The 288358-nt window shown below is 41.8% G+C and overlaps 3 protein-coding genes and 1 pseudogene across 6 annotated transcripts; 1 reads left to right on the forward strand and 3 right to left on the reverse strand.

The window, feature by feature from the left end:
• Window positions 1-24642: 24642 nt before the first annotated feature.
• On the reverse strand, window positions 24643-200029 carry PARN (poly(A)-specific ribonuclease). Of its 4 annotated transcripts, none has more exons than XM_049903178.1 (24): window positions 199943-200029; window positions 188863-188940; window positions 186522-186601; window positions 185957-186024; window positions 185788-185869; window positions 174996-175056; window positions 171758-171923; window positions 170916-170981; window positions 169734-169772; window positions 168141-168183; window positions 167043-167123; window positions 163705-163761; window positions 159613-159690; window positions 154936-154979; window positions 153780-153822; window positions 153066-153141; window positions 150265-150375; window positions 149603-149672; window positions 132196-132251; window positions 128313-128399; window positions 124621-124695; window positions 55577-55766; window positions 34520-34713; window positions 24643-25726 (listed from the first exon to the last, which is right to left on the reverse strand). In XM_049903178.1, exons 4-24 carry the CDS (start codon window positions 186016-186018, stop codon window positions 25674-25676), a joined length of 1734 nt encoding a protein of 577 aa, XP_049759135.1. In that variant the 5' UTR covers window positions 186019-186024; window positions 186522-186601; window positions 188863-188940; window positions 199943-200029; the 3' UTR covers window positions 24643-25673. The 4 variants fall into 4 exon arrangements, with proteins under 4 accessions (XP_049759135.1, XP_049759131.1, XP_049759134.1 ...); XM_049903174.1 differs by lacking the exon at window positions 199943-200029 and adding an exon at window positions 189323-189474; XM_049903177.1 differs by lacking the exons at window positions 24643-25726; window positions 34520-34713; window positions 199943-200029 and adding exons at window positions 43582-43874; window positions 189323-189474.
• On the reverse strand, window positions 25736-34513 carry LOC126086669 (60S ribosomal protein L30-like; annotated as a pseudogene).
• Window positions 200030-200337: 308 nt separating the features above from the next.
• BFAR (bifunctional apoptosis regulator) lies at window positions 200338-224827 on the forward strand. Its single transcript, XM_049903179.1, has 8 exons — window positions 200338-200551; window positions 209892-210228; window positions 212355-212559; window positions 213524-213693; window positions 216252-216396; window positions 218898-219071; window positions 221494-221696; window positions 223491-224827. Exons 2-8 carry the CDS (start codon window positions 209966-209968, stop codon window positions 223681-223683), a joined length of 1353 nt encoding a protein of 450 aa, XP_049759136.1. The 5' UTR covers window positions 200338-200551; window positions 209892-209965; the 3' UTR covers window positions 223684-224827.
• A 2285-nt stretch (window positions 224828-227112) lies between these two features.
• PLA2G10 (phospholipase A2 group X) lies at window positions 227113-249163 on the reverse strand. The gene is made up of 5 exons (XM_049905029.1): window positions 249082-249163; window positions 245542-245692; window positions 243563-243669; window positions 242053-242181; window positions 227113-227258 (listed from the first exon to the last, which is right to left on the reverse strand). The coding sequence occupies exons 1-5, from the start codon at window positions 249161-249163 to the stop codon at window positions 227113-227115; spliced, it is 615 nt and encodes a 204-aa protein (XP_049760986.1).
• Window positions 249164-288358: the final 39195 nt, after the last annotated feature.

The raw sequence follows: 288358 nt of genomic DNA on the forward strand, positions 1-288358 counted from the left end.
TATATATATATTTGGTCCTATCTGCAGCCAAGCATGGGGATGGCGCAGGGCTGGGCAGCACTGTGTTGTTCCAATGTGCACGTGGTCACCATGAGCTGGGGGCCGACCTGACAGCAGCGAACAACAACCTGATACAAATGAGAAAATCAGCTTGGAAGAATTAAATTTCTTTCCAGGGTCATAAAGCCAACCATTATCAGATGTGGGCTTTGAATCCAGATTTATAGATGCCACTTCCACACCCCTTTTCTGCCTCCCCCAGAGCCCAGGTATCTGGAATCTTTTATGGTAGCGCCCGCACTCGATTGCTTGACACGATGCCTGTCTTACTCCTGAAACACCTGTGGGATGTGAGATAAAAGGCTGCCTGTTTGCTGGAGAAGCAAGTGCGGTGGTGGTGTGGGTGGCCAGGCACTGTGTCACTGATTCACAAAGGGCGAGGGCCAGGGTCAAGGGAGGCAGGGTCTGAGCCCTGCTCTGCACTTGTAGGCTATGACCTCAAACAGGCCCCTCAATGTCCAAGTCCCTGTTAACATATCTCACCCGTCTGAAAGGCGAGAGGCAATGAGACAGCTTACCTGGCATTTTAGAGGCTTGGCTGACATAGTGATTCGCTGGAGCCTCTGAGCAACCTCTAGGAGAAGCATGGGCCTGACCTACCCATATCACAGATGAGGGAGCTGAGGCTAGGGGTTGGGGTTCCGGGTATGTGGCCCTTTCCACGGCCCCTCATCCTCTCTCCTATGGGACTCTTTCTGTGTGGACAAGGGGTGGGGATGGTCACTGGGGGGCCCAGACATCCTGGGAAGCAAGGAGGAAGACCAGAGGGGGCCCTGATTTGTCACAAACTGCACTTTTCTTTTTTGCCGGATTCTAACTAAGGTGAGGAACCCCGATGGCACAGTGGCTAAGTGATCGGCTGCTAACTGAAACGTTGGTGGTTCGAACCCATCCAGAGGCTCGACAGGAGAAAGTCCTGGAGATCTGCTCCCATGAAGATTTAAAAAAAACCCACTGTCTTCGAGTCGATTCCAACTCATAGTGACCCTAAAGCACAGAGTAGAACTGCCCCATATGGTTTCCAAGGCACTCCTAGTGGATTCAAACTGCCAACCTTGTGGTCAGCAGCTGTAGCTCTTAACCACTATGCCACCAGGGTTTCACCATGAAGATTTCAGCCTAGAAAACCCTGTGGGGCAGTTCTACTCTGTCATATGAGGTCACCATGAGTGGAAATTGGCTCAGTGGCACCCAGCAACAACAATACCAACAAATTACGGAGAAGAGGAGAGAGAGGGCTGGGCACAGCTCTGGGGCATCCATTCTGCAAATACTTGTCCATCACCTACTACATCCCTAGCACTGGGCTGGACCCCTACAGAGTGATGCATGGAAGCTGCCCCCAGAGGCCCCAGTGCAACATGGCCCATAAAAACCTGCGCAGAAGGGGCTAGTGAGACAGACGGGAACATTTCTTCATTGAAAAGACAGAATTATAGCAGTTTTCCCTTCCAAACTAGCAAGCCACCTTGGAGGAAACTGAATTTAAGGGAGGTTGTATCAGGGGGTTCTTTTTTTTTTTTTTAATTGTGTTTTAAGTGAAAGTTTACAGTTCAAGTTAGTTTCTCATACATAAATTTATACATACATTGTTATGTGACCCTAGTTACTCTCCCTATAATGTGACAGCACACTCCTCCTTTCCGCCCTGTATTTCCCATGTCCATTCAACCAGCTCTTGTCCCTTTTTGCCTTCTCATCTCACCTCCAGACAGGAGCTGCCCATTTAGTCTCATGTATCTACTTGAGCTAAGAAGCACACTCTTCATGAGTATCAGTTTATGTCTCATAGTCCAGTCTAATCTTTGTCTGAAGAGTTGGCTTCAGGAATGGTTTTAGTTTGGGGCTAACAGAGAATCTGGAGGCCATGTCTTCTTGGGCCCCTCCAGTCCCAGTCAGACCATTAAGTCTGGTCTTTTTACTAGAATTTGAGTTCTGCACCCCACTTTTCTCCTGCTCCATCAGGGGCCCTCTGTTGTGCTCCCTGTCAGGACAGTCATTGGTGGTAGCCAGGCACCATCTCGTTCTTCTGGTTTCGGGCTGATGGAGTCTCTGGTTTATGTGGCCCTTTTTGTCTCTTAGGCTCATATTTTCCTTGTGGACTCATATTTTCCTTGTGTCTTTGGTGTTCTTCATTCTCCTTTGCTCTAGGTGGGTTGAAACCAATTGATGCATCTTAGATGGCCGCCTGCTAGCTTTTATGACCCCAGATGCCACTCACCAAAGTGAGAGGCAGAACATTTTCTTAATAAACTTTGTTATGCCAATTGACCTAGATGTCCCCTGAAACCATCAGGGGGGTTCTTGAGCCACACAATGGAGAGCAAACTAGTGGAGCCGGGCTGTGGTGAAGGCATCTTCTAGAACAGAGGTAGGCAAACCATGGCCCATGAGTCCCGCTGCCTGTTTTTGTAAATAAAGTTTTATGGGCACAGAACCATGCCCACTTCTTTACATATTGTCTCCGGTTCCCTTAAAATACAACAGCAGAGTTGTCATTGCTACAGAGACCGCGTGGCCTGCAAAGCTCAAAATATTAACCACCTCGCCCTTTACAAAGAAAGTGTGTGACCCTGTTAGAAAAGATAAGTTATGCAAAATAAGCTTTGTCAGTTTTGTTCTCTGCCATCTGGTTCAGTTGTTGCTGTTGTTAGCTGCCATTAAGTTGGTCCCCAACTCATGGCGACCCCATGCACAACGGAACAAAATGCTGCCCAGTCCTGTGCCATCCCTATGATCAGTTGCTGTTTGGAATGCTGTGATCCATAAGGCTTTCATTGGCTGATTTTCAGAATTAGATCTCCAGGCCTTTCTTCCTAGTCCATCTTAGTCTGGAAACTGCTGAGACCTGTTCTGCATCATAGCAAGATGCAACCCATGAGGTGCATTGGCTGGTAATCGAACCCGGGTCTCCTGCATGAAAGGCGAGAATTCTACCACTGAACCACCACTGCCCTAACCTACCTGGCCCAGCAGAGGTGCTTTATAAAGTCATTTGAGGCTGCTTATAATACCATTTTCTAACTCTGTTAACTTGAGCTATTTTCAAGCGCAATTTTCAAGATAAGTCATGGGGTCAATAAAGTGTCCTGTCTCAGCTCCTCTTGACAAAACCATGGAGAATAGGGAGGGGGCCACAGGGACACTTCTCAGTTTGTGTCCCTGGTGTGGCTGGGCTCTGGCCCTGCCCTTTGTGGCCTGGGGCTGCCCGGCAAGCCCAGCCAGGCCCATGAGTCACCAAAGACTGACTCACCCTCAGTCTAAAAATACATATCGTCTCATGTAGGCGGGGGCTGCTTTGATCGGTCTGTGCTCAATCTGGTCTTTTTCTGCTGGACTTTGGGCTCTTCGAGGGCAAGGTCTGGGTTCCGGGGTAGAGCCCTGCCTGCAGCCTGGAGCTGGAAAGGCACCTGGGAGGTAGGGCTGGGTGCTGGGACTAGTAGACTGGGTGCAGAGTTCACCCTGACACTCCTTTGCTGTGTGACTCTGGGCAAGTCACCAGCTTCTCTGAGCTAGCGCCCTCACCTGTGGGGCAGGGCCACACCCGGCCTGCACAGTTGTGGCAAGGATGAGGAGAAGAGGAGGCTGAGCTCGCAGCCCATGGCAGGTCATGTCCCCATGCCTCATGCCATGGCTGTACTCCATGCTCCTTCCTTGCCTAACTGTGCTTCTCAGGGGTGCAGGGAGTGATCTGCCTGCTGACTCCCGGTCTGGGCTTTTCTCCACTAACAAAATCATCTGAAATCATCTCCACATCCGAGGAAATCAGGAACCAGAGCCGCCGCGGTGTCATGCATCCCAGTGCCAAGCACTTGGGAAGCTCCGGTTATGGAAAACAAGTGGAAACCACAGGCCCTGGGCTGGCAATGAGGAACAGCAGAACACAACGGCAGAGCTCGGAGAGCAGGCCCGGCCCAGCCAGGCCACTGTCTAGAGTCGGGGGCCCTTGGAATTCATTCCCTAGCTTCTGTTTCTAAGAGGGCAGGAGAGAGAGCAAGGGCCAGGGTGGGGACCTGGGCGGGAGTGAGAGCATGGGCAACTTCAGTGGGAATCCCTGGCTTCACTACCCAATGCTGTGTGACCTGAGTTGGTTGCCTCACGTCTGTGAGCAGTAGCTGCCACATCTGTGAAATGCAGGTAGTAGGGGTACCTCCCTCGTAGGTTATTTGAGGGTTAAATGAGATGATCCAGGTGGAAGGTTTAACACAGTGCCTGGCTCATAGGAAGCCCTCAATGAATCAGAAGTTTTGAAACTTGATCTGGGGGTAGGGGTGGGGAATGGGGCAGTAGAGCAAAAGCTGGTACCGTCCTCCTCATTCATTTATTCATTCAACATTTACTGAGCCCAACCCTGGTGGTGCAGTGGTTAAGAGCTATGGCTGCTAACCAAAATGTCAGCAGTTTAAATCCACCAAGCGCTCCTTGGAAACCTAATGGGGCAGTTCTTCTCTGTCCTATAGGGTCGCTATGAGTCAGAATTGACTCAGTGGCATTGGGTTTGGTTTTGGTTTTTTTATTCTGTGCCAGGACCACTGGTGGCGCAGTGGTTAAGAGCTCAGCTGCTACCCAAAAGGTTGGCAGTTCGTATCCACCAGCTGTTCCTTGGACACCCTATGGGGCAGTTCTACTCTGTCCTATATGAGCGGGAATCGATTCCATGGCAATGGGTTTTCATGGGTAACTCTATGCCAGGCACCGGGAAACAGGAAGGAGCAAAAGTGTGGAGTTTGAAATGTCCTATGAGGACCAAGACAAAAAAAACCAGAAGTAAATGAATAAACGTTGTCGTTGTGTGCCATTGAGTTAAGACCCATAGTGACCCTATAGGACAGAGTAGAACTGTCCCATGGGGTTTTCTAGGCTATAATCTTTATGAGAGCACATCACTGGGTCTTTTCTCCCACAGAGCAGCTGGGTGGGTTCAAACCACTGACCTTTTGGTTAGCAGCTAAGTGCTTAACCATTGTGCAACCAGGGCTCCTTAAATGAATAATAAATTAATAAGATATATAATTGCAAAAATCCTATGAATAAAAAGGACAGGGTGCTTGGGTGGAGATTAACTGGGGTGGGCTGCCTACTGCGTGGCAGGGTCAGGGAGTTGGTCTGGAAAGTCAGTATTTGAACTGAGGCCTCAACTGAGGCCTCAACTATGAAATGGAGACAGTGAAAGGAAGACTGGAGGAGGAGGGAATTCCAGTGGAGGGAACAGCACCATCGATGCCATGAGACAGGAGGGAACTGAGTGGTACTGGAGAGGAGGACATGGCAGCACTGGAGGGGGCCTGGGAAGAAAGGCCTGGCTACTTCTGAAAATTCAGCCATTGAAAACTCTATGGAGCACAGTTCTACTTTGATACACACAGGGTCACCATGCGTCAGAGTGCACTTGATGGCAACTGATTTAAACTGATGTTTGGTATACCAAAAAAACCAAACCCGTGGCCATCAAGTCGATTCTGACTCATAGTGACCCTATCAGACAGAGTGGAACTGCCCCATACTGCTTCCAAGGCTGTAATCTTTACGGAAGCAGACTGCCACATCTTTCTCCCTCAGAACGGCTGGTGGGTTTGAACCACCAACCTTGCGGTTAGCAGCTTAACCACTTTGGTTAGTGCTTAACCACTGAGCCACCAGGGCTCCTTTACCACAAACGGTGGCTTAAAACAACACAACTCAATTCTCTTACAGTTCCGGAGGTCAGAAGTCTAAAATCAAGGTGTTGGCAAGGCTGTGTTCCTCCTGGGGGCTCTGGGGAGAATCTGTTTACTTGCCTTTTCTGCTTCCACAGGCAGCCTACACTCCTCCATCTTCCTCTGCTTCCATCATCATACCTCCGTTTTCTTCTGTGATCCTCCTGCCTCTTTATAAGGATCTTTATGATGACGTTGGGCCCACGTGGATAATCCAAGATCACCTATCTCCCCATCTTGAGATGCTTAACTTCATCACATCTGCAAAGTCCCTTCTGCCTGTAAGGTAACAGATTCACAGGTTCTGGGGATCAGGATGTGGATGTCTTTGGGGGACCGTTGTTCAGCCTGCCACAGGAGCTAATATTTACTGAGCTCTAACTAAATGCCAGGCCCTCTGTTGAGCATTCTGTATGCATAATTTTAGGGCCGCACTTCTCATACCCTACATGCACTCAGATCCCCTGGGGATCTCGTTAAAATGCAGATATTGGCTCAGGAGGTCTGGGGTGAACCCTGAGGTTGCACTTCTAGCAAGCATCCAGGTGATGCTGGTGCTGCTGGGCCACAGGCCACACCTGGAGCAGCGAAGATCTAGAACAGGGGTTGGCACACATTTTCTGTAAAGGACCAGAGAGTGAATGGTTTTGGCTTCGGAAGCTCAGGGACCCCAGTGTAAGATTGACGAGCCACTCCCCACAGGCTTCTGGACCGCCTGGCTGTTCTCAGGCAGGGAGTCAGCTGTTCAGGGGCTCGTCTTAACACGTGGAGAACACTTGGAACAATACCTGGCACACAGAAAGGCTACGCAAGGGCCTGCTCTTATTGCTGTTAGGATTCTGCCTAGCACTTTACAAGCTCGGGTAAGAGAACACCAGCGTTTCCCCCTAGCACGAAAAATCTCAAGTGCTGAGCTTATGTCAAAAAAAAAAAAAAAAGAAGAAGAAAAGAAAAGCCCAACAAGTTGTTTTCCAAATATTTAAGGAGAAAATGTAAAAGCAAGCTTTGTTACAAGGCACTGGTGAGTCCCAGACCCTTCAGGCACCAACCTCTCTCTTGGGCCACTGACTCGATGCGGACAAGCCGGCTCTTGTAATTATTCACTTCCTGCGGGTCATTGCTTTTAGTAACTACGTCCACAAACTCCACTATGAACTTGACTGTGGGAGGAGAAACCCACCCCAAAAGATTCTTGGGTGCTTTGGGTCCCCACGCTTTGTGCGTGCAGGTTTGGCTTCCGAGTTAGAAGGCCACCCCTGAAGGCGAGCGTCGGGGAGTTGCTACCAGCTCATACTGACTCCAGGGCTGCAAGAACCCTGATAATGTTTCCTGTGGAGGACACGCTCTGAAAGAGGCCCACTGTTAGCGAACTGGAGACTCACTATTTCTTTTGATCCTATCAACTTCCTAATAAGGAATATAATGGCAGGGGGTGGTGTAAAGAAAACAATCACCTAAGTACTGGTGTTGCAACTTTGTCCTTAAACTAAACCGCTATCAGTTACTCATCAGGAAGACTCAAGCTGGACACGTACCCAGCTCCTAAAAACCAGATGTCATTGATTTGAGTCACCTCTGACTCATGATGACCCTGTGTATGGCAGAGTAGAGCTGTGTGTGCTCCATAGAGTTTTCTTTCTTCCTTTTAAAAAAAGTAATATTTTACTGAGTTTTTAGTGAAAGTTTACACAGAAAGTTAGGTTTCCATTTGACAATTTCCGTACAAATTGTTGAGTGACGTTGGTTACATTTATCACAGTCTGTCAAGTTTTTTTTTTTCTTGAAAAGTTTCCACGTATACAATTTAGTGATTACATTCTTCGAGTTGCACAACCATTCTCACCCTCCTTTTCTGAGTTGTTCCTCCCCAATCAATATAAACTTACTGCCCCCTAAGCTTTCTATCTAATCTTCCATATTGCTATTGTCAATTTGATCCCATATAGATAGTTTTTTCATTTTTTGTCTGCGTTTTCCTTCATCTCTTGGAAAGCCCTGAATATTAGAGTTTTGAATTCCCTATCAGGTAGTTTCAGTACCTTTTCTTCTACTGGCAGGTCGCCTGGTGTTTTATTTTCGGTGTTTTCTGGAGCCATCCTATCCTGTTTTTTTTTTAAATATGTTTTGATGTTTTCTGCTGTCTTTGGGACATTCAGGAATTATTTTGTTTATTGATTGCAGATCTGTTTATTTCATCCTGCTTTTTCATTTTATTTGGTTATGTCTGGGCAGGTAGGCTGGGTGTTATTTGCTGTTTGCTCGTCTGTGGACATGATACTTCTCACTACCTTGTCTAGGTGGGCAAGGCCGGTCGCTCAATGGGTGCTCTGTCCTGCTGGAGCTCCGTGAAGTTGCCTTCCCATACTCCCTGTCCACTGCTCTTGGTGGCTGAAGTGTCCAAGATGACCATGTGGCATCAGCTGGCAGGGGACCTCCTCTCTGCACTTCTCCTCATTCTCTGTTTTCTGTCAGCCCCCTATTCCATTCGGTGCTTAGTTGAGTTCTTTATTCCCTGATTTGCCAATTACTGTTCTAAGATTGACGATTGTAACTGTTTTACTTAGTTTTTAGGGTCTTTGCTGTAGAGGGACGGTGTGGTGCTTCTGTCTATAGTGCCATGTTGGCTCTGCTAGTCTTAAAAGAGCATAAGCTTTCAATGGCTATGTTTTTGTTTTCGTTTTCAGAAATAGAGCACCAAGCCTTTCTTCTCAGGTGCCTCTGGGTAGACTTGAATCGCCAACCTTTCAGTCAGCAGACAAACACATTAACTGTTTCTGTCACAGGGACTCCCATCCATCTCCTGGTGCTTAATAAGTGCTCCTGGTCTTTATCAGAATAAAAGTATTAATTCCTCTTTAACACTCTTTTCCCACCCAAACCCCCATACATGCTCACACACAAACACAGTGTTTTTTGCTCAGACTGCCCTCCCTTCCGAGAACAGACAGTCTTCAAATTCTCTGTGCATCATTTTGTTGCAACAACTTTCTAAACTCAGTGTATGCAGCTGCTCCGTCTTTATCTCTCCAGTTCATGGTGAACTCTTAAAGTTAGGCACACACTCTCTGTAGACATAGGTTTGGTGGTAGATATTTCTATATACATAACTATAGGTGCTGCTTATATATTAACATAGACAATAAAGCACACAAGGGCCACAGTCAGGGCAACTTCTTAGACATAACCAAATACCTCGTGAGATGAAGTTCCTAGGCTTGAAGGCGAAGGACCATAGACTTGGATGTCATCTATGTCAATTGGCACAACATAGTTCATAAAGATAAAGCTTCGCATCCTACTTTGGTGAGTACCATCTGGGGTCTTAAAAGCTTTCGAGCAGCCATCTAAGATACATCTATCAGTCTCTTAATGTCTGGAGCAAAGGAGAGTGAAGAAAACCAAAGACTCAAGGGAGCAATTTGTCTAAAGGACTAATGGATCCCATTAACCATAGCCTATATGACCCTGAGACCAGAAGAACTAGATGGTGCCTGGCTACCACTACCAGCTGCTCTGAGTGGGATCACGACAGAGGGTCCAGAACAGTGTGGGAGAAAAAACTGTAGAACAAAAACTCAAATTCACAAAAAAGATCAGGCTTACTGGTCTAACGGAGAATGGAGGAACCCCCAAGACTATGGCCCCAAGACACCCTTCTGACCTGGAACTGAAGTCATTCCCAGAGCCCACCTTTTGGCCAAACCACTGAGAGGCCCATAAAATAAACAATAACACCCGAGAGGAATGTGCTCCTTAGAACAACCAATTATGTGAGATCAAAAGGGCAACATTTGCCCAAAGGCAAAGATGAGAAGGCAGGAAAGGATAGAAAATCAGGACAAAAGGAAATGAGGAAACTAGAGTGGAAATGGGGCGAGTGCTGATACATTGTGGGGAGTGAAACGAATGTCACAGGACACTTTATATACAAATTATCAAATGTGAAACGAATTTGCCCTATAAATTTTCACCTAATGCACAGCAAAAAAATTTAAAAGTAGTAGTAAAGTTAGGCATGAAAAGGGACATTAGCCATGAGTCTTTGCTCACACAGGTCCCTAGGTGGTGCAAACAGTTTGCACTCTACTGCTAATCTAAAGGCTGGTGGTTCTAACCCACCCAGTGGTACCATGGAAGAAAGTCCTGGCAATCAGCTTCCATTAAGATTACAGTCAAGAAAACCCTGTGGAGCAGTTCTACTCTATAACGCATGGTGCTGCCATGAGTCGGACCTCACATTTGTAGGGTTCCTCAGCATTTTACGATCAGGTCCCTGGTAAGCTTCTGCAACTTTATACTAAAAACTTGTTAAAGTCAACTTTTTAAATTTATAAACCAGCATTAATAAGATGCACTAGGACCCCATGCATGCCCCCATTTCTCCGCATACACACTGATTTTTTTTTAATAATTTTTATTGTGCTTTAAGTGAAAGTTTACAAATCAAGTCAGTCTGTCACATATAAGCTTATATACACCTTACTACCTACTCCCATTTACTCTCCCCCTAATGAGTCAGCCCGCTCCCTTCTTCCAGTCTTTCCTTTTGTGACCGTTTTGCCAGTTTCTAACCCTCTGTACCCTCCCATCTCCCCTCCAGACAGGAGATGCCAATACAGTCTCAAGTGTCCACCTGATACAAGTAGCTCACTCTTCATCAGCATCTCTCTCCAACCCATTGTCCAGTCCCTTCCATGTCTGATGAGTAGTCTTCGGGGATGGTTCCTGTCCTGGGCCAACAGAAGGTTTGGGGGCCATGACCACCGGGATTCTAGTCTCAGTGAGACCATTAAGTCTGGTCTTTTTATGAGAATTTAGGGTCTGCATCCCACTGATCTCCTGCTCCCTCAGGGGTTCTCTGTTGTGCTCCCTGTCAGGGCAGTCATTGGTTGCGACAGGGCACCATCTAGTTCTTCTGGTCTCAGGATGATGTAAGTCTCTAGTTCATGTGGCCCTTTCTGTCTCGGGCTCATAGTTACCGTGTGACCTTGGTGTTCTTCATTCTCCTTTGATCCAGGTGGGTTGAGACCAATTGATGCATTTTAGATGGCCGCTTGTTAGCATTTAAGACCCCAGATGCCACAGCTCAAAGTGGGATGCAGAATGTTTTCATAATAGAGTTTATTATGCCAATTGACTTAGAAGTCCCCTTAAGCCGTAGTCCCCAAACCCCCGCCCTTGCTCCGCTGACCTTCGAAGCATTCAGTTTATCCTGGAAACTTCTTTGCTTTTCGTCCAGTCCAGTTCAGCTGACCTTCCCTGTATTGAGTATTGTCTTTCCCTTCACCTAAAGTAGTTCTTATCTACTAACTAATCAGTAAATAACCCTCTCCCACCCTCCCTCCCCCCTCTCGTAACCACAAAAGAATGTGTTCTTCTCAGTTTATACTATTTCTCAAGAACTTGTAATAGTGGTCTTATACAGTATTTGTCCTTTTGCATCTGACTAATTTCACTCAGCATAATGCCTTCCAGGTTCCTCCATGTTATGAAATGTTTCACAGATTCGTCACTGTTCTTTATCGGTGCGTAGCATTCCATTGTGTGAATGTACCATAATTTATTTAACCATTCATCCAGCGTTTTGCTATTGTAAACAGTGCTGCAATAAACATGGGTGTGCATACATCTGTTCGTGTAAAGGCTCTTAATTCTCTAGGGTATATTCCCAGGAGTGGGATTTCTGGGTTGTATGGTAGTTCTATTTCTAACTTTTTAAGAAAATGCCAGATAGATTTCCAAAGCGGTGGTACCATTTTACATTCCCACCAGCAGATACACACTGATTTTAATGACAAGGCTGTCCTTACAGAATTCCCATGCCTGGTAGAGAAGATTTTTATTAATGCTGCTGAGCTTTCTGTGAGTATTTTACTGAGTTTCCATATATCCTGGTTCAGTAATGAAAATAAGGAGGAGGAATACCACCACATTTTACCTTCCATCATTATTGAAGAGATTAAGGAAAAAAAAAATCTTAAGACATTGTCACTTTTTTTTTTTTTCCTTCCTAGAACCTTGTTTTAACTGAAAGGCCTTGGTCGCATCTCATTTTGAAAAAATGGGGTTTCACTGTATGTGAGATGATTTGGGAGCTCAAATTATTCCATGGTGACAAAAACCTTACATCCCAAGGGAAGGGTGATAATATAAGCAGGTGATTCAATTCTCGCCTTAGATGCATACATAACTGTGGGACCCCAGGGAGCACTCTCTATATCTTTCTTCCAGTTACACCCATGAGAGCAGGCTCTTGGGGGACCGCAAGGACTTTAGCTCACTGCTAAGCAGGAGTGGCAAGAATAGGTCTCCAAAAGCCTGCAGGAAAACCAGAAGGAACAAAACGTTCCCGCAGTCAATGTTCTGTAACCCTGACCTTGACTCTTTTGAGGGAGAGGAAATCGGGATGAACTAGTCTAATATTTTTATAGAGAATTCCATAAATGCTCCAAAGACTGGGCTCTGCTTTAAGCAATAGCAGTGTGGAAAGAAGGTGGGGCTGAGAGCTAGGTTCTCTCTGTAGAAGTGGGTTCAGTCCCCTCTATATTACAAGAGGAGCCCTGGTGGCACAGTGGTTAAGAGCTTGGCTGTCAACCAAGAAGCTGGCAGTTCAAATCCACCAGCCCCTCCACAGGAGAAAGAGATGTGGCAGTCTGCTTCCGTAAAGAACCCTTGGAAATGCTATGGGGCAGTAATACTTTGTCCTCTAGGGTCGCTATGAATCAGAATGGACTCGCTTTCTTTTGTGCCTAATCTGCTCTATTTACATCTCAAAAGGGATTGGTTTGAAACACACCCTACACTGATATGGCCTTATTAACATAACAAAGAAACTCTTATTCCCAAAGGGGGCCACATTCACAGGTAGAAGGGTAAGGATTTACAACACATAATTTTGGGGGGACATGATTCAATTCTGGAGCCCTGGTGACCCAGTGATTAAGAGCTTGGCTGCTAACCAAAAGGCTGACAGTTCAACTCCACCAGCTGATCCTTGGAAACCCTATGAGGCAGTTCTACTCTGTCCTATAGGGTCACTACGAGTTGGAATCGACTTGACGGCAACAAGTGGATTCAATTCATAACATCCTCCTGGAGAAAGTCCTAATCGAACTCCACTAGAGTATGATGGAAGGTTCTAGGTGAGACAAATCATCCTCTAACCAGGAAATTCCAGTTAAATCCCAGGACATACCAGACAAACCAGCCTTCATTTGGTGGTGAAATGAAGCTCAGGGAAGCAAGTCTGCATAGCCTTTTCATGTTAAAGAGCTTTCTCCTTTCATTCACTCACCCTGACCTAGAGCAGTTCCTTCTGACTGCAACACTAGCCCTGTTAATGACCCACCTCAATGAATGGAGAAGGGGTTTATTATGGCCTGTCAATTAGTGTTAGGTTAATGAGAGCTTCTTAAGCGTCTGAAAAGACTTGACTTTCTCAAGTTCAGCTAGTGCAAGTTCTTTGCACTACTTTATAATTATTGCATGTTAGCAAGCTCTTTTCACAGACTGTAGGGTCCTTCTGTGTCCAAACAGTGCCTGTAATAGTCAGAGCTTTCATTGTGGGAAGTGACAGAAATATAACTCAAAGGAAAATAAGCAAAAGGAGAAGGAGGGTGGTTAACTGATTTATGTAACTGGAAAGAATGGGGTATATATTAGTTTCTTAAGGCTGTTGTTGCAAAGTACCACATATTGGGTTGCTTAAAACAACAGAAATTTATTCTCCCACTGTTCTGGAGGCCAGAAGTTGGAAATCAAGGTGTCAGCAGAGCCATGCTCCCTCTGAAGGCTCTAGGGGAGAATTCTTCCCTGGCTCTTCTAGCTTGTAGTGGTTGCCAACAACCCTTAGAGTTGCTTGGCTTGTAGCAGCATAACTCCAGTCTCTGCCTCCTTCTTTACATGGCGTGCTTCCCTGTGTCTTCTCCATGTCTCTCCTCTCATAAGAACACCAGTCACTGGATTTCATGGCAACCCCATGTGTGCAGAGTAGTGGGTTCAAACCATCAATCTCTTGGCTAGCAATCAAGCATGTAATTCTTTGTGCACATAGGTCACCATGAGTCGGAATTGACTCGACAGCAACTAAAAACCACATTGGATTTAGAGCCCACCCTAAAGCAGTATGACCTCATCTTAACTAATTACATCTGCCAAGGCCCGATTTCTCAATAAGGTCACATTCTGAGGTTCTAGGTGGACATGAATTTTGGGGGGACACAAATGGATCCAGGACCACTGGCATCCACATGCTCCCTCAAACTGGGTGGTCCTCCTTCTTTCCTACTGCAGATGGGTTCTCAGCAAGGGCTGGAAAATGGCTGCCAGCAACCCCAGATCACGGTCTTCCAGCATAGTGGCCCAAACAAGCAAGAGACTCTTCCTTGCAGGAAGGAAGCTGCCCAGGAAGTGATTGGTCCATCTTGGACACGTGCCTATCCCTGGGCGTGGGAACATTCTGATGGGCTGGGCCTGGGGCCTGGCCCCACCTCTGTGGCTAGGAGGATGGGTGCTGTGAATGGCAAGCCCTACTGGAATTACACAATTAGAGAAGTTCCGCTGGAAGAAATGAGGTGCTTCCAGAAAAAAAGCGACCAATTTCCACTTTAGTCCAACCCTGTAAATGTTGTGTTTTCTGCACATGTTCACAAAACTCAGTACCTCTCAGTCTAGGTTGCAGATGGATTTCCTAGCATGCTGCCATTCCCGAATCTGGCATGGGGCTCCTTCTCCACCAGCAGCCCCACCTCCTGTCTTCATGACTAATGTGTCTCATTTTCCACCTGCTTTTGTTTGGATGGAGTCCCTGGGTACAGTTAACACAACCAACTGCTAACTGAGAGTCTGGCAGTTTGAGTCCACTCAGAGGCATCTCAGAATAAAGGCCTGGTGATCTACTTCTGAAAAACCAGCCACTGAAAACCCTATGGAGCACAGTTCTATTCTGACACACATTGGGTCGCCATGAGTCGGAGCTGACTCCGTGGAAACTGGCTTTTTGTTTGGATGGAGGTCTTAAACAGCAGCCTAGAGCTCCTGGGACAGTCCCTGCATTCTCTCTCCAGGAGGCACCCAAGTGAAGGTGAGCTTTCTCCACCTCAGGAGAGGAAATTCCCTTTCTAGTCCTTGCCTGGAAACCCTGGTGACGTAGTGGTTAAGTGCTACGGCTGCTACCCAAAGAGTCGGCAGGTTCAAATCTACCAGGCACTCCTTGGAAACTCTATGGAGCAGTTCTACTCTGTCCTATGGGGTTGCTATGAGTCGGAATCGACTAGACGGCACTGGGTTTGATTTCTTTTTTTTAGTCCTTGCCTACGGAACCCAGTGGTGCAGTGGTTAAGAGCTTGGCTGCTAACCAAAAGGTCGGCAGTTCGAATCCACCAGGCACCCCTTGGAATCTCTATGGGGCAGTTCTACTCTGTCCTGTAGGGTCGCTATGAGTTAGAATCGACTTGACAGCAGTGAGTTTGGTTTTTTTTTTTTTCTGGTAGTCCTTGCCTAAGCCCTCCAGTAGCTGCCCTTGCTGCACCGTGATGACAGAAGAGCTGCTGGTAAGTCAGGCTGCTAATTCCAGGTGACACCTGACCTCTCAGCCATGCAGGCTGAGTGGCAGCTGAGTGCGAAGCCACCACTGGACATTGACAGTTCTTGGCAGCAAAGAAAGAGCGGGAGGTGTGGAACCTCACCCATCTTCTGTGGGTTGAAGGGCAAGTGGGTCTGATTGGCTTCTGTCTCCCAGCTCTAGCTGAGGAGACACTGGGTATTAGCTCCCACAGTTCTTCCCCAGATTGCTTGGAGCATAAGGCGCCCCTTCCCAAGGAGCATAAGCTTCACTGGAGACCTCGCACATTCGTGTCTGTTCACCTACAATCTTAGCATGGCCAGAACTCCAGGGCAGAAAAATGGGGTACGGTTACTCCATGGCCACCCAGAAAACTTTCAGCCTTGCTCCACTGTGATGTCACGACAGTGATCAATACCTGTAACTAACAACTACTACCAACTAGCTGCCGTCGAGCGTATGCTGACTCGTGGCATCCCCGTGTGTGTCAGGGTAGAACTATGTGCTCCACAGGGTTTTCAATGGCTGATTTTTCAAAGATCCCCAGGCCTTTTTTCCAAGGTACCTCTGGTTAGACTCGAACCACCAATCTTTCGGTTATCAGCCGAGTGCTTTAACTAATTGACTCAACAGCAATGGCCACTACAGATGATGAATATCTAGAGTGCTCTGTCACTGCCTCAGAGAGGGGAAGGCTGTGCCTAAGAGAGAACCACGTGACCGCCCTGGACAATCGTCGACTCACAAATGAGGGTGTACCTCAGAAGTCTACTTGTCTTATGTGCTTCTTTCATGGACATCCTAGCTTTCCACTGGGCTATCTGCCTGGTGTTTTCAGGAAATCTGAAGACTACTGTGTTTAGGGGCCCTGTCTTCCATCACTATCAGGATCAAGGTATACATTCTGTCTAGCCACACTCCCTCCTGAGGCACCCATTTGGATAAAGGAGAGGATGAACAGTGTGAAAGGGAAACAATCCTAATTCTTTGCATTGCCTCACAGCAGACACAGGGGTAAACCGTGAGTCCATTCGGTTTCCAGATGCTTACTGGAATCTCCCTTTTGCTCTTGGTGTCCATGGGTGCTATTTCTGACAGTGAAGTGGCCGTACTCAAGAATTCCTTTTTATGTTTATCTTTTTTCTCTCTTCTTGGCCCAGAGGGAAGTAGAAGAGAGGGGCAAATCCTTCCAAAATCTCAGCTCAAGTTCCCTTCCTTCGCAGAAGGACACTTGCTTTCAGACTTGAGCCGTTTCTCACCACATTGGTCTATTTTTGCAGACGAGAGCCGGCCGCCCCCTGCCAAGGTTTCTTGCCACAAATAGAACTTCTGGAAGGGCCTACTGGTTTCCTCTGGGCTTTCAGACACCTCTTCACATTTCGTTTGGCTTTCATTCCCCACCTCCAAAAGGAAGTATTTCGAATCTCTTCTGTTTCGTTGTTATTGAAGTCTCTTTGAGGCTCTCCAGGGGGATTCCTTCTGGGGTGGCAGCAAGCTGCACCTTACTCTCTGGCTCTGGCCCCTGACACGCCCGCTGCTGCACCCAGGAAGCTAAGCCGTGAAGCACCAGGAGTAGCCAGAGTGCCTGCCTGTCTGACTCCCAAACTGCAGGCTCACCCGAGTGAAGCCGCAAAGGACAACCACTGGTGCCCACAGTCAGCATCCCTGTCCCCTCTGACCTCCAGGCCCTTCCGTGCCCCTGGCTGCTACCTGTCATCTGAGACAGGATTTGAGAACTCATTACATCAAGCATCAGGGGCAAGGAGGTATACAACAGCTTCAGGAGGAATCAACATGGCCAACACCCTGATCTCAGACTTCCGGCCTTCAGAACTGTGAGACGATACGTTTCTGTTGTTTAAAGCCACCTACTTTGTTGCAGTCTGTTATTGTGGCTATAGAAAACAAATACAACCACTTACCAGGTGTGTGATCTTAGGATGTTTCTAAACTGCTCTAGAGGCAGTGGTAGTTCAGGGGTAGAATTCTTGCCTTCCATGCGAGACACTCAGGTTCGATTCCTGGCCAGTGCACCTCATGATTTGTTTGTAAACAAGTGTGGCGCAGTTCTCTTTGAAGTCAACATGGCATTGGTGGTTCAGTGGTAGAATTCTCACCTTTTGTGTTGGAGATCCGGGTTCCATTTCTACCCCATAGGGCTTCGTAGGCTGTAATCTTTACGCGAGCAGATCTTTTCTCCTGTGGAGTGGCTGGTGGGTTCAAACCACCAACCTTTCAGTTAGCAGCCGAGCACTTAATCATCGTGCCACTAGGCCTCCTTCAGCCCTGGGGTAGGGCCCAAGAATGTACATTTCCAACAAATTCTCAGGTGATGCTGATGCTGCTGGCCTGAGCCACACTCTTAGACAGGCAGCTTCAGAAGGCTAGGGCCCCAGGTCCTCTGCCTACTTCTTCCTGGGCCCTCACTGCCTCCTCTGTAAATGGAACAACTAGCTAGCTGACGAGGTGGGTGTCTCGATGACTGGTACAGGATCTGTGGCCTTCAGGCAGAAGCGTAAATTGGAAGGCAATTTGGCAATTCGTATTAAGTGCCTTTGCACTGTTTCTGCTCCCTGATGCTGTGATCCCCTTGTAGGAAGTTGTCTCTTAAGAAACAGCCTAAGAGGTGGGCAGTGCGTTACAATTGCCTATGGAGCTAAGAAGTGGGAGGTTTGCAGGTGTGTGCCAATCTCTATTCCTGTAGGTATAGGTGGATGGAGAGGGGAGTCTGGGGCAGACCAGGTGCACTGACTCCTGACTGTACAGGATATGCACAAAGGAGACTTGGATCTGGCCTCGTCCCTCACCCTCAGCACTTCTGTCTCTTCCACATCTTTCCCTCTCTTTCATGTGCTGGCCTTGATACAGATGGCAGTACAAGTCATGGTCAAGCACACAGGTGCTACAGTCAGACACTGTGGTGCTTGAATTCCAGCCCTGGCACTGACTGGGGCCTCCTAAGCCTCAGTTGTATCTGTAAAATGTGATAATAAAGAGAACCTGCACTGCATTGAGTTTATCTTAATGGTGGTGGAATAACCTGGAAAAGGAGGGTGAGAATGGTTACACAGCTTGAAGAATGTAATCAATGCCACTGGACTGTACATGTATGAATTGCTGAATTGGCATATGTTTTGTTATGTACATTTTCACCACAATAATAAAAAAAAAGGTACCTACACCTCAAAAAATTGCAGAGCACACAGAAGTAAGCGCCAATAAACATTACTTGTTATTATTACAGGAAAGAAAACACAGCCTACAGTGGGGTGGAGAAGAAAATTTGCTTCCAGAAAGAAAGTTCTGGATTAAATACCAGACGGACAGTTTGTTTTCAAATGGAAAGTTCTAGACAGCAGGAGTTGTGTATCTTCAAGGAGGAGATGCTTGGTGCCTCCTGGCATAAGTGAACATGGCAGTGACCTGGGGAAAGGCCTTAGGGAGGGCTCACTACCTGTGAGGTGCCTTTGGTTATGCAAGTTCAGAACATGAGGGTTGTGTTCGTCTTGTTGGACAGGAGAGGAAGCTAAAGCTGAGAGGTGGAGTGGTGTCCTCAGGCTTACACAGCTGGTGAGTAGCAAAGAACTGAGCTCAGATCTGCGTAATTACAAAGTTCAGACACTTTTCAACAGAGTGTGTTGCCTCTAATGTGTGGTTTCCTCAAACCCTGTTATTAATGGAAACTCTTTCAGGATGCTACTGGCCAACCAGTCTAAGTGGAAATGAGCAAATGGAAAAGGGAGACAATGAAGGCTCTGAGGTTGTACCGTGGGGTGTTCGTATCATGCCATCCAATCGGGACACTAAGTACTTGCTGATTCACACACACCCACCTCAGAGATGAAATCAGCTGGAGAACGAGGAACCAAAGGGATTTGTTAAAACAACAAAAATACCCAAAAGACACTCATTTCCCCCCACTTACCTCCACGCTCCAAAATCACAGCAAAACACTGAGTTTCACTGAGTCACAATCATTCATCAAGGTAACTAATAGGCCAAGGTAACTTATACGCATGTGAAAGCTGGGCAATGAATAAGGAAGACCTAAGAAGAATTGAGGCCTTTGAATTATGGTGTTGGTGAAGAATACTGAATATACCACAGACTGCCGGAAGAATGAACAGATCTGTCTTGGGAAAGTATAGCCAGAATGCTTCTGAGAAGCAAGGATGGCGAGATTTCATCTCATTTTGGACATGTCATAAGGAAGGACCAGTCACTGGAGAAGGACACTGTCATGGATTGAATTGTGTCCCCCCAAAATATGTGTCGACTTGGCTAGGCCACGATTCTCAGTGTTATGTAACTATCCTCCATTTTGTGATCTGATGTAATAATTATCCTATGTGCTATAACCTTTATGTTAATGAGGCAGAATTAGAGGCAGTTATGCTAATGAGGAAGGATACAACCTACAGGGTTAGGTTGTATCTTGAGTCAATCTCTTTTGAGATATAAAAGAGATTAAACTGCAAGCTAGCAAGGAGAGATGGGGGAACAGAGATGCCAAGCACACAAAGATTGCTCAGGAGCAGCAGCTCAGAAGAGACAAGGGCCTTCCTCCAGAGAGAGAAAGTCTTCTCCTAGAGCCGGTGCCCTGAATTTGGACTTCTAGGCCCTAAACTGTGAGAAAACAAATTTCTGTTTGTTAAAGCCACCCATTTATGGTATTTCTGTTATAGCAGTACTAGATAACATGACAGACATCATGCTTGGTAAAGTAGGGCATCAATGAAAAAGAGGAAGACCCTCAACAAGATAGACTGACCCAGCAACTGCAACAACAGGTTCAGATGTACTATTGTGAGGATGGCACAGGGCCAGGCAATGTTTCCGTCTGTTATGTAGTCTTGCGTCACTTAACGTCCAGGACACATTCTGTGAAATAGGATGTTATGTGATTTGGATGTTGTGCAAACACCATATTATTTTCTTATGGCAACTTTGAGAGAGCCGAAGTGTTCCTTACCAAGGGACACGGATGGCCCAGAGTTCTGCTCCCGACTGCCCAGGCCTCAGAGGCTGCATCCTGGGGAGTGGGGGTGCACATTCAGCTGGTGGAGCCTGGGGACTGGGCCTTTAGGTGAGGCCCTTGGCACTCAGGAAGGCATTATGCCCTTTGGAAGCCCAGACAGCCCTGCAGGCTCAGTTCGCTAAGGACACAGATGAGGATGGGTACAGGGCAAGCCCAGGGTAGACTCCCCAAGCTCGAGCTGGTCCAAAGTACAAAGGTGGTGGCTCCCTGCTGGCTATGTCCTGTTAGGTTTGCCACATCCCATTCTCTGACCGAGATTTCTGAACTGATGGGACCATGGGTGTATATGCAGTCCAATGTTGACCAAACAGATGGATGTTATGCAGTGCATGGGTGTAACAGAAGGTCACTATGAGTTGGAAGTGACGTGACAGCACCTAACAACAACAGCTTATAGGCATAGCACTCCTATATAATTTTTACCCCATTTAACAGGTGGAGGGCTATATAGTTTTTACCCCATTTAACAAGTAGAGAACAAGCTGTTGGGTAAGAATAATCAATCCTGAGTGAAAAGAATAACTCTATATTCTCAGATTCTGGGTTACAGAAAACAAGACATTGGGCACACTGGACCACCATGTGCAGGGAGGACATGTGTAAAGAGATTTTACTTCCTACACCACCAACAGGAACAGAAGGAACCCTGGCAGCACAGTGGTTAAACACTCAGCTGCTAAGCAAAAGGTTGGTGGTTCATATCCATCAGTTGCCCTGCAGAAGAAAGACATGGTGATCTGCTCCTGTAAAGATCACAGTGTAGGAAACCCTATGGGGCAGTTCTACCTGTCCTATAGGGTCGCTGTGAGTCAGAATTGACTCGACGGCAATGAATTTAACATGAACATGCTAGGGAACCACTTTGGATCTAAACATCTTCACTGTCTGGCCATTGCCCAATGCAGTCCTGCCCATAACAGAGATTCCACCAGGCTCAGTGCACCAAGGCTATCGAGAGGAATGGTGCCGCCACTCACCCTTCCTTCTGCTGGGAGAGGTGAGAGTTGAGGGCTGGTAACTTGTTCTCTGATTGGTATCAGATACATGGCAAGACATTTCCGTGGAAAAGTTGTATGAGCCTGGCACAGGCGTATAAGGCTTCCCGCCCACAGGGTTCTGCAAAAGCCTGCACTTTGCACACTCAGGCGAGGTTTCTTGGCTTCAAACTTTCTGGTCTTGTATTTCCCTGTTTTCACTGAAAGAAAAATCAGCTGAGGAGTCACTCTTTTTTATGAAACACAGATTAAAATTATCCCAATATCTAAGTTTACTTTAAAAAGAAGAAAAGAAAGGCAAAGAAAAGGGGCTTTTTTCTGGTCCTCTGTTTTGACAAGATTATCTTGTTTAAAGCATTTCAATTTAAAAAGACCCTCTCTGTTGGTGAACGTACAGCATTTTCACCAGGCCCAGCCAGCACCAAGAGCTTGCTCAAGTCCAGGTTTATGGCATGACAAGAAAAAGCAGGAGGCTGAGACAAACGGGCAAGCAGCTGAAGGCCAACAGCTTTTAGCAAAGACCAGACAACTTGGAGGAGGGTGGCTCACGACCAGCAGAAACTTGAACTGGGCTTCAGGGATTCTATTTCCCCTCCTCAACAAAATGGGAAGCATCGATTTACTCTATGAATCATTTGGGGGAAAAAAAAGATTTCAATGCAAGTAATGAAACTTAAGTCATGAGATCCAAAAAAAAAAAAAAAAAGAGCATCCAATAAGACTGAACTATTTTTAATACTCACTGGTTTCCCAGGCCAGGAGAGAGTTGCCTGGCCTGGCTTCAGCAGTAAGCATGTTATAACATTTTCCTCTCCCCACCAAGCAAGAGAAATGCTACAAAACTGTCCAGGCGGGAAGTGTACCATGTAGAAATGATAACACTCTCTCTGTGCTATTCAGCAATAACAACACCACACTTTAAAAGCACACACCCTCAAGACCCATAATTATTAGTAGTTCAATAGATTTTTGACCAAGGTGCCAGAGCAATCCAACAGGGAAGGCCAAATGGAGTCCCTGGGTGGCACAAACTGTTAAGTGCTCAACTATTAACTGAAAGGTTGGCGGTTCAAATCCACCCAGAGGTGACTTGGAAGACAGGTCTTGTGATCAGCTCTGAAAGGTCACAGCCTTGAAAACTCTTTGGAGCAGGTCTACTCTGTACACAGGGTCACTGTGAATCGGAATTGACTTGATGGCAACTGGTTGTTTCTTTGGTTTTCCCTAAATGGTGCTGTAATAACTGGTTATCCATATGGAATAAAGGATTCTCGATCCCTATCTCACATATGCACAAACGTATTAATTCAAGATGGATCACAGACTTAAACATAGAAGTATAAAGCTTCTAGGATAAAACATGGAAAAATATGTTTACAACTGGGGATTTCTCAGACAGGACATAGAAAGCAACAATACAGGAAAAAAAAACCTGATAAAATAAACTTCATCAAAATTATAAACTTCTCCCCCATAAAGGATACTGTTAAGAAAATGAACAAGCCAAGACATAGGCTGGGAGAAAATATTTGCGAAGCACCTATCTGACACATCACCGATGGTGCAGGATATGTAATGAACTACCCTTATAAATTTTTCGGTTGTCGTTCTGTTGTACCTAGGGTTGCTATGAGTCGGAACTGACTGGATAGTACCTAACAACAACTACAACTTATTAACAGGAAGACATTTCAATAAAATATGGGCAAGAGAACAGAATAGGTACTTCAGGAAGGAAGACACACACACGGTCAATAAACATGTCAACATTATTCCTTGGGAACATGCAAATTAAAACTGTAATGAGATAAGCTATGCACCCATCCGGGTGGCTAAATTAAGACCTGGCAACACTAAATTTGCCAAGGAAGGGAGCTAATGGAACTCTAATACATTGTTGGTGAGAGCATAAGTGATATGACTCTTTGGAAAAAGATCTGGCAGTTTCTTATAAACATACACCTGTCTTATGACTGCAGGAGGAGGTTGTGGCAGTCTGCTTCTGTAAAGCTTTAAAGCCTTGGAAGCCCTATGGGGTAGTTCTACTCTGTCCTATGGGATTGCTCTGAATTGGAATTGACTTGACTGCAGTGGATATCCTATGACCCAGCAATTCCACTCCTTGGTATCCACCCAAAGAATGAAAGTGTACATTCTCATAAAGACACGTACAAGAACGTTCACGGCAGCTTTATTCTTAATAGCCCCAGACTGGAAACAGTCCAAGTGTCCATCAACTGGAGAACGGATAAACAAACTGCAGTATAGGCATACTCAGGATTAAAAAGAAAGCAACTGCTGATACATGCAATAGCACAGATGGACCTCACTCACACAGCTAGAGCTGGGATGCAAGCACAGTTCCACAAGCATCTGGAGCACACGCCCTTTCCAGAACTCACTTCTCCCCTAAGTCTCTCTCTAGACCAGTAGTGACAAGGGCGCAATCTGTGTGTAAACCTTTTCAAGCAGGGAGCACTGAATACGTAGCTGAGTGGGCTTTGGATGCAATGGAACTCCTTATCTTCAGGCACGAGGCCCCCATCTCTCTCCCAGTCGAAAGGTTTGTTGTCTGGCCACATGCTCTGCAGCTACACACAAGGTGCACCCATCAGGCCATGTGTACTTTTTGTATGCATGCCAATCACAGTCCAGCTGCCCTCCCTCTTTTTCATTAAGCTAAAAAGAAATGTCAGGTACTACCTGTTTCTACCTGTACATTTTAGTGACTTAGCAGAGTCTAGCAGGCCCTCTTTAGGCACACTCCTGTTCATATCTTCCTTTATTGCTTGTCTTCATCCTACCTTACCAGGTTCCCACTGAGCTGTGAGGAATGACAGATTTAGAAGGGGTGGGAGCTCTTTCCAGCTAAGTGTAGGTTTCTAACTTTGTGGCTACAAAACTCTTGGGAAGGGAAGGGGCTGGGAATAGGATGGCAAGTACTAAAAGGTTCTTGACTGGGGAAGTGTCTTACAGACCTGCATACGCATAACACCACGGAATTCTGATCCGAGTTGTTTAGAGCTCAGATTCCAGATGTCAACTACCAATCGAAAAGATGCATCTCCTCCTACACTGCCATTTATCACTGGGGCTTAACTCTGACACTGGGGTATCTGGCCCATGAAGGTGCCAAGAGGGGTTGGAGATGAAAAAAACATCAGTGAACACCAGGCACGGTGACTTCCCAGATCTTTTTAGGGGTGATCTTTAAAGAGAAATATATCGACGTAGAGACTGAATCGGTCTTTTGCTTTATAAAAAAAGAAAGAAAAAAGCCAAAGTCCTATGAAAACTTTTTTAATTTTCATCATTTGGAAATACACTTTTTTCATTTTTATTTCCATGATACAAAAGTTAAGCATCTAACAATGATCTATCTGAAGCAGATCTCCTGAAGTAGATCCACGACATCTTGCTGCTGTTGTTACCTCTTGTTGCAGAGAAGGGCTGGTAGCTGTTGCAGATCTGTTGTGATTGCATACACACACACACACACGCACCCACACATGGTACTTTACCCTCGGCCTGCCACACCCAAACCAACCAGAAAAGAAGAACACAACCAGGCTAAGACACTGGGAAAGTGAACACGGCACCATACGTAAAAACAGAAATGAGCTGCTTCACTTACACCCTCTATGAGAAACACGTACCTTAGGAAAAATAACTCTAAAATAAATACGCCCCAGCGGTGAAGGCATATGTTAGGGTCCTTTATGGGTTGACATGGATAGACATTTTCCTACTGGAAAAACAAGCTTGAGCGCTTACTATGTTCAGGCTGCTACGGTGGGTAGCAGGGAGATGGGAGAGAGATCTCAGCCAGGAGACTGCAGGCATGCGCTGCGAGTGCCCAGCAATCTGAGCACAAAAATACGGAGGAGAACCTCTCCAGGCAGGGAAGAGTTCAACCGAGATTCCTGATCATGGCACCCGGGGCCGTCAGCGCTCCTAGCACAGTTCACAGCCAACATTCCTCTCAGGGGGCTTCTTAGATGCGCTAATTCACGGCAGCAAAGGTTTCACGTGAGCAACAAATGATCGACTGGTTAATAACGTCCACATTCACGACAGCCTACAACTGTGATGGGTGTTTACCAGACAGTTTAAATTAAAAACAAAAAGAGAGATAAGAAAAAAAAAAAATGAAACACAACCACAAAAATAAAAGCTGGTTTTTCAGTCAGGACACGTTCTACACCAACGTTCCAACCCCTTCTACACCACATTTTATTAAATTAAATACAGTATGGCTTCCAAACTGTCAGCTGGGTCTTTCTCGGGGACAGCACCAGCAATTTGTCTCACTCGGGTCTTGGTTACCACGTATCAGGGACTTCAAAGAGCTTGGCTGAGCTGCCCGAGATGCTTCCTGGTGGGAGAGGAAAAAACAGCATGAACAATGGGAGAGCAACACCTGGAGAACATGGTGGGCTCAGCCAGGGCAGAGTGCCCTAAGCCGACCTCCTACTGGGCAGGCAGGGCCCATGGGCATGGCCACGACTACACAAGGTCCACAAGCAGGTCTTATTGATGGAGAGCAGTGCCCAGCAGGCAAAGGCAAAACTACAGAAACACCACAGGGAAGATTAACGAAGTCCCTCCTCCCCAGAGCTTTGGGTGCCCCTATTTATTTATTCTACTCATTGCTGTTGAGTCAATTCCAAGTCATAGTGCCCTAAGAGGACAGAGTAGTACTGCCCCATGCAGTTTCCAAAGCTGTAAATCTTTATGGAAGCAGACTCCCACATCTTTCTCCCATGGAGCAGCTCGTGGGTTCGAACTGCTGACCTTTCAGTTAGCAGTCAAGTGCTTTAACCACTGTGCCACTTAAAATGTGGATGGTACCAGGATCTCTCATTGAGCAGGCACATTGTATTTTTTACCAGCCAGTGATGGGACCTTAATTTATTTAATCCTCATAACAGCTCGACAAGGTGGTATTATTAACCCCCTTTTATAGATCCAAGAACAGATTCAGAGGCTAGTAATGTGACCAGTATCACACAGCTGGGAATGGCTGGAGTCCCAGGGTGGTACAAACAGTTAATGCGCTCAGCTGCTAAATCAAAGATTGGAGGTTCAAGTCCACCCAGAGGCGTCTTGGAAGAGAGGTCTGGAGATATACTGCCGAAAAATTGGCTGTTGAGAACCCTATGGAGCACAGTTCTACCGACACACATGGAGGCGCCATGAGTCTGCATGGACTCAACGGCAATGGTTAGGTTTAGTGAGTGGCTGAGATGAGTTTTGAATCTCTCCACAGCAGCAGGATCCCTGCCAAAGTCCCTGAAAACTGGATTTCTCTGGGTTGTCGTGTCCCCAGGGCTGGGATGAGAAATCTCAGGGTCTGGTGCCTGCAGAGTGGAGGCAAGCTGACCAGTGTGAGCTCTGACATCCCAAAAGGGCAAAAGAAGCTTGTGGCTTTTTCCAACTTGAGCAAGCCTTGCTCAGATCATCTTCTTGGACTAAAGGGATCTCTTCATGTAAAAACAGCTTCACCCCAAGGTCAAAAGCCCTTGTTTTTCATTCAAGCCACTCTCTGCAGCAGCAGTCCGGGCTGGGGCCTGGATCACCGATGTTAGCGCAGTCAAGGAGAGAGTCTGTAAGGGAAAGGGCTGCAGACCAGGAGTTCACTGCATGAGCGTGTTGTGCGTTATTTAAGCCAGACAGCAGGGCTTGCAGGGAAGACCGCAAAGCCTCTCCCCCAGCTGCTAACACGCCAAGATTTCAAAAAGGGAGAGACGTCTCTAATGATACCTAAAATGGAGAGAAACTTTTGAAAACGGAGGGGACGGAGGGCCCCACAAATGAGGGCATCGCTCAGCTGAGAGTGGCTGTTGTCAATAGCAGGGTTGCCCAAAGAGAAGTGCATCTAAATGTGTGGGATAACCTGAACAGAATACAGCTGAACTAAGAGTTCCTATTCTGGTCACTTATGGGGTTACCACGAGTCAGCTTTGATTCGAAGGCAACTGGTCATTTATTGTGACAAAACCCAGAAAGTTAGGGTGAGAAGGCCAGGAGGGGGTAGTTTGAAGTTTTCTGCCCTGAGTCTCACCTCACCACTGTGAACATTATGTTGTCTTGAGTCTCTCAGTAAAGACCCCAGTGAAGACGGGCAGGAGGTGATCCATGTGGAAAAGACTCACATGATCTAGTTACAAAAGGAGTAAAGATGACAGACAACAGAACAAAGCCACAACAACTAAATACTTCAGATGGACCAGGATAACATACAACCAGCCCGCCCTTCTCGATCATACATTCATTAATACAATACCAAATCGCTGGGAGAAAAATAAGCACCAACAAGGACATTTTTACAGTTCACATATCAAAAAAATGTTATAGTAGTATATTAGTCATTCTAAAGGTAAAAACTACAACACCAACTATGGAGAATGAGATACACTAAAACCAGCTGAGGAGGAAAAAAGATAAATTGTTAAAAGCAATCGCATTTTACTACCATTAATGGAGGGTGGAATCCCTGGGTGGTGCAAATGGTTAAGTGCTTGACTACTAGCTGAAAGGTTGGCGGTTGGAACCCAACCAGAGGCACCTTGGAAGACAGGTCTGGCAATCTGTTTCTGAAAGGTCATAGCCTTGAAAACTCCATGAAGCAGTTCTATTCTGCACACATGGGGTCGCCATGAGTTGGAACTGACCTGGGGGCAACTAACAACAACGTTAGTGTGGGTTGGGGGAGAGGAGAGGAGGGGACATGAGGATGGCACACCATCATTTTAGAGCGCAAGTGACTCCACGAAGAGCTAGTGAGAAATACTGGAACAAGCAAAAACTCTAGAGTAAGGAGAGCCTGGCTTGACTATTTTGCTAGCTGGATGACTTTGAACAAGTCTCATTCCCTCATCTGTAAAATGGACCTAATACTCCTTTGTACCTCACAGGATTTCTGGGATACAGCAAAGCTGCTGGTGCAGAAAGTGTTCTATGAAGGTCAGGTCCTCCCCTTACCAATAAGGTGGCTTGGCTGTGAACACAGTTGGTTCCGAGGAAAGCTAACAGCCCACAGACAAGGAGAGGGTAGTTTTCACTGCCTAACATATGCAGCTGCCGAGCAAGCAATGTGCATGGAGGAACCAGAACGCTAGGAGACATGGAAAGGAGACCCAGACAGTGGGGAGGGGAGGTCACTGTCAATGTTCCTTCTAGAAAGGGATCGCTGTAGACAGAGAAAGGACCAGCTGCAAGAAGTGGCTTGTAGATTCAAACTGCTGACCTTTTGGTTAGCAGGCAAGAGTATTAAGTGTTAGGATTATGGGAATTTTCCTTATATTTTCCTCCATTTTATAAATTTTCATAGTGAACATGTTATTTTTATTAACAAAATAAATTTTTAAAAAATCCACCCTTTGAAGAAATAAACACAAGAAGTGATTGGTTCTACTTACTCTTTCAACTAACTAGAGTAGAAAGGGAGAAACCTGAAGAGATAGCTGTCTCTTCCCCCCAGGTGAATCCAAACAAAATTAAAAAACTATACAGCAAACTAAAATTTGCTGTCATATCATTTTCTACAAAGTGGCATTCAGAATAAAGTGAGACCCTTTTGGGTACCATACAAAAGCTTTTAACTCTAAGAGCTCAAAAGGGCATGGTAGTGGGGCAGGTTCCCCAAAGAAAGAGACAGAACTCAAATCTTCAAACCATGAACCGAAATATCCCCTGAAGTCATCTTTGAAGTAAACAACTGTTTAGCAAAATAAGTAAAGAATGTTCAATGTGAGCACTGTGCTCTTTTACAGAGTTATCTATATAAGGTCATATTGTCAACGGTGATTCTAAAGCACAGACGAGAAGTTTAGGGGGTAGCGAGTCTAAGTCAATGGTGGTGAAACAATGTGGACAGAGACAGTGTGAGCGGTGGCATGACGTGAAGAATGTAATCAATGTTATTGAATTGGACATGTAGAAACTGATGAATGGGTGTATGTTCTGCTGTGTGTATTTTCACCAAAAAAAAAAAGAAGGCCGATCTCCCCCTAGAGGGTCTGTGGGAGGTCCTGGAGAGTTGCCAGGAGAACAGGGGAGGCACAAATACGCATTTTAGCATGCGCCTGGCAAGCACTGCACACATGTCATTTGCCACGTTAAGCCCCGAATACAGCCAGTAAAAGGCTCCTCGGGAGGCGGCTGGGCTTCCTTAGCCCGGTCTCCCGGGTGGCCGAGAGGAGCAACTGTAGATCTTGTTTGGACTCTAATGAAACCTGTAATTGCACCAGGAGACTGCTGCTCTAAGTAGATTCCAGATTTTTATACTGTGACCCCCAAGGGTTTAAGATTGAAAAGTTCAGCAGATTATTCAAGATGCCAATAAAACTCATGGTTCTTGGCAAACATTTAAAGGTCTGATGTGTTTTAAACGTAAGGGGGGAAAGACTTAGAACAGCTTCTCTATTTACATGACAAAAAATAACCACGAATGGTCAATAGACCTTCCTCTGGCACTCCATGGTAAACGCTTCTAACAGGGGTGCTGATGGGCAATCCGGCCAGTGAACTGTCCAAGTGGTACTGTGAGGATGGTCAGCCTGGTCAGCATCAGGCCACTCCCTACTGGCCCTGTGATTTCCTGGCAAAGGCAGAGGATGAGGCCGAGGCTGGGATTTCTCCAGGCCTCCAAAACACTATTCACCATACTCAGCAAGAATGAGTGTGCTGTGGAGACTCGTCCATTATACATGGTCTGGGAAACTGACATTTTCTAGAGTGAGTATATTCAAGCACAAAATGGCTTGTGGAACTGTTTTCCTTTATGGAGCAACTGAGAACTGTACACTGAATTCCTCAGAGAAAAAGCAGATAGCATTATGAAACAACACTGATTGTAATTAATATAAAAAGAGGGGACTTACAGACCATGCAATTGCCTCCTAAAAACAGGAAAGAAACAACACTGAATAAAAATATTTACTGAGTATATAACATGTACATAAAATAAACAGAAGCCCCAGAGAGAAGCAGCTGCTTGGATTTTTATCACGTGACTTTAAGTTTCTGAAAGTCCAGGCTGGTATTTGTTTCTGCTCTACAAAAGCTGCACAAAATATTCACCTCCTAAAGAATGCTCTGCTTCCTCTAAAGTCTGGATGCATTTCGCACAAGGGCAGAGTGGTGCAATGGATGACCTTTGGGGTCAGACAGCCCCCTGCCCCACACCAGCCATATACTTTGCTGCCTACCTCTTTTGAGTCTCAGTTTCCTCTCTATGAAGTAGAAATAATGATATCTACACCTGACTTCTTTTTTTTTTTTTTTCTTTTTTTAAACAAGCTCTGGCCAGTTTCATTAAAGAAAAAAGCTACATGATTTATTTTTCACCAGTCTGTTCTGGCATACTTGTAATGACGTGGGAATCACCAGGATCAACGACAGCCAGTGTGCATACTCTGTAGCATTCTCCACACGCTGTGACCAGTTCAATGTCACCACCACTGTAGTAATGTTTTGGCCAACATGGCGGAGTACTCTATTTTGGATTTCCACAAGGCGGGGCAGTTGCTGACGAAGATGCCCAGTTTGTCTTTGCCTTGCCTCATCATCTTCAGAGTCTGCCTGTACCCAGCATGTATTTTTCACTTTTCATAACAATTTAGAGCCTAGAGTTGATTGACTCCAGCAACTTGATTTTGTCTTCTTTGTAGCCATTATCTTCCTGCTTTAAGTGTGGGACGGCCCCCAAACAACAGCAGCCACCAAGATGGCCGGGGAGGGACAAAGGCCTGACTGGGTTTTTTTTATAAAGGTTAGACAAGACCAAAAAATCAGCCATTAGAAATACTATGGAGCTGACATGGTTTGCCTGAGTTGGAATAGATGACAACTGGAAAAGACAATAGAACAGGTTCCTAGTACAATGTCGGGTATATAGTATAAACTCAATAAACAGTACTTTCCTTTGCTGTTTATTTAGGTCATTTTGTTATCTGGGAAAGGATCTAGTCCTTAACTCAGCATAACTTAGATAACAAAATACATAACCAAAAAAAAATGACACTGTTTTATGTGGGATGTATTAAGCACCATTGTCCCAGGATTGCTACAATCCATGATATTCCATGGGCCTCGTTTTCCCTAGGTCTATGGGTGGAGCAAATGGTTTGTGCTCGACTACTAACCAAAAGTTTGGTGGTCTGAACCCACCCAGTGGCGCCATGGAAGAAAGGCCTGGTGATCTGATTCTCTAAAGACTGCAGCCAGGAACACCTCATGGAGCAGTTCTACTCTGTAACACACAGGGTTGCCGTGAGTTGGAATCAACTTGACAGCAATGAATTTTTTTTTTTTTTTTTGGAGTTTTTGCTACTTCCTCCTTGGAAACACAGGGAAGTCTCCCAGGTAGGGTGTTGTCTTTGTCTTTTAGGCCCTCACTGACCATGCCAGGCACCCAGCCTTAGAGAACTGGACCTATCAATGCACTCTTTGTACTCAGATCCAGCGTCTTAGAACCTTTTCCATAAGATGGACTCTCCCATACTGCACCAAACACTTTAATACAGTTCCTGGGAACACTGGGTACACCCTCACAGTTCCTGGTACACTGAGTACCCTTCACAGGGTTTGAACTTGGTACCTTTTAGAGTACCTGGGCAATCTAAATTGGTTGATTCCACGTGTTCAGCACCTGATATTGATACCTTGACCTACATTCTGCTGATACTAATAGGATTAAATGCTTAAAACAAACCGGGTTAACGGAATCTATTACCTTCCATCTATGACTGGTATTTAAGGGGCCCTGGTGGCACAGTGGTTAAACTCTCTGCTGCTAACCAAAAAGTCAGCAGTTCAAATCCATCAGCCACTCCTCAGGAGAAAGATGTGGCCGTCTGCTTCCATAAAGGTTACAGCCTTAGAAACCCTGTGGGACAGTTCTACTCTGTCCTATATGGTTGCTATGAGTTGGAATCGACTTGATGGCAAACTTTTTTTTTTTATTGCTAGGCATTTAATTTTAATATATTTAAGATTACACTGACACAGAAGGAAAAAAAAAAAACCAAAGCTAAAAGCTTGTCCCTGATAAGTAATAAACTGCAAAACTCAAAAAAGAATGAAATACAAAGGAAGGGTATACAAGAAGGGAATCCCTATTTCTCCCTTTCCCCCCAAATCATGCTTAGCTTGATCTCTAAAAGTCATGCTAACATCTAATATTTAATGTTTGTTGAGCATGTATAATGCGGCCGTGTTAACAAGGTATCAAAAATGAAGACTAAGTATACCACAGATCAACAATTTCTCCACTTAATTTAGGGGAAGGGGAGGAGGGCAAGTAAAGGGAGAGACTTAGATTCAAGGAAGCAGCTAAGATATACAACCAAGGCTTCAAACAAGAGTTTAAGTTTCTGTTAAAATTAAGCTTCAGCATAATATATCAAAGGAGCCCTGGGGTTGCAGTGGTTAAAGAGCTCAGCTGCTAACTGAAAGGTCAGCAGTTCGAGGAGAAAGATGTGAGTCGGAACCAACTCAATGGCGGTGGGATTTTTTTGTTGTTGTTGTTTAATAATGTATCAAAAACACATACAACATTTTTGCTGCTTCTTTGGTTTCATTAATATCAACGAAATTCAGAAAGCTCCCTACAGCCAGAAGGGCCCACATACAAAAAGGGAATTAATGAAGACACAATGAATTCTTAGCTTGGGTGTGAATCAAGTACCACTGCTTACTTTGATTTGTTCCTTAGTTCTGCTAACTGAGCCAACAGTCAAGATGTGAGATTAAGGAGAATAACAGTCTTGTCTAGGTCAGTGTTGTTCTTATCCTGAGTAGACAATATGTATCCATGATTAAAAATAACCACTTTCTTGTTGGACAGACTTAGGGGCCCTGTAATCTTAGGCAAGTCATGTAACCCCTTTAGGCCTTTGTTTTCTTAACCTGTAAAATGGACAATGAGGGCTTTTTCAAAGATTTAAATGAAAGCATGTCTCTAAGCATTAAGTGCTCTGCTGGATATTTAGCAAGCACTCAGTAAGCAGCAGCTATAATCGCTGTCATCTTTATTGCCACCTGATCAAGTTATGGTCAGTTCTCCATCAGCAGCAGAGAATGGGCCTTTCACAGATGTTTACGGACAGGCGCCTTCCTCACCTCGCGCTCAGGCCCTGCGCAGGGTGTGTGCATGAAGGGCTGACTAGGTCATGTGCTTACCCTTCACTGCATGTCCGGGTAACGAAGAGGATGTGGGATTTGGTTTCAGAGAGGCCTGGGTTCACCTCTCAGCTCTGCTTCTTATTAGCTACATGCACCTGCACGTGCTTCTTAACTGCTCTGAGGCCATGCACCCACATTATTAACTCCCCTAAACCAGAATGCTCCTTAGAAGCGAGGATGACGAGACTTCATCTTGCTAACTTTGGAAGTGTCATTAGGAAAGACCAATCGCTAGAGAAGAGCATGTTTGGTGAAGCGGTGGGTCAGCGAAAATGAGGGAAACCCTCAGTGAGATGGACTGACACGCTAGCTTTAACGATGGGCTTAAACATATCTAAGATCATGAAGATGGTGTAGGACTGGGTGACATTTTGTTCTTTCATATATAAGGTTGCCAGGAGTTGGAGTAGACTTGGCAGCAACTAACATCAATGATTCCCTGCCTTAGGGCTACTGTGAAAATTAAATGAAATAAAGAAAGGCTCCCACTCCAGTGGCTGGCACACAGTGGGCCCTCAACACATGTTAACTTCCTGTGTCCTTTGGTCCTTATGTAATTCTACTTATGAGGGAAATCCGGGTTGCCTGGGGTTTTGCTAGGAACACAGTGAAAACTCTGCTCCTGAAAATAACATGTGTAGGAGTAGACCTTTGCAAACTTAAATTCACATTTTTAAGATTAAGGCTATTTAAACATATTAGTAAAACCTCTACCGTGGAAAAGATAAGACAGAAGACAGGACATGGACTAACCATCTTTAACGAGGCATTCCCTACTGGCCTTACTCTACCAGAGCAGGGCCTCTTGGGGATTCCATGCCGAACTTTATATGCTCCAGTTAATAGATCCTAAAAACATCTGGTCCTGTGGACGACTACCACCAACTGATGCCTTGTTATAATTTCTCCCCCAAATATGAGTTTCTAGAGCATTTAAAGAATATGCAACTCCAGAACTTTAGTAAGCTCCAATGCTGACCTGCTGGAGAAAGCTCTTTCTTCATTCTTTTTAATTTCTTGGCCTTTTTCCTTCCCTCTGAGAGGGTTTCTGCACAGGAATCTGTCTTCTCAAGTTCAGCGTCAGAAATCTCCCCTGACACTCTGTCCTCCAAGCCAGATTCTTCTGGACTGGGACTCAGGTTTCTCTTTCCTACTGTGCTGGTAGTTGTAAAGCTGAAATATGAAAAGAGGAACAACATAAAGGTGTTAAGAGTAACAGGAAGACTAGCCTACAAAAATATTTTAATACTCTTAATTCTATTAACACGTAACTAGCAATCGACAACACTGGCAACTACTGCCTGAGTGTCAAAGTTAAAGACCTTATTATGGACCCAAGCCTAAAAGTTTCACCCATGACAAGTTTATTCAGAGGAAGGTTCTAAATTGTGCTTGAGTATAACCCCTAACCTAACCCATTCCTGTCGAGTCGATTCCGACTCATAGCAACCCTATAGGTGTTTTAGTGTAGATATATACAAATCTAAGCTCCTCTTAGTGCTTAAAAATATATTTTGAAAGAAAGTCCTGGCCTCTATTTTGTTAGAGCTACTACAACAAACAGAGCCCTGGTGGCTCAGTGGTTAAGAGCTCGGCTGCTAATCAAAAGGTTGGCAGTTCGAATCCACCAGCTGCTCCTTGGAAACCCTATGGGGCAGTTCTACTCTGTCTTATAGGGTCACTATGAGTCGGAATCGACTTGACGGCAATGGGTTTGGTTTTGGTTTTATCAACTCATTTCTGGTGGTGGTGCAGTGGTTAAGAATTACAGCTACTAATCAAAAGGTCGGCAGTTCAAATCCACCAGCCACTCCTCGGAAACTCTATGAAGTAGTTCTACTCTGTCCTATAGGGTCATTGAGTCAGAACTGACTCGATGGTAACGGGTACTACAACAAACACCTAGGAGTTCCTGGGTGGCACAATCGGTGGTTTTTTTTTTTTGTTTACTATAACAAAATGAAGGTGCTCCAGTGGTGCAGTGGTTAAGTGCCTGGCTGCTAACTGAAAGGTTGGGGCTCAAACCCACCAGCCGCTCCACAGGAGAAAGATGTGGCAATCTGCTTCCATAAAGATTACAGCCTTGGAAACCTTATGGGGCAGTTCTACTCTGTCCTATAGGATTGCTATGAGTCAGAATCGACTCAACAGCAAGGTGTCTGGTTTAAAACAAAATAATAGTTTTATTACTTTAAGTCAAAAGAAAGCATTATTACCTCACGACTGGTTAAGAGCCCAGTGGACACACAGCAGAACAGACGGATTCTTGAGGCAGTCTGCTGTCACACTGCTCATGAAAGCATGTTCCACTTTCATGTAATTCTCTTCTTTTCAAAAAAGGTGACTTGCTAAATTTATAATTAAACCTGGCTTCATTTTTAAGTCTTTATAGGATTGGAGATGTTGAATTAACAAATCACATCATGTGTCCTGATTTTTCCTTAAGAAAATAGGTTCCCTAAAATCTGGCTTGATAAAAATGGAGTCCACATGGCCAGTGTGAGTCCTGTCACCTCCAAATAGGTCTCATAAACGGATTTTTTATTATCACCCCCAGTCATGAAAAACATTAAAAAAAAAAAAAAGACATTCCATTCAAGCAGAGAAAGGAACAGTGTGGTAGGGGGTGGAGAGTAAAGCACAAATATACTCCTATTGGCCTTCCCTAAGAAGTAAATGTAGGAGCCCTGGAAGTACAGTGGTCAAGTGCTTGGCTGCTAACCAAGAGGTCAGCAGTTTGAACCCACCACCCACTTCACGGGAGAAAAACGTGACAGTCGGCTCCTATAAAGATTAAAAAACAAAACAAAAATGTTGCCATTGAGTCGATTCTGACTCATAGCAACCCTTGAGAAGGATACACCATAACTCATGTAGTAGTAGTCTGGTTGAGACTGTATAATCTGAATCTAAACATAAAGAAACATCAGATAATCAGAGAAGCCTTTCTTTTTACATAGAGAGAGCTAGGTAATCCTGACCCTAACCATACCTGACTGTGGTAAATGTGGGCCAGGAAAAAAACTTAGGCCTCAGTTTTATCATCTGCAAGATGAAGGAATCAAATAACAACTCTAATCATTCAGAAAATTCCATAATCTGTGAAATAATGTTGGAGGGGTTAAAATAAATATGGAAATCAAAGGAAAAAAAAACCAAGGGTTCCATTTTTGGTAATGGCTAAGTAGCTCCTACCGGAACAACCCTGCTGTAGATAACAACTATAAACTTTGGACAAGATATTAAACAAACTACTTGAAAATACTGGAGAACAACCAAAGCTAGGCACAAACTGGTGAGTAAAGAGTAGGGAATGGGGGAGTCAATGTTTGGAAGAAGGAAACCACATGGGTGACTTTCCTGTTTTTATATAGTTGGAGTTGCACTGGGTGGCTAAAGCAAGAACAGAAACTGGTGGTCTCACTGGCTTGAAGAGAACAGAGCTTGAGGGGACCACAGCAGTTGGAAAGTGAAAGGGAGAAATCCAAGAGAGGAGAGAGCAAAGACAGGGAGCCACAAATTCTGTGTATAAATTCTGGCCAAATCTTGGGTTGATTCCTGAGCCATGCATGTGCAGAGCAGACTCCAAACAGCCCAGTTAAGGTTAAAAGCGTGGCACCCAGATTTTGGCTACTGCCCAACATAGGAAAGACAGTTTAGACTTTGAGTTCAGACAAGTTAATTTCTTGGGGAGAAAAAAAAAATCAATACTCCTTGAGGAACAAAACAGAATCTAGAATCTCTAGAATATATCATTCACAATGTCCGGTGTACAATCCAAAATTACCATGCAAAGGAAGAAAAAGGAATATTTAACCTATGTCTACAAGAAACAAAATCAATGAAGATCATCCACATTTTGAAATTAGCAGAAAAGGGTTTTAATGCAGGTATTATATCCTGAAGAATGTAAAGGGAAATATACTTGTAATTGATTAACCAATACGAGATTTCAGAAGAGAAATTAAAAACCGTAAAAAAAAAAAAAAAAATTAATTTTAGAGCTGAAAAATACAGTGTGAAAAAAATCAACTGAATGGATACAAGTGCAGACTGAGATGACAAATAGAGTCAGTAAACTTAATGACAGAACAGTAGAAATTATTCAATCTTAAAAACAGACAGAACGAGGCTAAAATAAAATAAAATAAACCGAGCATCAGTGGACCTGTGGGACAACTTCAAGAGGTTTAACATATGTGCAATTAAAATTCCAGAAGAGGAGACAGAGAAGGGGGCAGAAATAATATCTGAAGGAATTATGGCCAAAATTTTTTCCAACCTGATGAAAGACATAAATTTACATATTCAATAAACTCCTGAGTAAGATAAATACAAAGAAAACCACACACTGGCACATCACAGTCAAACTGATAAATACCAAAGATAAAGAGAAAAGCTTCAAAGCAGCTAGAAAAAAAAAGATACATACAGGGGATCAATAATACAAGTAGCTGATAACTTCTCACCAAAATAACAGAGGCCAGAAAAACATTTTTAAAATACTGGAAGAAAAACAATCTTGTCAACCTTGAAAATTATATTCAACGAAAATATCCTTCAAGTACATTTTTCCCTCCTTAGATAAACAAAAAACTAAGAGACTGTCTGAGTAAAATCCAACACTACAAGAAAAGCTAAAGGAAGTCCTTCAGGTTGAAGAGTAATGGAAACTCAGGACTGTAAGACAATATTATAAAAAACTTCATGCTAATAAATTTGACAACTTAGATAAAATCAATAAATTCACTGGCAAACTACCACACTGTCCCAAGAAGAAATAGAAAAATTAAACAGTCTTAGATCAAGCAAAAACATTAAATTCATAAATTTAAAACTTCAAACCACAAGAAACTCCACACCCATATGGCTTCACGGATGAATTCTAGCAAACATTTAAGAAAGAAATAATAACAACAATCCCATACAAACTCTGGAAAGAGAGGAGGGAACACCTCCCAAATAATTTTATGAGTCTACTATTTTTCTGATATCAAAACCAGACAAAGACTCAATAAGAAAATAATAGACCAATATGCTGTCAATATAGATTAAAAAACACTTAACAAAATATTAGTAAACTGTACTTAGTAATATATACAAAGGATACATCATGATTAAGTGATGTTTATGCCAGGAATACAACGGTTTAACATTTGAAAATTCATCAAGGTAATTTACCATACCAACTAACAGACAAAAACACCGCATGATCACTGCACTAGCTGCACAAAAGGCTTCTGACAAAATCCAAAATCCACTCCTAGTAAAAAACTCTCAACAAAGTAAGAACAGGACAGAACTTTCTCATCCTAATAAAAAAAAAAAAGGGCACAGACAAAAACTCTACAGCTAACATTGTAAGTTACCAGTAAAAGACTGATTAATAACACTGCAAGGGTATCTGTTTTTAACACTATAGTCAAAGTCATAATAGGAAGTTCAAGCTAGGGTATTACAGCAGGAAGCATAAACATAAGGCACACAGATTGGAAAGGAAGAAGTAGAAGTGTCATTATTCACAGGCATCATGATCATCAAGACAGAAAATCCTCAGGAATCTACAAGAAAGGTCCTAGAACAACAGGTGAGTTTAGCAAGGTATATTAAATACTGGCACAGTATCAATATACAAAAATTAATAAATTCCTGTGTTCACAGCAATTAACTGGAAAATGAATATTAAAAATTACGTTTATAATAGTATCAAGAAGTAACATTAAATCCTTGGGAATAAATTTTTAGAGATATTAACAAGATCATTACACTGGAAACTACAAAATACTACTGAGATTAATTGATTAACTTAATTAGATACGGAGCTCTGGTGGCACAGTGGTTAAGAGCTACGGGCTCCTAACTAAGAGGTTGGCAGTTTGAATCCGCTAGCCACTCCTTTAGTAACCCTATGGGGCAGTTCTACTCTGTCCTATAAGATCACTATGAGTCAGAATCAACTCGATGGCAAGGGATTTTTTTTTTTTTTTGGTAATTAGATATACCATGCTCATGGATTAAGAGACTCAATATTGTTAAGATGCCAATTCTTCCCAAATTGATCTATATATATAATGCAATTCCAATCAAAATTCCAGCAGGCTTTTTTTTGGGGTAGAAATGGACAAGCTGATTCTATAATTTAAATGCAAAAACAAAGGACCTATGGTGTCCAATCTTGAAAAAGGAGAACAAAATTGGAGGATTTATACTACCTGACTTTAAGACTTATTATAAAGTCTACAGTGGTAAAGACAATGTGGTGCTGACTTAAGGCTAGACAAATAAATTAAAGCAACAGAACAGAAAGAGACTAACACAGTCGTATAATTTTTTTTGGACAAAGACATCAAATAAACCAAAACGGGAAAAAGGGAAGTTTTTTTTCCACAAATGGTGTTGGGAAAACTGAATATTCATGTGGAAAAAATCTGAACCTTTACCCTGTTACCAAATACACAGGCCTTAACTGAAGGTAGTTTTTGTCTCTGGACGGTTCCCATTTTTATATAACTTTAAAGTTTCCAATGCATTTCCATAAACATTTTCTCAATTAATTTGCAACTTATTCTTAGCTCCTAATCTGTTACTTTCTGCTCTCAAATAAAAACCCTCTGCTTCCCAAGGATTATTGGTTATTGGGCATCCTGACTGAGAAAGCTCTCAGATGTGTGAAATACACTTCATACGTCTGCAGATGTCTATGTAATACCCACACCAACATAGAATTTCCCAACTATTCTCTAACGAAAAATAAAAGCTGTGATTGTATCCCATGTAACTTAACTGTATTTTGGATCAAAATACAGGTTTTTATTATGCATTGAGAACCAGACATATGTAGTACTGTCTTTAAAAATTTGATTCTTTATACATTTTTAAGGTATGTGTTGGAGCTCTGGCGGCACAGCGGTAAAGAGATTGGCTGCTAACCAAAAGGTCAGCAGGTATGTGTGTGCAGGTGTGGTTTTGTGTAAACCCTCAATAAATGCATGTTGATAAGCTATTCTTTTGTAGATTGATTTTAAAAGTCAAAAAGTAAGAGTCAGGCCAAACAACCTCCCATCAATATGAGTTCATTTTGCATGCAGAATTATAATGCACACAGTGAGCAATTTATAATGAACATGAAGAGCACTGGAAACCCTGGTGGCGTAGTGGTTAAGTGCTACAGCTACATACCAAAGAGTTGGCAGTTTGAATCTACCAGGTGCTCCCTGGAAACTCTATGGGGCAGTTCTACTCTGTCCTATAGGGTCGTTATGAGTCAGAATCGACTTGAGGGCAGTGGGTTTGGGTTTTGTTTTTTTTATGAAGAGCATATTTAAATCCATTGAAATAAAATGTTACATCAACATTGAACATTAAACCTTGATTAGCACTTATATGGGGGATGCAAATGACAAGCCACTTGGGCTGTTTGGTCAAATTTAGAATTTTGCTCTAAGTTACTGTTAACCACACAACTACCAGTGCAGATTCTTCATTAACAACTTCTTTTTGGTAGAAAAAATGTTCGGTAACAGAAAGGCTACACTTAAAATTCCAACAAACACCTTTTTCAGTTAAAACAGTAACGAAAATCTGGCTGCCACATGAAATTATTTTCCCTCTTTATTTTTAATTATGGCATTATTTACTTACAATAAAACTCACTCATTTTAAGCGTACAGTTTTGTTAATTTTGAGAATTGTTGCATTGGGCAAATCTGCTGCAAAAGATCTCTTTAAAGTGGTGAAAACCAAAGATATCACTTTGAGGACTAAGGTGAGCCTGACCCAAGCCATGGTATTTTCAATCACTTCACATGCATGCAAAAGCTGGACAATGAATAAGGAAGACCAAAGAAAAATTCATGCAATTGAATTATGGTGTCGGCGAAGAATAGTGAATATACCGTGGACTGCCAGAAGAACAAACAGGTCTGTCTTGGAAGAAGTATAGCCAGAGTGCTCCTCAGAAGCAAGGATAGTGAGATTTTGTCTCATGTACTTTGGACATGTTATCAGGAGGGACCACGCCCTGGAGAAGGACATCATACCTGGTAGAGTAGGTCAGTGAAAAAAAGGAAGACCCTCAACAAGATGGACTGACACAGTGACTTCAGCAATGGGCTCAAGCGTAACAACGATGGTGAGGATGGCGCAGGATCAAGCAGTGTTTCATGATGCTGTACACAGGGTTGCTGTGAGTGGGAGCCGACTCTATCACACCTACCACAATCAAGATATAGAACTGCCCCCTCTCCCTAGAAAGACTCTTATGATACACTTTGCACTCAATCCCCTTTCTGTCAACCATTGATCTGCTTATAGTCCCTAGTTTTGCCTTTTCTAGAATTTCGTATGAATGGAATCATACAGTAGTTAGTCTTTTGTATCTTACTCCTTTCCCTTTGCATAATACTTTGAGATCCATCCACGTTACTGAAAGTATTATTTGATAACTTTTATTGCTGAGCAGTGTTTCATAGTATAGCTACACCACAACTGATTTATTCATTTACCAGTTGATAGACGTTCGCTACTTCTAATTTTTTGCTATTATAAATAATGTTGCTATGAATATTGGTGTAAAAACTTATATATGAATGTAAGTTTTCATTTCTCTAGGATAAATGCCTGGAAGTGGGATTTCTGGGTCATACGTAAACACCCATTTGCAACGTATGTTTAACTTTACAGGAAACTACCAAATTACTTATTGACCATTTACATATCTTCTTTGGGGAAATGTCTGTTGAAATCTTTTGCCTATATATTTTCGAACTGGGTTACATTAAGAATTAAATTTTAATTCTTATCAGCAAGTCCTAAGAGGTCTTTGGAGCCCTGGTGGCACAGTGGTTAAGAGTTTGGCTGCTAACCAAAAGGATGACAGTTCAAATCCACCAGATGCGCCGTGGAGAACCTACAGGACAGTTCTACTCTGTCCTATAGGGTCGGTCGCTATGAGCTGGAATCTACTTGACAGCAACAAGTTTGGTTTTTTAAGAGGTCTTTAAATATTCTGGAAACGCTGGTGGCGCAGTGGTTAAGAGTTTGGCTGCTAACCAAAAGGCTGACAGTTCAAATCCACCAGCTGCTCCTTGGAAACCCTATAGGACAGTTCTACTCTGTCCTATAGGGTCAGTCGCTATGAGCTGGAATCTACTTGATGGCAACGGGTTTGGTTTTTGGTTTTTTAAAAGGTCTTTATATATTCTTGATACAAGTACTTTATTAGATACATGTTTTTTTTTTTCTAATCTGTGGTTTCTCTGTAAAGTTTCTTAACAGTACCTTTCAAAGAACAAAGTATTTAATTTTGAGTAAGTCCAATTTATCAAAAATTTTTTCCCTATGGTTCATGCTTTTGGTGTCAGATCTAAGAAATCTTTGCATAACCTAAGGTCACTAAGATTTTTCTTCCATCTTTTCTTCTAAAACTGCTGTAGTTTTAGTTCTTAAATTTAGGTCTATGACTCATTTCAAATTCATTTTGTAATTGGTATGATGTAAGAGTGGAAGTTTGTCTTTTGGTATAAGGTTATTCAGCACTACTTGTTGACAAAATCATCCTTTGTCTATTGGATTAAAACCACTTTTGTCAGAAAATTTTAGTTTTTCTAGTTACTCATCTTTGGGATTTGAGAATAAGCAATCAAATTTCCTGAATCATAAATTGTTCTGTATTTTTCATAGCATTTTATTATGCTTTTAAATAATAATGAGCTATCATAATCATAAAGTGAATCACTTTTCTGTGATAGGTCTGTATTAAAAGTTTCAGGATTTAGTTCTATAAAGTAAGATAAAATAATAAATGCATAGGTTATTATTATTATGAACCAATATGTTGTGACAAGATTATATATTTAAATAAGATAAAGGTAATCCATACCTGATATAAACATTTGGTAACAGAAAATATTAGCACTGAATGGATGCCAAATAAATATCATTTAAAAATTGAAAGGTATCAAATTTTTAATGTTTTAAAGTTATTTTTAAATAAAATTTTAAAACACACAAGCACGTATTGCCCATTCTAGAGTTCTAATCTTTATTCTGTGACAAATATTCCAGAGATAGTAGAACTTCTTTTATGTTGTTTTTTGACACTGGTCAAATTGTCCAGAGTGTGTCCGAAGCAAATTCAAGTTGGGTGTTAAGCCTATATATTGCTTCATATAAGTTAATTGCCATTTTCAGTGATGAAAATATTTTGTCTGCTTGCCCTGGTTTTGGTTTTGCCGTTGAAATTGACACTGCTTTTCCTAACTCAGATTTCAGATCAGGTGATTTCACGTTGGAGTATTCCATAGCGATAATCACATCTTCTTTTTGCATTTCTTCTGTAAAAGAATTTACAAAGAACTGTAGCCTATAGCAAATATTCAAACACTGGAAAATGCCAGTGAACGTTATTGGTTCTATTTAAATAACATTTAACAGTCAGATACACCGGCAAGGTTAATGGCACTACACAAAAATCATGTTTCAAAACCGTCAATTTAAGGACTTATTTTGCTTCTAAAACTTTCTGGAACAAGACTCACAGGATGTGTATAAAGTGTACTAATGTGAGTAAACTTATTAATATATATTTTATTTATAAGAATGGCTCACTGTTAGCAGCAGATGGGGCCACAAACATACACTTATAACACAGCGACAGCGACAAGCAGCGCTAACTGATTTGATCGTGACCCCTGTGATGGTTAAGGCTATGTGCCAACTTGGCTAGGCTATGGTTCTCAGTGGTTTGGCAAGTACTATGTAATCGTCTTCCATTTTGTGATCTGATGTGAGCAGTCAATCAGTTGAAAGGCGAGTTTCCTTGAGGGTGGGGCCTGCTTCCAGTATATAAATAGGTATTCTGGCAAAGCTCGCTGTCTTGATCCTGCACTCTTCTTGTTGCTTGACGTCTAGTTCTTGGGACACAAGAAGCCTTCAAGCCTGCCGCCTGACCTGCAGATTTTAGATTTGCCAGCCCCTACAACCACAGAGCCAGCACAAGCCTTCAACCTGCCGCCTGACCCACAGATTTGGGACTTGTCAGCCTCCACAACTGCGTGAGCCATTTCCATGGAGTAAATTTCTCTCTGCATGTATCTATATACGCTTTACTGGTTTTGTTCCTCTAGAGAACCCAGACTGACACTCCTTCTCTCCAAAGTGCTCCTGTGGCACTTCTGGAAATGTTGGCCTTAATCTGTGACTACACATGTCACTGACTCTGCTCCTGCTTTTTGATTTTTTGTCAGTAGATTCTTTTTAACTAGGAATGCTTATGTTGATTGTTAAGCTTTAAGGCCTGCAGGAGAATGACAATACTCTCCCTTTTCCTGATTTCTCGACTGCTTCTTCTTAGGATTTGGGAAAACATGCAAATTTTGCTAGAAACCCAAGGAAGGAATTCCTGCGTAGAAACACCACTGGGAATCAACTGTCTGTATACGTGTGGTTGTATTTCTGGACTCTATTTTTTTTTTTTTATTCATTGATCTATTTGTCTTAACTTACGCCAGCATGACACTGCCTTTACTCCTGCAGCTTTAGAGTAAAGACAGGCAGAGTAAGTTCTTTCATTGGCCTGGGAGTTAATATCGCTGGATAAAATAATAGCCATCTTTCATTGTAAAGGGCTGCCAGTTTATGATGTTCTCATTTGGTAGTTGCATATGACCACTGGAAGCAGAACAAGTGTTTTCGTTCCCATTTTACAGGTCAGAAAATGTCATCCTAAGAATAAAGTGACTTCCTCCAGGACATGTAGCTGGTTAGGTGGTCCAGAGACTGTACTCCAGGTTTAGTGTTCTCTGAACTGCTTCCTAGGCGCCACCGACCGCCCCCCACCCCCGCCCCCGTCATCTTTCCAGATCTAATTCTCCTCATTGCTCAGGTCTCAACTGAAAAGGGAGCCCCTTGGAGAGGATTTCCCTGCCCTCCAGCCCCTTACCGTGTAGCATTCATCCCTCTGCCTTATTTGTATCCCTCCTACGAGTCTTCTCTGCCTGTGCCTTTTAGACATTTCCTTACTTGCTTACAATCTCTCTCTCCCCCTGGAATGTGAGTTCTGTGAGAGCAGGACCTTAAACTCCTTGTTGGCCACGGTGTTCTCAGCACTTGGCACAGGGTCTGGCAGACAGTTTTCTGTCAAAGTTTGTGGAATAGAGGAAATAAATGACCATTTCCCCCAAAAGGCAATAAGGCAAGTGACAAAGGCCAAATAGCTTATTTCATCCTGAGTTATATATGATATTAATATGGTTTACATCCAGTCTGTCTTCATAACAACACATTTCCTACTAGATGTAGCCAAGGGAAAGAAGGAGTGCCACACTGCAAACTACCTCACACAGCAAAACTGGAAAAATCTGGGGAAGTGGGAGCTAGAAAAATGCATTTTATTGTATTCATAAACTCTCTTGCCCAATTCAAATTCCACCAGCATGACTGTTTCTGTGTTTTGGGGCATAATCTGGGTGAATAAGGAGAGGATGTTGGTCAGCCTACGCTCAATTCAGAAGTCAAATCCCTTGGTGATTGCTGATAAACTGATTCCTACGTCTAATAAAGAATCTGAGCGTGAAAAGCAATATTAACATTCGATAAAGTATGTCTGTGTGATACCCCAAACCAAACCCGTTACCGTCGATTCCGACTCATAGTGACCCTATAGGACAGAGCAGAACTGCCCTAAGGAGTTTCCAAGGCTGTTATCTTTACAGAAGCAGACTGCCACATTTATCTCCTGCAGAGTGGCTGGTGGATTCGAACCGCTGACCTTTCAGTTAGCTGCCAAGCACTTAATCACTGCACCACTAGAGGTTTTATGTCAGTATGATAGCTAACCAGTAACAAAGGGCATCTCCCACAGAATAGGAGTGTGTGTGTGTGTGCGCGCGCTAGGACAAAAGCTTATTGGTAGATTATTTGCTGTGAGAATTTGATTCAGGATTACAAAAAATTAGTGGGAATCAATTAGAAATACTTCGCAAAGAATCTGATTTGAATACTTTAAACAATCTCCTATTGCTGACTCACTTTAATTCAACATAGAAGAGTTAATTAATGGCAAACGTGAATGGATGCTACTCTAAAGCCAATTCCTAAATTAAGAACCCACACTTGACATACTATTATTGGAGCTGAATTCAGAAATTTTCAGAGGCTCAACGGGGATGAAATCGACTTTTGCACTAAAATTTACCTCTGACTCTGATGAAAGGATTTGTTAATCAAATTATTAGTGTAATAGGGGCTATGGGGGAAAAAACCAAAACAACCAAGTAACAATCAGACCCGGGAAAACAAGGTAGTCCTGTTGAATTCCCTCCTTCCTAAAAGCTCAACTATTTTTAAAAATTTCCCAAGAAGTTAATTAAACAGGACTGATTGAACACACATTTATCTCTGCTCTCTCCCAAACACTCAGTAAAATAACAGAAAAGGAAGAGAGAGGACACCTACAAAGGCAAGGAGAAGAGAGGCAGCATCAGAGGGTAAGAGGTATCAGCTCTCTTTGGAGACATCCCCCTGGAGACACAAAGTAGGGAGGAGTGCCAAGAACTGAGTGGAGAGGAGAAATGGAAACCTGTGTTCTACAAAAAGCTGATTCACCCAGAAGAATTCTGCAAGGTCCCAGCAAACAACAGGTATCAGATACCTGAAACAAGCAGATGACAAGGACTGGGCTTTTATCAACAGAGGGCCAGGCTATACAATGACCCCTAGTCCTATACCTGGGAAGCCAGCTGACCAGCATTCCCCCACGCCAGCAGGAGCAGGGCAAGAGGTTGTTTGTCTTGACAAAATGGTCCTGCCACGGTGTCCGTGAACTCTGAGATACCGAGGAGAGTGGGAGTGGGACAATATGGACTGATCAAAGTGGGTGCAGAGTCCCTGGAAGGAGCCCTGGTGGTGCAGTAGTTAAGTGCTTGGCTGCTAACCAAAAGGCTGACGGTTCAAACCCACCAGCCACTCAGTGGGAGAAAAATGTGGCAGTCTGCTTCTATAAAGATTACAGCCTTGGAAACCCTATGGTGCAATTCTACTCTGGTCCTATGGGGTCACTATGAGCCAGAAATGACTTGATGGCAATGGGTTTGGTTTTGGGTTCTGAGTCTCTGGGTGATCAACTGTTAAGCAATTGACTACTGCCCAAAAGGTTGGCTGTTCAAACCCACCCAGAGGCGCCTCTGAAGATGGGCCTGGCAATCTGCTTCAGAAAGGTCACAGCCTTGAAAACCCTTTGGAGCAGCTCCGCTCTGTACACATGGGGCCACATGGGCTGGAATCTTACTGAGTGGCAACTAATAGCAACAACAAACGTAGTACATGTAGCAGTCCCTGCCATACCGAGAAGTCAAGCCTCCAGCTTCCTTTCACCCATCAGTACCCAGAGCACCAGCAGTCAGGCTTAAATCCCCCAAGTTGGAGATTAGATCAATCTTTAATAAAGCTGAACCCTCATAGGTAACATCACACTTTATGGTAAAAGACTGAATACTTACCCCTAAGATAGGGAACACAGCAAAGACGTTGGCTCTCACCACCTCTATTCAACACTGTGCTAGAGGCCTCAGCCAGTGCAAGGCGGCAAGAGAAAGAAAGAAAATCCGTACAGATTGGAAGGAGAGAAATAAAACTGCCTGTATTTGCAGATGATCATCTAAACAGAAAATTCCAAAGAATTTACAAAATGCTACTAGAATAAGTGAACTTAGCCAAGTCCAAGGATACAAGATCAAAATACAAATATCAATTGTATTTCTTTATCTAGTAAAACTTGTGAAAGCTGGATGGAACCTGTGTAAGGTGGAAACTTATCAGAGGAGGAAAACTCAAATATTTCCCACGAATAGAGAGTGACAGAAAAGTGGTAAGACTGCACCCTGTCAAAGGCAGAAAACTTGTGAGACCTGGAAAAACAAGGCAGTCCCATTGAGTTCTGGCTGTCACAGGTTTCAATGAACTAGGAATGAACACCTGGGACAGAAAAAGACATTAGGTAAAAAACCAAGGAAGTCTGAAAAAGTAGGGACTTTTGTTTAAGACTATCAACCAACCTACTCTTGTCTAGAGTGGTTTGAACAGTGCTTACCTTCTGCTTGTCATATAATTTACGATACACACCAAGACCTTTTCTGTGCCTTGGTTAATTGGCATACTGCTTTCTAAGTATGGATCAGCTTCCAATATCTTATCCTTTTGCTTTCAACATCATGAAGTATCTCCACAAGTTCCTTTAATGTGAAGTGTTCGGCTGGTGTCACTTCTTCTGGGACACCACCTTCCTTTTGTCACAACATTTTTCTCATTTATGTTGATGAGTCTGCCTTAACTGAGTTCCTCTGGCTACCCATCTACAGTTTCTCAAGTGACAGCAATGTCAATATTCCCACGGTCAGCTACTTCTTCTGCAACTCCATTTATGTGTGATTTGAATTTAATTTCTAGCATTCTCACCTTTTTCTTTCTTGCACTTTCGTCTTTGATAGCCAATTCCCTCTTTTGATTGTCCATTTTTGCAAAATGTCATGTGGGCTTATCACTGGGAGACAAGATGGTAACACAACTACACACCTGTTGTCTGTGCATGAACTGAACAGCAGAGGCGCAGTGACCAGTCACAGACTTTGAAAGAAGTGATGTGATTGGTCACTGACCACGAGGCGTAGCTGTTCTTAACTTAGCGATGTGTGTGTGCAGTTTCAGCGAAGTTCGTACTTTATGCAACTACTCACAGTTAAGATACTATGGTAACTGAAATTTAAACTGTATTATTAGGGGACTGGTGTTACTTAACTAACTTGGCAACTGAAATCTATGCATACCAGAACTGTATACAAAGAGGACTGACTGTAAAATTAATATTCACCAGGGCAGCCCTGGTGGCATAGTGGTTAAGAGGTCAGCTGCTAACCAAAAAGTCAGCAATTCGAATCCACCAGCCACTCCTTGGAAACCCTATGGAGCAGTTCTACTGTGTCCTATAGGGTCACTATGAGTCAGTTGACGGCAATGGTTATAGAGAAAGGAGAGGAGTCTGCACTCAGTAAAGAAAAGCTGTATGTAGTTTTTAAACAGGAATATTATGAGGACAAAAAAAGATTCTTAGAAATTAAAATGATAAAAGAAAAAAATCAATGAAAGCGCTGGAAGGGTGAAGTCAGGGAATTGTCTAAGAAATGGACAGAGAAAGACAACAGAATTGAACAGACACAGACGAAAACATCAGAGGATAAATCGAGGAATGTGATATCTGACTACTGGAGTTCCAGAAAGAACAGGGAAATGGAAGAAAAAAAATTGTTAAGAAAATATGCAACACTTTCCTCAAAATAAAGGACATAAATTTCCAGCCTGAAAGGGCCCACAGGGAACACCCAGAAAACATCACCAAGCACATTACTGTGAAATTTCAGAATTCCTAGAGGGCGGTGTTGGGGGGCGGTAGGGGCGCAGCGGCGGGGGTGGGGGGGGGCGTGGGGGAACATTCTTAAAAATTTCAGAGGTTATTGTGAGAATTAAATAGGGAAACAAAAACCCACAAAGGACATGTTATACTGCCTGGCACATTCTCTGTTCCCTTCCTGTCTTATGGTGGGTGAAGGTGGAAGGGCCATGTTTTTAAAGACTGTATTAAGCTGGGTCTTCGGTGGCAGGGGTCCAAATCTTTGAAAAGCATCAGGAAAGGTGGCGGGAAAGAGAGAAGAGTAGATGGCAGGCACAAGCAGCAAGAACAGATTTACGGGATGGTACTGATGGTTGGGATGGTAAGGAGGGAGGCATTCCAGAAGCTTCACCAGTAGGAAGATAAGCCACCAGCCACGCAGCCATCTGTTAACTCAGGCACGTCTGGAGGCTGCAGATCACCAAGAACCACCAAAAGTGCCCTAACTATTGGAAAGATAAAAAGGTTTGCAGAAGATACAATTTCATTTTCCTAACATTTTATTATGAAAACTTCAAACATACAGAAAATTTTAAAGGATTATACAGTAAACACCCATTCACCCAGCACTTACAATTCTGGAGGAATGTACCACATATAAAAATGTATCACAGTCTATCTTCAAATAAAAATTACACTACCTCATGAGCAGCATGAGATTCTTATAACACTCTATTTCCATTTATCCTCCTATCTTTTGTCTTATATTTTACTCCTGCATATGCTGTGAACCCCAGAATGGAGGAATGGAAGTTTGAAAACACACAGCTGATTTGGGAAAATGGGGCACAAAAGGGAGGATCTAGAACGTTCCCATTTGGCAAGCGTTTGGCTTCTACACGACCAGCAATATAGCAGAAGGAAAATGACATCTTTGCTTCAGAGATTCTGAAACGAAGAAAAGGAAGCATCTCAAATCTTCAAACAGCGCTTAAACATGGAATCACTTATCAGTGCAATGACAAACTTGGTTTGGGGCCACAGCACTCATTTTTCACCTTTACACTTGACCTTCCACAACTAGATACAAACAAAAGTGGACTAACAGGCTGTTCTCTCCTGTTACAGCTTCTGTACCAGCAGAATTTTTTATCTTTGTTGTTGGTGGTATCGCAATGTTGCAGCACACATGCACCAGCTACAGAGTGTTGCTTCTTCTTTATGGTGATCAATAGTATCTTCCAGTTGTTTACTAGAAGAAGGCTGAGAAGGTGCGGTGCAATGAATTACTTAAACTGGCCCTCTAAGCTACAGTCTTTGTAACTCCCACCAAATGACTGGGTAGGACCAAGCTTGGATAGCTTGCTAATAATTAAATAAGGTGCATGGCACCCTTGTGGGGGTGGGGCCATGGGAATAAGGTATATGGAACCTTAACGAGGGGCTTGGTCAGTTTTGCCATCCTGCTAGGCTTAAAATGAGCCATCCCAGAGGTGGACAGAGGGGACCTTACAGCCACCAAGAAGAAGAGATGGGAGCAGAGTGCATCCTTTGGACCCAGGATCACTGTACTGAGAACTTCCTTGACCCAGGAGACAGAGAGAGAGAAAGAGAGAGAGCTATAACACTGGCGACAGTGAGAGAAGGCGAGAAGCGGCAGCAGAGAAATAGCAGCAGCAGAGGTAGGAGACGGCGCATTGGGCCTACTGGCCCATGGAGCAAGAAAGCTGAGTACCTTTGGGCAGAAGGCTTGCTGGCGGAGTGAGATGCCTCTGGGTACTTAGTGGAGCTAGCTTTGCTGGCCCATGGAGCTAGGGCTAAGTGCCTTCAGCCAAGGCTTACTGGCAGAGTGGAGTTCCTCTGGGCACTTATCCGCAGAGCTGAAAGAACACTTGCTCAAGCAGGGCAGAGCCCAGGCTAAGGGGCCAAGGGCCAGAGAGAGACCTGCCTGTGGGCACGGCTGAGAAGAGACTGTCCTGATCAAAGAACCGTATCCTGAGTGTTCTTGAACCTGAATTGTAATCTGTTACTTCCCTAAAAAACCCCATAACTGTGAGTATGGTATCTGAGTTCTGTGTGGCCATTGCGATGAATTATGGAACCCATCAGAGAAGTAGAGAGTGCCATGTGGGATGGACAGTTGGTGTCAGAATTGGTAAAAAGGTTGGAGGGTGAAGGCAACAACCTCTGCCTCACAGGAATCAGCCTTGGGCTGTTGATCTTGATTGTCCACTGAGGTCTCAGAGTCAATTCTCTAAAGCCAACAGAAGTGAGTCACAGAGCTACAGCTGCTCTCTGCTTAACAACCAAATCCACTGCCCTCAAGTTGACTCCAACTCACAGTGACCTTATAGGACAGAGGAGAACTGCCTCCAGGGGTTTCCAAGGCTGTAAATCTTTACAGAAGCAGACTGCCACATCTTTCTCCCGTAGAGCACTTGGTTGGTTCAAACCGCTGACCTTTCAGTTAGCAGCCGAGCGCTTAACCAGGGATCCTGCTCAACCTCCAGGCCTGCCGAAAATCTTCACCATACTTTTCTAATTATGGATGCCTGAGCCTTATGTTTACACCTATGGCATCCTCCTCTGATTTTAGTCCCTTATTTTCTTTGAAAGAGTATTAACTGTTTATTTAAAAAAAAGAGGAGAGAGAGGGAGGGAGAAAAGGAGAAATGGAAAAAAGCAACATTATATTATGGGGTATACAACATAAGTACAAGTAAAACATAAGGCAAAAGGTAGGAGGATGGTAAATGGAAATCAAGTTTTAAAAGAATCTCACGCTGCTCATAAGGTAGTATAATTTTTATCTGAAGACAGATTGTGAAACATGTTAAGATTCATATTTTAATCTCTTGAACAGTACCTGGCTGATAGAAATATAATGTGAAGGAGATGCATAATTTAAAATTTTCTGGTAGCTATCACTTAAAAAAAAAAAATTGAAGCCATGGTAGATGACCCCTGAAACTATTGTGTTGCATAATCTTTAAACCTTAAACCAAAAATATCCCTTAAAGTCTTAAAAGCAAACAATAGTTTAGTGTTACCAGTATAAGAAGATCTACCTTGAGCATTATGCCCTTTTGAGATCTATGAGATCAAATTGACAACAGCAACTGGAAAGATTAGATAGGAACCTTAGGGGGCAGTGAGTTTATGTCAATGGTGAACAATTCAGAAAAAGAGGGTAAGGATGACCGCACAACTTGAAGAATGTGATCAATGTCACTCAACTGTACATGCAGAAACTGTTTAAAAAAAAAAAAGGCAATGTTGACAGATTGTGATAAATACAACTAATGTTACTCAACAATTTGTATGGAAACCTAACTTGCTGTGTAAACTTTCCCCAAAAACTCAATAAAATACTATTTAAAAAAAAAAGGAAAAAGAAACAGGTGAAATTAATTTTTATATTTTTATTTAACCCAATATATTCAAAATATTACCACTTCAACATGTAAACAATCATTGAAGAGGTAGTTTACATTCTTCAAAATTTGGTGTATATTTTAGACTTAAAACACATCTCACTTCAGCCTAACCACATTTCACATGTCCAATAGCCACACGTGACTAGTGGCCACCATATTAACAGTGTAGCTCTAGAGCAGAAGTTGGCAAACTATTTCTGGAAAGCGTCAGACAGTAAACATTTAGAGTCTTGCAGGCCATATAGTTGTGTCTCAACTACTCAAATCTGCTGTTGTAACCCAAAAGCCGCCACAGCCCTATGTAAACGAATGAGCGTGGCTGTGTTCTAATAAACCTTTATAAAAACATGTAGTGGGCCAGATTTGGCCTGTGGGCCATAGTTTACCGACCCTTGCTTTAGAGCAATGATTAAAAAAAAAAAAAAAAAAGACGTATCAGCAAAAGTTAATGTTGTTGTTATTGTGTGCTTTTGAGTCACACCGACCCTATAGGACAGAGTAGAACTACTTCATAGGGTTTTCAAGCCTGTAATCTTTACTAAGGGAGCAGGCTGCCAGGTCTTTTCTCCCCTGGAGTGGCTGGCAGATTCAAACCCCCAAACTTTTGGTTAGCAGTAGAGTGCCTAATCAACAGAGGAGATAAAATGGAATGGTTTAAAAAAAAAAAATCAGCAAATACAAAATAATACAGGATTCATTCAAAAGAATTCACCCAAAAGAGGGTACAAAAAGAGGAAGAGAAGAACAAAGAACAAACAAGATAAATAGAAAACAAATTCCAGGTTGACAGACAGATCCATCTGTGTCCTTTATTACATTAAATATAAAAGGTAGGAACTGTCAGATGGATAAAAAAGTAAGACCCAGCTCCAAGCTGTTTACAAGAAACACACTTTAACTATAGACACAGACAAAATTCCAGAAAACAGTGAACAAAAATGTACTATGCAAACACTAAGCATAAGAAAATAAGAGTGGCTATATTAATAACTGAGCCCTGGTGGCGCAGTGGTGGTATAGTGGCTAAGTGCTACAGCTGCTAACCAAAATCAGCAGTTCAAATCCACCAGGCACTCTATGAGGCAGTTCTGCTCTGTCCTATAGGGTCACTATGAGTTGGAATCGACTCGACAGCAACGGGTTTGGTTTTGGTGGCGCAATGGTTAAACAACTGGCTGCTAACCAAAAGGTCGGCAGTTGGAATCCACCAGCCGCTCCTTGGAAACCCTACGGGGCAATTCTACCCTGTCCTACAAGGTTGCTATGAGTTGGAATCAACTTGATGACAATGGGTTTTATATTAATATCAGGAACCCTGGTGTGCAGTGGTTAAGCACTCAGCTGCTAAATGAAAGGTTGGCAGTTTGAATCCCTCAGCTGTTCCATGGAAGAAAGATATGGCAGTCTGCTTCCATAAAGATTACAGCCTTGGAAACCCTATGGGGCAGTTCTACTCTGCCCTATAGAGTTGCTATGAGTTAGAATTGACTTGACAGCAACATGTTTGGTTTTTTTTTTTAATATTAATATCAGACAAAAAAAGTGTCAAAAAGAAAGGTTATTACTAGAAATAGAAGACTATTCCACAATGGAGAAGGGACAATTCATTAAGAAGACACAACATGACCCTCAGGCAGAGACCAGTTGGTATAGTGAGAAGAGGAAGGGATAAGACACAGAAGAGCTCAGCTCTAATACTGGCTGTCTCACTGAACCGGCGGGCAGTGTTGCTGAGCTGTTTCCTTGTTTCCTCACCCCTAAAAATGGAATACAGTCCCTGAGTGGCGCAAATGGTTAATGTGCTTGGTTGCTAACTGAAAGGCTGGCAGTTCAACCCCACCCAGAGGTGCCTCAGAAGACAGGCCTGGCTATCTGCTTCCAAAAGCATGGCCATTGAAAACGCTACAGAGCACAGTTCTACTCTGACACACACGGGGTAGCCATGGGTTGAAAATGATTTGATGGCAACTGGTTAAATCAGGAATAAGATGTCTGCCTCAAGGGGGTTTTATGAGGGTTAACTGGAACAGCTGTGGTCTATATTCTCTAAAGCAACAGGAATTAGGGTACTCATCATTTCTGGTATTATCTGAAATTATGTGAAAAGTTAGGAAAAAAGTCTCAAAAGTCAGATTTATTATCACAATCCTGTAAGAATCGAGAAAAACCGCAGCCAGAACAACTCTGCCCCCTTAAATCAACAGCCAAGAACTCTTACCTATTGGTGCTGTAATAGTGATTCTGCAGAGCATAGGGTATACACTGAGTGTTTAACCGCTTTCTCTCAACCTCCTTCCAACTATCTTCTGTCCACTTTCTCTTGATTTGCTTCTCCTCATTTTTTTTGCCCACATATTCAGCATAGGTCTGGATCCGATAACTTTCTGCATATCTGCTGGTATTGACAGCTACAAGGAAAAGAAAGATTCCTTATCAAAGAGTCTGGCCTAGCCCCCAAAGGCGTCACTCTTTGGAAGATGGCCCGAGGTAGTCAAAGGAGTCCCAGGCTCAGGTCTAGGCTCCAGCCTGGCTCTGCCACTTAGAAGCCAGGTGACCTTGGGCATGTCCTGTAAGCTCTCCAAGTGTGAGTTTCCTCGTCTGGAGGAGAGGGAAAGTCATAGCTTGCAAGCTCCCTTACCGCGTGAATGCGCTTTGTAAAGATCTGCAATGATGTATGCAAAATATTAATAATAATTTCCAAATGATTTGCAACATGACTGTTTGAAAATTGTTCATTTTGAGAATAAGAAAATAAAAATAAAACCACGAAGGGAAAACTGTAAACCTTCACTTACTGTTAAAAACAAAAATGAGGATAACGGCAATAATGACAGTGGTGATAACTGCATCAAATACTGAAGGTCAGGCCCCGTGCCCACGTTATGTCTAATCTTCACAAGACACTCGCAAGGGAGGAACTGAATGTCCTGAGAGGTGGAATCACAGAGGCCACACTGCTGATGAGTGGCAGTGCTGGGATGCAAGTCAGGGTGCTCCAGCTTGAACGCCAGGCCTTCCTCATGGCTCTGCACCACACTCTGGACTCTGCTAACTCAATACATCGCCACAGTACTTGAGACATGCCTCTTCTCCTCCCGCGTTTAAAGACAGCTTTGCTTCCAAGCTGCTAATTCTCTGTAATGTGGCAAGAGTCCTTGAAAGCTGGAGCCTATTCCCTTGGTGTTTACACTTCAGACTAAGTCTAGATCAGCTTTGGTTTAATCCCGTGCCTTCTCCTCTTCTGGAGCTGGTGCATGGAACACACTGGTGGCGTGGGAGTGAAGACTAATGGGAGAATCCTCTCCCAGCAACTATCACTGTCAACACTTCCTGTCTCACTCAGCCAGACTGGCAGTAAGACAGGAAGCGCCTGGTCATGCCATTAGGGGCAGTTTTGGTACCCGGGTAGCTGCAAAAGCACCATGATGACAACAGATCAGAATTAGCAGCACCTAGCAGAGTTTCTGGTACAGAGTTGCTGTTACTGTGTGCCGTCAAGTCGATTCTGACTCATAGCAACCCTAAAGGACAGAGTAGAACTGCCTCACAAAGTTTCCTAGGTTGTAATCTTTATTGGGGCAGATTGCCAGGTCTTTTCTCCAGCAGAGCCACTGGTGGGTTCGAATTGTTGACCTTTTGGTTAGCAGCTGTGCACTCAATCACTGCGCCACCACGGCTCCTTGGTACACAATAAAAAAAAAAAAATTTTTAAGTTCCCAATAAATATTATATAAATAAATGCACAGCAAAATGCAACAACTGGAGATAACCATGCAGGCTGGGCACACCACGACTGGACAAGTGGGTTCAGGATATCCTGGACCTCGAAGGCAGAGGAAGAGGCAACTGTGCAAGAGGCAGGTGGTCCACACATCCGACACCTGTTGCTTTTAAATCTTCAAGTGGGCCAGATTTGCTTAAACTCTTCGGGACAGAATGACCTGTCCTGAATATTTAGCCTCACTAAAAAACCAAACCAAGACAAATAAGGAAAAGGTCTCCTCTTCTTTAAAAAAACACAACATTTTACTAATTTTCTTTTTACTACACTTTTCAAATATTCACGCTAAAGTAAAAAAAAAAAAAAAAAAGGAAGAAACCCTCAAAATATTAAAAAAAACTTTCATATTATCCAAAGTCTCCCAAAGAAGTAAATAAAGGGTGATCCCACAGTACAAGCTCACAGGAGCACGTTCTGATCATCCACAAGGAGGCAAACGTGAAAAACTTGAAAGCAGCCTGTTCTGCAGATATGTTATTGACCAAGTCACTCCTACCAGAGGACCACGGAAATGGGTTCCTTTCTGGAAAATCCTATTTCTTAGCATAATCAATGTTTCTGCTTTCAGTGTGCCACATGTCTGATTTTTTTCATTCATTTGTCCAACCACCCAATAATTTATATATCCGACTAACATCATCTTTTTTTTTTTTTCCTGTCAGAAAATATATTTATTATTGATATTGAGTGAAGTATAGATGTCAGTGTTTGTGATACGGAAGAGGTTTGCATAAGTCAAGGTTGCCTTTATATTGATTAAAAAGTGCCATATTTCACTTGTAATCATAAACATTATTCTAGTAAGAGGTTAATGTTTGCTTCCTTCTGTCTTCTTACTTGCAAGATCACTGTAATAAGTTAAAAGAAAGCAGCTCTTCCGCAATCAAAGGAGAACAGAAAAAGAGCAAAAACCTGTGCCACGTGGAGCAACCCCACCCAGCATTGCTGTTCACCCCCACGCTGTGCCAGAGGGTGTTCACCCAACCATGGGGCTCGGTTAGAAGAAAAACACTTGGGGTCAGTAGAAATGAATGGAAAGTTAAAGAGTGGTGAGACATGCCCTTCTCTTTCAATCACTGTAAATGGGCTTTCATCACACTGAAGCTGTCCTTTGATGAGTGATGCCTGATCTGGACCTTGGCTTTGCAAACAGTTGCTGATCATTCATTCTTCCATCCAGCAATTCCTTACTGGGTGTCTTTGTCTCAGGGATTATGCTGGGTATTTGGTAAAACAAGGCACATTCTCCACCCTCTTAAAGCTTACCCTGTCACATACAAGTTTTCTGTAGAGTTTACTTCCCTGTACACTTGAGGCTACCTGCTAAGCCAGGTTAATCTATCAGTGTGATATCTACTGAGAACCAACAGATTCTACCACCATTATTCTGTACAAATTGTTGGTGAATGAGCACTTCCTGGATCTTTCTCTTTAAGTTTTTTAAGAATGCCCAAAAGGGATGACATCCAACAATCCTTCTCTCCAGTTTAATTTGGATTACCAACTAAAGGGCAGGTGTGGGTCAATATTCACCATGAAAGCAAAGATGATGACAGGATAATAAAGGGGCCAAGAGAATCTATTTAACGGTATCCAATTGTTCCCAATAATTTAGCTCTTAGCCTCATAGACAAATGTTACAAACGACTCCTAACCAGTGTGAGGGAATTTATCTCAGCGCATGTGGAATTAGGATCACTTAAAAAGGGAAACAAATAACAATCCACTTTTTCACTGCTGGCCTTCACATGGCAATAATTTACCAGCATTCCTTAAAGTCCCGGCAGCTTTGCAGCTCTCGGCCTTTAATCTAAAAGCCAAACTCTGGCTCAAAGCCACCCCTCTAATGGATGAATCAGCAAAATGAATTGGCTGTCAACTGTGGCCTTGGGTGATTCCAGCGCGCCTGTCAGAAGCAGCATGTAGCAGGCTGCCTTGCTAACAGTAACCTTTTCCAAATTTGTCAGGGAAAGGACCCAAGGCCATCTTTTGGTCTTGCCACACAAAAGACCTGGGGAACCAAACCTGTTGAGTGTTCTCCCTGCTTTCCTGTTGGTGAGCGAGGGCAGTTTGTCTTCCATAATAGTATAGCCCACTCACGGCCTAGTTGTGCTGGGCCTGTTATATCTTGACACTTTACACACATTATACCATTTAATCTATACAACAACCCCACAAGGAAGTTCTAGTCAACATGCAGATGAAGAAACTGAGCATCAGACAGCCAAGCTGACCGTCCAAGGTGTCAAAGGTAACCGACTTAGTTATCTTGTGCTGCTATAGGTGGCTTTAACAGAAATTTACTTTTTCACTGTTTAGGGGGCTAGAAGTCCAAATTCAGGTGCCGATTCTAAGGGAAGGCTCTCTCTCTCTCTCTGAGGCTCTGGGGTAAGGTCTTTGTCTCTTTTCATCTTTTGTTCTTCGATTCCTTCGTGATTTTCATGTGGCATGGCATCTATCTTCCCCCATTTCTCCTTCTGCTTCCTTGCTTGCTGAATCTGCTCTTTTACAGTGAAACCTGTGATGTGAACTCCACAGGACTGCCTTGTTTTTCCAGTCTTGCAAGTTTTCTCCTCTGACATGGTGCAGTCTTACCACTTTTCTATCACTTGTTTTAGTGGAAAATTTTTGGATTTTCCTTCTCTGACGGGTTTCTGCCTTATACAGGTTCCAGCTTTTGCAGGTTTTACTGTATATCTCAAAAGAGATAGATTTAAGACACGCCCTACACTAATCCTACCTCATTAGCATAACAAAGAAAACCCATTCCCAAATGGGATTATAACCACAGGTATAGGGGTTAAGATTTAGAACACATGTTTTGGGGAGACATAATTCAGTCCATAACAGCAACAAAGCTGGTTTGGAAACAAAGATGTGATTTGTCTTTTTGTACGCAATACTGCCAATTGTCTACCATGTATTTCTGTGTTTACTGAAGTCAACAATTATCTTATAAAATGCTCCCTTTTCTAAGAAATTTTAAAAATTATTTAAAATATTTAGATATTTTAAAGAAATTAAGAACTTTTCCATTACTGCCGAGTGAAGTCTCTTCAACTACGTGGATGGACAGATACATTATGTTCATGGACAGGAAGACTTAACCTAAGATGCCGATTCCTCTCCAAATTGGTCTGTTAAGTTTAAAGCAACCCCAGTGAAACAAACACTGAGAACATTAAAAAAAAAATCTCAACAGGTCAGAAAACGGAGCAGTGGTTGCCAGGGGCTGGAACTTGGGGTGAGGGCTGGGGGGTCAACGCAAAGGAGATAAGGGAATTTTGGGGGGGTGATGGAACTGTTCTGTATCTTGACTGTGGTGGCGATTACACAGGATTGTATGAATTTGCTGAAACACACAGAACTGTACACCAAAGGGTAATTCTACTGTACCTAAATTATATCTCAGTTATGTTGTAGAACCTGAAAGGATGATTCTAAAATTTAAACGTAAGAGCAAAATGGCCAACAACAGCCTAGACATTTCTGAGTAAGAATAGGAAAGAGGCCTTGTCTTGCTGGCTAAAAAAGCTTACTATGAAGCTACAGTAATTAAGATGCTGTAGTAATGATGTAAGGAGCCCTGGCGATGCAGTGGTTAAGTGCTTGGCTAATAACTGAAAGGTCGGTGGCTCGAACCCTCCAGCAACTCTCCGCAACTCCACGGGAGAAAGATGTGGCAGTCTGCTTCCATGAAGATTACAGCCTTGGAAACCCAATGGGCAGTTCTACTCTGTCCTATAGGGTTGCTGTGAGTCTGAATCAACTCAATGGCAATGGGTTTGGTTGTGGTTAGTAATGACGCAGAGACAAACAAACTGACCAATGCAACAGAAGAGAGCCCAGAAATAGATGCCTGTACTTGTGAAACTTTGATTTTTGACAGAGACAGTATGACAGAACAGTGTGGAAAAGGAAAAGCTGGAAAAACTGTTTATTCATAGGAAAAAAATGAAATGGGATCCTTACTCACACCATGCTGAAAAATCAACTCCAGATGGATAAAGAACTTAAATGTCAAAAGCAAATTCTGAAAAATTGAAAAGAAAATATAAGTGGATATCTTTTGGAGCTTGAAGCAAGGAAGAATTTATTAAGACACAAAAAGTATTAAGTATAAAAGAAAAGACTGATAAATTTGGCTACATTAATATTAAAACTTCTGTCCATCAGACACTAAAAAAGTGAAGACAATCTACAAACAGGTTAAATGGATAACTGTGGTATAGTCACACAATGGAATATTGTGTAATAGTGGACACGAACGGACCACAGCTACATACAATAAATGGATAAGTCTTCGTAATGTAATGGAGAATTTAAAAGGCAAATCCCAGGAGCCTACATGTAGTACAGTAAAACCGGTGAAAGTCGGAACATGTATAAGGCAGAAATCTGTCAGAGAAGGAAAATTAAAATATTTTCCACTAATAGAGAGTGACAGAAAAGTGGTAAGACTGCGCCATATCAAAGGCGGAAAGCGTTCGAGACCCAGAAAAATAAGACAGTTCCATTGAGTTCTGGCTGTGACATGTTTCACTGTGTAGTATCCTATTACGCTCAAAGGCAAAAGCTTGTGTGCGCGTGTCAGAGAGAGAAGCAGGGATCGCCCTCAGTCCTGCATGTTTTGCAATGGCTATCCATATTCTCATTAATCCAGTGGTCATAAGAAAGAGAGGTATTTGATGGATACTTACCCTGTGGCAGACACAGAAAATCCTGTAAACATTATTCTAACTTTAAAGATAAGGAAACAGAGGCTCTGAGGAGGAGGCAATTAGACTAAGGCCCCAAAGATAACAAGTGTTTGAGCTGCAATCCAAACCTTACATTCTTTTCATGACACCATGCGTACTGCAAGGGTCCGGATGGTGGATGGTGGATGGTGTCGTTCACAGTTAACACAGGCACATACGCCGATCTCAAAGAGAACTACAGAGTCTGTCAATATCCATCTCTCCACTCAACAGTTTTGTGTGAACAGCTGGCATTTCGGCAGGATAAGCTGGTATATTAACCAACCACCAGAGGTGACGTATGCCAAGCATGACCTCTGGCAGCCTTGTAGACCCAAACCCTAGAGCCCATACACCATGCGTGCTTTGTGGATGCCCAACAGTGCCTGCTCTGACGTCCTGTCAGATAGCTTCTCCCGACTCCTCCTCAGGGCACGGCACTACCAGGCTGTCATTCTGGGTTTTCACCTCACACCAGGTGACACCAAAGGTTGCTTTGTGTTTGTTTCTTTTTTTTATTATTATTTAAATATGAATACATCCAATAGAAGAGTTTTCTCATATTCCATAGAATTTTGATCTGGTTTGGGTTTACAGCAAATTGGTCGCTTCTCCGATCTTACAACATATAGAATGGAGGGTTTTACCTTGAATTCTGTGGAAAGCAAACTTTAAAATCTTTAAAGAAAGGAGTAGAAAATATAAAAAACCAACCACCCCTGCAAAAAAACCAAAAACACCATAATGGTCGCTGTCAACACTGTCCTGTGTTCAAAAGAAGGATCTTGGATGTATTTCCCACAACCCACCCAAGGGAGTAGACAGATATGAAGTTGCATGCAGTGATCTCATGGAAACATGCTGAATTACAGGTATTTCTAATGCACCCAAACAGGTAAAGGCCACGGGCAGCTGAGCCCCCAAAACGACAGCCCTCTTCTGTTTTACATTCTCCAGTCCATCTTTTTTTCCCTGCTGACATGATCCACTCTCTTCTATAAAAAAAACCTTTGAAGTCTTCAAGACAAAGCGCAAACTCGTGAGTGTACTACGCAGGACCCTTATCACTGGGCCCTGTCTAGCTCTCTCACCTCGACTCGTACTATTGTTCCACACTGACCTATCTCTCTCCCAACAGGGCAGGAACTACACCTTGTTCATCTTTGTAGCACCTTGGGTCTACTATGGACCCTGCAAGAGTTCAATATACGATTATGGAGGAAAAGGAGAGAAGACACAAAGCTTTTATGGCTGCTGGCACCTGTTACTACTCAAGGGAAAAAAAGTCAAAACCAGGATACATATTTACAAATTCTGCAGTTAAAAATTCCATGGTGAAGCCCCGTACAGTGGACGAAGAGCCCTGGGCTGGAAACAAGGGGAGTTGGCTCTGATCCTGAAGAGTTAGCTCCCTTTCTCTCATAACATGGGTGCTTCTCCAACAAAGGGTAATTATATATGAAAAGACTAAAAAAAGTACTGAGGCTGAGAGAGGTAAAACTAGGGCAATGAAAGAGATCCAAGTTCAATGAAGGGGACCCATGGAAATAGGGAAGAAAGAGGCAGTGAGGGGATTTAATGGACTCTTTGCATTCCCAGGGTCCCCATCATACTGCCTGACACATAGGAGGCACTCAGCAAAGGAAATGAATTAAGGAAAAGGAATCCGGCTCAGATCATCATGCTCACAAAGATATAAAGTATACAGAAGTATAATGGCACCAGCAGCTAACCACTTACAAACAACTTCCCTGATTACTGATAAGGCAGAGAGAAAACTCAACTGGCACCAGCTAGGAAGTGGCAGAAGCCAAGGGTGTAAGCCTGATTCTGCCACCTACAACAAGTCATGCCTTCGGCTCTATGCTTTCTCTACGTCATCTCCCTCAATTACATAAAGACAGGTACTGTCCCCACACCTCATCTCACTTCAGAGTTGTCCACTTAAGGCCGAGGAAGTGACAGAAAACACTCTTTATGAACTGGACAAAGGCCAACATGTAGATATGGTGACATTCTACTTCTGAAAATCAGCCAGTGAAAACCATATGGGTCACAACGGTCTGATCTGCAACTGGTCACAGGGGTGGCACAGGACCAGGCAGTGTTTTTTCCATTGTGCGTGAGGTTGCCAAGAGTTGGGGATTGACTCAATAACAACAACAATAATTACTTAAAACCTAAAACTTAAAATCTATCCAACGGGAGGCATCAAAGTCCACTGGGAAAAACAGGTTCTGAGGCCACACAGCCCTGGATTCAAATCCTCCTCAGGTTTTAACTTGCCTGAGACAGATCACCTGCCTCCCTGAGCCTCCATTTCTTTATCCATAAAACATGCATATCTACCTATCTTTCAAGGCTGCTAGGAAGACCAAAGAAGAATTGATGCCTTTGAATTGTGGTATTCGTGAAGAGGAAACCCTGGTGGCGTAGTGGTTAAGTGCTATGGCTGCTAACCAAAGGGTCGGCAGTTCAAACCCGCCAGACGCTCCTTGGAAACTCTATGGGGCAGTTCTACTCTGTCCTATACGGTCGCTATGAGTTGGAATCGACTCGACGGCACTGGGTTTAGTTTTGGTTTATTTGTGAAGAATATTGAATATACCATGGACTGCCAAAAGGAAAAACAAATATCTGTCTTGGAAGAAGTACAACCAGAATGCTTCTTAGAAGCAAGGATGGCGAGGCTGCGTCTTACATACTTTGGACGTGTTGTCAGGAGGGATCAGTCCCTGGAGAAGGACATCATGCTTGGTAAAGTACAGGGGCAGTGGAAAAGAGGAAGACCCTCAACAAGATGGACTGACACAATGGCTGAAACAATGGGATCAAGCATAACAACGATTTTAAGGATGGCGCAGGACCGGGCAGTGTTTCGTTCTGTTGTGCATAGGGTTGCCATGAGTCAGAACCGACTTGACGGCACCTAACAACAACAGGAGAGCAGGAGGCACATATGCAAAGCTTTCAGCACAGGGCCTGGGACATAGTAAGTGCTTGATTAACGAGGCTACTGTTGTTAATTCACAAAACATATAGTACAGACAAAAAGAACTGTGTGCCTAAGCCAAGAGAAGACATTCCCCAGTGTCTTAGTTATCTAGTGCTGCTATAAGAAAAATACCACAAGTGGGTGGCTTTAAGAAACAAAAATTTATTTTCTCACAGTTTGTTGTTATTGTTAGGTGCCACCTAGTCAGTTCCAACTCATAGCGACCCTATACGACAGAGTAGAACTGCCCCACAGGGTTTCCAAGGAGCAGCTGGTGGATTTGAACTGCTGACCTTTTTGTTTCGCAATCGAGCTCTTAACCACTACGTCACCAGAGTTCCAGTTTAGGTGGCTGGAAGTCCAAATTCAGGGCACCGGCTCTAGGGGAAGGTTTTCTTTCTCTGTTCAGCTCTGGAGGAAGGTCTTTGTCTCTTCAGCTTTTGTTTCCTGGTTCCTTGGCGATCTCCATGTGGCTTTGCATCAATCTTACCCCATCTTTGCTTTTCTAGCTTGCTTGTTTAACCTCTTTTTATATTTCAGAAGAGATTGATTTAAGGCACAACCTACACTAATTCTGTCTCATTAACATAACAAAGACAACCCATTTCCAAATGGGATTATAACCACAGGCACCGAGGTAAGAATTTACAACACATATTTTTGGGGGACACAATTCAATCCATAACACCCAGTGATGCAGATTCTGCATGCTATTACTTATCACACCTTGGTGTGACAGGTGTGGGGGACCTGACACTCCTTGAGTCTTGCAGTAGCTTGTGGAATGCTGCTATCCTCTAAAATCTGTATGTAATGTAGCAAAGTCTTTCCCAGGCAAAAATGTGAAACAAAATGGAAAATATAGAGACCAATATAAATACACATCACCCCTACTTGAAAAGTATAAATTTTAAAAGTCTGAACTATAATTTTTCAAAATTGTACTGAGATCAACATTAGTCAATTAATTTTCACTAATTCTCCTAATACCATAGTTTTTTTTTTTTAATTGCATTTTCAGTGAAAATTTACACACCAAGTTAGGTTCCCATTCGACAATTTCATCACAAACTGTTCAGTGACATTAGTTACATTTATCACAATGTGTCAACATTCTCTTAATTGTGTTCAGATTTATCCCCTTTCTAGTACACTAGTTTCCCTGCCCCCTTACCTTCTCATCTTTGCTTTTGAGTAATTGTTGACCTTTTGGTCTCATGCTGATGATTTTAAAAGAGTACTGATCTTATGGGTAATATCCTTTATTTTGTGTGCTACTCTGCTATTTCACTAAAGGGTAATCTCAGGGGATAGTCTCGGTTCTATGTTTAAAGAGTGTCTCAGGGCCACAGCCTCAGGGAGTCCTCTATTCTCTACTGATCCAATTTGTTTGGCTTTTTTTTTTTTTTAATAAGTATTTGAGTTCTGGTCCACTTTTTTCTCCCATTCTGTCTGGGACCATCTATTGTGAGCCAGGTCAGAATGGTCAGTGGTGGTAGCTGGGCACCATCTAGTTCTTCTGGTTCCAAGGTAGATAAGATTGTGGCTTGTGCAGACTTGTTTCCTCTCTGAGCTTTTGGTTACTTTCTTACTGTTTTACTCTTGTTGAATAGAGACCTGTAGTTGTGTCTTAGATGGCTGTGCGCAAGCGTATGACTTTAGATGCTACTCACTTCGCTAGGATGCAGACCATGATTTTTGTGAGTTATGCTATGCCAACTGACTAAGTTGTTCCATGAGACTATGGTCCTAAGCTTTCAAACCCAGAAAACCAGTCTTGGAAAGTATTTGGTTATTTCTGTGATGTATCTCTATTTGTCTTCAATGAAAATATGTGCCTATACCCACATATTTGTATTTACATGTACCTACAGATACTTCTATCTGTTCTCACCTATGTACACACCTGTACCTACCCATATACCAATATACCTATACCCATCCCTATGTGCTCAAACCCTCGTTTTTACATTGGCTGTGCTGTGCTCACTATATCCACATTTGGTGCCACTTTTTCCATCACCAAAAAAACCAAAAAATAACAAGTCTCTATGATCTAAAGTGTACTTTCCCTTCCTTCTTCCTCTCCCTGGTAACCACCTATGAACACTGGCCTCTCTCTATATATCTATTCTTGTTTTTTTATAAAAGAGGGATCATACAATATTTGTCCTTGTATACTTGGCTTATTTCACTTAGTATTATACCCTCCAGGTCTATCCGTGTTATGTTTTGCGGGCTCATCATTGTTCTTTATGGTTGTGTAGTATTCCATTGTATGTGTGCACAACAATTTGCTTATCCATTCATCTGTTGATGGGCACTTCTGTTGTTTCCATTTATTTGCTATTGTGAATAAAGTAGCAATGAACACAGGTGTGCATATGTCTGTTCATGTCATTATTTTTAGGTCTCTGGGGTATAATCCTAGGATTGGGACTGCTGGACCATAGGGTAGTTCTATTCATAGTCTGCTTTTGAAACACTGATCCAATTCACTCATTCAGCAAACATCAGCACTTGGTACTGTGCTGGGCACTAGACTGTGGTAGAAGGGAAGAGATGTTTCTGGCCCTGAAGAAGCCCGTAATCCAGAAGAAGAATAAAAGAAAGGAACAGATTGGTGGAGGAACACTACATAGGCAAGGACCTAGGTGAGACATGATGATTTTAACTTGTGTAGAGGCAGGAGGGGAAACCCTGGTGGTGCAGTGGCTAAGAGCTATGGCTGCTAACTGAAAGGTCAAAAGTTCAAAACCAGCAGGCGCTCCTTGGAAACCCTATGGGGCAGTTCTACTCTGTTCTATGGGGTCACTATGAGTTGTCATCAACTCAACAGCAATGGGTTTGGTTTTGTTTTTAGAGCCAGGAGGGAAGGAGAGGAAACAATAAATATGAGATATTAAAAGGTTCACTGTGAGGGGGAAGAGACTGTTATTTAAGCTATAAGTTCCCATGGCATAAGCCAACTGCCTTAACACTCAATGAATAATGTCACTAAGGAACACTGTTCTGACTAACCAGCCTGGTGTTTTTTTCTTTCATTTTTTTTTTTTTCTTTTTTCATGGTTACTAGCTTCAAGGTCAATAAAAATAAAGCCACTATTTACTGAGTACTTACTCTATGTCAAGAACCATGCTATCTGCTTTACAAACAAATGCATTCAATTCTTACTTGTTCATTTATTCATCCATCCATTGGCTTATGAATACAGGCAGTAATGTATTTAATTCTTATTTGTTCACTTATTCATCTATCCATTCATTCATGAATAAACAAACCATCTTCTAAGACTAGGCAACTAGGGCCATGCGGATGAATTGGAGAGACAGAGTCCTTGTATTCACTGGAGAGAGAGGCAGTGTACCAGCGAGCACACGTGTGCTGAGGTTAATGGAAGGAGAGAGCTCTGGGGTTGACAATGGGGGAGTGATCTAGCCTGGAGCATGGGAACAGCTCCCCCAAGCAAAGACATGCTCCCTAAGAGGGCCTGGCACACCACTAAGTGTGGAGGGGACCACCGAAGGGCTTCTAGTCAGGAGGAGGAAGTGATCAGACATGTGTTTCTACAAGATCATTCTGACTGAAGGGGAAGTACAGGAGTAGATTCAGGGAGATCAGGAGGAGGCAGGTGTAATAAGTGAGGAGAGAAAGCCAGTGGTACTCAGGATGGAGGCGATGGGGATATAGATAACAGGGCAGAATACAGGACAAGTGGCAGAGGTCCTAGCCCGAGCAATACATGTTGTCCACTTACTGACTAGAGGCAGGGGAGTGGAACTTAGTTGGCAGTGAGGGAGATGTTGGCTTTCAGGTGCCAAGGGAATACCCAGTGGACATGTGGGTAGGTAGAGAGACACACAGGGCTTGGATGCAGATGCCATTTGGAAATAACTGACATGAAGGTAAGTTAAACCCTGAGAAGATGGGATTGCTAATGGAGAAAGCATAGAGTAAGAAAAGAAGTCCTAAGTCTGAACTCTGAGGAACACCAACATTTCGATTATCACATGAGATGGGGACCAGCAGGACAGGAGCCTGAAGAAGGGGAGGACAAACCTAGAAAGTATGGTGTCATGGAATTCAAGAAAACACTGCTTCCAGAAAAACAGCTCAATGTCCTGAGAAATCAGGCAAGATGAGGAAAAGTGGGGTTAGGCAGGGAGGTCACTGGGGACCTTAGTAAGAGTGAGTTCAGTAGTGTGGGGAGGGCCACAGCAGGATGGAATGAGGACAAGGGTGGCAAATGCAGACAACTTAAACATGTAAAAGGGAACACACCACCAGGAGAGAAGGCAACTTGGGCTCAGGGAGGTTCTGTTAAGATGGGCTGGAGTTCCCACTGTTGGAAAGAAGCCAGTGGGTGGGCACAGAAACAAGGGAGAGCACAAAGCTGCCCAGAGACGATGAGACCCAGAGCACATGTGGGGACACCCACCTGAGAGGAGGCAAGAAGAAAGGGGAGGTGTGAGTAACAGACAGCTAGCGCATCTGGGGTAGGAAGCTGCAACTGGAAGCTGGCTGTTTCCATGGTGGAGCGGGTGGGTCTTCTCCAAAGCACGCGAGTTGGAGATAGGGAGGACAGAAAGAGCAGGAAAGGCCATGGAGCTGGTTACTGACTAGGACCCAGTTCGAGCTGGTGACCTACAATTCAGAGTGTTACCAATCTGCCCTCCAAACAACCCCACAGGTAAGAAGTCTTTTTATTCGTACAGACGAGAAAACAAGGTGAGAGAGCTTTAGAACCATGCCAAAGACAGAGCTGGATTTGAATCCTTACCTCCCCGACTCTGAGGCCATGCTTTAGATGACATTTTAACCTGTCCTTCAAAGCTGTCAATGAAGCAGCTGCTGGAAAAACCAAACCAAACAAAAAAGGTTTCCCAAGTGCTGACACAGCTCGTTCAGGCTCCTTCAAAGGTCGCGGTGGTGATGCACAGAAGGTAAGAAAGAACTTCGTGATGGAGTCTATCAGGAGCAGATGGAGTTCAGAAAAAAGTTAAGAATTCAGAATTACTGAAGGAAAAAAAAAAAAGAAAGATAAAGTATATGTTCTTTTCTTAAACATGAAACTCACAACTTAAAATCGGAGTTGGGGGAAAAATTTCATACTTAACAGTCTTGATGACCTTGACAGACCGCTGAAAGACTGAAGCAATTTACAATATTCTTCACACTTTATGGAAGAAAATTAAGATTGATGTCTCAGCTACACAAGAATAATTTTAAAGCACAATCAAAGATATCCTAGGTCTTGGGAAATGGCAGATCCTAAATGCCAAAAACACTGAATTGAATTTCGCTCCAAAAAACCAAAAACCACATTGTCATTGAGTCAATTCCAACTCATAGTGAACCTGTAAGACAGAGTAGAACTACCCCATAGGGTTTCCAAGGCTGTAATCTTTTTGGAAGCAGACTGCCACATCTTTCTCCAGAGGAGCAGCTGGTAGGTTCGAACTGCCAACCTTCCAGCTTAGCAGCCAAGCGCTTAACCACTGCACCACCGGGGCTCCTCAGTTTCACTCCAGAGAAGACTAAATTGTAAATGCTTTAGTTATGCTACTTTTTAACAGTATCTTTAAGGTCTGCTTACACGCAAACCATAAAGAATTAAAATAAATAACAATCATGGTTTATAGAAAGGTGGGGCCCTGGTGACACAGTGGTTAAAGAGCTCAGCTGCTAACCAAAAGTTTGGCAGTTCACATCCACCAGCCGCTCCTTGGAAATCCTATGGGGCAGTTCTATTCTGTCCTGTAGGGTCTCTATGAGTCAGACTTGACTCTACGGCAACTTTTTTTTTTTTTAATTATACCCTGTAATACCCTTACACAGTAATCCTAGTAAATCACCTCTAATCTCTAACCCTATCTCTACAAGACATGTATGTTTTCAGTATTTTGAGTATGACGAAACAGAGCCTCAGATAGGTGAAGTAACCTGCTTGATGTCACGAGCTAGAGGTGGAAAACGACCCTTATCCCAGGTGACACGAAGTCCCACACGTTTTAATGGCAGCATATAATGTGCAATGGGTTTTAAATGACAACAGTGTCAGCAAACACTTGCCTTTACTACCTGCAGCACTCTGTGTTTCCCATTCTGTTCTGTTCTCCCTCCTTTTTTTAATGCTGGTGTCAACAAGCATTGATTTCAAGACCCACTAATGGGCCCTGGCCTCATACCACATTTCACTGACACCTACCATTCAAACCTGCATTTCTAGGCAACAATGAGTTTTGTGTTCTTAAAGGTTAACCAACAAAAGGACTTCTAGGACACATCCTATTTCCCAACTAGAGCCAGCGGGTAACTGAACCACTGGCTAGAGGCAGTGGCTGGACCTACAGTCAGGGTTAAGTTGTTGTTAGGTGCCGTTGAGTCGGTTCTGACTCATAGTGACCCTATAGGACAGAGTATAACTGCCCCACAGGGTTTCCAAGGAGCAGCTGGTGGATTCCAACTGCTGACCGTTTGGTTAGCAGCCAAGCTCTTAACCACTGCGCCATTTGAGCTCCCAGGTTGAAGTAGGGTCCTTTAATCTGGACTGAGTCTTGCTAATGATGCTTCAAATGGCAGATACAAACATACATCAAATATAAGTATGTACCACATACATGGAGACAGTAATCTTGGACTAGTTGACCTTGGCAATTTGTCTGGCTCTTTATGAAGCATTAAATGGGCCACAGTATCTGTGATACTGTGATAAAGTCTAAGTGCACCATCTTGTTCCACTTCCCACAACCACATACACAAAAAACCTGACAGCAGCACATATTTGAAGATGTGAAGATTTCAACAGTTGAAAAGCAGAGAGTCTGTTTGCTTATGAGATGCTGTGCCGCAATATTTACACTTGCATTAAATGTCTCTGGTGGATGTTTTGATGTGGTTTTCATTTGATAAAAGAATTTACTTACGCCTCATGACTCAGCTTATTCATTAACCAAGTGAAATCCAGGAGGAAAGGAGGGGGACAGGAGAAAGAATGACAAGCCCTCATCACTCAGGCAGGGCTGAGCTAACTCACCTGCACGGTGAGTCATTACCCCTGAGGGGGAAGGTATCAGGCACCAAAAGCTGCCTCTCCTACCTTATTAAGAAAGGAGCCACAGAAATCCTACCTAAACTGTAAACAGGACAACTTCGTCTCTGGCTCCTTTTACCCATCCTTGCTGTGCTATATTCCAGAACCACTCATACCACCCTGGCAACAAGAGCCGCTCTCCTGCCTTCCATCTTCCCACGCCCACCCCTACACTCCAGCTACCGACAGAGAACATCCAATATCTACACCAGACATCTGGACTTGGTTCTCCGGGGCCTCCAGGACACCCGCACATGATCTGTCACCACACACAAAAAGTTTGAAAAAAATGCCCACACGACTGCATTTAAAACTTAGGCCAGCCACCACTCGCTCTGCCTTCGCACAACCCTGGCTAGCACCGTGCCTGTGCTTTCCGCCCTCTGCGGAGAGAGAATCGCTTAATAACCTGAGGAATGAAAAAGATTTTCAGACTACAGGTTGCCTTCGGATATGTAATTTATTTGTTATGATTGGCAATATTTGACTTCAGAGAAGAAGTATACAGCAAAGCATGTACCTCTCCAAAGGACAAACAGAACGAAGAAGCTGGGTTTATTTTCCACATTGATTTTACACTGCACCTTTGCTGAGAGGGTGTGCCTGCCGACCATTTTACTTCATGGGTGGGCTCTGTACAGTACACGCTAAAATCCTCAGGACTGTCAAACACGCCAAATGGTGGCACGAAATTGAGTACCAGTTATTTCCAAAGTTTCATATCATCTTGGCTTTTAACACATTCATTCCATCCTTGTATTTTTTTCCTCCATCTAAATTACCAAATCACTTCCCTGAATACACCATGGTTTTTGGAAGACTACTCCAGTTCTATAGGGTCATTAAGAGTCAGAATGAACTCAGTGGCAATGGGTTTTGGTTTTCAGTTTTTTACTCCAGTTCTAAGGAGCCCTGGTGGCACAGTAGTTAAGCACTTGGCTGCTAACTCCAATAGGTTGGAAGTTTGAACCTACCAGCCACTCTGCGGGAGAAAAATGTGGCAGTCTGCTCCTGTAAAGATCACAGCCTTGGAAACCACGTGGAGCAGTTCTACTCTGTCCTACAGAGTTGCTATGAGTTGGAACTGACTTGATGGCAATGGGTTTTCCAGCTCTTTATTTTCTTCTGTTTCTGTTTCTCTGTTAGGGGACGCCATTGCTGCCAACTTCAGGGAGGGGTCAGACCTCCAGGCAACATTTCGTCTGGGCTGGAGTACATTAAGCTACCAAAAGCAGACATGCCGCTTGACATTTCTCTTTGAGTCAAACAAATATATACACAGGGGAGAGGAAGGAGGGGGAGAAAGAAAGAGAGAGAAAGAATGACCGGGTAGTGCTAGTTTTTCCCGTTTAATGAGTAAATGCTTTTAGAAGGTGGCAATTCCTAAAATCCAGAGCAGTAACAAGTGTGCCTGACCCAAGCCATGGTATTTTCAACTGTCTGGTAAAAAAAAAATTTTTTTTTTTTTTTGTATGCATGCAAAAGCTGGAAGACCGAAGAAAAATTGATACCTTTGAACTACAGTGTTGGCGAAGAATACTTAATATACCATGGACCCAGGAGAACAAACAAATCTGTCTTGGAAGTACAGCCCAAATGCTCCTTGGAAGTGAAGATGCTAAGACTTCGTCTCACATGCTTTGGACATATTATCAGGAGGAACCAGTCCCTGGAAAAGGACATCATGCTTGATAGAGTAGAGGGCCATCGAAAAGAGGAAGACCCTCAAGGAGATGGACTGATACAGTGGTTACAACAATGGGCTCAAGCATTGTGAAGATAGAGCAAGACCAGGCAGTGTTTTGTTCTGTTTCACGTAGGGTCACTATGAGTCAGAGCTGTCTCAACGGCACCTAAGAACAACAAGTTCTTTACAATTCATGCACACTCGAAGAACCCGTGAAATTCTTTCCCAGCAGAGGAATGAAGATTTTTTTAAGAAGTGATACTGACATTTCTCTGCTTTTCTGCCCAAAGTTATTAACATCTCTAAATGATTCTAAATATTCATTTTGTCCTCTACATCCTGAGAAGAAATGAATGTAGGTCCTTTGTCTATCTGGACATCCAAAGCAAGAAAATCAACTAGTTTAGGTAAAAGGCAAGCCACCTATAAAAATTAATATAATGGCCAGTGTTATACTGCCAAGTGTTAAAGTATTTCTCAATATTCATAATGTTATATCCTAAGATTTCCAGTGACCCAAGGGTTTCCTACAATGTTGACATACTCAAAACGCAAGTGAGGAATTTGATAAGCAACTTTTGAAAATCAGTATCTGTAGGACAGAATACAGAATGCTTTCTGAATGATGATGGAACATTTCTGGGTTTTAAAAAAGTGCTCTCGGGGGCCAAGATGGCAGACTAGGGAGACGCTACCTCGGATCCATCTTGCAACAAAGACTTGGAAAAACAAGTGAATCGATCAAGTACATAACAATCTACGAACCCTGAACAACAAACACAGATTTAGAGACGGAAAACGAACAAATGTGGAGAAGCAGCGATTGTTTTCGGAGCCTGGAGCCAGCGTCCCAGTCAGCGGATTTTCTGGAAAAACTAGTTTCCCAGTGATGGCTCGGAGATAGCAGTCCATATCAAACCACATAAAGAAGCAGACCATGACAGCTTCTACAACCCCTCAAACAAAAGAATCAAAATCTTTCCCAAATGAAGATACAATCCTGGAATTATCAGATACAGAATATAAAAAACTAATTTACAGAATGCTTCAAGACATCACAAACGAAATAAGGCAAACTGCAGAAAAAGCCAAGGAACACACTGATAAAACAGTTGAAGAACTCAAAAAGATTATTCAAGAACATAGTGGAAAAATTAATAAGTTGCAAGAATCCATAGAGAGACAGCATGTAGAAATCCAAAAGATGAACAATAAAATTACAGAATTAGACAACGCAATAGGAAGTCAGAGGAGCAGACTTGAGCAATTAGAATGCAGACTGGGACATCTGGAAGACCAGGGAATTAACACCAACATAGCTGAAAAAAAATCAGATAAAAGAATTTAAAAAAATGGAGAAACCCTAAGAATCATGTGGGACTCTATCAAGAAGGATAACTGGCGTGTGATTGGAGTCCCAGAACAGGGAGGAAGGACAGAAAACACAGAGAAAATAGTTGAAGAACTCCTGACACAAAACTTCCCTGACATCATGAAAGACGAAAGGATATCTATCCAAGATGCTCATCGAACCCCATTTAAGATTGATCCAAAAAGAAAAACACCAAGACATATTATCATCAAACTCGCCAAAACCAAAGATAAACAGAAAATTTTAAAAGCAGCCAGGGAGAAAAGAAAGGTTTCCTTCAAGGGAGAATCAATAAGTTCAGACTACTCAGCAGAAACCATGCAGGCAAGAAGGGAATGGGACGACATATACAGAGCACTGAAGGAGAAAAACTGCCAGCCAAGGATCATATATCCAGCAAAACTCTCTCTGAAATATGAAGGCGAAATTAAGATATTTACAGATAAACACAAGTTTAGAGAATTTGCAAAAACCAAACCAAAGCTACAAGAAATACTAAAGGATATTGTTTGGTCAGAAAACCAATAATATCAGATACCAGCACAACACAAGGTCACAAAACAGAACATCCTGATATCAACTCAAATAGGGAAATCACAAAAACAAATTAAGATTAATTTAAAAAAAACAAAAAAAAAACTCATAACAGGGAATCACGGAAGTCAATATGTAAAAAATCACAATAATCAAAAAGAGGGACTAAATACAGGAGGCATAGAACTGCCATATGGAGAGTGATACAAGGCGATATAGTACAATACAAGTTAGGTTTTTACTTAGAAAAATAGGGGTAAATAATACGGTAACCACAAAGAGGTATAACAACTCCATAACTCAAGATAAAAGCCAAGAAAAACGTAACAACCCAACAAGCATAAAGTCAAACACTACGAAAATGAGGATCTCACAATTTAATAAGAAAAACGTCTCAGCACAAAAAAGTATGTGGAAAAATGAAATTGTCAACAACACACATAAAAAGGCATCAAAATGACAACACTAAACACTTATTTATCTATAATTACGCTGAACATAAATGGACTAAATGCACCAATTAAGAGACAGAGAGTTTCGGAATGGATAAGGAAACACGATCCGTCTATATGCTGCCTACAAGAGACACACCTTAGACTTAGAGACACAAACAAACTAAAACTCAACAGATGGAAAAAAATATATCAAGCAAACAATAAGCAAAAAAGAAGAGGAGTACCAATAGTAATTTCTGACAAAATAGACTTTAGACTTAAATCCACCACAAAGGATAAAGAAGGACACTACATAATGATAAAAGGGACAATTGATCAGGAAGACATAACCATATTAAATATTTATGCACCCAATGACAGGGCTGCAAGATACATAAATCAAATTTTAACAGAACTGAAAAGTGAGATAGACGCCTCCACAATTATAGTAGGAGACTTCAACACACCACTTTCGGAGAAGGACAGGACATCCAGTAAGAAGCTCAACAGAGACACGGAAGACCTAATTACAACAATCAACCAACTTGACCTCATTGACTTATACAGAACTCTCCACCCAACTGCTGCAAAGTATACTTTATTTTCTAGCGCACATGGAACAGTCTCTAGAATCGACCACATATTAGGTCATAAAACAAACCTTTGCAGAGTCCAAAACATTGAAATATTACAAAGCATCTTCTCAGACCACAAGGCAATAAAACTAGAAATCAATAACAGAAAAACTAGAGAAAAGAAATCAAATACTTGGAAACTGAACAATACCCTCCTGAAAAAAGACTGGGTTATAGAAGACATCAAGGAGGGAATAAGGAAATTCATAGAATGCAACGAGAATGAAAATACTTCCTATCAAAACCTCTGGGACACAGCAAAAGCAGTGCTCAGAGGCCAATTTATATCGATAAATGCACACATACAAAAAGAAGAAAGAGCCAAAATCAGAGAACTGTCCCTACAACTTGAACAAATAGAAAGTGAGCAACAAAAGAATCCATCAGGCACCAGAAGAAAACAAATAATAAAAATTAGAGCTGAACTAAATGAATTAAAAAAAAAAAATAGAGAACAGACAAACAATTGAAAGAATTAACAAAGCCAAAAGCTGGTTCTTTGAAAAAATTAACAAAATTGATAAACCATTGGCTAGACTGACTAAAGAAATACAGGAAACAAATAACCTGAATAAGAAACGAAAAGGACCACATCACAGCAGAACCAACTGAAATTAAAAGAATCATATCAGATTATTACAAAAAATTGTACTCTAACAAATTTGCAAACCTAGAAGAAATGGATGAATTCCTGGAAAAACACTACCTACCTAAACTAACACATTCAGAAGTAGAACAACTAAATAGACCCATAACAAAAAAAGAGATTGAAACAGTAATCAAAAAACTCCCAACAAAAAAAAGCCCTGGCCCGGACGGCTTCACTGCAGAGTTCTACCAAACTTTCAGAGAAGAGTTAACCCCACTACTACTGAAGGTATTTCAAAGCATAGAAAATGACGGAATACTACCCAACTCATTCTATGAAGCCACCATCTCCCTGATACCAAAACCAGGTAAAGACATTACAAAAAAAGAAACTTACAGACCTATATCCCTCATGAACATAGATGCAAAAATCCTCAACAAAATTCTAGCCAATAGAATACAACAACATATCAAAAAAATAATTCACCACGATCAAGTGGGATTTATACCATTTTTTATGCAAGGCTGGTTTAATATCAGAAAAACCATTAATGTAATCCATCACATATTTTTTCATATTTTTTTATCACATAAATAAAACAAAAGACAAAAACCACATGATCTTATCAATTGATGCAGAAAAGGCATTTGACAAAGTCCAACACCCATTTATGATAAGAACTCTCACCAAAATAGGAATTGAAGGAAAATTCCTCAACATAATAAAGGGCATCTATACAAACCCAACAGCCAATATCACTCTAAATGGAGAGAACCTGAAAGCATTTCCCTTGAGAATGGGAACCAGACAAGGATGCCCTTTAACACGGCTCTTATTCAACATCGTGCTAGAAGTCCTAGCCAGGGCAATTAGGCCAGACAAAGAAATAAAAGGCATCCGGATTGGCAAGGAGGAAGTAAAATTATCTCCATTTGCAGATGACATGATCTTATACACAGAAAACCCTAAGGAATCCTCCAGAAAACTACTGAAACTAATAGAAGAGTTTGGCAGAGTCTCAGGTTATAAAATAAACATACAAAAATCACTTGGATTCCTCTACATCAACAAAAAGAACACTGAAGAGGAAATAACCAAATCAATACCATTCACAGTAGCCCCCAAGAAGATAAGATACTTAGGAATAAATCTTACCAAGGATGTAAAAGACCTATACAAAGAAAACTACAAAGCTCTACTACAAGAAATTCAAAAGGACATACTTAAGTGGAAAAACATACCTTGCTCATGGATAGGAAGACTTAACATAGTAAAAATGTCTATTCTACCAAAAGCCATCTATACATACAATGCACTTCCGATCCAAATTCCAATGTCATTTTTTAAGGTGATAGAGAAACAAATCACCAATTTCATATGGAAGGGAAAGAAGCCTCGGATAAGCAAAGCATTACTGAAAAAGAAGAAGAAAGTGGGAGGCCTCACTCTACCTGATTTCAGAAGCTATTATACAGCCACAGTAGTCAAAACAGCCTGGTACTGGTACAACAACAGGCACATAGACCAATGGAACAGAATTGAGAACCCAGATATAAATCCATCCATGTATGAGCAGCTGATATTTGACAAAGGACCAGTGTCAGTTAAGTGGGGAAAAGATAGTCTTTTTAACAAATGGTGCTGGCGTAACTGGATATCCATTTGCAAAAAAATGAAACAGGACCCATACCTCACACCATGCACAAAAACTAACTCCAAGTGGATCAAAGACCTAAACATAAAGACTAAAATGATAAAGATCATGGAAGAAAAAATAGGGACAACTCTAGGAGCCCTAATACAAGGCATAAACAGAATACAAAACATTACCAAAAATGACGAAGAGAAACCCGATAACTGGGAGCTCCTAACAATCAAACACCTATGCTCATCTAAAGACTTCACCAAAAGAGTAAAAAGACCCCCTACAGACTGGGAAAGAATTTTCAGCTATGACATCTCCGACCAGCACCTGATCTCTAAAATCTACACGATTCTGTCAAAACTCAACCACAAAAAGACAAACAACCCAATCAAGAAGTGGGCAAAGGATATGAACACACACTTCACTAAAGAAGATATTCAGGCAGCTAACAGATACATGACAAAATGCTCTCGATCATTAGCCATTAGAGAAATGCAAATTAAAACTACAATGAGATTCCATCTCACTCCAACAAGGCTGGCATTAATCCAAAAAACACAAAACAATAAATGTTGGAGAGGCTGCGGAGAGATTGGAACTCTTATACACTGCTGGTGGGAATGTAAAATGGTACAACCACTTTGGAAATCTATCTGGCGTTATCTTAAACAGTTAGAAATAGAACTACCATACAACCCAGAAATCCCACTCCTCGGAATATACCCTAGAGAAACAAGAGCCTTCACACAAACAGATATATGCACACCCATGTTTACTGCAGCTCTGTTTACAATAATAGCAAAAAGCTGGAAGCAACCAAGGTGTCCATCAACGGATGAATGGGTAAATAAATTGTGGTATATTCACACAATGGAATACTACGCATCGATAAAGAACAATGAGGAATCTCTGAAACATTTCATAACATGGAGGAACCTGGAAGGCATTATGCTGAGCGAAATGAGTCAGAGGCAAAAGGACAAATATTGTATAAGACCACTATTATAAGATCTTGAGAAATACTAAAAACTGAGAAGAACACATACTTTTGTGGTTACGAGGGGGGGAGGGAGGGAGGGAGGGAAAGGGTTTTTTATTGATTAATTAGCAGATAAGAACTGCTTTAGGTGAAGGGAAAGACAACACTCAATACATGGAAGGTCAGCTCAATTGGACTGGACCAAAAGCAAAGGAGTTTCCGGGATAAAATGAATGCTTCAAAGGTCAGCGGAGCAAGGGCAGGGGTTTGGGGACCATGGTTTAAGGGGACTTCTAAGTCAATTGGCAAAATAATTCTATTACGAAAACATTCTGCATCCCACTTTGAAATGTGGCGTCTGGGGTCTTAAATGCTAACAAGCGGCCATCTAAGATGCAGCAATTGGTCTCAACCCACCTGGAGCAAAGGAAAATGAAGAACACCAAGGTCACACGACAACTAAGAGCCCAAGAGACAGAAAGGGCCACATGAACTAGAGACCTACATCATCCTGAGACCAGAAGAACTAGTTGGTGCCCGGCCACAATCGATGACTGCCCTCACAGGGAGCACAACAGAGAACCGCTGAGGGAGCAGGAGATCAGTGGGATGCACACCCCAAATTCTCATAAAAAGACCATACTTAATGGTCTGACTGAGACTAGAGGAATCCTGGCAGCCATGGTCCCCAGACCTTCTGTTGGCACAGGACAGGAACCATCCCCGAAGACAACTCATCAGACATGAAAGGAACTGGACAGTGGGTGGGAGAGAGATGCTGATGAAGAGTGAGCTAATTATATCAGGTGGACACTTGAGACTGTGTTGGCATCTCATGCGTGGAGGGGGTTGGGAGGATAGAGAGAGTGGGAAGCTGACAAAATTGTCACGAAAGGAGAGACTGGAAGGGCTGACTCATTAGGGGGAGAGCAAGTGGGAGTACGGAGTAAGATGTATGTAAACTTATATATGACAGACTGACTTGATTTGTAAACGTTCACTTGAAGCTCAATAAAAGTTAATAAAAAAAAAAAGTGCTCTCTACTTTTTTCCCTAGAAAAACTACCACCATCCACACCGTATCTCTGAAGCCCCACATCTAACGCCTCTAATATAAATAAAGCATTGTTTTACAGCATGCAGTACAGTGCTCAGTCCTTGACTGTGTTTATTTAATGAATGAATTTACTCACCTGCCTTTGCACAGGATTATGCTGTGATTTTAAGTTAGAAAAACGTAAGTGTTTGGTAACAACTTCCCCGGGACCCAGCTGTAGAGCTCCACAAACCAGATTTTCCCGTGAGCTCACAGACAGTGCCCTGTACCAGGCAGAATTCTCACCTTCCATGCAGAGACCAGGGTTTGATTCCTGGCCAGTGCATCTCATACGTAGCTACCACCTGTCTGCCGGTGGAGGCTTGTGTATTGCTATGATGCTGAACAGGTTTCAGTAGAGCTTCCAGACTAAGATGGACTAGGTAGGAAGGCCTGGTGATCTATTCCCCAAAATCAGCCAGTGAATACCTCATGGCTCACAACAGTCCAATCCACGACCGATTACGATGATGGCCTCAGACCAGGCAGCGTTTCATTCTGTTGTGTATGGGGTCACCACGAGTCTGTGGCCGAACTCCACAGCAGCTAACAACAACAAACCAACAGGAGAAGAACAAGCTGGCTTGCTCTAAGGCTACAACTGGATCAGGTCTGTCGAAACCAAATTAGTAGCAAGGAGGTACATGGGTATGTAAGGCTTTCCTCCTACAACGTAGTTAGTGAAACGGTCCATAGGTCTGAATTACAAATGAAATAATCACTAGGCTGCTGACCAAAAGGTTGGCAGTTCGAATCCACCAAGATGTTCTGCAGGAGAAAGACATGGCAGATTAAAACCAAAACCAAATCCATTGCCATCGAGTTGACTCTGACTCATAGCAACCCTATAGGACAGAGTAGAACTGCCTCATAGGGTTTCCAAAGAGCAGCTGGTGGATTCAAACTGCCAACCTTTGGTTAGCAGCTGTAGCTCTTAACCACTGCACCACCAGGGCTCCCAGGAAAGATTACAGCCTTGGAAACCCTATGGGGCAGTTCTACTTTGTCACATGGGTTTGCAGTGATTTGACAATCAACTTGACAACACCCAACAACAACATAAAAAAATAATTTTTTTTTCCCCAGTAACTGATTTCCCTTTGGACTTGATTTAAAGGCCCAACTTCTGCCTTTAAATGATATGTAAAAGAGAACAGAAGAGATACAAAATGTTAAAATACAGGCAGAGCCATGGAAAATAGAAAGTGGGCTTGCAAAGCCAAGTTTACCTCCTACTCCACCCTCAGGTGGTCTGCCAACAGCTGACAAGGGGCTTTTTGGTAAAGTAGGTAGAAGTCCCCCAAGACTGTCAGGCAACAAGTCACTGTTTTATTACAGTAGTGACAATAAGAACCCTCCTGCAGCAAGGGGGCTGCTGAGTCATCTCTTCTTCCAGGCATGCCCAGGGGTTACAGCTCACAGCTGGTCTCCTCCCTTACAGCAGCTTCTCTCCCAGCAAACCACAAACATAATCCTGAGGGATGCCTTAGGAAGCAGCTACCTGAATGCAGCCTGAAAGTCACAGGCCAGGCACACACCCACTGTGGGGTGTTCCTTCAGCAACTCATGCCAGATTGCAGCTGAACTTCATTGCTATTTCTAAAAAGAGATGACCCGCAGACCCTGTGCTTGGGTTTCTGGAAGCCTGAATTAAACGATATTTGAACTATAGGGGAAAAAAAAAGTTTGACTGCCTCAAGATTTAAAAGTGGAATGAATATGCACTTTGGGGTCAGACAGTTCTAATACTAGACAGCCATTTAACCTCTCTGAACAACTGTGTTTCTTATCACAGAACTGTGGCGCTTTCCACAGTTCATTTCTGGGAAAGCACCTAGGCTGTGGAATTACGACAGTGTGCATGGTGGGGTGGCGGGGCGGCGGCGGGAGGGGGGGCCACAGCTAAAAACCGCACTGAGTCAAAACTACTCTTGAAAATTCCTTCGGGAGGTGCCACATTGGACAACAGCATTATCTGTGAGTCCAAGACAGTGCTGGAACTCACTGCTGCCTCTTCTACTGCACACCAGAGAAAGAAGACGGCCTGCATGTTATTACACACACACACACACACACACACACACACACACACACGGTTTATAATCAGTGAGGGGTATCACTCACTCTGAAACAGGAATGTGGGAATTGATATCCACATGGGAAAAGCCGATCCACATCTCTCATTTCATCTCTGCCCCAGTCTTTGGGTACACATGGAGTGACAAGCAAAACCAACCTCACTACCTAAAAAATACTTTTCCAAAGAAGGTACATTTGAAATTGTACGAGTTAAAATTTTTCATGATGCCACTGCGCTTGGAAACTAGTGAATACGCAATCAATGCCTTTGTGCCCGTCCCCTGATCACACACACCCAAGTTAGTTCTTTGAAGAAAGGGCATGGATTGCAGTCATTCTATCTCACCAGGGATATTTCTCCAGGAGTTGTTGTTAGGTGCCATCAAGTTGGTTCCAACTCATAGTGACCCTGTGCACAACAGAATGAAACACTGCCCAGTCCTGCGCCATCCTTACAATTTTTATGCTTGAGCTCATTGTTGCAGCCACTGTGTCAATCCACCTCATTGAGGATCTTCTTCTTTTCCACTGACCCTGTACTTTGCCAAGCATGATGTCCTTCTCCAGGGACCGATCCCTCCTGACAACAAGTCCAAAGTATGTAAGACACAGTCTCGCCATCCTTGCTTCTAAGGAGCATTCTGGTTGTACTTCTTCCAAGACAGATCTGCTCTTCCTTTTGGCAGTCCATGGTATATTCAATATTCTTCGCCAGCACCACAATTCAAAGGTGTCAATTCTGCTCCGTCTTCCTTATTCATTGTCCAGCTTTCACATGCATATGATGCAACTGAAAATACCATGGCTTGGGTCAGGCACACCTTAGTCTTCAAGGTGCTTTTCAACAGTTTACACAAGAGGTCCTTTGCAGCAGATTTACCCAGTGCAATGCGTTGTTAGATTTCTTGGTTGCTGCTTCCATGGCTGTTGATTGTGGATCCAAGTAAAATGAAATCCTGGACAACTTCAATCTTATCTCCATTTATCATGATGTTGCTCATTGGTCCAGATGTGGGGGTTTTTGTTTTCTTTATGTTGAGGTGCAATCCATACTGACGGCTGTGGTCTTTGATCTTCATTAGAAGTGCTTCAAGTCCTCTTCACTTTCAGCAAGCAAGGTTGTGTCATCTGCATTATTAATGAGTCCTCCTCCAATCCTGATGCCCCGTTCTTCTTCATATAGTCCAGCTTCTCGGAGTATTTGCTCAGCATACAGACTGAATAGGTATGGTGAAAGGATACAACCCTGACACACACCTTTCCTGACTTTAAACCAATCAGTATTCTCTTGTTCTGTCTGAACAACTGCCTCTTGATCTATGTAAAGGTTCCTCATGAGCACAATTAAGTGTTCTGGAATTCCCATTCTTCGCAATGTTATCCATAATTTGTTATGATCTACACAGTCGAATGTCTTTACATAGTCAATAAAACACAGGTAAACATCCTTCTGGTAACCCCTGCTTTCAGCCAGGATCCATATGACATCAGCAATGATATCCCTGGTTTCACATCCTCTTCTGAAACCAGCCTGAATTTCTGGCAGTTCCCTGTAGATATACTGCTGCAGCTGTTTTTGAATGATCTTCAGTAAAATTTTGCTTGCGTGTGATATTAATGATATTGCTCTATAATTTCCACATTCGGTTGGATCACCTTTCTTGGGAATAGGCATAAATACGGATCTCTTCCAGTCAGCTGGGCAGGAAGCTGTCTTCCATATTTCTTGGCATAGTCCAGTGAGCACCTCCAGCACTGCATCTGTTTGTTGAGACATCTCAATTGATATTGCGTCAATTCCTGGAGCCTTGTTTTTTGCCAATGCCTTCAGAGAAGCTTGGACTTCTTCCTTCAGTACCATCAGTTCCTGATCATATGCTGCCTCTTGAAATGGATAAACATTGACTAATACTTTTTGGTACAGTGACTCTGTGTATTCCTTCCATCTTCTTTTGATGCTTCCTGTGACATTTAATATTTTCCCCATAGAATCCTTCACTATTGCAACTTGAGGCTTGAATTTTTTCTTCAATTCTTTCAGCTTGAGAAACGCCGAGCATGTTCTTCCCTTTTGGTTTTCTATTTGCATATGTCATTATAATACTTTGTCTTCTCAAGCTGCCCTTTGAAATCTTCTGTTCAATTCTTTTATTTCATTATTTCTTCCTTTTGCTTTAGCTGCTCTACATTCATGAGCAAGTTTGTTTATACAGTCCAGCTTCTTGGATCATTTGCTCAGAATACAGATTGAATAAGTATGGAGAAAGGATACAACCCTGTGTGAGTAATTACCAGATTTTTTTTTTTAATTTTTATATTGAGGTTTAATATACATACAGAAAAGTAAATCTATCATGAGTAACTGCTCAATGAATTATCTCAAAACGAACACACCCAGAAGAGCAGAGATCCTTGTTCTCATTGTTCTATATCCTGATAGGGAGTCTCAAGGTGGTGCAAACAGTTAACTCGATCGGCTGCTAACTGAAACGCTGGCGGTTGGAGTTCACCAAGAGGTGCCTCAGAACAAAATCTGGAGATCTATTTCCGAAAAATCAGTCATTGAAAACCCCATGGAAGCACAGTTCTACTCTGATACACATGGGGTCACCACGAGTTAAAGTCCTTTCGAGGCCCATTGATTTTACCTACAGATAAGGTGACACTGAAGCAAAACTCATTCATAATAGATTAAATATTTAGTGCAGAAAATAAATCTAAAAAACTACTAAAATAAAACTGATGTGGACACTTTCTGAGTAGGACACCAAAGCGAGAAAATATAAAAGAATCAATTGACAATTGTTACTATGGAGCCCTAAGGAGCCCTGGTGGCACCCTGGTTAAAGTGATCGACTGCTAACTGAAAGGTCGGTAGTTGGAAACCACCAATGACTGAGGGAGAAAGATAAGGCAGTCTGCTTCCATATTGATTACAGCCTCAGAAACCCTATGGGGCAGTTCCACTCTGTCCTATAGGGTCACTGTGAGTCAGAATCGACTTGACGGTAATGTTTTTTTTTAAATTATTATCATTATTATTATAATAAAAAACTTCAAAGCTTTGGTGTAGCAAAATAGAATACATTAAGAAGTAAACAACAAATTGGGACAAATATTTGGAAAATACAGAACTCAAGATTAACTACTTCTCTGAACTTCAGTTTCTTCTGTAAAATGAAAGGAAAAACTCAGAGGGTGGTTGTGAGCATTTTGGAACAGTACCGAATATCTAATAACTGTTTACTAAATGTTAAAAATGAATAAAGGTAATAAAGGTGCACTTACAAATCAATAAGAAAACCATACAAGTCACAAGATAACAACCAGTAAACTTTTAAAAATAATTCTAGTGCTTGCTAGACATAAACTAAAATTTGAACATCTCTGTATAAGGGTGATGGGCCAATTCAAGAAGCAATCCTTTTATTTTAAATCATTAATGGATGCTAATACTATTGGGAAGGAATCCCCATGGTGCAGTTCAAATCCAGCAGGTGCTCTGTGGAAGAAAGGTGTGCAGTCTGCTTCAGTAAAGATTACAGCCTTGGAAACCCTATGGGCCAGTTCTACTCTGTCCTATAGGGTCACTATGAGTTGGAATTGGCTCGACAGCAGTGGGTTTGGGTTTTTTCATAACGTGTTGGGAGAAAGATGACTGGGAAACAGGATTTTCGGAGTCTAAGATATTATCATAGAGTACTTACTAAGTACAAAGGGAAAAAGGTAATGTGAAGCCACCTTTAACTAAACTATCAAAGATAACATCAGCAACAATGGAATAGACAAGGTGATACAGTGTGCCTCTTGGTGTGACACCTTGAGAACACATCACCTATGCAGTACTCCTGCCAAAATGTTTCATCTGCATCTTATCGTGAGACAATCAGGCTAATCCACATTGAAGGACACTCAAAATAACCAGTCTGAACTCTTCAAAAAAAAAAATGTCAACGTTATGAAAGCGAAAAACAGACTGGGCCACTATTCTAGATTAAAGGAGACGAAAAAGCTATTACAACTAAATGTAATTCATGATTTTGACTGCGTCTTGGATCAAAACACACAAATAAAAAACTATAAGGGACATTATTGGGACATTTGGGGGGATTTATTGATGGACTGTCCATTAAATTTCCTGAAGTGATAAATATATTCAAATTAGGTACAAAAATGCCTTTATTTTTAAGAGAAATACGCTGGGGTGTTTACAGATGAAGTGTTAACGGTATATACTGGTTCATCAATTGTAACAAATGTACCACACTGATACAAGGTATTAATAATAATATTAATAATATCTATGTGCAGAAGAGATACGGGGTATATGAGAACTCTATGTACTGTTTGTACAATTTTTCTGCAAACTTAAAACTGCTCTAGAAATAAAGTGTACTGAAAAAAAATAATAAACATGCAAAAAATAGGCATTCTTGGACTCAGAGCATAGTAAAAATTTTTTGTGATTGAAGCTATTTGACTATATGATCTGAAGGCTGAGTTCTGAATACACACGCTCATTCAAAGTAAAAGTGAATATTCACACAGTGATGGACTAACTAGGAAAGGGCTCGATTTTTTAAAATTTTGTTTTTTTTAACTGACCCTGGTACAGCAAAGTGTTTGAAAATTATAGAGGAAAGTTGTGAGTTATGAACCAGTTTATACACGTTATTATGAATATGAATATAAAATGTCATATTCAGAAGGACTGATTCAATGCCATCAACAACTAATTTACTTTGAGAAGAGCAGCCTCAATATTTTATTTAATTAATCTGGTGTTTAGCTATAGTTCAACCTCAAAAATCCTAGTCTAGGCTAAACCAAAATTCCACAATTTGATTTCATTGATAACCAAAGGCTTAAGGGTAACTGAGTTATCACAAACTGAATGAAAATCTTTGTATCATTTCTGAATGTATGCAAATCAACATCTTAAGCTGATAATTTCAAAGTCTGATAGAACTTTAAAATTATTCTTGGAGATAAAATTGTTCTGAGAGTAAAATTATTCTGAAAATTCAGAATGATAAAATAAAGATAAAATTCTCAAAGAATAAGCTAAATTAGAAGTAAAATTACTCTGGAATAATTTAAGTAAAATTATTCTGAGAAATAAAATGAACAATTTTGGGGGCTTTGCCCACTCAGAGTGACCTACTGAGAAAACCTGTCTGACTCACGGGGACCCTACAGGACAGAGCAGAACTGCCCCATAGGGTTTCCAAAGGCTGTAATCTTTACAGAAGCAGATTGCCACATTTCTCCTGAGGAGAGGCTGGTGGGTTTGAACCTTTTAGTCAGCAGCTGAGCACTTACCCACTGAGTCACCAGGGATCCTCTCTCAAGACGGACCTCTTTCTTACTGAGAAAAGAACCTCTCCTACAAGGCTACAATAAATAAGATGCTTTTGGTTTATGGTGACCAGCTTGTCTGAGAAGCTGCCAAAGAAAAGATATAAACAATGTGTCCACTTCCTTGTTAGACCTGACTGTGGGGACTTGATCTGTCCCTGATTTGAGTCTGGACCTGGCGATAGGCACTCTGACTTTGAGCCTGCATTTTGGAAATATCATTAAGCTGGCCCTACTCCACCCACAAAAGAATAAACAGTGCACTTAAGACTTATTGAAGGGGGGGTGGAGATAAGGGGGAAAAGACTTCACTCAATAAATGGGATTTACTGCATGATTATTTAGTAATTTGTTGTTGCTATGAACAGTCAACAAAAAAAACATTTAGAGCCACAAATGGTAAAGCAATTTACCAACCCAATTTCATGTGAATGATATTTGGGGGATGCAAATTTTAAATCCTAAACCCCACCCACAACATAAGAGAGATACAAATGGATAACAAATGATGAAGATAAAGTCTTGTCATCATTACTATTATTGAAAACATTTTCATAAAAATATGAAGATCAAATGCTTGGCCAAATATCACCAGTATTAAAGAGCACTTGTAAAACACTTTTATTTGTTATATTAATTTTAATACACAGTTGCTAGGGCAAAATGTATTTAAAAATTAAAAAAAAAAAAAAATTAGAACTGGAGTAAAAAAAACAAAAAAGCCTACAGAACTTAGTTTCAGGTAGAAACCTGCTTAAATATGAAGCAGCACATTTCCCAATCCTTGGTGACGACATTTGGAAACCCTGGTTGCATAGTGGTTAAGTGCTACGGCTGCTAACCAAAAGGTCCGCAGTTCAAATGCACCAGGTGCTCCTTGGAAACTTTATGGGGCAGTTCTACTCTGACCTATAGGATCACCATGAGTCGGAATTGACTCGACGGCAACAGGTACAAGTTGGTGACGTTTGTACACATTTTTCTATTCTGGAAAAAATAAACCCTTTGGCACTGAATTTTTTTAGTAGAGAAAGAAGAATATGGTTAAGTGCCCTTGTTACTTCTGGCCACTAAGAAACTATTTTCACAACTCATCAGTTAAAATATAAACCCAAAAACCCAGTGCTGTCGAGTCGATTCTGACTCATAGTGACCCTACAGGACAGAGTAGAACTGCCCCATAGAGTTTTCAAGGAGTGCCTGGCGGATTCAAACTGCCGACCCTTTGGTTAGCAGCTGTAGCACTTAACCACTATGCCACCAGGGTTTCCAGTTAAAATATGCAAAACCAAAATGTAAGAGTTCAACTTATCATGCTAACATTTCTCTTTCAGTGGACAATTCTAAATCCTTACCTACAGCAAACAAACAAATACACCCCAGCAAAACAGGGATATAAACAATTGGTGGAAATGTTGCTATTTAGAAAAGATTTCCAGAACACTGAACAATTACTAATTTCACCTACTTGGCATTTCTTGCATCCTTGCTGCCTGAGAATCTCCCCAGAGGAGAGAGCAGCAGCAGAGAGGCTGGGGAAATATGCTCCTTTGTGAGGAAAAGGTCAGGGTTATTTCCAAAGCCTGGGGGAATGAGTTTCACCTAACAAATTTCAAACAAAAAAACACTGCAGTAAAACTACATATTCTCCTAAACTCTAAACTGCTTGTAGGGTAGCTCTTTTAATCAATAAAATACGTATACAATATTCGACTTACCCAATGCTGTATTTTTCTGTCATTTTCACAAATCTTCTTAGGGGTAATTAAGCGCTGTATAGCACAAGTTATACAGGGCTTTAAAATTATACTTTTTAAAACATGAGTAAAGAGAAAGATTAATCTCTATGATTAAAAAGAAAAAAAATTGTGGGCTTAAAAAAAAAGAAAACAATTCCTTATTTAAAACAAATAAGGAAACCCAAACCTGCAGCTGGATCTGTTTCTTAATTCATCATTCTGCTTTTCCAAAAATGACACCTGGTTCCTGTGCTTCAAACCTAGGCCTCACACTCCAGCACATGACTCGATAACACAGAAGCACAGGCAGCTGACCATCCACCTACCGCCATCTTGTGATATGATGTGTTAACTTTTTTCAAGTAGACAATAAGAAGCCCTGGTGGCACCAGGGGTTAGAGCACTCAGCTGCTAACGGAAAGGCCTGCAATTGAAACCCACTAGCCCCTCCGCAGAAGAAAGGCACGGCAGTCTGCTTTTGCAAAGATTATAGCCTTGGAAACCCTATAGGGCAGTTATATTCTGTTCTACAGGGTTGCTGTGAGTGGGAATCTGGATTTGGTGTTTTTTATGCAGACAACGCTCACCATCTAACCAAGCTTTCTCCTGTGTTACGCTAAACCAGGAAGGAGGAAAGACAAGAGAAGAAAAAGAATAGATACAAAACGGCAGAAAATGTACAAAAGACCTGAGCCACAGAGTAAAAAAAAATTCACCAATGTCCAAAGTTCTGAATGCAACCCAACCAAGGGATTGCTCAATAAAGGCAGTTTCTGGATTACATCTTCTCTTAAAGAACCCCAGGAACAGAATATACAAAATCAGATCAGTCCTTATTCTCCTATTACCTCTAATGTATGTATTTCCTTTAAATTATGTATTAGCCTTTCCTCAGTAAAAAAATAAATAAATAAAAACATTCACTAGCTACATAGCTGCTTATTTCAGTGAACTGATGCAGGGTAATTAAGCCCAAGGTCCCATTATCTCTGGAAGGTCAAGCAGGAGAGAACATGGCCTGTTCTACACAGACAGTCTAGAGCCCACAACCCCAACACCAGGCTCAGAATGCATACTGCTGTTCACAAAGGAGAGGGAAGGAGCGTCTAGACAGACAAATACAAATCTATTCCCACTACTGAGAAAACCCTAAACCACATCCTAGTTGATGGTTCATTTAAAGAAAAAAATTACTTGGGAAATGTTCAAGCAGTGGATGAATTCCTGCACTAGGCAGACAAGGTAGCTAACAAACAACACGTCACATATAACATAAAAGCTTGAATTAATCAGCTGAAATCATGCCAAAAATATGAGTCTCAGACATCTTTGGCTCTACTCTGCCTCTTGAATTATTAGGTTTCACAGATTCAAGTAGAGATCCGTGAATCTCAAAGGTTAAATGCATCTAAAAATTACACCGTAAGTAATTCTGAAAAGACTTTTGGGTCTAAAAATAGTGATTTTTCTTCCTTCTTCTGGAAAACATAAGTTTAAAAAGCCATTAATCTTGTACAAAAGCCAGTCAGAAATAATTTTATCTTCTATTCTGTTACCATTTATTTGAGCATTTCCTAAGTGCCAGGCCTGTGCTAAGTGTCATGATACTGCTCACCTCACTCGCTCTCAGACTGATCCTGTGAGGCCTACTCCAAAGAAGCTACTACTGCATCAAAGAACGACTCACCGTCTTGCTGCAAATGTATGAGCAAACAAGATACTATCTTAGCTTCGTTTTATACAAGAGGTCACCTAGGCTCAGAAAGCCTTGGTAAATAACTGGCCAAAATCACACCGCTGCTAAGTGCCAGGATTCTTGGCAGAGGAGAAATAAGACAGAACAGGTTAAGTGAAAAAACCTGTGTCCTGATGTTGACTCAAAAACATCAGTTTGAACTCATGATGTGTTTTATCTGAAGGAAGGAAGGAAGGAAATTTTCTGAAGTCTGTCCATTTTAGTAAAGGCCAGCCCAGTACAATGAACAGCCTAGTAACCAGACTGTTGTCTTGAAATATCATTTTCCACGAAAAGTAACCAGAGCTTCTTGGAGAAGTGCTGATTCCAGATCAGGGGCACAAAATGTAAGAAGAGCCTGGAACATCATAGCAGAGGGTAAGTCAAAAGAATTCATCAGCTAACCTGAAGAGGCTCTCACTTACAAAGATGTAACAACTGGAGCAATAAGCTATTGCCAATCGGTCAATTCCAGCTCATAAAGATCCTACAGGACAGAGGAGAACTACCCCAAAGGGTTTCCAAGGAGCGGCTGGTGGATTCAAACTGCCGACCTTTTGGTTAGCAGCTGAGCTCTTAACCACTGTGCCATCAGGGCTCCAACCATTTTTAAGATCAATACATCAGAGAATCAAATATTTATTTTACTTTTGTTATGCCAATTACAAACCACACACTAGATAAGTAAAAGTATCTCTTTATGATGTATTCTAACAAATAAAAGAAAAAGGAATGCTAGAATTACATTATCGCCATAACGCAACCTCTAATGAAATGATGAATCTAGGTTAAGTACTAACAGCCATCAGATAACAAAATGAGAAATACCACATAACTATGTTTTTCCTGATAGAAGGAAACTACTACATAATGAAGAGGTCTTGCAACCTGACCAAATTAAATCTTAAGAAGATCAAGTCTATAGATTTAACAACCAGTTTACGGGGAAACAGGAGGGCAGAAGAACATATAAAACAACACAGGGGAATACAGTCAATAAAATCCTGACTGTAGGAAACTCTACCAGACAAATGACCCCATTTCTTTAACAAATAACAAAGGGAAGGGAAGGGACTGGAAAGAAGGGAAGACCTGTAATTATGACAGACATAATAGAAGCCAATTACAATGTATGGCCCTTATACGGATTTTGACGCAGAGGGAAAAGGACAAAATACTCCTGACACTTGTGACATAACTGGAAATTTTAACAGTAAGTATTTGATGATATTAAGGAATTATTTTTTTCTAGAAGAGATAACAGTATTGTAAACCAGTTGCCACTGAGTAGACTCCAACTCTACGATGACCCTACGTATATCAGAGTAGAACTGTGCTCCACAGGGCTTTCAATGACTGGTTTTTTCATAAGTAGATCACCAGGCCTTTCTTCCGAGGTGCTTATGAATGGACTCGAGTCTCCAACCTTTCATTTAGCAGGTGACCACATTAGCCATTTGTACGATCCCGGGACTTCAGCAGTACAGTGTTGCTGTTGTTGTTGGGTGCTGTCAAAGTAAGTTCTGACTCATGGTGACCCTACGCACAACAGAACGAAACACTGCCCGGTCCTGTGCCATCCTCACAATTGTCGCTATGCTTGAACCCATCATTGCAGCCATTGTATCAGTCCATCTTGTCGAGGGTCTTCCTCTTTTTCACTGACCCTCTACTTTACCAAGCACGATGTCCTTCTCCAGGGACTGATTCCTCCTAATAACATGTCCCAAGTATGTAAGACATAGCCTCACCATCCTTGCTTCTAAAGAGCATTTTGGTTGTACTTCCTCCAAGACAGATTTGTTCTTCCTTTTGGAAGTCCCTGGTATATTCGATATTCTTCACCAACACCACAATTCAAAGACATCAGCAGTCTGTCGTACTGTGGGGGCTTGTTGTGATGCTGGAAGCTATGCCCCCAGTATTCAAATACCAGCAGGGTCACCCATGGTAGACAGGTTTCAGCTGAGCTTCCAGACTAAGGCAGACTAGGAAGAAGGACCCAGCGGTCTACTTCTGAAAAAAATTAGCCAATGAAAACCTTATGAATAATAGTACTGTAGCTATGTTAAAAAAAAAATCTGTCTTTTAGCGGCATAATTGAAATACTTGCCAACGAAATGATATGATGTCTGGGATATGCTTGAAAATAATATAAAAAGGGAAAGAGTTGGTGCTGGTGGGGCTGAAACAGGATTGGCCGTGATGGCTGTTGACGGAGGAGGGAGTACATAGGGAGACTCATTACATTCTCCTATTTTTGTGTATCTTTAAAATTTTTCCACCATAAAGAGTTCAAGAATAAAAACCATCACAGCCCCTCTCCTTTCCTCTTCCATATCCATCAGAGGCCAATGATGGTTTCCACGGCTCAAGACTTGCCATCATATTTGCCTCTGCAGTGACTGTGCCATAATGCACTACCCACTGATTTTCTAGTCTGGCTCCCCGGATGGCATAACTAAGATAGGAGATTTGTCAGAGCCTCACTTTCATTTTCACTGCTTTTCAGCTCTATTAAGAGCTCGTATAATATATACTTTGTGAAACCTAAATACTCAGTTTTCTTTTTATGTGAAAAACAAAAGAGTACTTGACACACAATAAACTAAGTTCTCTCTCTTTTTTTTTCCAGAATAATTACGATGAGGCTTAAGCCTTGCCTAAGGTATTTCAACCCAAATTTGGCTCCCTCAGAACGTTCACAGTCACAGGGATTAGCAGTTTCAAGCAATAACGGAGCAAACATATCCCCACACTCAAACTTTCACAGCTGTTCTCTAAAAGCAATAGCAAGGTTGCCAAAAAATTCAAAGACCTGTTGGGTGCCCTCCCTCCCCTCCCCCGCCAGATCCACCGACCTGGCAAACACCTGACAAGCAGTAAAACCTGTACAGAGTCACACATCAGTAAATGAACACACGGAGTCATTTAACACTCGTTTTCACCAACAGAGAAATGCTGGTGCTTACCATCTGGGATATGTGTTCAATATTACAAAGAACTAAGTCAAAGGTAAAAATTTTTCAGCAGATAAAAACAAGAACAACTCAAACATCAATACTTCAGAAAGATCTTTAGCCATTAAAAACAAAACAAGGGGGGAAAAAAAAAAACCCCTGCCATTGAGTCAATTCCAACTCATAGGAACTCAGTAAGGCCAGAGTAGAACTGCTCCACAGGGTTTCCAAGGCAGTAAGTCTTTACAGGAGCAGACTGTCACATCTTTCTCCCTCCCTCGGAGCGGCTGGTGGGTCTGAACCACTGACCTGGGATTAAACCGCCAAGTGCTTTAACCACTGTGCCACCAGGGCTCCTTAATGTACACCGTACCAAGTAATAAGCAGGAAAGGAGGTAAACTGGGCTAATACAGACTCTCCTCCCATGAGTAACATACAAAAGTGTCGGATAAAAGATAACTTAAAAATATGCTTCTAAATGCACAGCGGAACTTAAAGGAAAGAAGGGGAAATCCTTAGGTGCCAGAAAGAAGCGAGAATTTAAAGACAGGGCTTACAGCATGAGTGGTGCTAGGCATTCCAGGAAAACAAGACCTGGACACAGGGCCTACCATCCAGAGGCTCTGGTTTTAATGCCTACATAGAGACAGAGATATAGCCTCAGGCATGTGCGGGTCAGGAACCTGGAGCTGAGATCTCTGCAGAAAGCTGGGTACAGAGAACGATTGCACTCTCAGACAAAAAAGAAAACTAAAAGAATTCATCAGCTGGCCCAAAGAAGTAGGAACCAAGTCTATCCCTGTCTAAGGACATGAGTGGGAAGAGAAAGTTCTCTAAGAGAAATCAATATCTCAAGCCTGCACCACAAGTGGATGTTAAAAAAAAAAAAGAAAAAACATGGTAAGGGTAGCACAAATGCTTAAGCACTCAACAGAGGAGGTCGGTGGTACAAACTGACCCCAGAGGCACCTCAAAGACAGCCCTGGCCATCTACTTCCGAAAAGTCACAGCCTTGAAAACCCTATGGGGTCCTGCTCTGCACACATGGGGTCACCAAGAGTCGGAATTGACTTGACAGCAACTAACAACAGCCACTTAAAAGACAGATTCTCAGATTGAAGGAAAAGAAATTTGTATCTATACATTACTCACAAAGACACAACTGAAAGCAACTCAGAACGATGAAAGATGATGTATCAGGAAAATATTAAACAAAAGAAAAAAACTTGATATAATTAAGTTATATCAGACAAAATTGAGTTCAAGGCCTCAACAAAATACTAGCAAACTGAATCCAACAGCATATTACAAGGATTATGTACCATGACCAAGTGGGGTTTATTCCAGAAAGGAAAAGGTGTTTCAGCATAAGAGTGTCAATAAATGTAATGCACCACATTAACAGAACGGAGGGAAAAACAAACAAACAAAAAACAAATGATCATCTCAACCGACGCAGAAAAGGCGTCTGACAAAATCCAACACGCTTTCATTATAAAAAAACAAAACTGAAACTCAGAAGACTAGGAATATAAGAGAACTTCTTCAACAAGGTAACAGGCATTTATGAAAACCATACTAGCATCATACTCAATAGTGAAAGGAATGAAAACATTCCCCCTAAAATCAGGAAGAAGACAAGGATGCCTACTTTCTCCACTGCTGTTCAACATGGTACAGAAAGTTTTAGCCAGAGTAATTGGGCAAGAAAAAGAAATAGAAGGCATTCAGATTGGAAAGGAAGAAGTAAAACTATCTCCACTCACAGATGACATATAGAATAGACATATAGGACAGACATATTAGATCAATAGAATATAACTGAGAATTCAGAAAAAAACCCGTACATCTACGGCCAGGTGACTTTCAACAAGGGTGCCAAGTTCGTTCAACAAGGAAAGAATAGTGTTTTCAACAAATGGTGCTGAGACAACCAGATTTCCACATGTAAAAGAATAAAGTTGGGCCCCTACCTCATACATGTATAAAAAACAACTCAAAATGGATCAACCATCTAAATGTAAGAGCTATAACCATAAAACATTTAGAAGAAAACATAAGGGTATGTCTTTACGACTTGGATTTGGGATTCTTAGATATGACACCAAAAGCACAAGCAACGAAAATTAGATAAATTTGACTTTATCAAAATTAAACACTTTTGCTTGTGTCTGTTCTATCATTGTACTTTGGAAGCAGATAACTTATATTCTTGGTTTCACAGATGAAGAGGAATTTTTGGATTTTGGACTTGGTGTTGACTTAAGACTTTTGCTAAGATAAGACGGGGTAAACGTGTTTTATATGTGGCAAAGACATGTATTTTTAGGCGCCAAAGTGTGGAATGCTATGGATTGAATTGTGTCCCCCAAAAATGCGTGTCAGTTTAGCCAGGCCATGATTCCCAGTATCGTGTGATTGTCCATCACTTTGTCACCTGATGTGATTTTCCTGTATGTCGTAAATCCTACCTCTATGATGTTAATGAGACAGGATTAGAGGCAGTTATGTTAATGAGGCAAGACTAAATTTACAAGATCAGCTTGTGTATTAAGTCAATCTCTTTTGAGATATGAAAGAGAGAAGTGAGCAGAGAGACATGGGGACCTCATACCACCAAGAATGCAACACCGGGAACAGACTATGTCTTTTGGACCCAGGGTCTTTGCCCTGAGATACTCCTAGATCTGGGAGAGATTGAAGACAAGGACCTTTCCCCAAAACTGACAGAAGGAAAGCCTTCCCCTAAGAGCTGGCACCCTGAATCTGAACTTCTAGCCTCCTAAAATGTGAGAAAATAAATTTCTCTTTGTTAAAGCCAAAAAAAAAAAAAAAGTAAACACTTTTGTGCATCAAAGCACATTATCAAGAAAGTGAAAAGATAACCTAAAGAATGGAAGAAGATATTTGCAAATTATTTATCTGATAAGAGTTTAATATCCAGAATATATTAAAAACACAACTCGAAAAAAAAAAAAAAAAGACCCAATTTAAAAAATGGGCCAAGGACTCAAACAAACGTTTCTTCAAAGAAGATATACAAACGGTTAATAGGCAAAAAGATACTCAAAGTTATTAGCCATTAGAGAAATGCAAAACCATAAACAGCACGTCATACCCACTGGAATGGCTATTATTTAAAAAACACCAGAAAATAATAAGTGTTGGCGAGGATGTGAAGAAATCGGAACCATTGTGCACTGCTGGTGGGAATGTAAAATGCTGTAGCTGCTATGGAAAACAGTTTGGAGGTTCCTCGAAAAGTTAACATAGGCACACCACATGACTCAGCAATTCTACTCCTGGGTATACGCCCAAGTCATTGAAAGCAGAGACTCAAACAGGTATGTATACACCAAAGTTCACTGCAGCATTATTTATAACAGCCAAAAAGTAGAAACAACCTGGTGTTCATCAACAGATGAATGGGTAAACAAATGTGGTATATATATACAGTGGTATAGTATTCAGCCATCAACAGGAATGAAATTCTGATACATGCTACGGCATGGATGAACCTTGAAAACATGCTAAGTAAAATAAGACAGACACAAAAGGACAAATACATGATTCCACTTATATATAATAATACCTGTTGTTGTTGCCAGTTGCCATAAAGTCAGCTCTGATTAATGGTGGTGGCCCTATGTACCACAGAATGAAATGCTGCCTGATCCTACACCATCTTCAGATCACTGGTATACGTGAATCCACTGTTGCAACTACTGTGTATTTTGAGGGTTTTCCAACTTAGGGAGCTCATCTTCTAGCACTATATCAGGCAATATTCTGTTGTGATCCACAGGCTTTTCATTGGCTAGTTTTCATACGTGGATCGCCAGGCCTTTCTTCCTAGTGTGTCTTAATCTAGAAACTCTGCTGAAACCTGTCTACCATGGGTGACCCTGCTGGTAGTTGAAATACTAGTGGCATAGCTTCCAGCATCATAGTAACACATGGGCCACGACGGTACAACAAACCAACAGATGGTGGTGGTGAAATATGTAGAATAGGCAACAATTCATACACAGAAACAAGATTAGAGGCTACCAGGGACTGCGGGAGGGAAGAATAGGGAGTTATTGCTTAATGAGTACCTAGTTTCTGTTTGAGATAAAAAAGCTTTAGAAATAGTGATGATGGTTGCACAAGATTTTGAATGTAATTAATGCCACTGAATTATACATTTCAAAATGGTTAAGATGGCAAATTACCCGTTATATGCATTTTACCACAAAAATTTTTTTTAAAAAAATTTATTTCAAGCAAAAAAAAAAAAATCACTTGGGGATTAAGAAAAACCCTTATATAGTGATACAAGGAATAATGGTATTAAACTAAACTATCCAAACAAAAGTTGACAGAATTATAAGAAAAAAAAAACAATTTCACAGCTATAGTCAGAGTTTTATTTTTAACATATCCCAACTATAGATCTATAGATTAAGCAAACAAAATCACTTATAAATATATAGAAGATTAGAACCACATATTTAACAAGCTTGATCTTTACGGGACATACAGAACCCCACAATTAACTACTGGAAAATATATTTTCTTTTCAAACACACTTAGAATGTTTACAAAAAGTGACTAGGTCATAAAGCAAGACTCAACAAACACCATGGAATATCTTAACCACACTGTCTAAAGCAGTGCAATAAAATCTGAAACTCTATGTTGAGCAATGGGTGCAAATTAGAATAATCTTCACTTTCAGCGCCATTTCCCTAAACACAGTCATAAAAGTCTATCCTCTAAACCAGTGCAAGCTGACCTAAAATTAACATCGAATAGATGGAAAGAACTGATGCAGGAAAGGCTAAAAGTTTATAAAGATTACGGAATGGTTATAACACTCAATATCAAAGACCAAAGCCATCCGTTGCTGTTCAGTCAATTCCCACTCATAGCGACCCTACAGAATAGAGTAGAACTGCCCCATAGGGTTTCCAAGGAGTGGCTGGTGGATTCAAACTGCCAACCTTTTGGTTAACAGCTGAGTTCTTAACCATTGCGCCACCAGGGCTCCTTATCAAAGACAGAACAGCTAATTACATAAGGAACACAAAACCTGCTTGGCCTTTATATATCTCCTCAGATTAGGGTTATAAAGGGCTCAGTCACTGGGTAGCGGGTGGGGGTGGAGAAGGCATGAAACAATATAAGTAGTTGATTCTAACCTGTGATTTTATTAAAATCCTCATTTTTCTTAGCCTGTAGTTGTTGGGTACTGTTAAGTTTATTTTTTCAACTCACAGCGACCCCATGTGATAAAGCAGAACTGCCCAATAGAGTTTTCTAGGCTGTAATCTTTACAGGAGCAGATTGTCAAGTCTTTCTCCTGAGGATCTACTGGGTGGGTTCGAACCACCAACCTTTCAGTTAACTGCCCAGCACTTAACCACTGTGCCACCAGGGCTCCTTCTTTCTTAGCCTAAGACACTTAAACCATTTCATGAACTGTTGTTTTCCCAAGGCAGCTACCTAGTTATGAATTTTTTGTTTTGTTTTTCCTTATCAGTAAACTCTTAAAGAAGAGCTCAGGCCTGAAGGCTAACCAGTATGTTATCATACCTTTGGTCCATCACTGGCAGTTTAGATAATCAAGATTTATTACCAGGTACACTTTCCTGTCCAAACATGAATTATGCAAAAGACCTTTACTCCTAGGGGCAACTGTTCACTGCCGCTGCTGAATTGCAGCATTAAGGATATTCGATTTCTCATGATAAGAAGACGAAGATCAAGCTCTAGCACAATCGCTTCTCAAAATGCTTGCAACCATCTAAATGGGAGAAGAACAAGAAGTGAAAAAGTTCCCTTTATTCAAATTAGAAATCTAACAAACACTTAGAGGAAACTCTTCACATTTACTTAAAATATCTTACTGAAAACATTTTATCTCCTCTCACATGCAATTTCCAAAACATTATTCAGTTCAAATGTCACTGAAACAATATGAAAATCGAGTATCAACTGCTTGTAAAACTTTCTCCAAGTAGTCAAATTAACAAAATACAGCCATCGGCGTGTCATTAAGATCCTGCTGGCCGTTTTCACGCTTTTTTATACGGATCTTTCCTCACTGAGATCCATTAAATCCTTCTATTACCAGATGTCACGGTAGTATCATATACGGAAAATGAAACTCTCTTCATTTATATATCAAAATGAAAGTCTCCTTTAAACCTTATAGCCCAACACAATATACCTACATGCAATGAGAAAAGGGAGGATCGAATTTCATGAGAAAGGAAAAAAAGAATTTAAACAATCACAGATTTTAAACATCTATGATACACATTTTCCAGAACAAATTAATAACAATAATAATAATGAGGGTCTTAAATGAAGTATTCGTTGTTACTGCTTGTCTGGTTATCTAGAATACTTACAGGTCCTCTCACTACGGAATTTCCGTTTGATCTGAGAAAAGCATCCAGATTAAGTTCTTAAGCCACTCTTGGTAAATGTGACCCTCTACAGACATGGAAGAAGATGCACTGATGGATAGAGGCTGTTCTCTGCCGAGAGACAGAACAGATGACTGCCCCTGCTCCCATCTGAGACCTAAAGACGCGTCTAGAAAACTCAGAAAGTCTGGTTTGAAGTTGTTCGAGACTTGTCAACTTTCAGTACTTAATACTGACACAGTCCCATCGGTGCAGCGGTCATAAAAGGGACAGCCCCTTTGAAAAGGCAAGGCAGGGTACCCAGTCATTCTCAGACCCAAGCATGGTGCAGAGACACTCAATCCAAATGAAGATTTGTGAGGCGAACTAAAACCAAAAAAAAAAAAGGAAAGTTGCCATCGAGCCATTTCTGACTCACAGCGACCCTACAGGACAGAGTAGAACTGCCCACAGGGTTTCTGAGGCTGTAATCTTTATGGAAGCAGACTGCCACATCTTTCTCCCTCGGAGCGGCTGGTGGGTTTGAACTGCTGACCTTTCAGTTAGCGGCTGAACACTTAATCACTGCGCCAGCAGGGCAAACAAGCACTGAGTAAAAGCAGTGGCATTCAGCTGAGCGACCTGCTGGGCACAGGGCTGGACCAGCTCAGCACACTTCCGTACTCTCTTCATTATTGCCCACCTGCAAAAGGGCCCCGTGTGTCAAAGGACAGGCCAGAGCTGCTCCGTGAATCCAAGAATTTGATAAGCACAACTGACCTCAAAGCAGCACTTTTCTTAACTGTAGGCCCCACCAGGAAACGACTGCACTGTGTGTTATAGGCACAGAGGTGAAAAGAAAGATTGCATAATGGGACATTGAGGGTTCTCACTTGGATTTCAGCCAAATTTGCGACATGTTACTTTTTCCAAGTACCTGCCAAAAGAATTAAATGAATCTTTCATTGCTTTGACTTCTCCCATCTCAGGCCCCTTCCTTTCCAAAGGGGCCAAGGTACAAGTTAAAATTCAGCTGAAACGAAGAAGCTGGCAGACGAAACCATACAACCTCGCCACACAAAGGAAAAAGTTAAGGTGGAAATCCACAGTCAGAGGATTCGTCTGCAGAAATAAGGTATCAAGAAAAAGAGAAAATAAGGACGACGTCATCTTCGATTACAGTCAAGTTCAATATTTGCGGGAATTACACGCACAAAGAAGATGTTCAACACACAACTAAATTTAACTAAGCTGAATCCTTTAGCTTTCCCACTATACCAAACCAAAAAATCCGTTGCCATCGAGTTGATTTCAATTCATAGTGACCCTATAATAGGAAAAATAAACTGAGGAAACAGTTCATTGTCCTCATCTGACCAAATGAAGACCCTAAGTCTAAAAAAAAATAACATTTCTCTCTTCACCAAATTATCACGCACTTGGAGCTGCCAATGGTCACCATGCCCGAGTTCACGTCGGGGCCCCTGCAGAGCCACAAGAGGCTGCCCTGCCCTGTCAGTGAGCCTGTTTTGCAGCAGTGTTCCTGTAGGGCAAGGACACAATGAGTGCTGAAGCTCTGCAACAGGGACCCTGTCCTTTAAAAATAAATCCTCCCCCCACCCACCCCGGGGCTTTGGGTTGAATGCCCTGGAGGAGAAAGAAAGCAGAAAGGAACAAATGCTTCTAAAACCACGCCCAAACTGGGTTCACCTTGTGTTTCAGTGATCTTAAAAACTCCGTCTGTGTCCGTGGCACCCTCACATTACTTATGAACCTTCTCAAAAGCTAACCTCTATAACACAAAGCTGCTCTAGTAATTAATGAAGTGGGACCCTTGAGTAGACTCCAAGGGAGACCCCCTGCCCACCACCAGTACCACTAATTACTGAGAGAGTAATTAGACTGGCAACCCAGCTGTAGGAAGCCATACGAAAGAAAAGGGTGTTTTTATTGTTGGGTGCAGTTGAGTCGAGATCCCATGTGACACAGTAAATTGTCCCATAAGGTTTTCTTGGCTGTAATCTTTACAGAAGCAGATCACCAGGCCTTCCTCCCACAGAGCCACTGGGTAGGTTCGAACTACCAACTACTGAGTGTGTAACCACTGCACCACCAGGGAAGCTCACAAAAAAATCATTTTGCCAGCATTTTTGGTTTTCTGTTCTAAAGGAGAAGACTTGGACTGTAGGTTCACTTATAGCAACAAACAAGATACCTCCTGAGGGAACCACTGTCATTTTGCAAGTTGGAGTATACACTTTGGAGTCACAGTCAAATGATGCAGCAAAGCATATTTTTAAAAAAATTAATTCATTTTGTAGTATTTTAAAATCTGGATTTCCAAGTGGTGGTGTGGTAGAGGGAGATGAGCAGCTAGTGCCAGGCACGGTGTTGAGAACTTTGCCTTTATTTATTACCCTATCCAATTTTTCCTAGCCCTGAGAAGTGGGCTTTCTCATCTCCATTTTACAGATGAGAGCTCAGAGGGGTTACATCAAGCACCCAGGATCATGCAGCCAATCTTACTCCAAGTCCATCACACCAAATGAGCTTTCTTCAAGAGGCTATCATAAGTTGAGAAATTGTCTGGGTGTTTCAACTGTGCCTACTCCTCAATTATTGACATGCTTAGGTTCCAAAGACCAGGACATTATACAAAAATCAGAGTTATAAAAAAAATGGAGGACGACCACATTAGACCACAAAATGGAAGATGACCACATCAGTATATAACTGTGAAATTACATCATTACATAACTGCCAAACCACTGAGAATTACGGCCTAGCCAAGGTGACACATAACCATCACAGCCAGTGCTACTCTCACCTTGCACACTTCGGTGTCTCGGCATTTGTTACTCCCAGATGCTCGTCGTTAATGTGCAAAATAGTTGGATAGTAGATTTTTTACTGTTGTCGTAAATGCGAAATGTCGGATAAGATAGTCGGTAAGTGAGGAATAGGTATAGTTGAGCACTCAATTAAGCATTGAGTGATTAGTTTATATAAGCATTTCTTATAAACTTAATTCATGGGTTTCCCTCTAGGTACTCAGATCTTTTCCAAAGAGAAAAGGGAAAAATGTTTTCTTTTTACCGAAATTTCTCTCATCTCTATTCACAAATCTTTAAAACAAACTGCAGAAGACTGCACACAAGCTGAACAATGCCTAATAGACATCTTCATCCTGACCCTCAAGAGTCACTTAACCCTCAGTGTCAAGTAGCCCCTTGAGTGAGCACCTAACCAAGGCCTGTATGCTGGGTTCTCTAGCTCCAGGCTACTCAAGGTTTCACCCCACAAATTTTCTATGTTACCCATTTGCTGCCATACTGCATGAGGTGCCTTGTTGAATCCACATGCTAAATCTAACCACATTACTTGGCATGAATAAGCATTTAGATGACAAGTTTCACTTAGTTGGAAAGGTGGATTGGTTGCCAGCACGACAGCACCATCTGCTGGTTGGTGAAAATGGAATTAAGACAGTCATATCCGTAGTTAAACAGCAAAGTTGTCGTTTCAACAGTTTGGTAACACAGAACGGTGGGAAACTAGAAAAACTTTTTTCCACAAAATCCCAACAACACCAGTAGTAAGTAAACATCCTCACAGACCAACCACAGAATAGAAAAAAAAAATGTAACTATGTCACTACTGGTCGCATTCCACCTTTGGAAACACTGCTGCCACTCCCAGCCTCTCAGCTCTCCAGCACCCCATCATGTCCTATGAAGGAAATTTCTTACCATGACACTAGAGTCACCCTCCCCTCCTACAAAAAAGGTTCCCTACTGCTCCCACACAAAGTCAAATTTGATAGGACAGCAACCAAGTCTCCTGTCATCTGGGCCTTCCCAATCCTATCTCCCACTAGTACTTCTAAGCAGTTAGGGGCCTCATCCTCTCTAACAAGGGAAAGAACGGGTAGCTAATGAGGACTTGCCATGACCTTTATGTTCCTCCAAAGTAGAGGGCTCCTTGGTAGATGGTGTTGGAGATGGATCTGGGGCCTAAGGCCAAAATGGAACTTCCTATTATAGCTGCTGTCACCTCCCCCCGCCCCATAGAAATCCAGCCCATGAAACCCCATCCATGAGGAGACCTGACAGCTGCAAGGAGCCTCTAAAGTATTTCCCAATCTCAGCTGTTAGCGCAGACCCCAGCACCTGGTTCCACCTTTTCCAATGCAACAGCCCCATCCACTAGTCAGCAAGGCCCACTCATCAGACAAGCCAGTCCTCCTCCTCCTATGAGGAAGATCTAGCAAAGAGGCTAGAGAGAGGGGCCTGACACATTCACCCCAATGATCCTCTCTCAGTAAAAAGCCCAGACATCTCCCCCGGGCCACAGAGATATAAGAGCAAAGGAATGAGCATTTCTCTCAAGTGTCATCCACCTGAGTCCTGAGCCCCCCAGACTGGATGAGGGGACAGGAAGCATCCCAGGAACAAGAGCTTTGCCGGAGTCACCTCTGCTTCCTTCCCTACCACTGAAAACTGGCGCAGTGCTTTGCACACATGGAAGAGAATAATTCTTCATTAAATGAGGACTTTAATCGGCTTGTCTCCTCAACTACTTGAATTCAAATTTTTTGGACCATGACTCACAACAAAAAATATATTTTTATTGAAACCCAGTACCAAAACAAAAAAACCAACCCCCCTGTCATCAAGTTGATTCCAACTCACAGCAACTCTACAGAACAGAGAAGAACTGCCCCATAGGGTTTCCAAGGCTGTAATCTTTATGGAAGCAGATTGCCACATCTTTCTCCTGTATCTCTCTCCCATGGAATGGCTGGTGAGTTCAAACTGTTGACCTTTTGATTAGCAGCCGAGCCCTTAACCACTACACCACCAGGGACCCAGTACACATACATGTATATATGTATGTATAGATTTAACACTGAAAATAAAAAGTTCCATCAAAAAAACTACCCTTATTATATGGGAGGCACTATGAACTTCTCTAAATTCCTCGTTTTTATAAAATGCTGGTCACCACCCACTGAAATGATTTCATAGCCCGCTGAGAGAGTATGGGCCACAGTGTGGAAAACAGTCCTCTTTCATTCCTACCTCTGTTCGGCCTCTCTCTCTTCTCTGATAACCCAGAGCTGGCCTTTTATCAAGACCATATCAAGGCCTCTCTTTCTCAAAGCCTTTCCATCTCTGTTCCTGGCACTGTCCCAAATATCAAGGATATGAAATGATGACTAAGACATGGTCCCCAGTCCAAGAAGCAGCCTCCTGTGTGGGCCAAACCAACATTATATGCTGTACTTGAGCGTGGCCATCTCCTCTCCTTCTTCTGAACTCAGATATGTTTGCCAAGGGAGAATGAAGAAAACCAAAGACACAAGGAAAGATTAGTCTGAAGAACTAACGGACCACAACTACCACAGCCTCCACCAGGCTGAGTCCAGCACAACTAGATGGTACCACTGACTGCTCTGACAGGGATCACAACAGGGAGTCCTGGACAGAGCTGAAAAAAATGTAGTACAAAATTCTAACTCACAAAAAAAAGACTGGACTTGCTGGCCTGACAGAGACTGGAGAAACCCCAAGAGGTGGTTCTCCAGACACCCTTTTAGCTCAGTACTGAAGTCTCTCCTGAGGTTCACCCTACAACCAAAGATTAGACAGGCCTATAAAACAAGAAGAGACTAAAAGGGCACACCAGCCCATGGGCAAGGACTAGAAGGCAGAAGAGGACAGGAAAGCTGGTAACAGGGAGCCCAATGTTAAGAAGGGGAAAGTGTTGACATGTCGTGGGGTTGGTAACCAATGTCACAAAACAATATGTAGACTAATTGCTTAATGAGAAGCTAGTTTGGTCTATAAGCCTTCATCTAAAAAATAAAAAATATAAAAAATAAAGTACAATAAAAATAAATTAATTTAAAAAAAGTTTGCTAACAATATTCGTTCATCCATTGTTTTCATTCACTCATTCTCTCCCTTGATGTCCCCAGCATAATTTGTGTAACCCAAAAACCAAACCCACTGCCCTCGAGCCAATTCCAACTCATAGCAACCCTATAAGCCACAGTAGAAGTGCCACGTAGGGTTTCCGAGGCCGTAAATCTTTACAGGAATAGACTGTCGCGTCTTTCTCCTGCCAAGCAGGTGGTGAGTTCGAGCCACCAACCTTCGGTTAACAGCTGAGCACTTCAACCACTGCACAACCAGAGCGCCTAGATTTGTGTAAAGAACATTTAAATGTTTGTCAAATAATAAATCCATAAGGCAAGATTTCTGTTTGTTGCAACTATGTTTCTCAAGGGATGATCTTCATGAACTCTAAGCACTGTCACAGAGTCTGGGAAGCCAACAGTCCATTTATTATTCTGTGCGGCATTTACAGATGTGGCATATTCCCAGATAAATTCAATTTGGTCTTAGAAAAGGCTATGAACTAGAGCAAATGCAAAGACCAAGGGAAAGTAATAAACCTGAGAAATAAGTAAAACCTGCTTGAATATTTCCTATTTCTGACTGTGCTATAATGTCATCATACATGCATGGAAAGGGATGTCATCAGAGGTGCCACCGCTGACAACAATCAAACTCTCCAAGGGCAGCTTCCCATTTAAGCTGGCCAACTTGACACACCAATGCGTAGAAATTCTTTCAAACGCCACCCCCCACCCCCAACTTTTAAGAGACAACTGGTTAGATTGACTATTTTAAAACTTAATAAGAAAAACAAATAGCCCAAATCCAAATGACAGCAAGGCTTTCATGAAGGCTAAGACTCAAGCTCCTACTTTTAACATACAAAACCATGATTCTACCTTCCCCACCTGCCGCTCCATGGCATGCACCCTCTGCTCCAGTCACACCAAAAGGCCTGCTGGAATAAAGAAATTCATAGAATCCAATGAGAATGAAAACACTTCCTATCAGAACCTTTGGGACACAGCAAAAGCAGTGCTCAGAGGTCAATTTATAGCAATAAATGCACACATCCCAAAAAAAGAAAGGGCCACAATCAAAGAATCATCCCTACAACTTGAACAAATAGGAAGACAGCAACCAAAGAAACCCTAAGACACCAGGAGAAAGCAAACAATAAAAGCTAGAGCAGAATTAAATGAAATAGAGAATAGAAAAACAATTGAAACATTTCACAAGAAAAAATTAACAAAATTGATAAACCACTGGCCAAACTGACAAAAGAAAAACAGGAGAGGAAGCAAATAACCCAAATAAGAAATGAGATGGGTGATATCACAATAGACCCAACTGAAATTAAAAGAATCATTATCAGGTTACTAAGAAAAATTGTACTCCATCTGAAAACCTAGAAGAAATGGTTGAATTTCTACAAACACACTACCTAGCTAAATTAACACAAACAGAGGTAGAACAACTAAATAAACCCATAATAAAAGAAGAGATTGAAAAGGTAATTAAAAAACTCCCACCCAAAAAAAAAAAAACCCCTGGCCCGGAAGGCTTCACTGCAGAGTTCTCCCAAACTTTCAGAGAAGAATTAACACCACTACTACCAAAGGTATTTCAGAGCATAGAAAAGGACAGAATACTCCCAAACTCACTCTATGAAGCCACCACATCCCTGACACCAAAACCAGATAAAGACACCACAAAAAAAAGAAAATTACACACCTATATCCCTCACGAACTTGGATGCAAAAATCCTCAACAGAATTCTAGCCACTAGAATTCAACAACATATAAAAAAAATAATTCGCCATACCAGGTATGCAGGGATGGTTCAACATTAGAAAAACGATTAATATAATCCACCACATAAATAAAAGACAAGAATCACATGATTTTATCAATTGATGCAGAAAAGGCATTTGACAAAGTTCAACACCCATTCATGATAAAAGCTCTCAACAAAATAGGAAGAGAAGGAAAATTCCTCAACATGATAAAGAGCATTTATACAAAGCCAACAGCCAACATCATCCTAAATGCAGAGAGTCTGAAAGCATTCCCCTTGAGATCGGGAACCAGACAAGGATGCCCTTTATCACTGCTCTTATTCAACATTGTGCTGGAAGTTCTAGCCAGAGCAATTAGGCTAGATAAAGAAATAAAGGGCATCCAGGTTGGCAAAGGAGAAGTAAAAGTATCTCTATTTGCAGACGACATGATCTTATACACAGAAAACCCTAAGGAATTCTCCAGAAAACTACTGAAACTAATAGAAGAGTTCAGCAGAGTATCAGGATACAAGATAAACATACAAAAATCAATTGAATTCCTCTACACCAACAAAAAGAACATCTAAGTGGAAATCACCAAATCAATGCCATTTACAGTAGCCCCTAAGAAGATAAAATACTTCGGAATAAATCTTACCAGAGATGTAAAAGACTTATACAAAGAAAACTACGATACACTTCTGCAAGAAACCAAAAGAGACTTATATAAGTGGAAAAACACACCTTGCTCATGGATAGGAAGACTTAACACTATAAAAACATCTATTCTACCAATACATTTAATTTAATTCCGATCCAAATTCCAAAGACATTCTTTAATGAGATGGAGAAACAAATCAACAACTTCATGTGGAAGGGAAAGAGGCCGCGAATAAGTAAAGCATTACTGAAAAAGAATAAAGTGGGAGGCATCACTCTACCTCATTCTAGAACTTATTATACTGCCACAGTAGTCAAAACAGCCTGGTAGTGGTACAACAACAGATACATAGACCAATGGAACAGAATTGAGAATCCAGACATAAATCCATCCACATATGAGCAGTTGATATTTGACAAAGGCCCAAAGTCAGTTAAATGGGGAAAAGACAGTCTCTTTAACAAATGGTGCTGGCATAACTGGATATTCATCTGCAAAAAAATGAAACAACACCCATACCTCACACCATGCACAAAAACTAACTCAAAATGGATTAAAGACCTAAATATAAAATCTAAAATGATAAAGATCATGGAAGAAAAAATAGGCACAACGTTAGGAGCCCTAACACATGGCACAAACAGTATATGAAACATTACTAATAATACAGAAGAGAAACCAGATAACTGGGAGCTCCTAAAAATCAAACACCTATGCTCATCCAAAGACTTCACCAAATGTGTAAAAAGATTACCTACAGAATGGGAAAAAGTTTTTAGCTATGACATTTCTGATCAGCATTTGATCTCTAAAATCTACATGATACCGCAAAAACTCAACTACAAAAAGACAAATAACCCAATTAAAAAATGGGCAAAGGATATGAACAGGCACTTCACTAAAGAAGACACTCAGGTAGCTAACAGATACACAAGGAAATGCTCACGATCATTAGCCATTAGAGAAATGCAAATCAAAACTACAATGGATTCCATCTCACTCCAATGAGGCTGGCATTAACCCAAAAAACACAAAATAATACATGTTGGAGAGGTTGTGGAGAGACTGGAATACTTCTACACTGCTGGTGGGAATGTAAAATGGTACAATCACTTTGGAAATCGATTTGGCGCTTCCTTTCTGATTCATAGCAAACCCATACATAACAGGATGAAACGTTGCTTGGTCCTGTGCCATCCTCAGAATAGTAGGTATGTTTGAGCCTACTGTTGTGAGCCTACAGTGTTGCAGCCACTGTGTCAACCCATCTCACTGAGGGTCTTCCTCTTTTTCGCTAACCCTCTGCTTTACCAAGTATGATGTCCTTCTCCAGAGACCTGATAAGACGTCCAAAGTAAGCAAGACAAAGTCTTGCCATCCTCACTTCTAAGAAGCATTCTGCATGTACTCCTGAGGCATATTTGTTCGTTCTTCTGACAGCTCATGGTATATTCAATATTCTTTGCCAACACCATAATTCAAATGCAACAGCCAAGAAAACCCTATGGGGCAGTTCTACTCCGTCACTGGTGTCACTATGATGCAAAATCTACTGAATGGCACCCAACACCAACAACAGAGACTATGTATTCTATCTCTATTCTTCATCTGAATTCAGTCCCTCAGTCCTTCAACAGCAGATAGGCAAATATTTATGAAAAGAACAATACTACAGATTTTCAGTGAAAACCATTTTTTAAAAAACTTTGGAAAATACCTCTTAATTATTCTCTTCCCTATAGTCACTATACAGAACAATGGACATGTAAACATCAAGCATCTAGCAATATACAATGATGTATCAGTAAGGAACAAAAGGCTTCATCTGAAAAGATACCTGCAGGAATGCACAGCTAAATGTGACCCTGCTGCTCACACTATAAAGTGGTCCAGACTTACGTGGGAATTAAAAGACAAATCACTAAAATCAGCATATGTTCTATAACTAGCTCATGGTTTTTCGCTCCATGATATAGTACAATAACTTGTTTCTCTTCTCTCTAAATTATTATCTATATAATAAAAATAAAGAGTTTTATGAGGGCAAAATCTGTGTTGCAAAGTTTTATTTTAATATGCCAGTGTCTTTTCTACGTTTCTTTTCCCAATAGTGTTGCAGTCTGCCCCTTGGCCTGTGATGCAATTTGCAAATGAGTCCCTATGAAGTTCTCTCCACTGCTCCAATACAAGTGGAGAAAGGATAAAAGGCATTCCTACCAGTTGAAGTAGAGTAATATAAAGCCTTATTACTACACAATTTTTTCAAGCCATATTTACTTTTTATAATCATACAATGTGAAAAACACTCATTAATATCCAGACAAATCACTTTGGGATGTAGAAGGGAAAGCTCTGCTAGGCTCACCACCACCATCAATTAGGAGTCACTTAACACTCCAGTGGTCTTTCATTTTCTGGCATTTTTTCCTAAACATAAAGAAGTGACAGTCACTCTGCTACGAAAGTGATGTTTGGGCTTCCTTCCAGGATAAATAAGAATATCTTTTCCCTAAGAAAGCTGAGTGTAAAAACACTCAGCAGTAGAAATATTATCAATCAACATCATAAGTCAAAGATGTTTCATATTCAGAGACATTTTTCAGAATAGCAGATTTAAACCAAAATGTTGAAGAAGGAAAATCTGAAGAAATGAATTGCATAAATCTCATTAGAAAAAAGATGCCACAAAATAACTGGTCAGCCACATGAAGGGACAACTCTGCCAGCCATGCTGAGTTTTACGATCAAGCTAGCAGAGGTTTTCCTTTGCTGTGCTCCTTTACTTATAAGAAAGCATAAGAATACTTTCTCAGTCTTAAATTTAAATATTTTATTATACAGGTAACACCTGTTGCTATGGGAAATAGAGAAAAAACACAAAAAAGAGAGTAAAACTCACTTCCATCACCCCAAGAGGTTCATTGGTAATGTTTTTAGCAAATTTAATAGCATTCTGAAATAGACATTTATAAGACAAAGTCCCCCAAAGGCATTTCAAATTTCCTAAAATCAGATTTATTTTATTTTTTAAAACAGTGAACTATAGATTAGGTATGAGGAAACAACGTCCACACGTAAAGACTAACACAGCAAAGCTACTTATTCAAGTAGCTCATTATTTCATCTGACGACTACAACATCTGAACCCTCAGGAATAACAACCAGAAAGACACAACTTCTAAACTGAGTCCTCACACTTAGTAGCCTGAGAGCAACTGAGCAGGTTAATTCACTGCCTTAAATTTCCTATTACCACCAGCAGCCTAAAATATTTGCCAAAAGCGAACTTTGTATTAGAAAATCAGGCCCAGTGGTATCTGTTTTCTAAAGTTATTTTGCATAACCTTCAAAGGTATGCATGACAATAACAAAACACACACCTGCATTCAAAGATAAACAAAATTACCTGAGCAAATGGAGTGACATACTATATTCCTGGTCATAAAGACTGAATGGATCTAAATAAAGACGTGAACTCTTGCCAAATTGTTCTATTTGTCTGAATGTTGGTGAAAATCTAATAGACTTTTTGAATGACCCTACCAAAATGATTCTAAGCTCAATCAGCAGAATAAAGTAAAAGTTTATTTAGAAAGAGGAAGCAAGAGTCTTAAACTGTTTATATTAAGTGTTCAACAACAATGAACTGGTTAAATAATTGATACGCTCATGATATAATTTTATTCAACTAAACACACAAAAAACAAAATAGGGAATGGGTAGTCTTTGTTATGTTAATGGAAAGATTAGTGTAGGGCACATCTTGAGTTAATCTCTTTTGAGATATAAAAGATATTATACAAGTGACCAGAGCAAAGATGAGGGAAGAGGGATGTCAAGCCACATGAAGACTGCCCAGAAGCAGAAGCTGAAAAGACAAGGACCTTCCTCCAGCTGACAGAGAGAGAAAGCCTTCTCCTTGAGCCGGTGCTGTGGATTTGGACTTCTAGCCTCCTAAACTGTGAGAAAATAAATTCCTGTTTCTCAAAGCCATCCACTTGTGGTACTTCTGTTTTAGGAACACTAGATAAGTAAGACACTTGTATTTCTCCTGCTACATCTGCTAACTGCCACGGGACACACTGCTCAGTTTTCACATTGGCAATTCCATTAAGGACTCGGGAATCATTCTCTGGCAGCCAAAAAGCTTTCTGCCCTCTTCTCAAACTAGTTAATTCCCTAAAGATGCTAATTAAGTAAACTCCAAGTTATTGTCACGCTCTCAAATAAATGTGCATGGTAAAGGCTGCATAGTAGAGACTCATGATAATGCTAACTCTCAAGACTGAACATGTTATGGGAATAAGAAAGCAAAGAAGGTTCTTTACATTATTTAAAATTTCCACAGTATCTGATGGATTAAGTCGTTCAGAGAAAAAGAAAAGTTGCTCTTACAATTTTCCAATCAGATAATATCCCATAAAAAGATGCAGATACTCACACTTCTCATTAATAATGATTCTTCTTTAGCAAACGAAGTATTCTACAAGCCACTACTGAAAAAACCTTGCCTGAATAAAAAGAAATACATTGTTTCCAGGATCCAGTACTTATGCCATAAAAATTACATATGATTTAAATCCATAAATTAAGTAAGCTATCAGCCCCCTCCCTCCAAAACAAGCTTATTTAATGGAAAGGTTATTTTTAAAAGCCATGTTAGAGTTGGACCCATCTGTTGCTATATTTATAATTCAAGACAATTGTTATAAATCAATTCTACACACAGTTTAAGATTAGGAAAATTAATATGCAAAGATAAACATCAGTCACTTTGATTCTTTCCTGAATGTTTCCCGCATTTCCTTTTTGATAAGGATAAATATAAGGTACACACTAGCCAACCATGAAAGACATCACAAATAGAACAAAGACACCAAACACTGCATATTATCTTTTGGTATATATGTGTACATGAAAGAAATTGAACTTAAGTTACTGTTAATTTGTGAAGGAGGTAAATAGCACTTTTTTTGATGAATTAACATTAGCCTTTTTTAAAATGTTATTAAACAAAGAGAAAAAAGTGCTTTAAGGTCTGTATGATATGGCAGGAAGTTCTGAGCCAAAAAGCAAATACCATAATGGCAACAAATTAAAAAGCACAAGTAAGGGAGTTTTACCACTGGCATGAAGGAGTAAGGTCCTAAGAAATCAACCTTCCTGCATATAACAACTAAAAACTCTTGGGGAAAAAGAGAAAAAACAACTGGAACATATCCAAACACCTTGAGAGGCTGAGTTACTGGGACTGAGGGCTGGGACCCATGGTCCTGGGGGACATCTAGGTCAACTGGCTTCACATAGTTCATAAAGAAAATGTTCTACATCCTACTTTGATGAGTAGCCTTTGGGGTCTTAAAAGCTTCCGAGTGGCCATCTAAGATACATCCATTGGTCCCATCCTGTCCAGAGCAAAGGAAAATGAAGGAAACCAAAGATACAAGGAAAATATTAGTCCAAAGGATTAATGGACCACATGATTCACAGGCTCCACCAGCCTGGGCTCACAAGAACTAGATGGTACCTGGCTACCACCACCAACCGCTCTGACAGGGGTGACAACAGAGGGTCCCGGACAGAGCAGGAGAAAAATGTAGAACAAAATCCAAATTCACAAAGAAGACCAGACTCACTGGTCTGACAGAGATTGACGGAATCCCTGAGTCTGTGGCCCCCAGACGTGCTGCTAACTCAGAAATGAAGCCACTCCCAAAGTCCACCTTTCAGTCAAAGATTAGACAAGGCCTATAAAACAAACAATAACACATGTGAGGAACATACTTCTTAGTTCAATCATGTATACAAGAACAAATGGGCAACACCTGCCCAAAAACAAAGACAAGAAGGCAGGAAGGGACAGGAAAGCCAGACGAACAGACATGGGGAAACCCAGGGTGGAAAGGAGGAGAGTGCTGACACATTGCAGGGGTTGCAACCAATGTCACAAAAAAATTTGTATATAAATTTTTGAATGAGAAACTAATTTGCTCTGTAAACTTTCACCTAAAGTGCCTGCGCATGTGCACACACACACGCACACGCAAAGGCACAACACGTCAAAAATGTAAAAAAAAAAAATGACTTGAGGGCTCTGGAAAGTGAACAAAAAGAAGTAGATATTGGAGAGGAGTTAAGATTTGGAGACAGAACTGGCAGAGTGGATTTCTGGTGTTTTGTTTGTTTACTTTTGTTTTTTCTTTTTGCATTTTACACAAAGGGTAACAGAGGGTAACCATGCTCTTGGTTACAGGAGCATGGACCAGCCAAAACTCCAATATAAAGTCCCCCATGGGGTCACGACAATTCGGAATCTACCTGATGGCAACTAACAACGACAACAATCTTTCTGCTAGAAGAAGCCAGGGAAAGAAGCCTGGGGCAACCTGGACCAAAAGAGAGTGAACAAAGGACTCTGGAAGAAAAAAAGCCAGAGAAGGGGAACCTCACATTCAGTATATAAACTCAGCCCAAGTCTCTGGTTGACCATGAACCATGCATATGCAAGGCAAATAAAAGTAGTCTGAGCTCAGATCGGAGTCACCACCTGCTGCAGACATGAAAGAGTTTGCATGTGAGTCTAACCAAGCAAACTGTCCTCTAAAACTAAAACAAAAATATCAGCACTCTTTCTATAGATATAACCAAACCAAGAATCTCCACAACAGAACATTCACAATGTTCAAGAAACAATCCAAAATTACTCAACATATGAAGAGCCAGAAAAACAAGACCCATTCTCAAGGGAAAAATAACCCATACATGTCAACACCCAGATAACCCAAATGTGGGCATTATCAGACAAGGACTTTACACAAGTTTTAATTACAACTATCTTCAATGAGATAAAGGAAAATAGGCTTGTAATGAAAGAAGAGATAGGAATCTCAACAGATAAATCATAAATATAAAAACGAATGGAATGAAAATACTGAACCGAAAAATATACAAAATTTAAAAATTCACTAGATGACCTTAATAACAGAATAATGATGACAGAGGAAAGAGTCAAAGAGCTGGCATATCAACAGAAATTATTCAATTTGAAGAAAAGACAGAAAAAAACTGCAACAGGAACCTCTTGAACAACATCAAAAGGTCTCCTACATATGGGGAACTAGAGTCCAAGAAAGAGAGGCAAGATAATATGGAACAGAAAAAAGATTTGAATAATGGCTAAAAATCTCCCAAATACGCCCCAAAAAACCCAGTGCCATCGAACAGAAAAAATATTTGAATAATGGCTAAAAATCTCCCAAACACAGTGAAAGACAAATTTAGAGATTCAAGAGGCTCAACTAACCCCAACAGGAGAATTACAATGAAAATCATGGCTAAGTACAGCATAGTCAAACTGCTGAAAAACTAATGGCAAAGAAATTTTTGAAAGTAGCCAGAGAAAAATAACACAAGGGAATTATAATTTGACTCTGACTCTGACTGCAGAGTTCTCATCAGAAACTATGGAAGTGAAAAGACAATGGAATTATTTCAAAATGCTGAAAGAAAAAAAAAAAAACCAGAATTTTATATCCAGCTAAAATACCCTACACGAATGAAGGCAAAATTAAAAACATTTTCACATACAGGAAAACTAAGACAATCAGTTGCCATCACACCAGCACAACAAGAAATACTAATGTTCTTCAGGCTGATAGAAAATGATACCAAAAAGAAATTTGGATCTTTGGGAATAAAGAGTATTGGAAATGGTAAAAATCTGGGTAAATAAAAGAGAAATTTTTCTCTTAATTTCTTAAAATACATATAATTTAAATCAAAATTATAACACTACAGTATTTATAATAAACGCAGACGTAATACACATGCCATCTATAGCATAAATGGTGCTGGGGACTGGACTACATGGTTCTAAGAGTTCTATGATCCATGTGAAGTGACATACAATATGAACACTAAGTAGACTGTGAAAAGTTATATATTGAAATTTCTAAAACAACCACTAAAAAATAATGCAAAGACTCAGAGTTAAAAAGCCAATAGGGAAATTAATATGGAATTATTTTAAATAACCCAAAAAAGGCAGGAAAGAGGAGAGCAGAGGAATAGAAATCAGAGGGAACAAAGAACAAATTTTAAAGTGACAGACCTAAATACAACCATATCAATAATTACATTAAATACTAATGGACTAAACATCCCAATTAAAAGGCAGAGTTACCAGAATGAATTAAAAAGCAAGACCCATCTATATGCTACCTATAAAACTCACTTTATATATAAAGATGCAGATAGGTTGAGAGTAAATGGAGGTTGAGAGTAAATGGGAAGAAAAGGATATACCAGGTAAACATGAAAAATATAAGGAGGCTGGAATGACTGTATTAATATCTCACAAGGTAGATGTAAAATAAGAGCACTACAAAAAATAAAGAGAAACATTTCATAACGATAAAGGAGTCAATTCATGAGAAAAACAAAACAATCATAAATGTGTATGTGCCCAATAACACAGCCTCAAAACACACGATACAAAAATTGATAGAATTAAAGGGAGAAACACAATTCTACAATCACAGTAAATTTTAATGCTCCTCTCTTAAAAACTGAAAGAGTTAAACAAAAAATCAGTAAAGACAAAGTATCTGAACAATACTAATTGATATTTATAGATCAAACCATATACTACAAAATTTATACTTTTCAAGTGAACACAGTATGTCCAGCGAGGCAGACACTATGCTGAGCCATAAAGCAAGTTTCAGTAAATTTAAAAGGACTGAAATCATATCCAAATCTCTAATTACAGAAGAATTAGAAATTAATAACAATAAGAGATCTAGGTAAATCCTAAACATCTGGAAATTAAACAACACACTTCTAAATAATCCATGGGTCAAGGAAAAATATTGCAGGGGAAATTAGAACATTTTTCTAAGAGCGATAATGAAAATACAACATGCAATCCATGAAATGCAGCTAAAGTAGTGCTTAGAAGATAATTTAGATCTTTATATGCTTATATAGAAAAGAAAAAAAAAAGGTCAAAATCAATGATCCAGAGAAGGCCGTATCTATCTATACATCACTAGCTGAACTTGAGTCCTTCAGACCCACAGAGGAGGTAAGAAGGCCCAGGAGAAAGCAAAAACGGGCAGACTTGTAAACTGCTTGAACTTTAAGTATGTTCTCCAACCTACTTGGCAAAAGATTTCCACCTGAGCAATCACTGGCTGACCACTAAGCTATGCTGGCCCAGGGGCAATCTCTAGGGAGCTAGGCTGAAATTGTTTTAAAGAGCTAAAAAAGAAGAAAAAATCAATAGCTTAAGGCTTCACCTCAAGAAGCTGGAAAAAGAAGAGCAAAGTAAACCCTAAGTAAGTAAAGGGAAGGAAATAATAAAAAAGCAGAAGTCAGTAAAATAGAAAACAGCAAACAATATAGAAAACTTAACTAAGCCAACAGCTGGCTTTTTGAAAAGATCACAACATTGGTAACCCCCAGCTAAAGTGATCAAGGAAAAAAGAAAACACAAATCACCAACATCAGCAATGAAACGGAGTTATCCCTACAGATTCTGTATTCAGTAAAAGGATAATAAAAAACACAGATACAGCTTAGTTATAAGCAGCCTTTTTGAAAATTCAGTGCTGAATTTAAAAAAAAAAAACTCCTGCCGAATAATCACCCCAAAAGAGTTGTGTCCACAACTCTAATATTTATCTGTTCAGCACCATCAAAAGCTGTGCTTTTAAAAGTATGCTTTAATATAGGCACAGTCATACTTTGGACTGAGGTGAAGCCAAGTATCTCCCCCCATTTCACCAAATCATCCTGAACCAGTTTTTAAAGTGGCAGATGAGAAATCCATATAACTACCTAGATTTGAGCTAGCTTTACTAAACAGTTTCTATCTCCTCTAACGTGCCTTTAGCAATTTCTGCTTTTTAAAAAACTTCTTGTATTCACATATGCTCCAATCTCCAGCTCTCAAAATAAATGAAAAGATGATTTTTAAAAGCCATTTCTATAAAAATTATAGGCAGAGAAATAATGTCCTATAATGTATTTAATGATAATCAAGAGACAACATTCAAGTATTGAGAATATGGCTAGAAGGTTCTCCTAACACAGGAAACACTGTTCAGCTCTCTCCCTCATTTAACAAAACTATATTAGAAATACAAAAATTCTAATTATGAATAAGTTGTTCACATTTGACCATTAAGGTGGTTTCTTACTTGACTACTTTAAAAATAATTCTCAAACAGTGAGGCTAAGTGGTCTTCTTCATGGTATCAAGTTCCATATCGGCCACATATTATCTCATCTGAAGAGTCAGAGTGGGAAGAATGCTACTTGTATGTCTCGTATGGTTTATTACTATCTGAACATCCTATAGCCACCAGGGACCCTCATCTTCATAGCTGCAGCAAACATTTTGAAACAGGAATCAAACCAAATGGTGCTTTGTGGAAGAATTTTAACGATTAGAATAAGATTTCCCATAAAAAGAGAACTTACATATTCAAGATGTCAAAAATGACTTTAAAGAAATATTTATCAGACTTAATATTATCAAAAGAAAAAGACAAGTGTCAATTAAAAAACAATTCCTTAAACATAAATAAAAAATAACCTGTAGCAGAGCCAAAGAAGCCATTATGAACGGCTACATAAATAGGCATTTAATGATTTTTCCAATGTTATATTATCGATCTAACAGACCCTCTGTTTCTGCTGAAATGCATAAATAGTTTGTATAACATAACATAAATAGGATCTGCAGCACATTAGATACCCCGGGTCCCTCTCATCATTAGAATCATTACCATAAAAAAGAAATTTTACATTGCCTTTCAATGAAACATCTGCATAATTCTAGAAATCACAGTGAAAGACCGAGACATTAAACAAACCCATTACCTGTCAAAAGGCATTTCTAACTTATAACATCATGAATATCATTTACTCAATTAAAAAAATATTTAACATATACTTACTAATGTCAGACACTGCTACTCTGGGTGCTGAAAACACAATGGTGAACAAAACAGATGTGGACCCTGCCCTCAAAGAGTTTACATACAGTCTATCTAGGAAGACAGCCAAACAGGCTATGTAAGTAAAGGATGCTATGCAAGCAGAGAGAACGGGATCTGATCCCCTACAATGGGAGCCAGAGAAGACAACTAGATGAACTGATGTGTAAGTTGACATGAGAAAGACAGACATAAGCAAACTCTGGAGGGAGGGGATAGTTGAGTAAAATAAAAGGTGGCTTTCACAGCTGGACTAAACCAAAAGCAAAGAAGTTTCCTGAATAAACTGAATGCTTCGAAGGCCAGTGTAGCAGGGGCAGGGGTTTGGGGAACATGGTTTCAGGGAACATTTAAGTCAACTGGCATAATAAAATCTATTAAGGAAACATTCTGCATCCCACTTTGGCGAGTGGTGTCTGGGGTCTTAAACACTAGGCAAGCGGCCATCTAACATGCATCAATTGGTCTCAACCCAACTGGAGCAAAAGAGATTGAAGAACACCAAGGACACAAGGTAATTATGAGCCCAAGAGACAGAAAGGGCCACAGAGACTACCTCAGCCCGAGACCAGAAGAACTAGATGGTGCCTGCTACAACTGATGACTGCCCTGACAGGGAACACAGGAGAGAACCCCTGAGGGAGCAGGAGAGCAGTGGGATGCGGACCCCAAATTCTCATAAAAAGACCAGACTTAACAGTCTGACTAAGACTAAAAGGACCCCGGTGGTCATGGCCCCTATACCTTCTGTTAGCCCAGGACAGGAACCATTCCCAAAGCCAACTCTTCAGACAGGGATTGGACTGGACAATGAGACAGAAAAAGATGCTGGTGAAGAATAAGCTTCTTGGATCAAGTAGACACTTGAAACTATGTTGGCATCTCCTATCTGGAGGAGAGATGAGAGGGCAGAGGGGGTCAGAAGCTGGTGGAATGGACAAGAAAGAGAGAGAGTGGAAGCAAAGAGCGGGCTGTCTCATTAGGAGGACAGCAATTAGGAGTACATAGCAAGGTGTATATAAATTTTTGTATGAGAGACTGACTTGATTTGTAAACTTTCACTTAAAGCACAATAAAAATTAGAAAAAAAAAAAAAAAGATGGCTTCAGGCAAAGGAAACAGTATAGTCATAGGCTCAGTACGTGCAGATGGCCAGATTAAGAATTGTCTTTTGTGGAAGAAAAGAAACTACAGTGGAAAATTAACCTTTTCTCGCAAAGCGTATCTATTAAAACAGAAGTCATCTACTTCTTTAAAAAGGAAGAACAAAGAAGAATTGATGCATTTGAATTACAGCATTGGTGAAGAATACTGAATATACCATGAATTGCCAGAAGAATGAACAAATCTGTCTTGGAAGAAGTAGAGGCAGGGTGTTCTTTAGAAGCCACGATGTGAGACTTTGTCTCTCTTTACTTTGGACATGTCAGGAGGGGCCAATCCCTGGAGAAGGATAGATATCATGCTTGGTGAAATAGAGAGTCAGCAAAAAAAAAAAGGAAGACCCTCGACGAGATGGACTGACACGGTGGCTGCAACAATGGGCTCAAGCGTAGCAACGAGAATGAGGATGGAGCAAGACCAGGCAGTGTTTCATTCTGTTTAACATAGGGTCGCATAAGTGTAAACCAAATAGATGGCACCTAACCACATAACAATATCTAATTCTTAATTTAGGAAAAAAAAAAGATAAAAAGGTCATAATTTCATCTTGGCCTATTCTCCACGTTACCCATTGCAACACACATTTATTTACTCTAGCACGATGTGTACCAGGCATTACAGAAGGGTTCAATGGTGGACGAAAAGAACCCACTATTGCCCTCAGGGAGGCAACACAAATAAGCAACCAATCAAGTACAATGGAGTGTTTCTGTGGCTACAGATGATTCTGAAAAGTAGCTCCCTGATTCCAGTTATCAATGAACAAAATAATACTTAGCTTAAAAGCTACTGTTTGACAAATCTTTCAGTAAGAAGGAGAAATCATTATTTGACATCAAATATGGTGTAATAAAAACATTAAAAGAAACTCTGACATCCCATATACGCAAAAACGAATTATGCTTGCATTTTCAAATTATTACTACTAACCAGTGTTTTGTAGACTTCAAAGCCCCTTTACATTCTCATTTTTACTGTTCACAGCAAGGGAGGCCGAGCAGCTATTTTAATAATTACCTACCATTTGTCAGGCACTGACTGTGCAGTGCCAGGCTCTTTGCTGCAAACTTAACGTCCATGATCTCATTTCATTCTCACAACAATCCTGCAAATTATTACCATCTCCATCTCACAAATGAGGAATCTGCAACTTAGAGAGTTTACATAATTTGCCCAAATACACATGACTGACAAATGGCGGAGCCAGTTAGTCCCCACGTGAGTCTGATGTTAAAGCCTGCAGGTTTCCTTCCATCCCACTGCAATGCTTCAATGTCACCCCAGCGCAGCCTTCAAGGGAGCTGAAGAGTGGACACTGAGCAGTAACTTGCTCTAACTCACACCGGGTAAGCAGAGGAGGCAGACTAGGGTGCAGGTCAGGAGTTCTAATTTAGTTCAGGGTTCATTCAGCCATACTGAACCAATTGATGCTACCTTTAGCTCTTTAGTAATTCAATCTCGTTGGATTCTACGCAAGCTGTGTTTCTAAGGATTGTGGGGAATGGTCTACCTCAACAGAAATAAATCTAAGCAAAAAGAGAAGAATTTAGCAAGCATCATCATCACACCCTGCATCCAACAGTATTCTTGGTGTCATGTTCTCCTGAAGTACATTTCACACTGAAATCTACTATTAAATTAACAACAAAAATTCAAAGCTATGCCAACCTTCATTACACATAATCTCATATAACCCTCACAATCCTAAAAGGTCGTTACTACTATCTCCAGTTTATACAGATAATCAGATGCTTAAAAAGGTTACTTAACTTGCCCACGGTCATGCAACTATAAGTAGGACTGAAGTGTGATTCCAGAGCCAATGTTTTTAAACTCTACAACACAGCCTGTATTCCTGCAATGGTCATATAATTAACTGGAAATACTGACATTTTCTGATCTGAATTTGTATACTATTTGTAGAAGTTTTCATACATATAGCAAAATCTGTGAAAGCTGGAACCTGTGTAAGACGGAAAACTGTCAGAGAAGAAAAACTCAAATATTTTCTACTAACAGTGATAGAAAAGTTTAAGGCTGTACTCTGCCAAAGGTGGGAAACTGGTGAGACCTGGAAAGACAACACAGTCCTGTTGAGTTCCAGCTCTCCCAGGTTTCACTGTAATTTGTCATATAGTTACATCACCTGAATTACATAGTTTTAGAGTATGGTACTTTGTTAATTAAAAAAATTAATAAGACACATTACTTAAAATTTTCACACCTTTTACATTATTAAGCATCAGGGGACTTAAAATTTATTTGACTATGTAGCTTAACGATTCCTCATTATCAGTATTTATTCATTAGTTTTTCATCCTAAGAAAATACAACATTTTGTGATGATTAATATCAAAATTATTTAAAGTCCAACAAGGGATATGGTGCTCCCTCTTCTTAAAATGTTATTTTTAAAAGCAAAAAAATATCTCTCAGCTTATTTGTTTGTAAAACAAGTATTTGAAACAAGTTTAATGGAGCACATAAATGACAAGAAGTTACAAATAAATGGGGGACGTACAGAGATGAACAGGCCAATGTAGGTATTTTTGGTGTCTTCCATCCCTCTCAATGTGCTACTTCTAATTCTCAGAATAAAAACTTAAACTTGGCCAATTTGCAACTTGTTTAAGAAAAAGTGCAACGGAAAAGGAACAAAATGGAGGTAAGTGAAAAAATACATATGTATTTTAGTATATCTAACAAATCAATAAATTTCTCTTTTCTCCTCATCTATACGTGATACTAATTATTTCTTTTACTTCAAAGGCAAGCTAAAAACAAAACAAAACAGGAAGCAATGTTTGCGAATCAACTGATTGAATCCACAGCTTTTAGACTTGGGGGGAGGGATCAAGCTTCCATTTTAGTTAATATGCAAAATAAATGTCCAAAACACTTACCAATTTGTACTTGTTCAGGCTGGCTGAGAGAAACAAACGCTGATGTGTCATCAATCCAGGATATCTGAATGTTACCTGTAATATTGAAATCAAAAGCAAAGTGAGCATCTGATCCTTTAGATAGCTATCCAATTTAATTTGTATCTCTGACACGTTATTAGTCCAGGCTATAATTTAAAGAGAGATGAGGTGCTGGTTTAAAATCTCATCAGGATGTCAGCACTACAGAGAGTTAGTCTATTAAAACGTAAATCTACCATAGGAGTTATTTAGCTCAAAACTTCAAAAACAGATAAACTGGGGTGGGACTGGGAGGTAAAAGGGGGAAAAAAAAACCCATTGCTGTCAAGTCAATTCTGACTCACAGAGACCCTGTAGGACAGAGAACTGCCCCATACGGTTTCAAAGGAGCAGCTGGTGGATTCGAACTGCCGACTTTTTGGTAAGCAGCCAAGCTCTTAACCACTGAACCACCTAACTACATAGGTAATAATGAAAAAAACAAAACAAAATTTTTTTTAATAGCTAACGTTTATTGAGTAGCTACCATATGCCTTCTGACATTTAATCCTCATGACATGCCCATGAAATAGGTATTGTTTTTATTATCATCTCCGATGAGGAAACAAAGATACAGAGACGTTCCTTGCCCAAGTCACACATTAATTTTCTTTTTAATTAAACTGAAAAAAAATTCTACTCTGAGCATTTTACTTAATTTAGCCAATTAAAGCCTGACTACATATGGATAAGGAGCTTAACAATACAAGTTGAGAAACTGCAACAGTAACAAAAGCTTTCACAAGAAAGAAGCCTTGATATTGAAATGCACTTCTATAGACGGATTTAAATTAAAAACCAGGACTAAGATTTCAGAGCCACCTAGACTCTCTTCAAAGATTACAGCAACTTTCCAGAAATATACCTGTCCTTACTTGCTTTTCTAAAAATTAGATGTGTGAAGTTTTTCAATTAAAAAAGTTAATACGTGCTTATTTGAGAAAATACAGAAAAGCCAAAAGAAGAGAAAAATCCTATCCAAGACATTCAATGGTAATTGCGTGATACTTCCTTCCAGCCTGATTTCTATACATTAAAAAAAAAAATTCTCATTCCAGTTGATCAGACTCTGACTCACAGCGCCCCTCTAGGACAGAGCAGAACTGCACCATAGGGTTTCCAAGGCTGTAATCCTTACGGAAGCAGGCTGCTTCATCTTCCTCCCTTGGAGTGTCAGGTGGGTTTGAACCACCGACCTTTCTGTTAGCAGCTGAGCATTTAACCACTGAGCCACCAAGGCTCCTTATTTCTACACACAGGTTTTTAGAAATAGTATTACACTATTAAACAACGAAGGAAGCATCAAAAGAAGATGGAAGGAATACACAGAATCATTATACCAAAAAGAATTAGTCGATGTTCAACCATTTCAAGAGGTAGCATATGATCAGGAACCGATGGTACTGAAGGAAGAAGTCCAAGCTGCTCTGAAAGCACCAGCAAAAAACAAGGCTCCGGGAATTGATGGAATATCAATCAAGATGTTTCAACAAATAGATGCAGCACTGGAGGTGCTCACTCATCTGTGCCAAGAAATATGGAAGACAGCTTTCTGGCCAAGTGACTGGAAGAGATCCATATTTATGCCTATTCCCAAGAAAGGTGATCAAACCAAATGCAGAAATTATAGAACAGTATCACTAATATCACATGCAAGCAAAATTCTGCTGAAGATCATTCAAACACAGCTGCAGCAGTATATCGACAGGGAACTGCCAGAAATTCAGGCTGGTTTCAGAAGAGGATGTAGAACCAGGGATATCATTGCTGATGTCATATGGATCCTGGCTGAAAGCAGAGAATACCAGAAGGATGTTTACCTGTGTTTTATTAACTATGCAAAGGCATTCGACTGTGTGGATCATAACAAATTATGGATAACATTGTAAAGAATGGGAATTCCAGAACCCTTAATTGTGCTGATGAAGAAACTTTACATAGATCAAGAGGCAGTTGTTCAGACAGAACAAGAGGATACTGAATGGTTTAAAGTCAGGAAAAGTGTGCGTCAGGGTTGTATCCTTTCACCATACCTATTCAATCTGTATGCTGAGCAAATAATCCGAGAAGCTGGACTATATGAAGAAGAACGGGGCATCAGGATTGGAGGAAGACTCATTAACAGCTCACGTTATGCAGATGACACAACCCTGCTTGCTGAAAGTGAAGAGGACTTGAAGCACTTACTAATGAAGATCAAAGACCACAGCCTTCAGTAGGATTACACCTCAACATAAAGAAAACAGAAATCCTCACACCTGGACCAATAAGCAACATCATGATAAATGGAGAAAAGATTGAAGTTGTCAAGAATTTCATTTTACTTGGATCCACAATCAACAGCCATGGAAGCAGCAGTCAAGAAATCAAGACACATTGCATTGGGTAAATCTGCTGCAAAGGACCTCTTTAAAGTGTTGAAGGGCAAAGATGTCACCCTGAAGACTAAGGTGAGCCTGACCTAAGCCATGGTGTTTTCAATCACATCATATGCATGTGAAAGCTGGACAACGAATAAGGAAGACTGAAGAAGAATTGACGCCTTTGAATTGTGGTGTTGGCGAAGAATATAGAATATACCACGGACAGCCAAAAGAATGAACAAATCTGTCTTGGAAGAAGTGCAACCAGAATGCTCCTTAGAAGCAAGGTTGGCGAGACTGTGTCTTACATACTTTGGACATGTTGTCAGGAGGGATCAGCCCCTGGAGAAGGACATCATACTTGGCAGAGTACAGGGTCAGCGGAAAAGAGGAAGACCCTCAACAAGGTGCATTGACACAGTGGCTGCAACAATGAGCTCAAGCATAACAACGATTGTAAGGATGGTGCAGGACCAGGCAGTGTTTCGTTCTGTTGTGCATAGGGTTGCTGAGTCGGAACCGAGTCAACGGCACCTAACAACAATTAGTTATATAGAAATCTTTATATCTGCTTTTTACTCTACATGTTAAAGTATAAGTACTTTACCATCTTTTATAAACTCTTTCAATATTTTCAAAATGGCTACATACTAGTCCATTGTGGACATATCTCATGAAATACCCTTATTATTGGTTTTTTGCCGCCTTCACTTTTTCAAAGAATTTCCAAAGGGAACAGTTCAGAAATGACATTGTTAAAATAAGGAGGTATCATGGGGGCTTATGATGAGAATGGTCTTCATAAAGCCTAATGTGAAGACTAATTAATTTAACCTAATCGCCTCACCTGATAAAAAGGAAGAATTGTCCTCCCTCACATGGATCACAGACATTGTATGCTCAAACACCTGTGTGTGGTCAGCTTTGATTATCTAATATCAGGCAGAGGCCAGCTGCCCTTATGAAATAAACATTTTCTCTGAATTCAATCTTTTCAGCCTAGACTTATTTTCCCTGGTCAGTAGTAAAAGCAGTGATAGTAACTATATCTTAATTTCCATGGCTTACTAGCAGCCTACCCTCAGGTGCTATTGAAAGTAACTCAGATTATCTAGTACAAAGACAGCACTATACTAAAGAAGCACACTATACCAAAGGAACAACAAAAAAAAATGAGTGAGATTAAAACCTTGGGTATCTCTGACCACCTAAGACAAAAGAAAAGAAAAGCAAAATCCTAAAAGTATATCTGTGTTGTGATTTACTTACCAAAGGCACTGAAAAGCTGGTAAAGGTCGCTGGTTTTCCATTCTTTGGGAAAGGTCACATGGAGAACATGATCGCGCTTAGGTTGCACTGTAAGACAAATTTTTGAGGAAAAGTTTATAGCTGAAAATGGATATGTGGGCTGAATTTTGTCCCCCCAAAAGGTATATATGTTTAAGTCCTAACTCCTGATACCTGTGAATATGACTGTCTTAGTCATCTAGTGCTGCTATAACAGAAATACTACAAGTGGATGGCTTTAACAAAGAGAAATATATATCTTCACAGTAAAGTAGGCTAAAGGTCCAAATTCAGGGCATCAGCTCCAGGGGAAGTCTTTCTCTCTCTCTCTCTGTTGGCCTTCTCATCAGTATTCCGCCAGACTAGGGGCTTCTCTGTGCAGGGACCCCAGGTCCAAAGGACACGCTCTGCTCCTGGTACTTTTTCTTAGTGGTATGAGGTCCCCAACTTTCTACTTGCTTCCCTTTCCTTTTTATCTCTTGAGAGATAGAGGTGGTGCAGACCACACCCCAGGGAAATTCCCTTTACACTGGATCAGGAATGTGACCTGGTTAAGGGTGTTACAATCCCATCCTAATCCTCTTTAACATAAAATTACAATCACAATATGGAATACAACTACACAATACTGGAAATCATGACCCAACCAAGGTGACATATATTTTTGCGGGGACACAATTCAATCCATGACAGTGACCTTATTTGGAAATAGGGTCTTATCAGATGTTAACAAATTAAGATGAGGCCATACTAGATTAGGGTGGCCCTTATCTAACGGTTGATGTCCTTATATAAAAGGAGGGATATTTGAAGACACACAGAAACACAAAAAGGGAGAGAATACCACGTGAAGAGGAGGCAAAGACTGGAGTGATGCATCTACAAGTCAAAGAACACCAGAGACTGCCGACAACTGCCAGAATCTAGAAGAAAGGCACAGATTCTCCCTCAGAGCCTTCAGAAGTAACTCACCTTTAAGCCTCCAGAACTGTGAGAAAATAAATGTCTTGTTCTTTATAGCCACCCAGCTTCTGGTACTTTGTTATGGTAGTTGAGAGAAACGAATACAGGCCTGGGTACCAGAAAGTGGGGTGCTGCTGTAACAAATACCTAACAATGTAGAAGTGGCTTTAGAACTGGATAATGGGTAGAGGCTGGGATAATTTAAGGTACATTATAGACAAAGTCTAGACTGCCTTGAACAGAATGTTGCTAGAAATATGAATATTAAAGATGATTCTGGTGAGGTCTCAGACAGAAAGGAGGAACATGTTTTTGGAAAGTGGGGGAAAGGCAACCCTTTTCCTAAGTGGCAGAGAACTTGTTTGAATTTTTTTTTTTATTGTTGTGTGCAAAGCAGAACTTGTAAGCAATGTGCTTGGATATTTAGCTGAGAAGATTGCCAAGCTAAGTGTTGGAGGTGTGGCCTGGTTTCTCCTTGTTGCTTATAGAAGAAAGAGATAAGCTGAGGAACTATTAAGCAAAAAGAACCAGAGCTTGAAGGTTAGGAAAATTCTCGGCCTATTTGTACTGCAGATGAGAAAGGATGCTCTGCAAAGAACACTAAGGGTGTGGCTAGACAAAGTTGGCTGGAGAGATTAGACTTTGAGCATGGATCCTATCAACCCTCTCAGCAGAAAACACTGCTGGCCTGAAGTGAAGGGGCACAGGCCCCTTATCATCCAGTCAATTCTGACTCATAGTGAGCCTACAGGACAGAGTAGGCCTGCCCCACAAGGTTTCCAAGGCTGTAAATCTTTACGGAAGCAAATCTTTCTCCCGAGGAGTGGCAGGCTGGTAAGTCTGAACCACCAATCTTTCGGTTAGCAGCCGAGTGCTTAACCACTGCACCACCAGGGTTCCCTGACGGTGGCAAAGATTGGATAAAATGAACAAAGGTTGTTGGACTTCTGAAATCCTACAGGCAGGAAATGGGATGACAGAGCTACTTAGCTGCAAATATGTGTTATTCTTCAAGAAAAGGGAAGAATGACTCCAAGGTAGCTCAGAGGCTAGTGGGACTGCCGCTATCACCACAGGTTCAGAGGGAGTGGGCCTGAGGGCAGGGCCACTGCCTCCTCAGTTCAAGAGCAGGGCCGCCTCCTCCGTTACAGCGGCCCTAGGAAATTAACACAGTGATCAAGTAAACGAGTGGTTCTCTGATGAAACTACACCCAAACCAGCTTGGGGAACTGTATCATTGTCACATGATTACCAAAAAACTCCTACAGGTATTCTTAGGGTTGACAGGACTCTGGCATCACAGCCTAGTTCTAATCTTGAATCCACAATTCAAACCCTAGCAATTTCATGCAGAAAACCTTTTCTCATGAAGTTCCTGTGCAATCTTTTTTAAAGAGAAAAAAACAAGCTGCTCTGTTTGTTTACCTTTGTCCTTTTCATCTAGTTATATACATGTTTATTACAACAAACAAATGCATTGTTCAAATTAAATAGGCTAATTTTAAGTAGAAACAGTCCTTCAACTCACAATCTTGTAATTTAATCCCAGATCCACCCCTTCACTGGACAAGGCTGAGCACGAGACCTAACCACTCTAAGCCTCAATTTCCTTGGCTATCAATTGGGGAGGAGGCCCTGGGTGGTGCAAATGGTTAAGCAATCAACTATTAACCACAAGATTGGCAATTCGAACCTACCCAGAGGCAACTCGGAAGTCAGGCCTGGTGATCCACTTCCAAAAGGTCAAAGCCTTGAAAACTCTATGGGGCAGTTCTACTCTGTGCACACGGGCTCACCACGAGTCGAAATCAACTCAATGACAACTAACAACAACACGAATTGGGAATGGCACTATTTAGCTTGTGGAATTGTTGTGAGAATGAGATTAAAATATAAGTCTAATATGGAGTGCAGCATAGTATGCCCTCATTATGTCACTGAATGGTTAACATCATCACATAAAATCTACCCAATTCTACAACCCCACAGCATATTTTAAGGAGCCCTGGTGGTCGGCTGCTAACTGAAAGGTAGGCGATTCGGACCTGCCAGCCACTCTGCGGCAGCGGGGGAGTGGGAGAGATGTGGCAGTCTGCTTGCTTGCATAAAGATTACTGTCTTGGAAACCCTCTGGGGCAGTTCTACTCTGCCGTATAAAATAAAAAAAAAAAACCAAACCCATTGCTATCGAGTCGATTCCGACTCATAGCAACCCTATAGGACACAGTAGAACTGCCCTATAGAGTTTCCAAGGAGTGCCTGGTGGATTCAAACTGCCGACCTTTTGGTTAGCAGCCGTGGCACTGAAGCGCTACGCCACCAGGGTTTCCTATAGGGTCACTATAAGTCAGAATCAACTTGATTCAAATGGGTAATGGGTAGCATATTTTAAGGCAAATATCCCAAGGCTAGAAAAAGAACAAAGGAAAAGACAAAGAGATGATGTGGGTGAAGTAGAGAATAAGCAGAAGAATACAAGGAGCAACCATCTCCCAAACAGATTGGTCTTCCAAGGTTTTTAATAAAAAATAAAAATCAACCTACTAGACTTAAATAATTGGAAAACAGAAATTTTACTGAGTTACCAATAAAGCTAGCAAATCTTAAAATCTATTATAAGTATTTAGAGAAAATGATGAAATTGGAGTTCTGAGTGAAAATGAAATAATAAACAGAAGACATATATTTTAAAACTTGAACTCATGCACAGACTGGAAAATATAAGTAAAGAGATGAGTTAAAGCCCAAGGGCCCCGTTAAGCATACTATCCATATCAACCACAAAATCACTGCCCACTTTTAAGTGAATGAAGCTCTTTCTTAAGTAATACTTCTCTAGTTATCCCTTCCAGACCACACACTTAAACATGCAGATGCAATGAGAAAATAAAAATTTACTTACAGTCTGGTCCTTCCAAGTTTAGATAGGGGATATCCATGACCCTCATAAGAAATAACCTATGAAAAGAGGACAAACAGGCAGTGGGTGATTTGGGGAGAGAGAAATACTTCTACTAAGTATTAAAATATTTAGTAGAAGTTCCTTGATTATATTACTCTATTTCTAAAATCATTTTAAAAGCACTTAAGATTCACTTCAGAGACTCTTCTGCTGCGCTAAATACTTTTCCTAAATAAAAAAGAATACTGTGTACACCCAACACCTATAACAGCTTCCAGCACTCAGTGGCTGTTCAATAAATATTAGCTAAATGGATGAAATTAGTAATCTAAGAGTCAAAAGAAGGTCCTGTGCAGAGCTGTCTTATTCACTAGTCTAAGAAAGCTGAGAGGTGATAAATATTACGGAACACTAGCCATCTCCCAGGCTCAGGAACAAGTGTTCTACAAATTGTAACAGTAACTCTTAGGATCAGTGTTTTTGAGCTAAAGATGACAGCATAGGTTTCTTTTTTTTTTTTTTTAACTGAAATAGTCATTGGATGAATGCCAATCTTTTTTGGTGAACTGCACAGTCTGAAATAAGTGACTTCCCAAAAGCTCACATTATTATCGTCACTTAAAACAACATATTAAAAGCACAAAGCGAAACAACCCTTGGTAAAGAAAACTATCATGCTGATATAAACCATACCAAAAAACCCATTGCCATCGAGTTGATTCCGACTTATAGTGACCCTATAGGACAGAACTGCCCCATAGGGTTTCCAAGGAGCAGTTGGTAGGTTCAAAGTGCCGACCTTTTGATTAGCAGCTGAACGCTTAACCACTGCGCCACCAGGGCTCCAATATAAACCACAGCAGTCATTTTATGTATTCTCTCCAAAATGGATACAAAGGCACAAAAAAATATTACTTGTAAATTACAACTCTCTGCAATACCATTCAATTTCCTTTTACGTCCCAAGATTATGGACAAAGTAACGGGCATTCTGTTGTTTGTAAAATGATTTTAATGAGTTTTGCTTAGATAACAGCATATTGTGTATTTCTAGTAGACAGTACTACATTATACAGCAAATTAAAAAGGAAACCCAAGTGCCCAAACAAGCAATCAGTTTAGCTTCGCTGACCCGCAATTAAGGCATATTATTATCCGGCATTCAAAAGCCAAGCAGGGCATGATCCAGTTTACAAATGGAATCGTCAGCATGAATAACACAAAGTCATGGTACTCTGTGGTCTGAGAACTTGTTGTCTGGCCTACAATTTAATAAACCAAATCCTATGGCTAAGAAGCCAAATTTATTTTTAGTTCACTAATTTAGGTACAGTGCACTATTCTGATTTTATAAGCAGTTTTACTCAATTTACTCAGTATTACCGGCAACACAGAAGATAATACTATATATATAAAGCACCTGGCAGAAAGTACGTTTCTCAATGATGGCAGCTATTATTCTTGTTGCCAACCACAACCAGGAAAGTTATTCTTGGGTTAAAGAAAAAAAACAAAAAAACCATTGCAGTCAAGTCGATTCCAATTCACAGCGACCCTACAAGACAGATGAGAACTGTCCCACAGGGTTTCCAAGGCTGTAATCTTTATGGAAGCAGATTGCCACATCTTTACCCTGTGGAACACCTGGTGGGTCTGAACCGTCGACCTTTTGGTTAGTAGCTGAGCACTTAACCACTGAGCCAACAAGGCTCCTTATTCTTGGGTTAGGAGACTCAATATTGTTACAGTTCACATAATTTTCAATTCTCCATTTAGTAAATTTAGAAATGGTCCCCAAATTCTAAAAAAATTCATTTAAAAGCTAATGGAATATATCAAGTGCCATAAAATAATTAAAACTTTTTTCTCTAATTTCAACAGAATAGAAATTGAGCCTATACGTTCACTGTCAATTACATTAAAAATCAAAATCAATCTCAATATTTAATAAAGTTGGGTAAGTAAATTTGGTTCATCATTTCAACAAATTATTATATAATCAAAATAACTATGAAAACTTCAAAATATAAATTATGATATAATTCTACATTTTCAAAAAGCACAGAATTTTGTAATTACATCTTTGTACAATATTTGTTAAACCAAGAGTAAAAAATAAAATCCTCCCCGACCACCAAAAAAAAAAAAAAAAACAAAGCAAAAGCAATTATTTTGTAAAACTGTGAGCTTTGTTTGTAAAAATTCCTTTTAGTATTGTTTTTTTAAACATAAAAAAGAAAATCAAGGTTACCAGAACTGAGAGGCTCAGGTGAAACAGCAACAGCACTTTCTTAGAGAAAGCAGAACTGAATATGCCAGGTGAATTAATCTTGTGTAGCCTACGGACTGTGTCACCTGGCTGTGAGAAATGGAATGAACGTCAAGTAAAATCACACTAGTTTGAGGCTGCAATTTACTTCTTTGTTAAATTTTATTTTATTTCTAACATCATAGGCCCTCAATTAGGAGTTCAGAAAATCTATTGACCTATGTAAACAAAGATTAACACTTAAAAACAAAGAAGGGGCTCCTGAAATTCACCTTTCAGCCGAAGATTAAAAAAAAACACTCTGCCGTCGAGTCGATTCCAACTACAGGCCTATATAATAAACAATAACACACATGAGGAACGTGCTTCTTAGTTCAATCAAGTCTAGAAGACCAAATGGGCAACACCTGCCAAAAAGCAAAGAGGAGAAGGCAGGAAGGGATGGGAAACTTGGATGAATAGACACTGGGAACCAGAGGCAGAAGGGGAAAGGGGGAGAGTGCTGACACATGGTGGGTACTGCAACTAACGTCACAAAACAATTTGTGCATAAATATTTGAATGAGAAACTTATTTGCACTGTAAGCTTTCATCTAAAGCAGAGTAAAACTAAAAAAGAAAGAAAAAGGGATTTTTTTTGACTATTTTTGTTAAGCAATATACAGGCTATTTGTTGTCCAATATCTTACTTGAATTTTAAATATTACATCTGATTAACATAAATAAAAATTCATTCTCAGCTAAAATACCTAAAAGACTAAAAGAAAAAAAGTTAATCCATACTATCTTGTCTGCTTATGCAATACTTTAATAGAAACCCCTTTCAAATAAACTATTTTATTTTTGTTGTTGTTGACAATATATACAGCAGAACAATTCTACAGTTTCTACATGTACAACTTAGTGACACTGCTTACATTCTCTGAGTTTGCAACCATTTTTACCCCCCTTTTCAGAGGTGTTCCTCCCCCATTCCTATCTATCAAATAAACTATTCCCCTACGTCTCCAACTTCAAGTCAGGACGTTAGAAAGACGTGAATAGTCCCAAACTCTGGAAGAACACAAAAGCCAGCTCTGTGTTGTGACTTGGCCAACTGTGCCTCTGGAGAGAGGCTGCAAAATTGTGAAATTACCTCCAAAATCTGTGGCTGAACATTTGCCGAAATGAACCAGAGTAAACTCTCTCGGTGGCCTCCCACCCTCCTTATGCCATACTGTTTACAAGCCACTGTTCTAGAAACATCCCTGACCTTTGAAAATAAAATGAAAACATTTCATTGCCTGCATGCCTCATACAAACTGGCTGTCACGGGCCTACACTGTCTCCCTGGAACGATTTGATAAAGTATTTCACATACAGATCACCTGACGTGACAGTTTTCAAGAAAGCACTAGGCAAGCAGAAATGCTGATAAACACATGAAAGGTGTTCCTTCACTGTAAACGACATTAAAGAATGATCTCTCCCAGAAGGCCTTTCATCCGTAGATATGAAAAAAGACACTCGCTCAGGCCAACACTTGCATGAAACGTTATTTCTATTCTAATGAAGATTCAAATGGCTATAATAGGATAAAAATACCCCAGACGGTGTGTGGAAGTCTTGCCACACCCCTTCGAGCTTTCTGGTGAAACAGCATTTTGGCACTTCACTCTAAAGGACTGACATTAGCTCCGTCAAAGACTAAATTTAAAATTCCCATTCAATACAATGGTCAATGGCACAACCAGAATTCTAGTCTAAGAAATGGTGTAATTACATGGATAAACCTTGATGACATTATGCTGAGTGAACTAAGTCAATTGCAAAAAGACAAATATTGTATGATTCCCCGCTTATACGAAGTAGGTGAATGTATGAAGGCTAAAGCTTATAAGTGGCTTCCAGGGGTGGGAGAGGGGAGGAAAGGAGGATCACTGCTTTGAGGGCACTGAGTCTGAAAATGGTGGTCTAATCATTTGGAAAAGGATAGTGTAAGGGTTGTACAACATGATGAACGTAATGTCACTGAATTAAACATACGAAAATTGTTGAATTAGCAAATGTTTTTTTGTTATGTATACATTTCATGGCAATTAAAAAAAAACCAACTAATTTTAAAAAACCGTGTAATTAAAGTTCATATTCCAGGTGTCATAAAATGTACTTTACTCTTTGTGGCATTTATCATTTTTTCAATGCTCTAAGATTATAGGTCAGTGATGCCATTTATCCCAGAAATGTGTCCGGAAAGATCCAAGACCTCCAGGGTCTTCTGCTCAACACAGTGAACTTCCCTTCACCCTCTGAGCCACTTAGGCCACCCACAGGATGTCTTTATTCCCAAACGGCTACCCCATCCCTATTACCCACATGCTATAGAAAATAAAAAAAAAACCCACATGCTATAGGGCACTCACAAAAAGCCATCCTCCAAACTTTCTTCTGTAGCCAGGCGTTATGACACTGTAATATAGACTGTGTAAGAAGGCTCTTTAGCCACTGCAGAATTTCAATAGGATATAAAACTTCTAATTTAGGAGTTCAGAACCATAAGCCCTTGAGATTAGTTCTTCCACACACCCATTTCCTAAAAGGAAATTTTAAAGAGATCTTCATGCTAATTTCTATCAGTTAAACATTTTAATTTTCAATTTTTCAGTCTATTGCTGATAAATAATCCAAGTAATAATCGAGATGATCAAAGCTAGTGCTTCTCAGCCCAAGAAGCACACTGAGGAGCTTTAACAAATTTCGATACCTACGAAGCACTCCAGACCAATTAAATCTGAATGTCTAGGGGTGAGGCCAGACATGAGCACATTTTTTTTTTTAAAGCTTTCCAGGTGATTCCAATGTTTTGCAGCCAGCATTGAGAACTCCTACTCTAAGTATTAGGACCCCTGGTGGCACAGTGGTTAAGTGCTCAGCTGCTAAATGGAATGTCAGGGTTCAAATCCACCAGCTGCCCAGCAAGAGAAAAGACCTCCGGTAAAGATTACAGCCTTGGAAACCCTATGCAGCAGTTCTACTCTGTCCTAGAGGGTCACTATGAGTTGGAATCAACTCAACAGCAATGCGTTACTCCAAGCAGTCTGTTGATTTCCACACCTGCTGGCCAACTGGTTAAGAGCAGAAGTTCTCAAGGTATGGTTCCCCAGACCGGCATCAGCATCACCGGCAAGCTTTTAGAAATGCAAATTCTCAGGCCCTACCCACAACCTACTGAATCAGAAACTCTGGGGACTGAGAATCACTGCATTAAGAGAAAAACAGTTATGTTCAATGCTGTGTTGTTAACTACCATTAAAGATGATTCAGGATGACTCGTGCCAACTGCTTCAAAAATTATTCTTCTTAATGATTTATTTGCATTAAATGATTTTGACTTAGAAAAGTACAAACTATTAAATACCAGCAACTGCCTCAAAATCTAGGATGCAATAACATAAGACTTCTATGACTCCCTGAAACCAGGAGGTCAAATATTAGCAAGCAGCTAGGTTCCCTGCAAGAGATAAATTAGGGAAAATTATTGCTGACAGTCACTGTTCTCATTTTTAGAGAAGAAAGTACAGAAGATTACTTAAAGGACTCTCTTGGTAAGTCACTGGCAAAAGCCCAGCTTGTTTCTGTGAATCAGCCACAAGGGAACACCCCTAGCATCACAAATTGAGCATTAGCCACCAATGTTGCACACACTTGGGGGCACCAAGCTTCTGTTAAGCATGATGGAAAAATCTGGAAATGAACAGTGGTAAAGGTTGCACACATGATGATGTAATACAACACAAAGATTCAGACACTTCTACCCTTATCAAAACTCTCCAACCTTAGCAACAAGCTTCAGATGCAGATTCACAAAACACACAAAGCCTAAGATCAAAAGTAATTCTTTGATGACACAATAGCTCATCTTGGACGTTGACCATGGCCCATATGAACCATTCCCTAGTTGTTCAGTGAAAAAAAAAAAATGGCAAAACAATGTCAGTGTTAGCCCATTGTATGCAGCTATGCTCATACAATGCATTATTCAAAAATGCATGCAAGAAGTTCTGAAGATGATTCTGGAATACTCTGCATAAAGACTCGAACCTCTGGGAACTGAAAAGACCATTAAGTTCTTTAAAATTTTACATTACCAAATCTACGCATGTCCCTTTTGTTGTTGGTGTTAGATGCTGTTGAAGGGAGAGCTCAGGATACAAGTAAAGATCCCAGAAACATTTATTTTTAATGCTCTATGGGTCAATTAATTACAGCTTCATCTAACGGGGCAGAGCCCAGATACAAGAAGTTACCATCTGAGGAAAAGTTATGAGCAGACGGAGGCAGTGGAACACAGGCAGTGAAGAGAGCCAGGCTGCCACAGATCAAAGAGCTGCTGTCTGAGCACAAGGCTGTCCAGTCACTCCTGCACATGTCCAGGAAACCCAGTGACCCAGTGCAGCTCAGGGTGCAGAGAGGCCTCAGAGGTGTGTGACTACAAAGGGCTTGCTTTATGGAGTCAAACAGTTAACATGCTCTGCTACTAACGGGAAGGCTGGAGGTTCGAGTATACCCAGAAGAACCTTGGAAGAAAGGCCTGGAGATCTACTTCCAAAAAATCAGCCACTGAAAACCCTACAAAACACAGTTCTATCCTGAGACACATGAGTCACCACGAGTCGAAATCAGCTCGACGGGAACTGGTTTCTGGTGTTTTATGTAATGGCAGATCTGTGCACACATGCTCACGGACACGTACAAAAGTGCGCGCACACGCACACACAGTCTTGAGTGATCTAGAAGGACTTTTAAGGTCATGGCATACTTAATAAAGAACACTGCTTATTCAGTCTCTTTCCCTAGCAAAAAGAAAAAACCTCAAGCCCCCAAACTCTTCATTCTCCCTACCAAAAGCCCAGTATTTTCACTCACTGAGCAGGAATTTGCATTGCATTTATTTGCCTGCAGCAAGACTATATAAACATCTTTCTGAAAGCTTTATCTCAAAAAGAGGTTTCCAAGTAAAATAAATAGTACCTTTCTCATGCCACTGAAGACTGGGTTATAGAAATGTTGAGTAAAATCTAATCTCAACACAGAAATGCTGAGTAAAATCTAATCTCAACACAATTTGAGCAGTGAATTAATTTGTTGCTTGGCCCAAGTCCCCAGTCTTCTAATGGAAAATTGAAACCTTAACTGTTACCAGCTCGACTGTTCTGGCAAATAGTCTTGGTACTTCCTTCAGGGCACAGCAGTGAAAGCACTTCCTAAGAACCTTGTATGCAAGGGCTCATCATTATACATATTTATGTGCTATAAAAAACAAATTTCATCATCCAGGGTAGAGACCGTGCAGGCATCTCTCACAAAATAAGCTCATTTATTTTGCTCACTAAAGGTCCTGTGTAAACTAAGAGGGCAACCATGGGCTAGAGGGAGATACTGTGGTATCAGTTATTTTAATTTCACTCAGGTGGGGGGGAGAGAGACAATTTTCAATCTCGTCACTTGCTGTTTTGACAAATAGAGCATTACCCAACATTTGTCCTGAAGCCAACTCGTGTCCTGTCTTAAACAGAGATACAACACTCGACGCAAGAAGAAAAAGAAAACCAACAGCTCATTTGAACAAAAGAGAATCAAAATTCTCTTTCGAGCAGTGTCCATCAAATGAACCATATCAAATTACATCCAATAAAAATGTTAAACTGAGCATTACACAAAGGCAACATCTGCAGGGCCTGTAAAACAACAGATTTAAAATGTCAGAGGAAAGCAGCCCACACAATCCCGTGGTCAAAGCCAACAGCTTTTAGAACCACTGCTCAGGCCAAACACTGAGAGAAAAAAGAAATCTTTCAAAGAGATGAACATTATCTTTTAAGAAAATATGCAACCAGCTGTAGAACTGCCTCTTTTGGAGACGGTGTGCTGGGGAGGAAGAGCCCATTCTTAGTTGAAGACAAGACTGGGCCACACCATGGCTCTGCCACTCCTGTGGCCCTAGGCAGATGACCTCACCCATAAAATGGGGACATTGTCATCTACCTCTGAGGATTGCTGCCAGAAATTACATTTAATGCAGGTATCATACTCCACATAACAGAAGGTGCTCAATGGATATTTCGTGGTGATGGTGTTGGGTTCCACCGAGTCGATTCTGACTCATAGTGACCTCATGTGACAGAGAAGGACTGTTCGACTGGGTTTTCTTGGCTGTAATCTTTATGGTAGCAGATTGCCAGGTCTTTCTCCTGTAGATCCACTGCGTGAGTTTGAACCGCCAGCCTTTCCCTTAACAACTGAGCGCTTAACCACTGCGTCAGCAGGGCTCCTTAGATATTTGGAAGCTATGGTCAATTCCTTAGAATAGTCTGCTAGGCCTTGAATGATATAAATTAAATGCTCAGTAGTCTTGGAAATAATTATTACCCGCTTGCTCCTAAAAAAAATTGCTCCTAAACGGGGCCAATTCCTGGCTAGGAATACCTAAGAATGTTTACTTTACAACTAACATGCCCTACTACAGAAGGGGCAAGCTCCTTAAATATACACCCAAGAAAACCAACCAAACCCACTGCCGTTGAGTCGATTCCGACTCATCGCAACCCTGTAGGACAAGCAGAACTGTTCCATAGGGTGTCCAAGGCCACAATCTTTACGGATGCAGACTGCGACATCTTCCTCCAGCAGAGCAGCTGGTGGTTCATCAGAGTGACATTTTTGCTTTTTAACACACTAAAGAGGTCTTTTGCAGCAGATTTGCCCAATGCAATACATCATTTGATTTCTTGACTGCTCCTTTCATGGATGTCCATTGTGGATCCAAGTAAAATTAAATCTGTGACAACTTCATTTTTTTTCTCCCTTTATCATGATGTTCCTTATTGGTCCCATTGTGAGGATTTTTGTTTTATGTTAAGGTGTCATCCATGCTGAAAGCTGTAGTCTTTGATCTTCATCCGTAAGTGCTTCAAGTTCTCTTCACTTTCAGCAACAAGGCTGTGTCACCTGCATATCGCAGGGTCCTCCTCCAATCCTGATGCTGTGTTCTTCATATAGTCCAGCTTCTCAGATTATCTGCTCAGCATACAGACTGAGTAAGTAGGGTGAAAGGATACAACCCTGGTGCACACCTTTCCTGACTTTAAACCATACAGTATCCCCTTGTTCTGTTTGAACAACAGCCTCTTGGTCTATATACAGGCTCCTTAAGAATACAATTAAGTGTTCTGGAATTCCCATTCTTCGCAATGTTATCCATGATTAAAAAGTAATGTTCACAAATTGTAAATATGGACGTTGTTGTACTGGCGCATGTTTTGGTTTGTATATTTTCAACACAATAAAAAAAAAAAAAAGTAAAGTCCACAACAGCACTGCTACTGACTATGGTAAGTTATACTCTCTATCCTTGGCTAAAGACCCATGTTTGGAAGAAGGTGGGGGGATGGGAGTGGAGGGCAGAGGGCACTATATTTTAAAAGATTGTGTGTTCACACAATACAGAGGAAATCAGCACAACTGGACTAAACCAAAAGCTAAGTTTCCTGAATACAACCAAATATTTCAAGGGACTGAGTAGCAGGATGGGGTTTTGGGGACCATGGTTTCAGTGGACGACTAGGTCAACTGATATAACAAAGTTTATTAAGAAAGTGTTCTGTATCCCACTTTGGTGAGTGGCATCTGGGATTTTAAAAGCTAGTGAGTGGCCATCACATCAATTGGTCCCAACTCACGTGGTGAAAAGGTGAATGAAGAACACCAAAGACATGAGGAAAATATTAGTCCAAGAGACAGAAAATGCCACATAAACCAGAGACTCCATTAGCCTGAGACAAGAAGAACTAGATGGTGCCTGGCTACCACCAATGACTGCCCCGACAGGGAACACAACAGCGAGTCCCTGACAGAGTAGGAGAAAAGGCGCAGAACTCAAATCCTAATAAAAAGACCAGACTTAATGGTCTGACTGGGACTGGAGGGACCCCGGAAAACAAAGCCCCCAGATTCTCTGTTAACCCAGAACTAAAACCATTCCCAAAGCCAACTCTTCAAAGATTAGACTTTTTTTTTTTTTTTTTATGAGACACAAAATGACACTTGTGAAGAGAGTGTTTCTTAGCTCAAGTAGATACATGAGACTAAATGGGCAGCTCCTGTCCGGAGGCGAGATGAGAAGGCAGAAAGGGACAGGAGCTGGTTGAATGGACATGGGAAATCTGGGGTGGAAAGGAGGAGTGTGCTGTCACATTATAGGGAGAGTAACTAGGGTCACATAACAATGTGTACATAGATTTTTGTATGAGAAACTAACCTGAACTGTAAACTTTCACTTAAAGCACAATTTAAAAAAAAGGAAAAAAAAAAAAAGATTGCGTCTTCATTACTGAACATTTTAGTCAAAGATTCTATAGAACAATCCTGATAAAAAAGACGAAAATACAGAATGGAATTTCAAATTTTCATGGAATCCAAACTTTCTGGAGCCACGGAGCATAAACAAATCCCTGAAACTATTTCCCTGAGATAATCTTTAAACTTGAAACCAAAACTACCCCTGAAGTCTTGTTAAAGCCAAGTAATAGTTTAGCTTAACTAGTAAAGAATTTTTGCCTTGAGCATCACGCTCTTTTAAGACCTATCTATATGGAATCAAATTGACAACAGCAACTGGAAAGATCAGACAGGAACCTTAGGGGGCAGTGAGTTTGTTAATGGGGGAGGAACGGCTCAGAAAAGGAGGGTGAGAACGGCTATCCAACTTAAAGAATATACTCAGTGTCACTAAATTGTAGATGTAGAAATAGTTGAATTGGTATATGCTCTGCTGTGTACATTCCCAGCAACAAAATAAAAAAAAAAAAGATACTGTGTGTTACTCTTTTATTCAAGCACAATTAGTATAAAATTAAATAACTACTACCAAGGCAGCCAACTGGAAAGGAAGGGTCCCACAGTCACCACTGAGGCTGCTTCTCATCATCTGCCTAATTTCCTTCCATCCTGTACATCCTGACCTCCTCGGTTCTGGCATCACAAGAGGCTTCTGGTGAAAGGAATGGCATAGCTGCTACCAGTGGCAGACAATCTGAGGAGACTGGCTGCTTCACTCTTCTGCCTCGCAAATTACACAGCCTCACCAAGATCATAAGGCTCGATACATATGAGTATAGCCAACACCCAGGGCAGATATTTTCTTTTTCTCATTCACAATCCAACTCAGCAGCAAGGCCTTTTAAATTAAGATACGATGACAGTTATGAAGTTTTTTAAGAGGGCTTCTAAGCTGCCATTCTCTATAGAAAAGATTTTACTGGCATCAGGAACTTCTACTTCTTTATTCCTGTTAACACAGAGAGTCGGCCACCCAGGGAAACTCAGCTAAGTACACATAGCCCCATAAGACCAGGAAAAACTAGATTCACAGTAGTTTCTTGGAAGTTCACTATGGTTAAAGTCACAGTAACAACCGCGTTCTTTTCACACGTGCTAAATGTCACACACTACGTTAAGCAGCTCTGTAGATGCTACTACTCAACCTCAGACAACCCTATAATATGATAACTGAGCTTCAGAGAGGCCAAATGTCCTGCCCAAATTGCATGATTGGAACCCAGGCTGACCCACCTTGAAGCCTCTGATCTTTTCATATGACCCCTGCTTCCTCTCCTATAAGCAAATCTCAGTGGTGACGGTCACACAAGTACATGTCTACATCTCTCAAGTGTTATGTGCTCAAGAAGTGAAACGTAAGATAATACAGATGCAAACAAAAAAGTGTTCAGGTGTTTCCAAAATACTAATAGTTTTAAAAATTAAAATCTCACTGAAGCAATGAAGCAATGAGTTGCTCAAAAAGAAACAGCTTCCAATGGGTCACTTAGTAAAGACTATTTCTTTACTCCCTCTCCAATAAAAATCTACAGTTGAAAACACCACAGAGCACAAAGACTGAGAAATAAACATGTGCCCCAAAGCGAAAGAAATAAACAAAACAGACATTCAAATGTTCTCCCTCAACATCCCAGATCTAGTTACAAGCAGCCTGCCCCCGCTCCCTTTTTCTGGTCAAGGTTCATAACTCCATACAAAGCCCTATTTAAGGAGCATGTTCAATGCAAAAAGTATGATTATATAGTTGTTCTTGAGGTTAGTTGCTGTCATATCGACTCCGACTCATGGAGGCCCCGTGTGTGCAGAGTAGAACTGTGCTTCACAGGGTTTTCAAGGATGTAATCTTTCGGAAGCAGATAGCCAGGCCAATCATACAGTATCTTCTAGGAAAACAAACAACCTCCTTCTGGTCCTGGCGTCTGGTTGGGAGAAGCAGTCTCCAAGTACAAATGTCACCACAGCAGTGGCAGCAGTGAACAGCTGACTGAGGCCCATTACGCGCCAGTCACTGTGCAGTTTACACGGCGTCTCTCATTTCACTGACACCCAAGCCAAAACCAATCCCACTGCCATCAAGTCTATTCTGACGCATAGCAACCCTGTAGACAGAGGAGAACTCCCCCACAGGGTTCTAAGGCTGTAAATCTTTACAGAAGCAGACTGCCACGTCTTTCTCCCATGGAGCGACTGGTGGGTTCAAATGCTGACCTTTCGGTTTGTAGCCGAGCACTTAACCACTGCACCACCAGGGTTCCTCACTCACAACAACCCTATCAAATAAGTAGTGATACTCTCAACTGACAGACAAGGAAGCTAAGGCACAGAGGCGGGAAGTAACCGGTCCAAGATCACACATGTAATACAGAGGAGGGATGGAATTCAAATCCAGGTACCTGACCCCAGAGACCACACTCTTAGCCCCTGTACTATGCTGCACTACGTGACATCTACTGGGAAAATGAATCAAATGGCTTTTTAAATTTTAAATCAAACAGAAACCAAACCAACTATGTGAACTTACACTGGCAAGTGTTGTGACACTCGGCTATATGCTTACAAACAATACAAACCGTCGTACCCCTCACTTGGGGAGGTAGAAGATCCACGGGAGGAAGTTATTTTAACACTCAAAACAAAGGACTTAATTTATACCTGACCTGAACAGTACCTCAGTAAGAACACATTCGATCCATCACCCAAGGTGCTCAAAGCTGACCGCAAACACCAGGCATCAGAACAGACTATCCGACTCCTCTGTATGAGAAGGGCCAGGCGGACAAGGAAGGGTAAGCGAGGGTTTCCTGCAGGTGAGCAGGTGCACCCTCCTGGGTGAGACCAGCAGAGTCTGCACTTCCAAATGCGTGAGCCCCGCTGCCACCTCCCCAGTGACCTGTGACCCATGCCACCAGCATGCCCAGCAGTCACCAGCCAGTGGGGCAAATAAGGTTTTCTCTGCCCATCATCAGGGAGAGGGCTGGCAAGAAAGAAGGCACAGCTCTGGTCTTTAGTATTTTGCTTTCCTGTAACCCTACAGTTTAAACTGTCTCTCACGTTAAATATCAAGCACATGCACGTTACAAGAAAATACTACCCGGTTGCCAGCACATGATTGAGCTCCATGAGGAAGAGGGAAGGAAACTTTGTTGTTGTTAGATACCACTGAATCAATCCAACTGGGTGGTCTGAACCACCAACCTTTTGGTTGGCAGCTGAGCACTTAACCATTGCGCCACCACTGGTGTGCTCTAATTCAGGCACTATAATATTTCCTCCCTGCTCCATACATATGAGTGTTACATAGACATATACAATCTTCCACAGATCGCTAATTATACTAATTTAAATAACGGAACTTTTTTTTTAACATTTGCCTTGTCTTTTCATATAAGTGAGCTCATACAATTGAACAAAACTTTTTCAAGTGCTCCAAATCAAAGCAGTCTTGCCACCACAATGTACCAATTTGAAACATTTAAGCATCGCCTAATTTCTTACAAGCAAAATTGAAGAGTCAAAAATCCAAATCTGTTGCCATCGAGTCGATTCCAACTTATAGCAACCCTATAGGACAGAGTAGGACTGGCCCATAGAGTTTCCAAGGAGCACCTGGTGGATTTGAGCTGCTGACCTTTGAGTTAGCAGCTGCAGCACTTAACCACTACACCACCCAGGTAGGCACATAAAAAAAATATATATTTTTTTTTTTATGTGCCTACCTGGGTGGTGTAGTGGTTAAGTGCTGCAGAGGTAGGCACACAGGCACCAGCAAAAGCAGATGCTGTACATTTGCTGGCACTGTGCCCCAATTTTATGTCTACTTGATAATAAACCTTCTTGTTTATCATTAAACTAAAAACTTAAAATGCAATCTGCCACCATATCTACTTTTTTTTTTTTTTAATATCCAAGCATGTTTAATTTTTATATTTTAAGAAAGGAAAATAATATATACTGGGCACCTACTAAGTTATAGAACTATCAAAATCCTTCCATATCTCATGCAATTTTTATGGCCTTTATAACCTCAGTGGGAGGTGAATTGTTTCATTCCCATTTTTCAGAGGAAGAAATGCTGTGTCCAAGGGTTTACTGCTTGTTTCTTCCTCTGTAACTTAGGAAGAGCATAAGGCAGGGTCATCCCAGGAAGACCTAGATTTCTAGAGCAATCCCGTTCAGATTCAGAACATTGTATCAAGAATCAGGCAGCAATTCTGTACGAGCACAATGCAGGGACCTCTTCATTTTAATTCTGCTTCAGGGAACAGCCAAAATAAGACACTTGCTCATTTCGTTCCTCCTTCTAAGAACTGGTGTAAGTGGAAAATAACCTTCCCCCAAACACCTTCGTGAAAGGTTATCTACAAGGACGCATTTACTACATATTTACTGTCCAGTTCTTCTGAATCATTGTCTTTCTGAATCAAGTATTTTGCAGAAATAGATGACTGTTCATAAAACACAGGGCAAAAGTCTGATTTTGTGTTTTCTGTGGTGCAATAAAAAGTAAAAGCAGAGGGTATTTTTAGCTCTTTCCAGCCTAAAATGATGTGACCCGAGGATCTTCTCTCAGTCTGGTTTTCCATGCATTGATCAAAACTGACCAAGGTTATAAAAGAAAGTAAGTCATTTCCTGACCAAAAAGCCTTCAGTGGAGAGTACATTCCACACAGCCTACCATTAGCAGTGGTCTGATCCTGAGTTCCATGGCTAAACTCTCTTATGACCTTCCTCCTGGTGCCAATGAAGAAAGGAGGCAAACAGAAGGTGCCCTGTCAACAAAAAAGACAAAATGGCACCAGGCCAGATCTTCACAGCGACATCGTCCTAGATGAGTATGGCTTAGAAAGCACCTTATACCACATTCAGTCTTTGCCTACTGCTCAAATACCAGCTCTCTCAGGATTTTCGCACTAAAGCTTCCAAAAAGGCATAACTGATGCAGCCAAACACTAATTAATTTAGAGCAACTCAGAAATAGGTGCTTATTTCCCTTGTTAGACATTGATCTGGCAAGAGCAGAACAAAATATTATTTGCAAATGTCAGCAGTCTGATGCCCATCCAAATTTACGTAAGAGCTATGTGTTTGGTAAAGCTTAAACTGAGAAAGGCCTTGTGCCGATATAAATAAACTCTCAGAAAAGTTTACATACTTTAATATTTGAGATAATGTTGGCAGCAATTGTTGGCTGTTTCTCTACAGGGTCAACTTGAAAAATGACAAAATCAAGGTTTAATGTCATAAATCACACCTGCATATAAATTTGAATGAGGTCACTATCAACACAGAAAGAGATATCAAAGGAAGCAACCGCTTTCCCTACTTTTTAAATGGGCTAAGCATGGATGACTGTACTTAGCCCAGCTATTCCACTAGAGAACCATAAAAATAGTTCTCATTTTGCATTTCAAATTCTGCAGGAATTTTTTTTTTCCTTCAGAGATGGAGATAATACCCTTCCTTGCAGATGGGAAAAACCGAACCCCAAATCAAGTTAGGCAAGCATTTTTAGTGAAGAATCACAGGAAGGTTCCTGAATTCTACCTTCTATTCAACTATTCTTTAAATGCATCTCAGTTTCAGCAAAAAATCTGAATGAACAGATGTTTCAATTTAAAATGCATTTACTGTCCAGTTCTTATGAATCATCGTCTGCCAGACTATTAGCGATATTAGATTAGCCTACTAAGTCTTAGTGCTGTGCATGCTGGTCACACACACACACACAGCTGGTAAACTAAAGCAGTCTACGTCTAGCTGGGTTAGTATCATCACCTGATTTCATAAGAAGCTGATTTTACTGGAGAAGCAGGTCGTTTTATTTATTTAAAAATGAGTGAATGCCTCCCAGTTGAGATAAACTTCCACACAAAAGATCAAAGTTAAAACATTAACAAGTCACAAATTCAGAACCTGTAGGAGTCCAATGTTTGGAGCCGATATCTGTCTCTCCCCCATCTCATCTAAGCACAAGCACTCTTTTGCTATACAAACTTTTATACAAACAGAATCTCCTAGAACCAACCCTGCTAAGAGAGCTGGGGCAAAGATGAAGTTTGGAGCTCTGGCCTAGGACCAAACTCTGGCCTGCTGGAGGGTAACATCCATGGTTGTAGCCCCAACTGTGCCAAGCAAGAACAAACCACACTTTGAAGTAATCTTGAGATTCTTTGAAAATACTCTTAACTCAGACTTTTCCCTAACTCACACTGACTTCTTCCAACATTGAAGGCACATGAGAAAGCTTATTTCAATGCATCCATTCAGATGAGGCCTAGGGATACACAGAGAATCAAAACCTCTCCATAGGTAGTCTTCAAAGCCATCCGTGCAAACAACATCTTCTTAGAAGATTATTAAAATACTAATTAACCAAATAATAATACAAAGATAGATAATAATCTCACATGTAAAGTATGGTAAAATAATTAGGGGTGAGTTAAGTATAACTGTGTACGTCAACAAACAAACAAAACAAGGCTTCCCCTATAGGTAATTTAAATGCCAAAACTGCTGGTTCTTTTCTCTTGGGAGAGATACACTATATCTTTGGCAATTTTATGTTTTTTAAATCATTATACTTAATAAATTATTTCCCAAAGGTCAATTTCTATTTTCACAAAACATCTGAGTCACTAGAGATGAAAAATATTTTATCTGAAGATACGCCTCACCTCCCCAGCACCCCTAACTGACATCCCAAGGTGCTGGCTTTTCTACAATGAGAGAGAATTTGGGGATTGGGACTCTCTGATTACTTACTTGTTAAAAAAAGGTTCAATGAGTTTGGATCTGGCAGACACGTGAATTTTTGGAGGACTGAGAAAAGAACCTAATGAAGAAAAGAAGCAGGGGATTATACACATTTATGCAGACAACACCTGAAAGTTCAGGCAAAAATATATCTAAACCTGGTGGTGAAATAACGTGGAAAAGGAGAGTGGTAATGGCTGCACAGTGTGATGAATGTCATCGACGTCACTGAACTAAACAATTCAAAATTGTAACTGGCAAATGCTTTGTTACACAGTGAAACCTGTAACAGCTGGAACTCCACTGGACTGACTGGGCTTTTTTTTCCCCGAGTCTCGCAAGTTTTCCACCTTTGACTTGGTACAGTCTTACACAGGTTCCAGCTTTTGCAGGTTTTACTGTATATATTTTTACCATAACAAAAAGAATTATATATATATTTAAGTGAACAGAATGGTTCAGCAAGTGTACCTGTAGGGGCCAAGCCCCAAACCACAAGAAGCATCAAGTGGCTCCTCCTTCTGTATCCCCAACCCCCAATCTCCTCTGAATCCAATCTCAAAACCCTCCCCCTTCTAACTGGGTGAGTAGGCCCCCAGGAAACAGTACACAGGCAAGGTAAGATCCACTCCAAACCCTGTGTACTGGGTGGAGACGTGTATCGTGAGTACCTAGGTAGTCTGCCATGGAGATGAAACACAGTCCTGTGATATACGCATCATAGCCTGCTTCGTGAAGCTGCTCAGAAGCCGTGTCGTAACTTGGAAAACCTTCTGCACTTTCTAAAGGGAAAGAAGAAAAAAAGGTTTTCCCAAGGACATCACAAAACACAAGGACTGGTATACACCTTGCCCTGCCAAATCCAAACTGCATTAGTACATGCTGCAGGAAAATCCTAAATAAGCTGGGGGAAATAAGCTATCTCTGTATTAACCCTCTTTCCATACAAGATTGTATATTACAAGATAATCCAAAAGAAACCAAACCCGTTGTCATCAAGGCAGTTCCAACTCATTGCAACCCTACAGGACAGAGGAGAACTGCCCCAAGACTGTAATCCTTACGGAAGCAGGTTGCCACATTTTTCTCCTGCACAACAACTGGTAAAGTTTAAACCGTTGACCCTCCAGTTAGCGGCCGAGTGCTTAAACATGGCACCACTAGGCTACTTTATGAGATAATAAAGTCACCAAAAATGAAGCCTTGGTCCAGACTAGAGAAACGCTGAGTTATATTACCAAAGATTCAGTCGAAGGCCTCCTCATCTCACATTGATGGGTGCTACTCAGGCTCATGCATAACTTGCTCTGTGACACTTAGTTCTCTTCTGACTGTTTTCTTAGATCAAAAGGAGGAGTGTCTTCCCTTATAGATAATGGTAACAACACAGTAGGTATTCCAGAGTAACAATTGACAGCATGGACTCTGGAGTTGCAATGCCTGAGTTTGAGTCTCTGCTCCCACAAGTATTAGCCCTGTGACCTCGGGCCATTCACCTCATGTTTGAGCCCCTGCTTTTGCAGCTGTAAAATGGACGTGATAGTCAAACCTCCTTCACAAGGTTCTTATGAGGATCAAATGAGATAAGGTAAGTAAAGTAAAGCTCCGACATAGCACTCAGTACGTGGAAAACGCTCAGTAATTGTCATCTATCGGCACCCTCAGTGACCCTCTTAAAAAGCAAAAAGCTCATATTCAATGTTGCCCTTGACCACGATTACAAGCTTAGAGACCTAAAGATGACAGCACCGATTAACTCCAAAACTGGATCAGAACTTGCTACGATGCTGCCCTTGGAACTTGGAACCACTTGATAGGTGAGATAATTTTGTCATCTTCTTATCTTCTGGCATGCTGGTACACATATGCTCAGAGGATAAAGTCTGAGAAGAGTGACCTACTTCAGACTAAACTCTCTACCAGATACCAGAATTTTATACAGAAATAATAGGATAAAACTGTAACTCATAAATAATTATTTCCTAGAATCATTATAGAAATGAATGTCAAGGTTTCTACAAGAGAATCAAAATTATCCATGGAAATTAACAGCGAAGAGACATAACTCTTTTTACATCAATAGAATGCTCTTTCAGCAAAAACTCTTTAATCTCCATTAGTACTAAATATTAGACTTCAAGTTTTAAAAAAAAAAAAAAAGTCTTTTAACATGGTACTGGGTCTTTTAGTCAACTAAGTAGTATCCTCTAACCTGCCACCAGCTAAAACATATTATTTCCAAAATCAATTATTTTTCCATTTATTATTTAAAAAAGGTCTAGGCTTTCTTTCCCTCCCTTTTTTCTTAATTCTTTTTCTTGGAATATTACCTAAAAAGGGAAGCAATTAACTATAACCTTGGCTGCTTTAATATCTCCCACTGTCAATTTCTGAACCATTAGGCCTACTATCAATGTCCTTAGAAGTTTTCAGGCTAAAGCTAATGGAATGTTTATTACAGTATCCGCGGCACCATTAGGCGAACACGGATCAAGGAAGTAGCACCTGGGAGCCTCACCTAATACCTGGGTAGGGGCCGCGGCCAGATGTTGCATAACACAATGCCCCCATTTCCAAGAAACATTTCTCCCTGCTTCTGGTTTTTCTCACTGCTACTGTTTCTACTCCTGAACTGGTTTACAGGGGGAAAAGTAAGGGCTCTTCTTCCTCTCACATGTAAGCTCAACTCTTGGACTTGGCCTAGACACAAAACGTTTCCACTCTACCCCTGACAATCACCAACTCTTTGTCTTTCCTTAAATCCACTCCACTGTCGTCGCTGATTCCAACGCATAGCAACCCTGTAGGACAGAGCAGAACTACCCTGTAGGGTTTCCAAGGCTGTAATCTTTATGGAAACAGACTGCCACATCTTCTCCCATGGAGCGGCTGGTGGGTTCCAACCACAGGACTTCCAGTTAGCAAGCAAGTGCTTAACTACTACACCACTAGGGTTCGATAAGGCTTCATAAAAAAAAGGACACATCAAGTTTTGGGAGAATTCAAAGCATCAGGAAATAAAAGCTCTGAAGTTTGCACTGCTAAGTTTCTCAATGAAACAGGTACCTAACTCTGCTAACGTAAAATGGATATGGAATTAGAAGACTCCCTTTAACCATCGGAAACCCTGGTGGTGTGCTGGTTAAGTGCTACGGCTGCTAACCAAAAAGGTCGGCAGTTCGAATCCGCCAAGCGCTCCTTGGAAACTCTACAGGGCAGTTCTACTCTGTCCTATAGGGTCGCTATGAGTCAGAATCAACTCGACGGCAGTGGGTTTGGTTTTTTTTGGTTTGGCTTTAACCATCAGAAGACCATCAGGAAACATCGATTCACCCCGGGACATGGGCCAGTTACCTTAGCCAAAATCTACAAATGTGCAATATAGTCTCTTGCATCGGCTCATGTTTCCTGTACAAGATACATCAATAATTATCAGAGTTTAGGGGGTTTTGGGGTCATTTTATAGTCTTACCAACTTTAGGAGGGTTGAAAGGTGTCTCTTTTAACCGCTTTTCCAATTCTGCAAGGGATGTGTTGTTAATGATATCCTGCAAACCAGTAAAGCAGAGAATTAGGAGTCCTCGCCATCTCGGTGCAAATGTACATAATTAGAGATTCACTGACTGTCAGGACAAAAACGTGTCTAGAGCTGCCCCCCTGTGTTCTTTAAAGAAACATGGGAGTTGTTGCTTATTAGATGTCAGAGAAGCAGGAAGTTTAATTTTCACTATATGGCAAGTATAGCCGTAAGGAAAGAAGGTTTTTACATATACGTTAAATACCTACAGGCCTTTTGCCAGAAAGCTATACTGCTCTGATATTCATTTCGTATACCTGAGCTTTCTTCTCACTAGAAAAACATACCCAAAACATAAAATAAGGAAAACAAAATAAAGAAAGGAAGAACTGTGTGCCTGTATAACCTATTCAAAAACAAATTTTATTTTAATATTAGAAATTCACATCCAGAAAAATAAAGGGGGGAAGGGACCATATTTCCACCACCCAAAGACAACCGCTATTCACGTTTTGATATAGTTCATTTGTTGTTTTTTTTTTTTCAATTTCTTCCCTTTTGATGTATTTGGAGCAACATTTAAATAGACCAGAATTCCAAAGGTCTTAGTAGCAATTCAGAAAATTTCAAAATGTAGCTTATCAGTGACAGTTCAAATTTAAATAATACCTTAAAAGGTTGTGTGCTGGCCATCAATTTAGTATCCAAGAGTCTAAAACCAAAAGAATTTTTAATAAGGTAAACAAAATACATTAATTTCAAAGTGTATTTTACTCAGATGAATAGCCTATTGTCTTGAAAGTGGACAGAGGAAGTAAATGCATTCGCCACTGTGAACCCAGTACTAGCATCCCTGCCCCAGAAGGCTAGGGACTCAGTCCCATCACCAGGGACTTCATCAGGCAGCCGCAGGAGTGTCCACACTCTACCACACCCTGAGCACAAGTTCTAGATTCTCGTCTGTGCTCTGAAAGGGCAAGGGCCCATCAGTTTCAGGGGCAAGTCAAATACCCTCATGTGTTTTTACATGGTTCAAATACTACGGCAGGTCCGACTTTCCCAATCTATTACCACCCACTGCTACTACCCAGGTTTGTACAATATAAGTCCTTAAGGAAGGCCAAACTCTGCACTGGGTAGCTTCATGCTGTTATTGTTTTTTACTATTCTGTTTCACAGACTGGCAAGACTAAAAAATGAGAATAATGTGAAAACTCTCTTTCCACATAAATGTGGACACTGTAGATAATCACACAGAAACAGCTGAGCTGAAAGACCAACTGCTCCATAATCATGCCTGTCCTCAAATGGGTCCTTAAATGTAGAACCTTGCTCTACAGGTGCCACATGGCTGACGAAACATCTGACTCATCAGAAGTAACATACAATTTTATCTGTGGAGAACACTAAAAAGTAAAGGCACTGATTTAAGATTATGAACAAAATCTCCAGAAGACAGTCTTGACTGACTAGAGAACATTCTCAATTGGACACTTCAATATTTACAAGGTACATCCCACATACAAGAAAGACAAGTGCCATCTTCTCACAAGGGAACCGCACTGGTTCATCACTGGTCAAGATGTGGGATGGGAAAAAAAAGTCATTACCTACTTTCACTCTCAGTTGAAATTCTGACTTTTAAAAGGATCACAAAACCAATCATAAATTACTGAAACAAACCTTCACAAAGCTGGAGCTTTTAAATCATTTCCCAGCTTATATGGTTCTAACCATGACCTAAGGACTTTAATAAATTACTATCTGTGTTATATATGTCACACTGGCTGTTTAAATGAAAGACAGAACCTCTAAGAAAGCTTACCTGGGGAAGACGCATGTTGTCATCTCCTTAAACTCATTTAAATCCTAAAAACACAAGAGCATGACTGGTTACAATGTTACTATTACACTCACTATTAAAAACATATGCAGACAGCTCAGGTTCCATAGCTCTCGTCCCAAACTGGGCTAACTGCAAAATCCATTTCTGACTACCACTGACTTTAAGAAATCTGCCCAATTTACTCACCTGTTGGGAACCCTAGGACCTGATCGGTAATCTTTGCATAATCCAAACAGACAAACTTGAACATTTTATGGCTAATACAGGGGGAAGGAAGTACATCCAGAATGCTCCTTAGAACTGAGGATGGCAAGACTTTGTCTCACATACTTTGGACATGTTATCAGGAGGGACCAGTCCCTGTAACACATCAATCTAGGTAAAGCAGAAGATAAGCGAAACAGAAGAAGACCCTCAGTGACATGAACTGAAGCAATGGCTGCAAAGATGGGCTCAAACGTAGCCAATGACTGTGAAGACGGCGCAAGACCAGGCAGTGTTTCGTTCTGTTGTACACAGGGTCACTGTGAGTCACAACAGTAACATAAAAAACCCATGGTCATCGAGTCAATTCCGACTCACAGTGACCATATAGGACAGAGTAGAACTGCTCCATAGGGTTTCCAAGTCTGTAATCTTTATGGAAGCAGGCTGCCACATCCTTCTCCAGTGAGGCAATTGGTAGGTTCGAACCACCGACCTTTTGTTTAGCAGCTGAGCGCTTAACTGCTTATCACCAAGGCTCCATAACAACAACATAAGAAGGAAAAATATGTTTCTACTGCATAGAGGTAACTATATATTTGAGAGGTTTGTAATGTACCCAAAAAACTTCCAGTAACAGCAAACCTGTGGTGCTCTATTACACAAATTCATGGCAACAGCGAGTCTAGCAGAATCATTTAAATTAAATGATTTACATAGGAGATGGACATACTAAAAACTACCTTATACTTTTACTGGCAACATCTTTGAAACGTTAGTTAAAATGGCCACTAAAACACAGACCTCCTAATATACGTATGATTCCTGCTTTAGCAACTCAGAAAATTGCTAAAGCAGCACTAACAGCAAGCACCCAAATGAGACAATTCATTTCCCGAGTTTATTTTGGTCAGGAAGTCTAGAGTTGAAATGAGAAGGCTCTAATTTTGAATTAACTCATTTACATACATAATTGCCATGCTAGAGTGAGTAGTCACACTCCTGACCCTTTGTAACTACACTTTTCTTCAACGTTATTCATGCTTCATAGGAAACTGCCACTGCCGATTAGCTTTTCAAGCCTGTAAATACAAAATCTATCTAGCTGGCTTGAAAAATCCACCAGCTTTTCAATGGCTATCATGAAATCAATGGACAATGTATACACAAGTGGTTCTGAAGCTAAATCAAACAAAAATGCCGTGAACTGTCTGTAACCTCTACACCACTACAAAACTTCACAAGCAAGAAAAAATTAGAATATGGCTATTTCCTGGGCCAGAATGCAGCAGAGTTCAACGCCTTCTGAAAGGTCATGGAGAACGACCAAGAAGACTCTAGGAAGAGACTCTCCCCTGAAAGGCAGCTCCACAATATGGATTCTTTAGTGCACTTTTTAGGAGTCCCCAGTGGCTCAAATAGTTAAGCACTTGGCTGCTAACCAGAAAGTTGGTGGTTCAAACCCACCCAGAAGCACCTCGAAACAAAGTCCTAGTGATCTACTTCTGGCAGGTCACAGCCACCATGAAGCACAGTTCTACTCTGATAGGCGTGGTATCTCCATGAGTTGAAATTAACTCAATGGCAACTGGTTTAGTGTACATTTAAATGCAAGATTTGGTACCAGTGTATGTAAAAATCGTATCCTTTTAAATAGGTTTTCTCATTTATTCTCAGCACTTCTCCCGAAGGTAAATGGAAGAAAACCATTGTCTCCCTCTGACAATGATAAAATACAGAAAAATTAACTTCCTTAGGCACTCTTAGTAGTAAAGCAAGAAATGACACCATGTTTCCTAAGCCACCTCCTGCACTGTAACAAATCTTACGTGCTCTTTTGACTACACTAGCTTCATTCAAGTTAATATTCATTAAGTGTACGTCTGAAGTATTGTGCTAGGCTCTCTACACAAACAATAAAAAGGCTACATTCCTCGTCTAAGGAGCTAATCACTTAGAAGGAGAAAGTGATAAAGCTGTATAATACAAGACAAAATTTATGTACCATAAAAGGTACAAAGTTCTGTAGAAGTTCAGAGAAAGGAAAGAACACCTCTTGGCCAAGGCATCAGGCAGGAACAACTTCATGGAGAAGACATAAGCTGGACCTTGGAAAGATAGGTAAAATTGTGTATAGCAAATATTAAGAAAGGCTAGAGAAAATTCAAGTTGGAAGACATTATATACCCAAACCACAGACATGCAAAAACACAGAGCACTTCTCAGGGAACAATGAGCCAGTCTGGCTGGAAGTAAGGAGAGGAACAAGTAGACAGACCACACGAGAAGGCCAGGCCAGATCAAGGGGAGCCTGAGATGCTGGGCTAAAGAGGGTCAACTTTGTAGAAAAACACAGAATGTGAGGCTATTTCAGAATTTTGAGCACAGTAAGTGATGGGAACAGAGCCCTATGTCAGATGATTACAAATATGGCACAGTTGGAAGACATTTGTTAAGCAGATATTTATTTCAGTGCCTTGTATGTGCCAAGCTCTGTTTGGCATTCAAAACACTTAGAAAGAGTATTATGTTTTCCTCTGTCCTTACTGATAACTTCATTGCTTTAAGGGTCAAAAAATTGTAAGAGGAGCTGCTACTTTGGTCTACTTTGGTCTGAAATAACCATTGTTGTTGTTGGATGCCAAGTCGGCTTTCAACTCACAGCAACCTCATATGACAGAGTAGAACCTCCCCACAGGTTTTCATGGCTGTAATCTCTATGGGAGTAGATCGCTAGGTCTCTCTCCCTTGGAGCTGCTGGGCAGGTTCAAACAGTTAACCTGCTGGTTAGCAGCCGGGCACTTAACCATTGAGCCACCAGGGCTCCTTGAAATAAACATTAGCTCTTTAGATATTCAAAATGCAAATTCACACCCACAGCACTGTTTTGAGACACACAGTTATGAATCTTTGAGTCTCAGAGGGCGATATAGTTGTCATGAATGGCAACGACAAGCAGTGGCATAAATAGGACAACGGAGGCAACAGACCCACTGTACTCTTAGCTGGGCTATACTATACTTTTGCAAAGGACAGCCATCAAGATGCCAAAGGAACAATGTGACACAAGAAATGTGAAGTGAGTGAGGGCTTGCAGATGTACAAAAGAAACTGAACTCTAAAATAGCTATTTTTCAATCCAGAAGTAACAAAAGATCGATCTGGTGGCAGTTTAAAGCAGGGGCTGGCAAACTACAGCCCTGCAGGCCAAGACTGGCCTGCCATCCATTTTTTTTTTAATTAAGTTTTATTGGAACGCTGCCACTCCCAATCGTCTATGTATCCTATGGCAGTGTTCGGGTTACAGTGGCAGAGTTTAGAGCTGTGACAGAGACTGTACCATCATTAAAGCCCAAATATTTTACTATCTGGTCCTTGATAGAAAAAGTTAATCAGCTTCTAGTTTACAGGATGGGATGAGGGAAAGACAGGAGACAGGGAATCCTGTGTTGAATTTGCTAAACTCCAGACAAGAAATAAGGGTACTTGCAGTAGAAATGAAAAGAATACAGATATAAGAGAAAGCACAGAGACAAAACTGTCAGAATTTTGTAACTGACTGGATCTAGGGGAGAGAAGAAAAGTCAAAACTGACAAAAATTGTGTTGGTGATGGGGTATCATTTATAGCAATGGGATCAGGAGAAAGAACTGGTTTGCAGACAATAAGAAGGAAAAGAGAGAGGTAGTGTACAGTTTACATCTCATCTGAGACACGTAAATTCTAAACAACACTTGTAAGCTGAATGTTACCCAGGTGGAAATGTCTGTGGTCCAGCATGAAATGTGGACCAAGATCCTAGAAGAGGTCATGGCTGGAATAAAGATGGTGGTGTCTACAGCTGAAGTTATGAAAGTGGGTGAGATCACTAACGGAGAGAAAATAAAGGAAAGCAGAGAGAAACAAAAAAAGAGCAGAGGGCAGATGGATGGCGAGTAAGTGCAATAACGCCACATCCACAGTCCAGGGTGGCAGAAGAGGGCAGGAAAGGCAGCTCTTTCCCTGAGGGGCAGAAGAAGCCAGCACTGTGGTACACTGAGAAAACTTGGCTCAAAGAGTGAAAAAGTGCTAGTGAGGTCACTAGAGGATCAAAGGGAGGCCACTCAGCAGGAGGTAAGCATCAAAAATTTTGTAGGACCTGATCCAGTTCAGTTGACTTAAAATACCACTTACCTTCAATGCCTGCTATGTCTAATTTTAGCAGTACGAAACTAGAAGACCACACCTGTGGCCTAGGAACCCCTGCCCAGGACTAAATGAGCAAACCACAGGCAACGGCAGATGACTAAAGATCTCTGAAAATAGCTCATACGTTCATCTCCTCAAAAATGTACAAATACCGAAGATTCTCTCTGGGGCATGCTGCACCCAAGGAAACGGCACCCAAGTAGAGAACACTTTCTGTGTCTAAAAGCATCATGAGTATTTAACGCAGGCTGACAAGTCACTTACCGCAGGCAGCGGGCAGTAGAACTGATGAACCGTGTGCATGACATCCAAGAGCATGTTGTGTCCAATAACAAGTTTCCCCTAAAGAAAGTCAACGTTAGAAAAAAAAGACCTCTAGGTGCAAAATTATCCGGGGGTCTGAGGAAGAAATGTATGCTTCACATTCCAATATTCCAGACTAAACTTGCTTTTCCAGATTAAAGAAAAATTACAAATATATGTAAATAAATAAATTTGAGCTGGTTTCATTCCTCCTCAATTTGGGGAAGCTAAAACCAGAACGAAAAAGTAAAATCCCCAAATGATTTTCATTTATCTGGCCACCCGCGAAAATCAGAGGTACTTAAAATTTGAATTCAAGACCTCAAATTAAAAAGCTAAAATCTGAAAATGCCGAGTCCCCTGAACTGTCGAATAATTTGCAAACAAACTCCAACTATGTATTTCAGGACTGTGTTTTTTAAAACAACTCACTTATTTTTAAAGGGCACATTCATAGCAGCACTAAAAGGTAAAAAATAACAAGTACCCAATTATATTAAACAGAATGAATTTTCACCTCCTACATCATCTGTGTCAAACTCAATGGCACAGATTCTTAAATAACATTTCCAACAAAATTCATTGCCTTTTTAACTAACTGAAGTACAACGTATTTGCAGTACATTACTCCATTTTGATAAAAAATTATAATAGAACATCCTCCTGGATTTATCTATAGCCCGGTGTCACCAATTTTAACAGAAAGCACCAGCGGAGCTTTTTCCCATGTCCCAGTGGATGCTGGTAGTAACACTGCTTGACTCAGGGCTATGCATATTAATTGAAATAAATAATTCTACACAAAAGATGTATTCCCAAATCTAACAGACAAGCTGTCTTTTTGGCCCAGTATTTGTATGCATTCTGAGTATGTATGCAATGAGAAAATACTGGCTGAAACCATAGAAAAGATGTGTGTGTGGTGGGCATGGGACTCAAAACAGAATAAACCAACCAACAACCACTGCCATTGAGTCAATTCTGACTCATAGCAACCCCACAGGACAGAGAACTGCCCCATAGGGTTTCCAAGGGGCGCCTGGTGGATTCAAACTGCCAACCTTTCGGTTAGCAGCCATAGCTCTCAAGCACTACGCCACCAGGTTTCCCAAAATGGAATAGAAATACTAATAAATGAGCCTAACTGCATCATGTGGAGCACTGGTGGCACAGTGGTTAAAGTGCTTGGCTGCCAACCAAGCCGCTCCACAGGAGAAAAATGTGGCAGTCTGCTTCCATAAAGATTTACAGCCTCGGAAACTCTATGGGGCAGTTCTACTCTGTCCCACAGGGTCACTATGAGTCGGAATCGACTCACAGCAACAGGTTTGGTTTTCTGGTAACTGCATTATAAATGAATTAAGATAACTACACTGAATGCAGCTGGGAAGAAAAGAACTAGCTTGGAAAATAGCATCTTGACTAGATACTTAGGCTAAAGTCAAAAAGAAGAGTACAAAAAAGCTGTAATCTAGTCAGTAAAGGTAATTCTCAGAAGGAATGGGTCAGCAAATCTGAAACTGCTTTAAGTGCATACCAGACTTGAATAAACACATACAATGTAGATGATAACTGGACTTCTCACTGTTGGAGAAAGAAGTTACAAATAAGGAAAGGAAGTAGGCTAAAAATACATCCAGCACTGTTGGACTGGAATCTAAGACACCAGTACAAACTCTTCGTTTTTCGTATCTATACAGATAGGTTTAGAAATATAAATTTGCGTATATATGCATGGGTACAAACCAAAAAACCAAACCTGTTGCCATCAAGTCAATTGTGACTCCTAGCGACCCTATAGGATAGAGCAGAACTGTCTCATAGGGTTTCCAAGGCTGTAATCTTTACAGAAGCAGAATGCCACATCTTTCTCCTGCAGAGCAGCTGGTGAGTTCGAAGCACTGACCATTCAGTTAGCAGCCAAGCACTTAACCATTAAGCCACGAGGGCTTCTTAAACATGAAAATACTGGATTATTATTCAGAATATAAAATAAATATGCCTTAGCCCATACTGACATACATAAATAATTGATTAAACAGACAGAGAAGAAGGGGCAGTTTTTTACAGAATTCCTTACAAGTAACAAGCGTGGAAAGAAAGAGGGAAATACCAACTCAGCATTAGAGCAGCTAAGTTGTAATTGCTGCAGGCAAGGCCCTCTGGTGGATGCTAATATTAGTGGGCCAGAGTCTGAGGAAAAACTCGATTTGAAGAGTCTCAAAGTATTTCTCAAGATATTTATTAACTACAAAGGGAAAAATGATAACTTTACAGAGGAGAAACCCTTCAGAAACTACCTAAACTAAGGTCAACCTGATGAACCAGCATTTTTTTTCTGTTACTTTTGCCAAAAATGCCTATCTTCTGCCCAATCATGAGAAAACATCAGACAGACTCAAACTAAGGGAACAAAATAACCATCCATACTACTCAAAAGTCTCATGGTTATAAAAAACAAACAAAGACCGTCAAAGACGGCAGGAGGCTAAGGAGAAATAACAGATAAACATAACACGGGATCCTGGATAGACATGTGGACAGAAAAAGGACTTAATGGAAAAAACCAGTGAAATCCAAAGAAGGTCTTTAGTTTACCTCATAATATTGTACCAAGGCTAATTCCTTGGTTCTGATATTTGTACTATAGCTATGTCAGATGTTAACACTGTGGTAGCTGGGTGAGGAAACTCTCTGTAGTATTTTTGCAACTTTTCTGTGAATGCCATGGAGGCTGGATGAACCCCTGAAACTACTGCACTGAGATAATCTTTAAAACCTTAAACCAAAAATATTCCCTGAAGTCTTCTTTAAAACAAACAATAGTTTAGCTTAACCAGTAAAGAATGTCTAACTTGAGCACTGTGCTCTTTTAAGATCTATATGGGATCAAACTGACAACAGCAACTCAAAAGGTTAGATACGAACCTTAGAGGGCAGTGAATTTATGTTAACAAGGCAGGAACAACTCGGAAAAGGGGGGTGAGAACGGTTGCACAACTTAAATGAAATCAATGTCACTGAATTATATGTGTAGAAATCATTGAATTGGTGCATGCTCCGCTGTGTATACTTTTAACAACAAAAATAAAATAAAAAAAAAATTTCCCTGATGCAAAGCTTGGCACCTAAGGGACAAGATGATTCCTTCTCCAGGGCCAACTCCTCAAGGAAAATAAAGTCGTAGACTGCAGGCAATTTAGCATCCAAGGAAGCAGTAAGACTCGGATGTGTGATTCACAAAACAACCAGCAGTGTGACCCAATATATCTATGAAAAATGTGGATGCTTCTTTTAAGAAAAAAACAAACAAACCATTACCATCAGGTCGATTCTGACTTATAAAACAAAGAAAAATGTCTATTATGGAACCCTCCAGCACATTTACACAAATGACCAACCCACTCTTTTAAACATCAAATATTACTAAGGCTACCAAATATAAGATTCAACAACAGTTATGCAGAAAAACTAAACACACATGTAATTATTTTCTGAAGAACTCTCAGGATTTTTCTAATTTAGGAACAAAACGCCCTCAGTCAAACATCTGATTGTTCTCCCTTTATTCCTTACTTCCTTACTTTACTTCTTACTGGTCTTTAGAACGATAAACATTAGTATTATGTAGCCACAAAAGGGTATTAGAATAAAGTGAAACCTGTGAGAGCTAGAACTCAGCAGGACTGCCATGTCTTTCTGGGTCTTTCAAGTTTTCCACCAGTTTAGCGGAAAATACTTGAGTTTTCCTTCTCTCACAGGTTTCTGCCTTAAACAAGTTCTGGCTTCCAAAGGTTTTACTACGTAATCCTTCTACACACTTTACAAAAAAAGGCTTTCTGAAAAAATGGTTTGGACATAATTCAGCAAGTATGGTGTCTCACCAAACGCATTATTATGAGAGTCTATCTCTACGAAGTTCTGATTTGTCCCTCCAAACCAGGTTAACATTCTAAACGTGACCAAATGATTACATTGCAATGACAATAAGGCATTTCACTTTAAATACGATGTTCAGGGATTTAGTTAAAAGGAAAAAGTCTGTTCACTTACTGAATTAGCAATGGCATGAATGACTCTAGAAAATCCCACAGCATCGTTCAGTCCCTCCTAATTAAAATAAACAAAAACCATTTACATACATATGTTCCTGACTCAATGGAGCCAAAAACTTAGCCAAAAATAAAAATTAAAAAAGCACCGGAATTTTACATGCAGTTAGCAGCTTTATTTCATTTCATGTGCTTTGTGCTGATCGTAGCAACTCCCAAACAACTGTGTCAAATCACCTACTTACATACTTTTCTGCTATTTAGGAAGCAGAATAAGCAAGTGGGAAATTAGTCATCACTCATTGAAAATAAGAGAGCCTGGGGTTTACCCATCACTTCACATAATTCCCCAGTCAGACTATCTGGATGTCTTTAAAACACAAACTTTAAAAGCTGCCACCTCGTCTGGGGTCTTAAAAGATTGTAAGTGGCCATCTAAGATGCATCAATTGGTTCCAACCTACCTGGAGCAAAGGAGAATGAAGAACACCAAAGACAAAAGGAAAATATTACCCCAAGAGACAAAAGGACCACATAAACCAGAGGCTCCATCAACCTGAGACCAGGAGAACGTGATGGTGCCCGGCTACCACCAATGACCACCCTGACACAACAGAGAGTCCCTGACTGAGCAAGAGAAGAGCGGGGTGCAGAATTCAAAGTCACGTAAAAAGACCGGACTTAATAATCTGACTGAGACTAGAGGAACCCTAGAAAACATGGCCCCCCAGACTCCATCAGCCAGAACTAAAACCATTACCAAAGCCAACAATTCAGACAAAGATTAGACTGGACTATAAAACATAAAATAATACTCGTGAGTAGTGTGCTTCTCAGTTCAAGTAGATACACAAGACTAAATGGGCAGCTCCTGTCCAAAGGCAGGAGGAGAAGGCAGAAAGGCATAGGAAGTGGCTGAATGGACATGGGAAACCCGGGGTGGAAAGGGAGAGTGTACTGTTACATTATAGGGACTGCAACTAGTGTCACATAACAATATGTGTATAAGTTTTTGTATAAGAAATTAACTTGAGCTGTAAACTTTCACCTAAAGCACAATTTTTTCAAAAAAGCTGCCACCTGCTGGCCCTGTTCAATGCTACATCAAATTCTGAGGAAATACCCAGCAGTTCACTCTCATAAGTCCTGATTTTTTCCTTGACAAAATCTATTTTTACAAATTTTTTTATAGTACAGAGCTCTGAGACTCATTCCCACTCATTTTCTTCTCTCCCATTTCCTTCTCGACAGTGTTTAAATAGGTTCATATGTCTATCTTAAAAACCGTTTCTTAACTTGAAGCCCCAACCAACGACTGCCTCTTAACTCTGGTCTCTTTGCAGCCAAATTGCTTGAAAGAGTTTAGCTCCAGTTCAAGTCCCAACTACCCTCAGTCATCTGTACTCTGGCTTCACCTCATCACTCCATCAAAATCCCTCACCTCCTTAAAACTATTCTCACCTCTATAAAACGGTTCCTTAATCCAATGGCCATGTCTCAGTCCTTAACTTTTCGCCTCTGGAACACCCAGAACTGTTAACCACTCCCTTCTTCAAACACTCTCTTCCCCTGGCTGCTGTGTCACCATAAACTCCTGGCACACTGTCTCAGTCTCCTTTTGGGGCCCTTCTCCTTCTACCTGCCATTTCCATGTTGGTGGCCCTCAGGATCCTACTGTAGCTCCCTTCTCACTCCTCGCGCACTCTGTAGGTGATCTAATCCAGTCCCAGTCTCTCTGCCGATGACCACCATGTATAGCCCTCACCTCTCTCCTGCGCTCAAGATGGACAGCTCTAACTGCCCCTGGGACATTTACTCTTGGATGTCCCAAGCCATCTAAAAACTGATCAGGTCAAAAACAGAATGTCACATCTTTTCCCACTCTAGTGGAACAGCCTGCCATGGTGCCCTAGCTACACTGCATGTATACAAATAGGCTAAGTAGGCAAAGGCTTGAACCACAGCTCATCTGCATTTTTTTTGAAGTGGAAATGGGAGACAGAGGCTTGTAAGGAGCTGCTATGAGGCCATCTCCCACTCACCTCCTATGTCTCCTGGAAGGCTATCATGAGACAGTTTCTCATCACCTCCCAAACTCTGATGAGATACAGGGCTTTCTGCCCTGCCTCCCTCAGAATAGAGCCTAGAATTGGCTCCTCACTAATAAGGTATCCCACAACTCACACTACAGTCATCTGGCCTCTTTTGTTCTGGTATTGTCCTCTTCAGTGTGTGGGACAAGGACTATAGGGAGGTGACACCTTTGGATAACCTTTTCTCTATGTAAGTAATAACTGTCTAAATCTAAAAGTGGCTCACTGTGTCTTTACTGACTGAGTCAGTCAGCCCTTGGCCTTGGTCTGTCTTATATACGTAAACTTGGCATTCACCCATACCCAAACCCACTCCTGTACTTCTAATCCTGTGTCTCCCCACCACCACCACCACCAGTCTCAATCCAGCCTACCCCATTTAAGGGAACTACAATCTACTCAGTTGCTCAACTATCTGGCTTGAGTACCTTTTTTCTTCCCCTTTCTTCTCTTTCCCCACCCATATCCAACCACAAATTCCACTGGTTCCACCTTCTAATATCTCCAAATTCCATCTATACTACTACTAATTATCGTATTCCAAGTCACCAAAATCTCTTAGCTAGGTTACTCCACAGGTTAACTAACTGGTCTCCCTGCCTCCACCGTACCCACTCAAATCCACTGTCACACAGCAACCAGTGTTCTGCTCCAACAATGCAAATCTGATCATGTCATCCTAACCTATTAGATCATATATTCTGAACTTTGGTTTAAAAAAAAAAAAAAAACTACTAACGGTAGTTAAAGGTCCAAAATGCACTGCCATCAAGTCGATTTCGATTTACAGTGACTCTACGGGATAGAGAAGAACTGCCCCATAGGGTCTCTAAGGAGCGGCTGGTGGATTCGAACTGCTGACCTTTTGGTTAGCAGCCACAGCTCTTAACCACTGAGCTACCAGGGCTCCACAGTTGAAGTTAAACATGGCAATATTAGTTAATGGGCAATGAAACTCAGTGACACACAACTGAATAACAATCAAGGATATTTTCTTCAAGACTGCATCATATAAATGAAGACAGGCCAACCATGACATAAGACTCACTTTCTTGGCTATGTCTTAATGTTTAGCCTTAACTGACCCTCATATTATTCTACGCTTTTCAATCAATTCAGTTCTCCGATGGCAGAAAACCATTCATTCGACTGAAACCAACATGTGATCTAGATTTGAAACAAACACACAGAAAGGAGTATCTATGCTGTCATTTCTTGCCCAAGGAAATCAACATAACCCAATTACCAGCTCTTTAGCGTGTTTCTGCTGCTCTCTTCTTTTGCGTTCTTCTTCATCTACTTTGCTGATAACTATGTACCGCTCTTTCTGAAAGGCATAAAGCAGATATGGCATTTTCTAGAAGCAACTTGATCCAAAAGAATTCAGAATTCTGCTACCATTAGCAGTTATTTTATCCTTGCATGGTCTTTCACGGGCCAAACACAGCTCAAAGTATTTTGAAATGACACCAAAAGCTGAGTTGATAACATCACACACCAAAACTTTGCCTCTGCGTTCTCATGACATTTTCCCATGGTTTATTAACTCAGCCCAACAGACATCAGTTAAAAGTATCAACAGACTGTGAGAATAAGACACTTTCTATGATGAACTAAGAAGTCACATGTTGTATTTGAACATGAATTTCTATACAAGTCATTTTAAACTAAATTCCTAAATCATATTTTATTAATATTTTTTCCTGGATTTTCTGATAACTTGCCAGAAAACTAATGTTCACTTTTTCATATACTGCATTTTGTATCAATTAAACACACCACAAAACTCTATATCAAAGTTTGAAATTTATCTTCAAAAAAGCACAAGTGTTTTTTAATTTATTTAATCTGTTATTTAATTTTATACCTGACTTAAAAGCAGCAACGAAGTTCTAAAAGTCTGCAAAAGAACCCACCATCTGCCCACTCACCATTCATCACAATTCTACCTGTGCACTTGATAATTATGCTTATGTTTATGTTCCAGTTTCTATAATTTTATTTACATGACATTAAGCCCTTTTGTTCATACATACATTACAGCTTTCTGCCAGAGTCAGAACATGAACTAGCATTTGTATGCTTTCAAGTTTACAAAGCACGTTCACTTGCGTTTACCCACTGATGGCCGTGAAAAAGCTATGAAATAGGGAGAGATCATTCACCATCACCCCTCAATCTCCAAATGAGGAAAATGAGCCTTAGAGAGGTTCAGTGACTTTGACTTAGCCAAGGTCACCCAACTCACAGGTAGCAAAGTCAAGGTTTAAATTCTGCCTTTCAACATATCAACGCATCATTGCAAGTGTTTAATGTTAGCCCTGGATAATTCTTGGAGTTATACCTTTTCAGTTTCCAAAGTCTCAATGTGAATGCCTTTGGGATACCTAAAGAATACATGAAATAAGCAGATAGGTCACTGGGAGCTATAATAAAACCCAAAGTATTTTGAAAGCAACTATACAGCTATAATTCAACTAATTAAGTTTATTAAATAGGGAATGAATATTACAATGAACACTTTATAGTAAATCTATCCCAAAATAGTAATTTCAGGAGCTAAATGTTTCCCAACCCCTGCTCTTAAACACATGAAATGTATCTTATTTCAAACTCATTTTTTTTTTTTTTTTTAGGAATTAGGCAATTTTCTCATAGTACAGTCAAGTCATCACCACACAGTCATATCATGCTTCCAGGTATAACAACAATACCTATCTTCCTAACTGAAATTCTAAATATCTGGTTAGATGGTAGGCAGCATACACAGTGGAGGTTTGGGATGGGTGACTCAGCTTGAGTTTAGCACGGTAGTTTGCAGCAGCCAAGAAGGAGGGAGATCTAGAACCCACATGGAGTAAACTACAAAAGGGCACCTGGGCAAACTAGACAACAGCCCTTCCCCGTTTTGTTCAAATTCCCAGTATCCATGTCACTAGTAAATTGTAATGGAAAAACAAGAACCTCAAGCAAAGACAAATGCAAATTTCCACCTGTCTAATGCTGATTTTAGGGTCAGAGATCCACCTGAAAATACAATGGGAACATCCCTAGAAAAATATACTCAAAAATTTTGCTCATTCTTTCAGAGGATTCAGAGATCTCCTGAAAACCATCCATGGCCTAACCTCAGGTTTAGAACTCCTACCTTAGAAAGAGCATTCATATGGGCATTTCCTAGGCCAAAAACCAAATCTTTATAGTATGCCTTCAAAGGCCAAAAGAATGACAAATCCAGAGCTTAATGGATGAGGCCAAAATGATAATTAAAAGGGATTTTAAAAGGCCTTAAAACAAACGAGAATGAAGGGGCACACCAGCTCAGGGGCAAGGGCTAGAAGGCAGGAGAGAACAAGAAAGCTGGTAACGGGGAACCTAAGGTCGAGAAGGGAGCGTGTTGACATGTTGTGGGGTTGTTAACCAGTGTCAAAAAATAACATGTATACTGTTTAATGAGAAGCTAGTGTGTTCTGTAAACCTTCATCTAAAGTACAATAAAAAAAAAAAGTCCTTAAAGCATCTATTAAGAAGTAATAACAAAGATGATAAGATAAGGGGCCAGGGAAACTATAACACTGGATATGGAACCAGAATGCAATTAAAGACAATGATGACACATTGTGAAAAATACAACTAATGTCACTGAACAAATTTGTAAAGAAATTGTCAAATGGAAACCTAATTTGCTCTGTAAACTTTCACTGAAAACACAATAAAATACTATTTAAAAAATAATAATAATAAAATAAATTCAGTGGTTATTCAACCTAAGAAAGTAGGGGAAAATAACAAAATGAAGCATTGCACAAGAACTTGGTAGGGCCAAAGTCACCATGAACACCAAAATTTCAAAAGGGAAATGAGAGCCAAGAGATTACATTTTGTTTTGACATCCTGGGAACCTTACAGAGCTCTCACAAATAAACGAAACACTTACTTCCAGCTCAGAGTCTGATAAATCAGTTTTCTTTGGAACCTAGAAAAACAAAAGAAAACACTGGATTTGGCTCATTTTAAGAAAATCTTAGCTGACCAAACACTGGCTGGGAAAGATAATTAATTTTAAAGATACTTAATTAGAACTGACTGGTAACATGCAACATTAAAATAGGTAGAATGCCTGAGGTGGGAGTATTCCTTATAATTTGTTATCTAGATTTTCTTTAATATGATATTGCTTTTATAGAAGAGGTACAAGTTCTTATCTAATCAAAATATTACTTCCTATGACTGTATACAAAAAAAAAAAATTTTTTTTTTTTTAATGACTGTATAAGGAGTCCTGGCTGTACAGTGGTTAAGAGCTCGGCTTCTAACCAAAAGGTCAGCAGTTCGAATCCCCCAGCTGCTCCCTGGAAACCCTACGGGGCCGTTCTACTCTGTCTTGTAGGGTCACTATGAGTCAGAATTGACTTTGCAGCATTAGGTTTGGTTTTTGGTTTATGACTGTATAAAGAAAGTATAAGGTACACAGAAGAATTAAAATACTTCTGTGAGGGTCGTCACAAAGCAAAAGCAAAGGAAGATGTTCTAGTTATTGACTCAGACACTGGTATTTTTTACTGCAGAGAGAAATTAAAAGGATAGGAATAGTATGACAGTGAATTCTTCTCTTCAGGCTTTCACGTACCAAGCAACTCCTCGAGGCTAAAATAAGGAGCCTTGGTGGCACAGTGGTTAAGCACGTGGCTGCTCACGAAAAGGTTGGCAGTTCGAACCCACCAGCCACTCTGAGGGAGAAAGAGGTGGCAGCCTGCTTCCGTAAAGATTACAGCCTAGGAAACACTACGAGCCAGTTCTATTCTGTCCTACAGGGTTGCTATGAGCCAGAATCAACTTGACGGCAATGGGTTTGGTTTGGATTTTGAGGCTGAAATAATTAGTCTCTTCAGCACAACCTAGAGGTAAAATTGCACAACCGTTCCCTCTCCTCTGGGTAGAGGACAAAGCATTCATTCTGTGTCTCAATCCCCACTGTGTTCATACTAAAGTTAGTGCTTAAATCTCCGGAAGGTACCTATAATAAAAAGACTATTTATCAAGTGTTTTTAAAGGACCAAATGCAGTATCATCTATCTTTCAAAAAAAAAAAAATGTTAAAACGTTCATGGCAACTAACCCGGTACACGGCTCTAAATCCAAGTTCTTGTTTTCATCACTTTGCAACAAATCTTCTATTTTCTCTCTGGGGAATTAGAAAAAGACCACGACCATCAGGGCTTTTATGAAAAGAAGTCATCAACCAACGGAACAATCACTCTCAAAAGCAGTCTAAATATAAGAGCATACAACAGTATGATTTTACCAGAGTGTGTTGTAACCCAATAAAAAAAAAAAGCTTAAAGAAAAAAACTTAACTTTAGCATACATTCTTCTGGTCATTGTTTTTGTTAACAAATTAGTGACAACTTCTCACACGTTCATCAACCAAAGTGGTTTCTGTGTGTGTGCGTGCGTGCATATGTGTGTGTGAGTAGCAAGGCTGGTTTGGTTTTTCAGGTTTTTATATTTGACCTTACCTGAAAATGTAACTTTTCTAGTAACGCATTAATACTGATAACTAAGCAAGACTAGACACTCCAACGGCACGTTTGCTTGTCAGAAACGTTACTACGAGAGAAAAAAAAAACTTGGACGTGTTGCAGTCCAGATGGGCCTGTTTCATTCCTCTGCCTTCAGGGACGCTGGAAAGTGGCTTTCAGGTCCCTGGTCTGTGTAGAGGGTCTGCCCACTCGATGACGGTCTCTCGCCTACTAACTTGTAGCAAGTCAACTGTGATACACAGAACTCTCTTTACAACGTGCCCGATGTGACTGAGACTCAGATATGCCACAGTTAAATCCTGCCACCCACAACATTGCACTTCTATATATACCGTGTGTGTATGGGACAAGTTTGGGATGTGGATTTCAGTCCTGCCATGTTACTCAAAGCACATTTGCTTTCAGTTTAGGAACTTACACCACTTGGTCAATAAACTTCTTCTGCTCCTCAGGAACCATCACAGGACATTTTGAAGTGTTAGGAGACACGTACGACAGAGCTCCTGCACCATTGGACTGCAAACGTTTTTCATCATACTGCTCTCTTAACTGCCTTTCTTCTTCCTGATTTAAATATGGAATTCCTAAACATAATTTTAAGAAGAACGCGTTAACAGAAGTAACTGTTTAAGAATTTCAAATTCTCAAATATCCCCTGAAGTCTTCTTAAAACCCAGCAATAGTTTAGCTTAACTAGTAAAGAATGTCTGCCTTTAGCATTAGGCTTTTTAAAGAACGATCCATATGCGATCCAAGTGACAACAGCAACTAGAAAGGTTAAACAGGACCCTTGGGGGGTAGTGCGTGTATCTTAGTGGGGAGGGACAACTCAGAAAAGGAGGGTGAGAATGTTTGCACATCTCAAAGAATGTCATGGGTGTCTCTGAAATGTACGTGTACAAACTGTTGAATTGGTGTATGTTTTGCTGTGTATAGTCTCAACAACAATTAAAAAAAAAAAAAAAAGAATTTCAAATTCTCCTGGACTCCAGACTTTCTAAAGCCACAGAAGCTGGATGAACCCCTGAAACTATTGCTCTGAGATAATCTTTAAACCAAAAATATCCCCTGAAGTCTTCTCAAAACCAAACAATAGTTTAGTTTAACTAGTAAAAAATGTCTGCCTTGGGCATTACGCTCTTTTAAGAACTATCTACAGGCATACCTCGGAGATACTGTGGGTTCGGTTCCAGGCCGCCAGAATAAAGCAAATGTCGCAATGAAGTGCAATAACATCATGTGTAATAGCATTATGTCGAAAAAAAGCAATGTCTATACCTTAATTAAAAAATACTTTATTGTTCAAAAATGCTAACCATCATCTGAGCTTTCAGTGAATCATCATCATCCCTTTGCTGGTGGAAGGTCATGCCTCGATGCTGATGGATGCTAACTGATCAGGGTTGCTGAAGGCTGGGGAGGCTGTGGCAATTTCTTAAGACAACAATGACGTCTGCCGCATCAACTGACTCTTCCTTTCATGAAAGATATCTCTGTAGTATGCGATGCTGTGTGATAGCATCTTACCCACAGTAGAACTTCTTTCAAAACTGGAGTCAATCCTCTCAAACCCTGCCACTGCTTTATCAACTAAGTTTACATAATATTCTCAGTCTTTTCTTGTCATTTCAACAACGTTCACAGCATCTTCACCAGGAGTAGATTCCATCTGAAGAAAACACTTTCTTTGCTCACTCATAAGAAGCAACTCCTTATCCATTAAAGTTTTATCACGAGATTGCTGCAATCCACTCGCATCTTCAGGCTCCCTTCTAAGTCTAGTTCTCTTGCTATTTCCACATCTGCAGCTGCTTCCTCCACTGAAATCTTGAGCCCCTCAGAGTCATCCATGAAGGTTGGAATCAACTTCTTCCAAACTCCTGTTAATGTTGATATTTTGATCTCCTCTCATGAATCACCAATGTTCTTACTGGCATCTAGAACGGTGAATTCTTTCCAGAAGGTTTTCAATTTACTTTGCCTAAATTCATCACAGGAATCACCATCTACAGCAGCTAAAGCCTTACAAAATGTATTTCTTAAATAATAAGACTTGAAAGTCGAAATTACTCCTATATCCATGGACTGCAGAATGGATGTTGCGTTTGCAGGCATGAAAACATTAATCTCCTTGTACATCTTCATCGGAACCCTTGGGTGACCAGATGCACTGTCAATGAGCAGTAATAGTTTGAAATGAATCTTTTTTTCTGAGCAGTAGATCTCAACAGTGGGCTTAAATATTCAGTAAGCCATGTTGTAAACAGATGTGCTGTCATCCATGCTTTGCTGTCCCATTTATAGAGCACAGGCAGAATAGATTTAGCATAATCCTTAAGGGCTCTAGGATTTTCAGAATGGTAAATGAGCACTGGCTTCAACTTACAGTCACCAGCTGCATTAGCCCCTACCAAGAGTTAGCATATTCTTTGAAGCTTTGAAGCCAGGCACTGACTTCTCCTCTCTAGCTGGAATGTCCTAGGTGGCATCTTTTCCCAATATAAGGCTGTTTCGTCTACAGTGAAGATCTATCATTTAGTGTAGCCGCCTTCATCAGTTATCTCCGCTAGATCCTCTGGATAACCTGCTGCAGTCTCTCCAGCAGTGCTTACTGCTTCACCTTGCACTTTATGTTATGGAGACGGCTTCTTTTCTTAAACCTCATGAACCAATCTCTGCTAGTTTCAAACTTTTCTTCTGCAGCTTCCTCACCTCTCTCAGCCTTCACAGAACTGAAGAGAGTTAAGGCCTTGCTCTGGATTAGGTTTTGGCTTAAGAGAATGTTATGGCTGGTCTGATCACCTATTCAGACCAATAAAACTTTCTCCATATCAGCAATAAGGCTGTTTTACTTTCTTATCATTCGTGTGTTTGCAGGAGTAGCACTTTTAATTTCCTTCAAGAACTTTTTGTTTGCATTCACAACTTGGATAAATGTTTGGTGCAAGAGGCCTAGCTTTCAATTTAGCTTTCGACATGCCTTCCTCACTAAGCTTAATCATTACTAGCTTTTGATTTAGTGAGAGATATGCAACTCTTCCTTTCACTTGAATACCTGTAGGGTTATTAACTGGCCTAATCGCAATATTGTTGTGTCTCAGGGAATAGAGAGACCCAAGGAGAGGGACGCAGACACAGGAACAGCTGTACAGTGCGGCAGTCACAACACATACAACACTTACCAGTTAAGTTCTCCATCTTATATGGGCACACTTCATGGCACTCCAAAACAACTACGACAATAACATCAAAGATCACCCTAACACATATAATACTGAAGAAGTTTGAAATATCGCGAGAATTACCAAAATGCGACTCAGAGACACAAAGCAAGCACGTGCTATTGGAAAAAATGGTGCTGACAGACTTGCCTGATGCAGGGCTGCCACAAACCGGTAAAAAACGCAGCATCTGTGAAGTGCAATAAAATGAGATGTGCCTGTATATGGGCTCCGAGTGACAACAGCAACTCGAAAGATTCCACAAGAACCCTAGGGGGCAGTGAGTTTATGTTAACGGGGAAGGAACAGCTCAGAAAAAGAGGTGGAAACGGTTGCACAACCTGAAGAATGTAATCTATGTCACTGAACAGTACATGCAGAAACTGCTGAACTGGTTTATGTTTTGCTGTGTATATTCTCAACACGTAATCTTACCATTGCGAAAAACCTTATTGAAATCAAATCCTTGGCTTGCAAGGAAGTCAATGCTTGAGCTCTGAAACAAGAGGAAACAGAATGTACCTTTTTAGTGACATCAGTAGCAGATACATAAACAGAAGCAGAGAAGTCACCGGGGCAAGTAAATAATGAAAAGCAGGCAAGGAAGCAGCATGCCATGGGTCAGGTAACAATGGATTTCTACTTCAAGGATGCCAAAGAACCCATTAATTCACTTAAAATATCTGGGCTCTTCTCCTTTATGGCTTCTACAACAAATATCCTTTGTTTCACAATATTTAAGCAAAATCCACCAGGTGAACAGGCATTCCCCCAATAGGCAGAAAAAACTCCTGATTACTGTACAGACTACTACTGCTAGTATCCATTGCTATCAAGTTGATCCTGACTCATGGCGACCCTATGGGACACAGGAGAACTGCCCCATGGGGTTTCCAAGGCTATAACCTTTACGGAAGCAGACTACCACATCTTTCTCCACCACAGCAACTGGCTGGTTCTAACCATCAACCTTTTGGTTCGCAGTTGAGAGTGCTTAGCCACTCACTACGCCAGCACGGCTCCTTCCCGTACTGACTAGGAGACTATCAACAGAAAAAAAAAATCATTTGTATTATCTCATTCTGGGTTTGAGCTTAAGGTAACTCACAAGTGCAGGTTTTAAGACATCAACATCTACCTCAAACTACATTTTGAAAACCCAAAGTTTTAATTGGACATTCTATTATGTTCAAGAGGGAGCCCTGGTGGCACAGTGATCAAAGTATTTGGCTGCTGACTGAAATGTCAGCCGTTCAAACCCACCAGCCACTCTACAGGAAAAAGATGTACCTTTCGGCTTCCATAAAGATCACAGCCTTAGATACCCTGTAGGGCAGTTCTACTCTGTCCCATAAGGTTGCTATGAGTCAGAATCGACTTGGCAGCAATAGGCTTGGGTTTTATATGTTCAAGATTAAAACAGAGAAAAGTTCCCAGTAATAAGTCCTACTACGCAAACACATTTCAAACCTACAAATTCACGAACAGCTTCGGTTGAGCCAAAATATGTCAGTAGATTTAAATAAAAATATTAAGTAAACAATACTAGAGGTGGTACAGCACTACAGCAAATATCACAGAGTTCTCACTCCAAATGACCAAAGAGTAGGAAACATCACTGTAAGCTTGTTGCTGATGAGACGATCCTGACTCACAGTGACCCTACAGGACAGAGTAGAACTGCCCCTTAGGGTTTACAAGACTGTAATATTTACGGAAGCAGACTGCTGCATCTTTCTCCTGAGGAGCAGCTCGAGGGCTCAAACCACTGACCTCTCAGTTAGCAGCTGAGAGCTTAACCCCTGTACCACCAAGGCTCCTTAACGTTACTGTAGTTATCCTAATTTTATACCTGGGGTAAGTCAGAATATCAAAGGGTTATACACCTGAATCATTTTCATCTTGTCCTTCACGGAACCACCTTTCCAGAACCGCACTTTGACGTTATACCATCAGTTTACATGAGGGACGCTGTACCTAACAGTCCAATTCAATCCATCACTGTACTCACTTAGACAAGTCCTAGAAGATGAAGTTTTGTACTTAATTTTTTATGATAGTTTAAGGGTAAATGTTCTGAGACCTCTGTTCTGGGAAAAGCTGTACTTCTCCTGAACCCTGGTTTGTTTTGGTTCTATGAACCACAGACCTAATTGTGTTTCCCCCTTTTCTTAGATGCTAAGAAACTCAACCCCCACGTGTCTGTCAGTTTGTCGTACTGTGGGGGCCTGCGTGTTGCTGTGATGCTGGAAGCTATGCCACCAGTATTCAGATACCAGCAGGGTCACCCATGGAGGACAGGTTTCAGCTCAGCTTCCAGACTAAGACAGACTAGGAAGAAGGACCCGGTAGTCTACTTCTGAAAAGCATTACCCAATGAAAACCTTATGAATAGCAGTGGAACACTGTCTGATATAGTGCCGGAAGGTGAGCCCCCCACGTTGGAAGGCACTCAAAAGATGACTGGGGAAGAGCTGCCTCCTCAAAGTAGAGTTGACCTTAATGACGTGGATGAAGTAAAGCTTTTGGGACCTTCATTCACCGATGTGGCACAAATCAAAATGAGAAGAAACAGCTGCAAACATCTATGAATGATCGGAACCTATTAATAATGAATCTAGGAAAATTGGAAATCATCAAAAATGAAAATAGAACGCATAAATATCGATATCCTAGGCATTAGTGAGCTGAAACGGACTGGTACTGGCCATTTTGAATTGGACAATCATATAGTCTACTATGCTGGGAATGACAACATGAAGAGGAATGGTGTTGCATTCATCGTCAAAAAGAACATTTCAAGATCTATCCTGAAGTACAACACTGTCAGTGATAAGATAATATCCATATGCCTACAAGGAAGATCAGTTAATGCGACTATAATTCAGATTTACGCACCAACCACTAGGGCCAAAGATGAAGAAATAGAAGATTTTTATCAGCTGCTGCCATCTGAAATTGATCGAACATGCGATCAAGATACATTGATAATTACTGGCATTTGGAATGCCAAAGTTGGGAACAAAGAAGAAGGATCAGTAGTTGGAAAATATGGCCTTGGTGACAGAAACAATGCCAGAGATTGAATGATAGAATTCTGCAAGACCAACAGCTTCGTCATTGCAAATACCTTCTTTCACCAACATAAACAGCGACTATACACATGGACCTTGCCAGATGGAACACACAGAAATCAAATTGACTACATCTGTGGAAAGAGATGATGGAAAAGCTCAATACCATAAGTCAGAAAAAGGCCAGGGGCCGACTGTGGAACAGACCATCAATTGCTCATATGCAAGTTCAAGCAGAAACTGAAGAAAATCAGAGCAAGTCCATGAGAGCCAAAATATGACCTTGAGTATATCCCACCTGAATTTAGAGACCATCTGAAGAACACATTTGATGCACTGAACACTAGTGACCGAAGACCAGACGAGTTGTGGAATGACATCAAGGATATCAAACATGAAGAAAGCAAGAGGTCATTGAAAAGACAGGAAAGAAAGAAAAGACCAAGATGGATGTCAGAGAAGACTCTGAAACTTGCTCTCAAACATCGAGCAGCTAAAGCAAAAGAAGAATTGATGAAGTAAAAGAGCTGAACAGAAGATTTCAAAGGACGGCTCGAGGAAACAAAGTAAGGTATTATAATGACATGTGCAAAGAGCTGGAGATGGAAAACCAAAAGAGAAGAACACGCTTGGCATTTCTCAAGCTGAACGAACTGAAGAAAAAATTCAAGCCTCAAGTTACAACAGTGAAGGATTCTATGTGGAAAATATTAAACGACGCAGGAAGAATCAAAAGAAGATGGAAGGAATACACACAGTCATTATACCAAAATGAATTAGTCGATGTTCAGCCATTTCAAGAGGTGGCATATGATCAGGAACTGAAGGTACTGAAAGAAGTCCAAGCTGCTCTGAAGGCATTGGCGAAAAACAAGGCTCCAGGAATTGATGGAATATCAATTGAGATGTTTCAACAAACAGATGCAGCGCTGGAGGTGCTCACTCGTCTATGCCCAGAAATATGGAAGACAGCTTCCTGGCCAAGTGACTGGAAGAGATCCAAATTTATGCCTATTCCCAAGAAAGCTGATCTAACCAAATGTGGGAATTATAGAACAATATCATTAATATCACACACAAGCAAAATTTTGCTGAAGATCATTCAAAAACGGTGGCAGCAGTATATTGATAGGGAACGCCGGAAATTCAGGCTGGTTTCAGAGGAGGACGTGGAACCACGGATATCACTGCTGATCTCAGTTGGATCCTGGCTGAAAGCAGAGAATACCAGAAGGATGTTTACCTCTGTTTTACTGACTGCAAAGGCATTCGACTGTGTGGATCATAACAAATTATGGATAACACTGTGAAGAATGAGAATTCCAGAAAACTTAATTGTGCTCATGAGGAACCTTTACATAGATCAAGAGGCAGTTGTTCGGATAGAACAAGGGGATACTGATCGGTTTAAAGTCAGGAAAGGTGTGCGTCAGGGTTGTATCCTTTCACCATACCTATTCGATCTGTGTGCTGGGCAAATAATCCCAGAAGCTGGACTATATGAAGAAGAATGGGGCATCAGGATTGGAGGAAGACTCATGAACAACCTGCATTACGCAGATGACACAACTTTGCTCGCTAAAAGTGAAGAGGACTTGAAGCACTTACTAATGAAGATCAGAGACCACAGCCTTCAGTATATATTGCACCTCAACAAAAAGAAAACAAAAATCCTCACAACTGGACGAATGAGCAACATCATGGTAAACGGAAAAAAGACTGAAGTTCTCAAGGATTTCATTTTACTTGGATCCACAATCAACAGCCATGGAAGCAGCAGTTAAGAAATCAAAAGACGCATTGCATTGGGTAAATCTGCTGCAAAGGACCTCTTTAAAGTGTTGAAAAGGAAAGATGTCACCTTGAAGACTAAGGTGCGCCTGACTCAAGCCATGGTATTTTCAGTCACATCATATGCATGTGAAAGCTGGACAATGAATAAGGAAGATCAAAGAAGAACTGACACCTTTGAATTGTGGTGCTGGTGAAGAATATTGAATATACCACGGACTGCCAAAAAATGAACAAATCTGTCTTGGAAGAAGTAAAGCCAGGATGCTCCTTAGAAGCAAGGACGGCGAGACTACGTCTTATATACTTTGGACACGTTGCCAGGAGGGATCAGTCCCTGGAGAAGGACATCATGCTTGGCAGAGTACAGGGTCAGCAGAAAAGAGGAAGACCCTCAACGAGGTGCACTGACACAGTGGCTGTAACAAAGCTCAAGCACAACAACGACTATAAGGATAGCTCAGGACCGGGCAGTGTTTCATTCTGTTGTGCACAGGGTCACTATGAATTGGAACCAACTCGACGGCACCTAACAACAACAACAACAAGCTCAAAGATAAAATAGTCCAGACTTTCTCTGGCACAAATTCTGTACCGTAAGGAGCCCTGGTGGTACAACAATCAAGTGCTCAGCTGCTAACCAAAAGGTTGGTGGTCCGAACCCAACCCAACGGCTCCATGGGATAAAGACCCAGCAGTCTGCTTCCTTAAGGATTACAGCCTAGAAAACCCTGTGGAACAGTTCTACTCTGTCCCATGAGGTCGCTATGAGTCAAAATCTACTCAACGGCACCTAACAACAACAATCTTATCAGACTAATCATACCCTCATCTTTTTTCTCCTATTTATTTTTTTAATCTTGTAATAAAATGTAAATATCTTTTCTTTATTAGCCAACACACCCTTTAAAAAACATGGTGGAATATAAAATGACAATCCTACCCACACAGACACAAACTTGGGTATATACAAATCACTTTTCAACATGAGAGGCAAATTACCCAATAGGCAAAGTAAGCACGATGCTTATCTTGCTTACCAGATCATCTGTAGTGAGCAACTTCACATATTTTTCACCACATCAAAGCTTCTGCTTCTAGGTATGGCTAGTATCTCTGTCCCTCCCAACCCCACAGCACCTTCTGACAGAAACAAAGCCTCTTTTCAAATTTACAATCTCTGACGGGGGGATGACCCACTAAGCAAGGTAAGCACAGGCTTACTTGTGCTTACTTACTAATGTGTAGTGACCCATTTGACATAGGTTTCACCACATCAAAGTAAGCATGTGCTTACCTTGCTTACAGGGTCATCTGCCTGTGTTCATCACGTCCAGGTTTTCTACGGCTTAAAACAAGAAAGCTTCTACCCCATTTGTTTCTTTTTTGTTCTGATCTAAGATTAAACGTCCTCTGACTACCTACCCTCTTTCTGTCTGCCATACCTGAGTGTTCTCATAATTCTGCCTGTCTCAATATTCCATCTCTAACAGAGACACCGAAGGATGGACTATGGAAAGGCATTTTTGCCCTCCTGTCACTAGACTCCAAAACATCCTAACTCCCTTTACCCAATTAAAAATCTGTAGTCAAAGATTCAGCTATATGACTCAGCAATTCCACTCCTAAGTATATACCCAAAAGAATCGAGAACAGGTGTTCAAAAACTTGTTATGAATGTTCATGGCAACACTATTCACAACAGCCAAAATGTGGAAACAATCCACATGTCCACCAATGGATGAACGGGCAAACAAAATGTGGTATAACACACAATGGGATATTGTTCAGCCATGAAAAAGAACGAAGTACTGATACCTGCTACAACATGGATGAACCCTGAAATATCATGATCGGTAAAAAGAAGCCAGACACGAAAAGCCCCAAACACTGTACGGTTTCATTTATATGAAATGTCCAAATAAGCACATCCATAGAGACAGAAAGTAGGCTGGTGACCTTTAGGGGCTGGGCGAAGGGGGAAATGGTGAGTGACTCTTTAATTGGAGTTTCCATGTGGGGTGGTTAAAAAGTTCCGGGAAACGATGGTGGCACATCATGAATGCACTTAGTGACACTGAACTGTACTTATGAACATGGTAATTTTTATGTGCACTTTGCCACAAACACACAAAAAGATTCATTTATTCCTTTTTTTGATAGTCAAAGATTCCATAAATCCATTGCTGTCAAGTCAATTCCGACCCAGAGTGACCCTATCGGACAGAGGAGGACTACCCTATAGGGTTTCCAAGGAGCAGCTGGTGATTTGAACTGCCGACCTTTATGATTAGCAGACAAGCTCTTAGCTACTGCGCCGCCAGGGGTCCAGTTGAAGATTACTGCTGTGTGATCGTTTTTTTACTGTTGTAAAAAGTATGTATAACCCAATCTTTGCCAATTCAACATTTTTCACATGTATAATTCAGTGACACTAGTTACATCTTCTCGCATTTTGAGGCTATATATATTTTCCACTCAAAACAGATTTTGGACCCACAAAATCTATGGTTTACTATTTGCTACCTCTGATTTGTCCTAAATGTGCTATTTTCAAGATTCAAGAGATAAGCACAGCTATTTGGGAGGGCAATTTGAAGCATCTATCAAAATTTTAGATGCACATGTCCTGTGACTCAGCAATTCCACTTCTAGGAAATCTACCCTACAGAAATACTCCTACATGTACAAAAAGATACACCGTACACGGATATGGGCTGTAGCATTGTTCATAATAAGGAAACACTGAAAATCCTCTAGATTCCAATAAGGGACTGATTAAATAAATTACACTTATCCTTACAATGAAAATAAGAGGACATTCCATTGAGTGGAAAATGCGTTATACAAAATATGAATATTAGAATTCTATTTATGTTAAAGAAAAAGCTAAAATTACATATATTTGTATACACATATAAATGTATATCTAAATATAAAGGCTAGACAAAAGGTGGGAAATAGGGAGGGAAGTGGAATGGGGAAAAGGGTTTAAGAAAGGAAACTCATTTTTTACCCTATAAAAAACCCATTTTTTACCCTATAGATAGCAGTAATGGGAGTTCCTAGGTGATGCAAGCAGTTAACACACTCGGCTGTTAATGGAAAGGTTGGAGGTTCAAGTCCACCCACAGGCACCTCCAAAGAAAAAAAAATTTACTTTTGAAAAATCAGTCACTGAAAACCCTATAAAGCACAGTTCTACTCTAACACACCAGGGCACATAAGTCAGAAGCAATTCAATGGCAACCGACACAGCAGTAATGCTTGGATTTTTCACAACTATATATGCATTAACCAGTCACTGTCAAGTCAATTACGATTCATGGTGACCCCATGTGTGTCAGAGTAGAACCGTGCTCCATAGGGTTTTCAATGTCTGTGATCTTTGCAGGAGATCGCTAGGTCTTTTCTCCTGCGAAGCCACCGGTGGGTTTGAACTGCTGACCTTTAGGTGAGCAGCCAAGCATTAAACCACTGCACCACTGGGGCTCCTTCATATGGGCATTAAACAAAAACCCATTAATTCAATTATAGATCTTCAGTCAGAAAATGAAATAGTAGGAGGAAAAAGAGAAGAAAACGATGTAGCCGGATGCCATCCTGCCTGCTATCCCACTCGACGAGGACATTTCCCAAGTGTGTATGTGGTTGTCAGCCCATCCCTCCACATTCTGCCTAATGTGTGGCATCTCACTGTGTGTCAGGTACCTCTTTACCAAAGAACATATCAGGGTGTTTTACTCACAAACCCTATGTGCTTTAAGGTTATGAGCTTTTCAAGACCCATTTTGACTAGACACGTGCCCGCTGACTCTAGAACTCAATTCCCTTTTAAGAAGTTACTCTGCTGCGGTCATAGCATTTTAACAAAAAAACCACTTTAAATGGGGGACAAAAGGAAGAACCCAAAGACACATTTACCTGATCTTATAGAATAGGTGTGTTTACATACTGAGTCTAAGCCTTTTCTCTGCCTTTGTTTTTCCTGAACTAGAGAATCCCAGAATTTTCACTCTGCCTTAAACCACAGTTCCCTTGTCCCTTTGTCATTTCAGACATTTAGCCTCTGGCCTGTCTTCAAGTCAATTTTAACATTTTTTTTTTTTAAGGGGTAGCTGGTAACTAGAAGTTCATTGTTCCAGGCATAGCCACAACATGGCTTTCTATAATGGGTAGAGTTCCTGTGATCTGTTTACCTATCCCAAAATAATCATACCCTTGTTCGTCTTTTAGAACAGAGCATCGTTCCTAAGATGTCTCACTGTCAATGTTTCCTTTTGATTAAACCATGAATCCACGGCCAAAGTCATGAACCCACTTCTTTAAGTAATTCTCTCCTCCTGGTACTACCAGGAAACCATATCCATAAAAACTTCCAAACGGGGCCTACTTTTCTCTCAGTGAGAGCCTATAAATACTGTTTCATAAAGTATCTCTTGATGAGAAAAAAAAAAACCAAACCCACTGCCGCAAAGTCGATTCTGACTCAGTGTACCAAGATGACCGGTAAATAGCTGGTTACTGACCGTAGGATAAAGGAAATACCCACTACAATTTGCTCTTTAAGAAAACTGGCTGCTAGACCCTAATTCCTTTCATCTTTTCTTTAGCTCCAGGCACACAATTAAATTTCAACTGTTTGTTTACACCCTGCTGGTAGGACTGCCCTACCAACTTCCCTATAAGAGAAGGGGCAAGGTGGGCAAACCCCATCTTTATCACTAACCATGTGGCAAGGATCAGCATGAATCTAATCACCGGCTAGAAACAGATCCAGACTTTGCCTTTCCATATCTCCATACCAGTCACCAGCCTCTTCCATGGTAATTCTTCTCACCGACCCTAACCACCCAGAGTTAGATCAGACCTCATCCCCACTATCCTGAGCCAGGTGGAAACACCCCTGGCCACCCGAGGCCAGGTCATCGGGTAGCACCGTATGCTCAGGAGTCTACACAACTCCCTGCACCTCAGATGGTGGTACTGGTGTCTCTTTCTCTTGTCCTCTGTGACTAGGTCACAAGCTAGAAAGACCCTATCCTTTCTCTATTACCCAGCCACCCAGAGCTGGGTCTACACAAATTGACTCTGTATTGCCAGCCCTGCTGGCTAACTACCTCTGAGTTCTTTAATTCTCTATAACAGCTCGCAGAATTCAGAGACTGTCACCTCTACTTACAGTTACCCATTTATTATAACTAGAAAGGAAACAAGCAAAGAGCCACATCAGGCAAAGTTTGGAACTTGCTGCTCCCTCTACATGCATGGATGTTCTCACAGATCCAGGAGGCCCCAAAGAGAGCGAGTGCTCCAAGGTCCCAGGTCCCCTAGTCACTGGGACCCCAGTGAAAATGCATGACTTTGGCCTTACTGCACACGTAGTTATGATTAAGCCGATTAGTGAATATGCATAATTGCATCAGGCTCCCCTTCCTTCCTGAAGTTAGTTCTCCAGGTGTGGGGGGCCTGTGAAGGAGCCCTGGTGGCACAGTGGTTAAATGCTCAGCTGCTAACCTAAAGGTCTGTAGTTTAAACTGACCAGCTGCTTTGTGGGAAAGAGATGTGGCAGTCCACTTCCATAAAGATTACAGCTTTGAAAACCCTATGGGGCAGTTTTACTCTGTCTTTTATAGGGTCACACGAGTCAATTCGATGGCAACAGGTATATGTGTATGGTGGGGGGCCTATGTAGGCCCTAGTTGCCCAGCTATTTGGTAAAGCAAAGGCATCTTGATTGCTCAGGTTATTTTCAGAAACCAGAGTCAAAGAACCAAACCAAGTTCTTTGTCCCACACCTGCCTTATTCCAGAAAGAATTTGAAGACCCAATCACTAAGAAGCCTGCCCTCCAGGCTTTCCAAACTGTGTTACCACTTAATCTGGGTTCTCTCTTTTTGGACAGGATACATATACACTCTGCTCTTCCAGAAAAAAAAAAAAAAAAAACTTTACCCCTGGAAAGAGGTGCAAGAAAGATGGGGCAGGGAGAAGCCTGCAGACCCCAATGTGAAGGTTCAGTGGAGGGGTAAGACACTAGCCATCCCAGATGGAACTGCATTATGAAGCATGCTCTCCACTCCAGCTTTGCCAATAAAGCTCATGTTCTGGTTTCCATCTGTCTGACTCTTGCATCTTATTCCGTAACTCATTCTGAAGTAAAGAGGGACCCAAGGGTGTCATGAATTTATAGCCCTAAAACTGAAGGTCAGAGAAGTTAAATGATTTGCGGAAAACCTGGAGTTATGAAGTTACTGGGAGAATCAAATTTTAAATAGTTTAAATTTTTAAATTAAACGAATTCAAACATCCACACTGCCTCATCAGCAATTCATAAAACAAAAAATCAATTATGCTACTAACCTGACAAACAAATTTGACATCTGGTGAGGATCTATTGAAGGGTTTCGGGAAAACGTAAAAGTTAAAAGACTTCGTTATATACCTGGGGAAAATAAGAGATAAAAGGAGACTTAGAGGGTTACATTATGCCATGACAATCGAATTCCAGGTGCTTGTTAAAACAACCTACTTTGACTCTGTGTGGTCGTACTTGAAAGTGCAGAGGCCAAACTGAAACAATAAAAAGTCCATGGAATGCTGGAAAAGAAAAATAAAACATTTGTCAAAACTGTGCTGTACATTCAACATGGGCAACAGTGTTTTCAATTAGGTGGACTTTCTGAATCACCCAACTTGACTCTGGCAGAATACTTTCAATTAGAACAGATTATACGGATTAGATATCAGAGGTATTATCAATCTATACACATTTCTTAACTATTTTTCCCCAATTAAGCACCTACCCATTATCCAGAGCATCGTATTACACCTATTTCTAAAGGATTCAAACAACCATATCACCTTCCCCAATAAACCGAATTAACGCCAAAAATATGGAGCCTTCCCTAAAATGTTTTCTAGCAATTATTTTTGCTGTTGCTTTAGGCATCATTAAAATATTTCACGGTTGGAGTTAGGAAGAAGTGCTGCATTTTAAAAACTTTATGTGCAAGTTTAACGATTATATTTCTCCATAATTCAACACTGAGAGAATCACCACAGAAAAGAAAAGATTTTCTAACATATCTCCTTGCCTTTTTGAGCTTCTGATACCTTTCTTCTGGAGTGTCAAAACCATTTGTTAACGCGGTAACTGAAGGTCCATCACTGATTCCTAAAATTTAAGAAATAAAAGTTTTTAAGGGTCTGACTAAGACTAGAAGGACCCCGGAGGTCATGGTCCACAGATCTTCTGTTAGCCCAAGACAGGAACCATTCCCAAAGCTAACTCTTCAGACAGGGATTGGACTGGACTATGGGACACAAAATGATACTTGGGAAGAATGAGCTTCTTGGATCAAGGAGACACATGAGACTATGTTGGCATCTCCTGTCTGGAGGGGAGATGAGAGGGCAGAGGAGGTCAGAAGCTGGCCGAGTGGACATGAAAATAGAGAGTGGAGGGAAGGAGTGCGCTGTCTCATTAGGGGGAGAGCAATCAGGAGTATATAGCAAGGTGTATATAAATTTTTGTATGAGAGACTGACTTGATTTGTAAACTTTCACTTAAAACACAATAAAAATTTTTAAAAAAAGAAATAAAGGTTTTAACTTATTAATAAATGCTAACTCTGTCTTACAGAGTCATCATGAGTCAGAACTGACTTGATGGCACACAAAAACAATGTGAAAATATCAGTAAGCCATTCAATGCCTCTATAAATTTCATGTTCTCAGGAAATTAAGATGATTTAGAAGTGTTCCTGAACTTCTTGTCAAAATTAGCATTGTTATGGATTTAATTGTGTCCCCCAAAAATATGTGCTATAAATCCTAAACCCTATACTTGTGGTTAGAGCCCTAGGGGTGCAGTGGTTAAGAACTCGACTGCTAACCAAAAGGTCAGCAGTTTGAATCTACCAGTTGCTCCTTGGAAACCTAGGGGACAGTTCTACTCTGTCCTATAGGGGCTCTATGAGTTGGAATATACTCGTGGTTGAGTAGCCCTGGTGGTACATTGGTTAAGTGCCTGGCTGCTAAGTGAAAGGCTGGCAGCTCCAACCCACCAGCTGCTCCACAGGAGAAAGATGGCGTAATTTACTTCCATAAGGATTCACAGCCTTGGAAACCCTATGGGGCAGTTCTACTCTGTCCCATGGGGTTGATATTAGTCAGAACTGACTTGATGGCAGTGGATTTGGGTTATACTTGTGGTTATAAGCCCATTTGGGAATGGGTTTTCTTTGTTATGTTAATAAGACAATATTAGTGTAGGGTGTGTCTTGAGTCAGTCTCTTTTGAGATATAAAAGGAGAAAGTTAAGAAGCAGAGCTGGGGCAAGACAGATATCACACCACTTGAAGATCACCAAGGAACCAAGGAACTAGGACCTTCCTTCCCCCAAAGCCAACAGAGAGAAAGCCTTCCCCTACAGCCAACACCCTGAATTCAGACTTCATGCCTCTTAAACTGTTGAAAGAATAAACTTTTGTTAAAGCCACCCACTTGTGGTATTTCTGTTATAGTAGCACTAGGAAACTAAGACAAGCATTAATTTCACTGACCACCAATCTAAACTCTCTAATAATGAATTCGGAGATGTGAATGTTTCAATCTGAGAATGGGCAATTCCAGTGTCTAAAATGGGTTTTCAAAACCCAGTAATCACAATCTCTGTATTTGAATAAGTTTTGTTGCTTTTCAAAGAATTAATGCATAATCAAACATCAACAACCCTGAAGTATATCATCACTAGTTTACCAGTCTTGGTCAACAGTTTGGAATAAAATCTACATCAGGACAAGAGAACATTATTTCTGGTGAAAACTCTCAGCTGCCTAGGGAACTGACTTCAACTATAAACTGCATGTAGGACCCAAGGATCATACTTAAACCAGTAAGATTTCTTTAGAAAGAGCTGAAAAGTTTTTAAAATCTGTAAAATCAGGTAGTAAAATGGGTATCTATACCAAGAGAACAAACTGGTCACAGTGACTCCAACAATTTAAAAATTAGCCTCTGATTCACGAGGGAAAAAAAACCTTGCAATTTACTTTAAGCGTTGGTACGTACAAACACACCCTTTCCAAGGCTGGCAATGAACACCTGCACCAACACATAAAGGTATACCCTCATTCACCTGCAAACGGCTGATCCTCATCTCCAAGCTTTCTACCAAGTACATGTCAAACTGTTCTCAGCAGCACCAATACCATCATCTCTAACAACAACCCTCAAAAAGCAAAAAGTCACAAACTCACTGTATCTCTTACATGCTTTTTAAAAAGTTTAAGAGGAAACACTGGCACTCATGCAACTTGCCCAAGGCTATAAACTGAGTTAGGTCCTGTCAGCAGGACTGAGAAGGGGGAGCAGGAGGAGGAGCCGTGGATATACAATGCAAGGTGCTAACACTAACTTGCAACCCAGGGATACCTGAGAACTCCCCATCGATGGCGAAGAAGTCAGCCTCCTCTATGGCCTGGTACACTTTGTGAAGATTACTCTTAAAATCTGCAGAGAAACCGAGAGGAAGTTTAGAACCAGAGCCTGGCTTCCTGCCCATGGGCTCCTAAGGGGAGAGGGGTGGACCCAGGGGCTCATGAGGCCACGGGCTGGAGGACAAGCCCCAAGGGATGCACGTGATGGCGAGGTCAACCCCAAGGGGTACGCGGACTGGGGAGGACAAGGCCCCGAGTGGTGCACAAGCCTGCAGGGAACACGCCCCGACGAATGCGCGGACCGGAGAGAGGCAAAGCCCCGGGGGGTGCGCGTGCCTAAGGTGGCAAACCCCTGAGCTGCCGCCTCAGCTCCAGGCCCCGCCAAGCAGGCTGGCCCAAGGCCTGGGCCTAGCAGGGTGATAGGGCACGTGGGGAGATGCACGTGCGGCACGCACTACTCCTGATTATCTCCATTCTGCAGAGTGGCCGGAACCCGGTCCGCTGGACCGTTCTACTCGCAGAACTCGGCGGCCACGGCGGCGGCAGAAGCGACAGCAGCAGCAGAGACGGCGGTGCCGGCGGCAGAGACTTCCGGAAACAGCGCGCGCCGGCGCCTGTCACGTGCTCTGCGTCACCAGTGGAGGCGGGGCCAAGGCCCGGCTCCTTTCCTTCCAGGGACAGAGGGGGGCGCGGCTAGCGAGGTTCGAGGGGCGTGGCTTGTTTCTCAGGCCAGACGGGGACGTTCACTTTGGAAGAAGAAATACGCATGTCCTGACACCCAGTCAGTGAACACACATTTGCCAGGTTTCTGTTATATGGCCTGGTGGCGAAGTGATTAAGCGTTCTGCTGCTAACCAAAAGGTTGGCTGTTCAAATCTACCAGCGACTCCTTGAAACCCTATGGGGCAGTTCTTGTCTGTCCTACAGGGTCGCTATAAGTCGCAATCAACTAGATGGCAAGGGGTTTATTACATGCCAAGCACTCTGATAGGGGCTAGGGATACTGTGATGTGTAGAAAAGATATGTTCCCTAACCCAGTGGAGCTAGAACCTGGGGAAAGGGAGAGAGATGGAGTCAAAATTGGCACTTGGAAACACTTAAATTACATAATCGTCATGATAGGATGGGAGGTATACGTAGAGAAGGGCTACACTAGGAATAAGTATGGTGAGCAAAACAGACAGGTCTTGCCTAAACCCACTGCCATCGTGCCAATTAGTGGAGTTTTATGTCGGGAGTTTTGTCATTGATCCTCAGAGCCTAGCAGAGCGCTGACACATAGACACTCAATAAACATGAATTGAGTGAATAAATTCACCTTGAACGATATTACATAGGGCTGCTAACCGAAAGTCGGCAGTTCGAATTCACCAGCCGCTCTACTTCTGTAAAGATTGGAAACCCTATGGGATGGTTCTACTCTGTCCTATATGGTACCTACTGGTCGAAATGATTCAATAACAATGAGTTTATACCACAGGGTCTCTGTGAGTTAATATCTACTCAAGGGCGTGTAACAACAACATCCAATGTTGTTGTTAGATGCAGTCAAGTCAGTTCTAACTCACAGTGACTCTATGTACAACAGAACAAAACACTGCCTGGTCCTGTGCCATTCTCACAATCATTGTTATGCTTGAGCCCATCACTGCGGCTGTCTCATTGAGTGTCTTTCTCTCTTTCGCTGACCCTCTACTTTACCAAACATGATGTCCTTCTCCAGGGAGAGGTCCCTCCTGATAACACGTCCAGAGTATGTGAGATGAAGTCTTGCCATCCTCGCTTCTAAAGAAGCTGTACTTCTTCCAAGACCTCTTCGTTCTTCTGGCAGCTGATTATATATGTATATTCAATATTCTTTGCTAATACCGTAATTCAAAGGCATCAATTCTTCTTCAGTCTTCCTTACTCATTGTCCAGCTTTCGAATGCACATGAGGCAACTGAAAATACCATGGCTCAGGTCAGATGCAACTTAGTCTTCAAAGTGACATCTTTGGTTTTTAACACCTTGAAAAAGTCTTTTGCAGCAGACGTGCCCAATGCAATATGTGGTTTGACTTCCTGGCTGCTGCTTCCATGAGTGTCGATTGTAGATCCAAGTAAAACGACATTCTTGACAACTTCAGTCTTTTCTCCATTTATCATGATGTTGCTTATTGGTCCAGCTGTGAGGATTTTTGTTTTCTTTATGTTGAGGTGTAATCCATACTGAAGTCTGTAGTCTTTGACCTTTATCATTAACTGCTTCAAATCCTCTTCACTTAACTGCCTTTTTTTTCTTGTCAGCCAAGCTCTTAACCACAGCACCACCATGACTCCCAACATCCGATAGGGAGCAAAAAAACCTTTCTATTCAAACTGTAAATGTTGATTACTGGAGTAAAGAGGGATTTTTGGAAAGGTTGGGAGAACTTTTTTTGTTTTTCTGTGTCTGATTAGGTTTGTAGTACTGGATATGTATTGCTTTTTGTGATTCAAAGAAAGAAAAACCAATGAAGTAATTTCTAGAAATTTGCAAGTACTATTCTCACAGCAAAATCAGTATTTAATTTTGCAGGGCAGTGTTAGTTGCTTTCTTCAATCTGGGTCCCTTTGGATTTCAGTTTTGCCAGCATGGTGTATTGTCAAACTTGGCAATTTTTTATATGATGGGTAGAAAGTAGTGATTGGTGAACTTCCAATATACATTTTTATGAATAAGGTTGAGTGTCTTCTCATATGCTCAAAAGCCACTTATAGTTCCTTTTCTGTGAACTGTCTCTTCATATCCTTTGTCTATTTTTTTCTATTGAGTTGTTCATCATTTTTGCCTCGATTTTTCCATTTTCTAAGGAAATTAGAATGTTGTGATGTGAATTGCAAACATTCCTCCAGATTACCATATCTTTGACTTTGCTTGTATCTCTTGCACTTTTTAATGGCTGCATAGCAGTGCATTATGTGGATTTTTTTTTTTTTAATGGGAATTGCTGGGTCAAAAATACATATTAAAAATGCTGATACACAGGCTGAGCCACGATGGCGGAATAGGCAGACGCTTCCAGCGAGTACTCTTTACAACAAAGACCCGAAAAAAAACAAGTGAAACGAGTGTATTTGTGACAAGCTGGGAGCCCTGAGCTTCAAAGTCAAGATTAGAAAACGAACTGAAGGGCGGGGGAGGAAGAGACCACTCAGAAGCATAGAGGAGTTACTGGACCTGAATCGCGGGGAGCCCTCAGGTACCATTCCTGGCATGGCAGCGGGCTGGTACTAGCGTTCGGCTGCAGTTTCCTCAGGAAGAAGCAGCCAGCCACACAGCCCACTCATACCTCCGGAACCTGAGAACGGTGCTCTCGGGAAAAGCTAAATACTTGCGTATATTTTAATGCACCCCCCACCACCCTCAAACTGGCTTCAGTGACTGAATTCCCTGGGCCTCAGACAGGCACTGTTGAGCACCTAGAGCCATCCTCCTGGCCTTGGGGAAGGAAAAATTTTGCATTTGTGGGAAAAGATAATTTGCTAGCTCCACTAACCGGGGGAGCTCAGGACAGAAGCAGCTCCTGTCCAGGCATAAACCGTCCATGGACTTTGAGCACCTTTCCCTTCTGCATGGACCTGTGTGGGCCTATTTCGGGAGAATAGGCCCTTGTTGGCAGACTCCAACCATTTCAGCTGTGCGGTGCAGAGGTGGGTGGGTGTCTGATGTTTGACATTGCTTGTTAAACAAGGTCTGCACCTACCCACATCAGGGACCTAAGGACTGGTAGCTCCACTCAGGTCACCCAGCCACTTGCGACACGGGTCAAGAGATAACTGGTACCTCCCAGTCCTTACAACCAAAAACTTTGGGTGCCCATGGTCTGTCTGCAGAATCCACGCACATGCACACTGTAGGGAACAGGGATGTGCTTTCCTCAGAGACACTCAGGGGTTGTTTCTGAGTGCCCTGCCTTCCTCAGAGCGTGACCCCCTTTTGCAATCAGATACCGGTATATACACCAATCACCCCTGCCCCTCTAAGACTGTAGGACAGAGCCTGTTCTACACACTTGATGATCAGCTACCTGGAAACCTGAGCTGAATTCATACAAGAAAACTGAATGGACTCCTAGATTGATATACCTGATAACAGCTCTAGCCATCTGGGGACAGGACATCAGAGCTCCAAAGGTGAAAATAATCAAGCTAGCTCACTCAAGCAACCCATAGGAGTATACCAAAACAAGGCAAGGAGCTACGACACAGTAAGCAAGCATAAATTAATACAATAACTTATAGATGGCTCGGAGACAACAGTCAATATCAAGTCACATAAAGAAACAGACCGTGATCACCTCAACAGGCTCTCAAAACAAAAAATCCAGGGATCTTCTAGATGAAAGTGCATTCCTGGAATTACCAGATGCAGAATACAAAAGTTTAATATACAGAACCCTTCAAGACATCAGGAAGGAAATGAGACAATATGCAGAACAAGCCAATAAACACACAGATAAAGCAACTGAAGAAATTAGAAAGATTATTCAGGAACATAATGAAAGTTTAATAAGCTTGAAAAATCCATAGACAGGCAGCAATCACAAATTCAGAAGATTAACAATAAAATAACAGAAGTAGACAACTCAATAGAAAGTCAGAGGAACAGAATTGAGCAAGTAGAAGCTAGAATTTCTGAACTCAAAGATAAATCACTTGGCACTAATATATTTGAAGAAAAATCAAATAAAAGAGTTTAAAAAAATGAAGAAACCTTAAGAATCATGTGAGACTCTATCAAGAGAAATAACCTAAGAGTGATTGGAGTACCAGAACAGGGAGGGATAACAGAAAATACAGAGAGAATTGTTGAACACTTGTCGGCAGAACACTTCCCTGATATCGTGAAAGATGAGAAGATACCTATCCAAGATGCTCACTGAACTCCACATAAGGTAGATGTTAAAAGAAAGTCACTGAGATATATTATAATCAAACTTGCCAAAACCAAAGATAAAGAGAGAATTATAAGAGCAGTGAGGAATAAACGAAAAGTTACCTACAAAGGAGAGCCAATAAGAATAAGCTCGGACTACTCAGCAGAAACCATGCAGGCAAGAAGGCAATGGGATGACATATTTAAAAAATTGAAGGAAAAAAATTGCCCGCCAAGAATCATATATCCAGCAAAACTGTCTCTTAAATATGAAGGTGAAATTAAGACATTTCCGGATAAACACAAGTTTAGGGAATTTGTAAAAACCAAACAAAACTACAAGAAATACTAAAGGGAGTTCTTTGGTTAGAAAATCAATAATATCAGGGATCAAACCAAGACTAGAACACTTGGCAGAGCAACCAGAAGTCAACCCAGACAGGGAAATCCAACAAAACAAAGCAAGATTATTTAAAAAAAAAAAAAAAAAAAAAAGCTCAGAAGAGGGTAACGGCGACGTTATTAAATAAAAGAAGACAACATTAGAATAATAAAGAGGGACTAAGAAATGTAATCGTACACCTTCCATATGGAGAGAAGGATATGGCGATACAAAGAAATAAAAGTTACATTTAAATTTAGAAAAATAGGGGTAAATAATAAGGTAACCTAAAGGAGACAAACTATCCTACTCATCAAAATAAAATACAAGAAAAAAATAGAGACTCAGCAGAAACAATATCAACAACAACAAATATGAGGAAAGGACAAAATATAAAGACAATCCACTCAGCACATAAAATTAAGTGGGAAAAAGAAGCTGTCAACACACAAAAAAAGACATCAAAATGATAGCACTAAATTCATACCTGTCCATAATTACCCTGAATGTAAATGGACTAAATGCACCAATAAAGAGACAGAGAGTGGCAGAATGGATTAAAAAACAAGATCCGTCTACATGCTGCCAACAAGAGACACACCTTAGAGACACAAACAAACTAAAACTCAAAGGATAGAAAAAAATATATCAAGCAAACAACAATCAAAAAAGAGCAGGAGTAGCAATATTAATTTCTGACAAAATAGACTTTAGACTTAAATCCACCACAATGGATAAGGAAAGACACTATATAATGATTAAAGGGACAATACACCAAGAAGATATAACCATATTAAATATTTATGCACCCAATGACAGGACTGCAAGATACATAAAACAAACTCTAACAGCATTGAAAAGTGAGATAGACAGCTCCACAATAATAGTAGGAGACTTCAACACACCACTTTCGGAGGACAGGACATCCAGTAAGAAGATCAATAGAGACACGTAAGATCTAAACACCACAATCAACCAACTTGACCTCATAGACATATACAGAACACTCCACCCAACAGCAACCAAGTATACTTGCTTTTCTAGTGCACATGGAACACTCTCTAGAATAGACTACATGTTAGGTCATAAAGCAAGCCTTAGCAGAATCCAAAACATTGAAAGATTACAAAGCATCTTCTCTGACTATAAGGCCATAAAAGTGGAAATCAATAACAGGAAAAGCAGGGAAAAGAAATCAAACACTTGGAAACTGAACAATACCCTGCTCAAAAAAGACTGGATTATAGAAGACATTAAGGATGGAATAATGAAATTTCAGAGAATCCAATGAGAATGAAAACACTTCCTATCAGAACCTTTGGGACACAGCAAAAGCGGTGCTCAGAGGCCAATTTATATCAATAAATGCACACATCCCAAAAGAAGAAAGGGCCAAAATCAAAGAATTATCCCTACAACTTGAACAAATGGAAAGAGAGCAACACAAGAAACCCACGGGCACCAGAAGAAAACAAATAATAGAAATTAGAGCTGAACTAAATGAAGTAGAAAACAGAAAAACAATTGAAAGAATTAACAAGACCAAAAGCTGGTTTTTCGAAAAAATCAACAAAATTGATAAACCACTGGCCAAAATGACAAAAGAAAAACAGGAGAGGAAGCAAATAACCCAAATAAGAAATGAGAGGGGCGATATTACAACAGACCCAACTGAAATTAAAAGAATCATATCAGATTACTATGAAAAATTATACTCTAACAAATTTGAAAACCTAGAAGAAATGGTTGAATTCCTAGAAACACACTACCTACCTAAACTAACACAAACAGAGGTAGAACAACTAAATAGACCCACAACAAAAGAAGAGATTGAAAAGGTAATCAAAAAACTCCCAACAAAAAAAAGCCCTTGTCCAGACGGCTTCACCGCAGAGTTTTACCAAACTTTCAGAGAAGAGTTAACACCACTATTACTAAAGGTATTTCAGAGCATAGAAAAGGATAGAATACTACCAAATTCATTCTATGAAGCCACCATGTCCCTGATACCAAAACCAGGTAAAGACACCACAAGGAAAGAAAATTGTAGACCTATATCCCTCTTGAACATAGATGCAAAAATCCTCAACAAAATTCTAGCCAATAGAATTCAACAACATACCAAAAAAATAATTCACAATGACCAAGTGGGATTCACACAAGGTATGCAGGGATAGTTCAATATTAGAAAAACAATTAATGTAATCCACCACATAAATAAAACAAAAGATAAGAATCACATGATTTTATCAATTGATGCAGAAAAGGCATTTGACGAAGTTCAACACCCATTCATGATAAAAACTCTCAGCAAAATAGGAAGAGAAGGAAAATTCCTCAACATAATAAAGGGCATTTACACAAAGCCAACAGCCAACATCACCCTAAATGGAGAGAGCCTGAAAGCACGCCCATTGGGATCGGGAACCAGACAAGGATGCCCTTTATCACCACTCTTAGTCAGCATTGGGCTGGAAGTCCTAGCCAGAGCAATTAGGCTAGATAAAGAAATAAAGGGCATCCAGGTTGGCAAGGAAGAAGTCAAAGTATCTCTGTTTGCAGATGACATGATCTTATACACAGAAAACCCTAAGGAATCCTCCAGAAAACTACTGAAACTAATAGAAGAGTTCAGCAGAGTATCAGGATACAAGATAAACATACAAAAATCAGTGGGATTCCTCTACGTCAACAAAAAGAACATCGAAGTGGAAATCACCAAATCAATGCCATTTACAGTAGCCCCCAAGAAGATAAAATACTTAAGAATAAATCTTACCAGAGATGTAAAAGACTTATACAAAGAAAACTACAGTACACTTCTGCAAGATGCCAAGAGACTTACGTAAGTGGAAAAACATGCCTTGTTCATGGATAGAAAGACTTAACATTATAAAAATGTCTAATCTACCAAAAGCGATCTATACATTTAATGTAATTCCGATCCAAATCCCAAGGACATTCTTTAATGAGATGGAGAAACAAATCACCAACTTCACATGGAAGGAAAAGAGGCACTGGATAAATAAGGCATTACTGAAAAAGAATAAAGTGGGAGGCCTTACTCTACCTGATTTTAGAACCTATTATACTGCCGCAGTAGTCAAAACAGCCTGGTAGTGGTACAACAACAGATACATAGACCAATGGAACAGAATTGAGAATCCAGACATAAACCCACTTACATATGAGCAGTTGATATTTGACAAAGGCCCCAAAACAGTTAAATGGGGGAAAAGACAGTCTTTTTAACAAATGGTGCTGGCATAACTGGATATCCATCTGCAAAAAAATGAAACAAGACCCATACCTCACTCTATGCACAAAAACTAACTCAAAATGGATCAAAGACCTAAATATAAAATCTAAAACGATAAAGATCATGGAAGAAAAAATAGGGACAACGTTAGGAGCCCTAATACATGGCATAAACGGTATACAAAACATTATTAAGAATGCAGAAGAAAAACTAGATGACTGGGAGCTCCCAAAAATCAAACACTTATGCTCATCCAAAGGCTTCACCAAAAAAGTAAAAAAGATTACACATAGGTTGGGAAAAAGTTTTTATCTACGACATTTCTGATCAGCATCTGATCTCTAAAATCTACATGATACTGCAAAAACTCAAGTGCAAAAAGACAAATAACCCAATTAAAAAATGAGCAAAGGGTATGAATAGACACTTCACTAAAGAAGACATTCAGGTAGCTAACAGATATATGAGGAAATGTTCACGATCATTAGCCATTAGAGAAATGCAAATCAAAACTACAATGCGATTTTATCTCACTCCAACAAGGCTGGCATTAATCCAAAAAACACAAAATAATAAATGTTGCAGAGGCTGTGGAGAGATTGGAACACTTATACACTGCTGGTGGGAATGTCAAATGGTACAACCACTTTGGAAATCTATTTGGTGCTTCCTTCAAAAGCTAAAAATAGAACTACCATATGATCCAGCAATCCCACTCCTCCGAATATATCCTAGAGAAATAAGAGGCTTTACACGAACAGATATATGCACACCCATGTTTACTGCAGCACTATTTACAACAGCAAAAAGATGGAAGCAACCAAGGTGCCCATCAACAGATGAACGGATAAATAAATTACGGTATATTCACACAATGGGATACTATGCTTCGATAAAAAACAGTGCGGAATCTGTGAAACATTTCATAACATGGGGGAACCTGGAAGGCATTATGCTGAGTGCAATTAGTCAGTTGCAAAAGGACAAATATTGTATAAGACCACTATTATAAGAACTTGAGAAATAGTTTGAACTGAGAAGAAAACATTCTTTTGTGGTTACGAGAGAAGGGAGGATGGGAGGGTGGGAGAGAGGTATTTACCAATTAGTTGGTAGATAAGAACTACTTTAGGTGAAGGGAAAGACAACATACAATACAGGGGCACAGCTGGACTAAACCAAAAGCAAAGAAGTTTCCTGAATAAACTGAATGCCTCGAAGGCCAGTGTACCAGGGTCAGGGGTTTGGGGACCATGATTTCAGGGGACATCTAAGTCAACTGGCATAATAAAATCTATTAAGAAAACATTCTGCATCCCACTTTGAAGAGTGGGGTCTGGGGTCTTAAACGCTAGCAAGCAGCCATCTAAGATGCATCAATCGGTCTCAACCCACCTGGATCAAAGCAGAATGAAGAACACCAAGGACACAAGGTAATTACGAGCCCAAGAGACAGAAAAGGCCACATGAACCAGAGAGTACATCATTCTGAGACCAGAAGAACTAGATGGTGCCCGGCCACAACAATGACTGCCCTGACAGGGAGCACAACAGAGAACCCCTGAGGGAGCAGGAGAGTAGTGGGGTGCAGACCCCAAATTCTCATGAAAAGACCAGACTTAATGGTCTGACTGAGACTGGAAGGACCCCAGTGGTCATGGCCCGCAAACCTTCTGTTGGCCCAGGACAGGAACCATTCCCAAAGCTAACTCTTCAGACATGGATTGGACCGGACAATTGGTTGGAGAGGGATGCTGGTGAGGAGTGAACTTCTTGGATCAGGTAGACACTTGAGACTATGTTGGCATCTCTTGCCTGGAGCAGAGATGAGAGAGTAGAGGGGTTAGAAGCTGGCGAAATGGACACGAAAATAGAGAGTGGAGGGAGAGGGTTGGCTGCCTCATTAGGGGGAGAGTAATTGGGAGTATGTAGCAAGGTATATATAAGTTTTTATGTGAGAGACTGACTTAATTTGTAAACCTTCACTTAAAGCACAATAAAAATTACTAATAAAAAAATTTCCACCTGTAAAATTAAAGAAAAAAAATGCCGATACACCGCCCCAGACACACTTTGAACTCAGTACTGAAGTCACTGCTAAGGTTCACCGTCAGCCAAAGATCAGACAGGTCTATAGGGTCAACAATAACACACACGAGGAACGTGTTTCATAGTTCAATCATGTATACAACATTAATGAGCACAGCAGTCCAAAAGCAAAGGCAAGGAGGCAGGAAAAGGACAGGAAAACTGTGTTAATGGCAACATGGAATCTTGAGTGGATAAAGGGAGAGTGTTCACGTATCGAGGGCCTGGCAGCTGAAGTCACAAAACAATTTGTGTACTGTTTAATGAGAAACTAATTTGCTACATAAACTTTCACCTAAATCACAATAAAAAATAAAAATAAAAAAAATGCTGGTACAGTCTTCCAGAAAATGAGTTCACATACTCTGTCCACTGTCACGGGATATTTCCAACCCTTACGTCCTTCCCCGTTTTGACAAAAAATAAATAAATAAAATAAAGGTTACCTCGAATTAGCAATTTCACAATGCTCGGGTTTGCGATTAAAAATAGATAATCAGCATGAGTTCTCAACAGACCAAGACGCTGAAATAAAAGGTAGTGATAGGAAAGTGATGTTCATTCCGATTCTTAATACTTTAAATACAACTTTAGCCACGGTCCTGTGATTTTACGCATAAAATCTGAAGGCAAAATAACTGCAGAAAGTACTGTGCGGTCTTGTAACATTATTTTAACTTCTGGGCAAAGCTGTTTTCTCCGGAGACAGAGCAGCAGCCCCAGAGGAACAAAAAGCATAAGCCCTCCTTCCCCTCGGGGCGTAACTTCTGGTCCCCGCTCCGGGTCCAAAGAAGACGAGGAAAGGGCGGGGCCGCCGGTGGTACGCATGCGCCGACGTCCCGGCCCAGGAGTGGCCGCTCTAGGCAGCCCGGAGGTCGCGGGGTTGAGGGGGTCGGGAAGCGAGTGCGGCCTCTCCTCTATGGTCGCGGGCAGGGGGCACCCTCCGCCGCCGCCCGGCCTCGGTTACTTCCGGAAGTGAAGTTGCACCTTCTCCTCTGCTTCCGCGGGGTCTGGACCCGGGCGATGTCTGGGTTGGCCCCAGGAGGAGCGGAGTGGTAAGTCGGCTGGCGAGGGGGCGGTCCGGGCTTGATTTCAGGGACGGTTATGGAGGACGTACTGGGAATCCGTCGGGCTCGGAGGAAGCGCTCGGAGTTTCCCTCACCCAGGCCCGGGTCCTGGGCAGCCGCAGCCTTGGCCGCCGCTTGCTGACCCCGGCTTGGCCAACTTTCCCATCCCTGCTCGAGAACCCCGAGTCGGCACGGCTGGTCCCTGCGCCTCGCCTGTGTCCTCTCGGGGGTCAGGGTCAGAGCCACGCGCTCCAGAGGCTCCTCAGGGCTGGAGGGAAGGGGCGTCGCCTCCATTCCCCCGGAGGGGTTCCACAGTCGCCCACCCGCCAGGGGCGCGTGGCAGCCCGACGGGAATCGGCCAGACGCGGGATAGGCTCCAGGCAGAGCTTAGGTCTCATTTGCGAGGCACATTCCTGCCCCAGGGCGGAATTTTTGTCCATTTTAAAATGGGGTAACGGAGGTGCTGAAAAAGGAAAGTGAAACCCCAGAGTAACACTGGGTTGTCACCCGACTCTTCGGGTTCCGAGCTCACGACTCAGAAACGTGGTCAAAAAGGGACTTTCGGTTAAAAAAGGAAACGGCAAATGAGCGCGCACAAAAAAAAAAAAAAAAAAACCTCACTGCCATCAAGGCAATTCCGACCCTAGCGACCCTATACGACGGAGCGCTAGGCTATGCCTATTTGAGGGTCTTTGATCCTGTCAGGGCTGGAGGCCGCTGCCCCCCAACAACGTGGAGAAGAGAAAGTGAGAGCTCAGATGCTGTCATGCCGTCAGCTGTCCCGGTTGGGTCCTCCCCGCCGGAGCCCATTGGTCGGTTCCTTGGGTGTGGTTTTTACGTCACTCCGAAAGACCAGTCTCTACCTTGGACACACCCCAGAGCCTGTGCAAAGTGCATGTGCCAGTTTGTGGTTTTGTTTGTTGTCGAAAAGGGTGTTGTGTCCACAACATGGGAGTATCCTTATCCGGCAGGGGCGGATCATCCAATGTGCACGGTTAACATGGTGCTTATATAGTGAGCAATTTCACATTTCACTGTGTGAAACATCCTGCTTCTAGGTATGGCTGGAATCTGTCACTCTCCCAACCCTACAACGTCTTTCTACGGAATCAAAGCCTCTTTACAATCCCTGACAGGGACGTATTACCCAGTAAGCAGGGTAAACACGGGCTTACTTGTGCTTACTTACTAATGTGCAGTGAACAAGTTCACATGGTTTCACCACAAACCCATGTAAAATTGCTCACTACAGGTGATCTGGTAAGCAAGGTAAGCACCTTGCTTACCTTGCCTATTGGATAATCCACTCCTGGTATCTGGCTCGATGCCCTTCTGCATGTTTCCACAAACTTGATGTTTCTCTAGGGCACTTCTTTCTTTTAGTGCCAGCATCTGGCTCTGGCCCTATCTCACACAGCTGGCACTCAGTAAATGCTGCTATTGATAATACTAATCAACTGTCTTAGAGACAGCAGACTTTTTTTTTTTTTTTTTGGTCTATGGATAAGCACTCTGCTGCTAACTGAAATGTCAGTGGTTCAAACTCACTAGCCACTCTGAGGGAGAAAGATGTGGCAGTCTGCTCCTGTAAAGATTACAGCCTTGGAAACCCTATGGGGCACTTCTACCCTGTCCTGTGGGGTTGCTATGAGTTAGAATCACTCGGAGGCAGTGGGCTTTTATGGATAGGGTTGGTCATTTAACCTCCCATCAGCCCTTTATTCTGAACTTATAAATAGAAAATAGGCTCAGGGAGGATAATAGTGACAGGGTTTGAAACCCAAGCCTGTCTCACTCCTAAGGCCTTACTGTTTCAACTGTACCATTATATCAATAAAATTACAGTCGAGGAGATGAGAAAACATACACAAATAAAAGTTACTCCAATGTACAGAGACAGGAAAGCTTACTTTGGGTATGCATGTGGGGTGGGAGGGAGTAGAAAAGACTTTCAAGTGACAGTTGAATTGGGTTTTGTCAGTTGGATGCTTTTGACCTAGAGAGCTTGTGGAGCGGTGTTACAGGTAGAGGGAACAGTGTGAGGATATGGAAAAATGCCCAAGGATCAGGAATTAGTAGGTGAGACTAGAGTGTAGTGTGTGAGCAGGGGAGTAGCAGGGGATAATAATGGTAATATCAAACGATGCATTGCATTGGACAAATCTGCTGCAAAAGACATCTTTAAAGTGTTAAAAAGCAAAGAAGTCACCTTGAGGGCTAAGGTGCTCCTGACCCAAACCATGCTATTTTCACTCCCCTGACATGTATGCAAAAGCTGGATAATGAATAAGACCAAAGAAGAGTTGATGCTTTTGAATTGTGGTGTTGGTGAAGAATATTGAATATACCATGGACTGCCAGAAGGACAAACAGATCTGTCTTGGAAGAAGTACAGCCAGGGTGCTCATCAGAAGCAAGGATGGCAACTCTTCGTTTCACATACTTTGAACATGTTACCAGCAGGGACCAGTCCCTGGAGAAGGACATCATGCTTGGTAAAGTGGAGGGTCTGCAAAACAGAGGAAGACCCTCAACGAGATGGATTGACACAGTGGCTGCAGCAGTGGGCTTAAGCATAGCAAAGATTGTGAGGATGGTGCAGGACCGAGCAGTGTTTCCTTCTCTTGTATATGGGGTAGCTATAAGTCAGAACCAACTTAATGGTACCTGACAACAACAACCTGTGGCACTTACTATGTCCCAGGCACTATTCTGAGTGTCATGTATATTATTAATTCATTTAATCCTTTTCAACAACCCTATGAGGTACTTATTAATATCCCCATTTTACATATGCAGAAACTGAGGCACAGAGAGGTTAAGTGACTTGTCTGAGGTCACACAACTAACAATTGGTGGAGGTGGGGTTTGAATCCAGGCATTCTGGCTCCAGAGTTTGGGCTCTAAGCTAAAGTTATGTTGATTGCTAGTGGGCCATAAAGATTCTTAAACCGACAAGCTTAGGAGTCTGGGTTTTCAAGGAGCAGCTAATGGATTCCAGCGGCCAAGCTCTTAACCGCTGTGCCACCAGGGCTCCTTCCCATGGTAGGGAAGGTTTTTAAATTTTTTTTCCTCGTGGCAAAATATGTATTTAAGAAAATCTGCTATTTTAACCATTTTTAAGCGTACAATTCTTTGACATTAATTACATTTACCATGTTGTACACCCATGACCACTCTCCATTTCCAAATGTCGTTCCCAAATGTTTTCCATCACCCTTAACTGAAACTCAGTACCCCTAAGCAAAATCTCCCCATCCCTTCCCAGCCCCTGCTAACCGCTAACAAATTTTGTTTGTATTTGCCTGTTGTAGATATTTCATGTATGTGGGAAGCATGCAGTATTTGCCCTTTTGTGTCTGACTTAATTTCACTCAGCATAATAATGTCTAGGTGAGTAGGGAAGGTTTTGAGCAAAGGAAGGGCTTCATCAGAACTTTGCTTCAAGATTATTCAGGCAGTGTAGAGAGGAGATATTGGAGACAAGAAGAGGTGAGATCAGAAGTGTTATGTAAACTTTATTTTATTCATGCCTTATTCATACTTTTTTTGAGACATATTTAGGCATATGCATTTATTTGCATGTAACAGCTCTCTAGTGTCCCAACACGTGCGTGAGAATCTCCTGAGAGGCTTGTTTAAAACAGATATTCCTGGTTCTCTCTCCCCGACATCCTGGTTCAGGTTCCCCTGCCCTCTCAGGTGATTCTGATGGAGGTATTAAGAAATACTGTGATAACCATAATAAACCCATTGCTGTTGAGTCAATTCTGATTTATAGCAACCTTATAGTGTGATAGGGAGTCAAATATTTGTTGGTTTGATTTTCCTCTGCCAATGTCTAGAGTCCCACTTAATGCCAGGTACTCTCAGGTAAGAGGATAGAATTCTATAGGTTGGCTCCTGAGCTCCTTTGGTTGGAGAGGCAAAGACTTTATTGAAACAGCAGTGAGTAAAAAGTAGAAGGAGTTAAGCCTGAAAAATTAGTTTATAATATGTGAGTCATAACAGAATATATGTATTTTTAATTTCTCTTTGTGCTTGAGGTGAAAGTTTACAGAGCAAATTAGTTTCCCAGTCGATAGTGTTCCATGACCTTGGTTGCATTCCCCACAGTGCGTCTGCACTCTCACCCTTTTCCGCCCTCTCTTCTCCGTTTCCTTTTGTCCCAGGTTTCTACCCCTTCCTGCTTTTTCATCTTTGCTTTTGGGCAAATGTTCTTTTGATCTCATATAATGGATTGTTTTGAGGAACATATTTCCTTTGGGTATTATTGTTTATTTTATGGGCATAACAGTATTTTAAAAAAAGAACATTAAGGTATGTGTTCCTTGTAACCAGCAGTAATTTTTTATCACTTTCTGTGTTATTGGAGATCTACAGGGTTTAGTACAGGCCTTTGAGTATATGCCAACAGAAACAAAACAGTACAGGCTCTAGGAGAGCCAGCATGCCCTTCTCCGCCTGCTCCCATCCTGCCCAACACCAGTCACAGGTGATAAATTACAAGGCTTCAGCATTCAGGCAACAAGCCGGCATCTAAGGGAGCTAGCTCATTTTGCCCTAGTGATTTCTGACCCTATCCAGGAAGAAAATGTCTGTTTAAAGTTGGAGAAATACAAGACTTTGTCCAGTTAAGGCTAGAAATGGCTTCTTTTGTAGTAATGGAAGAGCCAATTTTTACCACCTACAAGAAGTGAATGTAATATTCTGTTCTTATTGACATTTCTGACCCTTTCCTTGCTTACATTGGGGCACATTTATTTTTATTTCATAATCACTAGAAATGGGCAGTCACTCTGTGGACATTTAATAATATCTGTAGTGTCCTGCCAGTGTTTTAAGTAGTGTCCACCCACCCACCCACCCTCACCCTATGTCCCTTGCAATAGCATGCTCAGCCTAACAGTCACCAGCTGGAGTTCATGTCCCAGAATGCAGTGTTGTCAAATTTTAGTTGGTTTTTCCGAACTGTGTAGTAACAGCTGTATAGCGTGGCCTAGATGGTAAAGGAGTAAATCAGCCTTTTGAACTAATAACTGGTATTGATTACCTTATTGGGATAATGTGTTAAGAGGAGAGGCTTTAAATGACACCATGTCCTAAAACCTGGCTCTGTCCTTTACTAAGTGGGCCTCCTTTTCCCCATCTATAAATAGAGATGATAACACTGATCCCAAAGGATTACGTGCCTTACGCATTATAGGGGCTCAGTAAGTATTAGCAATTGCTTTACTCTCTGTTGTCACATGACAAACAATGAGAGGAAATAGCCTAACTAGGGGCCCACATAAGCCAAAATCTTTTTATTCTTGCAGTGGATATCTTTGCTGAGAAATGATTAAGATCATATGTTTCAGGTTGAATCTTTAATAAATTAACCCTTTAACGTATTATTCCTGAAACATCAAAGTATGTACTGTAGTCACAATAAATGTTTTCTTGAATAAGGAGTAAAACCATAATCCTATACCACTGAATCAAGCAGTGTGAGGATTGCAGTTCCTGAAGAGTTAACAATCATTCCATAATGAAATCTTTGTAAGCTAAGGTATAGCAACCCTTGACTTAAACTCAGAATTCCGGTGTTCTTCTTGAATAAACTCATTAAAAATTATTGCATCAATTGACTTTCCTAAATGTTAGTGGAGTGACTAAAGAAGCAAAGTGGTAACAGCACTACCACCACCTCCTTCCAGATAGTAGCCCTTTGGATAAATGAATCCGTGGTGAAGTACCTGACCAAGTCAAACAACTTTCCTTCTAAGTTCATTCCTATTGGGAGGTTGTTTATGTCCCAACCCTTTTCTTTTATAGGTGGTCACATAATTGTACAATGTCAGTTAGGTATGTCTTCAGGAGGATTTAGCAAAGGTCAGGTTGATAGATATCTTGGAATTGCCCAGGTCATCAGAGACTGTGATAATTGTCCCCCTGAGGTTTCGCTGGCCCCCTCCATTCTGTGGTGTTCAACCGATGCTTATAAATGTGTTTCTGTTTGCAGTTTTGTAGATGTTTGCAAGCTCAGGATTCTTCCCACTGGTTTTGAACTAGCTAGGGGACACTTGTAATTTCACATGTGATTAAAGGTGAACAGAAACTGAAGATATCCATGTGAATGGGGCACTCAGAGTGGGAATGGGATGATTCTCCTCCCCGCCATCCTGACCATGTCCCCCTAGGCTCTGAGGCCTGTGACACAAGGGCAGATGGGAAAAGAACAGGATAGAGTGGCGTTCTAGCACACGCTTACTTGGAAAAGAATCCTGAGAACAGCAAGCTGATTCTCACAGTGCCCTGCTGACCAGCTGAGCCTGTAGAGAACAGCTGTGAACATCCTCAGGCGCACTGGGCCGTCTCCTCAAAGAGCCCTTTAATCATTGCCAGCACAATAGGGTGTGTTTACCCGCTCAGAACACCATAGCTTGTAACCTTAGTCTCCGAGCTAGATTTGTATCACTTCAGAGGCACATTCCTCCTCCGAAGGTACTGTTTTCTTTAATTAGTGGGAATAACCCAAATACATACAAGTAGAAGTAGCAAAAAAGATCTTCTTGTACCTTTAGTCTCTGAGCTAGATTTTAGCACTTCAGAGGCCCTTTCCTTTTCTGTCGTTGTTAGGTGCCACCAAGTTGATTACGACTCATAGCGACCCTATGTGACAGAGTAGAACTGCCCCATAGTTAAGTGCTCAGTCAATAACCAAAAAGTCGATGGTTCGACCCCACCAGCTGCTCTGAGGGAGAAGTGACCTGGTAATCTGCTCCCATAAAGATTACAGTCTTGGAACCCCTGTGGGGCAGTTCTGCTCTGTCCTATTGGGTCACCATGAGTTAGAATCGACTTCACAGCAATGGATTTGGTTTGAGTTTAATCTTTAAGGGAGCAGATCACTAGGGCTTTCTCCTGCTGAGCTGCTTGGTGGGTTTGAACCACCAGCCATTCGGTTGGCAGCCAGGTGCTTAACCATTTTGCCACCAGGGCTCCTTTTTCCTTTTCTAAAGGTACCAAACCCATTGCCGTCAAGTTGATTCTGACTCATTGTGGCCCTACAGGACAGAGTAGAACTGCCCCATAAAGTTTCCAAGGATTGGCTGGTGGATTCAAACTGCCGACCTCTCGGTTAGCAGCCCAACGCCTAACCACTGCACCACCAGGGCTCCCCTAAAGGTACAGTTTTCTTTAATCGGTGGAAATAATCTAGATACGGACATAGAGAAGTAGCGGAAAAGATCAACTGAATTTGGTTAAGGATGTGTATTTTTTCTCTGTTAGCTTTCACTTTCTATTTAGAGTAAAATGAAACTAGAAGAATTCCAGAGAAGTAATCAAAGGCCATGCAGTTTCTAGTTCATTAAAAGCAACTGCAAAACAGTTAATGACCACCTCAGCTTTTCAAAATAGGACATATAAAGTACACGTTTCATGTCAGGGTGTGATTTGCTTTCTCTCACGGAAATAAACTTTCAGATCTGGAAGCTAGGAACTTCTGTTGTGTTCCAGTTTGAAAAAGGATAATTTGTGAGAAACGGATTTCAATATACATTATTTGTAACTTGTATGCATTTCACTCTGATATTAATATATTTAGCCTTATTCTTACTCCCAACTAATTTGTGTCTCCAGTACTTGCTAAAGCTTTCTACTTGGAAGTTTTATCATTATCTCAGACTCAACTTTTCCAAGACTTAATTTACCTGTGACTTTTTTATTTGTGGGACATCCGGGTTAATTGGCCTAATAATGTGCTTAGTGCTTCAGTTCTACCTCCTAGTTCATTGTGTACTGCCTGGCATCTTAAAAGTTTACAAGTGGCCATCCAAGGCAGGACAATTGGTGTCTACTCACCTGGAGCAACAAAGAAAAAAGAAAAGTTAGGCATAGGTGGAGGATATGGAATGTGTGGCTAATTGCCTCCCTGAACAGCTGCCTTCTTTGCCATGAGACCAGAAGAACTGGATGGTGCCTGACTACCATTACCGAACGTTTTGATCAAAGATTCTATAGAAGAACCCTGATAAAAAGGGGGAAAATCCAGAACAGAATTTCAAAATCTCATGGACTCCAGACTTCCTGGAGCCATGGAGGCTGGATAACCTCCTGAAGCTATTGCAATAGCAACTCAAAAGATTAGGTAGGAACCTTAGGGGGCAATAAGCTTATGTTAACCGGGAAGGAAAACTCAGAAGAGTGAGAATCGTTGCACAACTCAAAGAATGTAATCAGTGTCACTAATTGTGGCAGTCTGCCTCCATAAAGATCACAGCCTCAGAAACCTGTTGGGGCAATTCTACTCTATCATACAGGGTTGCTATGAGTCGGCAACAGAGTATCACCATTTCACAAGTGAGAAAACCGGCTACAGAGTATCACCATTTCACAAGTGAGAAAACCGGCTACAGAGTATCACCATTTCACAAGTGAGAAAACGGGCTCCCAGTGCTCAAGTAACTTATGCAAGATCACAGAGCTAGTGAGCTGGGAGTTGAGATTCTAACTTCAGGGCCTTCTCCATCACACTACTTTCAATAAAAAAAAATCTCCAAAGACCCAGATGAAAATGAAAATAGTCTTTTGTCATTTTTATGTTATCATCATTAGTATGTTTGTGTGGCACCAAACTGGCTAGATCCAGAGAGCCTGATGTGCATATTGGGGCTGATTTGGGGGAAAGGAGTATAGCAAGCCATGGGAGAATGTGGCACAGGGCATCTGGGAGAACAAGGCCTCACTCACTCCTTTTTTTTTTTTTTTTTTTTTTTAATGCAAAATACCTTTGTTTATTTTTTTTCTCAATTTTATTTATTTTGTTGTTGTTGAACTCACTCACTTCTTAGTATTGCTTCAGACCCCCTCTGTGGGACCTTCTAAAAGCAAATGTTTATAAAATAATAATTGTCTAGTGGGGAAGCAGCTTCGTTTAGACAAATACATTATTTACATAAAAGTATATTGGTTGCCAACTCCAGACATTTTACGCTTGCCAAGAAGCTGGTCGATTTAAAATCAGAGCTGGAAAGGACTTAAGAAATGTAATTGCGAACACTGAGGTCCAAAGAAATTATATTTTCAAAGGAAGTTAGTAAGAGAGAAGGGTCCAGAGTTCTCCACCCATCCTAAGTCTGTTGACTATAGCTGGACTATTTTGCTTCGCTTAATTGTGAGAAGTGCGACAAATAGACCAGAAAGAAATTTAATGATATTTATCTGGGTTTTGTAACATGGACTTTTATTGTACAAATTTTTCACGTGTAAAAATTAATAGTTTATTAGAATGGCAGTGATCTAAAATACCAACAAAATTATTTTGTCTTTTTTTTTTCCTTAGATGTAATGATGCTTTGCAGTAATTTTCTAAGTCTGGATTTTTCTATGTCTGTGGATCCCAGAACTAGCTAAGAGATGGAGGAGCCTGAGAAAAATGATCTGAACGTGACAAGCCTTGAGAAAGATGACCCTCTCCAAAGCACCAGCCCTCAGATTTCTGTCAGTGAATTTTCTTGCCACTGCTGTTACGACATCCTGGTTAACCCTACCACCTTGAACTGTGGGCATAGCTTCTGCCGGCACTGCCTAGCTTTATGGTGGGCATCTTCAAAGAAAACAGAGTGTCCGGAATGCAGAGAAAAATGGGAAGGCTTCCCCAAAGTCAATATTCTCCTCAGGTAATGCTCAGCCCTTTTGAGTAGCACATATAGCTTGTACAGTGACGTTTCTCTTAATGGGAGCAGCTATGTTTGAAAAGGCCCAAGGTGCAGAGCTGACCTCTTTGGGCGTTCTGGATCTTCTGGACTATAAGTGAGGGAGCTCATGGACCTGCAAACCCAGAGTCCCTTCTTCACAGGTGGCCGTAATTGGTTTATTTTTTATTTTAAAGGAAGGAAAGAAAGAAATTCGGGTTGTCAGACCATTGCTTATATATGACACTTTTTACTGATTTACATTCACTGATAGCATTCTATATTTAATAGAGAAAATGGTATAACTGTATAATTCTGAATAACTGGCTTGATGTTGGTATTTAAACATCTGAATAAATTCTGTTCCAGTGATCACATTTAAAAGAGATATTTTCTCATGCATAGCATCCCACAGCAAACAGCAGGCCTCCCAGATGGCCAGACCTTTTCTGCTTCCATGCGGTCACTTTTCCTCTGAGGACCTTGTCTCCATTTCTGTTACCTTAGAATGCATTCAGTCTTCTTGGTATCAACAGAGGATCAGAAGGTTCTATGAAACCATTAACCCACTATTCTCTTTTTCACAGGAGATGAGTTTACAAATACTTTGCTTTTACTGGTCAGCATTGCTTTACCTGAAGGTGAATCTTAAATGAAGGAGGATTCTTTGGTTGTGTATAACTGAAAATGAAAACAGTCCTACTTTTGGTAGTGTGGTCTGATGGTTGGTCTTTCTCTCACTCTTGAACTTTACTTTTTTAAATTAATTTTTAATGACACAAGCAATGCATACATTTTTTACATTTAAAAAAATTGCAACATTCCTGATAAACGTAAAGGCTCCTTTAACCCTTCTGCTCCATCTTAGAACTTCCTTTTCCCCAGAGTAATTATAACTACAACTTAGTTGTGACTTCTTTCAGAATTAAGTGCTACTATAACAGAAATATTACAAGTGGATGGCTTTAACAAAGAGAAGTTTATCCTCTCATAGTCTAGGAGGCCAGAAGTCTGAACTCAGGGTGCCAGCTCCAAGGGAAGGCTTTCTCTCTGGGGGAAGGTCTTTGTCATCACTTTCCACGGTTTAGGAGCTTCTCATCCAGGGACCCCGGGTCCAAAGGATGCGCTGTTCTCCTGGCTCTTGTTTCTTGTTGGTATGAGGTCCCCGTGTCTTTCTGCTTGCTTCTGTCTTACATCTCAAAAGAGATGGACTCAAGGTACAACCTAATTCTGTAGATTGAGTCCTGCCTGTTAACATAATTGCTGCTAATTCCATCTTATTAACATCATGGAGGTAGGATTTACAAAACATAGGAAAATCACATCAGATGACAAAATGGTGGACAATCACACAATACTGGGAACCAGGGACTAGCCAAGTTGACACACATTTTTTGGGGGGACGCAATTCACTCCATAACATAGGCATATGTGTGTTCCAATACAAAATGCAAGTATTTTCTCATGTCAGTAGTATACTGTCACTATGCTATTCTGCAGTTTATTATTTTCATTCAAAAATATGTACACCTCATCAGACATGAAAGGGACTGGTCAGCGGGTGGGAGAGAGACGCTGATGAAGAGTGAGCTAATTATATCAGGTGGACACTTGAGATTGTGTTGGCAACTCTTGTCTGGAGGAGGGATGGGAGGATAGAGAGAGAGGGAAGCCGGCAAAATTGTCATGAAAGGAGAGACTGAAAGGGCTGACTCAAGAGGGGGAGAGCAAGTGGGAGTAGGGAGTGAGATGTATGTAAACTTATATGTGACAGACTGATTGGATTTGTAAACGTTCACTTGAAGCTTAATAAAAGTTATTAAAAAAAAAATATGTACACCTTAGGTTTAATCATCTTGATGCATAGTGATCTGTGAATTCATCTTTAATTTATGTAGCATTCCATTGTCTTATATGCTATATTTTATTTGGCTGTTTCTTTAATAGTGACCATGTCAGTTGTTTCTAATTTTTTGTTACTACCAACAGGAATATAATAAATCTTGTACATTCTTAAAATGTATATTACTAAACTTTGTTAGTTTTATTTCAGCCTCTAGATAGTATAAGTGTATTTAGCCAACCATCTTGTGATTTTATGTTTTCCGCAGGGATGCAATTGAAAAATTATTTCCTGATGCCATTAGAATGAGATCTGAAGACATTCAACAGAACAATGACATAGTCCAGAGTCTCACGGCCTTTCAGAAGTATGGGAATGATCAGATTCCTGTAGCTCCCAACACAGGCCAAGCGAATCAGCAGAGAGGAGGGGGATTCTTTTCCGGAGTGCTCACAGCTTTAACTGGTGTAGCAGTAAGTTTATTTTTGTTCATGTTCCTTTTTCTCTCTCTCAGACGCACACACATATCACACACACAATGTACACACACTCAGTTTCTACTGAAGTCAATTCTGTTGAAGTGCACCTGAACAACTGATGATACGACTGCATGTGGTAGTTCCCTATGTACGTTGAAATCTGCTGGGCTGTATGATTGGGCTGCAGGGATTTTGCTTACTCATGTAGCCAACAATAGTTGGAGCCAATAAATGTTAGCTTTATCCCATTTAATCCTCTTCATAATTTATGTAGAGATAAGGCACTGTTACCTCTTTAATGTAATTGTTGTTGTTGGTTGCCAACACGTCGATTCTGACTCATAGCGACCCCATGTGTGCAGAGTAGAACTGCTCCATAGAGTTTTCAAGGCTGTAACCTTCAGAAGCAGATTGCCAGGCTTTTTGGGTGGGTTCAAATCTCCAAACTTTCAGCTAGTAGTCAAGCACTTAACGGTCGGCACCACCCAGGGACTCACCATTATTATTCCTATTTTACATGCGAGAAAACTGAGGTGCAGAAAGGTAATAGAACTGGAATTGGAGATATGTCTGTCTTGGTGATAAAGTCTTGAGCTCACCAATGTAGAGACTATTTTCTTTTTGAGTTTCCTGCCGCACAATCTAAATGTTACAGATTTCCCAATAGAAAAGGTATATAAGACAGTTGTTGACCAAGTTGATGGGGTCCGTGGGTGCAGCTGCTCCCAGGCACCCTGCAGTGAGTCTTGTCCTGCCTCTGTTCCCTCACTGCCCAACAGTCAGCAGAGAGACGAACTGCTGAGAATTGGGTTTCCCAGTGCTCCTGCACCCTGTCCAGACATGGCATCATTCCTCTTGTGCTCATCTTCTTCCCTACCCTGCCCCACACTCACAGATGTAGAAAAAACTGGCATTTCTGACCTCTCCGTTCCTGAAGATCCCTGTCACTTTTCCCCAGGTGGTCCTGCTCGTGTATCACTGGAGCAGCAGGGAGTCTGAGCACGACCTCCTCGTTCACAAGGCTGTGGTCAAGTGGACAGCGGAAGAAGTCGTCCTCTGGCTGGAGCAGCTGGGGCCGTGGGCTGCTCTCTACAGAGACAGGTTTTTATCTGAGAGAGTAAATGGAAGGTGAGGAACAAAGTCTTCTGACATGTCACTGACTTAGCAGCTTTATTGAGATACAATTCACATACCATAAAGTCACCCATTTAAAGTGTACAGTATATTCACACAGTTGTGCAACCATCACCACAAATGTTAAAACATTTCCATCACCTGAAAAAGAAAGCTTGTACCCTTTAGCAGACACTCCTCATTTTCCCGCCTCCAGCCCCTGGCAACCACTAACTTACTTTCTGTCTTTATGGATTTGCCTGTTCTGGACATTTCATATACTGGAATCATGCAGTATGTTGCCTTTTGTGTCTGGCTTCTTTTACTCAGCATAATGTTTTCAAGGTTCATCCATGTTGTAGCATGCATCACTACTTTGTTCCTTTCTGTGGTTGAATGATATACCCTCGTGTGGCTGTATCGAATTCTGTTTATCCATTCATCAGTGGGTAGACATTTGGTTTGATTCCACTTTCTGGCTGTTATGAATAATGCCACTATGAACATTCATGTAAAAGTTTTTGTGTGAGTGTATATTTTTTATTTTTGCTAATAATGAAATTTCTAGGCATATGGTAACTCTGTGCTTAACTTTTCAAGGAACTGCCAAACTGTCTTCCAAAGTGGCTATACCATTTCATGTCATTGATATTTTAGTATGTTTTTATTGTTGTTTCCTGATTATAAAAATAACACACCATTATTATTAAAGAATAATAATATAGAACCAGGTAATACTGAAAGTGAAATATCCTTGAAATCCTACTCTTCAGAGAAAGCCACTGTTCCCATCTTGCTTGGTGTCAAAAATATAAACCTAGAGCACCATTAACAGATTGCTATGCAGGATTAATAGACAGCTTTAAGATTGGGCAGCACGTCATTGCCCAGTAAGTCACAGCTCTGATTAAGATTTTCAGGTACTTATATAAAATTCATCAGGAATTTGAACAAAAAATTTTTGATTGGTTGATGGTTGTGTCAGAATACATAAATCTTAAAAGAGAACACTGTGTGCTTAAACATTATCAAAGCCTAAATAGGAACTTTACTAAGATCAGTGAGCCATGGTTGTAAGACCTCTGGAGTCTTGGAAATGGGACATGTTCATTAATCTTCAATTGTTTTCTGAAATAATACCTTTCAAGTGTTTCCATGAGCCTAATCACCCAAATACAACTATGTGAAACAAGACAATCTACTTCTAAAAGTTAGTTATAGTTCAAGGCATAGCTGTGGACATTAAAAATTGTATGTATATTTATGACTATACAGCCCACAAGTTTCTGACATTTAATAAGATGACCTTTAGCATCTTCGTTTTCATAAAACAAAACTTATCATTTTATTTCACACTGGACATCTTTCTGGACTTTTTCCCAATGTTTACACGACATACCCTATAAACGCGTATTATTTATTTAAACGGAAAGTAGGATTGTACTAAACGAACCTGCCCTATATACTAGAATTTATTTAATCCATCTCTAACCAGTACACATTTGTGTTGTTTCCTGTATTCCTGTTCCAGACAATTCCAAACAAGGTGGTAGTGAATGCCCTGGTATGAGGCACTCACTGCCCATCAACAGATCGCCCCGCCCTTTCCAGAACACTGCCCATCTTTACTGTAGGTTTCCTTGGAGGGTCTGTGCAGGAGTGTCACATAGAACACCACACAGAAAGTGTACTAAAAATTGTCCTTAGACATCCAGGCCTCTGGTCTCTTTCCTTCTCAAGATTCCCACTCCCAGGGACTGCTGTTGTTATCCATTTCTTTCAGACAGGCAGGCAGTCCACTCACTGCCCAGCTACCTGACTCCCACCCCACCCCTGTGTTGAGCTTTCAACGCTCGACTCTTTAGGGTAGTGAAACGCTCCCACTTTTCTTACAAGAATCGCCCATCTCCCCAAAATTGTGGCAAATAAAATTTTCTACCTAGTTATTACAGTGTATCTTTGCTGACTTGCTTCCATTGGACAAATTCCTAGAACTGGAATTGCTGGGTCAAAGGCAATAAACCTTTTCAACTTCAATAAATATTACCAAACTACGCACAAAAAGACCATCAACGTATACTCCACCAACACTGTGAGCAGGCCTGTTCACCTCTGATCCTGCCAATGTACTGGGAGGTTTTAATGACGAATCGCTGAGGGACTGGGTTTGTGCTTTCCAGTGAAAAGAGGCAGATGACAACTACTATTAATGTTTTATTGGATTTCCTTCTAATAAAAAGATTGGCTTTCTTTCCAATCTTTTTTCTATACATACACACATTTTAAAAACAGAGTAATATGTGAATGATCACAGTGTATGGCGGAACGATCCAAGACTTTGGAGCAAAACAGACCTGAGTAGGCCTTGGCCAAGTCACTTCTCTAAGCCACTTGTGAGTAGTCACTGGCAGATAGTAAGCATTCAGTTATTGGCTGTTACTAATACTAGCTTATGTATTAAATGTCTTACCTTACCTTGAGCCTAAAATACTTGAGTTGATAGGATGAAGCTCTGTATGTGAAAAGTTTGCTTCTGGAATGTGAACTCAAAAGAGGGTTCTTTTCCCCCACAGATTGCTTTTAACTTTGACAGAGGAAGAATTTTCAAGGGCGCCATATACCATAGAAAATAGCAGCCACAGGAGAGTCATCCTCATGGAACTGGAACGTGTCAAAGCACTAGGTGTGAAGCCCCCCCAAAATCTCTGGGAATATAAGGTGAACTTTTTTTTTTTTAATTGAAGAAAGTATGGAGAACAACATAGTTGTCATCTGCATGCCCATGGCTTAACTCAGAAAGAAAACAATGAAGTCCACGTAGCCCACCTCTCCAGAAGTGGGTGCTGCGTGTCCTCCTGAGCATGCTTTCCTACCTGTACCATGAGTATGTATCCACAACAGAAGCAGCCCTGGTGGTGCAGATGGCTAAGTGCTGTGCTGCTAACTGAAAGGTTGGTGGTTAGAATCCACCCAGCGGCTCCGTGGGAGAAAAACTTGGCAATCTGCTGCTGTAAAGATTACAGCCGAAAAAACCCTATGGGGCAGACTATTCTGTCACATGGGGTCGCTATGAGTCAAAAATGACTCAAAGGCACACAATAAGGATGTAACAACCTCAATGTAAGAGATAAAATTTGAGTGTATCCTTCTGCAAGTTGCTTCTACAAGGTCGCTCATTTTCTCTTTTGTGCAATATTCCATCGCACAAGTACCTGACAATTTATGCCTTCATTGTTGATGAAAGGAGCCGTGGTGGTATGGCTGGTGGATTCGAAATACCGACCTTTTGGTTAGCAGCCAAAACAGCCACTGCGCCACCAGGGCCCAAGTATCAAATAGCTGAATCATTTTTAAAGTTACTTTATTGTTTCATTGTAGTAAAAATATACATAACAAACCATTTGCCGATTCCGCATTTTTTACTTGTACAATTCAGTGGCATTGATTACATTTATCGTGTTGTGCTCACCCCTATCCATTTCCAAATTATTCCACTATTATTAACAGAAATGAAGTGCCCTCTAAGCTAAGACTCCCTCTTTCTCCCTCCCTCCCACACCTGGTAACCACTAATAAACTTTGATCTCTATATATTTGCCTCTTTCATGTAAGTGGGATCGTACAATATTTGTTCTTTTATAACACTTATTTCACTCGGCATAATACTTTCAAGGTTCATCCATGTTGTAGCATGTACCAGGGCTTCATTTCTCTTCACGGGTGAGTAATACTCCATGGTGTGTATAAACCACATTGTGTTTATCCATTTGTCTGTTGATGGACATTTAGGTTGTTTCCATATTTTGGCTATTGTGGAAAGTGCTGTGATGAACATTAGTGTACAAGTTTCTGTTTGTATTCCTGTCTTCACTTCTTCTAGGTATATGCCTAGGGTAGGGATTCCTGGGTCGTATGGTAGTTCTGTGTTCAGCTTTTTGAGGAGCTGCCACACTGTTTTCCACAGCGCCTGTGCTCTTTTGCATTCCCACCAGCAATGGATGAGAGTTCCAGTTTCCTCACATCCTCGCCAACATCTATGATTTGCTTGTTCCTTTTTGTTATAGTCATTCAAGTAGGGGTGAGGTGGTATCTCACTGTAGTTTTGACTTGTATCTCCCTAATGACTAATGATGTTGAGCATTTTTTTAGGTGCTTGCTGGCCATTTGTATATCCTCTTTGGTGAAATGTCTGTTCAGTTCCTTTGCCCATCCATTTTTTGATTGGATTGTTTGTCTCTTTGTTATTAAGTACAGCAGTTCTTTAAGTATTCTGGATACTAGACCCTTATCAGCTATATAGCTCCTCAAAATTTTCTCCCAATCTGTAGGCTGTCTCTTTATTTTGTTGATAAAATTACTTTTATAATCAGGAAAAATATAAATGTACATTCATTATAGTAAAATTTGGAAAATTTACAAGAGGGAGGAAAATGAAAATAAATTGCCCATAAGTCTACCAACAAGTCTAACACAGGTTAGCATTGCATTTTGTTCTGTTTTCTTCTAGCCTATTTTCTGTGCATATTTTAAACAGTTCTTTGTTTGTTTATTTGTTCAACAAATATTTATTGGCTGTCCGTGGTGTGCCAGGTATTCCTCTAGGGAGAGGTCACAGTACTGAAGGAGAGACTCTACTTTCATGGAGTTGACACCCTGCCGGGATCATTGCTACACATCTTTGAGTCCTTTTTTCACCTGACATTTAAAAATACATGGGCATTATTAGAAGCTCCTCATAGAGTGTTTAATGGCTCTATGGATTCTGTGTTAAATATCTACCATAATTATCTACTGTAATTTACTTAGGTCACTGGTTTTTCACTCATTTTCTGTTATATATGATGAAACAGTAACTATGTGGTGGATAAAGCCCTCTGTATTTCAGAATCTTTTTATTCAGTGATGCCCACTCATAGAATGTCTAAATTACACATTTTTAAGATTCTTTGGTAGGTTTTGCAAAATTGCTTTTCAAAAAGGTTGTATTCTTCTAGTGCCCAGGGGTATGTATTATCCCCAGCAATAGACAGAGATTGGATCTTTGTGTATATAACCCAATGGATGGATTACTTGGCCTTTCTTATCATTCATTCATCCATTCTTTGTGCAAATCATGAGAAAAAGCTGACGCACAGGGTGTGAGACTGTGGCAGTAGTGTGGGTGGGGAGCTGTCTGCCACAGTAGTAATGTGGCCCTGCGCCCACCTCATCTTCTGCAGGCCGTGAACCCAGGCCGGTCCCTGTTCCTTTTGTACGCCCTCAAGAGCTCACCCAGACTCGGTCTGCTGTACCTGTACCTGTTTGACTACACAGACACCTTCCTACCCTTCATCCACACCATCTGCCCTCTTCAAGAAGATGACTCTGGAGAAGACATCATCACCAAGCTTCTGGTAGGTCTGCAGAATGCCTGGAATAGAAGCACCCTGCCATTCCTGTGTGGTATGGAACTGGAGATATGGTTGTAGCCTCCCATGGATGAGCAAATGACAGCCAGCCTTAGGGAGAGCTCCCTGAAAAAGAAATTAGGACCTCTGCACTCCCAAAAGACTACTTTGTTACTGCATTGCTTAGCAAGAGAGGCTCCTCTCTCGACCTGAAGTATTGAAAGAACAGCATTGCTTTTGTTATAACAGAAGATAGCATAGGTCTGGATCACCCTGGAAGGCTCCATTTATTCCCAGTTTAGTAATCTGTCTCTTAACAGGGCCCTGAAACGCTGATTATTTGTCCTACCATGAGGCAGGATTAGTGTCCACTCTATTGGCCCTGTAACAGTGACCCATGTTACAGCTCACTGATGGGCTATCATGTCAGCAGACCACCAGGGCCCTTCAGAGGGTCACATACCCACCTTTGGCCTTGTTTCTTCAGATTGACCCATGGATTCCTTCCGAATTGTTGGTGGATCGCATTCACTCGGGGTGATTTCTCTGAGCCTAGTTGGTCATTTGAGGGTAGTGTCCTTTGTGTTACTACTCTTGGGGCCAGCTGTTCCCATCTGTTGGTGTCAGAAGGTCACATGGATGTAGGAATCAACATATACATACCCATAAATATATAAAGAAATACCTTCAAATTCTTGCAGCCCAATACAATGTCCTTTTTTAAAAAGTTTGATATAATTATGTACTTAATTCTGACAGTAATTCAAACCACAAAAATCATATCTTAACCTTGCCCACAATCTGGATTTGGGGGTTGTAGTATTAGAGAAGTATGCAAAAAGCAAGTTTAGTGTTCATAAACAAATAATTTTGCTAATTTTAATGAATCAAGGGACAAATATTTTAATTTAAAAAAAAGCCAATCATTGCTATATCCAGATAAATAAGATAGATTTGACATCACTTTTATAATCCAAACAAACTGAACCTTATATTTTATAAAAATATAAATGTGTATGTATGTAATACTTATTTTAGAAAAAAAGGTGCTTTGGTGAAAATGACTCAGAAAAAATTCACTTGATACACATTATGCAAAAACCTTCAATATAAAAAAATTAAGCTGTTTTCACTGAAACCCCACGTTCTGTCGGAAAACTGTACTTGAAAGATAAATAGGTCTACCTTATGGTTTCCTTTGAAGTCATGGCTAAAACAGCCAGACCCTTTTTTAAGCACTATAATCAAGAGTCTGCCTAACCAATTTCAGCCTTGAATGTGGTTGAATCAGCACCCTTGCAATGCGTACCTCTAATTACCCAGTTCCCAGTGACCTGCCCTTGCCAGTCCGGGAGCACAGAGACCCCAGCCTTTCCGTTTTCACACGCTCCCATGGCTCTGCCCTTTCATCAGGCTCGCTGTTTTCCTTGAAGGCCCAGTCCCTGTTCCAGTGCAGTCTTCCTGAGCTTCCAGCAGGATGCGCATCATTAGGCTTCTGGTTGCCCAGGAAAAAAAACCAAACCTGTTACCCTCAATTCCGACTCATAGCGACCCTATGGAACAGAGAAGAACTGCCCCATAGGGTTTTCAAGGAGTCGCTGGTGGAATCAAACTGCCAGCCTTTTGGTTAGCAGCCGAGTTCTTAACCACTGTGCCACCAGGGCCCCATTCTGGTTGCCTACCAGTTGTTTAAATACTCCTTTTAATTTTTTAATTATCTGCTTATACCGGTAATTATAAAAATTATAAAACTTTATTTTCTAAACATTACTTTTTTGAAAGACAGTGTATGTGTTTTTTAATTTCCCCACAACTATCACTGTTCTACCACAGTTAAAATACTGAATTTAGGAGACGGTTTGAGCTCCCTATGCTGTGATGAAAGGAGCTCTGGTGGCACAGTGGTTAAAGTGCTCAGCTGCTAACGGAAAGGTCAGCAGTTCGAACCCACCAGCAGATCCATGGGAGAAAGACGTGACAGTCTGCTCCCGTAAAGAATATAGCTTGGAAACCCTATGGGGCAGTTTTGCTCTGTCCTGTAGGGTCACTATGAGTTGGAATTAACACGATGGCAGTGGATGCTGTGAAGATAATAACAAACAAACAAAAATCTGGTTGGTTGATTTAAATTAATTTCAACTTATTGTTCATAACTGGGGCTTAGATTTTTACTTCTGAGTGTCCACAATTACATAACAAGCATCTCAGTTTGACCTATTTGGTGACATAAATCTTTGCTACTTCAGATGAATTATTGCAAGAGTTGTATTCCAAGAAGAGTTGACAGATGGACATTTCATTTTAGATTGTTGGATAATATATGTGTGTGTATAAGTAATAAGATGTAAAACCCCCTGGGATAACCACAATATCCTATGTAAAAGTCACTTCTCATGAGTTTCTGTATCTGTGTGTGCTGTTGCTAAAGGACCTTAGAGAGCCCACGTGGAAGCAGTGGAGGGAATTCCTGGTCAAATACTCCTTCCTCCCATACCAGCTGATTGCTGAATTTGCATGGGACTGGCTGGAGGTTCATTACTGGACGTCACGGTTTCTCATCGTCAATGCCATGCTACTCTCAGTTCTGGAGTTATTCTCCTTGTGGAGGATCTGGTCAAGAAGTGAACTGAAGTAAGTGTGCGCTCATGTAGGAGAACCATAGAACCACAGGACCTCAAAAAGAAACACCAACTGGGAGATAGATAAGTCCTCTTTGAAGTGTTTCTCAAACTTGAAGAAAAAATCCTTGGTCTACCAACGCTGTCCCAGACTCTCGTTTGAAAAACACTACTTAAATGGCGGCTAGGAAAACTTGTGTTTGGTGTGGGTTGTTTGTTTGCTTTTGTGGTGCTTATTGTTAAAGTGTTGTCCTGTATATTTTATCCTTACATAGATAATTATATTACCATATAGTTCCTACAGTATGGTGGTAAAGGATTTTAATAACTAAGGAATAATGGAAACCCTGATGGCCTAGTGGTTAAGTGCTGTGGCTGCCAACCAAAAGTCAGCAGTTCAAATCCAACAGGCACTCTTAGAAACTCTATGGGGCAGTTCTGCTCTGTCCCACAGGGTCGCTATGAGTCAGAATCGACTCAACGGCAATGGGTATGTATACAGTAAGGAGTAAGCAAGTGAGAAGGGAGGCTTTATGGAAAGATAAGCAAGTGAGAAGAGGGTCCTTTATGGAAAGCAGCAGCAGGCTAGAGCATAGAGGTCTGATCAGGAATTCTCCAGGTGTGAGTTCTAATCCTGCTCTGCCACCAACTGGGACTTCTCTGAACTCATGCATAAAATAAGAGAGCTGGGCAGTCTCTGTCAGGACTCTTGGCTGCAAGTGACAGGCCTAACCTAAACTAAGGGAAAACGGAATGCCTGGTCAAGCCTGCAAGTGTGGCTGGACCTGGGGCCCAAGTGCTGTCACCAGCACTGACTCTTTCTCTCCCTCTCACAGCTCTGCCCTTTCCTGTGTTGCTCAGCCTCAGGAAGCTCTCTTCATGTGGGGGTCTAGGTCACTCCAGGCTTCCACCTGACCAGTTTAGCAACATGGTGGAAAGGGAGCACCTCTTCTCCCATAACACCCATAGCACTTGCGAGTGTCTCAGGCCTCAGACTCCTTTGTCTGATTGGCCCAGCCTAGGTCACATGCCTACCCAAACCGATCCCTCCACCAGGGTTATGCAGAGCTCGCCTCAGCCAGGCTCCAGTCATGTGGTCACCCCACAAGCTGAGGCTGCCTTCAGCCCCACCCAAACCACATGGGAAAGAATAGAGGAGAGGAAAAGCTGTTTCTAGAAGAAAGGGGATGGCTCTGGGGAGGCAGAAGTGACACCTCCACTACACCAGATTCCTTTCAGCTTAAAACGTCCCATGACTCACGGGGCTGTTGGTCTGGTCAGTCAGAAGCAGCCTTATACATAGTTCTGAGAACCTGTGAAGAATCTCCCTCATTTGTTACAAGTCTGCAAACTCATTTATTTGTGCACAGTTAGTTGAGCTCACACTGTGGACCTGGCTGTCGGCCAAGCACTGGAGATTTTGGTAAAGAAGACAGTCTGCACCCTTGGGGCTAACAGCCTAGCAGAGAAATTATTTGTGTTAAGAAATACATATAAGTGTGACATAGCTGTGACGTGACTAAGACTGAGGCTGTGGTCGTGTGAAGAGCGAGGCCGGTTGTGTGAAGAGCGAGGCCGTGCCCAATGTGGGACATGAGGAAATAGTGCCCTGAGGGAGCCGCAGTGAAGACGGGTTAGTCAGGCTAAGGCATGTCTCAGGCACCGGGACAGGAAGACAAGATCTCTGCACACAGGCACGCCCATTCTGTGAGGTGCTGGGAGAAGGCCCAGGGTCTGATCATTTGGGTGTCATTATTAGAAACGCCACCACAGTTCTGCCCCTGAAACATTTCTCTTCTCTTTTCAGGACAGTGCCTCAGAGGATGTGGAGCCATTTTTGGAAAGTATCAACGCAGGGGCTTTTTGTGGCCATGTTCTGGCCCCTCATTCCTCAATTTGTTTGCAACTGTTTATTTTACTGGGCCCTGTACTTTAACCCAATTATTAACATTGATCTCGTGTTCAAGGAAGTCCGGCGGCTGGAAACTCAAGTGTTGTGACTGGCAGTGCCCAGGCTCTGCGTGACTCTTGCAGCCTCACTGATGTCTGCGCTTTGATGTTAACAAGGGCTGAAGGGAGGAAGTGGAATTCCTACTTTCTACCCCGAGTAAAATGAGGTGCTGCTTTGTATGTTAAAGGCTACAGTCAGGTGCTCTTCCGCTCTGCTTGTGGCCTGGTGGCAGCAGGGACTGGCATCCCAGAGCACGGTGGACTGTCTCTTTGGCCAAGGCAGCAGCAGCACCTCCCGCCCAGCTGCCTTCCTCACAGGGACTTGTGAGGTTCAGGCCCTCGACAGCTGGCAAGGGCTCTTGGAGTCTTCAGAGGATACCGTGTGGTCAGCATCTGAAGGCCTGCGGGCCCCCTTGCCCTAACTGCAGCACCCAGCTGAGGCTCCAAGGGTGAATCGGAGCCCAGAGACCAAGACAAGACCAGGCTTATCCTATGAGTCAAGTTTAAGGAAACAGGGAAAAGATACTGTCATAGGCATAGACAGTTGCACATAAAAAAAATACAGAGGAAATACCACGGTTTGATCAACGATTCTATTTTAGTGAAGACTTGCTAGAAGACTTCAGCATGAAACTTGTAAACAGATTCAGTTTGAGACTGGAATGATGATTACACTGGGAGTCACTGTTCTCTGCATGTCATCACTGACTTTTGAATCTGTTTCTCTGAGAGGGGCTGGGGGCTGGAGTGGGGTGGGGGCAGTTAATGGAGGGTAGTTCACACCAGGTCCAGATGCCTCCACACTACCTTAAAATGGCTTTTGTTTTGTTTTTAAGAGTTTAACCTGTAAAATAAATTCCAGGACAGTCCTTTTGTTCCAGAAAGCATTTTGTAAATTGACCTCACACTGTCTTCATTGTCCTGTTCTGATGGGTATTTACCAAGTGCTATAGTTGTAAAATGGGGAGTGACATGAACTGTGGCCTTTTATTTCCTTCAGTGTAAAAACAGTGGATGGGAGATGTGACCTCTCTGAAGACTGGCCCTGCAGAGATGAGCTTGTAGCCAAAGGGTTTCTGTGACTCTGAACCATTCACTAATCCTTTGTATCTGAGGTGAAGAGGTCACACACTTTGCACCTGCAAGTCTGAAGAAATTACTTGAGAGAAAAATAAAAGATTTTTATACAGTTAATACCTCTAATATAGAGAAAAACTGATTGTATGGAAAACTCAAGAAAAATCTGTCTTGAACAGTTGTAGGAGTCAGGCTCTTGTCTCCCAGCCTGATTTGACCATTGAGCCAAGGAGCCACCCTCTGGTGTCTTTAGAGAAAGGAGGGAGAATATTTTTCTTCCTCATGTGTTAGCACGCCAGTCCCTACAGCTGCCTGGCTTTACATGTTCAACACACATGATCTGTCCAAGACACTGAGGATGCTTGGATCTGGGCATCCCTGGTGTCATACCATGCAGGGTTACTATTATTCTCATTTCCAGGGGAAGATATGGACGCTGGATGGCAAAGTTCATTGAGCCAGTGCTGAGGCATGTTAGTGGAGCTGGGCCTGGGCAGAACTGCAGGTTACCAACCCCCAGTCTCATGGCCCCCATCCCCTGTCCTCCCACACAGTCACACCCTCTCCCCACCTGCTTCAAAGATAAGTAGTACCTGGATCTGCTCTGGAAGGAGGGAAGGGGAGAGTTGGCCTAGAGCAAACAGACTGGGCTGGACTTTCCTCCTTATCACCAGCAGGAGGGCCAGCATGTTCAGATCAAGGGCCACAGGTTTGGGTATGTCAAAAGAGGATGTCCATTGAAAATATTCAGACCCTTTGATTCAAATCTGGGCTAAGGAATAATAAGACATCACAACAATGATTACTCAAAATAGGAAATATCCCCAAGATCTAAAAGTTAGCAATCTACAAAATGGTATCGGATACTTAAAAATGGCATTTCCAAAGATTTTTTTAATAACCTGGAGAAAGGTTTATGAAAATCACAGTATGGTCTCAACTACATTTTTTTTTAAAGTATAGAAAAGCCTGAAGGACATCCCACTAAAATGCTAAGAGTGGTTATTTCTGGAGTGTGAGAGGGGGTGACTTTTTTCATTTTTTCTTTGAAGAATGGAGTGTGGCTTTTATTAAGCAGAACAGAGGTTAGGCATCAAGACATATTTTCTAACAGGGTTAAAAAGACCAGGAAAGGGGAATGCCATTTCCATCCTGACAGATCCTGAGGTCTTTGCCCCCTTCAGTCCAAAAGAGGGGAATGCCAGCAAGATGCACAGAAAAAGGCTGATATGACTTCAGAAAGCTGGAACATCTCACTTCTCCACTGCAGTACACATCCCTAATCACCATATTCCACACTCAAACGGGGGCTGGGAGGGAGAGCTGACCCAGCAGGGATGGGCAAGGGTGTTACACACGCAGCTCCAGGGCGGGGTCCTTGCAGTCATGAAAAGTGGCCATGCCATAGCTCACGGCAACCAAGTCAAAGCAGCCAACAGGCAGACACTGGCCACACGGCCTCCCAGCAGGTCAAGGGCAGATCCAGGCCCAGGGTGGGGCCCATGGTCAGGGCCACCCAGGTGGAGCCATGGAGCACCAGCCCCCACAGTCACTGCACTAGCTTTGTCACATTCCCCACTCTCCAGATCACCTAATCTCAGTTCTCACTGTCGTGGCCCTCTCCATTGAGCTCTCAACCTACACTTCCCTCCATCAGAGGTGACTTTTTTTCTGCTTTATACTTCTCTGTAGTTTTTTTTTTTTTTTTAAATAATGAGGATGTACTTCCCTTGTAGGCAGGAAATACATTTTAATGGTTAAAGGTGAAGTGTGTTGGGGAATAATACTCTCTTAGCTAAAAGCCTAAAGAGATCTGGTGCACAGTGGTTAAGCACTCAGCTGCTAACTGAAAGTTCGGCGGTTTGAACCCTCGGAGAAAGATGTGGCAGTCTGCTCCAGTAAAGATTTACAGCTTTGGAAACCCTGAGACAGTTTACTCTGTCCTATAGGATCACTATGAGTTAGAATTGATGGCAACTGGGAAGCTAAAAACTACTAGACTTGAACCTTACAAAGGCAGAGTTTCACATCTTATGCTGCATCTCAGTGCCTAGACTGAGGCCAGGCTCATAAGAAGTCACTCATATTTGACAACTCGTCATCAGGAGCAGGTTAAAAGACAAAGCTCACCTTTTCATAAGGGGTGAATCTCAAAAATGTTACCAAACCAGGCACTGTCATACACATACTTGTGGTTCTATGAGACACAGGACTTTTGACCTCAATCAAACTGGAAACCAAACAGACTCCAGCCCTGAGTTCCGGGACAGGGAGAGAAAGCAAACACAAGACTTGCAGCTTTATCACTTGGCCTCAGTTCCCTCCTGTGGAGAACTGAACACTGCTGTTGATCAGTGAAAAGGAGATTTATTTCCTTGTGCAAAAAATCATTTCAAGTCAGCCTAGTAGTCACACTTGGGTGAGTCTTTCTCACATAAGAAATAGGGGTAGAAGAGGTGCTGTATGTTGTACTCAGCTCGGGCTAAGCAGTGAGCAGCCTCCTGGTCACACTTGCATAGGAGTTCTTGGCATTTGTCCTCTGCTGGTCCTGGAAGAGGCGGGGAAACTAAGGTTAGAGCAGGGACCTGCGAAGACTTGAGGGTGAACACGAGGGAAGCCAGTAAAGCTGGAAGCAGGGAGGGTCATAAGTTGCCTTTGCCTGGCACTTTCCAACTTACCATGTGAACTTACTCCTCAGGCAACTCCAGGAAGGAGGTATGGAAGTTGCCAGAGAGGTGTTTTCAAATGAAGAATCCAAAGTTTGTACAATCTTTTGGCTTCTCTTCTGAATCAGTATTACTATTTAATTTGGAGATCCGTGTCTGCCACAGAAGCAGCCAAGCCTAGGTTTGGAATGCCTACTCTGTCTCTTCCTAGCTGTGTGACCTTGCCTAACTGTTCTGAGCCCACGTTCTCATTTAAAATAGGGCATTATCCACTTGGTTAAAAAAAAAAAGGACCACATAAAGATCAATATCCTAGGCATTAATGAGCTGAAATGGACTGGTATTGGCCATTTTGAATTGGACAATCATATGGTCTACTACGCTGGGAATGACAAATTGAAGAGGGATTGTGTCACAATCATTGCGACTGTCAGTGATAGCAGAATATCCATACACCTACAAGGAAGACCAGTTAATGTGACTATTGTTCAAATTTACACACCAACCACTAATGCCAAAGATGAGGAAATTGAAGATTTTTACCAACTTCTGCAGTCTGAAATTGATCAAACATGCAACCAAGATGCATTGATAATTACTGGTGATTGGAATGTGAAAGTTGGAAACAAAGGATTGGTAGTTGGAAATACGGCCTTGGTGACAGAAACAATGCCAGAGATTGCATGATAGAATTTTGCAAGACCAATGACTTCTTCATTGCAAATACCTTTTTTCACCAACATAAATGGTAACTATACTTGTGGACCGCGCTGGATGGAATATGCAGAAATCAAATCAACTACATCTGTGGAAAGAGACGATGGAGAAGCTCAATATTATCAGTCAGAATAAGGCCAGGGGCCGACTGTGGAACGGACTATCAATTGCTCATATGCAAGTTCAAGTTGAAGCTGAAGAAAATTAGAGCAAGTCCACAAGAGCCAAAATATGACCTTGAGTATATCCCACCTAAATTTAGAGACCATCTCAAGAATAAATTTGGCGCATTGAACACTAATGACCAAAGACCAGGCAAGTTGTGGAATGACATCAAGGACATCATACATGAAGAAAGCAAAAGGTCGTTAAAAAGACAGGAAAGAAAGACCAAAATGTATGTCAGGAGAGACTTTTAAACTTGCTCTTGAACATACACTAGCCAAAGAGAACGGAAGAAACAATGAAATAAAAGAGCTGAACAGAAGATTTCAAAGGCCACTTGAGAAGACAATGTAATGTATTATAACGAAATGTGCGAAGACTTGGAGTTAGAAAACCAAAAGGGAGGAACACATTCAGCATTTCTCAAGCCGAAAGAACTGAAGAAAAGAGTCAGGCCTTGAGTTGCAATACTGAAGGATTCTACAGGAAAAATATTAAATAATGCAGGAAGCATCAAAAGAAGATGGAAGGAATACACCGAGTCACTGTACCAAAAAGAATTGGTCAGTGTTCAACCATTTCAACCTTCAGAACCAATGGTACTGAAGGAAGAAGTCCAAGCTGTACTAAAGGAAATGGCCAAAAACATGGCTGTAATAATTGACAGAATACCAACTGAGATGTTTGAACAAACGGATGCAGCACTGGAGGTGCTTATTTATCTATGTCAAGAAATTTGAAAGATAGCCACCCGGCCAACTGACTGGAAGAGATGCATATTTGTACTTATTTCAAAGAAAGGTGATCCAAACAAATGCAGAAATTATTGAACAATATCATTAATATCACATACAAGTAAAATTTTGCTGAAGATCATTCAAAAACAGTTGCAGCAGTACATTGACAGAAAACTGCCAGAAGTTTAAACTGGGTTCAGAAGAGGACCTGGAATGAGGGATATCATTGCTGATGTCAGATGGATCTTGACTTAAAGCAGAAAATACCAGAAAGATGTCTACCTGTGCTCTATTGACTGTGTAAGGCATTAGATTGTGTGGATCATAACAAATTATGAATAACACTGTGAAGAATGGGAATTCCAGAACAATTATTTGTGCTTATAAGGAAACTGTGCATAGGCCAAGAGGCAGTTGTTCGAACAAAACAAGGGGATACTGCGTGGTTTAAAGTCAGGAAAGGTGTGTGTCAGGGTTGTAGCCTTTCACCATACTTAACCAATTTGTATGCTGAGCAAATAATCTGAGAAGGTAGACTACATGAAGAACAATGTGGCATCAGAATTGGGAAGACTCATTAATAACCTGCAATATGCAGATGACACAACCTTGCTTGCTAAATGTAAAGAGGACTTGAAACACTTACTGATGACGATCAAAGACTACAGCCTTCGGTATGGATTGCATACCGAAGAAAACAAAAATCCTCACAACTGGACCAATAAGCAACATCATGATAAATGGAGAAAAGATTGAAGTTGTCAAGGATTTCATTTTACTTGGATCCACAATCAATGCCCGTGGAAGAAGCAGTCAAGAAAATCAAAGAGCATATTGCATTGGGCACATCTGCAAAAGATCGCTTTGAGGAGAATGAAGAACACCAAGGACGCAAGGTGATTATGAGCCCAAGAGAAAGGGCCACATGAACCAGCGGCTACATCATCCTGAGACCAGAAGAACTAGATGGTGCCCGGCTACAACCGATGACTGCCCTGACAGGGACTACAACAGAGAACCCCTGAGGGAGCAGGAGAGCAGTGGGATGCAGACCCCAAATTCTCATAAGACCAGACTTAATGGTCTGAGACTGGAAGGACCCCAGTGGTCATGGCCCCCAGACCTTCTGTTGCCCCAGGACAGGAGCCATTCCCAAAGCCGACTCTTCAGACGTGGATTGGACTGGACAATGGGTTGGAGAGGGATGCTGGTGAGGAATGAGCTTCTTGGATCAAGTGGACACTTGAGACTAGGTTGGCATCTCCTGCCTGGAGGGGAGATGAGAGGGTGGAGGGGGTTAGAAGCTGGCGAAAAGGACACGAAGAGAGAGTGGAGGGAGAGAGCAGGCTGTCTCATTAGGGGGAGAGTAATTGGAAGTGCGTAGCAAGGTGTATATGGCTTTTTGTGTGAGAGACTGACTTGATTTGTAAACTTTCACTTAAAGCACAATAAAAATTCTTAAAAAAAAAAAAAAAGATCTCTTTGAAGTGTTAAAAAAACCAAAGATGTCACTTTGGGGACTGAGGTATGCCTGAGCCAAGGCATGGTATTTTCAATCGCCTCATACGCATGTAACAGCTGGATAATGAAGAAGGAAGGCCGAAGAATTGATGCCTTTGAGTGGTGTTGGCGAAGAATATTGAATATACCGTGGACTGCCAGAAGAACTAACAAATCTGTCTTTGAAGAAATACAGCCAGAATGCTCCTCAGAAGCAAGAATGGCAAGACTTTGTCTCACATACTTTGGACAGGTTATCAGGAGGGACCAGTCCCTGGAGAAGGATATCATGTTTGGTAAAGTAGAGGATCAGCAAAAGAGAGGACGACCCTCAATGAGGTGGACTGACACAGTGGCTGCAACAATGGGCTCAAGGATAACAAGGATTGTGAAGATGGAGTAGAACCAGGCAGTGTTTCTTTATGTTGTACATATGGTCCTTATGAGATGGCACCTAACAACAACATCCACTTTGCAGGGCTATTGGAACAGCTGGGTGAGCAAGCAGTTGGCACAGGACAGGCAATCAATGATGCCCCACCAGTATTTTTCTGAGTCTACCTCTTCGATAGCCTTAAAGAAAAACAGCTTATTTTAGGAAATGATTGCCTATTCCATTTCCCTGCTTCGTCCTTGGGTTAAGTTATATAGAGAGGCAAAGGTCTAAGTCTCCCGTTGGCCTGAAAATTCCACTCTTAAGAGATTAATTGCTTTGGGTTGGTAAGGTTTTGTGGTCTTCAAGTCATATCTTATTTACCCTAGAAGGTATAATGCCTTAAGCTGCTGTGGATATATCACTTAACCATACCATTCACTGCCATTTAGTGTAGGCTTTTTATTACACACATAAATGAAAAGCAAAACACTATGAAATCCTTCCAGATTCCTTCAAGAGGCACAGGGAAGAAGCATGACTATGGAGACAGCTACCTTGGCCACAGATTTGGTAGCTATACGTCTTTAGACATGTCATTTCACCCTACTCAGACTCCGTTTCCTCTGGGATAAAATGGAAATAATAACGGTACTTATTTCTAAGGGCTGTTGGAAGATGAGAAGAAATCAAGTCAGTAAAATGCAGGGCATACAGCAGGCACTCAGTAAACAGAAGCTGACCCCCTCAAGCTGCCAGCTAGTACCTAAAAACTCCCTCTTAAAATGCACGAGTTCCGTGGCTATTATCAGAAAAACAGAAAGTAACAGGTGTTGATGAGGATGGAGAAATTAGAACCCTCATTCATTGCTGGTGGGAATGTAAAATGGTGCAGCTGCTGTGGAAAACAGTCTGATGATTTCTCAAAAAGTTAAACATAGAATTACCTACCATATGACTCAGCAATTCCACTCCCAGGTATCTACCCAAAAGAATTCAAAGCAGAAACTCAAACAAATGCTTGTACACTAATGTTTACTGAAGGATTATTCACAATGGCCAAAAGGTGGAAACAACCCAAGTGTCCATCTATAGATGAATGGATAAACAAAAGGATATCCATACAGTGGGATATTATTCAATCATAAAATGATGTTCTGATACATGCTATGATGTGGATGAACCTGGAAACCACCAGCTGAGTGAAATAAGTCAGACTCAAAAGGAAAAAACTGTATGCTTCCAGTTATATGAAATATTCAGAACAGGAAATACATAGAGCCAAGTTTATCAGTGGTTATTAGGGGCTGGGAGGGAGGGAAGAATGGGGAGTATTGCTTAAGGGGTTTCTGTCTGGCACCCCAAACTTTTGGTAAAGTTTTGATAAAACTTTTTTGGAAATGGATACTGGTAATTGTTCCAGTAATGCTAATGGTAGATTCGAACTGCCGACCTCTTGGTTAGCAGCTGTAGCACTTTAACCACTATGCGACCAGGGTTTCAGATGGTTCCACTGCATGATGAATATAATTAACACTACTGAATTGTACCCTTAAAAGTGGCTGAAACAGCACATTTTTTTGTGATATATATTTAGCCATACACACACGTACAAGTTCCTTGGAGAACCAGGGAAATGAAGCACGAGAATCAGAAAGTTCATCAACTTCTCTCCTGGGGGACCCACAGGCAACACCCAGAGAGCTTGGCAGCATGGGGAGGGAATGGAGTGATGGGTAGGGGGTGTCAAGCAGGACAGCAGGGGGCCTGGGGACCCTCTGGTGATCATCTCCCAGGCTCTGTCCTGAACAGAGCTGCTTAAAGGTGTTCACCCAGATGACTGCACACAGGTGTTCCCAAACTTGGTCAAGCAACTTCGAGATTATTGCTTTAAATTCTCTCACTTATTAATACTAAGTAATTTTATTTACTTGATTAAACAAATCACTAAATTATGATAAACAAATTCTATCACTGCTGTAAATGGAAAACCAAAATTTTATACCATAAATATAAGGAATTGATTAAAAAATAAATAAAAGCAAAAACAAACAACAATGACAAAATGCCAGTGAAGAAAAAATTCTATTATCATATTCTAGTTAGATGTTGCTGCCTGCCTGAAGCAGTGAGTCCCCAAAATTGGGGTCTCTTGGTTCAAAAAGAGAGACTGACGATTAAATGTAAGAGAGGTTTAACCCCTCTTGTAATCAGACCAGCAGAAAACTGACACTTCCCCCTGCCTAATTGGGAAAATTAACAGAGGGTTGAAAGGGAAAATCTTTCTTTCTTACTTAAATTCCTTTTTTTAAGCATCCTACATTCTGGGAAACATTACAGGGGGGAGGGAACACAAACACCCCCAATTCCAAAAGCCTGTGCTTAAACACTCTGCAAGCTGCTCCAGTTAAAAAACAAAACAAATTTTTTTTTTTTTTTGCCCCAGTTAGAATCCATTAAATGGAAAATAATAAAATGACACAAGAGCTAGTGTTTACTGAGAAATTATGAAGGGGCTGGGCCCTGGGCCAAGGGCTTCATGGTCCTCAGCTCATGCATTTCTCTCAGGGCAGTGTCATTAGCATACCCACTTTATAGACGAGGAATTCAGGAAAGGGTGAGGGGACCAGGGCTCCGACACAGCTCTGCCCAACTCCGGCTGAGAAGGTGGCCACCAACCTCCTCCCATAGTAACCACATCTATGGTCATTCCAGAAACAAGTCCACGGGAAAACACCACACCCACAGGAAGGGAACGGGTGTCACCTCAGGGAAGCATCCACCCTTACAATTCTCGTATGTAGAGTAGCAGAGGGTTGTGTGACTAGAGTTTAAAGACATGGAAAACAGCATACACTTAAGAGAAAAACAAAGGATACAAAACATACTGCTATATTTTTAAAAAGTATGAGCTTGAAAAAGACAAAGGAAAAACACCAAAATGTTAATTTACCAAATGAATGTCTGCATGTATTGCCTTTGGGAGCTTTATTTCCTCTACTTTTACCTTTTGTAATTGCAAACCTCTCTACTTTGAGCCATGAGAGGGTGCTTTTGTTGTAGAAAAATCCATTTTGTAACGAGATTTGAAGAGTAGCTAGCTATTTAAAGGATTAATCTACAATATCTGTTAGATTTAAAATAACCACACCACTCAGTGGCAATGCCAAGAGTTGGCTTGTGGAAGCTTTAGCGGCCCCTCCCCTTCGCTGTCTTCATCAGGTCTTCCTTTCCCTCCCCTTCCATAAATAAACGCAATTTACATTTTGAGAAAATTGTCCTCACCACGTAAATGCCCCTTCACAGTAAGTCCTGTGGCTCCTCATTCCAAGTTACCCCTGGCCCCCAGTAAAGAAAAAACAATAAAATCCGGAAGTGCCTCAAATACACCCTTTGATAGCGTCTGGGGTATTAAAAGCCTGTGAACAGCCATCTAAGATACTCCATTGGTCTCACTCCTTCAGGAGCAAGGAAGAAAACTAAAACACAAGGGAAATATTGGTTCAAAGGACTAATGGACCACATCTACCACAGCCTCCACCAGACTGAGTTTAGTACAACTAGATGGTGCCCGGCTACCACCAGCTGCTCTGACAGGGATCACAATAGAGGGTTCCCAGACAGAGATGGAGAAAAATGTAGAATAAAATTCTAAATCAAAAAGAAAGACCAGACTTGCTGACCTGACAGAGACTGGAGAAACCCTGAGAGTATGGCCCCTGACACCCTTTCAGCTCAGTAATGCGGTCATTCCTGAGGTGCACTCTTTAGCCAAAGATTGAACAGACCTGTGGAACAAAACAAAACTAAAGGGCGCACCAGCCCTGGGGCAGGGACTGGAAAGCAGGAGGGAACAGGAAAGTTGGTAATAGGGAACCCAGGGTTGAGAAGAGAGAGTGTTGACATGCATGGTGTTGTTAACCAGTCATACAACAATGTGTGTACTGTTTAATGAGAAACTCGTTTATCCTGTAAACCTTCATCTAAAGTACAAAAAAAAAAACAGCTTTTGACCCAGAAATTCTGGGACTTGATGCTACAAAAACCCTCACACCCATTCACAAAGGTTTATGAATCAAGTTCTCTGCAACCTCCTATAGTAGTTCATGGGGAAATGGTCAAAGTGAAGCACATTCATGCCATAGACCCAGTGGTTCTCAATCGGGGACGACTGTGCCTTCCAGGGGACACTTGGCAATGTCTGGAGATGTTTTTAGTTATCATGCCTGGGAGTGGATCTAGTGGGGGTGCTACTGGCATCTAGTGGGTGGAGATCAGGGATGCTGCTAAACATACTATAATTCACAGGGCAGCCCTCCACACCAAGGGATTAACCGTTCCAAAATGTCAATAGTGCCCAAGTTGGGAAGCTCTGCCATAGGTTATTAACTAGCTTTAAAAGAATCAGGCCAACTCATATGCTCAAGATGTCCAGAATACACTGTTAAGTGAAAAAAAAAAAAGAAAAATATTAAATACAGGTAGCATGATCTGATTATTGTAATAAACATGTAACTATAGTTAAAATGGAAACCCTGGAGGTATAGTGGTTAAGAACTATAGCTGCTAACCAAAAGGTTGGCAGTTTGAATCCCAGCCCCTCCTTGGAAACTCTGTGGGGCAGTTTTACTGTCTTATAGGGTTGCTATGAGTCGTAACTGACTCCATGGCAACGGATTTGGTTTTTATAGGTTAAACATACATATGTGTATATATCTGTATAAACCCAAACCCAATATATACGCATATATACATACATAGAAGCCCTGGTGGCACAGTGCTTAAAGCGCTTGGCTGCTTTTTGGTTTTTGGTTTGAACCCACCAGCCACTCTGCAGGACAAAGATGTGGCAGTCTCCTTCTATAAAGATTACAGCCTTGGAAACATATATCGCACACACACATTGAAAACAACCTGGAGGAAGATATGCCAAACTTTTAACACTGGTTAGTTAACTCTGGTGGATGGAGTATAACTTTCCACATCACAATATTTCTGTAATGTTTGAATTTTTCACAACAAACACGTACTAGGTTTGGATCAGGAAAACCATACACATGCGGCAATAAAAACAATCTGTAAAAACTGGTGATAGGCCAGGTGAGTACGGGAGTGAGGGACCCTCCTGCGCATAAACCCTGCACAATGGAGAGGTGGCCCCTGGGGCAGTGCGACCTGATGGGGGCTCCTGAGGAAGGAGCCACTGCAGCACCCTGGTTAGTATCACAGGGCCAACCAGCATTGGATTCCCTGAGCTGGCTAGAGACAGGCTGTGGATGACAGGGGGGAGGGTGCACAGGCAAACCGGACCAACACCTCCAAGTTGTCCCCGGCCATTGCTCTTGCTTCACTGTCTCACCATCCCCCAGCAAGTCCTGTACTTCTACCTTCCAGCAAACGCATCCAGAACCCAGCCCTTGCCACCACCTCTACTGCCACCACCTCTCAGGGAGACCACTGCAACAGCCTCATAACCATGGCCGGCCTCTACCCTTGCCCCGGCCTCTACCTTTGCCCCGTTCAGGACATTTTCCATTCAGCAGCCTGAGGGGTTCTATTAAAACGCAAATCTGCTCACGTTCTTCCTCAACTCAAAACCCTCCCAGGCTCCCGGCTCTTCAGAAAAATGCCTCCATTGCCCCAGGTGATCTGGCCCCCATCACCCTCTGACCTTACCGCCTAACTCTCTCCCCTCAGGTGACTCTGCTCCCCATCACAATCCTCCTTGTGTTCCTCAGACCACCCAGCCTTTGAGCCTCCCACCACCTGGAAGGCTCTTCTGGGCAGATCATCACATAGCTAGCCCCAGGTCTCTGCTTCAATGGCTTCTTATCAGCGAGACCTTCCGCTTCATTCCACTTAAAACAGTACTCCTCAGGCAACACAGCAGAGAACCCCTGAGGGAGCAGGAGAGCAGTGGGATGCAGACCTCAAATTCTGGTAAAAAACCCAGACTTAATGATCTAGGTCTGACTGAGACTAGAAGGACCCTGAAGTCATGATCCACAGACCTTCTGTTAGCCCAAGACAGGAATCATTCCCAAAGCCAACTCTTCAGATAGGGATTGGACTGGACTATAGGTTAGAAAATGATACTGGTGAGGAGTGAGCTTCTTGGCTCAAGTAGACACATGAGACTATGTGGGCAGCTCCTGTCTGGAGGGGAGATGAGATGGCAGAGGGGGTCAGAAGCTGGCTGAATGGACATCGAAATATAGGGTGGAGAGAAGGGCTGTGCTGTCTCATTAGGGGGAGAGCAACTAGGAATATATAGCAAGTTGTATATAAATTTTTGTATGAGAGCCTGACTTGATTTGTAAACTTTCAATTAAAGAACAATAAATAATAAAAATTAAAAAAAAATTTTTTTAAAGAGTACTCTTACCCTGCACTCTGTTTTATTTTTCAACACAGCACTTGTCAGAGCACTTACACACCCTATGCATTTCCCTGTCTGCTGACTCTTCTCTCTCTAGACTGCAAAGCCTTACTGCTCTGACTTGCCCACCACTGTTTCTCCAGCACCTCGCAAAGAGTCTGGCACAGAGCAGATTCTCAACAGTATTCTTTGGAAGGATACAGAAAAGCCATACATCATTTTCAATTCTCACACAAACACAGCAGTTAAGTGTTATTATTCTCATTTTACAGATGAGAAAAGTGAGGCTCAGAAGGATTCAATGGCTCATTGAAGGTCACAGAGCTGGGAAGGGGCAGACCCAGATTCTAGCCCAGAAGCTCCTGACCTAATGTCTATCCTCCCTTGCCCTCTCACCCTCCTCCTCCGCAAGCAAGAAAGATTCTCTCAAAAACAAGACTTGGCCCCTACTGCTCTGTGGCCTCAGGAACCCGGGGCCATTGTGTTGTTCTAGAAGAATAAAAACTTGAGAGGAAAACTAGCTCCCAAGGGTCAAGTGGTTTGCCCATCACACTTAAAATTATTTGAGACCTGCCTATAAATATTATTATAGCCTTTAAAAAAATTTTTTTTAAATATTTAAGTCAGGCCCATAAATGGAAACTGGGCCAAACCTGTCATTAAAATAAATTTTTAAAAAAAGCTAACTATGCCTAGAATATCTCCAAACAGAATAAGAATATTTTTAACCAAAAATACATAATAGATATTTTGGTTCTTCTGGTTCCTTTCGTTTGGTTCAGGGAGAGGAGTTCTGTAAACAGGCATAGACTTCACCAGCAGAAATACCAATAAATATCTTACAAACATCATTTTCACGTGGTGAGGGCCAAGCAGAAAATGCTAGTTAAGGGAGAAGGGAACAGTCTTTGACAGATTTTCCATTCAAGCCCCATTTTTCCACTCTACCGCATATACTGGAGGACAGTTTGGGGACAGGAAATGTGTCCAGAAATGAGCATGTCACCACCACATTGGGCAAATCACTTCCTCTCCCTGGGCCTCAGTTTCCCCAACTCTAAATGAGAGTTTTGGATGAGATGATGTCTAGGGGTCCTTCTTGTCCTTAAAAGTTGATATTACATCTCCATTTTAATCCAGCTCTGCTCAGGTGTCAACTCCTAACTGTCCACACTAGGGGGACATGGCTGAAAATCGATGCTTATCTGGAAACATCCTGCTACTAACCCTTACGATAGACTCCTTGCCTCCAGAACAGACCAAGTCCTCAGAAGCCGGGGTGTTAGGTGGGAATCACACCAGCTTCTCCATTCTCTCTAGCAGAGGTAGCAGAGGTCAGAGAGAAGCTCAGACCTGAGAGAGAGCAGGGAAACAATAACAACCTCTGTCCCATCTATCAATCACCTTACAGGTTACAAATCCTTTTTTCACCTTCGTAACACCCATCTTCCAGGCAAGGAAACTGAGGTTCAGAGAGGTCAAGTCATTGGCTTAAAGTGATGAAACCAGTTTTCCATCCTGACAATTTGTTGTTCTATCCACAGCCCCACCTGGCCCTCCCATGGGTCATTTCTAGCTCCTCGTTGACTCAGAGACCATTGCCCAACTCCAGTCCTACCAACATTCTGCCTGTACTCACTTGCTATTTTTTGTCTAAATTGATTTGGCTTGTGAATTAAACTTATTTTTAAAGGAAACTGCTAATGGAAAACGCCATCCATCAGAAAGGTAATGTTAAAAATAAATAACTCACCCCTTTTTTATTGCTTAGTTTTCAAATCCAGTAACGTTGCCCGGAGGGAGACTCTACATTTTGAACTGTGGCTTTGTCTTTCTTTTAATTTTAGTAAAAAATTAGTAGTGGCTAAAAAACCCTGGTGGTGTAGTGGTTAAGTGCTATGGCTGCTAATCAAAGGGTCGCCAGTTTGAGTCCACCAGGCGCTCCTTGGAAGCTCTATGGGGCAGTTCTACTCTGTCCTGTAGCGTCACTCTGAGTCAGAATCGACTCGACGGCACCGGGTTTGGTTTTGGTTTTAAACCAAAAAACGAAACCTGTTGACGTCAAGTTGATTCCAACTCATAGCAACCCTACAGGACAGAGTAGAACTGTTCCATAGGAACAGCCAGTTGGATTCAAACTGCTGACCTTACAGTTAGCAGTCGAGCCCTTAACCACTGTGCCACCAGGGCTCCTTACTAGTGACTGGTCATGTAAGATATATGCTGTTGTGTTAGAATGGATTATGTGACAATTATCCTTATTAGACACGTTACTGTGGCTAAAAAGAGATAGAGAGACCAAGATAGGAGAATGCTCTTTCTCTTTTTTAAAAAGGGATTATCAGGAAAGAATACTCTTTTCAACGAATGGTTCTGGGCCAACTGGATCACCACATGCAAAGGCATAGAGCTGGATCCCTACCTAATGCCACATACAAAAATTCAGTCAAAATAGATCAACAACCTAAATAGAGGAGCTGAAACTATAAAACTCCTAGAAGAAAACATAGGGTTAAATCTTCATGACCTTAGATTTGGCAATGGATTTCCTAAATATGACACCGAAACCACAAATAACAAAAGAAAAAAATAGATAAATTGGACTTCATCAAAATTAAAAAATTTTGTGCACCAAAGGACATTATCAAGAAAGTGAAAATTCAATCTATAGAATGCGACGAAATATTTGGCTCACCATATCTTATGAGGAAACCAGAATGTATAAAAAATTCTTACAACTCGACAACAAAAAGACAAGCAATCCAATGTAAAAACTGGGCAAAGGACTTGAATAGAAATTTCTTCAAAGAAGATATGCAAATAGCCAACAAGCACATGAAAATATGCTCGATGTCATTAGCTGTCAGAGAAATGCAAATCAAATCACAATGAAATACCACTTCAAACCTAGCAGGATGGCTATGATTAAATAAAAAAAAACATTACAAATGTTGGTGAGGATGTGGCAAAACAGGAACACCCATACGCTGCTGGTGGGAATGTAAAATGGATCAGCTGCTGTGAAAAACAGTTCTAGCCCTTTCTCAGAAAGTTAAACATAAAATTACCATATGACCCAGCAATTCCATTCCTAGGTATATACCCAAAAGAACTGAAAACAAGTACTCAAATACTTGTACACAAATGTTCATGGCAGCACTATTGGTAACAGCCAAAAAGTGGAAACAACCCAAATGCCCATTTAAAAGATGAACGGATAAACAAAATGTTGCATATATATATACCATGAAATATTTACAGTCATGAAAAGGAACAAAACAGTGATACATGCTACAACATGGATGAACCTCCCAAACATTCTGCTAAGTGGAAGAAGTCAGGTGCAAAAGGCCATGTATTGTATGATTCCATTTATATGAAATACCCAAAAGAGGTAAATTCACAGAGACAGAAAGCAATTGGTGGTTGCCAGGCTTTGGGGGATGGATAATGGTGAGTATGTAGCTTTCTTTAGCAGTGATGAGAATGGTTTGGAACAAGATAGAAGTGCTGGTTGGAGCACATTGTAAATGTACTAAATATCACTGAGTAGTATTTTCATCCAAAATAAAATTAAATATTTAAAAAACTAAAAAATGATTAATTCTATGTTATCTGAATTCTACCTCAATTAAAAAAAAAAGTGGGTGGGGGAATCATCAAGTGATAGAGAGGCGTCAAAGCGAAGGTGGCACCAAACTGAGAGGTTCTCCTCTACACAGTTAGAAGAATTGAAAGAGAAATAGCTTTCCCCTTTTGGGACTCAGGGTTAGTTTTAAAGCTGTGTTCATGTGCTCCCTCAAATCCTGTGTCTTACACATTTCACATTGGGGAATACTTCAGAGTCATCCTCACTGGAAGTTCGGCGTTGGGTCATTTTTTCAACAGACGTTTAATGACATTTCCTCTGCATGAGGCACTGTGTCATTTCACTCTCAGAACAGGGAGGCATGATTTCCACCCCCAATTTAATGGTGAGGAAACAGTCTCTCAGAGATTAGGACTTGCCCAAGGTCATTCAACCGGATATGCATTAAGGCAGAACCTGAATCACTGACTGAGCTGTTGGTCACTAGGCCAAGGATTGCACATGAGATATCCACCACAGGAGGCAATTTAATGAGTGATACAAGTAGAGACGAATACACAGGAATAGTCTCCATTTCAACAAATAATGGGACTCACTTTTTTTTCTTGAAACATTTGGTGCTTTGGTCTGCCTTCTGTTTTCCTGGGTTTTCTAGAAATATTTCTATTCCATAGCAAACTCAATGAAATATGGTAATTAACACTTGGCCTCAAAGTCAGAGAGACAATAGGGTGTGGTGGAGACTACGACGAATGGGAGAGGCAGCCTCCATACATAAAGGGCAGCTTCTCTCAGCTCTAGCCAATTGTTACCACATGGGTCTAATGTTGTTAGAGTCTCCAGTTTTTCAGACATTCAAAAATTCAGATTTTTTCTTATGTGAAAGATCTTGATTTTTAACATATTGGCTCAAAATGATTTTCCAAATATGCAGGGAGGGGGAGCAGAACATCTGCAGGATGAACGTGGCCCAGGGGCCGCCAGCCTGCAGTATTACCATCCCTGTTAGCAGAGATGAGGGATCAGTGGTCCAGGGAGGGGAGAGGGTTTTCCCAGGGTTCCCAGGGGGTAAGTGGCAGGCCGGCTCCAGAGTTTTGCCTGGTCCAGCCTGGGTCAGGCTCAAGGAGGAAGGACCTGTGAGAGGGACACTCAGAAGAGAGACTCAGTACAAGTTCTAAGCCTGGGCCTGCTGTCCCTCCAGCCATGAGGATGACACCTGACTGAGGCCTCTGGCCCTCCTTGGAGTAGGACGTATGGGACTGGGCCTTAGAACCAAGGTCCAGGAGGGTCATCATCATGCCAAGTTGGAGCCGGTCCACACCGGTGAGAGGTTCCCATATCTCGGCTGGAGTTGAGGAAATGGAGGTATGGGGCCCTCTGGCCCTCTCCTTTCCTTTCTTTTGCTATTTTTGTTTCTAACATTGGGAAGATTTTCAAATATACACAGAAGTTGAAAGAACTGTTAGTGAACATTTATATATTCACCATGCAGAGCTTCCTGCTGACATTTTGCTTTATTGCTTACCTCTCCATCTGTCCATCCCTCTATCCATCCTTCAATCCACCTTATTATTATCATTTTGACGCATTTTAAAGTAAGTTGCAGGCATCAGTGCACTTCTACCTTAAACACGTCAGGCTGTGTATTCCCTTTCTTTTTAACTTTAATTCACAAATAAGTCATGAAGACATTCTCCACCCTCTTTTTCTTTAAATGGAAATGTTATTAAGTCGCCTTTTACCATCACCTCTCTTAACCCAATCATGCCTCTGAGATGATCTCAGCCACCCTCAGTTTGGAATACATGCTTCTATGCCTTTTTCTGAGTTTTGAACATGCGTATACAGCCATGGAGCCCTGGTGGTGCAGCGGTTAAAAGCTAAGACCACTAACCAAGAGGTCGGCAATTTGAATCCCCCAGCCGCTCCTTGGAAACCCTATTGGGCAGTTCTATTCTGTCCTATAGTGCAGCTATAAGCGGGAGCTGACTCCACAGCAGTGGGTTTGGATTTTTTTGGTTTGTTTATACATTCACAGACGCCCTGGTGGCACAGTGGTTTAAGCGCTTGGCTGCTAACCAAAAGTTCAGGAGTTTGAATCCACCAGCCACTCCATGGGAGAAAGATGTGAAGATTATAGCCTTGGAATCCTGCGGGGCAGTTCTACTCTGTTCTATAGGGTTGCTATGAGTCAGAATTGACTTGACAGCAGTGGATTTGGTTTTCTTTCTTTTTTTTTTGGTACATAGCTATAGAAAATAGTATGGTATTATTTTGCAAGTTTCTGATTTAAAAAAATTTTTTTAACACAAATAGTGCTGTACTGGACAAGTCATTCTGCAGTTAGCTTCTTCGCTCAACGCCTTTCCATGTCAGCATGAGGTCCTACCTTATCCTTTCTCCAGGCTGCAGAATATTCCACAGTGTAGACGTATCATAGGCTTATTTAAGCCAGCCCCCTTCCGATAGATATTTAGGTTGTTTATACCTGGTGTCATTTCTGTCTTATTCCTTTTTGTGCAGACATAGAAAAAATAGTCTTCTTCGTTTTTGTTTTGAAGCGCTCAATGTTAAAGATCACTTATAACAGATGAACCTAAGGGGCTGTCTACGGAGAGTTAGCAGGAGCTGTAAATTACCACAGGGAGGGCATACAGGTCATCTGGCTCTGCCAGGATGCCCAGGGCATGCCCAGGTGGTTGGTGTGTGTAGCCCTGGGCACTCACCGCACACCACGCGATTATCAGTGCACTTCCAGGAGTAGCGGTCCAGCTTGGGCCTACAGCCGGCCTCCTCAGCGAGTCCATAGCAGCAGTCATGGCGATGGCAGCACCTGCAGATGGCAGACGGTAGATCAGTAGGTGGGTGGAGCCAGGTGCCTCTGCTCACCATCCACCCAATTAGGACTACACATGAGTGACATTCCTACAAGCGGCCAGTGTCCACTGGTCCAAGCTGTCCCTGATAAACCCCCTCCCTCAGAGATAATTCAGCTGGCCCCAGTGTGCCATGCACTGCTTCATTCCCCTGACCCAGCCTCCCTCTCTGAGTCTCTGAGATGAAGCCACGCTGATCTCCTCTCTATTTCTGGAATGAGCTAGCCCCTCCTGCCTCCTGGCTTTGCCCTGTTGTACCCTCTGCCTGGGACAACATCATGGCCATTCTTCTTTCTTTAGGTCTCAGCTCCTCCACCCTCACCTCCCCAGGCTGGGATGGCCTCCTTGTTACATTCTCTCATTAAACCAGGTTTTTTCCCTTCAGGGTGGTTTTAAGGAGTCATCCCCTCATCTCCCCAGGCTACAATGTCTCCTTTTTACACCCTCTCATTAAACCAGGTTCCTTCCCTTCAGGGAGGGTTTTAACTGAGTCACTCACTCTTTAAGCAGGAGACTGATTGCCATCTGTCCTCACAGACCCTGAGCTTTATGAGGGCAATCCCTGTCTGTCCTGTTCCTCACAGCCTGGCACACAGTAGGACCTCAATAAATATTTACTTTGAACAATTCCCTGAGGAACACCCATGAATGCCTTTAGCCCTGTTAATCATTTCCTCATTCACTCACTGGTGTCTCCATCTACCCATCAGCCTCTACTCTCTGTCAAGCCCTGCCCTCACAGACCCCTCTCACTGGGGGGTGGGGAGGAAAGGCAGACAGGCCCCCAGACAGTTCATACATGGTGAGAAATGTTGGGATGTGGGTAAGACAAGGGATTTTGGAAGCCCAGAGGAGGTGCCAGGCCCAACTGGGCATCAGGGAAGGCTTCCTGGAGGGGGTGATGCTTGAAATGTAATTGGAAGGACATGCAGGAGCCAGACAACGGTGTGGGGAGGGCGTGGCTGGCAGCAGGAGCATCAAAGGCTCAGGGGTAAGAAAATGCTGACAAGTAACAATCACATCCAGCTAGGAAACCAAAATCAAAAAAACCAAACCCGTTGCATTGAGTCAATCCCGACTCGTAGCAATCTTAGAGGACAGAGTAGAACTGCCCCATATGGTTTCCAAGGACCACCTGGCGGAGTCAAACCGCCAACCTTTTGGTTAGCAGCCATAGCTCTTAACCTCTATGTCACCGGGGTTTCCCCAGCTAGGAAAGAGGTGTGTAAATTCTGCAGTCTGCCTCCTGCTAGCTGTGCAAACAGGTAAGGGGCTGCACCCTCGGAGCCTCGGTTCCTCATCTGTAACATAGGGAGACCATCATACCTGCCTCTGGGACAGCTGTGGAGAAGTGAGAGGAGCCAGGAAAGCTCTTAGCCCACAGCCTTGCACACAAGAGGCGATTCTCCCACAGTAGGAGGGCACCATGATCAGGAGCATGGATACAGCCAACACCCTGGATTCAAATCCCAGCTCCCACCTCCAGCTCCCTTTGTGGCTGTAGACCGGTTACTTAACTTTTCTGTGCCTCAGTTTCCTCATCAGTGAGGACTCAATGGGTGCTCAGGGCAGTTCCTGGTGCACTGTTAGTCTCATCAACTTTATGTTACTTCTCAGACAAAGCAATCACCCCATGGCCAGGGTGGGGCAGTGGCTCCACAGTTTGGCCTCATTGGCCACCTTTTCCCAGGAGACCCTCTACCTATGAGGTAGTACCACATGCTGTACCTTCCTGGGCCAAATTCCACACCTCACTGTTGCGTACTCACAGGTCTTGACTAACCCCACAGAATGTGGAGGACTCCAGGCTGGTCTGAGATCACACTCACCAGTCTGTGGTGTCCCGGGGCCGGCCTTGGCCACCTAGGCCACAGTGGCAACCATAGCTTATGTAGGCCAGGGCAGAGAGGGTGCTGGCACACTCCAGGGTTCCTGCCAGCTCGAGGAGCCCACGCCGGTGCACATGAGACTTCCTGGAGGCTGAGGAGAAAGCAAAGGTCTAAGGCTGGGGAGCAGGGCTGTGCCAGCCCTGGGATAGAGGAGGGCACCAGCCTCAGAAGGGCCTGGATGCTGTGGCCTGACTGGTGGGCTTTCAATCCTGCTTCTCCTACTTCATCCCTGTGTGACCTTGAACAAGTTACTCAACCTCTCTGTGCTTTGATTTTCTCATCTGTGAAATGGAGGGCTATGGTGGTGTGTGTAAAGCAGCTGGCACCTAACAAGCTCTGAGCATCACTATCATTATGCTCAAGGCAGCCATGAAGGGAAAACAAGCCACCGAGCCCCAGCACCTGAGAGGTCACACCACTGGGCCTTTGCACAGGCTGCTCCCTCTTCCTGGATTGCCCTTCCCTGCCTTTGTCAACTCCAGACCTGGTCAGAGTTCATGTCATGCATCAAACGTTTATTCAGCTCCTGGTGCTGTACTCTGGGCATCCAAGGTGAACTAAACAAGGTCTCCGCCACCAAGGAGGAGCCCTATGTGGGGGCTCCCCAGCCCTGGGGCCCCCCACCCTGCTCCTCTCCAGACTCTGGCTTAGGGCCCTTTGCATCTGCTCTTATTTTCACTGCCCGGGTTTCCTTCCACATTTGGGGGGCCCTGTGGCCCGAGCCCAGTCATATCTCGGAATCCCACATCCCCCCGGACACATAGCGTGCACAACAGGGAGGAATGATGGGAATTCCTGCATTTGACAGGTGAGAAAGAGGAGGTTCAACAAGGTCCTGAACTGGGCTCCACTTCCAGCTTCTGACCAACCCTGAGCCCCTTCCTCCTCGCCTAATAACAGCAGGGAAGGGAGCCTTACCAGGGTTGATGGAGTTGAGGGGTATCATGGGGGCCACTGTTTGGAATCATGGACCTCCAAAATTCACTGTGACCTGGGGTCCTAGAATCCCAGAGCAGCCCCTCCTTCTGGTGAGGCAATGGGTCCACACTCCAGCCTTTGGTCACAACAACCACGGTGGTGGTGACAGAAGTAGGTACAATTCCTCGAACACCAACTGGGATCCCCATTTACAGCCATCATCTCATGTCAATGTCACAGCCTCCTCGTGGGCAGCTGTTGCCCCACTTACAGATGGGGAGGCTGAGGCCGAGGGAGGTCAAAGGACCCACCCCAGGTCACACAGCCAGTGAGTGTCAGAGCTGACACTCCACCCAGGCTGCCTGATCCTGCCTATACTCTTTGCCAACTGACCATCTGACAGAGATTCATACGTTGCATTTGGTTGTCCCGTCTGTTCCTTCTCTTTTCATCACACTGACTTTTTTGAAGAGTTCAGACCAAAATTAATTCCAATATATATTTTTTCTCAGCAAAAAAACTGTGTATTAGTATGGGGTAATAGAAGTGGATCAAGTGGAGAGAAAATGTAAAGATGACTTTAGAGATGCCATCTTTACCTTCTTTTCTGGGTCACCAGTCCTCCTTCTCCCAGGAGGAGCCAAATGGTGCTCCGAGCAGTCTGCGCCTCTGCCTAGAATCTCCCATGGCTCCCTCTGCTCTGGGAATAATGCTCAGAGGCCCCACTGCCCCAGAGGATCTCAGAGAGCCAGCCCCTCCTCCTCCCCAGTGTCCTCTCTCTATGCCCTCCACAAGTACCCTCCACTTCGGGCACGTGAAATAATTTCTAGTTCCTCAAATTACAGCCCCCTTGCATACACCCTCTGTTGGAAATGTCCTCACCCCATCCTCACCTGGCTCAGGTGTCACCTTCCTTGAGTCCTCCTGGCCCCCAGTCACCACAGCGGCTCCTGTCACTTTGCACTGTCTGCTTATGGGTGTGCCCCCTCCAGCCTGGGGGCTCCTTGAAGGCAAATCGAAGCCTTAGGCAGCCCCATGTCCCCTGGCACACGGTGAGCACCCAGGAAAGGTCCCTTACTTTTGACCCAACCAAGCCCCATGGAACATCCCACTCTAAGCACCCCTGACAAGGTCGTAGTCCCAACCCTAGCCCCTGAAGCTGTCCCCAGAGGCCCTTTCCACGCTACCCCACCACTTTGTGGGCACAGCCCTCCAGAGGGCCTGGAGCAGGGCGGACACCCAGCACTGGGCTTGGAGCCAAGAAAACACTCTTGTGCCAACCTAGGTGGGGCAGGTCATGCCAGGGTCTGTTTGCCCTGATCCCCACGGCAGCCTTCGCTGGGAGTGCCAGGGCTGTCTGTGCCTCCGTGGCCCAGGGTCTCTGTGGTGTATGTGTGTGCATGTGTGTGTGTGTGTTGGGTTGTGTAATCTGTGTGCATGTCTCTTACTTCCTGAGTCTGTGAGTATATCAACTATGTGTTGTGTTTTCCCCTGTGTAGCTCTTCTCTGTGTGCGTTTGTGTGTCTGTGTCAGTGAATGGGTGTGGGCCAGTTGAACAAATCCTTGTGTGGTATGTCCGTGAGAATCTGTGTACAAATTTGCCCCTTTGGGTGTTCCTGAGTGTGAATCTGTGTGTGTGTGCACATGCGTTTGTGTGTCCATGTCAGTAAGAGCGTAAGTCGTGTGCAAATTCGTGTGTTTCTGTGCCTGTGTGCGTCTGTGTGTGTGTGTACCTGGGCATGTGTGTCCCTGCTGGAGTGTTTGTGTTTTGGATCCACGTGTATGTGTGAATTTGCCCCTTTGGGTGTTCTTGAGTGTGGATCTGTGTTTGCGTGTGTCCATTGTGTGTCAGTTTGCTCTGGGGGCCGTCTCGGGTGACCCTGAGTGTGTGTCTGTGTGTGTGTGTGCTCCCCGCAGTATCTCTGCCTGAGTCTGCAATGTGGGGCCCTGTGAGCCTGTCCATGAGCCCACACCCATGTTCCCAGCTGACTCTGAGTGGTTCTCGTCTGTGCGTCTCCGTGCTCCTCCTGTCTGTAACTTCTTGCTGAGTGTGAGTGTGTGCACCCCCAGAACACGCAGCCACAGAGGGGACTTCTTCAAGGGCCACCCCCAGGTGGGTGAGAGGAGACAGTATGTCCATCCTCCTCCCTCAGGTAGGGCTGGGCCCTTCTGCCCCTGCTTCTCTCAGCCTCTGGTGTCCTCCTGGTGGTCCTATCTCAGGCCCCATGGATGGAGGGAGTGAAGGGTGAGTTCACAGGACCCCCAGTCGGGGGCGGCTGCAGTGCATTACAAAGAGTGGGAGAGGTGTGTGTGTGCGCGGGATCTCTGGGTCCCTGGGGAAGGGATGGAGGAGTCCTGCTCCTGGGTGCCTGGAAAGGAATGAATGAATGGGCGTCCTTACAGAGGGCTGGAGGGGGACTGTAGGGCTGCTGGGACCCTGGGGAAGGCCAGTGAGTTAGAGTCCTTGCAGAGGAGTGGGGAGCCAGGGCTCCTGGGTGCCTAAGCAGGGCTGAGGGCATCTTGGGGAATTCTTGGGTCCCCGGGGACTGGTCTCTCACTCACCCGCCCCAGGTCCGGGCCCGAGGTCCGGCAGCAGCGACAGCAGGAGCAGCATTACTGGCAGGCACAGAAGCTGCGGGCCCATGGATGGTGGCAGGTGTGGGGCGGTCTGCTGGCGAGCGCAGCCACCTTGCCCGGCAAAGCCCAGTGACCCGCCCGGCCCCGCCCCCTCCTCTCCCCCGGCCCCGCCTCATCCCCCCATCTCCGCCTTACCCCCGCATCTCCGCCTCACCCTGCCGCGGGCGTGGGTGGAGCCCAGCAGGGGCTGGAGCGGGGCTGCCGCCAGGGGCCACAAGCGTCCGCCTGGGCCACGGTGTATGCAGCTGTGGAATGGGCGCGAGGGGCTCCGGTTTGGAAAGAATCATAGACGCAAGGCGTTAGCACAGCCCCGGGCATAGAGTAAACGCGCAACCGAGATGCACAGGTGACGTTGGTATTAGGATCCGCAGCCCCACAGTGCTCACCAGGGCAAACCACAAGGGGCAGAGAACTTGAATTTCCCTTAAAATAATAATTCAAAAAGTGGGGATCTTGGCTCCTGAAATCCTTCAAAACCAACTCTGTACACACCCCCTCCCCAGCCCCTCCCCAACCATAGTGGGGAAACTGAGGGGCCATGGATTGGTCTAAGGTCACACAGAGGGTGCTGGTAAGTGATGGGGCTGGACTCTTGGGGGAGGGAGGCCTGGCCTTAGCTGTGTCCAGGCAATCCCAGCATCCCATACCCTTCCCGCCTCAGGCTTCTCATCTCTTCATCTATGTGAGGCAAGGAAGGTATCCACCGTAGGGCTTAATACTGAAAAGTGGTACGACGGTGGCACACAATGACAGTTTGTTTCCTTTCTGTCCCTGCTGCCAGCCCAACCAAATTAGTCACCAATTTCTGTTTCCCCTCCTAAATTCTTCTGAGAGTGGGATCCTAGACTCCACTTGTCTCTATGGCTACTCTTCAGTGAAGAGATTAAGCACAAAGACATCAGGGACTCCGGGGCTAATGGGTGCAAAAGGCACCAGGTGCACGATCTAATCACAACATCAGAAATCCAGCCCCCCATTTCACAGATGAAGAAACTGAGGATCAGAGAGAACAAGAGCCAAGAAGTGGAGGTGGGAGATTCCAACTCATCTCTCCATGGTGCCAAGCCCCTGTTAGCCTCCATCCAAGAAACCTGTGGCTTCGGGCCCTCGGCCTGCCTCTCTCTGGGGTGAATGTCTCCCCACTGGAGTGTGAGCTCTCAAGGCAAGGTCTGGGTCTCATTCCTCTCGTATCCCCAGCACGGGCTTGCCTGGCATGCTGTAGGTACTCAATACAGGCGTGCTGGCAAAAAGTGTGCTGTAGGTGCTCAGTAAAGGCATGCAGGCGAAGAGTATGCTGTAGGTGCTCAAAAAAGGTGTGCTGGCAAAGACTGTGGGTCTCAGATGTCCTGAGACTTGGGGTAGTGGAGGCTGTAAGTGATAAGCCTCAGGGTGCCATATCCATCAGGAAATGGATCTCAGAATTAGCCAGCAGGTTGAGGCTCCCCTGACTCCAGCACCCATGGCATCCCCTTCCCTCGGTGCCAGACTGCAGAGTTCATTACTTACCTAGAAACCGAAGCCTGAGGAGGAAGCCCCAGGACCAACTCCACCCACCAGGCACCAGGCCCCACCAGGCTGCAGGGACTCCTGGGACCTACACCCCATTGCTGGGGCTTCTGTTTAACCCTCAGCCCTCCTGCTGTGGGTGCCTTCTCACCTACTCAAGAAGGGAAAGACATGGAAGGAGTTCTGCCTTCCCGGCTCCTCCAGTGGCCTGCAGTCTCCAGTGGCTTCACCACCTGCTCCCACCCCTTCTTGCCGGCACCAGCACAGCCTTTCCCGGTGTCCCCACCTAGAATCTGAGGTCCAAGGTGACTTCCAAGGGAGCTCGGGGATGGTAACCAGGGTGCTGGGGAGGTGGAGAAGAGGTCCAGCTGGGACTGATGTGAACAGCCCTGACTCACCGCTGAGAATGACTCGTCTGCAGGCCAAGGCGGCCGCTCTGCAGAACGAGGGCCTGTGTCCCCTTTTATTTATTGGGCGTAATAAACTCACAAAGGCAACGTATCCTGGTGGAACCAAATTTCCCAGACCTCCAGGGCATTCCTTCCACAGATCTAGAGACTTCAGGATTCCAAGGAAAAAATTAACTTTATTTCCCAGCAGGAAATCAGCAGCAGCTCCATGTGGGCCTCACACTGCCTCCACGCTCCCTGCTTCAGGAGTCTCCCCTCCTGGGAACGAAAAATAAGGTCAGACTGAAGAACATCCAATCAAATACGACAAACATCCATTTGGGACTCACTCAATTTTTCCTAATCTTCAAGCCCTCCCCTTTATTCCTGGGGGACTCAGGCCTCCCTCTATTGTACTCAGGGTCCTTCCCTGATGACACCATTAAGGGTCATCGCACGTTTAGTGCCATTTCACGTGTGTGACTCTCTCCTATAAAGCATATTTAGCTCTTGATGCCAGCGATGTGTCTTCTCCCTTACAGAGCCGGGTGTATGGCTGATGTTTAAGACACACCTGCAGAACTGATACTTCGGTCTTTCTAGAAACAACCTCTTCACTTGTCTGTAAGAGACACCTGCTGCCCAGCTCAGTATGGGAAGATGACACAGCCAATCGTGTGTCCTAAGAAGCTTGAGGAAGTTACAATGTCCCAGTCTGCTTTACCCTTGCATGGCAAAGCCCTGCTGTAGCAACTGGAACTTTTTTTCTGCCAGGAATGGATAAGAGAAAAGATGAATAGGCTTTACTAGTCAGTTCATACTGTTCAGATCTGCTTACCAAATGGTGGAGGAGGTGGAGGCTCTGGCTGAGGCCCGGGAGACGACCAGGGTAGAGGAGGTGGCCCATAGCCCACCAGTGGGAATGGAAGGCATCTGATCAGGCAGTGCCTGAAGGGTGGTCCTGGGAAAGGAGGGGGCTTTCTTACAGCCCTATGAACCTGAAGAGCAGAAAGGGTTAAAGTTTTGAAATACTTGAACATAACAGACCAAAGCACCACCAACTACAAAAACTGAAATGCAACGATGGAGGTGTCAGTACCTGGCACCTTCCCCTCCACCAGGTAGGTCTCAAAAGAGCAGCATCAGTGCCAGAAAACTCTGTGCCTCCCACTGACCTCACCACAGATTGTTGCTATTGTTGTTGGGTTACATCAAGTCCATTCTGGCCCATAGCATGCCATACGACAGAGCAGAACTGCCCTGTAATGTTTCCTGGGTTGTGATCTTTACGGGAGCAGATCACCAGGTCTTCTCCTGTGGAGCCAGGGTCGCTGAGCAGGTTCAAAATGCCAACCTTTCGGTTTGGGGCCGAGTACTTAACCATTGCCCCAACAGGGCTCCTTCAGCACAGATTGAAAAAAACCAAATCCATTGCCGTTGAGTCGATTCCGACTCATAGTGATCCTGTAGGACAGAGTAGAACTGCCTCATAAGGTTTCCAAGGCTGTAATTTTTACAGAAGCAGACTGCCACATCTTTCTCCCGCAGAGGGGCTGGTGGGTTCAAATCCCCCTACCTTTTGGTTAGCAGCCAAGCACTTAATTACTGCGCCACCAGGGCTTCTAGCACAGATTTGGGGGACGAAAAAAAAACCATGGGGTAATCTGCTTTCACCACCGAAGAAAGGCAAGGGCCTGTCCTAGAGGATTAACAGAGGTGGTCTCAGACTAATAAGGAAATCACACTCCAGACGGACAGGCATCTCTTCCCAGGTTTGCCCCCGACGCCTTCCTTCCCCGCCTCCACAGAAACTTATTATTTGCCTGTGAAGAGCCCAGAAAAGAAAAGGGAAGGAAAAAGTGCTTTCTCTACACAAGTAGATAGCTACTCTTCAAAGAACTTTCCACAGGCTTTTCATGTCTTCTCTCTGATCATGAGAACTCTCTGAGTTCAGTAAGACCGTCCCGCTCTGAATCCAAGGGAACAGAGGCCACAAAGAAATCAGATCATTTGCCCAGGACCAGAGACACTGGGATTCCTTCCCAGCTCTGCCTGCAAGCCCCACCTTCTTCCCCCTCTGCTTTCCTCCATGACGAAGGGGTCATCTCCTTGACCCTTGGGTGCAGAGACCCCTGCAGATGTTCAGATTCCTGGAGTCCTGTGGGGGGAGGAGGGAAAGTGTTCTCTGCAGATGCAATGTTACCTATAGAAAGTTAGATAGGCCCAGCTATGACATTTATCTTAATTCACAGCTAAAACTGTGAATTAAGTACACTATAATGGTGTATTTTTGTTGTTGTTTTTTGGGTATGGTGGCGTAGTGGTTAAGTGCTACAGCTGCTAACCAAAAGGTCGGCAGTTTGGATCCACCAGGTGCTCCTTGGAAACTCTATGGGGCAGTTCTACTCTGTCCTATAGGGTCGCTGTAAGTTGGAATGGACTCAGTGGCAAAGGGTTTGGTTTTATGAGATGCAGCCTAATTTTGTCCTACGGAAAAATGAGACTGAAGTTCTAAATGACAGAATAAAATTAACCATATTTTGATTTCAAGGTAGCGAAATCCCATGAGGTAAGACCAGACGACTTACCACGAGCTATCACAGCTACACAGGCCACAGGGCAGCCTGCCTATGTGCATATAACTTAAGGGCTTTGCTGGACATTGGCCCCTCAGATAATTACTGGCTTTCACTCTTCACTATTTCACCTCTGGTGAACATTTTCTGTTAATTTATGTGCCTCCTGACAATTCAGAATAGGTTTGCCTAATGTGCAACTGGAGTGATTCTGCAATAGCATGTTTTTATTCAGAGTGGAAGAATGATGAATGATGAAATTTACTATGGCTGTAAATTTCATCACTCATCATTCTTCCAGCTCTGATGAAATTTACAATGAATATACTTTATAGATTTGGAGGAATGACTTTTTACATGTTTCAGTTAGATAGATAAAATCAGGTTATTCGCCTAACCCAAAACAGGAGGAGTAAAATAATAACAGCAGCAAAATTCACGTTTCAGTAACCAGCGACATTCCCTAGTGAAGGAGATCAGGAAGGAATCACCTGTGACCTGAGATTCAGAGTGGAGCTAAGTGTCATTCTCCTCACTTTCTTTCCAGAAACACAACAGGGGCAGCCCTTCAGGGCTCAGCCTCTAAGGACTTGGAGTAGAAATGACCACAGCATTCACCTTGCTCTCCTCCACCTCTTCAGTAGGGAACCAACTTCCTGAGCTGCTGTTCCTCATGGGAGCTGCACCAGGTCCCGGATCTGGAAAAGGCCAGAGAAGTGATTGAGGTTTATGCTGAACCGCCTATTCTGAGCATTGTTAGTAACAGACCCTCCACCTCTTCCTCCATCACCTAAGACCCTTTAGCACACTGAGTTCCCGTTCAGAGGCATCCCGTCCAGATGCCTCAGATGAAACCTGAGGACCAGGAGGAGGCCCGTCCGTGACCTTTGAGGAACACACCATAGAACCTGGCTGCAGGTTCAGGTGTTTCAGGTGTTTCCATAGTGAGTCACTCAACTGTGCCCAGGTTAGGGCTCAACCCTAGTTGCAACTCAACACTTAAAACAGGGGTCTCCCAAGATGCATAAGAGGAAATTGATTACAGTTTAAGTACAGATTAAAAATATCCATAAACCTGAGACATTAACAGGACTGGACCTATTCTACAGGCCACAGGGGGATTTTTAAAAAAATCTTTCAGTCTATACAAAATCTGACCCCATAATCTGGCCAGGTATTATATAAGCATTTATTAATAGAAATGGACTTATAGACATTAATATTATACATATGAGAAACGGAAAGACCTATGGGGCATGAATTAAAAATTTTTAGGGTTACAGTTATAACAATAAAAGAGCAAAATTACGTAGGAATTTAATTTATGAATAAAGTACTATCCTTCGCAATAAAAAAGTTAAAACAAACAAGAGAAAGAAAGGAACCTCCAACAATAAGAAATAAATACTTGCTGTCTTAAAGCAGGTCTTTTTTTTTTTTTATTGTACTTTAGATGAAGGTTTCCCGAGCAAACTAGTTTCTACTTAAACAATTAATACAAATATTATTTTGTGACATTGGTTGCCAACCCCACAACATGTCAACACTCTTCCCTTCTCGACCTTGGGTTCCCCCTTACCAGGTTTCCTGTCCCCTCCTGCCTTCTAGTCCTTGCCCCTGGGCTGGTGTGCCCCTTTACTTTCATTTTGTTTTATGGGCCTGTCTAATCTTTGGCTGGAGGGTAAACCTTAGGAGTGATTTTAGTACTGAGTTAAAAGGTTGTCCAGGGGCTGTATTCTTGGGATTTCTCCAGTCTCTGTCTGTCAGGCCAGTAAGTCTTTTTTTTGTGTGTGTGTGAGTTAGACTTTTGTTCTACATTTTTCTTCAGCTCTGTCCGGGACCCTCTATCGTGATCCCTGTCAGAGCAGTCAGGGGTGGTGGCCGGGCACCATCTAGTCGTGCTGGGTTCAGTCTGGTGGAGGCTGTGGTAATTGCGGTCTCTTGCTCCAGACGGGGTGAGACCAGTGAAGTATCTTAGATGGCCACTCACAAGCTTTTTAGATCCCAGACACTACTCACCAAAGTAGAATGTGGAACATTTTCTTTATAAACTGTGTTATGCCAGTGGAGCTAGATGATCCCCAAGACCATGGTCCCCAGAGCCCCCAGCCTGGTTATTTGGTCCCTCAGGGGGTTTAGAAGTATCTATGGAGCTTCCATAACCTTGCCTTCATCAAGCTGTGTTGGCTTCCCCAGTACTATGCTATCTTACCCTTCACCAATGTTACCACTTACCTATTGTCTGGTTAGAGTTTTTCCTCCCATTTCTTCCCTCCCTTCTACCAACAAAGATTGTTTCTTTTTTTGCGTAAACCTTTTCATGAGTTTTTATAGCAGTGATCTCATACAGTGTTTGTCTTCTTGTGATTGACTTATTTCACTCAGCTTAATGCCCTCCAGATTCATCCATGTTGTGAGCTGCTTCACAGATTCATAATTGCTCTTTATTACTGTGTAGTATTCCACTGTGTGTATCTACCATAGTTTGTTTATCCATTCATCTGTTGATGAGCACCTAGGTTGTTTCCATCTTTTTGCTAGTGTGAACAATGCTGCAATGAACACGTGTGTGCATATGTCTATTCGTGAGATGGCTCTTATTTCTCTAGGATATTCCTAGGAGTGAGATTGCTGGATCATATGGTATTTCTATTTCTATCTTTTTAAGGAAGTGCCATATTGTTTTCTAAAACGGTTGTACCAATTTGCATTCCCACCAACAGTGCATATTAGTTCCGATGTCCCCGCAGCCTCTCCAACATTTGTTATTTTCTAGTTTTTTGATTCAGGCCAGCAATGTCGGGGTGAGATGTTGTCTCACTGTGGTGTTTTGATTTGCATTTCTCTAAACAAAACAACAAAAAAAAAAAATGGCTAGTGATCGTGAACATTCCCTCGTTATCTGTTGGCTGCTTGAATGTCTTCTTTGGTGAACTGTCTGTTCATATCCTTTGCCCATTCTTCAACTGGATTATTTGTCTTTTTGTAGTAGAGGTGTTGGATTTTCCTATAGCTTTTAGAGATTAGACCTTCGTCAGATTTGTCATAATCAAAAATTTTTCCCAGTCTCTACGTTCTCTTTTTACTCTTTTGGTGAAGTTTTTTGATAAGCATAAGTGTTACTTAAATTTTTAGAAGATCTCAGTTACCTAGCTTATCTTCTGGTGTTTGTATATTTTTAGTTATGGTTTGTATCCTATTAATGCTGTGTATTGGGGCCTCTAGCATTGACTGTATTTTTTCTTCTACGATCTTTACAGTTTTGGGTTTTATATTTAGGTCTTTGATCCAGTTTGAATTAGTTTTTGTGTATGGTGTGAGGCATGGGTCCTATTTCATTTTTTTGAAGATGGACATCCAGTTTTGCCAGCACTGTTTGTTAAAAAGATTGTCTTTTCCCCATTTGATGGGCTTTAGTCCTTTGTCAAAGATCAGGTGACCATAGGTGGATGGATTTACATCTGGGTTCTCAATTCTCTTCCATTGGTCAATATGTTGTTTTACCAGTACCAGGCTGTTTTGACTGCTGTGGCTGTATAATATGTTCTGAGGTCTGGTAGTGAGAGTGTTATTCAAAGCAGGTTCTGCTCAGTGTGGCTTTTTGTCAGTAAAGACACACCAAGGTGAGGGGGGAGGAAGTGTTTATGGCAAGTGTGCAGGCAAGGGGGAAGAAGGTGTATACCTCAAATCAAGCTCTTGGAACAAAGGGAGGTACAACCTTTTTTGCCATTTCACACAAGGGAGTGCATACAAACATTATGGACTACATAGGTTATCATGGCACACAGGTGGAGTAAGACAAATTGCATTTTTTCTTTGGCAGGTAGGCTAGTAAACTCCATTTGACTGGCTTGATCCATACCCAGTGCTTTGAGGACAATGAACAGGAGGGGGCAGTTTTCATTTGGTCTGAGCAACTCCCAGTTGAGCCATACCCATCGCCATCACCTAAAGTTTTGTTTGCTAATGGCCAAGCAGCTCCTGGCTTCCTTGGCTATCAATCCCTCCTTCTCTTTGGGCGTATGGCAATAAGCCATATTCCCTGGGTTGTGGAGAGCATCTTCTAAATTGGGCAGCGTAGAGCCCCTCGATATAGGGGATTGTGTTGTATAGAATAGCAGAAAAATTCCTGTTACAATTAAAGAAAATAAAAATAGTAAACAAATGCTTTAGCCAATTGTAGTTAGGTAAACAGAAGGTGAGTCGATCAAAGATATTTGACCTACCTCAGTTAGAAACTTGAAGCCAAGTAACTTGCTGACCTTTTGACAAATCCGACATTTATTCATGTTGGTCGCACTTGCTACTGACTGTCCTGATTTGACAAAAGCATTTCTATGCCAAGACCATATGAGGGACAGAGTTAGGAGGCAAATGAAGGTGAGGTACTGTAGCTTCACAGTTGTATGAAACAGGGTCTAGCTTAAGAGACCTGCTATCCTAAACAAGTGAGATATGAGCAGGAAGGAGAAAACCACAGTTAACAAATTCTCTAGGTTAAAAACTCAGTCTCTTAAACAAATACTTTAGGTCTTGTAATGGCTCACAGTTCCAGTTGTCCTCAAGAGTTGTCGTTGTAGGGTTGGGGTCTAAGGCAGGTGCTGATTTCAGCTGGGTATGAGGCTCGTCTTCCCAGGCACACAGCAAGACCCAATCTCCAGGTCGAAATGGGAGTTCTTGTCTGGCAAGGGTATATCTGTGGAGAAAATAAATGATGGCAGACAAAGAACACAAATATACTTGTACAGTTTTTTCACCTAATAAAATTCAATGGCCACCATTTGTCAGTCCATGATTTTTCTGGCGGGGCTTCCCACAGACTAGTTCAAAACGGCTTAATTTGAGCTTACTTCTGGGAGCCGCCTTAACCCTAAGCAAGGCTATAGGGAGAGCTTGTAATCGTGTTAGTTTTGAATCCTGACACGCCTTTGCTATGTGTCTGGTTCATTCTTTCAAACTTTTCACTGGATTGTGGTCTCCAGGCTGCATGTAACCTCTATCTGATGTCCAGGAAACGTGTGACTTTTTGGGTTATTTCAGCTACAAAGTGAAGTCCATTCTCACTTCCCACGGAAGCAGGTAATCTAAACTGTGGAATGATGTCATGTATAAGATGGTTAGCTACTTCTTTAGCTTTTTCAGTTCTACATAGGAAGGCTTCAACCCAACTGTACAAAGACTAAAAGATAATTGTAGTTTCCAACGGTGTGACGCATTTCAGTAAAATCTAGTTGCTAGTCTTCTCTGGGCACTGGGCCTTGGTACTGTACTACAGGGAAGGAGGGAGGATGATGAGTTTTTGGATTTTTTTTATATAGATGGGACACTGCAGTCTGGCTAATTACTTTTGTGTGTGGCCTTTGTAACCAAGGACTTGTAACTCCTACCCAGGTGATTGTGTGAGGGGATAATTGTGGCCTACCAAGGGGACTGGTCAGTTTTGCCTTAAAAGAGAGCCAATTCTAGAGCAGAGAGGAACCCACCACCAGGGAAGGAGAGGCGCAGCAGGAGAGGCCCAGCAATAGAGACCCAGCAACAGGAAATGGTGCGGTGGACTTCCCAGTCCATGGAGAAAGCTGAGTGCCTTTGGGCCGAAACTGAGGGCCAGGGCAGAAGCTGCAAGCACAGCTGGGAAGAGGCTGTCCTGATGAGAGAACTGTATCCTGAGTGTTCTTGAGGCTGAATTGTAATTGTTACTTCCCTTATAATAAACCCCATAATTGTGAGTATGGTCTTTGAGTTCTGTGTGGCCATTGCAAGGAATTATCAAACCCAGCAGGGAAGTAGAGAGAGTGCTGTGTGAGGGACAGCTGATGTCAGAATTGATAGGGATGGTGAGAAAGGAGGCATGTCTGACCTCTACTTCATAGGAATCACCCTTGGTCTGTTGATCTTGGTTCTCCTTCCCCTTTGTGGGGCTGGAGGAGGTCAGACACTGCCCTTGAGCCATTTTTACAGACACCTTTTGATAACTTTGTCTGTGGTGGAATGAACATTAGTGCTTAATATATACTGTCTTATCCAGTCATACGTACCTTCACGTCTGTAGTGGGAGAATGCATGGGCATTTTTCAAAATGGAGTACAGCATCTGTTCAGGAACTAGAACTTTTCCTTGCAGAGTACATATCCAGTTTCCTGCTTTTTGAGAGGCTCCCCACCATTCAGCCTGTTTGAGGTCTTCTTCTGAATTACCTTGGGTCTTCTTTTTTTCACATCTCTATTTGGGGTATCAAGGGCACCACAGTGGCAGATTGTGATTGCGTTTTGGCCACTGCTTTTGCAGCTTTATCGGCCCTCTGGTTTCTTTTAATAACGTCTGTACCGCCTTTCTGGTGCCCTTGACAATGGATGACTGCTACTTCCCTTGGTAACCGGATAGCTTCTAGTACCTGAAGAATTTCTGTTGCATATTTAATTTCCTGTCCTGCTGTATTGAGGAGGCCTCTTTCTTTCCAAGGGGCTCCATAAGCATGCAAAATTCCAAAAACATACTTTGAGTCCGTGTGAATGTTCACTGTTTTACCTTTTGATAGTTGAAGAAAACCTACCATGGTAATGAGCTCAGCCTTTTGAGCTGAAGTTCCTGGTGGAAGCGGTTAACTTCAAGGGTTTCCCAGAGGATCACTGCAGCATATCCAGCATATCTTGTTCCATTCTCCATGAAGTTACTTCTGTTGATAAAGATCTGAGATCTTGAAGGTCAGGGTTTTGGAGAGGCTCATCACTCAAATCAGGTCTGCTGGAATAAACTTCATCTATTATTTGTGTGCAAACATGTCCCAAACCAGTGGTGGTTTGAGAAGGCAACAGTGTAGCTGGGTTTAAGGTGGTTGTTTGTGTTAAAGCTACAGCTGCGCTGTCTAATAGGGCAGTTTGGTACTGAGCCTTCCACCCTGCTGTCATCCAGTGGGTTCCTTTTTGTTCCAATGTAGTCAAGGCTGAATGAGGAACGAACACAGTGGTTGGTTGCCCAAACTTAGCTTTCTGCCTCTTTTAAAAATAGCACTGTGGCTGCCACAGCTCATAGACAGGTCATGTTTAGAACCTTGGAAAAATAAGCAATAGGTTGTCACCAGTCCCTCAACTTTTGGGTTAGGGTGCCTGCGGCTATTCCCTGACTCTCATGCACGAACAGTTCAAATGGTTTTGCTAGACTGGGGAGTACTAGGGCTGGGGCCAATATGAGTTTTTCTTTAATTGCCTGGAAGACTTTTTGTTGTTCATCAGTCCAAATAGAAGGGTCTGAATCCCTCCCTTTAGTTGCTTTATATAAAGGCTTGGCTACTAGTCCAAAGTTGGGAATCCAGATTCTGTAAAAACCTGCCATTCCCAGGAATCCTTGGATTGCCTCAGGGACCTGGGAGGCAAGATTGCACGTAGTCTCTTTTCTCTCTGGGAGCAGTTCTCTTTTTCCCTGAGAGACCTGGAATCCTAGGGATGTAACCTTGGCTTGGGAAATCTGGGCCTTAGACCTGGATACTTTGTACTCAGCCTGGCCCAGAAAGTTAAGAGTGGTGATAATATTTAAATCTGATTCTTCTTTAGTCTTGCTTTCTGTGAGCAAGGTTGACAACATATTGAAATATCAGAGTAGAATTCCATTTTGGAAGGTTAACTGTCTTTAAGTCTTTAGTCAGAGCTTTACCAAACAACATAGGGCTATTTTCGAACCCCTGTGGGAGTACAGCCCAGCAGAACTGTTGTTTATCACCCGCTTTGGGGTCCTCCCACTCAAAGACAAACAGTTCTTGGCTTTCAGATGCTAATGTTACACAAAAGAAGGCCTCTTTTAAGTCTAGAACAGTAAACCAAGAAAAATCTCTTGGAAGAATGGCTAGTAAAGTGTATGGATTTGGCACTACAGGATGGAGTACAACTACTATTTGGTTAATTGCCCTGAGGTGTTGAACAAACCCATACTCATTGGAACAAAGTTTCTTTACAGGAAAAATTGGTATATTATAAGCAGATTTGCACAGTCTTATGAGTCCAGATTCTGGAGTTTGGTGGATAAGTGGGCAGAGGGCTCATTTCGCCTCTAGCCTTAGAGGGTATTGCTTCACCCATGGTGGGTCAATTCCTGGTAATGCTTCCACCTTAAACTGGAGCAACCTGTTTTTTTAGCTCACCCTGGTTGCCCCTGTGCCCATACCCAAAGGACTACTACATTCTCTATCTGTTTAGGCACAGTCTTAATGGAGTCTGCAATGGACATTGTGAGGGTCAACAGATGGGCCTGCATTCTCCATGCGTGCTCTTTAAAAAAAAAAAACCCATTGCAGTCAAGTCGATTCTGACTAATAGCAACCCTATAGGACAGAGTAGAACTGCCCCATAGGGTTTCTAAGGAGCACCTGCTGGATTCAAACTGCGGACCTTTTGATTAGCAGCCATAGCTCTTAACCAGGGTTAAAAAAAATTAGGTACTCTTAAATTTAGTTTACCATCTTGGAAATGGATTTGAGCTTGTAATTTACAAAGCACATCTCTCCCTAGCAAAGGAATGGGGCACTCGGGCATGTCGTGAAAAGAGTGAGTTAATGGGGAGTCACCAACCTAACACTCCATGGGTTGGGTTAAATTCCTAGTAACCTTTCTTCCCATAACTCCCACCACCGGTATTGATTTCTCTGATAAGGGTCCCTTCAGATTGTTAATAACAGTATATGTGTCTCCTATGTCCAATAAAAAGCCAATCATTTCTCCTCTGACCTTTACTTTAACCAGGGGCTCATCAAGGGAAAATGGGATAAGATTGGCCCCTGGTCACCCTCAGTCCGACTCTTCCCCTTTTTGTATCATAACCTTTTTTAATTCCTTCAGGGCCTTCTATCTTTTAGGGCATTCTCTCTTCCAATGCCCTTCTTGTTTACAACACACACATTGGTTTGGTTTTTCCCTAGCTCCTATAGGCTGGGTTAACAGGTGCCAGTGGAACATGTCCAAACTCAGCCCATCTCTTCATTGCTGGACTTCCCCTCTTCCACTCCTTAGTGGACCTAGATGGTCACCACAAGCGAGCAGACCAAGTGGTTTACTTGCTGGCTCCCTCTAACTTCCAGTTCTAGAACAGGACTTTTTTCTGATGGACACCGACTTTTCCTGCCTTGATCATCCAACAGCAAACCACTTGCTCAAAATTCAGAAAGCAAAATAATCGTCTTTCCTTCTGCAGGTCTTTGCTTTAAAAGCAAATCCTCTGTTCTGGGTGGCTCTGCATGTCTTTTCAAATGCAAACCTGGGTGGGGCTCAGGTTTTTGACCTAAGCCCCCACTCTATACACACATGGGCTAATGGCTACTGGCTTGAAACAAAAAGCCTGTTCCTCTTTTAGCATATTCAATTAAGTATTGGTTTAAAGGTGGAGTTACAAGTTTTCTGTAATCTATAATACCAATATTCATTTCTACCATAAATTTAGGTCTCACTTACAACAGTTGTTGTTATGTGCCGTGGAGTTGGTTCTGACTCATATTTACAACATAAAGTAGGAGAAACATTCAATATCCATAGTACATTCAGTTAATCACATAGTCCTAAACACATAACCCTTTTAAAACATTCCAGTTCAGTCTCCACTTGACTATCTTCCCACTCGTATACATATGGCCTTGGGCCTCTGGCTGAGGGAACCAGGAGACCCTGGCCTCCTGCTTATCTGGCTGCTTATTTGGCCTGGCTTTGGCCCAGGCCACTTCAGCTGCAGCTTTTCGCCATTACAGGTAAAACCAGCCAAAGCAACCATTCAAAAATCAAAAGTTTCACTTCCCAAGCTCCTTCTTTCTTTCCCTTACAAATTTTTATGCTTTCATGAGTCTAGAGCCATTGCAAAGAATCCAGCTCCCGGACACCAACTGTAAAAACAGCTTGGGGGTGGTGTCTGACTAGTGCAGGGAGTTGCCTTAATGGGTATAGCCCTGTTGAGGGTTCTGGGGCCTCCAAACCAAAGTGGGCACCGCTTTGAGTATGTGCCAGGGAAAGCATCTCAGCACTGGAGGCCTCAGGGGCTGATGAAGGGTTTATAGGATAAAGGGGAGGTCTATGACCTCCAGTTAAAACCAGGTCCTCTTCCAGAGGACCACATAAAACAGGGGTTTTAGCTTTGGTTTGAACCACGATTTTACATTGTTTCTGCAAATTCTTGTTTTAGCACCATGACATAAAAGCTTTTACATTTTCTTATCCCACTGTAACTTTCTTTAGTACAGAACAAATCTAACTGCAGTATGGTGTTGTGACTTAAGAATTCGTTCTCCAGCCTGCCAGTGTTACAAAAAAAATTTCATTTTTTACTTTTTCATTGGGTCATATCCAAAATAAGACTAATTCTTCAAAATACACCCTGGAGGACTAAGTTCTGGAATTCTTGAATTATTTTCCATGGTACCAAAACCTAAACTACGGAACATCCTATTTAAAATGAAAATATTTGACCTGACCTTCAGTGGCTAAGCATTACCAGAATCTATGGTCTATCTAAATAGGACTTATTTCTATACCAAACCAAATATGTTCATTTTGAACAGGCATCTGTCATTTCTCTCACAGGGAAGTACATATAAACATTTTGGACTACATAGGTTATCATGGCGCACAGGGACAGTAAGACAAGTTGCATTTTTTCTTTGACAGGTAGGCTAGTAAACTGGATTTGACTGGCCTTGAGCCACACTGAGCACTTTGAGGACAATGGACAGGACAGTTACGTTCCGCTTGGTCTGAGCAGCTCCCAGCTGAGCCACAACCATTCCCATCACCTAAGGTTCTGTTTGCTCCTAGCTTCCTTGGCTATCACTAGTCCTCCTACTTTATTCTTCTTCAACAGTGCTTTACTTATCCGGGGCCTCTTTCCTTTCCATATAAAGCTAATGATTAGTTTTCCATTTCTTTAAAGAATGCTGTTGGTATTTGGATCAGGATTGCATTGTATTTGTAAATAGCTTTGGGTAGAATTTATGTTTTCACAAAGTTAAGTCTACCTATCCATGAGCATGGTACGTTTTTCCATTTATGTACGTTTCTTGCAGTAGTGTTTTGTAGTTTTCTTTGTATAGGTCTTTTACATCCCTGCTTAGATTTATTCCTAAGTATTTTATTGTTTTAGGGACTATTATAAATGGTATTGTTTTCCTGATTTCCTTTTTGTTGTTCTCTTTATTGGTGTATAGGAATCCAATTGATCTTTGTATGTTTATCTTGTATCTTGCTAATCTGCTGAATCTATTAGTTTCAGGAATTTTCTCATGGAGTCTTTTGAGTTTTCTATGTATAGTATCATATCATCCACAAATAGGGACAGTTTTACTTCTTCTTTACCAATTTGGATGCCCTTTCTTTCTTTTTCTTGCCTTATTGCTCTAGCTAGGACTTCCAGCACAATGTTAAATAGGAGTGGTGATTAAGGGCATCCTTGTCTTGTTCCTGTTCTCAAGGGGGATGTTTTCAGTTTCTCTCCATTAAGAATGATGTTGGCCGTTGGTTTTATATAGATGTTAACGCAGATCTTGCAATAGATTATTTACCCACTAAGACAAATCAAAATTTCTTCTCTAGTGAGCACATACAAACCACATTCTGAAAAGAAGGAAAAGAAACCCTTTGGGCTATTGACTGCAAGGTGGGAAGGTGTGCTGACCCAGTTCCCTTCTAGGCACAAATTTTCAGTTAAGAGTACCCTAGAGGTCGAGTGGGGGGTAGCCACTGCCTGTGGTGGGTCACCAGCTCTTTCTTTCACAGAGGACAGGCTACAAGAGCAATTCTGCTGGGGGGCCTGAGTTGACAGTGTCTTATCACTCTGTGAGACAACACCTTGTCTTTAGGAAGTGCTTGGGATGGTTTCCAGGCAGCACAATGATTATCCTCTCAACAAAGAACACTTCATATGTGGATTCTGCAGCAAAAATGAAGTTGCTGCTCTTCAATATTCTCCAGCCCTCTGTGGAGGATTCTGTTCGTCAGCTGTTCCCAGCTTTGGGGTCTTAATGCTGCATCCCTTTTGTGGCTTCTTTTTTTTTTAAAAATTTTTATTGTGCTTTAAGCGAAAGTTTACAAATCAAGTCAGTCTCTCACACAAAAACTTATATATACCTTGCTAGGTACTCCCAACTGCTCTCCCCCTAATGAGACAGCCCGCTCCCTCCCTCCACTCTCTCTTTTCGTGTCCATTTCACCAGCTTCTAACCCCCTCTACCCTCTCATCTCCCCTCCAGGCAGGAGATCCCAACATAGTCTCAAGTGTCCTCCCAATCCAAGGAGCTCATGCCTCACCAGCATCCCTCTACAACCCATTGTCCAGTCTAACCCTTGTCTGAAGAGTTGGTTTTGGGAATGGTTCCCTCTTGTGGCTTCTTGCTTTGGGTCATTTCCAATTTTGAATATAGAGAAAGGATGGACTTGAATAAGAATTAGAAAACCAAGTCTTTTAGTAGACTCCAAACAACTGAGCCTTAAATATTTGAAAACATGCTGACAAAACTCATAGGTCAAAACCCGGTACCTTTGCTTTAAGTAGGCAGTTTCCTTGGTTGCCTCAATCATCTTTCTCTCTAATGAACGAGCTCTGACCTATGGGGGAAAAAACACACCCACATTCAGTCATGGTAGGGTGTGCACAAAAGGAAGGAAAGAAAAGAATTCTTACCCAGTTCTCATGAGCCTTCACTTCATGAAGAGTGATCTGAAAAACACCACATATCAAAAATACATGTTTAGGGATCGTAAGGGCCATTATAATCATCAGCATGGGGAGGGGGGACGAGGAATCTGCAAGTGTTGGGCAGAATGAATGTTACCTGGTGTTGGAATGAGCGCTCTACTTGCTGCAGTTGTTTTTCCATTTCTTTGATTCTTTTCCTATGAGTTACAATTGATTTAATCAAATAAATCACACTTTTGAATAACCTGTACACATTCCCCTTACTCTACAACCAAGTACAAGTAAAAGCACATCAGGATCAAAGGTGGAGCCCTGGTGGTGCAGTGTTTAAGAGCTTGGCTGCTAACCAGAAGGTTGGCAGTTCAAATCCATCAGCCGCTGCTTGGAAACACTATGAGGCAGTTCTACTCTGGCCTATTGCACCACTGTGAGTCAGAACTGACTTAACAACAATGGGTTTGGTTTGGGTTTAAGATCAAAGGTAGTGATTGCATGGTTTCTTTATATGTTATTTAGTGCCATGAGTATTCTAAGTTGATGTTTTATAATTTCCTTACCCATTCTCAATATTTTCCGAATTAACCCTGCCATAAATATCTTTCATCATAAAACTTTAAATTCTTCCTTTCCTCTTGTTGTCTTTGTTATTTGCCGTTGAGTCAATTCCAACTCATGGCAACCCCACGTGTGTCAGAGTAGAACTGTGCTGCATTGTTTTTAAGGTTGTGATGTTTTGGAAGCAGATCATTAGGTTTGTCTTCCAAAGTGCTGTTGGGTGAGTTTGAACTACCATCTTTTCAGCTGGCAGTGTGATTAACCATTTGCACCCAGAGACTCCTCTTTTCCTGGTATCCTTAGTATACCTCGCATGGATACAACACTGGGTCTATCGAATGGCACAATCACTTTATGGCTTGTCATATATCCTACACCAAATTGCTTTCCTACTGATGATAATTTATACCACCTCAAAAGTTTTTGCATGAACATGATCCCGCTCACCCTAGCTAGCACTGGTGAGCAGGGCATTTTGGGTAACATAACATTTTTCTTCATTTGTAAACTTAGCATTTTTTTTTTCTTGTACAAATTTTCTGTGTCTTCAGGCCATTTACCTCTATTTCTGTGTCTGTTGAGTGTAAACAACGTAAAAAGAGTTAAAAGCCAAAAATTCAAGAGAGGCTTCATGAGCCCCTGGATTCAGTAGCTGAACTTACTCGTAGCTCCCCACTTCCTCTGCAGCCAACTTCCCTTGTACTTCCACAGCTGACAGCTGCCTCTGGCTTTCCTGTCGTTCACGCTGATTCAGTCTTAGCTTCCTAAGATGGGAAGGAACCATACAACATGAACCATTTCTCTAGTGAATTTCTGTACTTCGTCTCTCCCAGTGGCCTGAAGCCTTAGATTCAAATGACCCTTCCCATCCTTCATTATTACAAACACAATCAGGAAAGATTTCAAGCCTCCTATTTTTTTTTTTATTGAGAGAGAGGAAATCCTGGTTGCGTAGTGGTTGAGTGCTATGGCTGCTAACCAAGAGGTCAGCAGTTCGAATCCACCAGGCGCTCCTTGGAAACTCCATGGGGCAGTTCTACTCTGTCCTATAGGGTTGCTATAGGGTCGCTATGAGCCTGAATCGACTTGACGGCAGTGGGTTTGGTTTTGGTTTATTGAGAGAGAGAGAGAAAAAAAATTCTGGCCTGCTGGCAAGTCTCCTACAGCTTTGAGTTTCTTCTCATAGCTCTTTACTCCTATTCATTAGTAAATAAGAGAAGCAAGTGTGAAAAGCACGTGTGAGACATACTATGTGCCCCTCAGGACAAGTCGTTTGTGCTTGAGGTGGTCAAAGTTCATTTCAATGTGGAAAGTCAGGACTGACCAAATCAAGACAACTAAACACATTAGGGTGTCCTTGCTTCTCTGGCTTCTCCCATGGGAAGACTTTCCTCTCATTAAAAAAAAAAAAAAAAAAAAAAAGCTGGTGCCAATATGTGACCCTAAGACTCCCTAGCATGTTTCCTACTTTTCAAAATGGGCGACTGAGAGCTTGACATAACTAAGGCCATAATGAGCCTATAAGTTTTTCTCCTTCCTCTGCCTGCCTCCTCCTTCGCATACCTCTGTTAATGACTTTGTTTTGCCCTAATGTTAATGACTTTATTCTTTGTTTTCATCTGATGCAAATAACTTTGTTTTGTTCTGTCCTACCACCTGTGACTTACAACCCCCCCACAGGAAAATCAGAGCCCAGGTCTCTGATATGTATATCTTTTGCCTGATAAAGAGATGTCCGGCTTTGCTTTAGTCTGATGAAGAGTTTTTTGTCACTATCTTGTAATGAATAACTCCCCTGGCCATGCTGTCTGTGGGCTACAAAGACACTTCTAACCCTTGTGAAATTCTATACAAGCTTTAATATAAAATTGCTCTTTGGGACTCCATAGAGACAGCCTGTGTTGCTGTTATCCCCGGTGATATATGCATCTCCTGAATAAACTTTCTCACTCCTTCTGACTTGGCTCAATAACAAACAGAGATCCTACCAACATGGTTTCCTTCAACCTACACAAATAACTACAGGACTTCTCCACAGTTCATATGTAAAATTCCTGCTACCTACTTCAAAGATATCTTGTTGAGGAAAAAGGTATATCTTAGTACTGGATCTACTGAATTAAAAAATATTATCACTTAGAACCAGACTTTAGCTGACGAACCTGCAGACTCAGGGTGTTTATCAATTTTACCAAGATTGAGTTCATTGACCGTAAATGTGGCAAAGCGCAATGGTCTAAAAAGGTAGATACACTCTGTTGCCCTTGAACTACTTAATTCATGATTGTGATTCAAAAGATCCTCAACGTGACACTTGGTTTTTTATGCATCACGAGCAAAATTCAAAGAGCTCTGGAAAACAGGGTCAAAAACACCAAAGAGAGAAAGGCTGGTGCTTCATTCCTGGCCACCCAGTCAATACTTCAGCAAATGCTTTCTCTAGTGGCTGCAATGTAGCATTGTAAGGTGATGAGGATACAAAGAAGGACAGGACTCTGTTCCTGACCTAAAGGAGCTCTCACATTTTAATCCAAACAAGATGCCAGTGAGGATGGAGCAAGCCCACCCTGGGGCTTGGGAAGGGATAACCCCAAACCCTAGTCTTGCAGAAAGATCAGGAAGAGTTTTGCTTCTCGCCATGAATGAGTGGGTCTCAAGTCCCTGATCTCTCACTGAGAACAAGAGAAAACACTAAACAAAATAAAGAAAATGTGATTGAAAGCATCAAAGAGCTAATAACCTAGAGAAGAAACATGGGGCTAAGATCCAGGAGAAGAAGGAAACCCAGAAGTATGGGTAGGCTGGTATTTGGGGCCACTTTTCTCAAGGTTTGTCAGTGAATTCTAGAAGACACTACTGAGATGCAGAGAAGCCTAGCAGAGTTTGCACACATGGGTGAGTTTAGAGGGAAAACATGTGAAGCTCAGGGTCTGCCTATGAGGGTGTTTCGTGGTAAGACCCCCAAGCTTTGGTTTTGGCCCAGAAGAGTGACACACTGGGAGTAGTGTGGACAGAAACACCCTGGCCTTTGTGGGAATTGATCCTATGGTGATGATGTCAGCCACCACTTGGATTAGGGGGAATCAGTACTGCCAGTACCCCTGACTGCATGCCAGGAGTAAACACCCATCTTTTCTGGAGCAAGACATATTATCCTAGGCCTTAAATTTTCTCTAAAATTTTCACACACCATGTACTTCACGCAATAAGAATGACCATGTAAATGTAGGAAAGAAAATGTGATGTGCTCAAAACCTCAAAACCTACAGGATGATAAAAACAAGCCCACAGCAGACCCAGAGAATGAAGTTATCACACAACCTTTAAAACAACTGTTTTCACATTTCAAAGACATTAAAAATAAAGAATATGAATTTCAGGAGAGAACTAGAAAATTTAACACCAAGAAAAAAAAAAAGTAACTGAAATTTAAAAACTCCAGTGATAATTTTACAAGCGCATACACAAAAAAAGGGAGATTTAGGACATAAGAAGTTTGTTCTGAAAAAGCATCCAGCATGAAGCAGAGTGAGATAAAAGAATCAAAAATTCAGAAAAGTATACAGGAGACACAGTGGAAGCAGTAAAACGTTTAACTCAAATCTGAGGAGAGGAGAGAGGCAGAAGCAATATATGGGGAGGTAGTGGCTGAGATTTTTCCTCAACTGAAGAGAGTAACGCACACATTCAGCTCAGGGCCCCCTGCAGCGTAAATATTCCTCCCCCACCCCTTCCAACACACACACACAATCAACTACAAAGGGAAGTCACTTAAGGCAGCAGGGGTAAGGAGATAGAGACCTTCAGAATAGCAAATATAAAAATTATACTTGATTCCTCAACGGAAACACTAAAAGCAGAAGGAATGGTTATCTTCAGAGCGCTAAGAGTAAATAACTGTAGAATTCTATATAAATAAATAAATAAATAAAACCAGTGAAAAAATATTTTTTAAAAAGCAGAGTTCAATAAGGACATTTTCATTCAAATGAAATGTTAAAGTTGGTCTTTCAAGCATGTTCTTCACGTAGATGGAAGTCATCCCTGACAGAAGCCTGAAGAGGCCAGAAAGAATAAAGCCTGCACAGGTGGTAAATATGTATATACATCTAAATGAACTAGGCCCAGAAAGCACTGTACCACACAATCAAAGTAATGTCTTATGGGGCTTGAAATATATAAAAAACTAAATCCGTTGCTGTGGAGTTGATTCCAACTCACAGTAATCCTATAGGACAGAGTGGAACTGCTCCATAAGGTTTCCAAGGAGCCCCTGGTAGATTTGAACTGCTGACCTTTTGGTTAGCAGCTGTAGCTCTTAACCACTACACCACCAGGGTTTCCTTGAAATATATAGAGAATTCAAATATACTAAGTCGGTGGGGGCGGGGGGAGGGAATAAATAGTGTTAAAACCCAGGAAGAGGCAAAAATAATAATTCATATCAGGCTTTAATAAAGCAAAGCAGAAGCAGGCCAATTTTAGGATCATTCCAAAGAAGAGTTGAACAGCGTATAACTCCGGAGACTAAAAAAAAAAAGACTAGACAGGGAAAAACAAATTCAATAACTAAATATGCCAGAGATGGCAAGAAATAAGGGAACAAGGAATTTATGCAACTCGTAATATACAGATTAACCTCAAATATATTCAGAGGATACAGTCTGTGTAGAATAATGAGCAGTCGGTGTCCAAGTCTCTCCACCTATTTCTGCATAATCTTCCTCTAGGAATAACTTTGAGGGGCCTCCTAGAGAGCTGAGTGGGCAGCAGGTTGCCAGGTGGAAAAAAGTAAAAGGACGTTTTGGCTGGAGAACACAGTATAGTCAAAGGAAAGAGGGATGGGGGAGGGGCCTGAGGGACTGCGTTGGTGGCTGCAGCTCTGGGTGCTTGGGAGGGAGGTATGGGGCACCAGCTGGCACCTGAACTCAGAGGTGGCCTGAGAGGGACAGTAAGGCAGCAACCAGACAGGGACTGTTGGATCCTGGAGGAGCTGAGTCCATAACATAAATGAAATAACTACCATTTAGTCATCAGTTGACTGTTGTTTACAAAAAAAAAAAACAAACCAAACAAAAAAATCAAACCCATTGCCATCAAGTCAATTCCAACTCACAGTGACCCCATAGGACAGAGTAGAACTGCCCCAGAGGGTTTCCAAGGAGTGGCTGCTGGATTCGAACTGCCGACCTTTTGGTTTGCAGCTGTAGCTCTTAAGCACTGCACTACCAGGGCTCCTTGCATAGATAAATCCTTTTAAAACAATTGCTGAAATGAGAAATATTTCTCTCAGGAAGATATTATGTATGATCTTGTATTTGAAAAAATGAAACTACAGCTGCTCAGTGAAAACAGAATGAGTGAAAGTGTGACTTCTCTGGTTTCAGTGTTTAATGGCATCAGACAGTCACCGCCTGAACCTTGAAAAAGTACTAACCTGTATTTACTTAGTAAGAGAGGTGTTCTCAGAATCTGCCAGGTACACTGAAGCATAAAGTATGGGAACAGACACGAATATCAATGGCTACAAAAAGCCTATTTTCAGAGAAACCAGGTATTTTTTGTGGAGGAAGAATTCAAAATGTGTATATTTCAAAAGTTCCGTAACTCCGAATTTGGGATGTAAATATCTGAAGAGAATGAATTACCCAAGCGTACTCACCAAAGAAGTCTTACAGAAAGGACAGATTGAATCAGGCAAAAACCATCGTGGTAACTATATTAAATAATTACAGTGATCTACTTGGGCACACACGTTCATTCATACAACGGATTTGTAACAAGGGACACATGAACATCTTACTCTTCTGTGACCTTCTTTCTCTGTTCATAGATTTCGTCAAGAATCTTTAACTTCATCCTCAGGATTTGGCATTCTGCTTCCTTTGCAGCTTTTCTCACCGTCAATGAATTGCAGTCAACTTCCAATTCCTTTTTATATGCTGTAAAGGATAAAGCATTTTCCTCTGTATGTGTGCACGTGGACCTGTGGACTTGGTTGGGGGCCGCGGCAGGAAAGGGGTGACAACCCTTAATGCAGTAAGCCATTCTGTATCTTTTCAGCACAAAATCATTCCCACCCAATGGACATTTCTTCCCAACAAGCAATTTACCTTCCAGGTTGCATTTATTGGACATCAAGGCTCTCAGCTTAAACTGTAATAGTTTCAGATCCTCCTCAGCTGCGGATACTGCAGTTTTTGCCTAAGAAATCCAGTGAGGGAAATATTGTTAAAAGGGGAGAGAGCATGGAGTAAAGACTCCCAGGAAACAGGATCCTCTGTAAAAAGGAGTATACCCAGGAGACATCCATCATCTGTATCTTCTGGTCTCGCATCTTCCTGTTCTGGTCTCCTAAAAAAAAAAAGTTGAATTCCTCATTACTCCTTTGCCCCTTAACTTTACATTTTCTTTAGATTTTCTTCTTTCCTTTTATTTTTTATTATACTTTAGATGAAGATTTACAGAACAAAACTAGTTTCTCATCAAATGGTTAGTGCACACATTGTGCTACAGCATTGGTTAACAACACCACCACATGTAAACACTCTCCCTTCTCAGCCCTGGGTTCACTATTACCAGCTTTCCTCTTCCCTCCTGTTTTCCAGTCCCTACCCCAGGGCTGGTGCACCCCTTTAGTCTTGTTTTGTTCCATGGGCCTATTCAATCTTTGCCTGAAGGGTGAACCTCAGGAGTGACCTCATCACTGACCTGAAAAGGTATCTGGGGGCCATACTCTAAGGGTTTCTCCAGTCTGTCAGGCCAGCAAGGTTGGTCTTTCTTTTTGAGTTAGAATTTTGTTCTACATTTTTCTCCATCTCTGTCCAGGACCCTCTATTGTGATCCCTGTCACAGCAGTCAGGGGTGGTAGCCGGGCACCCTCTTGTTGTACTGGACTCAGTCTGGTGGAGGCCATGGTAGGTGTGGTCCATTAATCCTTTGGACTAATCTTTCCCTTGTATTTTTAGTTTTCACTCTTCCTTGTTCCCAAAGGGGTGAGACTAAATGGCCACTCACAGGCTTTTAAGACCCCAGATGCTACTCACCAAAGTAGAATAAGATCATATTCTTTATAAACTCTGTTATGCCTGTTGAGCTAGATGTTTCCTGAGATCATGGTCTCCACAGCCCTCAGCCCAGCAATTCAATCTCCCAGGGAGTTTGGGTGTGTCTTTGGAGCTACCATGGCCTTGCCTTGTACAGGTTGTGCAGGCTTCCCCAGTATTGTGTACTGTCTTACCCTTCACCAGAGTTTCCACTTATCTCTTGTCTATTAAGTGTTTTTCCATCCCCACCGCTTCCCTCCCTCACAACCATTAAAGATTGTTTCTTTTGGTGTGTAAACCTTTTCATGAGTTTTTACAGTAGTGGTCTCACACAATATTTGTCCTTTTCTGATTGCCTTATTTCACTCAGCATAATGCCCTCCAGATTCATCCATGTTATGAGATGCTTCACAGATTCATCATTGTTATTTAGCATTGCGTAATACTCTATTGTGTGTACGTACGACAGTTTGTTTTTACATTCATCTGTTGATGGGCATCTAGGTTGTTTCCATCTTTTTGCTATTGTGAACAATGCTGCAATGAACATGAGTGTGCATATGTCTATTCATGTGATGACTCTTATTTCTCTAGAATATATTCCCAGGAGTGGGATTGCTGGATCATATGGTATTTCTATTTCTAGCTTTCTAAGGAAGCTCCATATCATTTTCCAAAATAGTTATATCATTTTGCATTCTCACCAGCAGTGCATAAGAGTTCTGATCTCCCTGCAGCCTCTCCAACATTTGTTATTTCCTGTTGTATTGATTCGTACCAGTACTGCTGGGGCGAGATGGCATCTCGTTTTGGTTTTAATTTGCATTTCTCTAATGGCTAGAGATGGTGCGCATTTCCTCATGTGTCTGTTGGCTGCTTGAATGTCTTCTTTGGTGAAGTGTCTGTTCATTTCTTTTGCCCATTTTTTAATTGGATTACTTGTCTTTTTGTTTGTAAAGGTGTTGGATTTTCTTGTAGATTTTAGAGATTAGAACTTTGTTTTGATTTGTAATACCCAAAAATATTTCCCAAGTCTGTAAGTCCTCTTTTTACTCTTTTGTTGAAGTCTTTTGATGAGCGTGTTTAATTTTTAGAAGATCCCAGTTATCTAGCTTATCCTCTGGAGCTTGTGTGTTGTTGGTTGTGGTTTGTATCCTGTTAATGCAGTATATTATGGTCTCTAGCATTGATCCTATTTTCTTTTCTATGAACTTCATGGTTTTTGGCTTTCTATGTAGGTCTTTTATCCATTTTGAGTTAGTTTTTGTATATGGTGTGAGGCATGGGTCCTGTTTCACTTTTTTTTGCAGACGGACATCCAGTTTTGCCAGCACCATTTGTTAAAAAGACTGTCTTTTCCCCATCTGATTGACTTTGGGCCCTTGTCAAAGATCAGGTGACCACAGGTGGATGGGTTTACATCTACGCTCTCAATTCTGTTCCATTGGTCAAGGTATCTGTCCTTGTACCAGTACCAGGTTGTTTTGACTACTGTAGCTGTATAGTAGGTTCTGAGGTCAGGTAGTGCAAGTCCCCCTACTTTATTCTTCTTCTTTGGTAGTGCTTTACTTATCTGGGGCCTCTTCCCTTTCCATATAAAGTTAATGATAAGTTTTTCCATCTCTTTACAGAATGTTGTTGGCATTTGGATCAGTATTACATTGTATTTGTAAATCACTTTGGGTAGAATTGTTGTTTTCACAATGTTGAGTCTACCTGTCTATGAGCATGGTATGTTTTTCCATTTATGTAGGTCTCTTTTGGTTTCTTGCAGTAGTGTTTTGTAGTTTTCTTTGTATAGGTCTTTTACATCCCTGCTTAGATTTATCCCAAGTATTTTTTTTTTTTTTTAGGGGCTATTATAAATGGTATTGCTTTCCTGATTTCCTTTTCATCATTCTCTTTATTGGTGTATAGGAATCCAACAGATTTTTGTATGTTTATCTTGTATCCTGCTGCTCTTCTATTAGTTCCAGTAGTTTTCTCGTGGAGTCTTTTGGGTTTTCTATAAATAGTATTATATCATCCACAAATAGGGAGAGTTTAACTTTTTCCTCACCAATTTGGATGCCCTTTATTTCTGTTTTTTGCCTTATTGCTCTAGCTAGGACATCTAACACAATGCTAAATAGGAGTGGTGATAAAGGGCTTCCTTGTCTTGTTCCTGTTCTCAAGGGGAATGTTTTCAGCCTCTCTCGATTAAGAATGATATTGGCCATTGGTTTTGTATATATGCCCTTTATTATGTCGAGAATTTTCCTTCTATACCTACTTTATTGAGAGTTTTTGTCAGGAATGGGTGTTGGACTTTTGGTGTTGAATGCCTTTTCTGCATTGATTGAGATGATCATGTGATTCTTTTCTTTCCTTTTATTTATGTGGTGGATTATGTTGATTGATTTTCTAGTGTTGAACCATCCTCGCATACCTGGTATGAATTCTACTTGGCCGTGGTGTATTATTTTTTTGATATGATGCTGAATTCTATTAGCTAGAATTTTGTTGAGAATTTCTGCATCTATATTCATGAGAGATATTGGCCTGTAATTTTCTTTTTAGTGGTGTCTTTGGGTTGCCTGGTTTTGGTATCAGAGTTATGCTGGCTCATAGAATGAATTTGGAAGTATCACTTCCTTTTCTATGTTCTGAAATAGTTTGAGTAGTACTGGTGTAAGCTTTTCTCTGAATGTTTGGTACAATTCTCCAGTGAAGCCATCTGGGCCAGGGCTTTTTTTTTTTTTCTTGGGAGTTCATTAACTTTTCAATCTCTTCTCTTGTTATGACTTTGCTCAGATTTTCAACATCATTTTGTGTTAGTTTAGGTAGGTAGTGTGTTTCTAGAAATTTGTCCATTTCCTCTAGGTTTTCAAATTTGTTGAAGTGTAGTTTTTCATAATACTCTGTTATGATCCTTTTTATTTCAGTTGGGTCTGTTTTATTTCTTATTTGGGTTATTTATGTCCTCTCCTGTTTTCCTTTTGTCAATTTGGCCAGTGGATTTTTTATTTTGTTGATCTTTTCAAAGAAACAATTTTTGGTTTTGTTGATTCTTTCTATTCTCTATTTCATTTGTTTCTGTTCTGATCTTTATTATTTTCTTTCTTCTGGTGGCTTTGGGCTTCTTTCACTGTTCCCTTTCTAATTGTTCAAGTTGCGTAGCTAATGTTTTGATTTTGTCCCTTTCTTCTTTTTTGATGTGTAAATTGACCTCTGAGGACTTCCTTTGCTGTGTCCCAAAGGTTTTGGTATGATGTGTTTTCATTCTTATTTGATTCTAGGAATTTTCTGATTCCATCTCTGATTTCTTCTATTACCTAGTGATTTTTAAGCAGGGTGTTATTCAGTTTTCATGTAATCGATTTTTTTTTTCCTTACTCTTCCCATTGTTAATTTCTACTTTGATTGCATTGTGGTCAGAGAAGATACTTTGTATTATCTCAGTGTTTTGGATTTTGTTGAGGGTTACTCTGTGGCCTAAGATGGGGTCTATTCTGGAGAACGTTCCATGTGCATTGGAAAAGAATGTGTACTTTGCAGCTGTTGGGTGGATTGTTCTATATATGTCTATGAGGTAATGTTGGCTGATTGTGCTCTTTACCTCTTCTGTATCTTTGTTGAGTTTGTTTCTAGTTGTTCTGTCCTTTACCAAGAGCGGTGTGTTGAAGTCTCCTGCTATTATTGTGGAAATGTCAATTTCTCTTTTCAGTGCTGTTAGAATTGGTTTTATGTATTTTATGGAGCCCTGTCATTGGGTGCATAGATGTTTATTATGGTTAATTCTTCATGATGGATCTCCCCTTTCATCATTATATAGTGCCCTTCTTTGTCTTTTATGGTGGATTTTGTTTTAAAGTCTGTTTTATCTGAGATTAGTGTTGCAACTCCTGCTCTTTTTTGGTAGTTATTTGCTTGATATATTTTTTTCCATGCTTTGGTTTTTAATAAACTTGCATCTTTGTTTCTAAGATGTGTCTCTTGTAGACAGCGTATTGCTGGGTCCCGTTTTTTTATGCATTCTGTCACAATGTGTCTTCCTATGGGTGCATTTAGGCCATTTACTTTCAGTGTAATTATTGATAAGTGTGAGTTTATTGCTGTCATTTTGTAGTGCTTTTTTTTTGTGGTGCCAACATTTTCTTTTTTCCTCTTACTCTCCTGTGCTGAGTTCCTTTTGTTTGTTGATTTCTTTTGTTTTAGTAGATTCTGTTTTTATTGAAAATTTATGTTTTTCTTCTTTATCTTGATGAGCATGTTTGTTAACTTTCTTTGTGGTTATCTTGAAATTTACCCTTATCTTCCTTGGTTTCTACCAGTCTAGTATTACTTGGTATTGCCTTGCCTTCCTTTCCATTAGAAAGTTCTATACCTGCACGGTTTATTCCCTCTTTTATTGTTCTGACGTTGTTGTCATTTACAGATTAACCTCTCTGGTTTCCTGTTGCTATTCTTTTGGTTTTGAATAGTCCTTGAGAGTTCATTTCCTACATTGGTATCTGGCTGATACAATCTTGCATCCTAGATTCAGGCTGTGGTCTGATGTTGTTTGTTCTCAGACCAAAGGACTCCCTTTAATAATTCTTGTAGGTTTGGTTTGTTTTTTACATATTCCCTTAATTTCTGTTTATCTGGAAATGTCCTAATTTCACCATCATATTTGAATCAATGTTTTGCAAGATGTATTATTCTTGGATGGTAATTTTTTTCTTTCAAGGTTTTATATATGTCATCCCATTGCCTTCCTGTCTGCATGGTTTCTGCTAAATAATCAGAGCTTAGTCTTATTGTTTCTCCTCTGTATGTGACTTTTTGTTTTTCTCAAGCTGCTCTCAGTATTTTTTCTTTGTCTTTGTCTTCAGCAAGTGTGATTATGATATGCCTTGGTGTTTTTCTTTTGGGGTCCATCCTATATGGGGTTCATTGAGCTTCTTGGACAGTCAGCTTTTCATCATATTAGGGAAGTTTTCTGTCAGCAATTCTTCTATGATTCTTTCTATATCTTCCATTTTCTCTCTCTGTTCGGGAACTCCAGTCACTTACAAATTTTTGCCTTTGATTGTATCCCATGTAATTCTTAGGGTTCCTTCATTTTTCCGGTTTTTCCTCGAACAGAGTTGTAGCTAAGTGTTTGCCTTCAATTTCACTGATCCTGTCTTCCATCATTTCAAACCTGCTCCTCAACCCTTCTATGACACTGTCCATTTCTGAAATCTTGTTTAACTTTTGGATTTTTAACTGCTGTTTTTGTGTGATTTCTAGTTGTGAATTTATTTTGGCATTTTGTTCCTGTATTATTTTCCTGAATTCTTACATTTTTTTGGGCCTGTATTTCCATGAATTTGTCTGCCTTTTCCATAAATTTGTCTATTTTTTCCTCATTTTTGTCTGCTTTTTGCTTCAACTCTTGGGTAGCTCTGAATATTAGAGATTTGAATTCCTGTCAGGTAGTTCTAGTGCCTTTTCTTCTACTGGAAAGTCATCTGGTGTTTTAAATTGGACACCTACTGTAACCACCTGTCTTTTTTTTTTATGTTTTGCTATTTTCTTCTGTCTTTGAGACATTCAGTAGTTATTTTCTTCATTTCTTGATTGTGGATTTGTTTGTTTCATCCTAGTTTTTTTTTGTTGTTGTTGTTTTATTTCATTATATCTGAGCAGGTGCAGTGTACCTCCTTGTCCAATGGGTGGGGCCAGTCACTCAGCAATGGTGCAGCAGGCCAGGTCCAGCTGAAGGGGAGAGGCTGGGGTGGGTTGTTTGTGGCATGTACTATGGCTGAAAGGGAGGGCCAGGAATTAGTGCCAGGAAGGTTCCAGTAGGCCATTCCTGTTCTGCTCAGAGGTGTGATGTTCAGTGCACGGTGCAAGTGGGCAGGAAAGAGGGGGGAGTTGTGATGTATCCAGCTAATGTGGGTATGGGAAAGAGGAGAGAGAACCAGGAGCCAAAAACAAACAAATAAACAAAGGGGGGGGGGGAAGACTGCAAAGCGAACTTGCCATTGGAGTGGAGAAATGAGAAACCAAGAAACAGGGAAAAGCAAAAAGGGATAAAAAAGGAAAAAGAAAAAGATAAGTAGATAAAAATTTGGAAAACAAAATAAAAGAAAAGCCTCCAAAGGTCCCACCAGGGAGGCCATGAAGACCAGGAAAGCCTCCCAGGCTGCACAATATAGCCTGGCTAAAGGGGGTATAGATGTCACACAGCACCACATATTCAGGAGACAGGAAAAGAAGAGACAGACAAGAACTGAGAAATGAAGAAAAACAGAAAGGGAAAAAGGGAAAAGGGGGGGGGGAAGAAATGCTCTCAGGGATTCCCGCCTACCCAGCTGCACAGATTGGAGGAGTGGACCCTAAGCTGACAGTGCAGCCTGGCTAGAAGGGGCTTCCAAGTGCAAAAACAGAAAGAAAACAAACAAAACAGAACAGAACAAAACAAAACAACAACAACAAAAAAAGCCCCAGGGATTCGACCAGCATGATGTCATGGGCCAGGAGAGTGGTTCCCCAGGTGAGCAGGGCTTTACAGCCTTTCAAGAAGAAGCAATGATGGAACACAGAGCCAGGTGTTTGAGAGAAAGGAGGGGGATGTGGTGGAAGGCACAGTAGAAACCAAAAGACACAGAGAAGCAACATCAGCTCAGGGACCCAGCTGGTGTGGGCAGGGTGAATCCAAGAGGCCCGGGGCAGAAGTAGTTGCCTCCTGGTCAAGAGAGTGCAGCTGGTGGGAAGTAGAAGAGGCCGAAGGGGGGGAGGGCAAAGAAGGGTGGGGGTTAGGAAAGCGCATATGGCTCATTACCGATGCTCTGTCTTCTGCTGGGAATTTCGTGAACCTATTTTCCTGTACTCCCTGTCTGCTGATCTGCGATGTGGGTGAAGTGAATCCAAATGGTACAGACGCTGCATTTCCTGCCTTGCTAAGCCACTGCAGCCAGCCAGGAAGCTTGGAGGTAGAGCAGCGGGGAGAGGATGGGGAGTGGGAAAGCTTGTATTGCTGGTTACTGGGTGCTCTGTCTCCTGCTGGGTGCTCTGTGAAGCTGCTTTCCCATGCTCCCAGTCAGTTGATTTCTGAAAGGAGTCCAATATGGTGGATCTGTGCTGTGTTAGCTGATAAGGAACCTCCGCACATATCTCTCCTCGCTCTCTGTCCTCTGTCAGTTTCTTATTCCATTCGGTGTTTGGCTGAGTTCTTTATCTCTTCATTTGACGCTTTGTGTTTCAGGAATGACATTTGTCTCTGTTTTACTTAGTTTTTCAGGTCTTTGTTGTGGAGGGATGCCATGGTGCTTCTGTCTATGGCGCTAGGTTGGCCAGAAGTCTCCACTTTACATTTTCTTGATGCTAGAGCTTTCCAAAAGACTAAACGGTTATTTCATCGTGTTTAAATTTTCAAAGAAAAAACAAATTAGCTATCAGGATTGGAAGTAATTGACTTACATATATGTTGTTGTTGTTGTTAGGTGCTGTCGAGTCGGCTCTGACTCATAGTGACCCTATGCACAATAGAACGAAACACTGCCCGGCCCTGAGCCATCCTTACAATCATTGTTATGCTTGAGCCCATTGTTGCAGCCACTGTGTCAATCCACCTCGTTGAGGGTCTTCATCTTTTCCACTGACCCTGTACTCTGCCAAGCATGATGTCCTTCTCCAGGGACTGATCCCTCCTGACAACATGTCCAAAGTATGTAAGACGTAGTCTCACCATCCTTGCTTCTAAGGAGCATTCTGGTTGTACTTTATATATATATAAAATTCACATACCATAAATTTCAGAGGTTTTTAGTATGGTCAAAAAGTTATGGAACCATCACCACTGTCTAATTCCAGATCATTTTCATTATTCCCAAAAGGAAACCTTGCACCCATTGGTAGTTACTCCCCACTTCCCCCAGATACTCCTCCTCTGCCAACCCCTCTCCCCGACCTCTAGCAACCAGGAATCTTTCTTTCTGTATGGATTTGCTTCTTCTAGCTATTACATATGGATAGTATACAATTTGTGGCCTTTTGTGTCTGGCTTCTTTCACTTAACAATTTTTTCCAGGTATATCCTTGATAAAGCATGTATCGGTACTTCATTTTTTTAAATTGCCAAATAGAATTCCATTGTATGGATATACCACAATTTCCTTACTTCTTCATCAGTTGGTAGACATTTCAGTTGTTTCCACTTTTTAGGTATTATGAATATTATTGCAATGAAGATTCATGTCCACGTTTTTGAGTGGATAAACGTTTTCTTTCTTTTTGGTGATATACCTAAGTGGGACTGGTGATATACCTAAGTGGGACTGGTGATTCATATGGCAATGCTCTATTTTACTTTTTGAGGAAATGCCACACTGACTTTCATGCTTCACTATTTGACATTCGCACCAGCAATGTACGAGGGTTCCAAACTCTCCACATCCTCACCAATGCTTATTATTGTCCATCTTTTTAATTATAGTCATCCTAGTAGGTGTGAAGTAATACCCCATGGAAGGTTTTTAAAAATAACATTTTAATTAAGATATCATTCACATATAGTGCAACTCACCTACTTGATGTGTACAACTCAAAGGAATTGAGAAATCAGGGTTCTGGGTTCGCACCCTTCTCTACTATGCCCCAGCATCCACCTGGACCCCACGAAGCCACCACTTAGAGGAGATTCAGCCAGTTCAAGAGAGCATTGTTAACTGAGCTAAAATCAAAGGGAACTGGCCTCCCTGAGACTGATCTCACCTGTCAGTTTTCCATTTTCTGATTCATTTATGTCTGGATTTTGGCCCTCAGGCTTCAATTTAGACAACCAACTCAACTGTGAAATGCAATCATTCAATGCCTGGAAAACAATAAGACTGAATCACAAAGAGCCTTTTAATTTTAATTAGGAAGATGTCAAACTTTTCATGAGAATAAGCTTACATCAATATCATTTGCTCTTTGAGTCAAGGCTCCTGTCAAATCTTTCTCAAACATTTCTAATGCTCTGATTAGTTCACTGAACTCAGCGTGCTCTTTTTGACAGCATACAATTTTCTGCTCCAACTGAAAAGCAAATGAAAAAAACTAAATTAAATAAGTCAGGATTTTGTAACAGAGACTTTGAGACCATAGAACTGAGGCAGGGAAAGAGGAAGCCAGATCTCTCCTCAGCTAGTCACCCTAGAGTCCAGCCAAGGCCTTGGAAAAGGAGGAGGAAGGTGCCCCACCCTAAATGCTGTAGTGAGCACAAAGTTGGGTGTTTGGAGCCCCAGAGATAGCTGTCAAGGAAGTCATCACAGTGATGGTACAGAGCACCATTCAGGCATTCCTTCCATGCCCAAATAAAAACAGTTTCCAAGCAGGTGATTGACATGATTCCCTCCCAGAGTGAATGGAAGAGCCTGACTCCCAGTAAGAGTCTGTGCCAACTGAGGACTCCAAAGGACATGACTTCACCTGGTCACTGAAGCACTAACTGGTCATGAAGAGTCTTCAGGGACCTGACTCCTGGCCTAATCAGCCTATGCATCACCCCCATGAGGCTACTCAGGTTAGTAGCTGGTCGATGTATGACATGACAAAGAATAAACCTCCTGGTGGTTACAGGGAATTGTGCAGAAAACAGGAAATGCAAAGAGGTAAGTGATGTGGATGTGCCCTTGACCTGGGGCCATGTTTCAAACTCTGAGAATCTGAGGACAGAGTCCTGCACTCAGGCCTCCTGACCTTAAAACAGATTTGAGAAAACACATAAAGAAGGGGTGATTTCCTGAGCTCTGATTATACAATCTATGGAAGTAGCTTTTTGTTACCTGCTCCTTCTTGGTCTGAAGCTGAGCATTGTCCTCCTGGACCCACTCTAGTTCAGTCTTCAGTTTCCCCTCACTGACTCGGGTTTCTTCAAGGGCAGCTTGAACCTTCAGCAAAAAATTCCCATTAATGAATTAACTCCCAATAACCAAAGGTATGTTCCATTTTTCCCCTTTGTTGCTGTTGTTAGGTATCATTGAATGGATTCCAACTCATGGCAACCCATGTATGAAGAGTGGAACTGACCCAAAGGGTTTTCAAGGCTATGACCTATCAGAAGCAAATCACCAGTCCTGTCTTCTGAGGGCCTCTGGGTGGGTCTGAACTATCAGCCTTTCAGCTCAAGCACTTAACTGTTTGCACCACCCAGGGAGTTATTATTTTCCCTGTCATTGTTGTTAGGAGCTGCGGAGTTGATTCCAACTCATAGCGACCCTATAGGACAGAATAGAACTGCCCCATAAGGGTTTCCTAGGCTGTAAATTTTAATCTTTACAGAAGCAGATGCCCAGGTCTCTTCCCCCATGGAGCAGCTCATGGGTTTGAACCACCAATATTGTGGTTAGCAGTTGTGTGTTTAACCATTGTGCCATCCTAAACATCATACAATTTTAATATTCTAAGACATGAAATATTCATCTCCCAACAAATATTTCAAATATTTATTCCTCTGCAAAACTGAACAATGAAACTTGTACAGCACTTGTAGGTAGTTTACCTTTGAGAGTTCTGAGACATTTATTGAAATAAGATATTTCAATTTCTTGATAGATTTTTCTTGTTCCAATATCTGCATGTAAGAGAGAAACAACGCATGTATTAGGATTTCAACAGAAACATGGAGTGATATGACACAAAGGAGAAACATCACCTATCTCATAGCTAATGCCTAATTTCAGGTAAAGCAGTTACTTCAGTTTGTATCAAGGAGAAAAGTCAGGCATATAAAAGAGAAACAAAGAAAGTCCTTGAAAGCATAAATATTTTGTGGCACCCACAACCTTTCTTTTCAGTGGGATACATGACTGGGTGATAGATAACATGAAAGCAAATAAAGTAGGAAATCTTTCCAGTCAAACAGCTCAAATAAATCGCTATTCTTAATGGAAGACACAAAACTTTGCCAAATTCGCTTTGAAAATTCTCTGTTCTGCACCCAGAAGGGTAGGACTGTTCAGCTTGGCTGGAAATCTCAACAGTCACCTCTCCTACAGTTTCTCAGCTCTTCCTCAGCCTCCTGAGGACAGTGCCAAACAAAGGGAAAATTACCCCAAGATCGTGGGGGAAAAAAAGTATATATTATATATATATATCTCCTTCCTAGACCCTGAAATATGAAAAGGTGCTGTGGGATGAGTGCTTGAATTCCAGGTCATGGTTCAGAAGAAGCTTCAGCTTCCCAGACGCCCACTCTGGACACTGTCAACAGCATGGAACAATGTAGGTCTTAGTTTCCTGATGTAAAAAAGGCTCAAAAGTCAAGTTATGGTAACATGGAGCAGCAAAAATCTGACCCAGTCCTGGTTCTTTGCATTCTGTTCCCTCTCAGATCACAACACAGCACCTGTCCTCTGAATGGTATCACTCAGGATTGCATTACTTCCTTCAAGTGTTTTGATATTATTCTTCAACAAAGCATGTGGACACTAGTAACAATTACTCGTTACTTTTACTTTTGTTTTTGGAATGTAATCCAGGAAAAAGAAAGGATTTTTACCTTAAATTTCCTTGCTTCATCTGAGAAAATCTTATTTCCTCTCTCAGTTTCCTGAAGAGATTTCTTTGATTCACTGATCTATACAAATATGTAATAAAGGATTCAGAAGTCAAAAACATTGTTGCAAAGCCTATCTCCAAATCAGTGATTCCTTACAGAAATAATGAATGTAGTATTTTACATATAAGATGCTTGCTTTTAGTTTGGGTTGTTTATAGACAATGATGCAATAAAATACCAAGACAAAAGAAGAAATATTAAAACACTTTAACTATAAAAAAAATAAGAAGGAATAATTCAAAGTGAAGTGATTAGAAAAAAAAAGTTGAAACGACAATTATACCTTCTGTTCATAATTGGATATCTTTTCTAGAAGCTCTGTGTTTTCCTTCCTGTAATTCTTGATCTTCTCAGAAATTTGTTCTAAACTGACTAAAAAGAGATAAAAATGATTTTTAAGATTATTAGAAAACCAGTAACAATGAATTACCCCAATGGATTAGGAACAAAGGCACATATTCTGGAGCTATGAACATAAATTAAGTCTTAGTATTACTACTATACCTGAAGGAAGTAGATCTTAGTTAATGGCATTTAAAATTTAAGAAAACAAATATGGCAGTAGGATCCTTATTTCAATGAGATACATATTTGTTTTCAAGGTTGGGGAAATACAGCAAAATGTCTTAGCTTAATATCTCTCCTTTTTCTAAGCACCATTCTTCTTAGAAAATGCCAATTAGGTCAAATAGCTCTGTGACCACCAGAGGTGAAACCAATAGGAAAATTGAACTTCTTATCTACTTATGGAAACCCTGGTGGCATAGTGGTTAAGAGCTACAGCTGCTAACCAAAAGGTCGGCAGTTAGAATCCACCAGGCGCTCCTTGGAAACCCTGTGGGGCAATTCTGCTCTGTTCTACAGGGTCGCTATGAGTCGGAATTGACTCGACAGCAATGGGTTTTCATCTACTTATACAGAATCCCTGGTGGCCTAGAGGTTAAGAGCTATGGCTGCTAACCAAAATGTCAGCAGTTCAAATCCACCAGGCACTCCTTGTAAACCCCATGGGGCAGTTTTACTCTGTAGTCGATATAGAGTCAACTATGAGTCGGAACCAACTCAATGGCAACAGGTTTGGTTTTTGTTTTGTTTTATCTACTTATACAGGGCCCTGGTGGTGCAGCAGTTAAGTATTTGGCCGCTAACCAAAAGGTCAGCAGTTTGAATACACCACCTGCTCCTTGGAAACCCCCTGGGGCAATTCTACTGTGTCCTACAGTGTCGCTATGAGTCAGAATCGACTTGATTGACTCTACAGCAACAGGTTTTTTTTTTTTTTTCTAGTATCTATTTATATTTCTTAGCCTTCTGCTTCTTGATAGGCACAAACAGTGTCTTACTCGTTTTTACTTTTCCCTTAAAGCCAAGCTATGCCAAACCATCCCCTCCAAACTTCATACTTACATCATCAACAGCTTCTTAAACATTTCTGTCCAAAATTAAACTCATCCTCTCCTCCCTACTCCCAAAATTCATTCCTTCCTCTGGTCTCCTGTCTCAGTTGTTAGCCCTCTATCTACTCTGTCATCTAGGCTGACAGCCCAGAAATAGTTACATTTTCAAGAGTTTAACAAGTCAACCAGACCTTATCCATGTCAAACACCAGTTCTGGGAAAAGATTATTAGGAAGACAACATAAGCCTAAAATCTCACCTTGATAGACTGGAGGCTTTACCTAGACATGGGGAAACACAAAATTAAATTAGATGTTAAAAAAATAGCATTAATAAGAACCTATAAGAACCTATTTTTTTTTTTTATAAGAACCTACAGTTACCGATAAAGCAGTTAAAACTGTAATACATTGAAATTGTAATTCACCGATGGGATTAAAAACATGAACAAGCTAGAGTTTCCTGTTTAAGTGGCGATATTTTATGAATCATTTCTGACAAAGAACCCTAAAGAAAATGTCTTGTTTTGACCCAAAGATCTGTTTATATTCTATTCAATAATCACCAATCTACTTAACCATAATAAAGGTAGACATTGTCATAATAAATATGCTAAAGTATCATTTACCTTAAATTATTTGTCAACCCCAATAATGAGTCCCAGACCAGGGATTTTTTTTTTTTTTTTAAATAATATTTTATTGTGTGTTTGGTGAAAGGTCACACACAGCAAATTAGGTTCCTGTTTAGCAATTACTGCACAAATTGTTCAGAGGCATTGGTTACATTTTTCACAATGTTTTAACACTCTCATTAATTCCCTTCTGGATCTTTTGCTTCCAGTAATCTGGTTTCCCTATCCCCTTACTCTTTTGTCTTTGCTTTAGAGTAATTGTGGACCATTTGGTCTCATATCGATGATTTTTTAAAGGCGCACCGTACTCACTGGTGGTATTCTTTATTTTATGAGCTGATCTCTTATTTAGCTAAAAGGTGACCTCAGGGGGTAGTTTCAATTCAAGGTTTATGGAGTATCTCAGGGTGATAGTCTCGGGGAGCCCCCTAGTCTCTAATAGTCCAGTAAGTGTGGACTGTTTAAGACCCAGGAGACAGAGAAAGAGGTGTAACACTGAAGATGGCAAGACAGCGAGAAGCAGCAGCAGAGGCAGCAGAATCAGGAGACTGGCAGATGGCACAGTGGGCTTCCGGGCCCCTGGAGCAAGAAAGCTGAGAACCTTCTGGCAGGAGGCTTCCTGGTGGAGTAGGGTGCCTCTGGGCACTTGGTGGAGCTAGGTTTGCTGACCCATGGAGTGCTGAGCGCCTTTGGGCCAAGGCTTACTGGCAGAGTGGTATGCCTCTGGGAACTTATTGGCAGAGCTAAAAGAGCTTTGGAACACCTGCCCAAGGACGGCAGAGGCCAAGGGCCAGAGAGGTGTGCCTGCAGGCATGGCTGAAAAGAGGCTGTCCTGATAGGGGAACTGTATCCTGAACATTCCTGAACCTGAACTGTAACCTGTTACAT

This window comes from Elephas maximus, chromosome 12 (genome assembly GCF_024166365.1).
Source record: "Elephas maximus indicus isolate mEleMax1 chromosome 12, mEleMax1 primary haplotype, whole genome shotgun sequence".
Classification (NCBI taxonomy): domain Eukaryota; kingdom Metazoa; phylum Chordata; class Mammalia; order Proboscidea; family Elephantidae; genus Elephas; species Elephas maximus.

Bases quoted from the DNA above. Each gene is read 5' to 3' on its own strand.
- PARN (XM_049903174.1), bottom strand. The intron at 154,980-159,612 runs GTAAGTGACTTG...TTGTGTTTTTAG, and splicing joins TCTACTGCCCGCTGCCTGCG to GATTTAAATGAGTTTAAGGA. The intron at 25,727-34,519 runs GTCAGCATTGGA...CTCTCCCACCAG, and splicing joins GAAAGAGCTTTCTCCAGCAG to GAAGCATCTCGGGCAGCTCA.
- BFAR (XM_049903179.1), top strand. From the start codon at position 209,966: ATGGAGGAGCCTGAGAAAAATGATCTGAACGTGACAAGCCTTGAGAAA. The intron at 210,229-212,354 runs GTAATGCTCAGC...TGTTTTCCGCAG, and splicing joins AAAGTCAATATTCTCCTCAG to GGATGCAATTGAAAAATTAT. The intron at 213,694-216,251 runs GTGAGGAACAAA...TTTCCCCCACAG, and splicing joins TCTGAGAGAGTAAATGGAAG to ATTGCTTTTAACTTTGACAG.
- PLA2G10 (XM_049905029.1), bottom strand. From the start codon at position 249,163: ATGGGCCCGCAGCTTCTGTGCCTGCCAGTAATGCTGCTCCTGCTGTCG. The intron at 245,693-249,081 runs GTGAGTGAGAGA...CTTTCTCCTCAG, and splicing joins CGGGCCCGGACCTGGGGCGG to CCTCCAGGAAGTCTCATGTG. The intron at 242,182-243,562 runs GTGAGTGCCCAG...CCTCAACTCCAG, and splicing joins TGATAATCGCGTGGTGTGCG to CCGAGATATGGGAACCTCTC.